This window comes from Drosophila rhopaloa, unplaced genomic scaffold (genome assembly GCF_018152115.1).
Source record: "Drosophila rhopaloa isolate 14029-0021.01 unplaced genomic scaffold, ASM1815211v1 contig_2, whole genome shotgun sequence".
NCBI classification, from domain to species: Eukaryota; Metazoa; Arthropoda; class Insecta; order Diptera; family Drosophilidae; genus Drosophila; species Drosophila rhopaloa.
The window spans coordinates 12,896,637-13,184,994 of NW_025335083.1; the positions used below are offsets into that span (position 1 = coordinate 12,896,637).

Genomic DNA, 288,358 nt, shown 5'->3' on the forward strand with positions numbered 1-288,358 from the left:
GTTTACCCAGTTTACCCTTTTCACCACACTTTAGTTGGCCTCTCACTCTGCAGCCAAAAATAAATTGTAGTTTAAGAAGCTGATTTACCTGTTATTGTTAAGTTCAAGGAAAATATGTTAAAAAAATACCAAGAGAAAGAGTAAACAAAAAAAGAAAACAGGAAATTATTTTAAAAACATTTTTTAGAACAAATAAATACTTTGTCTTAGTTTTTTTTGAAACTTGTTCTCTCAATTAATTTAGTTTTGTTGCTGATTCAAAGGTGGGCAAGGCGAAAGGGGGCGTGGCCCTTGAGACAGTTGCACAATTTGCTAATTACCGCAGTCGAAGTTTACTTGTTTCGAAGCCAAAAACAGCTTCAAAAGCACAAAACTAATACATTATAAATGAAAGAGAATCTCAGGGAAAGTTGACTCTATCTCTATCCTTCGTTTACACAGCGAACAGAATTCCTTCTTTTTTTTCAGTTACGAGTGCATAATTTACAAGTTTACGCTGCCAATATTTCAATTACTCTACGGAATTCCCAGCATTTCTCTTTTTCCCTCACTATACCAGAAGCAATTTCAATTGAGCTTAGTGCTTGCGAAGTACTCTTTTTTTTCTGTAGGCGGTTTTGTCTCAAGGCGAAATTAGTGGCCAAAACTGCGGCAGATTACAGGCCAGGGCAAGAGCGAACTTCAAACAATTATTTGGCCAGCTGGGGCGGGGAAGCTGGCTTTTAATTTGCTTAGCCCCGGCCCATGAATAATGCAATACGAGAAAGAAACAAGACCGAGATGAATTTTTGTATAATTGCAGGGCGCACAAAATTTCGCTTAGAATCTCCCCAGGCCACATAATTGTCGAGTGGAAAGGGCATACCGAAACGTTAAATGTAAATTATATATTTCCTTCGTCTTTTCTTTGGTAAAACGTAAGTTTTATCTGGCTCTTAAGACAAATATTCACCTGCTCCATGGAGGACAGTAAATTAACATGAAAAGGAATGATAAAGAAGAGATATCCTTATTTTAAAGGCAGTTTGTGACCTGTGACTGCAAGACCAATTGAAATAAGGAGAATTTATAACAAATAAATAAAACAATTTAAAGTCATTGTTTGACAAAAAGAAACAAAGAGATGTTTTCCTACTTAAAATACATTTTGTTTGTTTTGCACTTTTTGTAATTCAATTTTTTATGACTGAGGTGTTCAAAAAGAATTAAGTATTTTATTTTATTTTTTTATCATTAAAAAGAATGTCTGCTTATAAAAATATTAGCCAATTTACAACTCAACCTTAATAATAAGCCCCGTTTGAAGGATATATATTGGACTCTTGTTTGGAGGCACCATTGCATCGATTAATTATGGCTGTCAGCATGTAAATTGTGCTAAATAATGATTATCAATGTTGTTGCCCGATGACAAACATTCAATATCGCAAATTGTGTCAGGCTCGACTGACAACGAGGATACAGATACACAGGCCGACGCGTTAACACGACCCGTTGAAGCGGAGCGACCAAATTGCAATTGTGATATTGACAATAATGCAATCAAATAATCAATCAATTAATGTCTGCTTGAATTAATGTCGAATATTATGTGCTATCGTCAATGCCATCATTAGTACTAAATTCAATTATGCGGCAGGCATCCTGTTGCACGCCACGACGATTCATCATCGTTTGGCGACTTTTTCGTGCGGCGAACATCCCAATCCCAGGAGCCCTTGGCCCACACATCACTCTCAGCCTTCTGGAATGTTTCAAAATTTGTGGCTCAAATTTGGAGTCCCCGAAAAATATCCCATGGCTAGAGCACCTGGCGTGAGGGAGAAACTGAATCTAATAGTCGGCGGCGACGTCTGCGAGGTTTACCGCGATGGCTTCAATTGCGGATCTTTTGGCTTTTGGTGCGGAGTCATCGGATTGGCAGTCTTCGTCCTTTTTCTGGCCTATTTTCATATGAATCGGGAGCGAATCAGTCCGAGGGAATGAGCTCTTTTAACTCGCGACAAAACTTTTTGCATGATTGTGATAAATAAAAAGTCATTATGAGCCACTGTATAAGGGTCTTACTATGCATCTAAGGTAATAAAAATGTATTCAAATCTGGTAGGTAAAATAATTTAAATTATTTAAGAAGACTTAAAACCAATTATCCTTAATACTTATTTTTGAATTTAAAAAACTGCAAAATAAAATCAACATTAATTTATACGTTTACTCAGTTAAAGTAAGGTTAAAACGAATACAAATGTACTATTAATATACATAAAAAATGACTATGATAAAAAGTGTAATATAATATATTTAAGATAATTTTTAATTCAACAGTTCTCTGACTTGCTTGTCAATTTAAGCCCTTTAATTCTGTCAATCCAAATTAATATTTTTTTCTGAAAGCTTCACTTTTATGAAATTTATACTTAAACCGTAGTTAAATATGCATGTGGATATTTCTCTGCCTTCTCATTTTTCCATACAATGCTTGTTGCACCCAAAAAGTATGCTATGTAAATTTTAACTCGGTCGATACATTTGACAGAGCTATATACTCCTCAATTTTATTTGATTTATGCATCATTCACGCGCAATTTATCGTTAAAATTACGCAAAAGGTCAGCGCAAAAAATGAGAGAGAAATTCATGTTTTTCGAAACCATGGAAAAGTGTTCCGGGGTAAAAAGTGGAGGGGTCCTTATTGGGTAGTTTATAATGCAGTAAAATATAACTGATTTTCAATGTTGTTTACTCAACTTACAAACATTTTGATTTACGTGTGTGCGGCACAAATATTTCAATATATATATGTATATATTATATATACGTACTTATATATATATAGCACGTATATCAATAACAACACGGGCAACAACACAGAGCAGCCAACAATAATAAAGAGGCTGACAGGCAGGCAAGCGTAAGCCGGTGTGTGTTTATATATTTACTTAACATTTATGGCCCTGGTTTTGCCTCTCTGCAAGGGTATTTGTTTTTAACAAACACAGACACCCGCGGACAAGTTTATATCACCATTCTAAGCTCAACATTCAGTTTTGCGTTCCAAATTTTAATACAATAGAAAATTTAAATTATTACTTTTAAAATTAATAATAAGTCTTTTGATTTGTAATTTGTTTATTAATTTGTGAATGGTTAGGTTTTTACACATTCATTTACTTTCAGAATTAAAAAAGATACTTTCAAAACCAAAGATTTATTTTGGTGACCTCAATTGTGGATGCAAATAATTTACATAATTTCATGCACAACTGTACAGAGGAAACGCGAGTGACGTGGAAAGGGAAAAGCGAAGCCAAAGGAGCGATGCACAAATATTTGCATATGTCACACGCACAAAGCCAAAAAGGGGGCGGTGATTCGGGGGGAGATTGAGTGATGTCCACCAGAAACGTAGTCTTTTTGATGTTGTCCTTGCCAGCGATGCGTAAAGACTCAAAAATGCCACTCGCTTTTTAATTGATCAACAAATTAAGGCATTTAAATGAATTTCATCACTGATATGGGCAAATTAAGTAAACAGATTATTTACAAACGTTTTGGGACTCCTCTGGGGAATTTTCTTCTTAAAGTCTTTAATTTTTTCACAAGACCCTTAAAAGTCTTCCCTATCCCTTTTCTCTCCTTTTCTTCGGTTATTTACCTTGCACTTTCAATGCACCTACGACCACTCATCGATTGGCAATATTTCTTGTTATTTTATTGCTCCTTTTTGCCTTGTTCGTTTCAACTTTCATACGCACTCGATTTTCAGGCAATCCACTGAAAGTGCCATCATCATTCGTTCCATATGCAAAAGCCAAATAACATTCTCGCAATTTCGCCATTTCCCTCTATCATTTCTGCCCCTGTTTCCCCTTCGGTCTTTACCAGCTTTTGTTAAAGGCTTGTGGTCGCCTCCTGCTGTTGCAGCCACTGTCAAGCTGCCAGGACTTGAGACTTGAGAAGCCGCAGGATATGGTCGAGTCCTATAAAGTCACCTACACTAAAAAATCTTTTTAAAATAATTATTGATTATCTTATCTAACAGCAATTATTAACAATACAATTGTTTTCAGATGAATAGCTTGAGATTTAAAATTTGCAAGCTGTTCCTAATTATTTATTTATTTTATTTATATTTTAAAAATAATACACAGCCTAATAAAGTACAAAAATTTATATTATTTCAGTTAAATAGATCAAATTTAATATGTGTATAGATGTTGGAAAATTAAACAGCAAACAAGGTTAAGTATATATACAATAGTTTTTCCTAAGTGTAAATCTTTTGCTATCCTTGCTAATGAAACAAAAACAGACAAGTTAATGTACAGTTGATGTACCATCTAATGGTTCTCATTGCCACGCCCCCATTGCGATTTTCCTGCCCACCGAGATTTGCATAAAAAGCTGGAGAGCTGACCGTGCTAATTGAGTGAGTAAGCGGTTGCCGGGCTAAAACTTTTCGACATTCTAATGCCATTGTCAAGCAGCTTCGCTTCTGCTCAAACTAGTTAACATTTCCGTTTCCCCGGCCAACAGTTCCATTCCCCTTTGGATTTACAGTCTCCCACTTACCTTGCTGGCAGTGCGCCAGTGCTCATGAATATGCCTTTTATAAATAATTCAAGCGCATTTAGTGATAGCTCGGCCTAAGCCCTTGCGCAGAGTCCCAGTTTCATTTGTGGAGCAAAATTAACAGAGCGCATTGAGTGGCCATTTCAACCGATTTCGGAGACAAAGGACCAGCCCCGAAAGCAAGCCAAATGTCACAGGAGCGAGCCGGAGATTCGGAGGAGGAAGCCCAAGAAATTGACGGAAGTCAAGACCTCTATTTTCAAATGCAAAACTACCCAGGGTGGATCAAAAAGTTTGAAAACACAAAAATGACACGCAATAGTCATGGAAAAATAACGATTGACTTTCAACGATTTCTTGTTTATAAACGTGGGTTTTTTATTTACTTAATAAAATGAATAAAACAATTTAAAGCCTAAAATACATCGTTGATATTTCTTCCCATTTATTATAGAGGAAAATAATTAATTATTGATTCCAAATTGATGTCAATAACAGATAAAACCGAATTAATTTAAATCGCATTGTTAAATTTTAACTTTTATAAATAATATGTAATATATTCCAAAAATGATTTAGAAATGCCTATTTTATTTTTATATTTAGGTTAATTCTGTTAGTTTAATTACTAGTCTTTTTAATATATTTTTATCATTTTAAATGATAGCCAACCTCTGTGCCTTTGCCTGAATCATAATTTTCGGGCTATACAAAATCAACTTGTTCATGTTTCTTGTAATTATTCAAGCATTATTTATCCCAATGGCAGCTGCTGGTCCCCTCCACGGTCCCCTCACAAGCTGATTTTTGCCATTTATAACCCCCCAGGACTTTTGTATGGACTTCCTTTTTAGCTGGACTCACAAAAGTGTTGCCTACTTTGCAGGGTATTCAAAATTGCTCAAAGAGCATTAACAACAACGACGGCAACAAGGACGACAAATCCAGTCAGTGGCTAAACAAAATAACACAATTTACAGTTAATCTAAATTGTTTTGGCTTTTTATTAGCCACACCAGCAGGAGGAAATAAGTTTTTTGTGGCTGTTGCATCTGAACTTGATAAAACTTGAGCAGAGACAGATGGAGATAGAATGGGAGAGGGATGGCAGGGAGTTAGGGTGAGCTCATGATATAGCAACACCAAAAGTGACTTTATTATAATTTTCAACTTTTGATTTACTGCAGGGCCACCCCCCGCATTTCCACAAAATGGCAAGCAGAGCACAAAAGCCAAACAAAATGAGGCTAATTTTTATACACGCACACACAGACACAACAATGAAGATTCAGATAGCAAGTCGCACACAATTGCAAAAGTTTTTTAACATAAGAAAACAGAAGCGGCGAAAAAAAGCAGTGAACAGGCGAAGATTTCACAAAATTACAACAATAAAAGAAAGCAATAAAATTAAGCATTATAATATTGCGACAAAAAGCCACGAAAAGCAAAACGAATTCACAGAATTAAAGTTCTCGGTTTGGGAAGCGGGTCTTGAACCATTTTATTTTCAAAATATAGTTGACATATTTTTGTCAACATTTTTGAGAAAATATATTTAATTTTTTTAAACATATATTTAAAACTGTAATAATAATTCAAATTAAGTCCGAGTCCAACAGTAATATAAACACACATATTAAGTATTTTTGTCGTTATTATTTGTTTTTGGGAAGGATTATTTAAAATAACACCTTTAAAAATGTTTAGGCAATTTAAAACAGAATTTAAATTCGTTAGCATTCAGACAGCAACTAAATTTTCACTACAATTTGTTAAACACAAGATGATAAGTCGCCAAAGCAATTAAATTCTATAACTAGGACAAAAGCGAGCAATTCAATGGTTTTATTGCCTAATAATTTGTAGGATGGTTTGTATTAAATCGCAGGGAGTGGAGGGGAGGTGGATATCCCCATACTGTAAAAGGGTTTGGGGTAATATCCGCAGCGCCTCACCAAAATGTAGCACGTTCCATAATTGCAAATCAATGAGCTGCTGCCGTGGCATATACAATGGCATCGCTGATTATGACGATGACATAACGATGATTACGCCAATTGTCCCTCTAAGCTCTACCTACCGCCCCTCCCAATTGTCCACGCCCATTCCATATATGTGTGTATAGCATTTTAATAAATTACGTGACAAACTGCAATACTCTCCCTCGATAAGCTGTCTTTGACTGGCACACGAAAAATATATCTTATTTATATTTGTCAAATAGTGAATCGATATATTTGGCAATGAAAAAACCTATATTATTCTAATGTGTCATGTTCGAAGGAAATCGAGAACCATAACATCTCAAAAATTTTCTTCGGCTTAAAACTTTCAATAGAAATAAAACCCCTATTAAGCTTAATTTATTTATTTAATTTTCTTCAGCTGAAATTTGTTATTCGATTAGAATAAAAGTAATGGTAGTTTTTCACAGTGCATCAGCAGCAGGTGGTGCCTCCGAAATTGCTGCGTTCTCGAATTTCCTTAATGTAGGCTCATTAGTTGGAGGGCATTAAAGCGGCATTATGAGGGAGAATATGGGCACCGAAAGGGGTGAAGTATGCAGAGAATTGCATTAGTTCGTGGGGACTACGATTGCAATTTGCATTTGCCAAACGTCTCCAACATTTGCATACTCGTATCTTATTGCATATTCGCAGCACACCATCCTCTTTACCTTTTCCAGTGAAATTTGCAAAATGAAATGACAAAGTTTTGCACACAGTTAACAATATTAAATCGGATTTCAAAAGGCGGCATCGCCTTTTTTGCTCCGTTCCCAGCTGAAAATGTAATTACATTTTGCCTGTTTTGTGTGTTAACAAACCGTATAATTGGTCCAAAAGTGCGACCTGCCACTGCTGCAAGTTCCCAGCTGAGTTTCAGCAACAGTTGGCCGCATTTGAGATCCGGATTCAGATTCAGATTCCGGCAGCGATTCGGTGACGGGTTCGGCATGTTTAATGAGTGCCGCGCAAAATTCTGCGACAGTTGGGCGAATTTAAGGAAATTCGAGGGAGTTAGGTAAGGACTTCAACGGGACGCCCCAAGTTTCCAGTTAAGTTGGGACTAGAGGAACATACTGCCTTATTTTATTTCAGCATTTCCTTTTTTATATCAAGCTCGAATTAAATTATAGGAAAACTTAAAACACTATCCAGATAATTTATATTGACATTGTCTCATTTTGTTTAGAATGCAACATTTTCTTTATTAAATTTTCATTTTGCTGATGTAAGCTACTTTTGGCAAAGATCTTAAAAACTTTCAGTTAATATTTTGAACTGAAATTCTCTCCCTCAGCTTGGTATTTTTCGGTTGCCACTAAATAAATCTGCACTGCGACTTCCCTAGAGAAACAATACATCTCGCGAGACGCTGGCTTCTCCTGCTGTTTTTGCATGCTTTTTTGGGGTCGCTTTGGCTTCCATTTAACCCATTCCCTTTGTCATATCTGCACTGGCAGCCAGATGAACTTAATGAAATTTCTGCGGCTACTCAACGAACCAAGGCAAACAACAGAACAATGCCAGAGGAGCTGGGGAAAACCAAACCCAGAAAAATGGACAGGGGGAAAATCCAAGGTCCAACCGGGCAATGCGGCATGAAAAATTGGGTGTTGTGGTCAAATATTGACTTAACCTGAACCAAATCAACTATGTGGATGTTTTGATCTCATTATCAAAGTGAATGGAAATCAGAGCCACGAAGGATGTGGAAATTGATTTGCCCCTTTTGGGTCACTGGTCCACTGAGCTCAGCTTGAGTTTGTTTTGCACTTGACACACGCCGAAGCCATGCGTGAATCTTTCCCTCTGGCCAAAAACCGAACTTTGAAGGGAAAGACGGGCCATTAATTGATTTTGAACACACTTCAATGGGCATTCGAGAGTGAAAGTGTGTGGTCAAGCGGACATGTTTCAATGATAGACAACACGAATGCCCTAGAATGGGGTTAGCAGTAAACTAAACGTGTTTTAAAATCAAGTAAATGAGGTTAGTGTTTAAAATTATATATACCCCTCACCAGGTTAAAGTAAAACTGATTACAACTTAATTTAGCCTTATTTATAAGACATACTGATAAAAACATTGACACTAATATCAATTGACAAAGACTAAAAAGTACTAAAAAAGATTATATATTAATATAACATTATTTACAATATTACAAGATTAACCCACAAAAAATATATACAAAATTATTATTATTCGCAAGCGTGCTGTGCTCCGCCCTGAGTTTAAATCTGATCCAATATTAGAGGGTGTTTTCAAGAAATGTTGAGCTGATTTGCGGCGTTCCGATGAGTATTCCTGTGCTGCTAAGCAGACCACATCACTGCCAGAGACGCAATCCCCAACTCCCGAGCCTGGAACCTTAACCCACTACCACGACCCTCGACCTCTGAGCCATGTCAGGATGAGCGCGTGGCCAACTGACAATGCCAGCAACAATAACAAAGAACCCGGAAAAAAGTGGGTGGGAAAATAAAGGAAAACCGAAAACGGCTGCTTTGCATGCCAGGCGATGCGCTGTGCCAATTTTTCAGTTAAAAGGCCGGAAAAAATTGGCTCAAAAGCAATGTAATAAATGCGTTTGAAGGGATGGAGGTTCAGATAGAAAGTTGAAGCAACACGGAGTCGCCACTGATGAACAGCCGCAGAGAAAACAGACAAGCGAAACAAGGAACACCATAGAAACAGAAATATGGCAAACAGTGATTTCTCGAGAATGAGCACTTCCAAAAATAATTTTTGTACTTTAGTTTGCTTTCCAATAAAAATACTTTAATATTTTGATTTATAATTTTAAGATCCATGCAATCATTTTTTAATACATAACATTACATGCTACTTTTTTAGCCTGATTAATAACACTTTGTTTCATTTTTAAAATAGCAACACCCATATGTTAAATATTTTTGTAACCTACTATTAATTTTTAAAGAATGTCTTCATATATTAGTGACTCCTGTAAATACGCACGTACACTCACGCACTTCTGCCTTTGGCCCATAAACGCAGAACATGCGACATGTATCAGCTTCCACCTTCACATGACCCTGCCACCCACTTTCCGCTCCACTTTCCACCCACCTTGCCTTCAGTGTTGTCACTCGCAATGCATTCAGTGCCGGAGAAAAAGAAGGAAGAAGGTCGGGTTGCGTTAAGGTGGATGACGGAATGGTTGGGGTCACCTGAGCGCACACATTCTTCCATGCGTCGTTATTTTTATGCGACGCACTTTAAGGAGCGCATAAAAAGTGGCCAAACCCAATCGGAATGGCGATCTCCCCTTAGTGACTTTTGTTTCTTTAGTATTTATGAATTTTCAATACCCTCTCCACATAAAATAAGCATAATATTAATAATAATATTATTAAAAACTATTTGTCGATTTAGCGATTTAACATTACTCCCTACACTAAACAATTACCCTTTATTTTGATAATAATGGAGAGTTAAAATAAATTATGAAGCATTACTGTAAATAACTTATCAAAAATACTTGAATAAAATAAAGTGTAACTGTTGCTTTTATTCAAATAATAAATAATATAATATCAATTGTAAATAATATAAGGACTACATATTTTGAGTTAAATATATAAAATTATAAATAAGCGTTATATTAATTTTAATACTTTAAAAAAACATTTAACTTTTCAAGAACTTTGTCCAACAGAAAAGATATAATTTATTATTTATTCCGAGTTTTGTTGGCTAGAGTATTCAATCGTTCACTTGATTGTGATTCGCAATTCCGCCGTACTCCCCAGCTAAGTTTGCTTTATCTTTTAGCGTTTTATGTCGCATTTGCGTTTGCCGGAACCCGAGACGCGACTCCAGCTCGTCTTATTGTAATAAATTTAAAACATTTTGCACGCTTCATACACATTTTATGAATCCTGAGAGCCAGAGGTGGAAGGGGCTAAAGTGCAGCCAGCTGAGCATCCTAAGAGCCGAGTGGAGAAAGCGAAGATATTTTATTTGGCCATTGAGACACGGTAGAAGGCAAAAGTGCAATGCAATTGGGATTTATGCAAATGCTGGAATAAATATGTATAAGTATATACGAGTGTACTCAGATACATATCAAAACTTTCAACGCAGATTAAAAAATGTCAACGAAACTTATGCGGAATTATGCAGCAGCAATTTCGAACGCAGCGCCCAAATCTTTTATGCATATGCGGAGCTGACATTACCCATACGTCACGTGTGCCGTTAGCAAAACTGCAGCAGTAAACTTTTCCTCGCCATTTTCAATGCCACCTACACACGCGGAGACACAATAACAATGCGCCTTCCATTTTTAATAATGCTGCAAATGCATATTTTATAAAGGCAGTGGAACAAACAAAAAAGTGTGTAAATAGTGAAAAACTAGCGTGGAAAACCTTGTGACTGTAGTCGCAGCTGCACGGTAAATCAAGGGAAGCTCCGTGCCACGCCCTCTGCATTTGAATAATGTGCGAAGCAAATGAGTAACGAAAATAATTCATGGAGCAAAATTGGGTAATACATGATAAGTCGAATTTCGGCTTAAACTGAATGTTGCTAGTTTTACTTTATTCCAATTTATTTAAATTACTTTCGAATACTCAATTTCTTTTTATTTAATGTGTATTATCCCCTTTACCTTTTTATTCATTATTATTATTTCTATTTATACCTTCACACTTTTATTTAAGCTCCGGATTTTTTATTCGTATTTAATTTTACTATCATGTATTCTATATTGATTTGCCTTCTCTTTTCTTACGCAAAACTCCAACTAGATCCATATTTTCCTTTGATGGTTTTCCGCCAGAGTTTCTCTTACAATCGCTGCCTCTTTGGCGCAGTAAAATCGACAACAAAAACCGAAGCTTCATTATGAGAGTCGGAAATTGTTATGAAAATTGACTTTTTAGCCGCAGGCCAAACTAATTTTGCTGGCTTTCATTGGCATCCCAGTCCCTTCCACTTTGCATCGTCGTCCTTCGAGTGCAGTAAGTGGCATAAAAGTCAATCGGCGGCGAATCGTCTCCTACTTTTTCTGCCTCCACTCGAGCTCGGTTATTATGTCGTCCTGTTGGGAGGAGTGGAGCATCGATTGGGTATGGGAATGGGAATCGGACTCGTTATCATTTGACTGGCCATTTGCTGCTTATCAAAAGCTGATTGCAAATGCCCGCAGCTGGCCATCCTTTTGCTAGCTTTTTCTCTTCTTTTCTTCTTGGCTTTTGGTAGATAGTATAGAGGGTAGCATTAGCATAGCCGTTCATTTGTAAAGGGATAAGGTATGAAATGATATCACATTGCCTTAAATTATCGCAAAAATATCTCTTGTTTTAAAATTAAACTTAACAGATTAAAAAATTGGATAATATTTTTTCTTATACTAAAAGTATTATAGACAGAAAATCGAGAAAGTCTTCAAATAAATTCCAGCACAATAAACTATATTAAGACTCCTAAATTTATAAGTCTGCAAAATGGTTACTTATTCGTTAGATACAAGTAATAAGTATTTAATATGCCATCACACTAATACAGTGATTCCTCTTCGATTCATTTCACCGATTTATGTGTTCCCTCTGTTTTGTGGTCTAACTTATTGCACCTAAATCGGCCACGCCAGTCATCATTGTTTGTTGTTTTTCAGCAGGAACTGCAGCTCCTGCAGCTACTGGTGCTTCTTTTCCAACTGGAAGTGATTTTACCACTGCCGAAGCCTTTTTGACTTGTTATTGCATATAAACTTTATAAATCTTTTGCTCGGTTAAACTTTTGCAATTGAGTTGTGGATACAAATTAACTCAACTTGCTGTGAAAACTTTTGCTAAATAACAACAGCAAAAGCAGCATCGGCAGAACTTCAGTGGCAATAACATTTACCTACAGTAAATCAAAAGTTCTTCGAGCCCATTTCCAGCAACATTTCTAAGTGCCGGCTGCTTTTGGGAATAGGTTACTTTTCCCCCTATTCCTTTATCCATTTTTGGCGGTCAAAACTTTGTCCAAATTATTGTGTGGAAATTCTCTTTAGCTTGGAAGCTTTTAAAATAATAAGGTTTAATAGAAATATCATTAGCTGTTAAGGTGCAACAAAAGGGTTAGCTGGGATGTCGAAATTTATAAATGCCTTCTAAACTAATTCAGTTTTGCTTAATATTTACAGTATACTGTTAAGACAACTAAGATGTAATTTCATGTTGTTTACAAGTCAAAGTGTATATAAATACACTGAGTTTGTCTTTATACCTTTAAATTGTTTAAGGCCCCCAATAATAAAACCAACTTAACTCCAAGTGAAATATTTGAGACACCAATCACTTTCGTTCACTTATTGAAGATATCCCTCAGCAATTAAGTGGAAAATAATATTTAACCACGGAGCAACCTATATCAGCCCGCAGGAGCCACTCAAATGATTTGTTAATTTCACCCAAAATTGAAAATGTAATCAAACCCGAACACAAAAACGCCTGCGGCCTCTTTCGCCTGACTCATTTACAGACTCCACTTAATCAATTTGCTTCGCCAGGTGACAATTAAACCAAAGAAGCAAATGAGCCCAAGGCCTTGAGGAGGAGAAGAAATCTAATTGGCTATTTGTCGCCCAACATTTGCAGGAAATTCAATAACAAAAACTGTTTTGAGTGGGGAAAATGGATTCGACAGATGCTTTTCGTCTATTTTGTATTTCGTGTAATCGTTTGTCCAAACAAACGAAGTAATTTTATCCCAGTTCTGGCGCTCTTAATTGTGGTCGGGAAATTTATGTTATATTCGGGGAAAATGTGGCAAACGAGTTTTCCCTTTGAAGGCCATCAATTTTAATCGAAACTGTAACCGAAACGGAAGCTAATCAAATCTAAAAACGGACACGTGCCGGACCGCACTTAATTGATTTCAATTTGGCCACTCAAAGTGCCACAAATTACACGATCTGCTCCTCAAAGTTTTCATAAATTTGCCTTTGGAGAGACACTTCAGACTAATTTGAAACACATTTCGCTCAGAAAAAAAAGGAAAACTTTGGAACCGCAAAAAAAAACCAACCGAGGCAAAAAAGGGAAATGACAAAAATCAGGCAGCCGCTCAAAACCAAAAGGAATGGGCAGAAAAAAAGGAAGAGGAAAAATTTTGGTGAAAAAAGAGCGTTGAAAATTAAGTGGAAATGAATTGCTCGCTTGAATTTCAATGGAGCGTCCGGCACGTTAATGTTTACTCAAGTGGAAATCGAGTCACTCGCGATGAGTCTGTCACTCCCCTCGGAGTCTGTTTCCGTTCGAGAACTTTTCAGGACGACCACGAACCGGAGGAGAAAATGGAAAAAGAGGCCCCGAAAAATGGAACTAAAACCGAGCGAAGACATCCAGCGAAAAGTCAGAAAGCAGGAAAGCAAGAAATGGAAATAGCAGAAAACCAATTTCTAACTGGCTGCACTGACTGACTGATGGAACGATGTGTTTGGCGTTTGTCATCTCAATTAGTTGGGGTTCTTGTGGTTGGAAATGAGTGGAAACCACTCATCTATCAACATAAATTGATATTCTTATCCAACAAGCAGATCTGGCGAGTTTTTATTAGAAATTCTACGCGTTGGGTGAAATATTGGAGAGCAATGTTGGGTCCTAAATGTATCAATTGTACTAAGAACACTTCAAGTAATAACTTGCCTTTTGGAAAAATATTTATCCAAGCCGAAAAATATGTATATGTAGTTACAGATTAAAAATTAAATTAATTATGTTGTGAACATTTTTGGCCATTGTGATTCTTCGTTAATAAAATAATATTATATGAAGGATTTTCTCCTACTTGTTTAAACAACCGTCTACTTTGTGTGACTTTTGGGCTTATTAAATTTATTTAATATAACATACAAGATTTAATACATTTTGTGTTGAGAACTTGTTAACTCTCAAACCCAAAATGTATTTATGTTTAATAAGGACTTATAAAAAACAACTTGTGCCTAATAAATCACAAAACAGATTGAATGACCCCCAAAGTGCAGCCAGATGATCCTCTCCGCAAACTTTTGTTTACATTTTATAGCCTGTCTAACTTTTGGCTAGACTGAAAATCAGTTCTGTTCAGTTTATTTCAGCTCGGACTATATGTGTTTAAATAATCCCCAGACGAAGTTTAATCCCATTTCACACACCGACAATGACAGCGCACACTTGTCGAGGCATTAAAAACGACGCGTCGGCGGGGTCTGAGGTTGGGGGTGCTCTAAAATCCTCATATTTGTTATATTTTGGGGTGGACCGTAACCCATAAGCCATAACCGTATTTAGCCGCAAAAATCCAGAGAGTATGTGTGGCTGGAGTTAGTTTATTACTTCGTTTTTAGTAGCTGCCAATTTCAGGCGACAAACAAGAGGGCATCAATGGTGAAAGAGATGGCGAGATTGTGTGTGGGAAAGAGATGGCGGGGTGGTGGGGGATAGAGATGGCGAGAGAGGGAAAGAAAGAGATGGCGAGACGGTGAAGGGAAGAGAAGCAGTACAAAACATGGCAATGAACTCTGATCCCGCTCTACTTATATGAACTGCACTTGTTACGCACCCAACTAACCTCCATATCATTCTCCTCGACCAAAAACCCTCACCTTTCACCCCTCTTTCACCCCCCTTTCACCCCCGTACACCACCACCTTCTGGACCACGCATTGTCCGGCTTTTATGGTACGTTGTAAACACTGTGCATAAACTTTGCACTAAAGTGTTGTCGTATAAATTGTATTATGGTCGCTCCCCAGTTGGTCATTGCATAAGGTTAGTAACGATTTTGGGAGGTGTATAATGTAAAAATAGGAATGGTGGATTGGGGAAGGGGTTTTGATATCTGCCAGACGAAAAAATTAAAACAAAAGTTATAATCAACCGCAATCTGAAAATTTGGTCTTGCTCTATTCAAACCTTTAGATATTTAGATAGTTTAAATAGAGTTTTTAATAACTCTAAAAATAAAGGTGCACTGAAAATAGCAAATGCAATAAAAAACTAAATTAAATCGGTAAAAAGAGTCATAATTAGAGTAATATTTTTTTTACACATTTATGCCACATCCAGCGCAAACAAATTTGAAAAATGCTTTCTCTTAAAAGTATTTCATTATAGTTCAAGGATATCCCTATCCCTAAAGTTGTGTTCAAGAAAATATTTATCTGTTTCGGCTTATCGTTGGTTTTAATTATAATTGTTGTGGCCAGCTCTTGTTGAACTTTCTTCGGGTAAAAGGCAAGAGAAAGTTGTGGAGAAAGCAAAATAAATGAAGGAAACTGCCAGAGGCTGGTATTTGACTACCAAAAGCCGTTGAAGGGCATTCGTCTGCTGCAAAGGAATTAGACAGCCGGAGATAGTTCGTCATTTATCCAACCATTTCTCCCTGTTTTTGGTTGATTCTCTCAGGCGGGCTAAGTAAATTGCATTCACGCCCAGATGCAGCGCTTTTGATTCAACATTTTCGGTTCCTCCTGGCTGAGTTCTCCTCACCATTGGCCATTTCTTCATTTTCGTTAGGTTCCTTTTTAAAACTTGTTGTTACAGCTTATCTGTAAGTCTTTAGTTGCTCCAGATAGTAATACGCATTCAAAAATCTCATCAATATTCTAAATTCTTAAATATTATTAAAAATACTTTCTTAATATGTTTTCCATAATGCAATATTATACATTTATCGGTTTTATATTAAATCCCATTAATGATAATTTTGGCATATAAGGGTCATCCAATGGGTCGACTCCTTTAACTTTCCTTTCTTGTGAAAGTAAACTGCCCTGATTCATTTTCATTCCGTGACCATAATATACAAAATCGGAGAAATAGATAGGGTGATAAAGGCGAATGCATCTCAACATCCAACCCCACTCTCCAGCTCGTTTTGTTTGCTCTTTGGCCGCCAGATATTTTGGTTTTAAACTCATTTGCATGATTTTTCATTTTAGCCAGACTCGAGACCACATCTTTAGGCCATTCACTCAAACCCTATTTCATTCTGAGTGTTCATTACACAGGCCAACAAATAGGCATTTGGGATGAGTATCGATGCATCTGCTTTTCATTTTCCCAGTTTCAATCAACTTGCCAATTTTAATTTCGATGGTGAACAGATAAGATTAAATGGTCAAGTCAACTCCATTAGAGAACTGTTTTCGGTACTCGATAAAAAAGAGGTTTATCTTGATAGTGGTAAGTTGAAATTTTCAGTTACTTCAGATCTTCATAACATTTTCTAAATAATAATGTTCAAATTAAATATATATTTTAAGAATTTATTTTAAAATGTAATTCAACCACAAATTAACTAATAATTTTAAATAATGTGTTATGTATTAAAATAGATAAAACCAAACTTATATTCAGTAATTTTGCCATTTAAAATGTATTCCTTATAGTTTTTAACTCCCTTGGAAATAAATATAAAAAATTGATTTTTTTTTTTTGCTTTGTACCTTTTTCTACATTTTTTTTGGGAAGCATACAATCCCTACAGTGACCACCAAAAAAATATTTTCAATAATTTAATTGGCAAACAATGCAAAACTTTTCATAACGAAGAGAGAGCGAGCAGGCCATAGTGGGGAAGAAAGAGATAGAACGAGAGCCATTGCGTGCGCCACTGAGTCATAAATCATAGTTAACGTTTTTTATTGTTGCGTGATGATTCGCTTTTCGTTTGGTCATGTTTTGTTTTCCTTTTTTTCCGCTGTCCTTTCTATTCATTTTTGCAGCGCCCACGGCGGCTGTCAGTTTTGAAGGCCACGATAGCGAAAAGTGGGTGGGAAAAGGGGGTCGAAACAAAATGGGTTGGGAAAAGCGGAATGGGAAAACGGGAAAAAGTGCAGCGTCTACAAATTGGCCGCATTTCCTTTCGCGGAAAGTTCGCCTGGACCTTGGCTGATGACGATGACTCAACCCCAAGGGGCTTTTCTTTTATTTTATTGTATACATTTTGTATTTATTCAAAGGGTTATACTTAGCAATTTCAGTAGTATCTCGAATATAACAATAATATTTAATACCTGTTTTGAATTTGTGTTCTTGCTTAATTCATTTCTCTTAAAGGTTAGCTAAAGTTTAGTTTTATGCTAAGACTCATTCGACTTGACATTAAAGTAAAGTGACTAAGTCGAAAATTCGAGTGAAAACTTCGTGAATATCAAATTATTTTTTGCTGTGTGCTTGCACAAATTGTAGTTTATTTTTTTAAGTGCTCTGCGCATATTCGTTTTCATCTGCAGCTTGGCTGCAATTTAGGTCCTAGTTTTTGTCGGTGCGTATTCCATTTTTTTTGCTTTTACTGCATTTGACATTTGGTGACTTCTGCTTGTGCGCGTGTAATTTATGTGAGTTTTGTGCCGTGAAGTTTGTTTTTTGGTTCGAGGACAAAACGCGAAAATAAGTGTGTGAGTCGGGTGAAAAGACAGTAGAGTAACTCGCAGTAACTACCAACAAGTTTATGTGAAAAGACAGCAGACTATGGTAGGTGAAACTTTGTCGCATAAGTTTTGCTGCCTCACATAAGTGGGTAAGTCTCTGGCCGTCTCTTTCTAGCCCCCATATACCCCTCTCTGTTTGTCGCACAATCAGCTCAATGTTTGTTTGCAGTTGTCTTGTTCGGCTTGTTGTTTGTTTGTGTCTTTGTTTGTTGCTGCTCTTGTCGCTGGCTTCGTGTTTGCTCCTTGGAAAAACAAATCCAGGGAATGGAGGGTGCGAAGGAGCGACACTTGTGTAATTCATATTCATTAGCTGCCCCATTGTGTTATTGTCATGAAATTGTAATTCTGCCGAGAAGTCGCTAATAATTAAGTTGGTTGGGCAGTTTTACAAGGAGTTCAGGCAGAAAATGTGTTGAAATATTGCAAAATTAATATCTCTAGGAGAGGATAGAAGAACATAATTTTGTGTGGAAAGTTAAATTTAAATTTTATTTAATTTTGTTATCTTCCAGGGGACAAATTAAAAAATTTAATTATAATATAAAAATAAAAATGTTCAATATTAAACATCTAATAATGTTCTTATTATGAGTTATAAATAATTATCTTTAACATTTTTTCTTATTGTTTATTTTTCTTAGCAATTTCGAGATAATTACCTGACTCTGTAATGTCGATAATATTTTTTTTGACTCAGCTAATTAAATACTTTTTTGTTATTTAGTTCATCAAGCATGATTTCGTCAAACGCTGTCAGTTCCTCTGCTGTTGTTTACACCAATTTAATTGAATTTCAGTTTAGCATCATGTAGTAACCATGTCAAAAAAACAACATCAGTAAACTAGTCAAACTTGGTAAAAATCTAGTTAATTTAGAAAATGGAAGATGTAGAAGCTTACCAAAGTAAATCGAAAAATTATCCAATTATTTTTATAAATTATGTAATTATACCAGTATTTATTATATGTTAGCGTTTTAATATTTTAGATTGTTTATTGTGTTTTGCAAAGAAAAAATTTTCCAACTAAAAATATTTCAGATTTATATATAAATTTATTCTTATATTTGTATCATAACTTAGTAGTTTAAAGACTATATAAACTTCTGAAATTCTTAAGCATGTATTATTCATCCCTTTGTAGCCGGGTATAAAAATAATTTTTTATCAACTTCGAGATTAGCCAACTTTGGCTCCCCTCTCAATTGAAGTCAAATTGAATTCCAAACAAACTTGATGGCCAAATGGAAAACACTCTCTCCGACGTGTAGTGTATAATAATCAGGCTAACACACACTCATAAGGGGAGTGGGGGGGTTAGAGAGGATTTCGAGAGAGAGATGCCAACTTTATTTAACTGTTTGCCAAGCTGTCAAGCGCTGGCTAACTGCCAACACACACACTCACAGACAGGCAAACACAACAGGATTGCAGGTGATCCAGGTATTGGTTTGGTTTTGGCTGCGAATTTTAAGGGGGCAGTGTTATGGGTGGTGCAGGGGGTGGTGCAGTGGGCGGTGCTCTAGTTGGTGCAGTGGGTGTTGTAGCTGGTGGTATAGTTTTCCAAAAGGGAAACGCGGTACATTTGCGCTCAACGTGTTTGCCTTTTGGAACGTTTCACGCTTCGATTGAATCGCAGGCAAAGGCAGTAATGTGAATAGGGGAAAGAGTTGAGGGAATACTTATTTTAATCTTGCTGCAAAAATTAAATGTAAAGTTGGTCGACTATCAAGTATCTGGCACTCATATCCTCTAATCGGTGCATTTTTCAAAACTAAAAAACATAATAAAACATAAATGAAAGTATAATTTAATAATAATAATAATTTAATTTGTAGAACTAAAATATTTTTATTTACTTAAATCTTTCCGTCGATAGAAACACAAATATTTTTTTATAGTTATTTACATTGAATGGGTTTTTTTTAAAGTGATTTTAGAAATCAGTACACACACTACGAATGTTTTCCAATATTGTGTAATACAAATAAAAACACCGATTTTTTTTTAATTTTAATGTTTAATAAAATAAAAATCAATTACCATTTTTTTTTTATAATTTATTAAAATGAAAAATAAATTCAAATGGATTTTTTATTTTTCGTAACAATTTTAACAAAGAGATATACCCCAGTCCCCGTAAACTCCCTAGGTACAAAAAACCAAGCTGAAAACCAACATTCAAGCATACAGAGAGTGGGAGAAAAGGAGATAGGCGCAGGTCTGTGTGTGGAAATGCAAAAATTAAATTTTAAATATTTATAAACTATGGGAGGTGCAAGCGGATGGGAGCCGAAATGGGTGGAAAAGCGAAATGAAGGACGAGGAACAGGATGGTAGGCCAATAAAAGGAATTTGCAATTGGTCTGATTGGCTTTTAATCGCAGCAGACAGTTTTTAATAAATATGCATAACCGTTTGTGCATCCAAATGAAATACAGTGGGTGATCTCATTTATTGAACAGCTGAAGGATCTTAGCATTTATTGGTATGATGTGCAAATGTAGCTACTACAACTACAACTAAAATTACTATAATTTTAAATATATAGATTTTTGTAAATTAAAATGAATAGTCAACTGTCTATATCAAGCTTAACTCATTTAAAGGCTTGAAGGATTTTTGTTAATATTTTCTAATAAAGTATTGACATGAGAATATAGATTGTTTATTGAAAGGATAGGCTTAAAAAATGAAATCATATTTTTTGTTAGCTATTAATTGGTTGGCTCATAGTCCACTGTATTCTCCTGGCCAAGCACACCATGTTTCTTGAAAATTAGAAGGCCGTTCCGATGCAACTTCTTACGGAAACGGAAGGTTTCATAGCATTGCGGAAGGCGAAAGCAGAAAGAGTCGAGGGGAATTTATGATTTTGCCATGAGTTCCTGTTGATGTGTGGAAGGAAGCCTGTTCCGTCAGTTTCATTGCTCTCCATTCGATTCTCCCACCTCACAGTGGTTACTTATGCGCATACGGAGCACGTTGCACGTAGGACTCGCACACACACAGTTACGGATACGGATACGCCGATACCCAGATACTCAGACACTCAGACACAGATACACAGTTGCGGATACGCAATGCACACATCCTGCTCGCAGAGCACATTGTTGCGATTGATGCACATAAGAAATGCAATCGGGCCAACTGCAATTTCGTAAATCGAAGGAAAAATTTCCTAGCCGCATCAACATCGCATTTCGTCTCCGGCAGAGAGGCAATCAAACATGGCAGGAAAACTGCAGCTGGAAAACAGTTGTTGACTGTTTGCCGGCATCGCCTATATCTCCGTCACAAGGATGATGATGATCATCACCTCGGAACATGGCAACATCGAAACATCATCATCAACCGGAGAACAAGCGGAGGAGGGCAATGAGGACATATCCTCGTCATCGTCACTTTTATAGAGCTGTTTTGTCGCATCCACTGAGCTTATAAGCAGCGGCTCGTCATATGCACGTCGGAATATCAGGGGGTTTACACAGCGAGAAAATTAACATTAACGTTAACAAATAAATTAACATTAACATTAACAAATAAATTTTGAAAATAATATAAATTTAAGTCTATTGTATTTAAATTTCCAATATCAAACCCTAATATTCGGAAGGAAAGTTTGCACACTGAAATCATAAAAATAGTTTTCAAGCTCTAAGAAATTACTCAAATTTGTTTTAATTATTTTTAAATATGTATTGCGGGAAAAATATAATATTATATGTTTATGTTTTATAATATTTATCTCTACTATTTTTTCGTGTGCCTGGGCTTGTATCTGAATGCACTCTGGCAAAAGGCTTGTTTATTTGCTGGCAAAATTGTGAAATAATGTGCTGCAATCAATTCCCAATACGGCGTTCTGTGATCCCTGGCTCCTCCCTCATATATTGCTCCCCCTGTGGGCCCATGTTCCCGCACCCCTGCCTTGAAAAAGTCAGGAGAAGCGGGGAAAAATAGTGTGCAGTGAAGTGTTTTGAAGTGGCAGCTGCCACAGAGCCAACTGCAACTGCCACAACTGCATTTTCCCCCGCGCCCTTATCTCTACTTGATTTACCGCCCCCTTTTCCCATTTTGCACCCCTTTCCACAGTTTTTGCATTTTGCCCCTCCTTCATCGTAGGTAACATGCTGGTGATGAATATGTTTACATCAATAACAAAAACTCCACTATGGAGCATCAATAATGAAGCGTTGCTCTGACTCCGCTTTACAAAACCCCCGTTCTCTTCACCTGCCCACCAACAAACCCCCTCCTCAACACGTCAAAATGAGTTTACTTTGTGGTTTGATGGCTGCGTTTGCAAACTGCTCTCGTGGAGGATGAAGTATCGAGTTTTGAGTACCAGATACATTCATCTACACACGAGCACATCGAGTTCTTGACATCCTCAACCCAAAAACAACAGCAGCAATGGCAACCAGAATTATTCAGGGATTACAATAAAGGAACCACGGAGTACTTTATTTTTTGTGAAAGTACTACTGTCTGTTAAGGGATTATTATCCGTGATTGAATGTGGAGATTTAAAGAAGAGAGAAGCAAGGGAATCATTTCTAATTAATAAACATACTTGGTTGGTTATTTCACAGAATAGAAAATAAGAAAGAAAAACTTCAATACTTTAGTAAGTACGCAAAAGAAAATCGATCATTATAAAGAAATTTAAGCCACAAAGTAGCTCTTGATTTTATATTCCCTAAAAATCAACATGGTTTGAGTCAGTTGAATATTACAAGGCATACAAGATACACAAGTTACTCTGAACTCCAAAAAGGAGATTTTATGTTCATTTTCGTTGAGAACATTACATTTACACTTTTAAGCCCAAATGATGGAGAATGACAATGTGAAGGGTATCCTAAAGTCGGCGGCGAATAGCGCACAACTGTCCCTCAAGGCGGCCAAATTCGATGAGTTGAACATACTGGCCACGTTTCATCCTGTTGGTAAGGATTACGGCCACATGGTCATCGATGAAGCGAAGACTCCGTTCGTCTTTGAAGATGATTTACCCAAGGAGTTGGATACGAATGCCCTGATCGAGAAGTTGCGCCACACATCTAAGTCGGAAATGCCAGCATTTGGGATCGAAGGTGACTCCGATGATTCCTCGGCGGACGAGGATTTCCCAGAATCGGTGGAGGAGAAAGTCCGGAGGATGGAGTTCGAGAGGCGTCGTAAGCTGCACTACAAGGAGTTCTTTTCAGTTCCTTTGGCTCGTCGTCTTATAGCCGAAGAATTCGCCGATTTGACCAGCTCCGATATAAGCATCCAGAGTGAAAGGACAATTAAAAGCTACGAGGAGGTGTGCTGTGAAAGTTGTCATTCGTACGAAGAAGTTACAAGTAATGTAATGGATAACAGGTCTACACATTCGGGCAGTCAATCGGGAAGCAGGGCATCGGAACATTATGAGCCCGAGCCCGGATCTTCTCCCAGCCATCCCTGCTACCAAAAGCTACGAGCCGAGATCTATGACCAAGCCCCAGTGGAATACGCCTCGTTGACTCATCTTCAACATTTGCCCTCGGTTAACGACTCTGAAATTAATCAAGAAATTGCGGTGCCACACAGTTCGGCCATTGCGAGTGCTCGACCCACCATTATGGATTCAAGACCTGCCTCCATAAAATCGAAACCTGCACGTATATGCAAAACAATCTCCAATACTCGGGCTTCGACCTCGAAGAAAACAATCCCCTAAAATCAATCCGTATTTTCATGTAATTTTGAACAAGTTTTAAAAAAAATTTTAAGGTTTAGCTGTGAAGAACACTGGTCTTAAGCAGATAACACGCATTCGTTTTAACAATAAAAACTGCGGCAAATTTATTTTATTTTATTTTATTTCAGAATTTGCAATATGGAAATCAAAATAATTATAACAACTACTTAAGTATAATTTAGCTTTCATTAGACTAAATTTAACATCATTAGACTAAATTAAACATTTTACAATGGCTGTTCGCTTTCTCTCAAATCCTTTTCAATATTTCTAGATATTCCAGTTTGCCATTAAAGTTTGTCAACACATCAATAAAAGTGCCTTTACTAAGTTTCGTCCCATTTTAGCCTTGTTATTGTTCCGTCTAAGCTGCTTAGCCAATTTCTGGGCAGAAACCATTGGCCTGGCTAATTGTTGAGATGGTGATATGATTAGACCGCTCACCTTCAGTTGCTCCATCTATTGACACTCCGGCTGTCCAAGTTCATTGGGCTGAGGAATATTTAATTACGCCATGACCTGACTGTAATTACTGCTCGGCGAGCAAAAGATACTAAGCCAAAGTTTGCCTACTAACTTATTTCGGCACTTTGATTCGTAATTGAAAATTCCTTTGACAGTCGAAGTAGCCGAAGAGTTTTCCTTCCGGCCAATCGCTTTCATTTTAATTTAATGTTTTGGCCATTTCAATTGTTAAGAAATTTGATTTCTGGCCTTTAAGATAATTCCTCGAGTATTACACCTGCACAATCACTTGAAATAATTATGCAAAATGTTTAATTTAGCCATTAGATGTCGTAGCAGTTCAGTTTTATTATTATTAAGCTTCGGTCAATTCGTTTGCAAATGAAAGGACAACACGAAACCGGATGGCGGTTGGGGGAAGTGTCATGAATATTTATAGTGTCCATGTTATCGTTGAACAGATTTCAATTAGATTTATTTGCAAATACTTTGAGGGAGTAACTTGAATAAAAGCAACAAAGTTTATCTTTAAACGAGACGATAAGGACAAGTATTTTAAATCATCTGTACGAAAATTTAAGGCCAAGTTCAACATTCCTCTTTTGATTGTGTAAATAATATTTGTGCAATTATTTCAAAGTACTACTTACTTAATTCAATATTGACAATTTATTAAATATAATTACCATTAAGAAAATCCCTCATTTTTTTCCACCTCTGCGAAGCTGTCCATTTGCAAGGCATTTAATTTTTGATCCTTTACCCAAGGCTTTTAAATGCATTTAAACCGAGAAACACTTAAATTGGACAAACAACATGGATGGCTTAACCTGCTGGCAGCATCCTTAGCCCCGTGAAGCCATTTAATGCGAACTGGCCATTTGGCCAGGAATGATGGCCGAAGTGAAATTTAAGTTGGCTCCAATTGATGGCCACAGCATCTTTGTCTCCGTCCGGTCCTTGTTCTCCGGACTGGAGTCCTGCTCTTCCTGCCATCTTCATCTCCGTCTCGGTCTCCGTCGCCGTAACAATTGCCGTGTACATTTCATTAAGTGCATAAGCCCGTCCGGCTGTCAGCGCTCCTTTCTCCTTTCTCCTCCTTTCCCCCGAAGACCCTTCTCGCCTCTCTGCCTTCTTCCACTCCGGTCTGCTCCGTTCATGTGGAGCGATTTTAAGCCGGAAAATTATTTTTAATGCTATTTACACTCACAAATGAAAATGCAAGCGCAAATAAAGGCCGCCAGCAGTCACGAACTGGCCAACAACTTAACTGGCATAAATGCTTCTGGCCAAAAAAATATATATATCTTTTATATATATTGCAAGACGAATGGCAAATGCAGTTGTGAAAACGAATAGATGATACCTACTATGAGTTATAAATTGGAAATTAATATAAATTAATTAGGAATGCACTTAACAATTTTAATAACCTTATTCAAGTTTTTAATTCGCTGACATTTATGTATTTAATAGACTTATGAATAGTTTGTTTAAATAATTGGTATGAAGTGTAGTGGTGTAGTTATTATTGCTTCGTTTGCGTTTTCTAATTTCTGTTTTCACAGGGTATTCGAAAGACAGAAAAGGGAACTGGACGAAAAGCGAGGCCAAGGAAAAAGTGCTGCCTTAAAGCAGCTGCACACTTTTCGGACGAGGACCTCGACCTGAACGCGTGTCGCTAAAAAGTTCAGCTAAATATTTGCGAAAGCATTTTCGCTATTTGTGATGGCATTTCGTGTGGCATGCGGCATCTCCGCTCCCCATTCGCCAATCTCCCCTCCCCGGTCCCCATTCCGTCATCTCACGTTGCAAGTGCAGCACGCAAGGAAAGTCCTAGGGGAAGGACTCCAAGGGGCATTGAGGATTGAGCTGCACTTGCTTCGCTGGGGCATCAATTTTCATTTTGATAAATTATAAAATGGCCCAGCGCTGGCACCCAGAGCACCCAGCACATCCTCGGCCCAGGAATAAATGGATTGCCTGGCCATGGCCAGCGTTAACCCATGGCAGCAGCCTTGAAAATTGAATGCCAATGGGCTTGGAGAGGAGACAACAAAGCAGCTTAGATGGCTAAATGAATGGGGGACGCGATATAAGGAGCGGGTCTGGTAGCCACTTTATTGATACATCAATCATCGCAGCTCGTTGCGGTTTTAAACCACTTTCGCAGTGGTTTATTGAATTAATGGATGGACTGACTTCTTTAACTTAAAACAAAATCAAACCAGAAAAACGGGATTTTTACTTTTTACATTTTTTTAAGCAAATAAACTTAAATAGGGGAAATATGTATTATTATTTTTTTACAAAATCTAATCTGTCTGCACGTCTTTTTAAAAGCTAGGATATTCGAAACTTGCACAATTACGTTTAGACAGATCCAGTTTTTAATTAAAAATATTAGTAAACATAAAATGGGTTTATATATGTATATGTATCTTTACTAAAAACAATATTCTATAATAATTGTTTTAAAATAAAGATTTTATTTATTTTTAGGTTGGTACAAAAGTATTAGTTGAACGAAAATTAATTTGAAAAAACGTTTGTTTTAATTTTTTAAAATTCAAAACAAGACATTTTTTTATTTAAAGTTTCTGTACAATTTTTAAAACTTCAAAGGGTTAAAGTAGTAACATCATGGTTTTCTTGGCGAAGAGCGAATCATCATTAGGAGCTGGTTTTTCCCCGATTCTCCGCGTCTCCGTCTCCCTCCACTGTCTCTCTCTCTCTCTTCCTCTTCTCACTTTCTCTGTCATGTAAATGTAGCGTTGCAAGTGTGGCCAGCAAGTGACATTGTTTAATTGATTGCCACTCAACTTTTCTCTTTTTTCACCAAACTAGCTGGAAAAGCTAATAAAGATTTATGTTGTTTTAAATTTGTTGATTTTTTTGGTGCACCTGGCCAAACAAAAATACTCGAAAAGAGTTTGGGGTGAAGGATTCAGCACTCAGAATGGAGGGTGTCACGAGCCAGAGGTCAGGGTCACGCAGGTCACCCCTTTTTTCTGGCTTGGCCTAAACAAATATGGAAATGCACGCCAGCCAAGAGTGAGCACGTAGTCGGTATAAGGACTAGAAAAATGTCCTTTTATCTCGTTTACTCTCTCTATACCAACCTCTCTCTTTCATTCTCTGTTTGTGTTTATTTGTAATCAATTAAAGGATAAGGCAATCTATTAGAAAGCCAGCTGTCCCCGTTCCTTCACGAGTAGCGTGACTTGTTTGCTTAATAAACCGCAGCTGAGGGTAGTTTAACCCTCACTTCGTCACTCATTTTTCTGGTTGATAATTACTTTTTTAAGCACGCATGAATATTTTAATATTTTCGCGCAAATTAGCCTCAAATTGAAATCCATGAATATTAAAGAAATGTTTGCTTAAAAGTGAATTAAAAATAGGGAGCAATCCGTTTAGGAGAAGCAAGTAATAGAATATGTTGCAAAGTAGCATTCCCTTTAAAAGATTGTATAAAATCAATAAATCACACTCTTTTTAATGCATAGCTCACGATTTATTGTTATAACCTATAACTCAATAAATATACTCCAAAATTTCCAAACACCAACAAGTTTTTAATTTGTTCTTGCATTTTTACGATACCAGCTAATCCTTCTTGTTGCGGAAGTCGTACTATAAATTTGATTTGAATTTCCGTCCCGGAGACCATAATTTTACTAAAAATAAGCTGATTTGAAAGCGGCATATCTCGTAAGACTCGTAATTCAAAATTTTCATTTTTACGTTGATCAAATTTTTGACCCATTTTCATGTCATTTATTTCCAAGTTTCCGATGTGTTGTTAAAAGGCGACCCACAACTGGACTTCCGGATTCCACAACTTTACCAAATTTTTATCCGATTTGAAAGTGGCACATCTCGTAAGACTCGTAATTTAATTCTCAAAAAATCTGCATTCAAAATTTTCAGTTTTACGTTGATCAAATTTTTGACCCATTTTCATGTCGTTTATTTCCAAGTTTCCAATGTGTTGACAAAAGGCGACCCACAACTGGACTTCCGGATTCCACAACTTTACCAAATTTTATCCGATTTGAAAGTGGCATATCTCGTAAGACTCGTAATTTGATTCTCAAAAAATCTGCATTCAAAATTTTCATTTTTACGTTGATCAAATTTTTGACCCATTTTCATGTCGTTTATTTCCAAGTTTCCAATGTGTTGACAAAAGGCGACCCACAACTGGATTTCCGGATTCCACAACTTTACCAAATTTTATCCGATTTGAAATTGGCATATCTCGTAAGACTCGTAATTTGATTCTCAAAAAATCTGCATTCAAAATTTTCATTTTTACGTTGATCAAATTTTTGACCCATTTTCATGTCATTTATTTCCAAGTTTCCGATGTGTTGTTAAAAGGCGACCCACAACTGGACTTCCGGATTCCACAACTTTACCAAATTTTATCCGATTTGAAAGCGGCGTATCTCGTAAGACTCGTAATTTGATTCTCAAAAAATCTGCATTCAAAATTTTCATTTTTACGTTGATCAAATTTTTGACCCATTTTCATGTCATTTATTTCCAAGTTTCCGATGTGTTGTTAAAAGGCGACCCACAACTGGACTTCCGGATTCCACAACTTTACCAAATTTTATCCGATTTGAAAGTGGCATATCTCGTAAGACTCGTAATTTGATTCTCAAAAAATCTGCATTCAAAATTTTCAATTTTACGTTGATCAAATTTTTGACCCATTTTCATGTCGTTTATTTCCAAGTTTCCAATGTGTTGACAAAAGGCGACCCACAACTGGATTTCCGGATTCCACAACTTTACCAAATTTTATCCGATTTGAAAGTGGCATATCTCGTAAGACTCGTAATTTAATTCTCAAAAAATCTGCATTCAAAATTTTCATTTTTACGTTGATCAAATTTTTGACCCATTTTCATGTCGTTTATTTCCAAGTTTCCAATGTGTTGACAAAAGGCGACCCACAACTGGACTTCCGGATTCCACAACTTTACCAAATTTTATCCGATTTGAAAGTGGCACATCTCGTAAGACTCGTAATTTAATTCTCAAAAAATCTGCATTCAAAATTTTCATTTTTACGTTGATCAAATTTTTGACCCATTTTCATGTCGTTTATTTCCAAGTTTCCAATGTGTTGACAAAAGGCAACCCACAACTGGACTTCCGGATTCCACAACTTTACCAAATTTTATCCGATTTGAAAGTGGCATATCTCGTAAGACTCGTAATTTGATTCTCAAAAAATCTGCATTCAAAATTTTCATTTTTACGTTGATCAAATTTTTGACCCATTTTCATGTAATTTATTTCCAAGTTTCCGATGTGTTGTTAAAAGGCGACCCACAACTGGACTTCCGGATTCCACAACTTTACCAAATTTTATCCGATTTGAAAGCGGCATATCTCGTAAGACTCGTAATTTAATTCTCAAAAAATCTGCATTCAAAATTTTCATTTTTACGTTGATCAAATTTTTGACCCATTTTCATGTCATTTATTTCCAAGTTTCCGATGTGTTGTTAAAAGGCGACCCACAACTGGACTTCCGGATTCCACAACTTTACCAAATTTTATCCGATTTGAAAGCGGCATATCTCGTAAGACTCGTAATTTAATTCTCAAAAAATCTGCTTTCAAAATTTTCATTTTTACGTTGATCAAATTTTTGACCCATTTTCATGTCATTTATTTCCAAGTTTCCGATGTGTTGTTAAAAGGCGACCCACAACTGGACTTCCGGATTCCACAACTTTACCAAATTTTATCCGATTTGAAAGTGGCATATCTCGTAAGACTCGTAATTTAATTCTCAAAAAATCTGCATTCAAAATTTTCATTTTTACGTTGATCAAATTTTTGACCCATTTCCAAGTCCTTTATTTCCAAGTTTCCAATGTGTTGTTAAAAGGCGATCCACAACTGGACTTCCGGATTCGACAACTTTACCAAATTTTATCCGATTTGAAAATGGCACATCTCGTAAGACTCGTAATTTAATTCTCAAAAAATCTGCATTCAAAATTTTCATTTTTACGTTGATCAAATTTTTGACCCATTTTCATGTCGTTTATTTCCAAGTTTCCAATGTGTTGACAAAAGGCGACCCACAACTGGATTTCCGGATTCTACAACTTTACCAAATTTTATCCGATTTGAAATTGGCATATCTCGTAAGACTCGTAATTTGATTCTCAAAAAATCTGCATTCAAAATTTTCATTTTTACGTTGATCAAATTTTTGACCCATTTTCATGTCATTTATTTCCAAGTTTCCGATGTGTTGTTAAAAGGCGACCCACAACTGGACTTCCGGATTCCACAACTTTACCAAATTTTATCCGATTTGAAAGTGGCATATCTCGTAAGACTCGTAATTTGATTCTCAAAAAATCTGCATTCAAAATTTTCATTTTTACGTTGATCAAATTTTTGACCCATTTTCATGTCATTTATTTCCAAGTTTCCGATGTGTTGTTAAAAGGCGACCCACAACTGGACTTCCGGATTCCACAACTTTACCAAATTTTATCCGATTTGAAAGCGGCATATCTCGTAAGACTCGTAATTTGATTCTCAAAAAATCTGCATTCAAAATTTTCATTTTTACGTTGATCAAATTTTTGACCCATTTTCATGTCATTTATTTCCAAGTTTCAGATGAGTTGTTCTAAAGCGACCCACAACTGGACTTCCGGAATCCATAACTTTACCAAATTTTATCCGATTTGAAAGTGGCATATCTCGTAAGACTCGTAATTTAATTCACAAAAAATCTGCATTCAAAATTTCCATTTTTACGTTGATCAAATTTTTGACCCATTTTCATGTCATTTATTTCCAAGTTTCCGATGTGTTGTTAAAAGGCGACCCACAACTGGACTTCCGGATTCCACAACTTTACCAAATTTTATCCGATTTGAAAGCGGCATATCTCGTAAGACTCGTAATTTAATTCTCAAAAAATCTGCATTCAAAATTTTCATTTTTACGTTGATCAAATTTTTGACCCATTTTCATGTCATTTATTTCCAAGTTTCCAATGTGTTGTTAAAAGGCGACCCACAACTGGACTTCCGGATTCGACAACTTTACCAAATTTTATCCGATTTGAAAATGGCACATCTCGTAAGACTCGTAATTTAATTCTCAAAAAATCTGCATTCAAAATGTTCAGTTTTACGTTGATCAAATTTTTGACCCATTTTCATGTCATTTATTTCCAAGTTTCCGATGTGTTGTTAAAAGGCGACCCACAACTGGACTTCCGGATTCCACAACTTTACCAAATTTTATCCGATTTGAAAGCGGCATATCTCGTAAGACTCGTAATTTAATTCTCAAAAAATCTGCATTCAAAATTTTCATTTTTACGTTGATCAAATTTTTGACCCATTTTCATGTCATTTATTTCCAAGTTTCCGATGTGTTGTTAAAAGGCGACCCACAACTGGACTTCCGGATTCCACAACTTTACCAAATTTTATCCTATTTGAAAGTGGCACATCTCGTATGACTCGTAATTTAATTCTCAAAAAATCTGCATTCAAAATTTTCATTTTTACGTTGATCAAATTTTTGACCCATTTCCAAGTCCTTTATATCCAAGTTTCCAATGTGTTGTTAAAAGGCGACCCACAACTGGACTTCCGGATTCGACAACTTTACCAAATTTTATCCGATTTGAAAGTGGCATATCTCGTAAGACTCGTAATTTAATTCTCAAAAAATCTGCATTCAAAATTTTCAGTTTTACGTTGATCAAATTTTTGACCCATTTTCAAGTCATTTATTTCCAAGTTTCCAATGTGTTGTTAAAAGGCGACCCATAACTGGACTTCCGGATTCCACAACTTTACCAAATTTTATCCGATTTGAAAGTGGCATATCTCGTACGGCTCGTAATTTGATTCTCAAAAAATCTGCATTCAAAATTTTCATTTTTACGTTTATCAAATTTTTGACCCATTTTCATGTTATTTATTTCAAGTTTCCGATGTGTTGTTAAAAGGAAACCCACAACTGGATTCCCGGATTCCACAACTTTACCAAATTTTATCCGATTTTCATTTTTACGTTGATCAAATTTTTGACCCATTTTCATGTCGTTTATTTCCAAGTTTCCAATGTGTTGACAAAAGGCAACCCACAACTGGACTTCCGGATTCCACAACTTTACCAAATTTTATCCGATTTGAAAGTGGCATATCTCGTAAGACTCGTAATTTGATTCTCAAAAAATCTGCATTCAAAATTTTCATTTTTACGTTGATCAAATTTTTGACCAATTTTCATGTCATTTATTTCCAAGTTTCCGATGTGTTGTTAAAAGGCGACCCACAACTGGACTTCCGGATTCCACAACTTTACCAAATTTTATCCGATTATAAAGCGGCATATCTCGTAAGACTCGTAATTTAATTCTCAAAAAATCTGCTTTCAAAATTTTCATTTTTACGTTGATCAAATTTTTGACCCATTTTCATGTCATTTATTTCCAAGTTTCCGATGTGTTGTTAAAAGGCGACCCACAACTGGACTTCCGGATTCCACAACTTTAACAAATTTTATCCGATATATTTTTATTCGTAATTTAATTCTCAAAAAATCTGCATTCAAAATTTTCATTTTTACGTTGATCAAATTTTTGACCCATTTCCAAGTCCTTTATATCCAAGTTTCCAATGTGTTGTTAAAAGGCGACCCACAACTGGACTTCAGGATTCGACAACTTTACCAAATTTTATCCGATTTGAAAATGGCACATCTCGTAAGACTCGTAATTTAATTCTCAAAAAATCTGCATTCAAAATGTTCAGTTTTACGTTGATCAAATTTTTGACCCATTTTCATGTCATTTATTTCCAAGTTTCCAATGTGTTGTTAAAAGGCGACCCACAACTGGACTTCCGGATTCCACAACTTTACCAAATTTTATCCGATTTGAAAGTGGCATATCTCGTACGGCTCGTAATTTGATTCTCAAAAAATCTGCATTCAAAATTTTCATTTTTACGTTTATCAAATTTTTGACCCATTTTCATGTTATTTATTTCAAGTTTCCGATGTGTTGTTAAAAGGAAACCCACAACTGGATTCCCGGATTCCACAACTTTACCAAATTTTATCCGATTTGAAAGTGGCATATCTCTTAAGGGGGGAGCTTGGGTTACGGGCCTTAAAATATCAATTTTTTTTTGCAAAAATATTTATGCCCAAATTATCCTCAAATTGGAATCAATAAATATTAAAGAAATAGTAGTTCCAGAGTGAAATAAAATAAGGCGGTAATTATTAAAAGAATATATTGAAAGGGTGCACCCGCTATAAAATATGTTTTGAAAATAAAATATCTCACTCTGTTTAATGCATAGCTCACAATTTATTTGTATATCCTATAATTCAATAAAAGAAAATCAAAATTTCCAAACCAAGTTTTTAATTTTTTCTTGCATTTGTACGTTACCACCCAATCGTCGTTGTCGCGGAAGTCGTACTTTGATTTGAATTTCCGCCTCGGTAGCGATTGTTACCATTACCATTATTACCGTTGCCATTATTGCCTTGCCAGTTGCCAGGACCCATTCCATTTGGTCCGCCACCTCCATTTGGACGTCCCATTCCATTTGGTCCGCCCATTCCATTTGGTCCGCCCATTCCGTTTGGTCCGCCCATTCCATTTGGTCCGCCCATTCCGTTTGGTCCTCCCACTCCGTTTGGACCACCACCTCCATTTGGACGGCCCATTCCATTTGGTCCTCCCATTCCATTGTAACTACCCTGGCCGCCCATTCCGTTACCCCCCATGCCACCATTACCCATTCCATTACCACCCATACCATTACCGCCCATTCCTCCTGGTCCCATTCCATTGCCACCCATCCCGTTTCCATAACCACCCCTGCCACCCATTCCGCCCATTGGATTACCACCCATTCCCCCTGGACCCATTCCATTGCCACCCATACCGTTTCCATTTCCTCCACGTCCACCCATTCCTCCGGGTCCCATTCCGTTTCCGCCATTTCCGTTTCCTCCCATTCCATTCCCCATCATTCCGTTTCCACCCATTCCGTTTCCGTTCTGTCCTCCCATTCCGTTTCTATTCTGGCCACCCATTCCATTTCCTCCATTATTCATCCCATTGCCTCCGCCCATTCCACTTCCACCCATTCCGTATCCTTGCTGATTAGCTTGACGCTTTCGACGTTTAAAGAAATCACCTACAAGTGTATAGAAAACAAGGTTAATTGAAAAATTGTAACATGGTTATTAGTAAAATACTATTTTTCGCTTAGGTTGGCTTTAAACTCAAAATAGATTTCAGGTTCCACAAAATAAGGGTACAAAAATACAAACCTGAACTCAAGGAGTGATGCTCCTTTTCCTTTGCTTCACATGTAGGGTACTCCCCACATTGATCGCCAAGTTGATTTGATTCTGTACATGGTTTCCGGGTTATGATGCATATCTGACCGGGAGGACATGATATATCTCTGCAGTCACGTCCGTATTCTGTTTGAATTTACAAACAGAAATAATAATAATTGTACCTCCTAAAAATGGTTATGTTAAGCACTTACTCCTGTAGCCCTGTACATTGACAACTGTGGCTATTATTAGACATGTCCAAACAATCCTTCTCATTTTCAAGTATTTTTTCCCGTTGGCTTGCAACTGAAACTAATTTCTGAACTCTGCTTAAAAAACACCCCATTTTTATACATTTGTGACCAACATGCATGAAAACGTTTAGTAATTGATTCTGTCAAACTAAATTTACCTAATGAAAACATTAGCTAGGTCTAATTAAATATTACTGATTGATTGCCCTAAATTATGAGATAGTCACGAATTATTTGTCAGATTTTTTGAATATTCTGCCATGAGTTACTATTTACAATGCGTATTATATTCGGCATTGAACTTTTCCAAGGCCAAAGCCAAGGTCAGTTGTAAATTAAATACAATTGTCAAATTTTTATTTGATTAACGATTATAAATTAGGCATTAAAGATTATGATTAATAAGATCGAAATTCACTAAATAGTGAAAAACAATATGTTTTAAAGTGAAAACATTTTAAATACTATTACAAGTCCAGAAGCTTAATTAGTTTTGTTGTATCCTATGCATTATATACAAGCGTGTAATTATGCTTATACTTAATATACATTCCAACATTGTCAACTGCCTACTTAGCGCAAATGAGATTTTCTTGGCCTCCGTATCCACAATTTACGAGCAAAACAAATGAAACAAAGTTTTATTCTCCGTCACATGAATATCTTCCATGGAAGTCGAAAAAGTTTAGACCAGGAAAAAGTAGAAAAGGAGGAGGAATAGCGAAGATATGTAGCTGCATCTGTATGCGCATATGTAAACATTTCCTGGCTACAAGAAGTGCAAAAATCCCTTGGCTAAACTAGTTTGGCTTAACACGGCCTCAACTTTCTGCCCAGTTGAAAAAGTTTGCAGCCCCAAGAATGTATACATCATCCTTATATATATCTGTCCCACAATGGTGTTATAATTCACAACTTGAACCGGAATTTGGCGTAAAAACTTTCACTTGAGGAAATGCAGAAATTAAATTACCAAAGTCAAGTGCCAACAATATTAAATATTTTCTAGGCTCTACTTCCCAAAAGAAGTGAAAAACCAAATATAGACATTTAATTAAATCTTCATTTATTTATCGTTACATATCTATTTAATATTTTTTGTAACTTATAGCATGCATCAGTAAAAGAATTTATAAGATAAAAAATTATTCCCTTGTTTTAAATTACATTGTGTCGTAAATATATTCCTTTTGACCTTTGCTATTGTGGATATACCAAAAACTTGAACCCTTTGAAAGCAGATACGAGTTCTGAAAAAATTGTGCTACCAAAAAGTGTTTGTTCAACAATGTAACACGAAAAAACAAACAAATACAATTCGAAAATGGTTTCATTATTCTACAATATTTGAATTCCTCTTCGGCACAAACCATTGACTGACTGACTGGACCTGGTCATAGATTGGATTTGTTTTCCACATTTTCACACATTTTTTTTACATTTTTTATTCAACTTCCAGTTTGCAGGAAAGAAATTTTGCAAACCAAAATACCAGGCCGGCTGGTCGTCATTTATTTGCACTGCTCTCTGCTAAAAGCGAGCTGATCAAAAAAATAACAATAAATACACGCATGGTAGAGAGACGAACCTGACAATTTATAAGGTATTTTTTCGGTCAAGTGTTCGCCATTAAATTTATGCGCTAAAGCTTAAATAAATATAAACACGAAACTATTTGTTTTTGGTTGCCAAAAGGTTATTGGCATAAATATTTTCATTGATTTTATGGCGTTAAAATTTCAATTTTTACCTGGCAAACGGCTTTTATGTACGCTTTTGTTTCTCTATTTATTTTCATGGTTGGACGAGAGTTTAAAGTTGTAGAAGTGCTGGCAAAATTGGATTTTTCAGTGTGGCTCATAAAATATTTTTGAAGTTTTTAAACATACCTTTTTAGTTATATAATTGTTTTGTTTTTTATAGGAAACACTTATTCGGGGGTTTTTAAGATAAATAAAACATTTTCTGAGAATAAGCTTAAAATTTGATTTAATTTTCTTCGACTTTTATCACCAATTTAATAGCATATAAAATAACAAGCCACTAAAACCGAAACCCAAAGCAGCCGCACAAAATCGGCGCCTGACCACGCCCCCTTTTTTTGGCCGCAAGCGGGGGGACTCATCCTTTCTGTCCGGCGGAGACTTAACAGCTCGACAGCTGTCCGTCTGCGAGTGTTCATTCGTGCTTGTGTGAAAGCCCTGCACTTAAAAAAAAACATTTCCTTGAGCTGCTTAATTAGGAACCACCTCTATACTTACTTTTTTCCAGATTAATCTATTAAAACATATTAGCTATTCAAAGCATATTTTGGAAACAACACACCATTTCACTCGATTACTTATAAAAGGTTTAGTAAGACTAGCACTTAATTCTTTATGAATTTTAAAGTATTTTCTTAGTTTAATTTGTATACCATTGAAATATTTTGATTTTCAAGATTTTTGTTCTTTTTTAAGTTTTTTAAAATATTTTTTATTCAACTTAAAAGCTGCTTGTTTTTTTTTTAAAAATTGAATTAAAATTACAAATTTTATTCTTCAAGTGTGTCCTTCTCAAGCTCTATGGGTGTATGCGTGCATCGTTTAGATTTAGTGCCGCTTGTTACGCTTTGATGTCATGTCATTTATAAGCGACGCAGCAGCAGCTTCGGGCTGACCCCAACCCCCCGCCGCGACCATGCCATTTTACCCCCTCCCCTGGGTCCACCACTGCTTTCGGTCCCCGCCCCCGCCAAACCACCTATCGCTGCGTGCAACAAAATGCAAACTGACAGTTTAGCATGGGAACAAGTTTTCGGGGAAAAGGAAACTTAACATGACAGACCACGACAATGACGTTGGCGAAAAACTTAAAGCGAGCTTAAAGCCCGGGGGCAAAGGTCACGTGCCCGCCCACTTTTTCTCCGCCCAACCCATCGCACAAATTGCCGGACCAGCTGAGTAATTTACGCACAATAATCCGCATCGCTGAACTCTTCTTCCTTCGCTGGCCAGATGATTGATGTATGGACGTGTTAATTAGGTCCACTCGTGCCGCATTTACACTCCACTCTACGGAAAATAAGAAAAAGCCAGAAATTAAAGACTCAGATCGCCGGGGCGAAGGCAATAAAAATCTAAGCAAACGAGTGGGCAAACTTTGTTCGACGAATTGATTGATTTCCAGACACAAGCACATTAATCAGACCAGGCCAGCCAGAAATGCTGATTTGATTCGAATCGCAGCAACGGCGAAAAAGTTTTTCCCAAAAGCTCTTGATTACCAGTTAACCAGTTTTGCACAAGCCATTAAGAAGAAAGTATTTTTATACCCTTGCAGAGGGTATTATAATTTCAGTCAAAAGTTTGCAACGCAGTGAAGGAGACATTTCCGACCCTATAAAGTATATATATTCTTGATCAGGATCACCTCCTGAGTTGATATAGCCATGTCCGTCTGTCCGTCTGTCCGTCTGTCCGTCTGTCCGTCTGTCCGTCCGTCCGTTTCTACGCAAACTAGTCCCTCAGTTTTAAAGCTGCTCGAAACTTTCCCAAAAGTTGTCTTTCTATTGCAGGTAGTATATAAGTCGGAACGAGCCGGATCGGGCGACTATATCATATAGCTGCCATATAACTGAACGATCGGAAAAGCCATAACTTTGGTGTTTTTAAAGATAAGAAGATGGGACTTTCTATGGGTTTTATTTTTGGCCAATCAATCCGACATACCGAATTTCATAAGGATCGGCCGACTATATCTTATAGCTGCCATATAACTGATTGATCGGAAGTGCCATAACTTTGGTGTTTGTAAAGTTAAGAAGTTGGGATTTTCTATGGGTTTTATTTTTGGCCAATCAATCCGACATACCAAATTTCATAAGGATCGGCCGACTATAACTTATAGCTGCCATATAACTGAACGATTGGAAATGCCATAACTTTGATGTTTTTAAAGTTAGGAAGTTGGGATTTTTTATGAGTATTAAGAATGCATCATATAAATAATATTGGAGAATATAATTTACAGAGTATTCTGCAAGGGTATATCAACTTCGGCTCCGCCCGAAGTTAGCTTTCCTTTCTTGTTTTTACATGAAAACTTTTTGACAGCCTAAAGGGGAATTATAATTACCCTTTATGTAATTAGAATATTTTGTTATATTTAAATCGGTTTTGATTTTACTTCAATTGATGAAAAATAGCTGTGGTATTTGTTACTATTAACCTTATGTTTATAATTAATTAAGTTAGGTATGCCAATGATTTCAATTTAATTTGAGCTAATTTTCAATGCAACTTTTCGTTAATTGCTTTAATTTTTTCCCATTTCGTTTAACAAATATCTTTAAGCTTTGGGTAATAATATTGTTTTAAGATTGGGTGTTAATAATATTTTTATGTTTAATAAATTTCTTTACATTCTCGATTTAAAATAAATAATTGAATCATTCTACAATGTAATTTACTTAGATTTGTTTAAATTATGTTATATTTATATTTTTAGCTATTCTCATTAGTTATAAGTTAGTTTTAAATATTGTCAAAAATAAGGATATCTTTTAGTCCACATACATATCTTCAATAGTTACACACCTTTTTTCACTACCCTTAGGCCGAATACTGACAAATTCAATTTATTTCAAGTTCTCAGATCAACACAAAAAATGGGAAAAGCGCAAAAACTGCAGGCAAGGAGCAGCAGCAAAGGCGAGCGCTGAACACTGAAAAAGTGCAAGCTGTTCACTAAATCAAAAACAGATTTCGGTAACAAATTCGTTATGCACGTGACATGTCCAAACAATGCATGTGCCTCTGCCGGAGCGTTTGTTTGTGTATTCCAGTGTGTGTGGTCGCCTAAAAGAAATTTGAATAAGTGAATTTAAAAAGCGTTGGCGGCGACTAAGGCTGCCAAAAACGAAAAAGAGAATCACCTCCAACGAAAAGTCAAACAACAACAAACAAAATACGAGTGTAGGGAAAAAAACGAATGTGTGTTCTCATAGTAAAGCCAAGGACACTTTCATGAAATGCAATTTCGCACTTGTAAACTTTTATGGCTAGCCTGTGTGTGTAGTCAAAGGATGTCAATGTTTTAGCTATTTTATAGCTGAACAAGTAAATAATTATATTAAAAAGAAACATAATTTAATATTTACACCATTACTTTTATTTTGTCTAATGGACTTGCAGTTTTGAATTAATTTTATTAACGTTAACTGCAAAATCCTGTTTTAGCTAAAAAAAAAAACTATTTGAAATTATTAAAAAATTACTTTTTGTTACTATGATATTTAAGTTAAAGTTTTTTCCCAAATGAAAACATTTTCAGGATTAATGTATAATTTCATCAGATTTTTATGTGCTTTTGATAAATTGATATTTTATATTGTAATATATATATATATATAGAAAATTATTTAAATAATACTACCAATTATTGCATTTTTGGTCAAAACCAGCTCTATTTATTTTTAACAAATTTTTCAATATGGCTACAATATGCGAACAGCTGGCCAGACCCACTGCCCCACCACCGCACCACTGCACCACTCAACTTCATGCCCTTCACACTCTACACCACTGACTGCGACCCCTTCAAACCCTTTCTAACAGCAACATGCAAATCTGACTGTTGATGGCGCATTTTGCTTCGTCGGGTTTTCATTTTTCTATCCCCATTTCCTTTTTTTGTTCGGCTATTTTTTGGGTATTTTTTCTTTTGGTAGGAGTATGTGTATGGAACTTGTTTATTTGCATGTCGTTGGTTTCATTTGCGCCTAGGCTCAAAGAGGTAGCTATGTAGCCGGAGATCCGTCGCTTTTATATTTGCACACTTTGGCTAATGGATTTCCTTTACTGGTTCAGCCGCCTCGCTCCTTTTTTCTCTCCCTTTTGGCACTTTTGCGGTTGCACACGGCGTATGCTTAATATTTGTTGTATGCCTCATTTGGCTTGCTTCGGGATTCGTTTTCATTTTCTCATTTTTTCGTTCTTTTTCCTAAGTTTTCGCCGGGCATTTGCAGCGCGTCTTAATTGAAAATTCAATTAGACCTGTGTAAATATTTTTTCGGGGCAGCTGCTGCAAATTGAGTTAAAGTTGTTTATCTAAATAAGAATGAGTGCAGCCTGCTGGTACTGGCTTCTCTTACCCGATTTTACCCCCTTGCTGGCCACCGTTTCTGCATTTTAATTAGAGTTTAAATATCTCAGTGCAAATTGGAAACTTTACTCAACCGCAAAATGAAAGTGGCTTCGCTGCCCTTGGAAGTATTCCACGCTCCGTTGGCTCCTTGCCGTATTTGTTTGTTTATTTTTCGGTCGAGCGAACCTACTTGAAATGCCCCGAAATCAACAAAGTTGATTGGGTTAATACATATTTAAAACGTCCTTTCTTTCACTAAAAAGCCGCTGGAAATAAAAGACATACTAGGAAGTGTCAACATTAATTTTCATTTATTAAGGTTTGCATAAATTATATAATTTTATGTCGCAATATATTTGAATAATCACCAAGTCAATCAAAATATTCTAAGAGATTTTATATTTTATAAATATAAATAACTTATACAATCTCTGCAATAAACAATTATTTTCTTTATTTTACTCATTAAACTGTTTGCTTAATGAGTAAAATTTGTATCTATTTAAATTAATATTCACCTAAAGCTATTTCTAATTTTCGTTTCTTGTATTAAACAAACTCTATCATATAAGTTAAACACAATAGTAAAAATTATTTAGGTTTATTTAGTGCCTTCAGTCGTTATTCAATCAATATTAGAGAGCTTATTTCATCAAGCTAATTTTCTTTTTCTTAAAATTCCATCTAAATGTGCGATATTTGGAGGTCAACACATCCCCTGAAAATCCACTTTCTAAGTGCACCACCCCCATACGCTTTACTTATTTTTCCCATTTTTCGTGACTTGGTTCAGTGTTCTGCACGTGACTTGATTGTCAGTTGCAATTTAAGAATTTGATAGTTTGACAATGCATTTTGGCTCGTTTCGCTGCGTTTCTCCCCCCGAGTCCATCGATTTCTATTCGATTTAGGAGTGGGTGGGGTCAGAGGTCAGGCAGCAGTTGCGTGCTGAGGGTGAAAAGAAATACAAAACATTAAAATGCCGAATAAATACTCGTCTATTTCACTTTTTTGGAGAGACTTGGTCAAGGAGTTTAAAATGATATCAGTCGTTTGGATAATGTCTGCATTATCTAGAGATACAACTGTGGAGGACTCCATTAAAAGACAAATAATTCTAAAATGGCTTTAAGTGCTGTCTCTTGGGTATGAAATTTGCTTTTAAATTTGACAAAATTAAAGTAAACGAAAACTTTGAATATTATTTTAAATATGGTTAGATATTCAATTAATTTAATAAAAAGGCACAATGTTTATTAAATAAGTGCCTTACTGCACTTACAATCAATATAAATTTAAAATAGGTTTATTTTAAGAAGTATCCATTACCATTTTAAAACTCTCTTCAGGTCAATTCAATATGATCATCAGCCGACAAATCAATTGGTCAAATTGAATGGCAAACGAATCTTTAATCGCTTCCATCTTTGGTAAAAAATGTTTGCCACTTTTAAACATGCTTTTCATTTTATTTCATATTATTTTTTTCATCTCTTTGGAAAGTTTAACTCATTCATGTGCAAAAATTTACCATGGGGAAGGATTGGTCGAGTGCCGAGAGCCGAGAGCACTGGAGCCACAGTTCATTTAAGCGTGTAAAAACATAAATCAAAAAGACCCGGCCTAATGGCCACACACAGCTAGCCCCCTCTTTTTCCTCGCTTTCCCGGGTTTTCGACTTCTTCCTCACCGATTTTCCCCTTTGTTTTCCTTTCTATTTTGGTCCTGCGAGGCACCCGAAGTGTATATAAATTGCCTACTTGCATTTTAATTAAACTGGCTAAAAAGCGTAGCCAATGTCAAATGCTAGACCAACTTTTGCCTTCCCAGTTCCCCTGTTTTAACATTCTGACTGGGACAATGGCCAGTGGTGTAAGCCTATGACCCTTTAATTGACCAACTGACCGCAGTTGACTTTACGCAAATAGCAGAAAGTCAATTGAGTTATTGGGAAGGATTATGTAAAAATAAAGGATTTTAGAGCAATATTTCATTAGTTTTCTGTATTTTTTTAACATTTATAAACACAGAGGAATTTAATACTAAAACCTACACAACAGCATAGGCAGTAAAGTACATTTATTAAAGAAAAAAGATTTGAGACTTTCTTGAAACGGTAAGTCCTGATAAACTCACTAAATTTATAGAGCACATATTTCTATATCATAATTCTTCTGTTTTTGATTAATTTTGAGCACGCCCCTATATCGAATTCCATTCTCTGCATTTTACTTGCAACCATCCCATTTCCTCCGCATTTGCCAGTGGCTGTTTGTGGCAGCTGTTGCCGCACTTTGATGTAAATAATGTTTGCTAAATATTTTTCCGTTGCAATGCTGCGACTCGCTCATTAAATTTACATTTTCCCAACGTAAAAAAGTGCGCCGGGGGCGGTGGTGCAGGGGTGCGGAGGGGTGGTTGGTGGTGTCGGCTGGCCATTTTGGTCAACATGCCACTTCCAGTTGACAACATATGGCACCTCTGGCCGAAAGCCTGCCGGGCAATTTGCCTAACCCTCGAGGACAAGGACGGGGGAGAGGGACAGCGTGACCAGGTAATGGACTGTAATTATGCTAAATAAGCCATGTAAAAAGTGTGGATGTGGATGTGTATGTGAGCGTGTGCGGGGGAGTGGGTGTGGGTGTGGGTCCTTTTGAGTGGTTAGAGCTCCCGCAGTGCGAGTTCGGCCTGAGTTGCTTTTGATGGAAAGAGAAAGTTGATGAAGTTACTCAATTTGAACAAGCCCATCCCCCTGTCACTCCCCTCGAAATGGAATATGAACCCAAAGGATGTTGACATTCCTTTAATCTACAATTCATTTACTGGAAAATTGGAGAGCGAAAAGGAATGCGATTGAAATTAATAGCTTAATAAGGGATCTGAAGTAAATTTAATGCCATGGGAATTTTGTACCAAGAAATAAAAAGTCTTGTACATAAAAAATGAAACATTTGCAATGACATAAACAAAGAGGTGGTTACTAAGTAAATCAACCTCCTTTGTTTATAAATAACATTTTATTAATCTATGTGTCAAGATGTATGATATATTTCAAAACAAGAGCCAAATCTATAAAATGCGAAAACTTGTTTAATATTTTACACCTTTCTTTTATTTATAGATCCATCTGTCAGCAAATATATCTGCTTAACCCATACTTGGAGCAGGCCATCAATTATTTTATTTATTTACATTTATTTCGTGAAACTTTTTCTGCCACTCACACGCCTCCGCGCGTTAATCCTTAAAAAGTCCTGAGCCTCTTTCAATGGAAGTCTGGCATATGGGGATGGAAGGGGGGTGCCTACTTAAGTGGGAAAGGAGGATCGTCTATTAATGCCAAACAGTTTACAGTTGCGATGCCGCTGTCTGTCTCTGCCCCTCTTTTTTCTGCCCGTTAAACCTCCCAGCCACCCACTCAACCCACCAGAACCACCCACGCAGCTTCAGGAGCGAACGGAAGGCCTTAACATTTATGATTAATGAGCCTTAACTTTTGCACTTCATGGCAATTTATGCGGCGTCTGGCCATTTGGCTTTTTCATATCTTTTTGCCAGACTGAAATTTCACCTCCCAGTTTCGGCCTTGGGTAAGTTAAGACAGGCAACAATTGTAAATGTTTGTTGCGCAATTAAAAGTCCGATCCAATGTTGGCATTCCCCCCGGTAATTTGATTTATTCACTTTGCCTCCAACGCAATCGAAGCGAGGTAGCAGCCACAAATAAACATGGAAACAGGGCTGCAGGTATGCGGAACCACTTTACACACTGTAATCCGTTGAAATACTTAATAATTCCATTAAAAAAAAGTCTTTTAGTAACCTGTAAAACCGTTATTAAATAATTTATAAATGTTATTTAAGTTTAGTATTTTAAATGCGGCTGTAAGGCCCAAAAATCAGAGTCAGTATGCTTAATTATATTTGAAATAATTATTTATCAATAAAGAAATAAATATTCTTAAAAATTATATTTTCCTATCATCTGAAACTTTATGATATTTATATATATTACCCAATTGAAGGGTAGATGACTTGTTGAAAAAGTTGTATACATATACACAGCAGTGCCCACAAATTGTCAATAAACATATCAATATGCGCACCAAATTGGTTTAATGTCAATCAACAATGGAAATCGAAGGTGGGAGTATTGACAAAGGAAAAAGTAGCAGGTCCTTTGTTATCCTGATTTCAATAGCAACAAATGACACTTTTGTAAAATATTACCATAAAAGTCAATTATAATGGTTTACTATGATAATACAATATTTGTTTTTCAAGTAGTCATATTAGTTTTAAAAAATATCATGGCTTTAAAGGTAAACAAAAATGTATAAACAATACTGTGTGTCTATCTAATGGCAACCTTTTTAAAATTTAAAAAAATTACTGAACTAGGCTTTTGCTTTATCCTTTGAACTTTAGGCAACGCCCATCAATATTTATCAGAATGCATATTTCATAAAGTGATTTTAACATTCATTGCCCAGCAAACTCGATAAAACAAGCATAATATTTCCTCTTCAGAGAGTCGTTCTTTCTCTGTATTTCAATCATTAATCTCCCCGAATCAATTTCCCAACGCTGACCTCCATTTTAAATATGCATGGCAATTACAATTACAAAATTATATTTCCATATCACAACAACAAGAGCAAGTCACAGAGAAAATAACCACTTTCATTTGTCATTTATTTTTATGGACCTTTTTTTTGTTGGCTTTAATTTGCAATTACAATTGACAAATCTACAACAACCAACAGTAAAAATTCTGCAAAAGCAGAGCCGCAAATGCAACCAAAAATTAATCATTATCAGTGTTGATAAGCGCTTGAATTATTTCCCATTTGCCGCACATTAAAAGTGCATTAAAAGCATTAATTAATAAAAAAGGGCAGATACGTAAGTAAGCTAATTATATAATGAGAAAAACGTATTGGTGAACCTTCTTGTATAAGGAACTTTATTTTTGTGAAATCTTTGATGAAATACATTTTTGATTATATTAAACTTTATTACAAAAAATCATAAATAAAACTAGAAAAAGATAACACCAATAATCAAAAAATTGAAACAATTAGCCAAAAATGCAGTCAAATTAATCAGCTTACCACCTTTCAACAAATACATTTTTAATGCTCTAATCCCTTTATAATTTCCAACCCATATCACCCTCATAAATTGCTAAATTTTGTGTTTACTTTTGCCAGCACTTTGCAATTATTTTTTCTTTTCTTTATCATTTTTTTCGCGCTCGAATTTCATGCAAATCTAACATTATGAAGCAGGGAAAAAAACTGCCAACTCAGACTGAGTGGGAGAAAAAGGGGGAATGAGTTGGGCAGGAGGTTATTGGGCCTAAATAGGCGTTTCGTGACTTGCAGCTGAGTCTGGGAGACTCTCGCCATTAGCGGAGCCTAATTAGGCGCGGTCTGGCAGCACCCGCAAAAAATTATAGAAACATATAGCAAATCGCATGAAAATTTTGCAAATCATCCGGGGGCTGAAATAGGGACTTTGGCAGCTGGCGAAAATGAGGGAAATTAGCACGTTAGCGTGATTCACGCGACAGTTTTACAAGCCATCGGATTGGAAATGCTGAGGCACTCCCTTCTTCTCCGCCCATAAACCATACTGACCCCCAACATAATCAGACTCTGAGTAAACGGAAACTTTTCGGCATCTGATTGTTCGATTGGGGCTTATAAAATGTGTTTTATTTATGACAGCCAACGAGATGGGGGTAAAACTATTTAACGCTTCTAGGAAACAAATTCTATGTTTGCTAGACTGTCTATTTTTAGGAATTTATTGAAGTCTGAATATCAGAGATTTTGTTCTTATAAGTATACTTATGAATGATAAATGGAAATACTGTAATCTTCAATCTTCCCAGACATCAGTCTCTAAAATAACTTAAATTTTTGGAAACTATTTGAACAGCTCTTGAGCAATTCAATTGCCATAAAGAAGTGGCAAAAAAATAAGTGCAACTTTCATGGCAACCTACAAGGAGTCCCTGTACTCAAAGCTCCCCTTTTGGCCAAGTACCTCTAATCGTATTTCTCGCAAATGCTTAATGTCTTAAAACCGAGCAGAATAAATACCGAAGTGGACATGAGGATGAGACAGGGATTCTCTGGCCAGAGGATACTTCGAAGGAGACGGCGAAAGCAGCCAGCTGAAGCTTTGCTCTGAGTGCAATTAATTAAGCAAAGCTGAAAGTCATGCTCACAATCCCATCCTTTGGTCCTCACATACGCACCAATTTAATTGCTTACAAGTTGGAAACATGGCGAAACAAGGAGGGGTCAAGGAGCCAGGGGCAGCTAACAATTGTAATAAAGCGTCAAGAGCAAAGCAAGAAAAATTGCAACAAATGTTGAACTAAACCATAAAGTGTGATTAATTGAATATTTCTTATGCTGCACGTAGACGCGTCGAGAGCGCACAAAAGAAATTCACTTTAGTGGCAACGATCTCCCTTAGCTCCCTTGGCCCCCCTCCCCATCATACTATCTACCCCCCTTTCCCCTCTTCAACAATTTTCAGAAAGACAGAGAGAGTTCGAGCTCTACGGTAGCTAAATTTCTAGCTGGCGGCAATAAATTTAAATAAATATACGATTACGCGTGCGTATTAAGTTGCTTCGGGCCAGCAATGCCAGCGAGTCGAGTCCCGGGTCAAGCACAGTGGGTGTGATCGGGTCTGTTTTCGGCAAAAATTACACAACATAGCTTTGATTTAATGTAAGGGTAAAACTAGTTTTCGGTGAAAACGAAAAGTATATTGTAAAGTATGTGTCAGAATGTAGAAAACTTTTTAAATAGGAAATAAGATAATAACATGTTTAAATTTTATCTAAAAAAATTACAAAAACCATAAAACAAAACATGAATATAAAATAAAATAACATGAATAAAAGAGTTCGGAAATGATCAGTGCTGGCAACCTAAGATAAAATTATATTAATGGCAGTACTTTGCTAGCAATATTTTTGAATGATGCGTATAAAACTATGGCATGGAAAAAATTTTTTGTTGACGTTTGCGATTTAAAAAAGATAAATAGGAAATCATAAAATAAAGTTTTATCATTTTATTAGTTAACTTTAGATCCATGTATGTAAGGGAATTTCGATTGTTTGTAAATTTGTTGCTGATTGCATTTTCTCATATGGATTCCACAGTGCGCAGTTCCAAAACTGCCGCCTATTTTGTTTCTAGAACAATGGCAATGCTCTCCGTCCGCTGATGCCCCTCCCCCTCCACCGACCCACTCTGAACCGCCGCTCTTCCTCTTCCTCCGGCGAGCCGCCCGTGGCTCGTTATCTGCTGACTTCTAATTCAGCCACAATAAATCAATGCAACGTGCTGCAGCGGCGAACAGTGGCAACATTTTGCGGCGCAAATGTGTAAGTGGAGTTGATGAGCTTGGGTCCAGAGGGGCGGGGTGGGGTGGTAGTGGGGTAAGTGGGCGTGGCCGGCAGAACGACAAAACCAAAAAACACAAACCCACACAAAACTTTTCGCCCCGCTCGACTAATCGAAATTTGTTGGGCATTTGTGCTCATTTTTTATGCCGCCTTGTTGCCGATTTTATTTGCTTTTAATTGGCCATAATAAAAATTTATTGGCCTCAACTTGTTAATGGTTCGTTAATGTTGCAAACTTTTCACTCCAAATCGCTGCTAGCCGTGCATACGTAATGTATTTTAATATTATTACAATATCCAGGTAGGCCGCCAAAAGGTAGCGAACGCAATTAATTGAAACCCAAACAGATTAATTAATTTCGGATATTGTCATAACCATTGCAAAAACAAAAACAAATTTCCTTAATTAACTTGCACAAATTGAAAATATTTTTCTTCTTTTATTTTATGTATGGGTATATTTTTTTACAATTAGTGTGGAAAGGATTTAATACAAAATTATGTATTTAAGAAGCTTAAAAACATTTAGAAATGTGTTCATTTTTAGTATGCATATTTATTGGCCTTTTTAATATACAAATATACACTGTTTTTTTTAATAACCACTTTTCTAATTTGCTTTTTTTATGTCAATAAATTACATTTATAAACGTTTAGCTTAAAACTGAAGCATACTAATTGCTTACAACTGAAAAAGTTAATAAATGTATACAAAGCCAATATGTAGGCTTAATTTAAATCGACTTTTTCTATAAATTCAGAGCAATTATTCAAGCAGACAAACTGTCAATCGAAACTAATTAAATTGAAATGGAAAATTAAATGTTATTCAAATTTCAAATAAATGTATAGAAAGTGAAACGGAAAGCATTCTTTAGTTCATTTATAGAATTATAATTACAAATGGAAACAATTTAAACTGCTTTTTAAGTTTATTTTTTAGTAACAATTACAGTAAGTTAGTAATGGTTAAAAACGGGAAATAAAAAATTTGATACCTAAAACATAAAGAGAAATGGTTTCGTAAAATTAAACATGGAAAATGGTTATCATCTACTTTAAGCTTTTTTCAAGTAGATAAACTAAAAATTATAAAGACGATTTCCGGAAGTACTAAAACTTTTGAATATGAAACTCTTAGAATTAAAATGGAAATTGCACAAACAATTAACTTATACTGTTGAATTTAAATTCCATTGCTTGTATACTCCACTTAAGTTTCTGTGACAGTTTGGTGTGGTTTTATCGCTTTTATTTTTATTGAATGGGGAAACCTGCTGCTGAGGTTCGACTTTCCATTTCAGTCAGACATATGTACCGAACATGAACCCCCCCTTCTTTAAGTTTTCTTTCCGCGCCAACTTCACTACCTCGTTTGTGGGTTTGCCCCCCGTTTTTGCTGCAGACAACCATCGATGTGCATTCAAATCCTTTGTTGTCACATTTGGCACGCGTCTTGGCCACGGATCATCAGGTGCACAAATGTATTCCGACTCCAGTTGCCGATTGTTGTTCTGCTTGTTGTTGGCCATGATTGGTTTTTATTGTTGCCGTTGCCGTTGTCGACACACGAACACCTTTTGCACCGGGACAGAGACATTGAGACCGGGTATCCGCAAAAAGGGAGACTGGCGGCAGGAGACAGGTCAGCGGGAAATGGGGGAATCCCATGCAAGCTGCTTTGCATAAGAACCGGTTCCCCTCGTGGATTTAACGTTTTTCTCTTATTTTCGTTGCGTTTTAAATTGATTGGAGGATTTAATTTCAGTGGCAGCTGCCGTCGCTACCGAAGCTGAACAAATGTCGGGTGTTGAACACCTTTTTTTTTTTTTGGGTCTGGTCAAGCCTCTGCACTAAATTACCGTAAAAATGTGCTCCCTCTTCTCAGTGGATCGGTTTTTTTGGGTTTTTTTTTTATAATTTTGCACATGTTGTGTAATACGAAATGATGGACGAAAACGCTGGCTAAAGTGTAGACTATCATTTTACTTCACGCTGTATTGATGACAGCTTAAAAACAATTTTTAAAATAAGAGTGAAGAGTGTGTTTTGTCGAGATAACAACCATTTTTATGAGAAATTCCCATAGCTATAACTCTTATCAGAATATTTAAAAATAGAATAACAAGAAAGTAACAAACACAGACTTAAAATATGTTTATAGGTTTTCCGTTGAACTTGATTAAAAATAATTGATAATAATATAATAATAAAATAATAATATTTGTTCAAGCTACAGAAAAATATTTTATAATTTAAATTATTAATGAAAAAAATTGAGTATAAGAACTTTTTTGAATTCATGCTTTAGGAAGCGGGTGAAATAAACGTTAAAAAATTATATATGTAAGAACGAAACAGTGTCTGCTAATTTACTTTAACCACTTTTTATGCATTTACAAGTGAAAACCACAATGAGAAAAGTCGAGAAAAAATTACGGTTCAATTTGTGCATTTTATTGTCATGAATCATTTGGATTATTATGAATAACTTTTGAGTGGCAGTTGCAGCTTTTTGCGTGCTGAAATTAATTAAGTCTGCAATGGCATGACAACAACAGCGAAAGAGGGAGAGGAAGAGTGAGAGAGAGGGGTGATGGTGGGGGATGGGGACAGGGACATAACACACCCTGTCGGCACGTCACATGCTCCCTCCCTTTCTCGCCCTGTTCTCCTCCCACTCGCTCCCTCCTTATTCCAGGCTTCAGTCAGTCACCCACACAATTTGCAGTTAGTCTGCCTTCGGTTTTTCAGCTCAGTTCCATTGTTGTGACCCTGTTTAAATATGAATTGTGTTGCAGTTTTTTTCTTGGTTCCCTATTTTACATTTAGGGTATATTGGGTATTGACAAAAAATAATTTTTTTTAGGAGGGAAATCCTTTGATCTTGGGACTTCTTGAACCTTATAAACATTTTTTTGTTATGCTTATTTAATAATAATTAACCTTTTCACTTAGATAATTAGTCTTACCAAAAATACGATTACCAATGTTTTTACATTGGTCTTACATTTTATAAACGTTTTAATAGGGCATATAAATAAAAAATTGATTCAAATTAAAGGTTGGTGATGGAATTAAAAGAAAAAATAACTTTTTTTAATCCTCTTTTTTAAATCCTATTGAATATGATTATATTTTAAGTATACCTTAGTTCCTAAAATATTCCAGGATATCTGTAATTTCGAATAAAACTCATATTTGCTGATTATGCTTGGGTATATTTTTCACTTTCATCGGCAATTGTCTGGCAAGAAAACCAGGGGAGGAAAATTCAGACAGACGCGTGACCAGGACAAGGAATCAAGCCAAGCCGAAAGTCAAGCTGGCCCACAACACATGGCCAGGTCGGCACAAATATGGTTTTTATGCCGGGTCATAAATGTCAATTCCCAATGCATGTTTGCCACTATTTAGATTCCTGCCTTACCATTCTTCCCTTCGTTTTTTTGTTGTTATAGTTTATGGTCAGTCCCAGGTTTGTTGAACTTTTCGATTGCTGAGTCATTTGGTATGTCGCGTGCCTTTGGTCCTGGAAAAGCGGGGGAGGAGGCGGTTACAGCTGTGGGCGTGGTTGTGGTTAGTCAGCCCATGTGTGTGTGTGTGTGTCCTTGAGAGGGGCCGCAGATGGGGGAGTGGGAGTGGGAGGTGGAAACGGGAAGCGGGCAGGCGAATGCACACAATCGAGGAAAGGAAAAGTGTTTGTCTGGCTGCCAGGAATCGGTTTGAGGCCAAAGTTGATGATAATGAGAACAAAAGAGCTATTGTCCGGGTCTTCTGGGGTTGGTTATGGCTTTTCCAAATAATTGAATAATTGCTGCCCAAAGAAAGCTGAGAAATAGCGTATTTGGTTACTCCTGGCAAAATGATTGCAAGTAAGGTTTTTGATATGTGCTGCACCCAAATAAAATTTGACATGAGGATTGTCCTAACTTTCTGAAAAATGATTGTTAATTTTTGTAGAAGCTATAATTAGGAAAAAAATAAAATTTGACCTGAGGACTGTCCTAACTTTCTGAAAAATGATTGTTAATTTTTGTAAAAGCTGTAATAATGAAAAAAAAAATGAAACATCTCAACTGATTTGTTTGTTAAAATGCACACTGTGAGTTTGCTATTTTTAAATGTACATATACGATTCCAATCTTGCTATTCCTAAAGGAAACCCCTCTTACTTTTTGATTGGGTCCAACGCGTCGCAGCGTCAGAAATTAAGTGGTAATGAAGTGAGCACTTGAATTTCAATTGAAGTGGCTTTTGCAAGAGTAAAACCCAACCCAATACAAAACCAAAGCTCAGGACCAGGAAGCAACCCCCGAGAGCATAAAATACAATTCCTGGCCGAATTTCGAGCTATAAATAAGAACCACAACAACAAGAGGAACAAAAAGAATACATTATTCCCCACATTATTCCACTTTTTGCGGTTGCTGGGGAAAGGGTTGCTGTACTTGTTGTTGGCCCCTGAAATTGTTTGACTAATGATTATTTAAGTGAATTACCATTAAGAGCTCCGTTTCTCAGCTTCTCTTCGGGCAATTTGGCCTGGAGTGTAATTGTATAATTGTTGACGAATGTTTTAGCATTGTTTCTCGCATCTCCTTTTTGCCTGCTTTCCGGCTTATTAATATTAATAAAGTTGATTAAAAGGCTTACACAGAAAACTAAACAAAGACACTTAATGGCTTAAATACATTTAAGTGTTTGCAAATCGTTTACTTTAAGTGGAACATGCTTGGACTCCTCGTTTCTTTCTCAAATCTCAGAAGGACATTTAATTAAATGGGGCTTAATGGGGCACTTCCATAACCACAATAAAAAGCTTTCAAGCAAAGCCCATAACATTTATTCATCAAATATAAATTAAGAACAAAAAAATTCCAAAAACAATATTTATTAGAATTTGTTTTATTTTTTTAGAGATAACATCTGAGGTTATCTGTCTGTCTGCTAGTGCAAAGACCTTATATTAGCGTACTGGTGAAACCGTTGCCTGTCCTTTTCTGTAGACAAAAGGTAGCATTTTTTCGGTAATCCACTCGTTGAACATAGCCACATTCGTGTAAGTTGCGGGAACACCACCCACTCCACATCCCATGCCCCAGGTTACGATGCCGACCTGCTCGTAGCGATCTGATTGTCCCTTGGCGCAGAATAAAGGAGATCCTCCATCTCCTACGCAGGCATCCTTGCCAGGTTCACCTCCGGCGCAAACAAAACTCTCAGGCAGCTTAAAGTTCCAGCCCAACCTCGTTCTCCTCAACTGTTCCTCACATTGGTCTCTCCTCAGCATTGGTAGCTCGACTTTCTTGAGAATGCTGGAGTTATCTAGATCACTTTCCTTTGTCTTACCCCAACCGGCAACCGTGCAGCGACGTCCATCGTACGAATTTCCTGGCTCCGGGATCGGGATGATTCTGATGTGATTGTTTAAAACAAAAGGCCTGGTTAGGAAGAGAAGCGCTACGTTGTTGGCACCAGTTTTAAATTCGAAGTTTTCGTGGAGCGTTATCTCGTATACTTCACGTTCATCATGACTAAAACTCTCTGTTTGGCAGCCCATGTCCCATTCGCCAGCTCTGACCACTATTTGATTGGCGTACTTGTTCCTTAGCTTGTGGGCAGCTGTGAGGACAACATCTGATCTAATCAGGGAACCGCCCGCAAAGTACTTATCTGTGTCGAACAGAGCCATCACCCAGGGAAACTGTCCGGGCCTTGATTGCTCATTGGTCATATACTTGGTGGCATCCAAACCGTTTGGATTGCTCAGGCCGTCTGTTGATAATCCGAATGGAATGCTCAGTCCTTCCTCTGTTCTGAATGTCCTGAATCCTGGGTAGGGTATTATTGGCTCCGCTGTTGTTGATCTCTGCGAATCATCAAAAACAGTTAACTTGAAGTATTTTGCACAAAAGTTAGTTTTAACAAGAAAATAAGCAAACAAAAATGGATTATATTATATTTCGATTTCGGTGCTTTTAATTTTTTGTATTCGTATAAATGTAAAGCCGTAATTTTGATAGCCTAAAAAATATCTGTATTTTTATTCGCGATTGCTAAGCTGTATGATATAGTCAGCCGATCCGGCCCGTCCCGTTTCATTTTCACTTTTGAACTAATTCTAAAACCTTCGCAAGGGTATAAAAACTTACTTCTGGCTCATTATTATTTCCAGTCAAATCCCATGTAAAATACTGCGAATAATCAAAAGTGGTTAGCTATTAATCTAAGCTCACATGGTATCTCAATAAACTTACTTCGTGGAGAATTTCACAACAGACTAGATGGGGAGCACATCTCACAGAATTTATGTCGTCACTTTTTAAGCAGACTTCTCTAGAAACACAGGAATTACAGGCTTCACCCAAAAGGATGCAGCTTAAAATAAGAGCTGCGGTTGTCCAGAAATGTCCCATGTCTGCGACCGAAAATTGATTGACTTAAAGACAGATAGGCTAGCTATTTTATAAGCAGCAGACCTCATTAGCTTTATATTATCATTATCAGCTTCAATATATACATGTGTGTATGTATACCATTGTTCTAAGATCTTAAAAAGTATGTTTCGCATTGAATCATCTTAATTATAATGCAAATGTATAAAAACAAATAATTCATGACATTTTCGTCTTATCTGTGCGAATTGAGCTTTTACTGTTTTGAGGTTTATGTGTAATTCAAGTTTTGACCTGTACGTGATAAGAAAAAGTAAAAGTTATCAATAAACTTTTTATTAGATTTTTTATTTGCAAAAATTTCCCAAAGTCGTATAAATTTGTAAAATCGTTGAAAAAAATACATTATACAATTTCTTGGAAAAGGCCTTAAATAGCTATCGACAATCAAATATATTTTTGGCGTTGGACATATATTGCTTTTAAAAGTTTAAATTTACTTTCCCATCACCTGCCGCAATTGCCAACAAGTTCTATATAAGGGGCTGTCGTCTTTGTTCCCAGAACCCAAATGCTAATGCTTGATAAATGCTTGAGTGATGTCCGGTTTCAGGCTTGGGGCTTGGTCGGCTTCCAGATTGCCTAGCCGAGCGCAATTTCCCATAAACAGGCGTTGCTAAAGCGATTTGCATCGGTTGCAAGTGGGGCTTCCCCACGGAACTCCCCGTTCCCAGGCCTCTGAAGCAGCTCCAGCTGCCGCCCAAGTCGGGCGTAGCATGTGGCACAAAGTTGTCAGGGGACTGCGGCGAGATAAGCACAAATTAGTGGTAAATTAAGGCATCAGCATTCCTAACCCACTCGGTGCACGGGAAAACTATGAACAACACAATACACTTATTTATTGTGTATTACCTTAATCTATTATTTTTCTGATCTATTATTTATTTATTATTTTAAGAGTTCTAGAAATTTTTTTATAGTTTTTTACTTATAAAATTTATGATTGCTACTGTCCTATTTAAAAATATTATGCAGTATATTCAAATTTTTAATGCACACATTTGAATTTATAATTTACTGCCAATAATAACATTTAATTCAAGGTTCTTATAACTATTTAAGTGTTCACTCGCTGTTTAAATTCTTATTACGAAATCAAAATATTTTAAGCAATGAAATTATAAATAATTATAAAACTAAAAATAAAGTCTATTTTAAATTTTAAGATAAGAGTTAATTTTTTAGCTATTAAATTATTATCAGTCGAATTTTTTAAATTTTTTCAATATTTTCCTTTTGCCAAGATCTATATAAAATTAAAATTTGTTTTCTTATTATATCAAGAGTTAAAGAAATGGAATATTGCGATTTCAAAGAAATTTGTTTGCCTGTGTACAGTCTGGACAAAACATGGGGAATATCGCAATGCCTCCCTGTGAATTCCCCAATCTAAATCCCAGTCCACTGACCGCAGACCAAGTTTGATGGACGTGCACTCAACACTTTCGCCCAGCTGACAGTTACACTAATAACCCCCTTTACAACCCCTTTCAGCCCCCTTTACACCTTCGTATATATCCACACCCCCCGCCCCCCTCGAAGCCAGAGGCAATCCTATGTGGCTTATCAGTTTTCAATCACATTTTGACTCGAATTTTGGTACATTTTGTGGGTGTTTGCCTGGCCATAAATCAACAAGACGCCCGATAATCCTCAATTCACGGCTGCCACTTCACGTGGAGAGTTGAAGGAGAAAAGGAGAGAGAAGAGATAGGCACCTTCCCCAAAATAGATAAACATTGACAGCTTGACATGTGTTCAAATACCAAATCCATCCCCGTTTCGGAAAAAGAGAAGTCCTTCCACGGATCGAAAACGTGTTTTAATTTTTATTGTTGTGCGGTTCAAGGTTGATCTTTTTTTTATTGCTGGGGAGAACAGCAGCAGCTGATGAGAAATCGAGAACAAATGGGGAATACGCCTAGGGTTTGTCGCTCCTTGACACGTGTCATGGGGATCAGTTTTTCCGGCTTCAATTTGAAATTTATCCTTTCAAATGAATCCACGTTATTCCAAATAACTTTGTAAAAATAAATCATTATTACAGTCTATTTCAAAAACTAGTTAAACAAACCCTACTTTAAGTTTTAGATGCAGAAACATTATAACAAGTAAAACGCTTTGTACAAATTTATTTTTACTTATTCTTGTTATTTAAATGTTATACCCAACTTTTGAAACAAAACAGTTGCTTTTCAACTTAAATTGTAAATATAGAAAATAACACTTTGAGACCAAGCTGATAAGAATTACAAAAAATACATAATAATTATTGCAATACGACAGAACACGAATGACAAATTTACTGGGCAATTACCTGGGCCATTAACCGGTGATGTAACCACTCATCGGCTCCGTTACTTCTACTCAAACACAAACGAAACACATCCAGTTTGATGGCGATTCCTGGCACAAGACAGTACTCTGTCTCGAAGGCCATAATATAGCAATAAAAAAGAGGGGAGCAGAAAAAGAAAGGCGAAAGAAAGGTAAACGCCGGTTAGGCCAACTAAAGAGCCGCAAATGCTGTCTGCCCTGCCCTCGTCTCATGTCTCTTCGTCTAATTTATCATCAAACCAGGCCAGGACAAAAGGATAAAGGACATGCGGCGGTGTAGTGACCATGGAACCAGCTGGCTTCCTAACCAAACCGACGGAACACAAAACACAACGCTCAACTGAAACCTGCGGGTGTTTCTGGCTGCAGGTATATATGCCAGAGTTTATGACTAAATTGAAACAGGTTGAATTGAGATGAGACAGGTGAGAGGAGCCCGAAAAGGTGCTACTAGTTTCATTATTTTCGGAGGCTTAGAAAATGGAAGAGAACGGTGTGTGAAGAATGAGATCACTAATGTTAGAAAAGGAAATAGAAAAATAATTCAAAATGATTAATGTATACACCAATGGAATAAAGAACATTAAACATTTATAAAACTTTCCCTAAGTTTAAACTAGAAATCAAATAATAAGGTTTCTATACTGACAAATTAAAGAATTTTGTATTTATGAATGAATGTTTCTATTGAAATGTTTGTATTAAAAATGATAAGAATTAATTGGCGATCAATGCAATGTTTTTTAATAAAGAAAACTTAATAATTTTTTGCTTTAGGTGGGATTGAATGAGTGCCCGGAATGTAATTAAATCTGTTTGGCGGCATGTTTTAGTCAGAACAATCAGCATAGGCGCCTCGAATTTGTTCTTCCTCGAATGGGAAGACCCTCTCCTGCACTATCTTGTCAATCATTTGGCTTCTTCACTTGAACCGATATCTGTTTACACACAACACACTCGCACTCATCCCGAGATCAAAGCGAACACTTGAACACTTAACCCAAGGCGAGCCCCGGATAAACCCGAATCCCGAACCCTGACTTCGACTAAGGACTCTGCGCTGCCCTGGGGCTTATCTCACTTACAAGTAATTGTAATATTATCCCTAATAAGCAAAAGATTGATAGCATTCCGGGGAAGAGCCATAAAAAAGGGAGAGTGTGGTGTGGGCGCTGGGGAATTATTAGGAGGGTCCGAGTCCGAGACCGAGGAGCGAGTCTCACTCGACACCGGCTTGAAAGGACACAAAGGATGGCCGGCTGGCTATCTGCTTACTCTTCTCATCATCACTTGAGTAAACAATGTCATAAAATCATCAATCAAACCGGGGCGCACCTCCCTATCTTTCCCCGTTTCAATCTCTGCCCTCTCGGTTTTGTTTTCTTGGCCTTATAGCCCCTTTTTGTATTGGTCCTTTGTGCGGGCCCTAAACTGTCTAAGCAAACAACAACAAACTGGACACGCGTCCGGATTTGGTTTTGCCTGGGATTACCCCATGCCCTTCATACATATCCCTCCCTTTCTGTATGTCTGTGCCTGCTAATACAATTAAGTGTTAAATTTGTTGCTGCCTCTTTCTTGGGTTATTTGTAAGTCGGGGCAAATTATTTTATGGGCGTGCTGCTATTTACATTATAAGTAGGTATGGTCAGGAGATTTTCCTGCGGCATTTCTCAATGGGGAATTCGGGGGCAAGATGGCAATCGCCTTAGTTTTCAAGTTATAGGATACGAAGGTGCTCCATAAAGTGGGTTAGTTTATGCACCGATGTGTGACGATGGTATTCTGTTTATTAGGTGCTAGAGTTTTATTCCTTATCTTATATTTCGTTTAATAAAAATTACTTATTTTCTTAATAAGCACGCATTGCATTTAAGCTTTCAATATTTTGTATGTATATATTAAACAATTAATTTTATGAACAAATTGTCTTATTCATTTAAAGGTTCCTATTGAATTTGATCGCCTTTGATATTTTTGGACCAAACGTTTTGGGTAATAATCTATTTTTCTACCTATTAATAGTCACATATCCCTATACCTTAGAAGATCGGTACCTGCTTATCAGTAAGAGGTCATAAAACGGCAGGAAGAATATTTTTGTTGGTCATGTTCATTCTTGATCGACTGAGCCTTTTAAGAATAGGGTATATATTTGTTTGAATATCTATATATAACAATTAATAAGATTAAATTAAAAGTAGATTTAATCAGACTATTACAACAAAATTGATGTATAGCTCGTTTTGCGGAATTTGTTATCCTAATTATCCCTGACCTACGCACACACCCACGTACTCGGTTGGAGTTGCAACCATTTTGCTGTCATCGAACTCGTTTTGAGCGCACTGCAACCTCGAACCGATTCTCCTCTTCGAACCGCTCTCATCAAACTAGTGCTGTTAGAACGCTGCTAAGTGCGTATAAGACTGATGTTGCAAAGAAAATGCACTAGAGGGCGCCAGTTTGTGAGTTTTCGGCTGCCTTCGTGTTGGCTTCGGTTCTACTTCCGAAATTACAAAAAATATACGTTTAATAATCAAGACAGTTTTATAAAAGTTTTATAAATACAAAAAATTTCGTAAAAATTTTGGATTTAGATTTGACTCAACGCGTTATTTAATTGAAAGTTTGTTTTTGTTTTTTGTATCCGAAATGTGAATAAAAATTTAAAATTGAAGAAAAACGTGTAACTTAAACCCTTACGTTTAGGAGCTGCGTTCACGGATCTTTTCAAAAATAATTGTAATTTACATACTCATTTTATTTCGTTTTCACTCGATTTTTGAAACGATGAAATGTTTGTAACCGGAAACTATGCTTGGTCGCGAAGTAAATCCAGCCAATCAGGAAGATACTTCCGCACAACATAGGCTCCTGCAACATGTTCGGGCCAACATGTTCGTGGCTGTTTGACATTTATGCTACAAACGAAAAAACTGCCAAGCGAATGTATCCGAAAGATACGTTCAGTCTTTTTCGACGCGAGCATTGTAACGGATCGCAGGTCACGGACGCTTGGATTAACGGTACTATTGCCCTCAGTGTTATCTGTGTGTGAGTGTGCGTGAGTGTGACCGGTTAACAAAAAAAAATATAAATCAAACAACACCACCCACTAAAACCCCCCAAAAAACGCCACTCGTGCATGAGTGGGTTTGCAAAGTGCATTAGTGTAACAGTTGAGAATTCAAAAAATCAACTTTCGAAATGATATCAAACGAAATATGATCGAGAACAGCTGATAAACAGCCTTCAAAACAGAATTAAAACAAAGTGATCTAGAAGAAAGTGTTTTACTTAATTGCTCATTTAGGAAGGAAGGAAGATCATAACCTCTTAAAAAAGACACAAAAAGTAAGTGCATCCAAACCAGCTATGTTAAATATAACAATAACAAATGAGGACTGTCAAAATATTTATGCAAAACGTAAAAAAGTGCACCCAAAATAAAGGAAGATAAAGATAAACACGAATACCCACAATGAGGGTAGCCGCCACGCCCCCAACAAGCTACCGCCCACCTCCGACGGCTGTCCTTTTTTCACTCCTTTTTTCGGGTCAGCAAATGGAACCAATTCATTTTTTTGGGGTTTCCTTTGTTTTGTTTATTTAACTGAAGGCGCGCGAGATTTTCCGCATATTTTTTCTGCTCTGTTTTTGGCATATTTGTTTATGCGTTGGCAAGTTTTGCTTTTGCCTTTGGGTGCGATAAAAATGGGTTTAAAATTTGCCAAATCCTTGGCGGGAATACATCAAGCAACTGCAAATGGATTTGAATAAATTTACAACTGTCGAAATGGTTTAATCTCAGCCAATATTGAGATTAAGATTGTAGCTTAAATCTGAGGCTTAATCTCACATTTCCTCAACTGATAACAAAGATTTGTTTGAATTGATAATCAACAAAGCTTTTGTTGATCATGGGAGTATGATCTTTAGAAAGGTCTTAAAACTACATAGATGTATTTGATTATTCTTTAAAATAATAATTATAGATTTCATGAGTATAATATACCTATATCTTATGGAAAATATTTCATATTAAATGACAACTATAACTGCATAATTTAACTTTATTTATTATTTTCAATCATTTTTACTAAACATTGTATTAGGAATAGTTAATATTATAATAAAAAACACACTTAAAACAATTTTAATTTCTTTTCAATTTTTTTATAATGGAAAAATATAGGAACTTTGTGCTTACTAAAGTTGTCTACACACTTAAGCACTCTCAAAGCATTAAGATGTTGATCCAGTCACGTGAGATGTCACCTTTAAGCCTCTTTTTTCACCCAATCGTTTCACTTACCACCCGCATATACTTAAAGTTCCCCAGAGAATAAATGAGAAAAATAAAGCTTCCTTCGACGTTGATCACTTTTCGTTTAGTTGTTATTCTCGTTTTCTGTGACTTAAAGACACAGATTTTGACCTTTTCGCCATCCAAACAAATCCCAAATTTGTAAGACACCGAGTCGAACAGACCCCCACTAAAACGTAAATATATTTCGGCCTAAAAGCAGTCCAATTGTCAACGATTTAAGAGACGTCGAGGTGCGTGCCCTATTAGCCCCTCCAATAAAAATTAACTCAGGTTAAGGACGGGCGAAAATCCCGGCAAAGACATAAATCTTTGAACAGGCCGCAAAGTCAAATGAAATAGCACAAACAGAAATATTTTCATTAAGAGTGTGGAAAATATTCACCAGAGAAAATGGGAGAGATGGGAGAATCAACATACATCAATCTGTCAGTGGGGCCTGTCAGCTGTTTTAAGCACCCACAAAGTGCTGCTGGCCCCAAAAAACAAAAAATAAAAACAAGAAGTTTGAGACGACGGGCAGACATTCAATAAAGATTGAACCAGCAGAAGAACCCGAAGAAGATAAAGCAGAGCGGAGAAAACCCCAAATGTAAATGTGAATTTTTTCGGAATGCACTTTTCGTGCGCCCCCATAAAAAATTTTTACTTTTACTCTCGCTTGTTGTTTGGTTATTGGGTAAAGTTTCTGCCTTTGTATTTACTTATTTTTTCTTTTTTTTTTTTTTGCTTATCCACGCGCAAACGTGCGCCAATCAATTCCAAACAGAACTCAAGAAATACACAAAAAAAAGCGTAGACAAAAAACCCTTAACCGTGTGAACATTTTTCCACTCCCACGGCAAACAAATTAAAGCAAAGTCGAGAGAAGAAGAGCCCGTCAAAGTCGTGTTAAAATTAGAGACAAAAGCAATTTGTCTTTGTGCAATACTTATTCCCGAAGATGTATCTTGCAGATACATTTACATCTGAGCGGAGAGCCGATGGTCTATTAAGCGAACGTGTTGATTGATTTTTATTTTCGGGAATTACACAGAAATCGTTACAGGGCTCGAAAATTGTGTGTTCCCATTCCCATTGCGGTTTTTGTTAATGAAAATTCCCTGCCGCTTTCGGAAGGAAAACTCTGGATGGGCTGGAGTGGGGGCTGCTAAATCATTCAACACTTGAGGGTTTGCTTCTCCAGTTGATTCTATTAATTACGGAACCGAACTCAAAAGTGAGTTTGTCCCGTCTGCCCTGGAAATCGATGACTTATTAAGGAGTCTCGTCTCAATGGGAGCGCTTTGAATTCTCGGAACTAGGCTCTAGAGCAGCGGTAAAAATATCAGATTGCAGCATGTTTTTAAAGTTAGGATCACTGCAAATAAAAAAATACAAATCAATTTGTAAATGTACGAAATTTTTATCTTTTTTAGGCTAATTTTAATAAATTATTATTTTTATGTACAATGATAACAAATTTGAAAAGTAATAATAATGAATTTCATGGGTCGAAAGCTGTTTTTTAACACTAAAATAAAAGCTAATAAAATTATTTGCCAAACAAATTGAAGAACTGTAGGCCAAACAAATTAAAGGTGCATTAGGCCATACAATAAACCAAAATTAAAAATGCTATGTTTAATTAATAGATGTTGTATGTATGCAAAACATTTCAATAAAATTATTTTATATGTGTTTGAGTACAGAATTCCACCGATACCTTAAGTATTGAATTCTAAGCCTTGGTCGTAAAAAAAAAATTAAATACAAAAGACAATTTTCATAATAACATTGAACAAGTTTATCAAAAATATGTTTAAATTTTAATAAAAGTCAAAAAATGTTTAAGGAGACAATTTTTTTAAAAGGCAATCACCAATCCGTTTGAAACGATTTAGGTAACAATTTAGTCACTTCGTGCTTATCTGAGGATCTACTTAAAGTGCATTTAAGCAGCCATACCGTCCCCCTTACACTTATTCAATTTCCCTCCCTTTGGCACCACATTTTTTGTCAACACCTTGGCAAATAGATTTCAGTGTCGGACGAGCACTTAGACTGCTGCTTTGGCTGCTGCTTTCCCCTGGTGCTACTGCCACTTGCCAGACCAAAAATTGATTGATTTTATTTGCCCGAAATGGGAAAAAGAAAACTTCAACCAACTCCTTCTCGTCGTTTTCTACCCCAAAATTTTCGACGCATTTGCGGTTCGTGAAAGGGGAAAATAAAATTGGGTGAGGTGTCTGTAACTGACATTTTGTGGCCAACTCATTTGCACAGTTTGAATTTTGGGCTTCCCCTTGTCAGCTAGCTGAAGTTATGGAAAATACGCACTTTTTATTTACCTTTTGGAACGGATATCTTTTCCATTGTAAGTCAACTCCTACTGTTCTGCGGATACTGTCTGGCCAAAAAAGTAAATTCCTCATTCATTTATGGGACGAATATTACTTCATATTTCCTCTACCCCCATTTTACTGCGGTTTCTCGCCTGCATTATCGATGAGTGGGTTTTTCATTTGCAGGAAAATTCACCTCAAAGCACTCGGCATAGTTGTGACTCCATTTTCATTTCGCATTTCCAGGCTGCAGCTGTGAAAGCAAAAATTGTCATGAATAAATGATGGCCAAGACGATGATGACGATGACGACGATGTTACGGGCCAAAAAGTGAAGACACACAAAAATATATTTTACACAGTAAAATCGTATTTTCCCTTGCTCTGTTTTCCATTTTTCTGCAAATTTATGGCATATTCCCAATTGAGATGGCCTCGGCCCAAGTTCTCATTCTCTGGAAAATTTTGTTAAGAAATATCTTCGTCTCACTCACCGACAATTAATTTGAGCTCACTACTCTCCATGGAAATCCGGTTTTGAGTTTATTATAAATATAAAACTCAGAAATTCAATGAAAAATTGATGCATAAAGTGGCCAGGTTCTGAACTTATTGAAGATGACTTAATGTAAATATTTGTATTGGTTATTTCATTAGTTCTAGTTTTTGGGGCATGTTAATATTGAATTTCAATGGTTTTGCAGACGGAAGTTTTAAAGAAGCCTTTATGTTTGTTTTTTACCATGAGTTAATTTGAAAAATCTTCTTATATATTTATAGCAAGAGAGTAATAAAAATGTAAATTAAAACAACAAAAAAATGCTTTATTTTTAAAAAGCTAAAGTCAACATTCTTTTAACACATTGGTTCATTAAATATATACCGCCAATGTATTTACGTTACTTACAAAAATATTTCACATAAAGCCGGGCTGAAAAATTACAATGTCAGTGAATTTTTTATGGGTAAACAATATCTAAAACAAAGGTATCCATTTCATGTAACGAAAAGCAAAAAAAAATAAAAGTGAAATTTGTTTTATTCCGAGCAACAATATTGCTTTTAAATCCCAATAAATATGCATACATTAAATCAAACATTGGACGTCAGCGAGTTGTATTGAACAAATGGGGAATTTGTATATTTATATATGGCGAATTTACAAGCGAAAAATATTTATATGGCCCAGAAAAAACTTTTGCATTCACCGATTGATTGACAGTCAAATTAGCGGCAAACAAATGGCGAGAAGCCATGGCAAATAATTTTAAAATTCATGCGATGTATATATACAGTTGACATATATACACTTTGCTCATATATGGCATATCAATCAAATAAATTATGGCATTGTGTAAAGCAAATTACGGCAAATGGGCGATCCACTAGATGCAAATCAATATGTACAGCAGGCAATCATTCAACTCGTTCGCTCGTCAGTCAATCAAACGCTGGCCATAGGTGGAGAGGGGGGGGTTTTTCAACTGCCTCAAGTGGCTGCTACGGGCATAAACAAGCCAGTGGAAACTCTTTTCGCTTTTCCGTTTGTTCCTCCTTTTTTTCGAATTGGCGCCGGCGTCATTGCAACCTAATTTCCCATTTATCGAACACTTTTCGGAACTGGCGCTATGGCAAATATGGCAATCATATGCTGCTACCATCGAATTGAATGTTTACACGGTGGGCGGCTAAAGGGGGAGGGGCTCGAAAAGGGGGCTCACACGCATCATCACTCATACGTCACGTTGTCTGACTTGTATATCAATTTGGGCGGGCTGCGGAAGGGGCGCCTAATAAAAGATACAAATGAAAACTCATCGAACGAATTGGAAATGCCCTGGTTTGGAAATAATCAGTAAATTAAAATTGACTTTTTCAGATATCAAACTTTGTAAATATCTGATGCAATTGGTTATCCACTGACCTGATGAATAATAATTATACAAAATAATTTGATTTGCGAATTATCCTTTTAATCTAAAATTGTGTCAGGCTAAATAAAATATATAAACAGCAAATTAGAATTTTTTGCAAGCGAATATGTTTAAAAAGAGCGAAAGTGTTATTAAAAGAAATAAATAAATGGATACAGAGATATTTTTAAAACGTTGAATATAACTAGATACTGAATATTAAATACTGTTTGACCAGAACAGCACTTTCGCAAAGAGTATTCTGCGGAGATGCCGCCTTTCGATGGGGCATCTGAAAGTACGTGCCGCATGCCTCATGTTTCATTCCTCATGCCTCGTGGCTCAATTCAATTGCAGCCCAATTGACGTTTGCATAAATATTCCCTTTCGCCTCAGTTTTTGCCTTTTTTATGGCTGCCTCTCGGCCAGAGTTTGCACAGTTTATAAATTCTGTAAGTTTACCCCTGCCATTCGGCTTTTTATGCTGCCTGTTGATTTTTTATGGCACTCGATGCGTGTTGCTCTTTAGCACAAAATAAACAAATTAAAGCGCACAAACTGCTGCATTTTGTTGTTTATAAATTTCAATTCATTTCGTTGCTGTTTTTGTTGTTCCCAGTTTATTGGTCGAACGGAGATTTCTCAAATGTTGCCAAAGGGAAGATTCTTCGCCCGGGTTGTTTATGAAGTTTTGAAATCGATTTGGCAACGCGGCAAGTGGCCCTCCCACACAACCGTAATAAATTCTAAAAAAACACATTCCTCTTTATTTGGTCTCGCAATGGTATTTCTGCTCTTCTAAATTTATCTTTAGAAATATATATGTCTTTGTTATTTATTGTTCAGACTTATTAATTAAGTCCCATCATCGTAATTTTGTTGGTTTTTATTTGGGCAATTTGATCTGCCTTCAATCAGTTCAAGTGGTTCAGTGGGTGAATCGAATTAAGTGCTGCTGTTATGGGTTAATTTTCATTATCTGATGGTGTGAGTCTTAAATGAAACTTAATAGAAGGAAAGTGATTTGCTCAATGATTACCAATGCATTATTCAAAATTGAGAATATTTAAAGATAATTCGTTTAACCATTGTGTTATATCAATTAAAAATTTAAATAAAGCTAATTATAAATTATTAGTTTTGAGTAGGTATAGTTTATTATCCGAAGCATATTCCGGATCGCACCTACCGAAATTCTGTGCATTTTTCCGTCACGTAATTAGAAAATTTTTGCTACATCAGTTATGCCCAACTCATCAGCTGCTTGGCCAAAAACCAAAATTCAATTACCTCAAAATGCTCCGGGCCATGAAATTGTAACCTGAGCTAAAGAAGCTCGGAGAATGTACAATGGTGGGGGGAAAACCGAAAAACAAAACATTTTTTGGCATATGCTAGACTTTCATTCGAAAAAGGGGCGGGAATTGGGAAAGTCAATCACTCAAAAAGGATCGGTAATTGATAACTTTTCATTTTCCATAGCCAAGGGCAAAGAGGCATTGAGGTAGAGACCATAGTAACATTTCATTCCCCACAGAATTTTCACACATTTCACTTGCCAGGGTCTCAAAACAATTAGAAACCCAATGAAACAGAATGGCAAAATCGAAAGTTTTTCGAGTATCATTCTATTATAGTATTCCTTCACTTGTAGGGATTTTTCCTTTGTCTTATTCAGACTTTGGACTATAATGGCCCATTGTCAAAATGAAAAATACACTTTCTGAGTTTTGGCTGGCTTTAAGCTGACTTTCCCATTGATTTTAAATTTCAATTTAATTTTTTGCCTGCAAATCTAATTACTGATGGTTAGTACAGTTGTGGGATTTGATTCCTCGGGGCTCTACTATCTACTCGTTCATTCGATTACACTTTTCCGCCACTTAACGACAGAATTATGCAAATGAAGATTCCGAAAAAACGCATGTGTGTGTCGCAAGGTTAAAGATCTGTTTGCTTAGATAAAACCGTGGTAGTAATGCACAGCAAGAAAAGAATAAAATAAAGAGAAAAGAAAAAATTTAAAAAAATGCTTTGTGTATATTTATATTTCTTAAATAAGATACACAGTGTGATATAGTAATGTATATTACATTATTTATTGATTTCAGCAGCTCGCGAATATATAAATTTGAATTAAATCAAAATAATACTGCAATTAAACTATGATCTAAATATTTAAATATATCAAAGAATATTTTTGAAAGATTAGTTTCAAATTATTTGAATAAAAACGAAAAGGAAACCACCGATAAATAAACCTACCTAACCTCTACTCTTACCAACACTTTTGAGGTCACTAAGGATTCACCTGAGTTAGGGTATCGTTGACAGGGTGACATACGAGCAGCACTCCCAGCCTGAGCCACCTGAACCACCTGAACCATCTGAACCAGCGGAGGAAACCCAACAACAGGCTGGGGAGTCGTCTCAGTCACTTGCGACAGTATCGCATTTGCTTTGAAATTAGTTTGCCGGCAACCGAAAAAAAAGGAGCGGAGAGCGAAAGGAAAATGAGTCGTGTGTGACGATGTAAGGGCTCCGTTTTGTGCACCTGTCGCGGGGGCCGGGAAATCCACCTGCAAAAGAGGGGTGGGTGGAAGGGGGGCGTTGTTGCCCCTGGCAGTCGGTCCTTGTTGACTTGTTTACGGTGCCAGCGAACAGATACAAAGCAAACGGATGGGGGAACAGATACAAGGACACAAAAGATACACGGATATGCAAGTCACATTATAGTCGGAATATAGTCACAGTCTAGTTGGAGTTTAGCTCAGTGGAATTGCCCAAACTTACATCTGCATGCGAACACTTTCTGACAGTCATTCGAGGCTCTAATTTATTTGATTTTATTCTATCCGCACCATAAATGTCTTTTGCATTTGTCAATCAAAAAGTTTTAGTGACCCACATGAGATTTATATATATAAAACTTCGTGTCAGAGATTTCTCATATTTCTTTTTATTTGGCATGACACATTGCCACGAATTTCTATCACAATTGAAGATACAGAGCCTGTCTGCATAAATTTTATAAATATTTATTATTTGTTGAATTTGAGTGGCTGTAAAATGTTCAGCTTAAAAGAACTGACTTTAAATTCAATAAATGTATTGCCAAAATCTATAAAATATCATTAGGCCGTAATCAAAAATAGTTTAGAACTAGATTGAAGATAATAAATTTTTTGTATAAATTGACGCTTGTTTCTGATGGATTTCAATGAAATAAAAATGAATAATTATGGTAGCTGCTAGAAACACATGAATAAATATCAAATACAAATAATAATAAAATTATACAAAAAACCAAATGTATAAAAAACCAAATTAACAATTTAAGCAAAGACATGGACTATTAAAGCCTTTTCAATTTTAATTAAATGAGTAAAGAATGCAAAACTTCCAGGAAATCTTCTAGGAGAAGTTTAAACAACCGTTGCCGTGGTGACATCATTTGACTGCCCAGCCAAAGAATTTCCATTCATGATCAAGTTTATCCCCAACTAATCCCCCAGTCAATCAGGGGGATTCATTTATCATCTGCTGTCCCATCTACAGCCAATTGATCAATACTCCCCTTTCCCCACCGAGACCTTCAATTATCTATCAATTAGAGACACCCGAGGAGAGAGAAAAAGGGGGAGAAAAGGGAAAGCCTAGCCTTTCCATTTAGAACGGAAATTATTCATGACTTCCATGGAAAACCGAAAAACAAAAAAGCCAGAGAGAGAGAGGGACACAGAAAAAATCAAATTCGAGAAGAAAGCAAAGAAGATAAATGACCAACAATTAGTCACACCTACGATGACAATCATTGAACGATTGAGGGGGAAAAAGGTGGGCTTAGTTTTACCCATGGCTCCAAATCGAGTTCAAATTCAAATTCCCCCTGTTCCAGGGTCAGACAATGGCCACAGTAATGAAAATTTAGCAGGCCCAAAACACAAAACCAGGCTTAATTGCCAAGGGCAGGGGGGAAATGAATTAAAGGGTGGCCCCCAAAAGTGCTTGTGTAGTTTTGATTACCGTCAGGTGCCGTGTCAATCGGCAATTTGTGGCACGCCCCCTTTGGAAAACGGCATTTGAATGATGACAGCGAACCGGTGACTGGTAACAGGTTACAGGTAACAGATCACAGGTGACAGCTGGCGTTCTTCCGCCCGTGGCACTTGCCAATGCTATTGTTTTCCCGGGCTGGGCTCACCGCACCACACACACCCTCTTTCCAAAAATGTCTCTATTATGTGCGGCCAAACAAGCAAACAAATTGCTATCGTCTGTTCTGTCGCTTATAGTGACTGACTCACGGGCGTGTCTAGAGCAATAAATAATTATTTACATATTTATTTGTTAACTTCTTCCATTGCAGTTATCAAACCGATCAGGAAGCCATTGGAAACAAAAATCAGACAGAAACCAACAACCATCATGTTTGGCCCACTCAATTTGCTGGCCGCTCTGTTTTTCATCGGCACACTGAAAGGTGAGTAAAATCAACTTAAATTGTACACGATTTTTATACATACACTCAGAAAAATGGGATTTCCCAAAATTTTAAGTCTCCATATTTTTTATATAAAAATGTTTTGACCTCTTAGAAACGTTTTACTTGAAGTTTTCCAAAAAAGAGGTTCTGAATCATTTGAATTGAACACTAAAAAACATACTTTTAGTTGACATAAAATCGAAATAAATAAATGTCAATTTATTAAGTCTAAACCACCTTTACTTTCGGTTTAATAATTTTATTAAGTGTATTCATATTCGCAAAGGCTCTCCGATTCCATGACCAAATGTTAGCCAATTATGCAGACTTCATTTGTCAACGTTTTGGCGAGTATTCAAATATGAAATTTCACACTCTGCCTGACATTTCCCCCCCTTCTCCATGTCCCTCTCCCATCGCTCCATGGGCGGGTAAAAGGGGGTGTCTGTGACCGCAGCCTGGCGCCGGCTCCATGGCGTGCCTCATAAATTAATTTACACTTGAAACTGGCCAAGCCAAACAACAACAAAAACTGCAATAACAACAGCAAATATAAAAGTGTTTTGTTGCCGCAACAACAACAAAAACAACAACGAAATCAACAGTGGCGAAACTGAATGCTCCAAACCACCCACGATGGGTCGAAATTGCGGAATTGCGAAATTGCAGCCGGGAATTGGGTGTCTTGAACAGGGACTTTACACTGCGTTTCATTACAATGGAGTTGATCACGACAGATTGTAGCAGGGGTTACTTTAAATATAATTACCATTAATAAAATCTTACAACCATCAACATTGATTTCTTAATCGATATTCACGCAATTTCTTTATGCCGATTGAAAAAAATCATTAATCATCAATGATAAAAAGTACATATTCTTGTTATGCCGACTAAATATTTAATTTAATAAATAAAACATTTAGGTTATATTTAGGATTTATAACAATTGATTATAGTACGTCAACATGTATTTATTTAAGACTGTCAAAATCACTAAAAACTTTTGAATATATTTTTTTAGTTTTGGATTTTAAACTAAAAAAATATTTCCCGTAATTTGGTCGGCACAGGTTCATAGAATAGTTATATTATCATAAGACTGCATATTTTGTTTTTCTCATTGGTTCGGTTTCCGACCATTGTGCGTTCCCTAAGCAATAAAGTTATTATGCTTCCTGACCACTGAGCTGGGCAAGTTTTTGGCGTTCGGAGTTCCAAGACCCCTCCATTAAACCCCCTCCGCCGCCGCCACTGCGGTCATTATCAGCTTGAGGGGGCAACGGGAGCCACGCGTCTGTTTAATTGAAATCGACGCTCGCTGCGGTTACTTTCTTCGCACATGAATTTGTTTATTAACAGTTTCCTAAAAAAGCGATAAAGAAGCTGGGTTTTGTGGAACAGAGAGGGATGGGGGGCCAATGGTGAGGGGCGCCAAGGGATGCTGGGCAAATTGCTCTGCGACGGCACTTTGTCGTCTGTCGTAATAATTCTGTTGCAATTGAAATAAATTAAATTGCATGCGGAGCCATTGTCAGCGATGTCGCCTGTTTTCCCCCGTTATTTGTGTGCGCTTTTGTCAAGCGGAATTGTCAGTGGGTATTCAGCAGTAGATCCGGCACCACCCAACGACCGAGCCACCCATATAACCACCCAGCCTCCCGACATTCCGACCCTATATCACGAATGCAGATGCATAAACCGCAGGGGCCCAAACCAAACCAAAGCCCCGGCAAAGTCATCACATCTCTCGTGATGTGCACATGTCACTGCGGCATTTGTTTAATTAACAAAAACGCTGATGGCCCAGGCCCTGGCTCCATCTTTTCAGCTGCAGCCCTGTGGATTGTGGGTGCTAAGTGGTGACCCCAACCGCGCTGCCCTTTCCGCTTTTCCGCCACCACTCGCCACTTGTGAGCCAAAAAAAAAAAAACCTTGCGGTTGTCAGTCATCGTTTGTCTTTGTAATTTGTGCCCTGATGAGTTATACTTTCCAGTGCGTATTTGTCTGTCCGTCAGTCCCACTGTCCTGACTGATTAATGTGATGTGTGTTATGTGGATCATAAGCTCTGTGGATGATGAAAACTTTTCCTGATGGAATTTTGAGAATTTTTACGAATGGCGCAGAATCAAGTGAAACCATGATTGAAACATGACAAGCCTTTCAAAGGGCATTCAATTTATCCTTCAAACCATCATATTAGCGCATATTCAATAAATGATATATAAAGGAACTAAACGTATGCATATTTCACACCATAAAAAATCGTGAAAATATTTTATACCTTTTACAACAATTATTGAGCAGTTGGACGATTTCGGTGGGTGAACCTTTTTTAGTCGATCCTTTGTGAAACATATTAAACTTAAATTTCAGCCATATGGTAAAGGAAATTACTTAACTTTAAATATATACTTCACATACTTAACATATCCATTAGTTAAGACCCTAAATTTGTGTTTCTGTGGAACCTATGTGAAACGATGCGTTAATTATGGGGAAGTCAATTAGGTTTATATAACAAATACAAACCAATTTCAATAAAGTAAAATCAATAACATCTTCTGATAATTCACATTAGCTTGTTGAACCCCATATGGAGTTGGATAAATAAATTAGTTTGAGGTATTTGCCAACTTTGCTCTCTGGAGCCTCAAACTCAATTGAATTTCCCATAAAAACAAATCCACTGGTTAGTTTTAATTCCTCGGATCTTATTGACACTAAGCGCTTCAAAACAATTCTCCCAGCCACAAATCAGCTAAGCATAAAGGTCGTGCTACAATCAAAACTTTGTCAATAAAATGTTGAACAAAACTTAAACCACACCGACAACCGCAACACGAAAACCATTTGAACTCCGGCAAGAAAATAAAATAGGAAAAACCGAAATGAAAACTGCTGATGACATTTTCAAGGAACGAGCGATGTCAGAGAAAAAAGGAAACATAGGGAAACATTAATCATTTAATTTGATAAGCCATAAACGAAGTTGCCGATAATCTTTCTACGTGCGCTGATAAAAGGGGGAAAATGAAAATACTCCTTACTTTTCAGGGGGTTGACTTCGTCTTTGGACTCAGTCTTGGAATTTAACTTTTCGGGGTTAGCTCTGCGAGTGACGCATTGCATGCAATTTCAATTGATTACGCCACGCTCGAGGGGCAAGCTAAAAAGATGAGAGACAGGCCCGGAGGAAAACTACTTTTGGCTTTCACTTCACTTGCAGACAATCGAGGGTTGGCCAAACTTGTCGCATGAAAATGCAATTGATTTATGTGCTCGATGCAATTACTTGGGAGGAAGCTGAACGAGTTCTGGCTGCGTGCCGGGTGCCAATAAAAATCCAAGCTGCCCCTGCAACTGACAGCCGCATAAATTGCCGCCCCATTCCATCGGAAAAGCCAACCAGCCAATACCATCCACCAATTTCCTTGGGCTGTGTGTGTGGCAGCCCTGGACACCTTGTCACTAGGTGTGAAAGTGCTCGGTGCCACGCCCACACCGAAAATAATCAATGGGCGTAACGGCAGCGGGCCAATTAAATTTATTGCCAACTCTTTTGTGCCTGCAAAATTGTTTTTAATTGTCCTTGGCAATTAAAAACACGCCCCGACGTCTTTGCCTTGGCTCCTTCACCCACCTCCAGAAATTAATCGAGTCGTGTGCCCAGATAAACACAAATTTAAGGCGGATAAGCCCAAGGGGGAAATTTTGTGGTTTGTGGGTGGGTGAGTGGGTGGTTAATTCACGGCTAGGGTTGGCAAATTAAAAAGCAAGGACATGGGGAAGAGGCCAACGAAAAGTTATTTTCAGTTGAAGTTTCGTGGGTTAGGCAGGCTTTTAGATTAGCTCTTAGAATCAAGAAAATTAATATTTCCCTTGTCTACTCTTACAAAACAAAGATCCATTAAAATTCGTTCCCAATTTTATAATTATTATTTCCCCTGATTAAATCAATGTCAAAGGTTTTCCAATAAAATGTTCGAATCTTCTGACAAAATTCATAAGCTTCAGTAGAATTATTGGACATTTTTATGACTTTTTTATTAGACTCCATATCAACAGGCCATAAATCAAAAGAAACAAACAAAAAAAAATTAAATAAATTTGTAAAGAATTTTTTTGAGAAAGATCGTATTATTTTATCAAGTGAATAATGCTTATTTTAAGCTTTCGAATACACCATTATATATCACATTTCTAAACTTCTCGGAGCATCTCCAAACTTTCATAAAAATCCTTATCAATTCACTTCAGTTCTTGGCTTTCGGCTTGGCAATTTGGTTTTTCGCAAATGAATGATTTTTATGAGCCTGGATAACAAGGATGAGGATACCTGGAGCTGCTTCAGCATCATCAGCCCGAAGCCGAATCCAATGAAAACTTCTTTATCCCCTTACCTTCAATTTTTCCACCGGCTTCGCTTTTTCTATCCTTGTGTCCCGTCCGAGAAGCAGTGCTTAAAAGATGCAAAGTAACTGCTGTGCTGGACCGATGTTGCCACATCTTGAGGCACTTTTTTGAGTCACTTGCAGCCATTCGAGCTTCCTCTTCTATTCCATTTTTTCGTCATTTTTCCCCCTGCTTTTTACTCTTTGCATAAGAAAATCCACAAAATCGACATAATGCAATTTCATCTTGGTTCTGTTTTTTTCCTATTACGCTACTCCATCTGCTCCTGGTCTCTTTTTATTATCTTATTAAAGTGCGATTTTTTTGAGTTGTTCTAAAGTAGGTGTACACTGTTTTTTAATCTTATTTGACAAGTAATAGGGTTTTCTTATTTAATTTACTAGATAACTAATTTACTATAACTGAAATATAGTCGTTTTGTAAAATATTTGTTTTTGTAAGAGTCTGTGGTAAATATATTTCTGTCTTCCGTAGTTTGCTTTTATTCTTGTTTTAAATCCAATTTTAAATGTACGAGTGATTTTTATTTTGTTTGTGCTCGCATCTACAAATCTCCGATCCGAAGCCATAAATCAAACTTTGTTCTATATTTTTGTTCAGTTTGTTATCTCTCTCGTTCCGCTTATCAAAAATCCCGCGATCTTTGTTCGCTCGAATTTTGCCTCATACATTTTATTCAAAAGCTATGTGTTGAATTTTTTCAACCTGCACATCGTTCATAACTTTTCCGTGTTTATTTTGCGCTGTTTCCCCTCATTCCCTTTGCCTTTTCTATGCTTCTGGTGGGGCAGCAAAAATCACTTCATGAGTAATACAAAAAACAAAAAACCAAATCCAAAAACTAAAAAAAAATCTTTTCAATGATTTTCAAAATATTTTTATTTATCAATAAATAATAGTTTTATTAATTCTAATGATGTAGATTTAATCGACGATAACTCAGTGCTGATTTTTGGCCAGCTGTAGTGCCATTTTCGACCCTCTGGATTTTCTGCATTCCTAGTTCATATTTATTTCCCTAGCCAGTGATTATTATTTCATTTGGCTTCTGCTTTGGACCCTGTGCAGAACTCGCTGCCTTTTCATAATTCTTGGCGACTTTGTTTGTTTGAATTGTGTGCAATGCTGCGTTACGGTGGGTGGCTGGCTTCGATTTGTTGCGATTGGTGGTTCACATGTGGGGCACATTGCCATGTTGCTGGCGGAGCGTGAAACGCGGCAAATTGATTAGCATTTAAATTGGTTGCGAAATGTGTGGCACAAACAGCCAGGGCAACTGCAGCAGGACCAAAAATTAAGCCATAAAGCTGAAAGCGGACCATGAACGGTGGGTCTGTGTGTGCGGATCTGTCGCCTGGCTAGCTCCATCTGTTCACCACCCCCACTTTCCTGCCTTTTCCCATTTGGAATCCCATGGCTGCAATGAATTGCAAATAACGCATTGACCGCACTGCACCTTTGCCGCCACCTTTTGCGGACAATTCTGGGTGAACCTCAATCCCATTCCAGGTGTATATGTATGTGCGATATCTGTCCAACTTTGGCCACCTCTTTGTCCCGACTCCCTGCAAGCGTTGCATGTTGCTGGCACAACAGCAACATAAATGGCAGCAGCAACATTCGTTGCGTTTACCGCCAAAAACAGAAAACTAAAAAAACAAAAAACAAAAACAATGCAAAAGGAAACCTGGAAAAAAGGTTAACAACAAAAAGAAAACCGAGTGCACAACATGAGCATAAAATTTTTCATGAATTTGTAATTTATGTGCTAAAATGTTATCGTTGTTATCGCTTCCTTTGTGTGAGTGTGCTCGTTGTGGGCGCTGTTGTTAAAAGTTGTTGGCCAGCGAATTGTTAAGCACTTACGGTTGGCATCATTGGAATGAGTGGGCGGCTTGCTGCCCAGGGGGCGTGGCAGGAGGTGGCCCGGGGCTGTGCCACATTTCGAGTGACTGTTAAGCGGTTAAATCTACACCAATGGGACAAAAAGTAAATAGAATTTATCACAAAACAATGCCGAAATTGTTTGTTACAAAGTATTTATTGTAATTAAGTTGCTGGCATTTTAATAAAAAGCTGCGAGATTGTACAATATTTAAATACATTTAAAACTAAATTTCTCAGAGAGCAAAGCTCATTTCATGTTTTCCAAAGGCAAAAACGTAAACAGAAAATGTCTTTAATCTTCAATAAAAGCCAAGCACACAATGCAGAAATGATTGTCTTTTGGTTAACATTCAACAAAAACTTGATTGCATTTTTTAAACAATTTGTCTGCCTGATTTATCAATATTTTATTAATTATTAACCCAGTAATTAAATGTTCGCACACACACATATCGCTTCATTATTGTGTCTCAATCGTGTTAAAGTTTTTCTTTCATCTCTTGGGGGCCTTTTATCTTTCTGCCTTCCATTAAAAAATTATCATAATCAATATCGATGACAACGTCGGCGACAAGAACAACAATTAACCTTCTTCAGCAGCTGCGTTGCGTTCTTAATGTGAAAATGCAAACAAATAAAAACAACCACACTGCAAAAAAAGAGCAACAACAAACAACTCAATTTGCCACTGTGGAAGTTGCTGTCTGCTGTTTATTGTTATTTTTACTTGCTCATTGCCGATACGATATTGTTGCTGTTGCATATGTTCAGCCATCGTTAAATCGTGGACATTCCACCCTCTGTATTTCACCCTTCACCACTGCCATTGGCAAAAAAGGATGATGACGTGGCACTGATGAGTCGCCAGTTGTCGTCCAGCCGCAAACATTCAATTGAATTGCCCAACAAACAACTGAAACAACAACAAGAAAAACGCTCTAAAAGGCGCTTCACATACGGGCTGAAAAAAAATGGGGGCAGGGGTGCGGTATCTTCTAAAAAGGTCACCGCCGGCGGGAGACCTTTGTCTCTATGTTTTTATTTTCGTCTGGCCACAAGCTAAGTAAACCGATGGTCCAATCATGAAACTTGATAATGAAATTGTAAAAAAAAATCGAGTGCAAAAATCATAAAAATAATAACGAAATAGAGAGGAATTAAAAATAAGAATTTGAAGCATAGCAAACTGGTAAAATACCCTAATATTCCTATATTAGAAATTCAAACAATTCTAGTTAAGAACACTAAAAGTTTAAAAAGTACTTTATTATATAAAAAGTGTGTGTTATTTTAAAACATAATCCAAATATTGAACAAGAGCAAAAAATATTTTATACAAAGGCAACAAAGTCAAGTTTTATTTATACCAAAATAACAAAAATTGCAATATTTAAATATATATTCGCTTCAATATTTTCTCATTGCTGCCTGCATTTGCATTGTGCAATATTTATGAAGTCATTTTAGCATAACCAAATTCCCAAAAGTATTTGTGGGTTTTACATTCAAATATGCACGCTTTATTTATTGAACTTCAGTACGGATTTGTCGCACTTTATTTTGTGAATTTAAAAATTTAATCTTCAGGGAGCTTTTCTAAATTATATGTTGGTTAAAGAATAGTATACTGATCATACTTTTTTTTTTAAATCACTAATAGGTAAATATATAAAAAATTATATTTAAATTCTCAATAAATTCCAAACTTTTTTTTTTTCGTCTCTTAATCTTTTTATTAGGATTACCACAATGTTTTTTATATAGAGTAGTCATAAGCTGTGCGTTCTGCATTAAATATTTAGCTGGGAGTCGGCAGATCCAAATGGAATTCACATCCATATACAACATATCCATATCCATTAAGCTGCCGCCGTCAGCGATTCATGTTCGCGCTCATGTCCAGACGTCGCTTCTCTGTTCTCAGCTCTCTGTTCTCCACAGTTCTTTGCTAGGTTCCCCTTGTCTTTTTGAAAATACACCGAAAGAAATATCAATGCCTTTTAAAACGTCAGTCTGCTCTAAAAGTACCCAAAATTAATTATTTAAATAATTTTTGAATTTATTTTAAGTACAATCAAACTTCTAACAGTCTTCGTCATTACTTAATAAACATTGTTGTTATTCTATTTCTGATACTTTATTTTAAACTAAATGTCTGCATGACAAGTAGGGGAATTGTAATCAATAAATTTAATTAACACCGATATATTTTAAATTGAGTTCCAAGCAATCTCCTTTTTTTCAGTGCACTATTCTGTCCCCCACTTTTCCCTTTTACTGTCATCGACTTCGTTTTTTGGTTTCGCTTAATGCAGCGCGCGACATGCAAAGCGGTCAATCCACTGGGCCCCTGCTCTTTGGCCTTAGTCCCTCTGCCCCAAACCCCCTCCCCTTAGCCAGGCCCCCCTGCCCACTCCCACTTCTCCACCCCCTCCCCTCCAACTGACCTTATCTTGCCAACGTTCGACGACATAATAAAACTCGCTCTGCTTCGGTTTTTCAGCATTTATTCTGTTGTTTTGTTTTTCTGCTCTCCCGTTTTGGGTTCAGCATCGTAAAACATTTTTATAATGCGTTCACGTTGTTCGCCAGAAGATCGTTTAGAGGTTGCTTTCTTAGTTTCCCGGGGAATCGATGGTATGGGGCATTTCACATTGTAAGTATAGTACGGGGAAATATTAACTTATTTACTTAAATGCCTAAACGGAAGGTACATCAGTTAACTAGAAATAATTGCCAAAATACTAGCCTCAGCAATAAATCTCGAAAAAGGTTTAAAAAAAAAAAATTTCCTGTCATGTTGTAATTCAAAATCATATTATTTTAAAATATTTAGGAATTACCTCCAGACATCGATATATAAGTTTGGTAAAACTCCATTGTCCAGTTCTTTACAAAAAAGTTTCTGATTTTGTATCTTTAATGTAGGTTACTATACTGATTTTACACTCATGTCACGGCATGTACCGTGGCATATCTCTTTTTCATTTGCATTGCGGAGGTGGCTCAATTTTGTCTTCGGGCCATCAAATATTGAGCGCGTTTTAAGTGACACTTTACATCAGCATTGACACTCACATCGTGTCGTTGTCTCTGAACTGAACCCCTATATATATGTATATCTCCTCTTCTCTTTCATTCCCCGATGCTATCTCTGTCTCCCGTTTCGGCTATATAGGTTGCGTGAGGATCGTAAAATGTATTTTTTATGGGGCAAGGCTTTTTAGGAATTGTTTTTTGGTCTGCCCTTTCGGTTGCACCATTGATGATGAAAAACTTGTGACTTCGTTTATCGATTGACTAAATTTAATGGCTTTCCTTTAGTCCACCCTCTCAATTGCCTCTCATTCTTTCAACGATTTGCTTATGTTTATGCTGGTGGTATTTTTTTCCCATTTCTGGATCGTTTGATCTCTTCCTAATTGGAATTCTCAGGCAGTTTTTTTGTTCCGGTTTCGACATTGCGTTTGAAAATCAACGGAAGCAATGCTTGGGAAAGCTCTTCTGGTTATACCCTTGCAGAGGGTATTATAATTTTGGTCAAAAGTGTGCAACGCAGTGAAGGAGACATCTCCGACCCTATAAAGTATATATATTCTTGATCAGGATCACCTCCTGAGTTGATATAGCCATGTCCGTCTGTCCGTCTGTCCGTCTGTCCGTCTGTCCGTCTGTCCGTCTGTCCGTCTGTCCGTCTGTCTGTCCGTCTGTCTGTTTCTACGCGAACTAGTCTCTCAGTTTTAAAGATATCGAATTGAAACTTTGCACACACCCTTCTTTCCTTTGCACGCAGTATATAAGTCGGAACGGCCGGGATCGGCCGACTATATCCTATAGCTGCCATATAACTGATTGATCGGAAATGCCATAACTCTGCTGTTTGTTAGGTTAGGAAGTTGGGACTTTCTATGGGTTTTATATTTGGCCAATCAATCCGACGTACCAAATTTCATAAGGATCGGCCGACTATATCTTATAGCTGCCATATAACTGATTGATCGGAAATGCCATAACTTTGGTGTTTGTAAAGTTAGGAAGTTGGCATTTTCTATGGGTTTTATATTTGGCCAATCAATCCGACGTACCAAATTTCATAAGGATCGGCCGACTATATCTTATAGCTGCTATATAACTGATTGATCGGAAATGCCATAACTTTGGTGTTTGTTAAGTTAGGAAGTTGGGATTTTCTATGGGTTTTATTTTTGCCTAATCAATCCGACATATCAAATTTCATAAGGATCGGCCGACTATATTCTATAACTGCCATATAAGTGAACGATTGGAAATGCCATAACTTTGGTGTTTTTAAAGTTAGGAAGTTGGGATTTTTTATGAGTATTAAGAATGCATTATGAATGATTTTGGAGAATATAATTTGCAGAATATTCTGCAAGGGTATTTCAACTTCGGCTCCGCCCGAAGTTAGCTTTCCTTTCTTGTTTTTCTTATACTTTCTGGGTGGTGCAGGTGGTTGGGTGGGTTGTATACGTAGTGCTTGGTTACTTCGAGTGCTGCAAGTGGCGCCTGCTGTCAGCTTGCATCGATAAAAATCAGCAGCTTCCTGCAATTTCCGCTTTTGAAAATATGCGGGCTGCATACAAAGTTTTTCCCCCTCCTCGGACTCAATTTTTCCCACTCGTTTTCCTTACTTTTTGCCAGCTGCCAGGTAAATATGTATTTAGATAAGTGTCACTTATCTAGACCATCCAGCTAAGAATTCTCATTCTTCGACAGTTTTTCTCCCTTTTGGAGACTCTTCAAACTGACTGCCGCACACGCAATTAATTCTCTTAATTGAAATTGCAACCGCCTTCTGGCCACCTAATTGGTAGTTGCAGTGGGCGTGGCCACAAAGGAGGCGGGCACGGGGTCAGGGGGCATATCACTTGCATCGGAAAGTGGCGCCCCCAAATGAAAGCCGCCAGCAGAAAACGAGGAATGGGTTGCGAAAGATGAGAGTCCCGAATGGGAATCGAGAATGAATAAACGGTCGAGTGAATGGGCACAGTGGATTGCTGGAATTCATATGAAATTATTAAAAAATAAGCCTCTAAAATATATGTTCTCTCTGGAATTTTCTTAAGAATTTAAATTCCAATTAATTTTAAACTGTCTCGGCTATAAAAATGCCAGGTGATTGCCACATTCTTGGAGTCAACACATAAAATTAAACCCTCTCAATGGGTCAACAGTGATTAAATGCTATAAAAATGTGTTTAAATATTATGGGTATTTTATGTGCGGGGCAATATAAAACATTTATCTGACTTAAAGGATTGGGAAAATATTCTAATCAAATGCTACTGATATAAAATTTAAGAAATTATTTTAACTAGAATCTTATATTTGTTCAATTTTTTAAGGAAGGATTCATTAAACTCTTTAAACGTCTAAGTGTTCAATAACATTAACGAGAGAATAAGCACTTCTTTGTATTCTTTTTTTTTTTAAATGACTTATTTATTACAATTAATTTTTGCAACCAAGCCCACTGTGCATTTTGTGGGGACAAATGAATGAATACATGGATTCCTTCGCCATTTTAAGGAGGGTGCAAGGCAAGTGTGAGAAGTAAGAAGTGCGGGTGAAGCGACAAATGCAGTAACTGGAAAATTGCGCGACAATTAAAGATTTTGCGCGACTGGGTGAGGGGGTGTCGGGGTTCAAGAGGGACGGGAAAAAGGGGAAAAACGAGAAGGAGGCGTTTTCATCTTTGGTTGTCGTTGCCCCAAATGTAAGTCAAGTGAGGCGTAAAGTGCATGCGGGATAGGGGTGAAAGTGTGTAAAGGAAAACCATTGCACCGTAAGTCTCCTCAACACTTTTCCGTATCCCCTTCCCGATTTTCCCCCTCAATTTTCCCTTTCCCACACATTTTCCCCTCGCTGTAGTCGCTGTCAACTTGTTGCTGGCGAAACAGTGAAGATCTCTCGCTGAAGCGAATGTGACAACTTGGCTGACAAAATGCTAACAAGATGATGTGGCGCAAACTTTTTTCTAGAGTCAGCCCAGTTTTTCTGTACTTTTCCTCACTTTTCAGCGTGCAACAAGCTGTACCAACAAATGACCAAATGTCTGCCAAGTGTCGCCACCAAAAACGGCGACAAAGAATCGCAGGCGACCACCCAAAGCGACAGAGTTTTTCATGTAGGCTGAATTTGATTGTAAGCAACAATGCGTCTTCATCTTTTACCCTAGGATTCTCTGAAGTCGTCTTTCACATTATGTGAATGAATTGAATTTGTTGCTATCTTTCAAGGATATTTTTTATTCATATTAAATATAATAAATTTCCTGAATACGTTTTATTTGTTAAAAAACATTAAATAAAATATCTTGTCACTAAAGTGTAATATTTCTTCCCAACAATTGTTTTAAAATTGTTAATTTCAAGTGAAAAATATTGGTAAAATTGTTTATTTATTATAATAAGTCACAGCAGTACAACTTTACTTAACTTATACAATATTACGATAGTCACAGTCAAATTAAAACTTCGTAATGTTTTTCTAATTAGATAAAGAAAATTTAGTAGGTCGTAAATTTCTTTAACTAAAAACATAAATTTAAAATGCTGCCTAAAGAGTATGTAAAGGAGCGAATCCATTTCAAAACGTCACCTCTCGTTTGCATTGAAATACTTTTCCTGCGTACAATTTATGAGCCAAAGCAACAGCAGCGAACAACAGCAAAAAAAATGGGCAAACAAATTCTTAGTGGCGGCCACGCGGCGTATGCGCAATTTTCCCCTATGCGAAGCCGTAAATCATTGCGGCCAATGCTTGACATCTATGAGAGATTCTCTATGTGAGTGTGTATCTATGAGTGTGTGTGCGTGTGTGTGTGGGTGTCAACGCCCCTCGGTGGGCGTGGCGGATGCGTGTGTGCGTTAATCTTCACTGCGACTGCAGTCGCCTCTCGTCTTCACGTTTTTCTGCCTTTGACAGCAGCGGCCGGCATTTAGTTTTAATTTATGGCACATTTGCTCACTTTATGTTCATTTCTTTCGCCCAGATGAAGGCACCACCCACCCACCATCTAGCCACCCTTTGCCCTTGCCCCCAGCCTCCTCGAGAGGGTTGCGCCCCCCATTTGATTGCTTTGGAAATCGCAAAAATTTCAAGACAATGGAAAGGAAGACTACCCTGGAGTCTTTGAAGATCTTTTGTTCTTTTGTAATTGCTTTAAAAAGGCATTCTGCAAAGATAGTCGTTTATTTATTTTTTATGGTTAAAGATCAACAAATAAGACAAAAACATATATGGAAATGGAATATGGAAAGGGAGATATCATATAATTTCCACTATATTCCTTGAAATATATTTTAAAATAACATTTAAAGCCTATTTTACAATAAGTGCAACACATCAGAGCCAGCTTATTAAGTGCATATTTTAAATACCTTAAGCCATAATTGAAATATATTTAAAATGGTTATACATTAAAGCCTGTTACCCAAAAAGAAGTGTACCTTTTTAGCTGCAAACTATTGAATTATCTCTAGCCTAAGCCAAGCTTTAAAACAAAAGAGGTGTCCTTTAATGGGATCAACTAATAACCAAAATAAAGCCGCTCTTTAAGTTTATTGACCAAACCTCCAACTGTACAACAAGGTAGAACAACGCGGATGGCAACCATGAAGCACGGGTATTAATTTGGACTATTCAATGTGCCACTTAATACCAAAGACGTGTCAATTTCATGGCTGACAGAATCGCCCGAGATGATGATGCGCTGCTCCTCCGCATCGTTGACATCCTTTAGTGGAGTGATGGATTGAGAGCGGGGGCGACTGAGGCAGGTCACCACTGGGGATTAATTATAGCCATCAAAAGTTATTAGACGCAATTATCGCAATGTTGGCAACGTGACTATGATTTGAGGCCACTTCAAGCTGCCTGATGTTGAGTGAATAACCGTACTGCTGATGTGCCCCAGTGCGTTGTATAAGTATCTGTCCCTGGTTAGTTATCGATGGAAAAGCTGTGACCAACATTAGCCATTGAGCAACGATCTTAAATATTTTATGCAATAATTGAAAATTATACAGAAAATGTACAGAGCAAAATAAATTTAAATACATGAAAATTATAAAGAAGTTTATTTGCTTTGATATGATTTTTGATTTGTATAAACAGGCAACTTAAGCTTTAAACTATTAAAAATAAAGTGCTTTCATTTATTTTTTAGTAATTGCTTTAAGCAAAAATCACACTAATTTCATAAGTATTAAAAATGTTCAAATATTTATTAGTCATATTAATAATTACATACAAAGGCTTGCCATTCTTGTCTTAAGACAAGTGCAACGTTAACCATCGCAACAGCTACATTGCCAATTAAATTAGGCAGCTCACCAACCAATGGCATCAACAATGGACACCGCAGCAACAGTTGCAGGAAAACCATCAACATAAACGGCATTAGCACACTGGCAACAAGCTCATCAACATCTCCATCAGCAGCAGCAATTAAATTGCCCAGCCAAGAGCAGACGGAGCATTTTCATTGCTTCCTCATCGGGGCATTTTCACCCCATTTCCCCGATAATGTTCCCGCCCATGTCTGGTTCACATTTGTCAAACGTTGCCGTTCTCCGGTGGCTAAAACCGCAGTCTCTGGACCTCAACTGCCGCCCTCCAAAATTTCCCAGCCCACAACAAATGATTTGTCAGCTGGCAAAGAGGAATCTTTCAAAATTTGTCGCTGGTTGGTGTAATTAACACTTTACCGAAAAATTGAACTTGCCCGGCCGCAGACGAGGCAAATATCCATTAACAATGGCTGCTGCTCCCCAATTTTCTTCTATTTTCCCCGATTTTCCAGCCAACGGGAGTGCTAAAACAATTAGAAACAGCCGCGCTTCGTCGCTTGTCGGTTGTCATTAACGCAGAATGCGACAAAAATGATCAGCAGCAGGAACACGGAAGGCGGCAAGTGTGCAATTTCCACTGCACAGAGAAAAATCTTAATTATTTTGTATCAAAACATGAAAAGAAACATCATTTTAAATACACAAATGCACAAAGTGAAGTGCAATATCTAAGCAAAGCAATATATCTATTGCATATAGAAATATATTTGAAATTATTTAATTTTTATAATTCCTTTTCTAATATTTTTGAAAAAAAAAGTTTGCAAAAAAATGTGATGCGCATATAAACAGGAAACAAAGGAATTTTTAAACAAATTTAAGTTGTAGCAAATGAAAATAATTTTTTTTTATGTGCCTTTTAATTTTGTAGCATAATTTACGCAGCCAGATTTTTTCTCCCTGCTCGAGTATTAAAAAACACTTTTTGTCAGGTTTGTCGCATGCGTAAATATGGAAACTTTTGTTGATTGAGGCAATTAGCAATTGGCCTCGCTCTTGGCCCGACCAAATGTTTGTCTAATTACACTCGGCACACACTTTACACAGCTTTCAGCAGGCTGCCATTTGTCTTCATTCTGTGGCAACAGCAGCAACTCGCTTTATTTGCCTTTGTCACGGCGGCAACATGCAGCATGCAACAAGCACAGCAGCAACATTGACAGACTCCGTCAACGAGAGGTATTTTTTTGCGGCTGAAATTAATGTGGCAAAAGTTTGCCAACGCATGGCAACTGCAGCGAGCTGTGTTCCCCCATTTGCCACCCCATCGTCCAAAGTTTTTGACATTTCTTTTTAGCTCGAGGCGCCTGTGGTTTTCACTGCCATAAAATTATACTTTATAGCATATTCCGGCTGCTGCTCCCGGCCGTATTATAAATAAGTTTATGGGCGGCTGGCTGCAAGGCGAAATGTTTAATTACATATGGGGCGTGGTCCAGACCCTGATCAAGAGTGCGAGTGCCAAAGACTTCCCGAGAAAAGCTGACAAATTGATTGATGATCTGCTATAAAATGTCTCGTTTGTTGTGAATGTAACGCAACATAAATTTGCAAAAAATTATGGACGAGCAAAAGAAAAAGCAGGGCAGAAAAAAGCCGGAGAAAGAGTAAAATGTGGAACAAAGCCTCAGGCGCAGAAGCCATAAAAAAGAGTGAGCCAAACAAGGAGAATTCAGCAATGTCTGAGTTGGTTCGACGAGGAGTGAGTGCAGAAGTTATAATTAAAAACATATGTGCCATGACCCAAGGCAACCGAAGAGTGAAAAGCATAAAGAGAAAGGGGGAAAGTTGAAAAACAGGGGGAAAAAGTAAGGGTTTGAGTTAAATTGAAGTTTACTTAACCCCGAATGGGTTAATTAGACGACCGTGGAGAAGTCAGATGGCAAATGGCAACTGAAATGAAACCAGTCAAGGTCAGAAAAGTACTGCAAAAGGAAATAAAACAGAGAGTCCAAAGAAAAAAGGAGAATATGCAGATGCTTTTTTGCTGGGAATTGTACACTATTATACAATTATGGTACTTTCGAAATATAAAGTGACATTTATCATAGCTAACATTAAATATATACTTTTGTTTTGATTTTAATTTCATGGTTAACAACGAATAAATAATATTAAATATAAATTGAATCCTTTGTAATTTTTTTCCAACAGCTTCTTTTCTTAAATCAATCCGAAAGATTATTGCCAGCACATATCGAAATATCTTGTTCCGTCTCTCCAAACTCCGACAATCTCAGCTTTATGACCGCAATTTCTCCCCAACTGGCAACTCTTTAAGCCAAACTATTCGAGTCTGGAAAAACATTCCCTACGATCCCCAATAGCGCCATTTGTCTTCAATCACCTGGTGGTAGTTGAACCATTTCTTTCCACTAACAAGACCCCACCCCCGTTTCCCATCAAAGACGACTGTACTTTTACCTGTACCGAAAAATCGCTGAATCGTCACAAAATCACTTTTACGATTTTGGTTTATATACTCACATATAAGTATATATGGCAATAAAGAGGAAAAAATAATATGGGAAACTAGCCCAATACAACTGAGAAATCTCAGCCCCAAACTGAATGAGATTCCCACTCTGCGCCAGCGTTGCAAACTTTTGGCAGCCACTGTTCGGGGCTCAATAAAATTGCACGACGAAGGAGCTGGCAAACAAAGTAATTTTTATAGCAGCCAACATCTTCCAACACCGCACACATGAACCTGAATCCTCCATATATGGCGAATACTTTACTTATATTTCCTCAACTTTTTTTTTTACCTTCCTTGGGGTTTTTCCAGCTCCCATGATTTTCCTTCGGCTCTTTACTTTTTTTTGCCTTTCCGCAACGTCACAAAGTTGCCGCAATCTGTTGAGGCTGCTCTGGATTTCGAAACGCGAAAAAGGTGGAGTTGTCTGGTAGTTAAATTCGTTAGCTAGGGGGTGGTAAAAAAAAATGGCAGGGGAATGTTGGATATTCATAGCTGACTGCGAACAATTTACGCCTCGCATTACACAAAACTTTTTTTTCGGAGGGATAGTGAAAGTCAGCGTGACTCTCAGGTTGGGGGTTATGCTCGCATTTATTTACATTTATAAAAAATATTTCCCCACACACATGTGCATCAATGTGTGTTGGGCTCCCCTAATTCCAAGAGCTGCAACTTATTGAAAACGAATGGTGTGTGAAAAATTTGGGGTAGTTTTTTATTTTGGTTATGAGTTGCCATGAAATCGAAGCAAGTCATATCGCAAACATATATCAAAATAAACGAATGATATGTGCGAAAAAAAAACACAGGACATATGTCAGTTGATGTATAAACAGATAAATTGAGAAAAGAAGGCAATCAATTTTTGTTAGTCATGAAATCTTTTACCAAATAAGTCAAATATTTGGCAAGGAAATTGGTAGAAAACTTGGTAAATAAAACTTTCAAATGTGAAGACAAATTAATCAAAAAGAGTGAATTAGGTAAAAATTAACAATTCATAAACATATTAATATAATTTTTCTTGCCATATTAAGATTGAAAGGAAATAAGTTAAAAGTAAATCACGCTTCATTATTTTCCCTTATAATTGGGTTGGCCAAAAAAAATCCAAAAAAAAAGAGATTTTTTAACACAAAATTATCAAAAAATTAAATTTAATAATAAATACCTATTCACCACAATACTATAATCCTTCTAGAAAGCGTATTATAAATTGCCGGAAATAAGTAAAAAGATAATCACACCTCCTCATTTCCCGTTCTTGTGGGATCATCCTTTTGATACTTCCCAGTAGATAGGATAATTACTCTTTTCCTTAACTGGTTTTCATTTCCATTTGCACACACAATGGCGAATTATCCCATGGGTAAGCACATGGGACAAAAATCCACTCAACCAGAACGAGACAAAGATACAGGGAGTGAAAGAGAGGGACGAGGTCAGAGGGATAGTGAACTTTTGCAAACAGGATGACACAAATTAGGTCTCAAAATTAGCCAGCTTTGTGGAGGAGAGAGTTTTTCAACAGCAACAGGATCAGGCTTAAAGTTCTTGTGCCATGGAGAATAGTAACAGCTTTTCCGGAAATCTTTTAGCTGGAAAATATTTAGGCACAGAATGCCAGCTAACTGTTGCTGGTGCACAAAACTTGGCACAGTCGAAATCCGTTTCCGGCATTTTTGCCTACTTTTCGTGGCCCGTATTTTCCCTTTTTTCTGTCTGAAGCCCAGTAACTGTTGCACTTTTCTTATTTTTTTGTTTTGTTGGTGGCAGCGTTGCACATTTTTTAGTGTAAATATTATTGGCAACAAACACTGAAAGTGGCAAAGCGGGGCAAATGGGCCGAGGGGGCGTGGCAGGCTGACAATGGGCGCCTGAAGTGGGTGTCTGGGCCTAACAGTTCATGGCTGGCGAACGAAGAGGGGTCGGAAAAGTCGGAAAAGCCGGTGGGAGTGGCTTGGGGAGTGCTGAAGTAGCTGCTGTTGCTGTTTGTGCCGCACTTTAAATGCACTTGAAAGTGTTTGCTTATGGCACTCCAAACTCTCTCACCCACACACACACACGAGCAACACTGTTACACACACACCCACACTTTGGCGGAGAATATATATAATACTTAAGTTCAGGTTGAAGTTTTTAAAGTAATTTATTTTTTCTTACTTAAGGTGGCCTTTCCTTCGCACCCATTTCTTCTCCCTCTGGAATGCATTTTTGATTTTTTTTATAAATTCCCATGGCCTTGTTGCTTTTTTTTTAGCTGTCACTGTTGCTGCTTAAAGGGGGGAAACTTGCAGCCATGTTGCTGATGTGTTGATGCTGCTCCTTTTCGCCCTTTTTTCCCACCAATTTCTTGTGCATTTTCTTCTGCTTTCCCGTCTTTTCCATGTTGCATTAATGTTTGTTGTTTTTCCTGTGGATGCTGTTTGCTCTGCTGTTGTTGTTCCAGTTGATGTTGCTGTTGAATTCTCTCTGCTTTTCTGCCTTGCATTATAAGTGCATTTCAGCCATGTCCGCAGCTGTGTGTGTTCACCTTTTGCTCAGCCATTTTTAAGTGACTTGCAGTCGACATTCCGCCGACTGCTACACATAAGAGAATGCTTTTTATTATTAAGCCGCCAAAAAAGAACAACATTTAATATTTTCAAACAAATTTTAAAACCATTGAACAATATAATAAAAATGCTAACATTATTTTACGAATTTTTCCTAATAAAGATATTATATAATTTATTTATAATTTTCAAAATTTGTTTGGCCTGTTGATACTTTTTTCTCTTAAATGTTGTATATGCTGGATACAGAAGGAAATGCATTTTAATAAAATAAAATTGTAATAAGTTTTTTTCTTTGTGTACACAATATTTTCCGCCCCTCTCTCAGTGCATTCTCACCCACTTATAACCTATTTTTTGTATGTTGCATACTTTTGCGAGCTGCCGTTCTTTTTTTCCGTTTCTTGTTCTCTCGTTTGCCAGCCATAAATCATCTTGTTGAATGCCACACTGTGGCAAAGGCTTAAAGTGTTAAATCAGCACAAAATGCTGCTTGAAGGGGTTAAAGGGACGCTGAGGGGGTTAAGCAAAATGTGCCAAGCATACGGCGGCAAATTCAAATCACATTATTATATATTTCATGCTTTTGTGTGGAAGGAATGCAAAAATAGAAGCTGGTGCATAGCATACAATTTAAGAGATTGCCCTGGAAATTAGTGTATGAAAATAAGTGAAACGTTTCTTTTATTAGTAATATTCTAAACTGAAATTAAATGTTATCTATAAATATAACATATCATTATATTATCACAATTTTGTATTATTTTGCTTCACTTGGTTATTTCAGAGTTAGGATTGATAAATCAGATTGATTGAATATTTTATGTTATGAAATGTTGCTTTTTAATAGCTTCATTTGTTAAATGTACAGGAGTTTCCCAAATGATTCTGTTAATTGTACTCAAATTGTTACCTGTTACTCAAATCGGCCAAGAACAATAAGCCAATAAGCAATAGGCAGCCCCAGGCTTCTGTTTCAATCTCAATCCTCTTAGCCGTAATGAGTTCAATTCTCATTGCATAAGGTCAAAAGGTCCTCGAAGGACCGTCACCCTCCAACCACCCGTTTGTAACCCAGCTCAGGGCCGCAGAGTCAGACCGCAGTAAACTTCTGAGACCGCAGTAACCAAATGGCCCAAGCCAACTGGAGCTATCTAAGCCAACACACACACACACAGGGGTCCTGGTCCTCGTCCTGGACCTTAGTCCTGGATCCTGGCCCGGGGTTCCGGGTCCTGGCCATGGCCCTGATCCTTCGCCCTGCTCGTCGAGTTGCAAATTTTAATCCCAGAGTGAAGCTTAAACAAATTTTGTGCCTCGACCGACATATGTGGGCATAATTGAAGTCGAAATGGGATGCAGGATACACGCTTACTGCCCTTACACTGCAAAATGACCATGGCAATACCATGTATATAAAATTAAAACGTATGTTAGGAAAATAATTCCGTAAAAAATAGTATTTTCTTTCTCTTCCATTTCTGTTATATATTTCTGTTTAATTTAAATGAAGATAAGATAAAAAGTATAAATAACTTTGCTTGGCAAGAGTAATTCCTAGAGAAACTAGACAAATGTCCTCTAAAACATTTTTGGTTTTATTAGTTTTATTTGTGTTTTTTCAAGTGCAAATTTCCTCCTCACACTCACTATGCTCACATCATTCCCATCGTTCTATTGTATTTGCATTAGTGTAGTAAATGCAAAGTGTTATAAGCTTTATTATGGTTGCCACAGCATCTGCCCCATCTCTTTTTTGCCCTCGGCTCTTCGTTATTTTGTTCCTCCTCAAACATATCCCACATAGAGAAAGAATGGTCGGTCCCAAGCACGAGCTCCAGCTTACGTCTGGGAGTTTTCCGTAATGATGTGCCCAAATCCCACACACGCAGAGGCAAACTATAATCCGAATTCCATCTGCAGGAATGATAGTGGATCGGAGAGGGGTTTTGGGTAAAACAAAGAAATTGGTTAAGACTTGGCCAAATTTATATATCGCTGTGCAGATACTCTACCTTTTTTCAAATAAATTAAATCTTATTAATAATCTACACATACTCGCGAATCGGTATTAGATAATATCATTTACATCGTTTAGAAAATTACTAATGTGACCTAGTTATTAAAATGATTTCAATCTTAATTCGTTAAAATATATTACAGTTTTTCTTAAAGTACAATCATTCATGGTTATCATAATTAAGAACACAATGTGTGTCATTAAAGTAAGACCCCAATCTTTTCAGACAATATTTTGCCTTCTTCACATTACCTAAATGCCCAACAAATTGAATCACAATTTGCTCTTCCCTTTTTGTTGTCTGAGGGTAGTGAAAAACGTTTTGGTAAAACCCAAAAATGGATTGATAATATCCCGCAAATGATTAACTTGTCTGAAAGTTTTTTGTCAGCGCCTTGGGGCTTTTCAGATGGATTGAGGGAGGGGTTCTTATCGAGGGACCGCTCACACATGTAAGCCCCCGTATGCTAATAGTTTTCCGAGCTTCCAACAGATTTGTCAAGCTGTCTTATGCCAGTCTCTCCCATTTCCCTCCCCCTTATTTAAATCAATCTGGGAAAGGGGGGGCTTAGAAAATGGAGAGGGGGATAACTGATTGTGGGTTTCTCATCAAATTAGATCCGAATGGCATCGTTGATTGGCCTGCGTAACTGACAGCTCATAATGAGATTGAATTTTTCTTGCCAGTAATTGATAAAGGGTTGGATCACCCGAAAAGCCCCCCTGATTTATGCAACTGTGTCAATGTCAAATGCCGGCCATAACTCTTTGGCCAGCCCTCGCAGCACATAAATATTGTATCACATGGCGTCATAAAAGAAATAATGATAAATAACCTATTCAGCAGAGGCGGCAGCAGCCGAAACAGAAGTGTCCCAAAATGACTTCATTGCAGTGGATGCGACACCAGAAATTCATAAACAAGGAGACAAGTCCCCGAGTCGTATATATATCTTATACAGTCCCCCGATCTCTGTCCGACTCTGCACTTCTCTTATCCGCAACGAGGCGGTAATAAATCTCTTGGCAAAAGGCGAAAAGGCAAATCGTACAGATTATTAGGCCTCTCACTCCCCCTAACCGCTTTTCCCTCCTCCTCGATTTCCATTGCGTCAGGAAAACATCTGGCAGATTTTGGAGGATTTTATGGATTTGCCAGGGGAGTGGGCGTGTCCCAATAGAAATACTTATGTTTATGCGATGAGCTCAAGTTCTGACAGTGGATTAAGCATTTGCATAAATATTGAAAACAGTTTGAATATCTAAATCATCAAGTGGAAATCAAAATTATTGAGGGGGAAGGCCGAGAAAGAGCTAAGCAACAACTTTCAAACTTATGTTGTGTGAAAGTCAAGAGCATTGAATAAAAAATTTCTGGAAACCCTTTCACTATTTTCTATATTTTGTCATACAATATTTTCCATACATGTTATAAAGGCTCCAATCATTTGAGTTTTACAAATATTTTGTAACATAAAAGTTATTTTTAATTAAATAGTTTTAATAATATTTTCAGACTTAAAGTCTTGAATGTTAAAAACTCAATTAAATATTTAAAAGTTCAATGAATTCCTTTTGTATTGACTTTTATAGCATTCCCAAAATGACTAAAAATTTGTTGCTCACAATGAAACCCACTTTGGACCCCCAAAACAGCTAATTGCTGGCCATCTGTCAGCTAACCGCCAACGGCAATCAAAAAGTTAAGAGCCAGAAGAGCGACAATTCGACCGCAAACTAATTTATTAATCCCCTTCCACTTCACCTCACTGCGAAAACTAAAAGTTTTAAAGCTTTTGGCTTCGTCCTTTTGCGGGCCAGGCCAACCGCTCTCGGACATGGCTAAAATATGCAAAACTAACATAAATCTCAATTTTGAGATTTATGAAAAAAGCACACACACGTAGAAACCGTCGACCAGCAACTAAAAAACCGAGAAAAAGAGTCGCCCGCAAAGTAATAAAAAATTTGTAATTCCAATTCAGCACGAAAAAAAGAAGACAGGGAGCGGGAAAATAGTTGCACCACAGCGAATATCACCAAAAAAATACCACAAACAACCTAGAACTATACGAAAACCCTTTAAAATAAAATAACCAAAAAATAAATCGAAAACGGAGTGAAAAAACCACAATGGGGGGATGTTTAAATGACAAAAGGCAAAAAAACATATATGGGAGCAAAAGATAAAGGTCACAACAAAAATGATGTCCTGTCTTTTAAAAGATAATAGGATATATCAATCACCTAACAATATATTTTTTTAATTTATTGGTAAGTTTTTCGAAAAAAAAACTTAATCCGTTTTTGTGTTGATAAATATATGTACTCCTAAGCCTCGTTAAGCCTCGCCACAGAAAATTGACTAAGCTTTTAGAATAAAATGAACACTCATTAAAAAAAAATAGGAATCCATTAATTGTCTTATTAAGCATTTATCCGTCTTGAGCGTAAAAAGATGTATTTTTAAATTGTTAAATATTTAATTTGCTGTACATAAAACAAATTAAACATTTTTAGAGAATATAATTTAATTAAATTCTTCTCTGGACAAAAAAGTCATACAAGCACACGACTGAGCCGCCACTGTCAAGATAAATTACTTACCGTAAGTTCTCCCACAAAACTTGGCGTTCAACAAATTGAAAAATAAAAAATTCTGCATTTCGCGAATAAAAAAGTGCTCTAGGGACAAAACGTCCGTGATGCGAGGGGGGTCGCGAATGGCGGTCATGACAAAAAAAAGGGTTTTGCCTTTGCCCTAATATTTTATTTGGCACCCAGCCCCTCACCGTCCAGATTCGCCAACAGTCGTGCGTGTGTAAAATCTGTCGCAGATTCGACTTCAATTATTTTTTACACAATTTTCTTGTCTCTTTTGGCGTTGCGCTTGCTTCTTTTTACTAGTGTGGGTGCACAGAGAAAAATATTTAGCTGTAGGTATAGATATATATTTAATTTTGAAGTTTTACTTATATTCGAATATAAAATATTTTAAAGAATATCATGTAGATATATTGTAATAAAACGGTTCAAACCTCTTTGCCTTTGATATCCCTAAATGCACTATTGAAAATATATAATTCTCCTAACTAGATACAACTTTAAATAAATTATTATTTTGATATACATTATGATCAAAAAGAATATAAATTTGAAAAAATGGTTTGAATTGAATTAAAATATTTTTAGATATATTTGGTTAAAGTCCAATGTTTTTAAATGTAAAAAAATTAAAATTCTAGTTTAGATCTTAATAAATATTTTTGTAAGCTTGTTAAAATCGTTGCATATAGTATCCAATAGGATATGGTAATTTTTTAAAATAAATAACCCTTTATGGAATTTTCTTATCATTTTGACAGTGTGTTTTCTAGGCCTTGCACATTTTTTTTTTGGTGCGCGTTGTCGTCGTTGTTGTTTTTGCTCCTCGCATATTTTCTTTTTCGGCGCTGCTCATAAATTTTGGGTCTGTCCGTCGGCGGTAAAGAATCACTGCCTCTGCCGACTTCGCAGCCCGGCTGCTGTTATTCTAATTTTATGGAAATTCCTACACTTTTTCTTGCCTTCCCAGTGCCTTTTCTTTTCTTTTTAGCGCACAGATTTGTGTTTGAGAAAAATCTGTTTGTCATACGCTTCGTTGCGCCTCATTTTGCCATGGAGCAGGAGAAAAGGCGAGAATAAAAGACAGAGCGGGACCGAAAAAAATTTATTTGCTCGGCCTCCCAAAAAAAAAATTAAGAAAAAAATAAAAACTCCATTCAAAGGCTGGACAGTGGGTGCCATAAGTATGCTGCGTCTTCTGGCACCACACTGCAAAGGAAAAAACTTTTCACAACGCATAAATTTGCCTGCGTTAGTTTCTTCTTTTATTATTTTGCGCCACATAATTCTTCCGGAGCGGCTAGCATATGCTCAACAACTATAGCACCACTCCTTCAGATCCCCAACTTCCACTTCTCGTTACGCTTCCAAAAATCTGATTTTAAAGCAGGCGCAAAGTGAATTTTAATGATTAAGTCCTCGGGGCGGCCAAATAGAAATAAATATAAACAACATTTCCCTTTATTCTTTTTTCGATTTTATGCCCAATTTAATCGAGAAAAAATTAGATACACAAGTCTCTTAAGAGTTATAAAAAAACGTTTTTTAATTATAATAAAGTATTTTGATCTTAATATTTTAGGTTGGATAGTACATACAATTTTGGTGATTCTCTAATTCAAAACATTAAATAATTCGTTTACTATATATTAATTAGTAATGTAAATTAGCAAGAAGTCAAAAATATTAACGATCGAACACCCCTTAAAAAACACGTTTTATTTAAAGCTAGCCACAAATTAAAGGTAATCATTTCCCCCTTTACTAAAGCATGTAAATCCCACAAAAAAACAATTCTAATTTGTTACGCCTTCCAAAACCAAAAGAACAACAATCAGCATCATTTGATTTCACATTATTAATTAACTTATGTAAACGCCAACAAATTAATTAAGAATCCAGTGAGCGGAAAAACGAGAGAGAGAGGAAAGAAAGGCGCTGTAATTTCATAAATTTGATTGTCACGCCAGCGAATTAGTGTCAAGCCAATTCCAACTAATGAGCAGCCATTAAAAGATATATGAAAATATACGTATATTTATAATTAGGCATGTAACAGAGAGGAGGAGAAACTTAATTTTCGCATTTTCAAAAAGAAACAACAAATGCGTCGTCTAATATTTGTTGTCATTTGTCTATTTATGATAATTAAGGTTTGACATTTTTATGTTATTAATTCATTTGACACAAAGTCAAGTCCCCGCCCACGTCTTTCTAATTTTGTCAACGTTCAACGGATGTCGTCGACCACAAAAAGTTAATAGGCAAAGGGCCACAAGTGACCCAAAAAAAAAGCAAAAAGAAAAGCGAAGCGGAGCGTAGAAAAACACAAAATAAAATCAAATGAAACGGGAAGGTGAGAAAAGTGCTGCCCCCATCGGAAGTTTTCCCCAATTTTCCCGGCGGCATTAACCGTTGATCGGTGAGAGCATTTAAAAACTACAGCATTCGCCCAGAGCCGTCGGACTTGGCTCATAAAACTGACAATAAAAACAAAGGGGGCTGTGAGGGAAACTAAGTGGCGGAGGAGGGTCTATGGAAGTGGGTGTAGACTGTCCTGATTCATGCACTTACTCGCTCCTTGCCTATTTTAAAAAAGAAAATCCCCAAATGACAGCCTTGACTTTAATTAAGAACAAAATGAATTTGTATAAAGAGCAGAGAAAAAAATTATAAACTGGAGAGTGAAAACAATAAATGTCTAGGGAAACTTTATGAAAAAATACTGCACTTCTTGCCACTACAAAATAATTATTAAATTAAGTATATAACTAATTCCAGACTTACATTAAGAAAATTAAATCACTAGGTCGCGGAAACAAAATAAATTTATAATTTTCTGAATGAAAAGACTGAAGTATTTTCATTTGAGCAATTTAAAAAATTTTTGCAGAGCATCTAAAATAAGGCGTTGCGCTTTATGGGGAAATAATTAAGTACCTTATTAAACTTTTGGTCTGCATAAATCATTTTCAAAATTTATTTACAAAAGGCATTTCTGCTCTACTCAAAAACTTGCTACTTCCCCAAAGAGTTTTTCTATTTAATTTCCCTTTTAAAAATACTAATGCAAGAAAACTACTGCAAAAAGATGGATCGCCCTGAAAATGCCAATGTCAAAACCCCGACCGAGAACACTTCAACTCAATTTTCAACACTTTTCCCCCTTTTCCGAGCAACCACCGTGCTCTGATATAGCCATGCATTTACCCCCCTTTCCCAGGAAGCGGAATCAGAGTTTATTTTTATAGATTTGAGGGCAGACAACAAAAAATCAATTGTCTTACACACTTGTGCATCTGAACCATCCCAAAACCCCGAGGGCGTAGCAGAAACACATGACATGTGTCAAAAGCAGAAAGGGAGCGGGGAAAATGTAAAATGAAATATATGTACGTACTGGAAAAAAGTGTCATAAGGACGGGAAGGGCATCCCAACTCTTCGAAAACGAGACGGGCGTGCTGCTGACAAATAAAACTGTCGGTTTTAATAACAACACAAGAGCAACAACTAGGGAAACTGGCAAAGATAGAGAAGTGCACTCCACTTGGCTCCACTTCTTATAGCGACTAAGCCATCTTGGTCCGACCCCAACTGACTTCCCCATCTGACAGATTACAGCTGCGATAAACTAGAGTGTCCATACCTAAGTCTTCCTATTTCTGTTTCATTTCCAATTAGAAATTATTATTCACAGCAAAGCCAAAGCTGATAAGTGTTTTCATTTTAAATATGAGTTTTCTTATTTCAACTAGCCCCATAAATATATCAAAGAAATGTATTCCTTTTCATACATTATTGGGAGACACAAACATAATTGGGGTAGAAAAGACGAGTTAAGAACTTGTTTTCTAAGTTGAAGAGATACAAAAATTAATACAATAGTATTAATTAAAGAAACGATATTAGATTTCTTTCACAATTTTTGTACTTTGCAGTATATAATGAAAAGTACTCCAACTTAATCTCAAACTTTAAATGTAATTTCTAAGTTTAAGTTTAGCTGCAACTTTAATCAACATTTCTCTTATTCTTCCCATTTTCTTTGTCTTTCAGGTAAGTCGCCAAGAACTTTTCCGACCACCCAGCCATCGACTTCTACCATCTTCCGAAATAAGGTAAACAAGGAAAACACTCAACTTCTTTGTGCCCTGTGAACAACTGTGTCGTTGTCGTTGGCGTGAAAAAATCCATTAGAAGTGTAACTATGTCAATCGATGGCAGAAAGAAAGAACATTGAGTGGTGAAGAGCAAGAAAGCATAAAACGTAAAAGTGTAGACTGTAAACAGGGAAAATTCTGATAAAAACATTAAAGAGAAAAGTCATTTTTAAATGAAACAATTGTCTGAAATTTTAAAATTTAAACGTTTAAATATTATTATTTATTATAAATATCTTTCCTTATAATTTTAAATTGTAATAAGAGCTACCTCTATTCTATGACTTTGATTTTAAATTATAACAAAAGATTTTACAATGTAAAGCTGTTATACCAATCACATAAGCGGATTCAAGGAAACCAGAATACGAAAATGAATGTATATGCCAAATTGAAGTCCCCCAAATGATTGATCTGGTCACCTCAAGTGTCCACCTGGGGGAGACTTCACTGTCCCCAGACGTATATGCTAAGCTGACAGCACATATGTATGTTGGCCTGAGGTAGCCATGAATTATTTACATACCAAGCCACCCAAATGCATTTCTAATGTTGCGACAGTAGCAAAACAGAAAGTGCAAATGAGATTTGGCTTTTGCTGTGAGGCAGAACGAATTTGTTGCCGGTCATCGGACATCAACGGATATATATGATGGTGGTTAAGACAAGTCAAGCTTTCGCCCAGTTCTATTGATTTTGGTCGGAGCATTAACTTTGCCCCTGTTTCGGCTCTATATATATTGGTCTAAGCTGGGGCTTAAGTGGCTAGCTCTCTTTCACTGGCTTTTGGCTTTTGTCTTCTGGCTTTTGGGGAAAATGTGGAAATTCAAAATTAAATTAATATCAATTGAACTTAATTAACAGACATCAGAAGGTTCGTGTTTGATTGTCATTACAAATTTAAGTCGCTTTCTAAACAGATCTAAGATTAGATACAAATCTATTATTAACTGAATGGCAACTAAGTAACTAATGCTTCCCATATTCTGAAGCTATATAAAAATGTACTTTTAAGGATTTATTAACATTTTAAATTTATTATTTAAAAAGAGGTTAAATACATTTTTAATGTAAAATCTTCAGTTCTTTAAAATGGATGTTGTATTATGAACTGAAATGCTTGATAAAACAAAAGGATTCTCAAAAACAATTCTTTGAAAAAGTATCAAGCAGCTTAATAAATTGGCTTACAAATTACTTTCAGGACTGAAAAACTCTTTCAGCTAACTTTCCCTTTTTTAAGTAAAGACAATAGTGAAATACATTTTGCCGCTTTTTTACTGACACAACTTTCCCCATTCATTCCTACCATTCCATTTCCATTTTCGCGCGGAATTTCCGCACTCAAAGTCAGTCGCACAATCAGTTGGCAAACAATTGAATGCCTCATCAGCAGGCGAAGGACTTCGATTGATATTATGGGACAGCTATCCAGGAGGATCCCTTCTCGGATTTTCCCGCCCCTCTGCCACCTCCGCAGACAGCTGTTATTATCAAATAACCGCGCAGCATATCAAATAACAAGAAACAAACTTTGTCAACACGAGTGGAGAAAAATGCTGAGCCAGGAGGAGAATGGAATATATATACAAGAGTGAGAGCTTAACCCGACTGCAAAAAGTCTTGGATAATGTGTGCCAGGAAGGGGGAGGGGTGGGCAGGGGGTGATGTTTGCACATTTGTTGGCATTTGCAGGATATTTGTGTATCCCCGGGATACACTTTCCTCGGGGATGCCAAGTCGAGTGCAATTTGATATTATTGCCAACTGGCAAATACACTCGAACCATTTCACTATCATTCGTATCTGTATTCATGCAATCCAGAGTCCTTGCACATCTTGTACATCTGATGCCTGAGGTTTTGCACATTTGTTTGCATTGTTCGGCGCTGTGGTTGAGCATTTTCTGCCCTAAAATATGATTAAATATTTCGTAATGAGACTGCAGAATGCTCATATCCACCAAAAGGGTGAAAGAGACAGCTGAGCTAATTGAAACTGTCAAGTTTGCTCTGTTTGTGGCTGCAGTCACTTCCAGGTGCGTCGAAACTTAGTCTCCCCAGAATGTCAAGTCATGTATAAGAAGCTGGTATCCCGTAGATAAATATTTGCAGCCTAGGGTTTGGGGTCGGTTCATTAGGGAATTGTGTGTGGGAGTGGGCGAAATACAAAATTTCCTCGAAATGCATTGCCTTGGATAAATGGTTGTGCAAAAGTTTGACATTTTTGGGAGGATTCAGTTGTAAGAGCGATGTGCGAGATAAAATATTTTCCCTTAATCATCAAGAAGTTTTCCTTATATTGGAAATTGTTTGTACGAAATATATTTGCAGAGATATGCAAGGAAAACCATTTAACTAAGATTGAATTTTACTTTCAAAAATAAGTTAATTAAATGAACTTAAAAAAAGAACTCATAAAAATAAATTGAAGATAGTAAAAATATTTTAATGACAAACCTAAATCTTCAAAGTTCGCCCTTTGGCAGAACCTAGTAAAACAAATCAACAGCAATAAGCCAACAAATTGTAATCCTTTTTCAACAGTCGACATTTTAATCTAAGATCTTAAGTGTGAACTAGATTCCAATCAGAGCTGGACCTATCCCAACACTTTACACCACTCAAGGTCACACACAAGGAGCCATCGAATGGGAAAAGGGATAGAACGATAGATTGGGGCTCATATCCAATTTCGGGTCAACATTTTCGGTTGAAATGCTTAAATTGTTTTTCATATAAATTTCAAATTAACAAGCCCTCGACTCGGGAAGTTAACTGATTTATTTCGGATTTGTGACAACAACCGGAGGTCGTCGGGACCTATGAAACCCTTTTTCAGCCACAAACCCAGCCCCGTCCCCCTATATCCTTGGTCGCCACATGAGCCTTTGCCTTCGCATTGGTCCTGATTTTATTTTGCGACCTTTTTTTTTGCGGGTGCCGGTCGCCTTATAGGATCAAAGGATTACGCAAAGTTTGGTGATGCGTAAAATGAGTTTGATGTTGATATAAACATGTTGATGATGTTTTAATGTAAATAAACCTGAGCCGGGACCATGATCCATTCTGAGCCATCGATTCCGTGTAATGATGTGTAATCTGTGGAAAGTCCTGCTGAACCCGCTTTAAACAATGCAAATATTGAGAAAAGGCAGATTGATTGGGGAAGGTGAAATAAATTTGTTGGAAATAAATATATTTATAGTAAGATCCTGTCTTTAAACTCTATTAAATTTTTTTTTTAATTTTATGGAAGCTAACAAGTAATTAATCCCTAAAAGAAGCTAATGAAAATTAAACTTTCATCTTAATCTTCCTAAAGGAACATCCTAAATAGTGTTAATATATGTTTATTAAATTGTTAAGTCGAACTTTTGATATTATGAAATGAAATCCAAGATTGCAAATTTTAAAGCGAACTTTAACGAAAACTCTTGAAATTTATCCCATAAAATATGACCCCTCAAACTTGACACGGAAGGCGAACTTTGACCGCCTTCATTGAAACTGACACAAGGAGAGTTTATTAAAAGAGAAGCTACTCGAAAATTGATGCGTGACCGCAGCACGTAGCTGGGGCCATAAATTCCCTGGCAAGTGTTTTAAAAAATGTTTATAATTTTTGATGCCCAACTAGCTAAGGGTCGAAGTTCGCTTTGGCTTTGAGATACATCCAAGTATCTATTTTCGGTTGAGCCACACGTCTGCACCTTTGGAGTCTGGGAACTCTCGGCACGCGTCCTGATGAAGTTACTCGAACAGTGTTGCTCGCTTGGTTATTTTCCAGCCAATTGTGGTTACTTTTAGGGCAGAAATATTAGTAAGCTTTTAGTTTAAAAACATTACTTTTGTTAGATTTAGAGAATTTTATTATTATTAAGATGTAATGTTGATAAAGGTTTCCACAAAAAAGTTGACTAAATATATTAGTTTATCATTCTTAAATATTAAATAAAATAAAAATAGTTAAAAAACTAAACTTGAAATATAATAATTAAACGAGGTCGGCCGTTATTAATTATCTTTAGCTAAATAAGAAAAATTTGTCTAATCCATTTTTTAGAGATCTTAGAGATTAATGTAGCTACTCTTTGTATTTCCATATTTGTCAACACTAATCCCAAAGATGAGAATGCTTGGGAATTGAATGAGGATGAGGAGGGTTCAATGTCCCCAAGGCATCGTCTCAATGACAGCTACAACTGAGACCTGTGAGAATCCATCGTCTACATCCTTTTCCTTTTGCCGAGCTAGACGTGCGTAGTTTTCCATATGACTGCTCTGGGAATTTTGTGACGTGTGTGCTCCTGCTAATATATATCCTTAAATGCACAGACAATATTCCCTTTGCCTGTTGGTAATGCGCTTATTATGATGATGCCACATAAAATAACAATTTAGTTGGGCATTACACAATTTGGGTGAGCAGCATATGCCCGACGGAAGTCAGCTGTTCCTCGATAGATGTCCTGCACCGGACCTGTTCCCATGTCCTGCTCATTAATCCTTAATGAATTAATCAGCACGTGGCCCCGGGCCGTCTGTCTGTTTATCTGTGCCGCTTCCCTCAGCAGGATATGGACAGACAAAAGGACCCTGTTTATTGATATTCCTTGGCAGCTACCTGGTCATGTTCTCTAGGTGTCTCGTGCTGGGCCTATTGAAAACAAACAGCTGCACCGTTTGAAACCCAATATTTGGATCTGAATTGAGCAATTATACATGCAGATATTTCTAATATTGGTTTACCTTTGCATGTGCATTTTGATTGGCTGTGTTTTCTTCAGATAACGGCACAAGTTTAATTAGGTAAATTTGTGAAATTGTTGCTAGGGTAGGTAATTAAATATTTCGTTTGATGGAGTTGGAGTTTGTTGGAATGAAGATCAAAAGGCTAAAATCACAGACTTACTAAATTAATGAACAAAAGGCAAATTAATAATATATGTTTGGGAATATCTAAATGTTTCCTTAGAAAATTACTGTCATTAGCAAATTGGTTTGTGATGTCTTCTTCAAATAGGTAATTTTAAGAATAATAATTCATTCATGAGTTCTTTAATAAAATAAGTTGTGCTTAAGGCCATCTATGGATTACCGACCAACAGTTATAATTCTAAGTTATTCTGTAAATAAGAAAATTGACTTTCGGAAAAAGTTATTTGCTCTTAATTTTCCAACATTCCCCTATTAAACTGTCATCCGATTGCAACCCTCCCACATCTGCTGATGCGGCACTAGCTAGAAAGAATAAACGGAAAGAATCGAACTAGAATTGAAAACATCTGTTCCGAGGGCATTAAAGGCTTTGTCGAGGGGTCAGGGGTCACAGGTCAGGGGTTGTCCAGGGGACAGAGGGTGGGTGAAATGACCATAACCGAAACATATTTGAAGTCGGACTAAATAAAGCAAGCACGTGACCCTGATGAAGAAGATGACACCGTCGTGGGGCGGGGGAAATCCAGAGGGAGATCAAATTCCCCTCCTCACCGATTTCCCTTAATTGCTGACCTTCCGTTCAGATTTGGGCTGTTACTTATTTGGCTTTCGCTTTTGTATTTCAATTATAAATTCCTCATGGTCAATACGCTTTAATTGCTCTCTTTATTTGGCCGGGCAGCCGTTCCCCCTTCTCCTGCCCGTAGCCCCCCGTTATCCACTTTGAATGATTTCCAGCCAAGCGTGAAATACATTAGCGTGTGGACCTTGTTAGCCCACACACACACACACACACTGGCAAGCCCACCCACTCAAACACACGCAGACGCAGGCAAACTCATTTAAGGCCTGAAATGGGAATCCCCCAAAGAGCTTTTCTGGCCCAAAGGATGTCAACGGAACGCTCCACAGGGGAGGGGGGAAAACACATTGGGATACCCTTTGCACACCGAAGATTAAAATAACATTTTTTAACTTGGTGCAGCAAATTTAAAGGAATTTTTGGTGTTTTTTGTGTACCAAAAATATTTAGCGTCATTAAATATGTTAACGCTTTTTAAACACATTGATTTCTTAGATGGCATTTAAAAACCTATAACCTAGTTACATAAATGTAATTTTTCCAACTTATATCTTAGTTTTCAAACTAAAACTTTTGATCAGTATTTACGCCATTAAAGCAAAAATAGAAACAGAAATGGTCCAATTCATGGTGGATAACTTCGTAAGGGTATTTTCCGTTTCAAACAAAAGGCATTTATCGACCACCATGTTTTTTGGCTGTCTCATGCAACAGACATTTCTATTTACCGCCACTATTTGCCACCCCATGGCAACCCCCCTGCAAATGAAGTTGGCAACCCTGTTTGTCTATATTCCTGTCTACTCCCTGAAATTCCCAGTTCACATTGCGAGCTCAGGACTTTGGCTATTAAATCGAAAAACGATTACAAACTATAATGCAGTGTTTGTTTGGGACGCCCACAACTCTGAACAGCCCCTTTCTCACCATCCCCCTTTTTCCATTTCGAATTTAGCTAAAATGTCAATTCTATTTCGACTCCCCATCGCTTTTCTGTCCTTTCTGCGGTCATTTCATTGTTTCATTTTCACACGCAACAATAATTCCAATCTCTGGGTCTCCTACTTCCCTTTTTTCTATTTCCTCTGGGACTTTCATTTTGGGCCATAAAATTGCATCAAATTTTATGTGCAATTTCGATTTTTATTTGCTTTTGATTGTGATTTGATCAATATGTTCCTCTTGTTTTCCCTGGCTTTCCTCGTTCCAATTGTTCTTGTTAATTGAAATGTTCATTGAACTGGTTTCGTTGGTCATGTAACTCCCCCATGAATTGCTATTGTGGGTCGGAGCCCAAAACCAATTAATAATAAATTATGAAATTCAATGGAAGAAACTTAGAAAACTTGAATTTATGGATTATTAACTGTAAGATACCCTGGAACACATATACAAAAACCATACAAAGACCTTAGAGTATTATTCAGGCATTTATAATAAGTCTATGATTACAATTTCCTATTTATGTTCATCATAAATTAGAGAATTCATACACCCACGGCCATTGCCAATAATAGGGTATTATTTAATATTAAAGAATTTGTGCTGATTCATGATTAGATTTTGTTCTGAGAATTAGCCACCATGGAACAATAAAAAAGAACGGGAGGTGGAGCCATTAAGTTAATTCGAAGAAGAATATTTCAACTGACGAACTATTTCTCTCCACTTCTGTATGTCTCGCTGTGGACGCCCCTTTAATTTATTTTTTTGCTCGGCAATTTCATCTTCGTTTCAACTTTATTAAGATAGAAATCAATTTTGTGTCTTGAGTTGACCGTTCCGCATATTTGCACCGTCTGAAGTATGTCAAGATGGCCTGGATTCCCCCCCTGAAGCCCCTGGACGCTTCTCCACTAATTCAGGAAATTGCCACAAAACACGCCACAAGGCGAAGGCGCAAAAAGTGTCAACTAGTTGACCTCATCTCTGAAGCCCAGCTGCATCCCCAAACCGGGAGGAGAATAGAGGAAGAAACTGTGGCAGACATCAAAATGACGTGACTGGGCGGGAGGGGGGTGGGAGGATTCGGGAATGGGATGTCCTGGTGGCTTAGGATCGGTGCAAATGAAGTTGCCAAAGCTGCTCCCGGGAATCCGTTTCTGATTCCCTCCTGGGATTGTCTCTTACCATGGGGCAATTACGATGCGACAGAGTCCGTGTTCGGGTCACCATGGAGGTTCCTCTACCATTTTTGTCGGTTTTCCGGGGGCTATGTGCAGTCGCCAGATAAACAAGTTGGCAGCCCTGCGAGTGTCGTGCGGCCGTCCCCTTTTTTTCTCCGCCTCTGACCTGTCATTTCGAAGCTTTACGCTCATTTTCGCCTTTCCCAGCGATTTTACTCCGTCGTCGCTTCTACAGTTGCTTTTCGGAGATTATTTGGTACCCTCGAAGAGGGTATTGTAATTTGAAGTATCATCCAGTTTTCCATTATTGGGCATACAATTTGTTCTTATTTGAATCAATTTAAAATAACTTCGCATAATAGTAATATTTAAAACGGTCAGGCTTGATTAACTTAATACTGAAGCAGCTAAATTCGTATAGCACAGATCTATGTTTTTAAATATCGCCATCAAAATGAAAACTTATAGGATATAACAATTTTTTTTGAAAACATAGGCTTTAAATAATTGAAGATTTCTATGTTATTTGTTTTCTTATACGAAACAAATTCTTCTACGATTAATATAAATAATCTTTTAATCTTCTAATTGCGCATATTACATTGTTTAACAAAAGTTTTCCTAATAGTTTCCATATCTAGTTCATAATTTAGGATATTGCAGGTCAAATAGAAACCCTGTGTTTTCCAGGGTATTTGAAGCTTCTATTCCCCAGTCACTTAACCAATTCCTGTTTAGTTTTTTCCGTTTTGGCTCAGGACGAAAGCCCCAAATGGCTGGGGAAAGTACGTGCAGCTGTATTTGGCTAAGTGTATCTGTGTGAGTTTTCCCTGTATCCGCGTTTATCCGTTTCGCCTGTGTGTGTGTGTTTGTGTCTGTATGCGTATTCTGTCTTGCGGTTCGACAAGCGTAAGACATTTTCAATTACAGTTGCCAGCATGACCGCTAACCAGCATTCCGTCTCCCTTACTCCTCTTGCATTTTCCCACACCCCTTTTTTCGCCTAGTTTTTCCGACATTTCCCAAATCAAGTTGCGGGCTAGTAAGTGTGTATGTGTGTGTGAGTATCTTGTGGATGCTTGTCAGGCCACGAAATGCGTCAATTAGACGAAATTGCAATGTAGGAAAGTGCAAGAGTTGCACCGCCTTTTCCACTTTTCCCCCTTTTTTTTCCCCTTCCTTTGTTATTGTGCACAAAAAAGTATTCACATAAATTCTCATTGTTCTTTGTTGTTTATGTTGGCTTGCAGGCTGAGAAAAACTTTTATGAGTGTTAATTTGTGTTGTCAACAAAGTTAACATGCGACGAAATGTCGGACTCTTGTCTTCATTCCTTTCTTTATTTCTGTCTATCTTTTTTCACCTCGACAATGCCAAGTTATGGGACTGACTGCCATCATGGGTTAACGCAAAGAGGGTAGAAATAATGCCGGAACAAGAAAGAGGTGGCTAAAATGAAAGGCAGTCAGAGGGATTTGCTAACTAACTGCAAGGAATTTTAGGGATTTTCCTTTCTTGGCATTTCTTTCTGCGATTGAGTCTTGACTTCTTCGAATTTTTCTTTCCGGAGTGTGAAGTTATGTCACAGGATAGGTAAAGGAAATAAGGAATATCATTATCACATCCGTAAGGGGGTTTCTTAAGATAGTTTGACTTATTTATTATTATTTATTTTATTATTATCTTTAGGGTTCGTTAGGATATCTTACTTTAAGATTTTTAAGTTAGTTTTGCTGGATGTCTGCCTTTGCATAATTCTTCAAATTCTTCATTCCTCAATAACTTATTTATTGATTGAAAACCAACCAGATCGCAGCTAAAGAACGTATTCAACTTTCATTTGCCTTATCATAATGGACTCTTTACACTTTTGAACTTGAAGAGATACAAAGCGATGAGCACTTAGGACCCCGGGCGATATCTCTGGCACTCACTATATCTTTTCCCCCACTTCGTTCCTAGGTCAAGTATCAACACCCGTAATGCTCAAGTGCAATTAAGATGCAACTTTATGCGTCACTAATCTCCGGTAGAAGCCAGCTGTCAAGGGTGTAGAAGAAAGGGGGTTTCGAGGGGGCTTCTGCCAGTTTTCCATGGGGCGTTTGAGGAAGTGCGTGAGTGGGGCAAGTGACCGCGAGACCCCACAGAGAAGCCTGTCAATCAGGGAGCCACAGTTGCAATCCCGTTTCGGTGCCAAGCACTCGACTCTGACCCAAGTCGAAAAAAACACTCTAAGCCATAAATCAATTAAAATTGATTTCACAAAAAAAAATAAGAAGAATTGGCTATCCTTCTTTCTCTCCTTCTTTCCCCTTTATTTTCTTCAACTGACAAAAGACAGCGCAAAAAATATGTATTTCCCCCGTAATGAATGAAGTAGCTGGAAATGATCCGAGCTGAAGTTTTTGCTACTTAGGGAACGCAGTTGATGCCCCCAAATCCGGATGTGTGTGAGTGTGCGTGTGTATCTGTGTGTGCAGTGTATCTTATCTGCAACAGACAGCGAGGCAGTCAAACGGAGCATGAAAGGCGGAGAATTGAGAACGGCGAACTGGGAGTACAGAACTGAGAAGTGCAGAGAATTGGAGAAGCGGGGACGGAGTCAAAATCAAAGGCAGAGTCAGGGTCGCAATTGCAATGTTAGCACACTAAACAAAAAGGTAACAAGAAATAGATATAAAGCATTATTTATTAAATCAATATTATGAAAAAATTAAAATTTAACCACTTCTAGACATTTTAATGTTTTAGAAAATATTTAAAAATATTTTTAGGATTTTTACCTTCTTGGTGACTTTATTCTTTAATTAAATAAAGTAAGTAAATTGTATTTATATCAAAGGGAAAGCTAGAAAGATTAATCATAATAATTAAATGTCTTAAAAATCTAAAGGAGTATTAAATGTTTCTCCAAGCGTGTTGTATTAAGTAATAAATAGTTTTAAATTGTATTAAATTATACTTTTCCCTATTATAAAATTATAAAGTTAATCTTCTTGTAGCTTAGCACATTCTATATTTCAGTGCAGCCGTATACAGGAGTATACTTCTCCACCCCCCTCGCATTTAAATATTGACAGCTATTGGCCAATTGCCTCGTCTCAGAAGCGCTCTGCCAAGTGTCCATAATTTCGTTTGGCACTTTTGGCTCATAAATAAAATTGTTGCTGGGTATTTTGTTGTGGCAGCATCTGTGTGGCATGGCATTGCCCATAAATAGGGAGCTGCACACTGCAGTGGATATCTCGATTTGACTGTGGACACACACACATTCTTCTTCAGCTCCTGCTTTGGCCATTTCCATAAATATTTCATTTAGCACAGCCGCCACGACGCTGCACGCTTTTCCTGCTTTTCCTCTTGATTTTTCTGGCTTATCGCTAGTTGGGCATCTTCCAAGCTCAGACAGCCTGTCCCCCCATTTTTCCCCTGTTCCACGGAACCCATTGAGACAACAATTCCCCCTCTGAATCCTCGGAGGACTCCTATCTGAATTCCTTCTCCAATTGTTGCAGCTTGTTGCGCGCTAGCAACTTGTCATACGTTGGCATAAAATAAGAGAAAAATTCTTTTGTGACATTTTCATAGAGCATCAGACTGTGAGATAATTCAGAACTCACTGAATTTGCAATGTGCATTGACATTCAACGGGAATTCTATTGAGATTTTCAGGGGATTACGCCATTCAACAAAAAACACGTGCTCAAATAAACTGATTTGCATAATTGTTAACGCTTAAATAATATTAAATTAAGTAAAAAAAGGAAAGTCAAGCTTAATTCGATTGCTTAATAAGGTAATTAAAAAAAATTGGGGGAAAAATGCAATAAATTAATTGACTGTTAGTTACTAGAAAAGTAAAGCAAGTAACTAACTAAGTTTTTAATTAATAAGCTTCAAATAGTTTTAAAAAATACCAAACGTCTGAGCCACAACTGTTTAAGTTCTTGATTATTTGACAATAAATATTGACGTTATCTATAGCTTTAACTTGAGTTTTTAGACCACAACTGGGGCAATGGCAACCACACCGAGTTGTGGCCTCCAGCCGCAAGACGCGGTAACTCTTGACTTCGGCGGCCTAATCAATAGGCAATGGGAGGGTTAATTAGAGAATGTCACGCCCACGTTAGTCAATTACCCGGCAATTGCTTTTAAGGACCTATGGAGATACAGAGATAGAGAGAGAAGTACCTGCTAATTGAAAATTATTTAGGATTAATTCTGTATTCGAGCAGGATAACTAGGGGCTCATCCGGTGGATTTATAATGTTGCTGAGACTTAAATCCCTGACGTCATTAGATCTGCTGGCCAATTGTTGTTGAGAGTTGCTGGCAGAGGACATGACAGGATAATGGCCGCATTTAGCATACATTAAAACACTAATTTCCATGAAACGAAGCAAAAACGTAGTATATATCCCTCCTTTTCTGCTGCTGCACAGGCGGTGCCTTTTAATAGAGCCACACTAATTACATGCCGTTAGACTGAATGCCCAGCCAAGTGCCTAGGAGTCTCCAGCCCCCCAAAACCCCAACCCCCGAGGATCCCCCCTCCACCCACCGCCTCTGTGTGCGTGGGATTCCCCGCTGAAACGAAGGGCAGGAGATGTTAGATTTCTGCAACAGCAGCAGCCAAAGTCAAATTTTGTAATTAAAGCAACGGAATTTATGAAACGTAACATTTTGCATTTCGGCGTGCACTAGGGGCAAAACACACACCAACGTACACATACACAAATACGTCGGCATACACTAATACCAGCACAGGCACATAGACAAGTAGGGGAAGCTTATGCTTGGCCAGTTCGAAAACAGTGTTTGTTTATCCGTGGGTAGCGGAAAAATAGACTATGAATAGAGAAATTCAATAATTATAATAAACCAAAGATAAAAATTAATCCACAAGCTAATTTTATAGCTTAAAAAAATTGAGGAATACAGCATTCTCCTAAGGCAGGATAATACGAAAAAAAACTTTTTTATTTAAATCGAGAACTAACAATATTTAAATTATTATGATAGTCCAATTGAAAAAACATTTGCATTACGGAGGAAAAGAATAGGAAATATCATTTTAATAATGCACCAAAACTTACTATTTTTCTATAGGTATTTTTGATATACATCGATGCGAGATTTAATACAAATAATATTTATTTTATTGTTCTTTATTCGTAAATTCCAAAATATTAGACTTTGTTTAGGCGCATAAGCATTTTCCTAGCATTCTCCTATGTTCACTTTTTGTTGTGTGTCCTATTTGTTCTTAATTTTTTGCCTCATAAGCTACCCATTTGGACGCTTTTTCGTACCAATTTGCTATTTTCCAGAGACCAAAGGAAAATGTTAAAATTTTTATTTGTGCTTTTCAGTTAGCATTTTTTTCAGATTAGGCTCACACATACACATTTTAGGGGAAAAGCAGGAAAACTCTTCAAGTTTTATGGCCACATAAGCAGCGGAATTTAAGCCGATTCAGCAGGTTGTGGATGTATATATATACATATGTATCCCCACTTGAAGCTGGTCAGTTGTTCGAGGGGTAAGAAAAGCGGGCAATATATAAAATTTATTAGCAGAAATTATGATTATTTCGTTTGCTCTTTGCTGCGTGTACTTTTAATATCCACTTCGGTCTTTCCCGCATTTCCTTCCGCCGACTTTTCCTTCTCCTGCATTTTAATGGTGCTCTTGGGTTGCTTCTTTTTCTTCTTGTGCTGTCAGCTGCATCAATTTTCCAGCTTGGCCAGAAAAAGAGAAGGAAAATAGAAGGAGAGCTCGTTAAGCTCGCCTTTAATTTTTACTTGAGACCATAATTTTTGCTCAGCATTTTTTGTTTTATGTGTGTGCTCCACAATTTGCGTGCGTTTAATTGTGGTCGAGAGTGGCGAGGGGCACCCACCGCCCATGCCACGCCTTTTTGGTCATTAAGCGTGGCCAAATTGTTTGTGGCTAGGTGGACGAGCGCTGGAATCTAATTGATTTGGCTTAAAAAGCTTCGGCATGCATATTTTTCTCTCTGCCCCTAAATTAAAATGAATAAAATACCGTGGCAGAGTGCAATGGATTAAATATCTAGTTTATGCCAATATTGATGGGTGCAAAATGCATAATATCATAGAAATAAATTAAGTTTTACCCCATGAATTAATTGGTATCTAATTCCAATGCATTATGTCTATAAGTGTGGAGCTAAAAATCTATAATATATATTTCTGATATATATATTTCTTATATATCTTTAACTCTGGGCTTTACTTTTTTCAAATATTACTAATTTCTAGAAAATAAATTTATAAACATGTTGAGCCAATAAAAAAATGTATTGCCAAGAATGATAAATATTAATTAGTTGTTTATGCAAATAATAACAAATGTTCAATTTTGTTTTAGTTCTAATTTTGTCTAACAAATTTAATTATTGATTCATAAATTAACAATAAAAAACTAATAAATAATACAGCCTGAAAGTATGCTATAAAATCCAATCAATTTCACTATGCCATATTGATTAATTGGCTCATGTGCAGGGGACCAGAACCAGTGTGGCTCTAGAAAAACTTACCCTACACCTCCTTGTTCAATTACCATTACCTAACCATCCCCGAAACCCACCCGTAAACCCTATAAAAAAAGACAAATGACCCATTAAGCGCAAAACTTGTGCACTTTCATTGCAAAAGGATGAAGACGAGGCTAGGAGTGAAATAAAGATGGTGGAAATGGGCTCGAAGGAGGCAAGGAATGCAAAAATGGAGGAAAAATTATTGCCCCGCAGCCAAAGACAACAAACTCTTGATTTTTATACCTGCAGCAGCCGCAACAAAAAAAAAAAAACGGGTGGGAGTGGGAGGGGGGTATCCAGAGAAAGAGATGAAGGGAAAAGGATAGAGCTGGCTCATAAAACGCCAAGATATGCCTCCAAAAAGGCGCCACGCAGCGTTCATCTATTTTTCACTTGGTCGGTTCTGGCAGAAAAAAGTGGAAAAGCTGGAAGCATAGCCCGCGGGAGAAAAAGGGGGAAAAGCGAGTTAGCGGGGGGGTTTGTTTTAGGATTTGTTGTGCTTATGAAAGCATTAAACTTTCCTCATTTAAGGGCTGCGCACTTGAGTTGCCTTTTTTACTGCAATTTCGCTCTTGAGCTTCAGCTGCCCCTTACTTTTCCCTCCTTTACCCTTTTCCCTCTCTTTTGTCGGTGTAGTCTGATTATGTCGCACAGCTTGCAGCGGTACTAAGAACTGGCAACTTGTTTTGCTTTCTTCTCAGTCATCCAGTGTCACTTAAAAGATCATGGAGTATATGGGTAACCTGAAAGATATATGTTCCCAGATTATAGTAGTAAAATTGCATAACACAAAAAAGGTTTAACATGGTAAAGAATTTTAAGGTGTAAAATAGAAGAATAATATAAAAAACTATTAAAATCTTTACATTTGTTTTTTTGTTATTTTTAATCACCTTCGATTTTAGGGAGCCAACAACAAGTAAATGATATACTTAACTGATTCTTAGGACAAAAGAGACTTTACAATCTTACTTAATCCAAGATGTATTTAAAATATTTTTTAAAACATATTTTATACCTGTTTAGCTATATTTTTTTAAAATATTTTTTTGTTTCTTTTTTTATTTAAAAAAGCAATAATAATGACGTGTTTTCTCTAGTTTTTAATTTCAAGGGTATCAATAAGACGAGGTGCCTAGAGTAAGCCACTATGGGATTACTTTTCTTAACCCGATAAGCGTCTGGCGACAATAAGGCAGCCAGATCCTTGTCTATCCTTTCGTTTGTTTTTACGAGTGTGTGTGTGTGTGTGTGTGTGTGAAAAAATATTATGCAATTTCAACATTTTACACACTTGAACATTTTCATGCCGCCCTGCAGCGTTTTGAGCTCCCAGTTCGCCTTTATTTTCCATTCTGTTTTCTTTTTTGCTTTCCCACTTCACTCTGCTCTCTTTTAGACACTTGATGAGCTGATGTTGCTACACACACACATTGGGTGAATTGTTAGAAAAGTATTTGAGACACTGTCGCCCCTGTTTTTAGGATATCAAGTGGGCGTGGCAGCCTGTGCAACTTTCCTAAGGGATTTGCAGTGTCTGTTCGTCCTCATCTTTTGTTTGCCTTGCTGTAATGTAAGAGCAAGCAAATGTGCCACGCCCCCCGCCAACCACTCACCACCCCCTCCCAGTCTGTTGAACTTTGACTCGACGCGAGTTGTCAGCTTTCATTTGAATGCCACAGTTGCAACCTAAACCGCTTAGACTTCTGCTACGGCGAACAGGATCAGTAGAAGGAGCGCATTAACTAAGGGAAGAAGGGCTTCAAAGGAAAGCTACAGCAGAATGCATTAAATAAGGGATTCGAAAATAGCACGGATAGAATAAGACAACGAAGGAGTTAAGATCCAAGAAGCCCGGGGCCAACGTGCAGTCGACTTAAACGCATTTCGATGTTTACCCCCTTGGCACAGTGACTGCGAAAAGTTTGCCTTAGTAATAATTCACACACAAACAAAAGCAACAGCAATGAGACAACAACGAGCATTTTTATAGTTACAACATATTTAGCTCGAGGCGAGACGTTCATATTTACTTCTGTGCAAAAGCAGCGCCAACAATAATAATCATAAAGTAAAGAAAGGAGAAGGAAGGTGTGCACAGAAGGAAAAAAAATGTGAAATGAAACTAACGACGCTACACCGAGAAAAAAGGAGGTGGAATAGGATTCTTAGCATTTTTTTTTATTTCGAACTCCAATCAAAGCTTAATAATCTATTTCTCTTAGACAGATAAAGGTTTATGATCTGTTTTAGCTTTAAACAAGTTCTTTTAAGATCCTAGTTTAACATAGTTTTTTAAAGTGCAGCGAAGCTTTCCACTCAACGACTCCCACGATGGGAGGTGAAAAGGTTGAAGGCAAAGGGAAATAATAATAACAAAAGGCAAACAGAGCGAGCGGAGAAGACTGGCAGCCAAGTCTCGTGTGGCGCCTCATGTGGGAATTTTCATACGGCGCGTAGCAATTTCACACATTTACATAGTAAAACACACACTGCACCCCTCTCCATTTCCCAAGGAAAAGTGTCGTCGCCTAGCGGAAGTGAAAGAAGTTGTCGCTCCCCCAGAAACAAAAAGGGAAGAAAGGGAAGAGAAATGCGCAAATTATATTTCGTTGTAAGGCAAAAGCAAACAAATGGTGAGAGGGGTTAAAAAACAGCGAGGGGCATGCGTGTGCTGCTATTACAAATAAACAAACGAAAAATGGGGAAAAAATGCTGGCATATAAATAAAATATCGTAATGTGGGGCAGGCACCATGGGAGCAGAGTGTAAATTATGCATTATAAACCCACAAAACCCAAATGGATAATTGAAATGGCTTCAGGGCTGGGAAAAAAAAACAAAATAAAAAATATTAAGGCTGAACAAATTAATTTAAGAAAATAAAAGGTATGAAATATAAATTTTGCGGTCATTCGTTTAATGTGGTCAAATAGGTTTGTGTTCATTGACATGTGTTCTAAAACAAATGGAATTAAAAATGGAGTATTAAATAGCTTAACCAATCGAGTATTGAGTAAATTTAAGAATAAATATTTAACATTTAATAGCGCTTTTTAATTAAATAAGTGTAATAGCATTAAACTGAGCTAACTATATTTTAACGTTAAGTGTTGTTGCCAATTTTCTTTTTTAAATGGATAATAACCATAAGTTTTACAATTCTCATTAAAACGCCATACTTTTTTCAGCTAAAGAGTATTATACATTAATTACAAGCAATTAGATACATAAACAATGTTAGGGTTAAATAAAATGCTCTAAATGAAAAATAAATTTGCAAAGTAAACAACAACACAATTAGTTTTTATTTTAATTATTTTAACGAAAATTTATCGAAGTCTGATGCGCCAAAAATAGAAATGTTAGGGAATATTTGAGCTGGGCAAACACCAATAAATTATATTATGTAACTTTCCAGCCGATTTAATTTGCATACGATATTTGTTGGGCTTTACTAATCGCGTTTTTCGTTTTGATAATTTTCCACGGTGGTCCGCCCACAAAAGTAGGCAACAATTTTTGTTTCGCCTGTGGCGGCACTTTGAGGCAGGAGGCGGGCAAGAAAGGGGGGAGTGGCATATCAGCGGGTCTCCTGCTGGGCATAAATGCCATACACGCTCACAAAACACACCCACACGCACACGCAAGTAAACTCAGTTGATGGGTGGGCGGCCGACAAGACGTATGAGTGACTTTTATGTTTTAATTGTGGCCCCAAAATGGTGGGCGGATGTCGACTGCCACACAGCTGCGACAGTCGGAAGCCTTGAGACACTCTCTAATTGGCAGTGAAAAGTCTGCCCCCCTCCAAACGTAATCCTTCTCCGGGTGCTCATTAAAAATTTGCATAATTTATGAAATTTTTGCAGTTACATAGATAAAATTGAACACCCTGAAGCGGAACTACCGGCGATTAATGATAAATGGGTGGTGTTGCGAGAAAAAAACAAAACGAATTTGCATACAATTTTATGACAATATTATTTCGTAATTAAAATGTTATCGCATGTGGGCAAATTATGACGAAAATTATAATTGGGAACTATGAAAAATAACATTTTTAAAGTGCAATAAAGAAAAGGGACTGACAAAGAGACAGTGAGAAATGAAGGTAGCTTTAATACAATTCCTTTTTTGACCCGCAGCTCAGAATTCCCAGGCATAGGCCAACGGGCTTTTGGCCATGTCCAACACACATACACCCCTCACACAAACACACTCAGCACCCACTTACACACAGACAGACAGTAAAATTAATTAAATAAGAAAAAAGGTAAACCGAGAAGTTAAATATAAACAAGAGAGAACGCTATAGTCGGGTGCCCCGACTATCAGATACCCGTTACTCAGGTAAAGGGAGTGCGAGGGAGATGGAGATAGAAACTTTGATCACGCATAACTTTTTAACGAATGGTCCGATTTGAAAAATTTATTCTACATTTCGATAGGTATTGATAAACACAATAAAACTGCATTTTTACTTTTCCGAAATATTTAAATTTTTAAAATCGTATATAAGCGATTGTGGGCGTTAAAGGGGGCGTGGCACCATTTTGAAACAAACTTGCGCTGCGTAGGAACTCCTAGAATCTGCATGCAAAATGCCAATCTTCTAGCTTTTATAGTTTCCGAGATCTCAGCGTTCATACGGACAGACAGACGGACAGACAGACGGACAGACGGACAGACGGACAGACGGACAGACAGACGGACAGACGGACATGGCTAGATCGACTCGGCTAGTGATCCTGAACAAGAATATATATACTTTATAGGGTCGGAAACGCTTCCTTCTAGCTGTTACATACTTTTGCACGAATACAATATACCCTTTTACTCTACGAGTAACGGGTATAAACAGGAAAAGACAAGCCCAGAACAAAACCAAAGCGAAACGGGGAGAAGATAGCAGTGAAGTGAAACTTGAAATTAAATAAAGACCATAGCGTGGGCGTAAAATGAAGGGGTGGGCGTGGCAGGTGGATGAGGGACCGGTCAAAAGACAAAGACAAAGACTGCAATATAAAACCAAGACAAACTTAAAACAAAGAGATCCAGGGGACATAATGTATTCAAAATTAATTCATTGATACCCTTTAAATGGATCAAAAAATATATTAATTTGGAAATAAATACCGACAAATTATTATCCTCAGTAATTTTTAATTCTTGGCTTGCTGTAATCTATTATATATATTAAATTATATTCTCTAGGTTATGACAATAAAATAAATTACTTTTAATTTTGATATTTTTATTTACATATAGGTACCTTATGAGTACCATACACTGCGCTATAAAAGCATTCACCCACAGCCGAAAGGCAAAGCAAAAAAACAGAAGTAGTATAAGTTAAAGAGAAGAATCCACCATTGGAATGGATGAGTCCCGAAGACATATAATTTTCAATGCACACGGCAACATTTCAGCCAAACACCTCAGGGGAGTAATGTCAGTCAGCCTGTTTCCTCCCTGCTCCCCATAATCTACCCACATATAAATACATATCTCCCACTGCAGTTTCTTGATGACAGGATTCAGGGGGGAATGGAGGAAAGCCAAGTAAAGGCGGAGGTGTCCACATGATTAAGGTTTCACAATTTATCTAATACAATTAGTCAAGAGGTGAGCAAGTGTCATTTGAGGAGGACAAAAGGAATCGGGGGGTCGGAGGTTCAGGGTTGGGTTGCGGTAATCGTAGACTCTTGGCGACGCATTTACCTTAATGTCCGACACAGTCTCCTCCCTTAAGGGCTGCCTTTTCCACGACTTTTCAACTTCTGGTGCAAATTGTGGTGGGTAACTTGGAAGTGGGCGTTACCATTGGGTGTGACCTTTGTGCTTTATGGCAGTAGGTGTGTGTCCAGCACAGCGGGTGTTTTTTCTCTCATTCCTTCCTGTTATTCAACCCAAACTTCAATTAACTTGGAAAACATTTTAATTGAACCATTTTAAACACTTAAACAGGTTGCAAAAAATGGATTGGCACTTATGACAACAAACATTTGAAGAGGTCTTCTTTCAGTTCGTTAAAAGTATTTAATGCGAACTTTAAGTACCGAGGCACGATTTAAAAGGTTGGATTTGTCTCGAACTATTTAGAATTTTCCATAATTTTTTTAGTCAAATTAAATCATCAAAAAAATTATTTTAATTTTTGATAATAAGGATATTTTTTTGTTTAAGAATTGTATTTTAAAATATATTTTATACCAAGTAACATGTATTTTGATATATGGCTGCTTCACAAATCAATAAGATATTTATTTTCTTTAAAGCTGAGAAAAAATTATGAAATAGCTAAAACGTTTTTAGCGGCTCTCGGTAAAAGTTTCAGCCAGATGTTCAACAGGCAAAAATTTCTCTCCTCCTTTCTCCTTTGCCCTATTTTTCCCATTGCTTTTCCCCACTTCCCCCTTTTTATACCCTTTTGAGCTATTTAAACATGGCCCAGTGCAATCTGTTGTCAACATTTTTTCCCACTCTACTCGATTTCTGTTTTCTCTATTTTTGCCTGCTTTTGTTTGTTGGCCATATCACAAAACCGCAAAAAGGCAGAAAACTTTTTTGGCCAACAGTTGTTTATGAGGGGCGGGGAGGAGGGTCGGGGATGGGGCAAAACTGTTGGCAACAAACTTCAACAACTCAATGCACTCAATCAATGCACACAAACAGCAACAGTCGCCGCCTTTTGTGCCACAAACACTCGACTCAAACACACAGATACTCTCGCCACCACGCACACACATAAAGCACTCATCAGCTGAAAAAAAATACAAATTTATAGTGCGACAGATAAAGTGGGCAAAAAAAATCAACAACACTCACACTGGCAAAGAAGCTAAGGCCCAAATGGAAAAATCAACAAACGATTTTTCAAACAGCGACAAAGCAATCAGAATACAATCAGAAAGCATGAGAGAGAGAGTGAAATATACATCTGTAGGCATAAACTTTTATGCCTTGTAAACAGATTGATTTCAAAAATGATAATGGGCCCCAAAAGCCGACAAAAGCCCACAGCCAAGAACAGGCGGACCTACGAGAATCGAAGGGGGATCTGAAATCAGGGGGCAGGGAAACCTGGGCAGCATTCCAACATTCACAGACCATTTGGCGGCTTAAGGTTCGCTGTCGGGTTATCGCTTAATCGCATCGCATCGCCTGCCAGCCGCTCAGCTTTGTACACTGAAAAAAATATATTTGAACACTCATTAACTATTTTATAATAATAACATTATTTCATTATAAGACTCTTTAAAGTTAGAATATTTTTCTGGAACCAACTTTTGTTTAATAATTAACTTTTGTGTTAGAAAGGGAAAGTAATAATATTTAGTAATCTACTTCAGTTCATCCTATTGCACAATACTTATATTGCTTAATCATTCCTAAAACGCTGCCATTTAATATCAAAGACCTTAAGACCATATTTTCGCTCACTGTACCGATTGTTTGTTGTTGCTGTGACTCCTGCTACTGTTGCCTTGCCTTTGTTCTCCGTTTTGGTTTCGGTTTCTTGTCTTTCGGGTCTTACACAAATCCTCCTTCTGCTTAAACCCCCCTCCCCTCCTTATGTGTCCTTGTGCGACTCCCCTTACAATCATTTTTCAATAAACAAACAATTTCATGGGCGGCTTGTCTTTTGGCAAATCGGATCTAAGCCTCAATAAGCAGGCAGCGACAAGACGCACTTCCTCGATGGCCCCTTGCCTTCTTTTCCCGAATCCTGATGGCTATCTGGGGGCCTCGAGGTTACCGCAAAATGCCCTCCACTTACACTGAGCAACAGGAATCCTAATCGCATTTAGTTGAATCAACAATTCTGATTGGTTTGGGTTTAATGGAATTCCAATGGGTTTTTGCGAGAAAACAAGTTTTTATCGAGATTAATTTAATTAAAACAGGGTGAATAACGAAGGAAACGAAGCGTATGGGTGTATACAAAATAAAATAAAGTAGCAAAGAAACTAATTTAGGGACTTTGTGGATCTGAATCAATTGAAGTAATTAGTTTCGATATACAAGTTTTCTATTAACATTCCCTTTACAAATGATTCAAAATTTTTAAAATGTTCAAGACCCAGCAACTTATATAAAATTTAAATTTTTTAAAAATAAAGATTTATTTTCCAAATAGTATGGCCAGTGTTTATCGATTTGGAACTGAGAGATTAGACGCTTTCGATAGATTTGTAATTGTTTCTCGTCTCTTTTGTATCAGCATTTAATTATACTCCCAACTGAAATAAGATACTACTTTTTCAGGAAACCAAAATAAAAAGAAAGTAAATAAGGGAAAGGAAGTAACAGGCAAATATCCAGATAAATTTCAAGTCAAACAAATGGCTTAAGTCAGATCCGGAGAGTAATTACAACAAGAAACCAGAACAAAAAGAGAGATGACGGGATAACTAGGGATCCCGGGTGTGTGTGTGTGTGTGATTCCGTCTTTGACTGTGTGCGAGTGGAAACTTGGGATGAAAAATTCAACAATTTCCCTGGTCTCGGGTTGCTGCTCTCGACTCCTCCTCCCTTCGTTTTTTTTCAGTTGAATCTGCAACGAATTGCTAAATTTTAACTGAAACATTTATCCAACAAAGCACTAAATTATTCCTGCTCCTGTAGAAAAATGGGATGAGCTCAGTGTCTCCACGGCTCCTTTGTTGTATTTGTATTCATGTGGCAAATCGGCGACATTATCGTCAGCATCGTCATCAGCATCAGTATCATCAGCACCAACAGCTGCAGTTCGTGCCAAAAGTCATAAGAAAAACAAAAAAGACGAAAAGGACAGACAAAAGTCAAAAGCTGTTATAAGTCCGTTTTTCCTTTTCTCTGAGTTTTCCTTTTTTATTTGCTGGATGCCCTCGTTATAACTGCTATATTATTACTATCAAAAAAGTTGGTTACTGCAAAAAATAACTGCAATTTTTATAAGCTAATTAAAACGATGGCTATAAAAATGTCTTGGTTTTAATGATTTATTTTCTTGGCGCTAATTTAATCATTTTAAAAGCATATTAAAAGTTGTTGTACAAAAGCAACTATATTAAGTCAGTTTATAAAGCTTAAAAATACTAATTATTAATCAACTAACGATGGTATTAATGTAAAAAGAAGGATGTTGAAATTAAAACCAAAAATAACTTTTGCGAGTGAGCACTGTAATTCCCATTGCTTGACTTGGCGCCTGTCATTAATAACCTTGAATTATAATTTCCCTTTTTTTCGCATCCTCTGCGGTTTTCTTGATGAAGAGAATGTGCGGTTGGTAGTGGAAAATCGCATGGCAAGACAGCTTCATTTACGGCCGGAGGGTGAGGGGGCGGTGGAGTCGGGGGTGGTGCATTGGCTACGCATTCGTTTCATTTGCTTCTCGTTTGTCGTTATTCGGTTTCATCCTGTTCTTTGGCTTTTCCCTCTGTTTTTTGTGCCAACGTAAGCGCTTTTAATTTTCAGCTTGCATGCACAAAAGTATGCAATATGTTTTTGCTGACCCCCTTTTCACGCCCTTTCACTGCACTTATGCATGCATGACATGGACGGTGGGCTAAAGGGGGTCAGCATTGGGGGAAGCCGGGCTAGAGCTCCACAATAGCTTACATAAATTTTAAGCTCCATTAGCAAAATGTTTCAGCTTCAGCCCAGAGGCGACGTGTGCAACTCGCCCCCTCTCTTTCTCTGCACCACTATACCTGTCTTTTTCGGTCTCCCTGTAGCTGTCCCTCTCACACACCGTCCAAATTTCAAGTGCAGCAAAAGTTTTGGGTGTTGTATTATGTGAATTGCATATTTCATAGAGACGCAACCGCTTTTGTTAGACAATTTCTAGTAAAAACTTTTGGTTCACCTCAAGGCTCGAAGCTCATTTGTATATATATTAAAAGGAGTTAGTAAAAAGAGGGTGCAGGGAAATTAAAACTGAGAATCCGATGCGTTATCATGAGCTCAGGTTGCAATGCATGCAGAAAGTTACATAGTGTGTAACGAAAGGATGTTGTACTTATTTAAAAAGGAATTCTCTAGAATTTCTATCGAATCATTATTTTTATAAACAAGAAAAGGTATTCAAAGGCGTGTTACCACACAACTATGCTCATCCTTTGGGCGCATGGAAAAATCCTACTAATTGCAAATAAATTAACTCAGCAGGCTAATGGTCGTAGTCAAGCTAAATCTCTTTCTCCGCACTGAGAGAACCACCAAAATAAACAATTAAATTGGCCAAAAGAAACGAGGAAGGACTGCTGACCAGCTGATGGCGGCATAAAAATCAATTCTAGCCAACCAAAGCGGCCAAATGAGTTGCGGAAACTATAACTTACCAAGGCCAACACAGAAGCACATCGTAAACTTGAGGGATCCAAGCCCCACCGCCCCCTGCCCCTTTGAGCCGCACAATGAATACAAATTGCTCGGTAAATAAACAAACATCTCAATAAGGAGCAAATTACTGACGCCAGTCAGCGAAAATAACACAACAGCAGCAACAGAAAAGAAAACACAGTAGAGCAAACAAACTTCAGCCACTGAGAAAAGGGGGATAAATGGAAAACTCGGGGGCGGTGGTGGGGGTAAGGAAGCACCAAAATAAACACAGCCGATGGTTGGAAAAACCAGCTCACACACATGTGTATAAATATAATCGCTCACAGGGAAGAGAAGCTAAGATGGCATTAGAAGGAGGAATGTGCAATGCATGACAATGGCAACAATTTGGTTACTGAGCCGCAGTCTGCACTGGAAAACAAATGTAACTTGGCAGGATAATTTTAAAAATCTCACATTTTATTGTAATAGCAATAATTGGTGTTACCAGACTTGAAATTTAGGATCTGACTTATTGTTCAACATGGTAACAGATGAAATTATTGTAGTTCTTTCGGAACTTTGCGGGGTGTTTCTTTAATGGAAAATCAGTTTCAGTTTAAAATTAAATTTCGATCAAAGCTCTATATTTATTAGCGGAATTACAATTAAATCCATTATTTAAACATTTCTCCCAGTGCACCGAAATGCGACTGTGTGTGCTGCTAATGAATATAATGGCGTTACTCAAATGACGGGCAGCCAGTTCCAGTTGTTGTTATCCTTGCTGTTGATTCTGTTGCCTCTACTCCTTTAGTAGCTGTTGGCATTGATGTGTGGGAAAATTGCTTAGCACCAACACAATTGCAAATTGACTCGTTCTTGCTGGATCTGGGTTTGGTTGTGGGTAAAGCAAATAATGAGAGTAAATCATGGTTTATCGATAAATATGGACAAAGGCAAGGATATATTGTTGTTCATATGTTGGGATGGGCTTATTGAAATTCATGGAAGAGGATGTGCATAACAGTGATGATGGAGAACAAGGAGTTCCAAAAAAAGAAAGCAATGATAATAGGAAAACTGGATTGGATTACGTGCAATATGCTATAAGTAAAAATAATAAGTAATAAGTAAAAGAATAAGCCTAAAAGGAACATAAATATAACAAGACTTGTCATATAAAAGAAAAAAGAAGATATATAACTTAAAATAATTTAAAACCGATATAGAAACACACTTAAACAAAATTAAATGAATTCCGCCCTAAGCTAATTAGAATTACTATTCCTCATCCCCATTATTTCAAATCCGAGAAGTCGGAGGCCAGCAAAAAATTCACACAAATTTAAAAGCCACCCCTCCCCCACGAAATTATGAATAAGGAATGGCACGCCCTTTTTCTTTTATTCCATGGCCCTAATCAAGTCCAGGCCGTATTCTTATCTTATTGTCTCAGCAATTTAATATTTATGCAACCGAAGGCTGGGGAAAACTGAAGAGGAATGGGGGCTACAGTCATGGTCCAGTTTAACCTCCATTTGCACCGAGGCCCTGCGGAATCCGAATCCCAGTTCCGGGTCCAGTTGCCCCATCCCCTCCCCCTAATCATCATTGCGCCTTGTTTTCTTTTCATTTTCCATACAAATTTTCCCTCTGCTTTTTTTTCAAGCCCCACCCAGTTTTTGATGTTGCCCCAGGGAGGGCTGAAGTAATTGTTGCGCTGCCTGCCACGCCCCAAAGGCAGCCGCCGCCCCTCGGCCCCCAGACACATTAAAGTCAGGCCAAGCGAGAATCGCGAATATTTGCTCATCCCAGAGGGTCTAAAAAACAGACAGCAAGGCTGAGTCAGAATCTGAGCTGGTCAAAATATTTTTGCTGGAAAAATTGTTGGTTGCCTCTCAACACTTAACCCTTTCCTATTTTAGTTGTTGCTCAGTTATACTAGATATAATATTTGTTGTATCGTTTTAGGATACGGTAACAATACCTCAAGTTTCCAAGCGATAATAGGAATTATAACTTATAAATTAAAACACATATTAATAATAACGAAAACTATTTCCTTCTATGTATTAGAGCTTGTTAGATTTAAAGAACAGCATTAAAAATTGTTTATAACTTCTTAAGACTTCTTCTTAACTTTAAGTTAATATGTTGTGACTTAGCGGACTTATAAGAATTTTAAAGCTCAGAAGCAAATCCTTCGGAAAGTAACAAAAAACGTTTGGCTTTTCGGGCAAATGGTTATCGTCGATCTTGCAGAGCTTCTACTGTAGTATTTTTCAATCCCAGGGAATGCATAGCCTGCAACGGGTTTTTATTAAATTCCGCAATCGAATTGCAGGCATTCCCCCACATCCCCGCTCGCCATATCCCGGTCAGCTCCTTATGAACTTTTACAGAGCCATTATATGCAAATGATGAGAGCGGAGAAAGCAAATATTGCTACCTCGGGCACTGGCCACAGTGGGGGAAACGTAGGAGTCGAGCCAGGACCATGCACACGCACTGCTATTGTTTGTCCTGGCTGGCAGGATAAGTCGAACGATGGGTATGGGAGTGCGGATGCGGTTGGTCCAGAGTCCTGGTTCATGTGCAGACATTTACATAGGCAAACAGCTTCGGCTGCCGGCTCCTTTCATCTACTGCCCTGGTATCCTGCCATCCTGGCATCATAGCATCCTTGGTGTCCTGGCACGAACTACTAATAAACCAAAGGCGAGCAGCAGCAACAACAATGGCAGCGCTGGCAGCGGATATTAAGCCTGAACCGGCCCCGAGGACCCAAAAAAATAGAGGTATCCTTGGGGGCTGGGAAAAACAAGGGGTGGGGGAGGTGGAATTGGGAGGAAAAAAGCGGCTCGGTCTTAGAAAAAGGTCCAACTCCCTAACGAGGCTAACTTTTTGCCAAAGATTAAAGATGTCCGGCAATAGTGTAACGATACAGTGACCTGCCCCAAGGACTACCATTTCCCCGTCCATCGCAAAAAAAATTGAGGACCTCCGAAACCGATGACAGCTTAAACAAGCACCGCCAGGGGGCGCTGCAGCAACAGATGAGCATGGGACATATTTGATCACATTCCCAAAGGCGAAACGGAATCGAACATGATTTGTCGCCTATTAACAGGCACAGTGTGAGAGATTTTTTGAATTTGCAGCCAAAAAAATATTATGGGAATAGTAACAAGAGAATAATATATATAAACATATAGAAATCAGAATTACAACATTTTTATTTATATCTGCCATACTAAAAAATAAGTCAGTTATTAAAAGATTATTAGAAAATAAAAAAAATGAGTCCCAATTTTCTAATAAATAAATAAAAGCTTTTCTTCTCTATAAAAATATGTTATTAGAAGATGTTATCTATGTTATCAATCTATCTGCGCATCTTATCCGCAGAAATATGTTCATAACATATCAATTATATACAATTCTTAACCAAAAAGAAGAAACTGAATGCATAAAATTAATGAATAATTGTAAAATAATTTTACCCCTTTTTAGTCTTGTGTTGAAAATTGCTTATTTCACTGCGAGTATTTTAGTTTGATTTAAACTTAGGCTTGTTTTTCATACGGTAACATGCTGTTCGCTTTAAGCGCGAAGACGAACTGCCTGAAACCATTTGCCACCAAAAGTTTGGACTTGTTAGCAATTATGCACGCATAGTATGTCATAAAAAGTGCGAAATAGGATCATGTTGGGGGTGAATCCTGCATACATTTTCGTGTCATATGCGCAAAAGTTAACTTTACTTTTTCCCATTTTGCTTTACGCACCCTCTTTTAGTTACTTCTTCGGCGAATATTTCTGGGTATTTTTGTGTCCTTTGCAAATTTAATCACTTAACCCCAATGAAGTATGAAAGAAAACTTTTGTCGCCCACAGAAAAAGTTGACAGAAGAAAAAGCAGCAGCAAAGGAAAAAGCGAAATTCACTTTGCTCAATGCGACTGCATAGAAAAAAAATATTTTTATTGGAACTAGAAAAGTGTTATATAAAAAAAATATATATAAGTATTTCAAATAAAAGCTTAAAGTAAAAAAAAATGGTGTATAAAATAAAATCTTATTAATCGAAAAATAAGTTGCAAAATAAATCTATATCTACAACTACGGAAAAAACGTTATAACAATGTGTGTGATATATGTTTAAGCAGTTTTGTCATGTCCTAAAGTTCCCCACCAAAAAAGCGCTGCGATTAATGATGAAAATTTAATTGGTAAAATTGTTATTTTAAATAGACTTTTTCGCAAAGTGTCTGTGATGGGGAAATTGATTTTTGACTTGGCAAAGGTCGCAGCCTGAGCATATTAATTCCACTCAAACCCGAACTTCAACTCCTGTAAGATTCAAAGGATACAAGAAAAGCTATTGTGTGCCCTGCTGACATTCTGCATGTGCGATGTGTGTGCTGGTATGTCTCTGTGTGTGCGAATATTAAGTGTGTTTGTGAGTGTGTCAAGGCGCCCAAATGACAAAGTTACTGAAATTACCCAAAAGCGAAACTTTCCCTGAAACTGCTGCTGCCTCTATTAATACTCAGCTGCTTCGCTTTTTCTATGGATGGATACAGTACAGCCTCGTTTTAAAAAAACATATATATTTAAAGTCTATTGTAATACATGATTTTATGATCCATCTTCGGTCAATAGGTTATATACATAACTGGGGTCAACCAGTTTTTAAAATCTCCTAGGTTTCCTTGTCAATCATTTTTCGTAGCAACAAAAAATAAACATATAAGTTTTTGAAACAGACAGTATGAATTTAATATGTAATTCCAAAATAGAAATTATTTAATTTATTTTATTTTATTTAACATCAGCGGTGTATAATTGGTTTTGCTATTTCTACCTAAGATGCTGTTCAAGGCTTCCCACTAGATAATTATTCTTTGATTCCAGGACTTGCCTGTAGTACATTTTTTTGGCTATGCTACTGCTTTTGCGTCACACTTCCATTTGCAGTTCGACTCTTAAGCAGAATTAATGAGTTCAACGCGGAAGAGGGGAGCTTGTAACCTAAATTCGTTGGAAAACCAAATAAAATGAAAGTTTTTCTGTTTGTTTTTCGTTCTCCTGTATATTTATTTTACCTTTTCTCGTGCGCATTTTTCTTTGTTTTGGATGCTGGCCAGCAAGTGCGCCAAAGGAGTTCATTTCGCATAGAGGACATGGTGCTTGTGGAGAGAATCTCTACCGAAAACTTCACCCATGCAGTCTCATTAATGTCCCTCAGTCTCTGCATTCCTATCTCCTTAGTGTTGCCTGCCTGCCTTTCTCCTCCCAAGCTGACTGTCATTTGTTGCAACTTTTCCTGCAAATTGTGGCAAGGTACTTGCTGCAAGTGGCTGCTTAAAGTACTCCTTACACTTTTACCTGGTGGTGTGTTTATATGCATATCCATGGTTACAAGGACACGTTTATATAAACGTACATACGTGTGTTTGAGTATCCTGGCATCTGTGCCAATCCTGTTTATTGGCAATCCTAATGTCAGCTTTGTAGTTTGCAGTAGTTGAGGGCTCTTTACACATGTACATATTCCTTCGGCTCAGTCTAAAATTTATTTGTAAATGCTTTAGAAACTAAATAAATAATAATAATAACTAGTACATTCATTAAATTTAATCGATTGTAACTTAATTTATTAAAGATTTATGGTCTCAATGTAAGAGAAAGAATTTTCTACACTTAATTAGCCATACAATTTTCCATTTTATGAGTAAATTTAATTAGCTATTGGTTTTTATAATAAGTAAAGAACTAAATTGTAAAGTGAACACAATATGATATGTCTTATTCTTCTTGTCCCCCTGTTCCTCCCCTTTTAAATTATATGAAATACTTGATTTTATATAAATATATTTTCGGATTGACCTTCAACTACTTGACATTTTATTTGCCATTTTAATCCTATTTCCTGCACCGTAATTCAATCAGCTTATACATAAGTTAATTGAAAATCAGTGAATGGCCTTTTGTCAAAATGTCTCTCATCATATTTTGACCGGAAAGATGTTCTGTCATCGACTAGACATGACATTGCACTCAACTGAATTCAAGTGGACTAAACTGAAGCGACAATAATTGCAAGTCATAGCGATGGATATGGATAAGGATAAGGATATGGACACAGATGTAGTCATAGAGATTGGTATGGTCTGCCTCTTCCTTGACTGTTTGTACAACAATATCCTCGCACATTTTATTACACTTGTAGTGTGCAACGATTGGAGAGGGAAGGGCAGAGTATTATTTTGGAATGGGAAAGCCAAGAGAGCAGTCATCCTCGGGCGGTGTAATAATGTGGGAAAGGACAAAAAGAGTGGGTGGGTGTGAGATGGTTATAAGTCCCATGTCCCGTCACTATATCCCTGCCACGCCCACTGTGTGTATCATTGTCAATATTGACAATAAACAAGTTTGCCATAAAATGGTACAAGCATCAAAACGAGCCAAGCCAAGTAGGCAAACTGCTTCAGACCACAGTGAGCGTTAGAAGTTGTCCGCCCCGCCCAATATAATATGTGAATCGGGAACCCTCAATCATGTCGCCAAAGCAAAACGACATTCCCTGTCAACGCATTGACTTATTAATCTTTATAATATAATATAAAACACATAACCACACTGATACGGAGCACTTTCACAAATTAAACGAAAAAGAGTTGCTGATAAATGTGTAAACTGTTTTTTATAAATTATACAAAATATACATTATGCATTATAGGGCTCGGGTGGAGTCCATCACTCATTTTTGTGGTTGGTTGACACAGGCCCTAGTGAAAATAAACTTTGGTAATTAATTAAAAATTTCCAGCTACATAAATCAATCAGGAGCCATCATCTGACTACCATCGCCAATTAAAGTTTTTAAGCACCTGGTAAAATAAAACAAAACGAAAATTTAAAAGGTTTACAGTTTTCGATTTGTTTGGCTACAGGATAATTGGCATACACTCTACCTAAAGGTATTAACATGAAAATGGAGAGTACAACTTTGCTGTGATTAAAAATTAACAAAATTGAAGTAAATCAAATAAGAAGAAAATATTAGTTTGAATTTAGGTGGAATATAAATTGTAGGCCTGTAATTATTCGGAGTTTTGCTGGATATTAAAATAATAACATAGATTATATATTAATTTTAATATTATAATTAATATATTATACTATAATTTATTATTAAATTATAATTAATATTTTTTAATATTATATTATAATTAATACAATAAATTATAATTAATACAAAATAATTTTTGGATTTTTCGTAATCCTTATATATTTAATATGTAGAAATTTTGTTTACAATGCTCCAACTGGACCAATATTAATACTCAATCATTATCCTTTTCTTGGTGCTAATATACCCAAAACCTTAAGTAATTACCACGCTTTAATTCGATTATTCTTTATTCCTTAATTTCATTGCAGATTTCAGCGTTGCGGGCCTGAAACTGACCGAGGTTCGCATACCGAAGTACGTGGTTAAGGACTCCCCGGCTCAGTTGGAGTGTCTGTACGATCTGGACGGCGAGGCACTCTACTCCGTGAAATGGTACAAGGATGGCAACGAGTTCTACCGCTATGTGCCGCGGGACATGCCACCTGCCCAGACCTTTTTATTGCCTGGTGTTATCGTGGATGTGAGTATATCCCCATATATCCCCTTATATCTAAGGAAAAGAACAAAGCCAAGTTTGTTCTGAAGTGGCACTTAAACTAAACATTAAAAACAACGTTGCATACTTTTGTGGTGTCTGCAGAAACAACAAAGCAGTGCACTAGCTATCTCTCGTTTTCTTTTTATACTTTTTACCCCTACACAGAAACAAACAAATGAAATCATTCAGATAATTCAATTAATTTAATTTTATTTTTTCCGGCTATTATTATTTCTTTTAACTATCCAATTAAATCTTTTAAAAATGTGTTAGCATTCAGGTTTAAAGAATTATTTTTAAGACGTTTAATAGTCTTTCATTTATATTTTCGCTCTGTTTAATTGGTTTCTGAATTAGACTTATTTCTGTGTACATCACCCCCACCTTTACTTTGATGGCGTATGTGCTGGGGAGAAATCTGAGTTGTTTTTCAATGGGGTAAATGTGATTTTACGAGAGAAAGGGAAAGAAAGTGGCATGGGTAGGTGAGTCCTTGTCTCTGTAGACAATGCGATATCTCCTGAGCTAAAACACAAAAGAAGTTCTAGACTAAGCTTTTGGTCCTCGTAGTTGGAAGTTTTCATATCAAGGCAAGAAACTTTCCCTGAGTCTGGGGTATACAAAACTCAACAGAAAATAAGTAGTTAGGTTGTTCAATTAAGCAAATCTTCGAAAAAGCAAAACAAGTCGAGCTTATAGAAGAAAATAAACAAATTTAATAATAATTGGAATTTGATTCATAAGGTTAAAGCAAACCAATTACATTATTTATCCAGTTAATTGCTTGAGAAAGTGGAAGATTTAAATTTGTGGTTCACGGAACTACAATGACTAAAATGTTTTAAAAACTGCCTGAAGCCTAGATATTTAAAATTATTCCATTATTCCACACAAGATAATAGTTTCAAAACTTTTCAATGCCAGAACTTCACCTTCAGTTTTCGTACTTTTTGCTGCCAAAATTACACACGAAAAGCAAAACACATAACCTAGGTATACACTTCCTTAGACACAACAAAAGTTTTCAGTTTATTATGCCTTGAATTTTCTTTGTCTCAGGCATAACTAATCTTATTTTACTTGAACTTCATGGAACGCTTCAAGCCAAGTAAAGAGTTTTAAGAGCAGATAGAAATGGCATGTCAAACATATGCCAAGGAAGATAAAACATTCGTAGATCGAACTGTTTAATCGACCGCAAAAATAGAATGAGTCTAGGGTAGGACACTTCTTCTGGCGTTGCTCCATTATTTTAGCCACTAAAACTTCGGCACGTAACAATGCACTAGACGTTAACCCACCGAAGCCCCCAAACCGCTGGAAAAGCGGAAAAGCGGAATGCTGTGGGTGAAATAGGGGATGGGAAAAGCGAGTTTCAGATAAGCACGTGAGCAGACAATCGCAGTCAGTTGATGGTTACATTCGACATGCCACGCTCGCTATTCCTTCCCCAAGTTTCGCCCTCTATTTCGCCGCATTTTCCACTATTCGGCTACCGAAAAAGTGAAATCTGCTTTCCCATGCCTGTATATGCATCCATCCCACTCCGATTCATTCCGTCTCCGTCGCTCGTTAAGTGCAATAAATATTTCAAGTTGCGCTTTTGCGTTTCCCGGCGGTAGTGGGCGTGGTCGGTCGACAGAGTGTCCATAAAGCGCGTTACCCTCGCCGCTGCGGATTCCACACTCTACGATCCACGCTCCACATTACCGCTAAACGATTTCCGTTCGGGGGAACAGTGGGGTCAATAAACATCATGGTCTAATCAAATAAAATTATCTGATCTAGTCAATTTGAACATTTATGGTGGATGACCTTATGCCAGTGATGTACCAAAAGTTTAAGTATATCTTGGCAACTAAAGGCTCTGCAAAGAAATTTTTTTTTAAATCTTTCTTAAACTTTTTTGCTTACGGAAATCATTACTAAAGATCTTTAAAATAAAATCAGAAATTACTTTAATTTTGACACTTATGAAAATAAATGTAAAAAAAAATCTCATAAACTTAATTTTCTGATTTTCTTGTAATTTTAAAATTAGGAACAAAACATATTGTTTGTTTATAGGTATAGTATAGTTTATATATAGTTGGGTTTACTTCATGACCCTGATTTTTTGTTTATATGTTTTCGGTGCCTGAATTTAAGCACTTTATTTTTCTATAAGCCCCACTGTGCGCTGTTCTTTTCGCTGGCTGGCGGTAAAGTTTTTGATGTAGGTAATGGGGAGGGGTACGATGGGAGCTTCAGAAGATGCCAGTTAGCGATAACCAATTGATGTGCCCGGTGCTTTGCGAAAGTGAGTGTGTTGCTACATTTGCTGGATATTGTTTTAGCATAATCGATTTGAGTGACTGCGGCGGGAAGATATATGGGAAAGGGGTTTCTGTTGCTGTTTTGCCTTGTTTTATTGCAGTTGGGCAATAGTTGGCTGTAACCCCGGCTAACTTAGGACTTGGACGTGCGGTTTACCTGGGCTCAACTCTCCTTCATGACCGTGTGTTTTTGTGTGGTAAACTATAAATTAGGTTAAAACAACAAGGAGAGGGGGTTAGCCGGCAAAGAATGCGCAATAAAAGATAACAAAGTGCACTTTTCTGCTTGGCCAGATAACAAAGTGTGGGTGGTGCGGTGCCTTCGAGGGTTAAACAACAGGCAGCTGATCTCCTTAACCCTCCCCACATCCCCGCCCCCATTTGGACCCGGATTTAATGGCTTAAAGTTCAAGTGAAATATTTGCCTAACCCTTTTTCGGTCAGACATTCAGCGCTGACCCTTCTAAGGGGGGAATTATTTTAAGGAGCAGGAGGCGTTGGACATCTCGGACATTTAAAAGGCATTTACAAAAAACAAAAAAAAAAAAGAACGCGAATAACAAGAGGAGCAAGTTAAAGGATGGGCAGCTTGAAAACAAGCGAAGCTGCGGCAGTTTTCAAAAGCAATTACGTTACATTAACGTCCAAAGTGGCTGCCGAGGCCACTCCCCCTCGAACCCCATTTCGCAACGCCCATGGCTGATGGTATTGAAACTGCCAATGACAACGCCAAGAGTTACAGTAAAAAGGGGGTTTCTACGAGGGACTGCAACTTTTTGCCCACTTTTCGTTACATTAATTTTAACCAGCCATCTCCTGCGTCGCCATCATTCAACAATTTCTCTCTTCACTCAACAAAGTTTTCCTTTTTGTACCCTAATTAAAGGTATTTTTATTTAAGCAAGAAACTGTCCCTAATTTAGTTTATTTTTTTGCTGTGTCCCAAATACCCAATCACACACTAGAAAGTACTTTGGCGTACTTTAAAAATCAATATGCCAAACTTACTTATTTAAAATGTGCATCGTTGTTAAACAAATAAGAATAAATTACATAATGTAAATGTTTAATACATTAAAAATATATTTTCTCTAAAAGCTGTTGATTTTTAAATTAGCTAAACTAAAATTAAAAAGAAACTTGAACATGGTATTTATATATGGTTACGAAATTTTCCTTAATTAAGTTAGGTCTTTAAAAACTCGAAACTGTTTTAGAAGCATTGAAAGTAATATTCTTTTTCCCATTAAATTTGGGTGGCAAAAAAAATACAATGGTTAGCATTAGGAAGTTGACTTAATAAAATATTTAAATTCCTAAGATTTATTTTTTATATAAAACATATCGCTAAAAATTAATTTATTAGCCTGCATTGTTGATTTGGTACTGCTATTGTAGGAGTAATTATTGCCAAATTTCCTGCCTAGGGAATTGAATACTTCGATTTGGGAAAACATTTTTCCATCTGATATTTCCCCCCATTCTGACAATTATTTTTCGCTCTTGTTTTTAATTGCAGTTGCACAACTCGAGCGACGCGACTGTTACGCTGCGCAACGTCAATCTGCAGTCGACGGGCCGCTTCCGGTGCGAGGTTTCTGGCGAGGCGCCCTCCTTCCAAACGGTCACCGAGCACGGCGACATGATTGTTGTGTGTAAGTAGCTTTTACTGTATAGCCCCCCAGTCCCCCTGTACGCTGTTCCCCCGCCCCAGCCCCAGCTCCGTATATATGTATATTGCCAGGGCGGAGTCGAGCGAAAACTTATAACTCTAATTAGAAATTGCGGCCATTTGGCGTTGACTGCTGGTGGCCCAGATGCTGTGGCTAAAAGCGGGAAACGGGGTCGTGTCGGTTGGTAACTGACGCTCACTTTGACTTTGACTCTTGAAAGTTGTCACAGGATGGCGGGAGTCAGGATTAACCCTATAAAAGCATACTTAAATGTTGTGTTTCCGGATTTTAAAATATTTTAAATACATAAATATGGTCCCTTTCCTGAATTAATGAACCTTTCGGTAAATTTCCTTTTTTTTATTTTTGAAAATAACTTTATTTGTGAAAGTTGAGTTATTAATTCCTTTTTAAAATATTGTTGTGCCATTTCAATTTTTTTTACTGACAGCGACATTTCTTTTCAAAGTTCTGGGTTCTCCCTTTGAAACAATAATATAAAACAATAAATATTTGTTCTCCAAATAATGCTGATTAGAATAAATTGCTATGATTTATTTGTTCATTTTTTGTTGATCTCCAAATTATAAAAATTAAAGAATATTTTTGCTTCAATTGTCACTCTTGGGTTAATCCCGTAAAAGGAAAGTAATTAAAAAGCGTTGAGAAATAACAGAAAAAGGTGTTTCGGCTACTGTTGATTGAAATGCTGAGAGGAAAACTTTATTTTAAAAAGAATAGGAAAGAAATTGGATTACATGAAATTGTCGTTGAAAACTTCAAGCTTCATTTATCACTTAGCCATTAAATCTCTAAGAAGAGTTTCGATTTAAGTAAAGAAACTAATCAGGTAAATACACTAACCCCGTTAATCGCCACCCATTCGATTTCCCTGCCGCCCCATTGACTTAAGCTTGGCCTTGGCCGGGTTCATTTACTTTCACCCCGAACTGTAGTTGTAGCTCCACCTGATTCCAGCAGCCTGACCCAATCAGCTTTATTCAATCGGAATTTTGTTTACTTAGTCAAAAAGCATTTGCAGTGCATTTGACAGGCTTCATTTGATTTCATGCTTCTAATGCCAAACAAGCTTAGTGAACTTCCTCCGGACTCCCACTTTAACCCAGGGCAAAACTTGCCGAAGCTTAACAGTTTAACTCAATTTTGGAAGTTGTCTGTCCCCGGGTTCATTGGCTCTTGTCTTAGCCAAATTTCCTGCAGGGCAATGCCAAAAATGTTGTTAAGAAGCCGCCGCAAAACTGAAAATGCAAACCAAACAACAATTAAAGCAGGAGTTTTAAGATACCAGTGCACCCCCTTTTTTCTGCACAGAAAACAATTGAAATGGTTTTTTAATTTTTAATGTACTCAATATATTATTTTATTAGAATTCCAATGAAATTAAAATCTTCTTCTTTTATGAATATAATAATTTTCTTTGTATTTTTTTTAAATTACACCCTTTACAATTGATAGTATAGATAAATTGGGTTTTTTTTTAAAAAGACCAAGCAACTTTTTATTTGTTACTTACATTTTATTTTGAAATTTTTAAAATTTTTTTAGAATATCTTGTGCTCTGAGTATTTAGAAAAGTTTAAATATTAAATAATTTTTGTACGTGTACCAGCTACTTCCTGTGCCCCCACTAACCACTACACGAGCAGTGGGGTGCGCTTTGAACTGGCGTTGACATTTCGTTTGTTCAATTATAAAACTTTTGCGTGGGCGTGCCAACACGCCCTCTCTCGCTCCCACCGCCCCTATTTCGCTATGGCCGTCTCCCTTTTGTTGTTTAACGTGGACTGTGTCTTTGTTCTAACCGGGGGCTTTTGTTGTGCTTTTGTTTTCTGGCTTTCGGTTGTTTTGTTGCTGCTCATACTGTGGTCCCGTCCCTACTGGTTATGTTTGGCTTTCAATCAAAGTTTTTAAAAGCTTCGGCAACAGAACGAGCCGGGCATATGCCACGGCTCACAGCTCGCAGCTCACCGCCCACCAGCCACATCCAACATCCCGTTCCGAATTTCACCCACAGATGCCATTTTTGGGGGCCCCTTTGGCAAACAACAACAGTCAAGCCAACAGCAACAACATGTCGAAACCATTTCCGTTTCCGTTTGCAAAGCCCGGAGATCCACAGAGATTCCTGGGGATCTCTTGTTATGGCCATTTTAACTGGGCGGTCAGGCTTAGATTTGTTTTGGGAAACAGACTCCCGATGTGTTTAAATTTAGCAGAAAAAAGTATTTCCCAGAAATATTACACTTTTTGCTTAAAACGTTTAATTTTTCCTAAAGTTCGTAAACGGTTTAACTCTGGAGGTTTACAAAAATCAATTGCAATTTTTCTGATATACGTTTTTGAACATTAAATAAAAAGCTAAATAATAATACATGCCCTAGGGATAATAAACATATACTCGCCTTCAGCAAACTTGTTTTAAAACCTTTTCTAAAATATTAAACAAAATATTGCATTTTAATACATTTTTTTCTGGTCCACCTTACGGCATTTTTCAGAGTGTTAACACTTCAGCTAGACCTTTTTTATTATGTCCTTCTATTTTTATCGTATTTATTTCTTTTGTTTTGCTGTTTGTAATTTGACTCAAAGTCCGTTAGTGCATCAGCGGCTGGAACTTTTATTGAATTTCCGGCTGCGCTCCGTTGGGTTTGCTGTCCCTTTGGAGCGTTCCTACTTCCTGCTCCCTTGTTGTTTCTCTGGTGGCTTTGGTTTTATTGCAGAATTCAGTTACTAACTCTCGCCATCCGAAATCACCGCCAACTGTCTGCGGCTGTAAATGAAATTTTCTCTTTTCCGATTTCGTTAGAAGCCTTAAAACTGATGTTTTTCACTTATTTCCATTGGATTTTTAGTTCTTCCGGACCAAGGATCGCCAAAAATCAGTGGTGGACGACCACGTTACCAGGTCGGGGATTATGTAAAGGTTAATTGCACCTCTGGACGGTCGAAGCCCGCTGTCGAACTATCGTGGCAAGTGAATGGAGAGCCCGCTGACAAGCAGAAACTTCGCAAATATAACACCATCGTTGAGGGACGGGATGGTCTGGAGACCTCTGTACTGGGCCTACAATTTCGGGTGGAGCAAAGACACTTCCGCAATGGCGACATGAAACTTAAGGTGAGTGGTGCATTTCATATTCATCTAACTGTCGAACTTTTTTGGCCCAAAACAATTTCAAAAACAATGTAGAATATGGTTTGGGAAAATAAAGAAAATAAAACCAATTTTTGTAATATTATTTATTATTTAAATTATTTTGTAATATTTTTTGCAATCAAATATTGAATATCGTATGTTATACAATTTCCTTTTAAGTTTTGACTTAAGAAAACTGTGTGCCCCCGTTATAAAGTGTAATACACCTTCTTATAATTTATTTCTGTTTTGAGAATATATTTTCTTATTTTCAGTAAAACAAATAGCTTTAAGAATTAATAGGAAATTTTAATGACACATGTTAAAAACATTTAAAAAAGTTAAACGCTTGGAACAACTATATTTGTAGCTATTATTTTCCCAGCTTTTGGCTTTTCTTTTCAAATTATTATTAAGCTTAATATTATAAAATCCCTTTTATATGTTTACCCTTAAAAAATTATCTGTTATGTTATTTAGTTACTTGAATAAGAATCAATGCTGTTTTTAGGAGGTTTTAAAAAGAAGATTTTGAAATTGTTTTTGGCCATGTCGAGTCGCGGAAGTTCGATGGTAGTCTGTGAGTGAAGCTAGCTAACCCCAATCGTTTGGATCTTGCAGTGCATAGCCGAGTTGTCGTCCTTGTACTGGCGGAGCAACGAGGAGTCCGTGGAGGGCGACCGGCCGCAGAAGGCGCCAGCGCTCGAGTCGCGGGAAACGGCCTACGCCAGCAACTCGCGCGCCGATCCCGTCCAAGGTACGTCTTACCGGGAATTATTTGTGACCAAAATCTTATCGCTCTTCTTCGTCCAACCAAACGCAGCCGGTTCGACGGCACCGCCCTCCTCCACACCACCCGCGCCCCTCCTCCTGCTCGTGGTGTCGCTGGCGGTGGTGGGCGCTGTGGCAACCCTGGCGCAGGGGATCGCCCAGGACATAGATGTATTTAAGATACCGATGGATCGTACAGCCACCGGTGGAATGGCGAAAGGAGATCCGGAGGCGAGAGAGTTGCTGGCTGGCCGCGAGGAGGAAAAGCGCAGTGCGAGACCCGGAAAATCCGAGGCGCAGCTGGGGAAAATTTCATTAAGTGCACGGTAGCTGCATTAAGAAACACGGCGGCTGTTTCCCTCCACAGCACACACACTTTTCACCGATTTTTCCGTCTTCGCTTTGCATAGAAAAACAAACAAAAAAACTCACTGAAAATCAAAAATAAGAAAATGAAAAAAAATATATGAAAAATCAAGCAACACAAAAGAAATGCAGCTAATTTGTTTATGCCGTTAACAAAAGCTTTCATCCATTTAATTTTTAACAAAAACTATCTAGGGCATAAATAACAATTACTCAAAACTTTAATGTGTGCGAACGAGAAAAATTGTTTGTGGTAAAGCGTGCAAATGTTTTAACTCTCTACGAAAGAGTTAAGATCCATGTCGAAAAAAAAACAAACTGTAAATAGTTAATGTTTAATATATATATTTATGTAACTGTATTGTATGTTAATAATTGTTAAGCTCACCCACACACAAAACAGAATTTAAATATCACAGAATAGAGGAAAAATGAATGGGAAATCCTTTAACAAAAGTTGGTCAAGGCAAAATACGAGTTTAACAATAAAATAAAAATGCATAATTTTAAATATGTAGGAAAAAGTATTTGTAAGGATGTGTTAGCTAAGTGAAAAAGAGAATTTAAAGCAAACACTCTGGCTGGATTTAGTGTGAGCTATACAGTGCGTGGCAAAAGTATGGGCGTCCAAAAAATTAAATTCTTTAAGATATATATTTATCAATTATTCCCACAATAAGCTTGTTAAGAAAAAAAAATAGTTGCAAAAATAATATAACAAATCATGCATCAGTTAAATTAAGTTTTCCTCGTATTAAGCTAAATATTTTCTTGCTTATAAAAATAATATATTAAATTATGGGCTTTAATACTTTTGTTAAGTACTGTATAACTTTCACGCAAATCCATTAAAACTTAAATAGGATTTCTTTTAATGAAATTTTGTTGTTCGTTGAGCATGCATCAAATAATGTAAAATTGTAATTAGTTAACTTGAATAATAATACAGATAAGAAATCACATAAAACCAAACCAAAAAAGCACTTAATTTAAAATTAAACAAAAAAAAAATAAGAAATGGAAAGTGAAAAAAACTAATCAAAGTTAGGAATTACAACTTGGTGACTGTTGGAAAAGTCTTAAAACTAACAAAAACATATCGTACATTTATATGAATTGCCAAAGTCTAATGGGTGTTAACTAAAAGCGAGTGAGTGCTTCTGTGTGTGTTTGATCCTTCCTGAAAAAACTAATAACATTCCGGGTTCGACTTAGCCAACATCCAGAAAAAATGAAAACCGTTTAGTTAGCCAAATGTTAAAAACAATAGCAAAGATCAAAAGAGCATGGGTAATGAAAACAAATTTAAACAATAGCAAAATGATTGTGATGAAGCCTTAATAACAAATTTGAACTCAATTCAGAAGTGAAATTAAGTTAAATGAAACAAATCAAGTGAAATGAAATGGATTTTATTGTGTAAATAGAAATGCGCTTTGTCCATGGATTCCATGCTGTTTTCCCATTGATGTCCATAAATTCTGTGTGTAAATATGATTATGAGCTAACTAAATTAAAGTTAAGATGTCAGCAACAGCAGAAAAACAAAAATCACAGAAACGAAACAAAACAAAACAAAAGCAAGAGCCAATTTTAATGATAAGAGAAAAGCAAATGAAAAAAATATTAATTATACATTTAATTATCGATGAGCGGACATTCAAATGCTAATTGAGTATAATTGTGAGCGCCTGAGTGTGTGAGTGCTTGTGCGAATGAAAAATTAAGCATTGATAAAAAAATACACACACATATATAAATTTGCATTGTTGTCAACTGTAACTGTTTTTTAAGTCTTATTTAATATCGACGCCATTAACTGCAATTAACAGAAAAATAACTAAAACAAAAACTTAAAAACAATGCAAAAGTACTAAAAAAAACTATAAATTGAATTACCGTTAATTCGAAAAACAAAACATAAATGTGTGGTAATTTTAAGTGTAAATTATTTGTGTATTTAAATAACAACTTTTAGATGTATAAAAAAGGCAAAAAAAAAATAAAAAGCTAAATGCATTCGAATCTATACGATAAACTCTATGTGAAACCGTAAACAATTCAAACCTAAAAGCTGCCACGTAAGCAAATAGGAATTATTTACAACTCAACTCAAATCAAATGCCATAAAGTAACTTCAACTGAATTTAAATGCCGGACGAAGTGGAGAAGTCTCTGTAAATATTTTTAAGCCTCATTCAATGTGCGAACCTTATTCGCAGACGATCCAAAAACCGAACGAAGAATTGTGAAGTACACGAGTGGAAATTCATTAATAAAACATATTTGTTTCAAAATCAAACGATACCCTCCTACTTAATTTGCCTTAAAGGAAGTTTCTTATTTAAGAACGGTATGTACCTTGCTGAGATCATATATATATTATTTGTACTTGTCCTGGAATTCTTCTTTTTATTTATGTTTCTCAACATTAAACCAGCTTCAATTAAATGAAAAATTCAGGGCAAGTTAACCTGTCCAGTTGCAGAAAGATACTTTCACTGTATTTCTTTTTATTTTCGTTGGATGCAACACAAAGAAAATTGGGTAATTTTAAGAAAATATTTCAAATACGTGAAAATGTTCTCGGCGAACGTGACAACAACCTTCGACGACAAATAAAAAAGTAATCGAGACGGAGAAAGGGAATCGGGCACAAAACATTTAGCAGTAAAAAGGAGCAGTTACCCGAGAAATAGAAACGCCGAAAAAAATGAACATGAATAGCAATGTGGAGTGCAGATATGCGTACATGCTTTATAAAAAAGGTGTGAAAATGCAGGAGTGCCAGGAATTCAATAGGACTCAAAAACATAAAAATATAACAAAAGAGGGAAGAAAAACAAATATAGTGATAAAACCATAAAAATAAATATAGTTATAGAAGTAAACAAAATATGTGGTCCCATTTACCAAAGTTCCATTTGTGGAATCCGTGGCATTCAGACAATTTTTTCCCTTAACAAGTCAACCACCCAAAAACCTAAGACAAAAGCTCAGCGCCAACAAAGCCGGAAAATAAATAGAAAATATCTGCGGACTTATCCGTAAGTCGCACCTTAGCTTCGTCCTTGCCGGACTTCACTAATAAGCTGCCAACGAAATAAGAACATTTGATAAATACCGAGGACAAAGCCAAACAAATTATAAGTGCCAGGGATACAGGGATAACAGGAGTTGACTCCGCAGATTTATTAGCCTGCCGACAAATGGCCGCAAATGAGCAGACGGAAAGAAGTGCCCACCTGCTATCTTCGCCATCAAATGTCACATAAATCAGATTTGTCATCTAATGAAAACAGCTTCCAGATTTCCCAGGGATTTTTTTTGTGCCCGCATCCTGGCTAATTCCCTATTTGGCTTGCCATAATTCCAGCTCCATTTAATCTGTAGTTCGGGATGTCATCGCCTGGTTTCGGGAAGATACTTTCGGCATATTAAGCTCAATTGTCTGGGGCTTAAAAGTTTCATGTTTGATTTCGCACAGATAAGAAGGCATCAATTTGTGGCGCAGGTAAACTTTTTGATTGCCCCCTCACCTGGCTCACACATACAATGATAACCTAAGCTGCTCATACAAATCAGGTGGGCGGGGAGTTGCTGAAGTGGGCGTGGGAAAGCTGTTAAAAACTGATGGCGATATGCCCGAAAGTTTAATTGGGCTCGTTCAATTGGAAGGAATATGCCATTTGGGATGTGAGCTTGAGAGACACTTTGTTGGGTGATAACTTTGGTTAGAAGGGTTCTAAGAGGAAAGACGGAGGAACTTGTTTTGCTTATTGTTTTTGAGAGATTTAGAGTTGAAAGAAGCTTTAAGATTCACCATACTCATTTTACTAAGTGAGTTAGTGATTGATATACATTTATGAGGCCATTGAAATTAAATAACATGATGAAAACAAGGGCTTTGTTTTGCAAGATGAGCCCCAAGGACTTCTAAAGTTAACTGAAAAAGCTTTAACACATCTCCATAAGTGAATTTTTGTGGCACCATCCTATTGTAAGATGTAGAAACTCTCAATCATAATGAAGATTCCTAAATCATCTTCAACCTTTTCCCCAGCTGTCCACCATGTTTGTCCATTACCCGATTGAGTTGAATTATCAGAGGCAGACAGACAGGATGATTGCACCTCAAATCGATTTCCATGCAACTCGAGGAAAATCAGGGAGAATCGGGGAGAATCCACACAATGTCATGTCGCCGGCTGCCATTATTTGTTGCCATTCAGTGTTGTCGCCTTGTATTGTTGTTAGCATTTGCAGCATTTGAAATGATTTGCAATAAAAGTGTCTGACACTGTCCATTGGCCACGCCCCATTGCCAGATTACGTGCCACTTCAGCAGTCGTCCGTTGTCGGTGTTGTAGTCCTTGGTTTTGTTGTCCTTGCTATTCTGGCTGCTGGTGTAGCTCATCCTGCCTTTGTCGGATGAGTTGGCTTCGTCATTGTCCTTGCCACTGTCTGTCACGTAATTGCCTTTTGTTTACTCTGGTTTCTTTTCCATGCAACGCCCCACACACCTTGGCATTCTACGCATTTTTCAGGTGCGCACTGATATAAGAGGATTAGCCATGAAGTTAAGCGTTAAAAAAAATTTACCAAAAATGACTGTGTCTAATTTTTGAACTTTTAATAAAAAAAAAATTCGGGTAAATAATTAAAATACTTTTTTTTGACTAGAGATGATTGACCTTTTAACATACCTAGCTAAAGATTCTTTTCAAAAGACCCCCAGAATAGAAATCCCCTCCTGCAAAGGACAAAGCACAAATAAACATGGACGAAACAGCAGTAGCCATTGCTGTCATCATCATTCCTACATTGCCATAAAAATGCGTGGCAGCGAACAAATTACTCATAAAAATAAATAAAAAATTGCTGCCTTCCCGTCAGATTCTGTTTTGGCCAATCCTTTGGTTGGCTGCAATTTCTGGCACATCATTCGGCATTGCCGAGGCCGTAAATTATATAAATTCTGGACAGCATTTCTACACTCCGGCATGCAGGCCTTAGATGGTCGCCGTTTCGTCCCATTAAAAGCCATTTTGTGCGGGGAAATGGAAATGATTTCGTGTCATTGCAGTTACGTGTTGGTGAAAATGCCAACGCAAGTCCGGAAGCAGCATAAAAATATAGAAATTTCAACACTAAATTGCAGCTTTAATTTTCGGCAAAATTAAAGCTCTGAAATCTTGAATTCCTTGTTTTCAATTCGACTAAAAACCATGTGGAGCCCAAAAGTAGGCAGCCCATAAAATCAGTTCCCCCAATTTACATTTTATCGAGAAGGAGGAAGTTGTTTGGCTCATTATGTTGGCCATTTTTATTGGCTTCCAAAGATTTGCAGCTCGGACCCAACTCTCAGATGCGAACCTTAAAACAGGAACCCTCATCCCGTGCTGATTTCATCAGAAAATACATTTTGTTACCTGGAATTTTTATGGTCGACAGCGGGGGGGTGTGGCAATGTGTTGTGGCAATTTTCCTACATCTAAACAAAAGGAAAGTTTACCCGTTTCCTGATTATCTGGCCGCAAATGGTTGATGCCATCTTAAGCGTCAGCATACTCAGCCGATATTTGATTTTTTAAGACCACACCCCACACAGAATCCTTTTCTTGCGATTTACTTTCGCTTAAAATAACAATTTGAAATTGGTTTTACTGCCTGGAGGTTGGATTTTCTCTTCTCGTTTTGTGTTTATGTCGCCTCGCATTTTGATCGCTTTGCATAAGCGCCTTTCAGCAATTTGCTTTGCCTCTGACCATTTGCTATATGCGGCTTAAAGTGGCACTCCACCCCTTCGCATCCTTGCCGGAGTCAAGTGCATTAGATCTGGGGAAGCTGCACTCAAAGGGGTGAAAAACGGAGACTTTTTGTTGGATGGCAAACTTTTCTGCAGCAGACAATAATTGAAAATGCTCTGTGTGTGTATTGGTGAGTGAGTGTGTGTGTGTGTGTGTGTGCGTGTTGGCCGAGTTTGTTGGCCCAACTTTGTGCGCTGGCATTAAATTTATGTTAATTGAAATTTATGTGCGCTGGCCACAGCTCAAGCTCAAACAAACAAAATTTGGAAAAAAGGCCAATGGAAAATGGGAAACTTTTCCTGACATTGGCATCCAGCCTGGTTAGCTTGACTCACATTAAATGGCCAAAAAATAAATTCAATTTGCCATTCTCTCTGTTTTACCATTACACAATTTGATTGTCGTTCGTATTGAAATATAAATCACATTGTAATTAAATTGGTTCAGTTTTAGCTAAAGGAAATTTGTGGCAAATGCAATTGTGTTCTCAACAATTTAATATGACATTGTTGCTCTATTATATATCATAATATAATTTAAAATATCATAAACCTAATAAAAAGTTAAAAACTTTTAAGAGATATAAAAAAATAAGTTGCTGTAACTTTTGTTTGAATTTTAAAAGTATTGTACTTTTGTTTCAAAAATGTAATAATTTATTTGGTTTTACACACAATAATAGATTTTAAAAGTTTTCCATGTCATATTGAATAAGTAATATTGAATGCGTTATAATAGATCCACACATGGCAGTGGTAGAGTAGTGATTGACGGGAAATAATTGCATAACGTTCATTTCAAAAGGGTTTCGTGCAACTTGAAGCTGGAAGCTCTCAAACTAAAGGAAAATTTAGAAATGTTATTTACAGATAATTTAGCTGATTGTATCTTACAGATTCCTCGAGACGAACATCCAAGCCTGAAGAAAATAATGTTCTCTTCGCCAAAAGACGCAACATTTCCTTGTGATCATCCAAAACCAAAAGAACATTGAAAAGATTCAGCATGGCGTCCAGATAGTAGAAGAAATTCAAAGAATAGCCAAGGATAATAGTTCTAAGAGCTAAATCCAAATTCTTGCTTCCATTTTTAAAGAGACTGTAGGTCAGGTACGAGAAAACCACAGAAAATAAGTAGTATCCACTATAGACGACCAATCCCTGGATTCCAAAAACCTTTCCCACCTGGCTCACAATTAACTGAAGCTGGCTCTGGAGTTTGGCAATATCTTCCAGCTGATCCGACAGATAGCAACACCGGGTCATAAAAGCAGCTCTTCGCCGAGGAAGGGAACATAACCTTTCACTTTCTTCGATAATATTTCGCAACTCCGTGTTCATGAGCTGATATTGCACTCGTACGAATAGTATTACCAGATAGTGCTGCAAAATGGCCAGATTCAGAATTGACGAAGTCCAGAACTGCAAGAACAAGGCCAAAGCTTGTGCAAGGCTCACGCGACCTGTTACATCTACGGCCAGAATAATACTGACGAGGTCAACCGCCAAAGTGGTGAAGAACTTTACGAGAAACCCCCAGCGGGATAGGCTGTTCATATTAGGATTAGCAACATACAGACGAAGAATATTTCTGACGAGTTCCATGAGCTGTTTGCGCTGCCGCCATCTGTTTAGCAACGTAACGAGCCCTGAAAATGTGCGTTATTTTTATTAATTTCTTTAAAATTTAATTTAAATTTTTCACCCACCTCCGATTATTCTAAGACCGCTCATAAAGACGATTACATATTCTTGTAGCTCGTTTACGTTTCCAAACAAACTCGAGTCCATTTGACCCGTCCAATGATAAGCGAGAACTGTAATTGCCGTATTGACCGTCGCCGTATAGAAAGTAGTTTTCCAGGACTTGTAGACTCGTCCTGTTCGCGGTTCATAGTCAAAGTTGGTTAAGCCAATCAAGTGACAGTAATAGTAGACTGCCCGCATCATCAAACCTATCCAGTTGGCCATTTTGTTAAACTGAATTAGGCCTCGCTGCTGATTTTCTGGAAAAGCTCATTATTGTATGGTGATGACACGCATGCAAATACAGCGATTTTAAGATCAGATTCGATAAGTACTGGCGCCTGCGGGGAATATTAAATTAATGAACGTAGGTTGGTGGTGGAACTACAATATGTGATGACTATACAAAATCTCTAGATAGTCTTAAATAAAACAAGCCATCGACTACTTCTTACAACACAGATTTGAACTTTAGAAAAACAATGTGCATAATAATAAATAGAAAAACAATGTGCATAATAATAAATACAAGAAGAATAAAAGTAAATACCATTAACCAAAGTCTATACTCACTCAATACAAATTGTACTTATTGCTTTTAGCAAAATAAACATAAATTAAAACGCAAGGTAAAATGATAAACTTTTTTATTTTTATTTCTATGGAAACATTGCAAACCATTTAATGAGTCTATAGTAAACTCTCTCTTTAAAAGTTTTCCAAGTCATATTGAATAAGGTAAATTGAATGCATAATAAAACTAGCGAACATAGACATACTAGAGCTGCGATTGATTTCGTACATTTTCACTACATCAATTTTTAAAGGGTTATGCGTCACTTGAAGTTGAAAGCTCTCGAACTAAGGGAAGAAATTATGTAAGTTTAAGAAGTAAACATTTTGTGAATATAGCTTACGGACTGCTCCAGACGAACATCCAAGCCAGGGGCAAACAATGTTCTCTCCTCCAAAAGAAGCAACAACTTCTTATGCTCGTCCAGGACGAATAACATGACTACCAAATTGAGCATGACATCAAAGTAGTAAAAGAAGCACCAAGCACTGGTCAGGATCACACCTCTGAAGGTCATCTGCATGGCCTCGTATCCATTTCTGAGGACACTATAGGTGAGGTAGGCAGTGGCCACCATGGACATGTAATAACCTGATTGGACCATCATCCCCTGAAGGCCGAATACCTCCTCCAACTGGTTCATAATCGACTGCAGTTGGCTCTGGATCTTGGCTATATCCTCCAGCTGATCCGCCAGGAAACAACACCTGGTCATGAAAACTCCTTGTCCCGGAGGGTTTCTACTCAGCTCCTTACTCTCCTCGATCACCTGTCGCAGCTCAACGTTTAGTATTTGATAGTGCGACCGGATGAAGAGCACTATTAGATAATGCTGCGAAGTGGCCAAATTCAGAATGGCCGACATCCAGTACTGCAGGCTTATGCCCAGATAATACTGGGGATCCACGCGACCCAAGGCATCCAAGGTGATTATCACCTGCAGAAAGTCGGTCACAACTCCGGTGAAGAACTTGACGAGAACCCCCAAACGGGATATCTTCTTCAGCTGCGGACAGTTTAAAAACAACTGAATCACGTTTCTTGCCAAGTCCATCATCTGACAACGCTGGCGCCATCTGTTGAGCACCGTGACCAGCCCTAAAAAATAATATAAAAATTAAATAACAATATACCAGAGTTATTAAAGCAACCTGCAACAATTTTTATTCCGGTCATTATAATGACAACATATTCGTGCAGCTTGTTTGCTTTTCCAAAGAACAAATTCATCATATTTGTAATTCCGATCCAGTGATAACTATATAGAATGAACATGGTGGAGTTGATCGCGATGGCGTAGAAAGTAGTCCACTTGGCAGCAAAGACCCGACCTGTCCGCCAATCGAACTCAAAGTTGCTAACACCAATCAAGTGACCATAAAAGTAGACCACCCGCAAAACCCAACTGGCCAAGTCGACCATTTCGTAAAACTAAATTGTTCCTCGCAGCTGTTTGCCCGGTAATCCTCATTACATTTTGGTATCGACCTCCATCAAAGATTTTCTGAATTTATCGGATAAGAGCAGAGGCCTCCTGGGTAATATTTAATTAAATTGTTTACTCTTGGTGTGTTTCAGTGATGGCATTAACCAGGGCATTGGTCTGCTCAAGATAAAAAGCTTATTACCGTATACAGTGCGGTTCGAACCAATATTGATTTTCCGGTTAAAAATAATACTGTCATTATGAGGAAACAATTAATTACCTAAATGCAATAAAATATATACAGGTTTTTAATGATATTACATTTTTTAATTCCCTTAAATACATAATTATTTCTAAAAGTTGTCTCATTTTAAATTAGAACAATTAAAAGCGTTCTTAGATTTGGCCATAATAGAGCTGCGAGTAACATCACATAATTGCATTACATTTAATTTTAAAGGATTCCGTATTAACTGTAGTTTAAGGGGATCCCCCATTCTCGATTTCAAATTTTTACGATTTTCAATGGGCTGGTAAATGAACATTTATTATTTTTTTGGCTTGTAACTATGCATCCATTTAGTTGAAGTCTTAAAAAATAAGAACAAAATGTAAGATATTTTTTTTTTGTTTTTTTTTGTCATTGAACAACAGCCCTTCTTTTCGGCGGCGCATGGGATTTCAGCTCACTGGGAGATCTGAAACCAAAAATTCCAACGGAATTAGGAAGAGTACATATATAGCTATAGCATGAACTAGGATTTTTAAAATCGCACAAAAATTAACAAAATGGCGGTCCTTTGAACCTTTTTTTTTGAAAATCGCCTTCTTTTTAGCCACAAATCAAGTTAAAAAGTAAAGAAGATCTTCACCGATTTGATTTAACCTAGTTCATGCTATAGCTATATATGTATAGAATAACGTAATAAAATTTGGAACCGATTGGATTAAAAGTTTTTGGGTAACTTCATGCGCCACTCGTAAAAATTATTTTTCGAGAAAAACGCGTTCATAGTTTTGAGAAGCTATTGCCGTTAAAGTGTGGAGCCTGCTGGCTATTAAGTAAAGGTACAAACATCAAAATGTAGATCGTGCATTCTTAAGCTGTTAATAGCCGGAATAAATGAAATACTAAATACCAACACAACTTTATATTTATACAAAAAAAAGTTGTACCAGTTTACTATTCCTAAGATAACGACAAATATTTCCCGAGCTACAAAAGGAAATTCGTACCATGTAACCAGATATACATACCAAATGTAACATATTTTTTTTTTGTTTTTTTTTGTCATTGAACAACAGCCCTTCTTTTCGGCAGCGCATGGGATTTCAGCTCACTGGGAGATCTGAAACCAAAAATTATGGTGTACCAAAAATAAACAAGATTTAATATTGATAGGGAAACATTTAATACGGTTTTAAAAACCGGTTTTATGTGCTTTTTCATATGTAAATGTTGTGCGTGCAGAAGCGTAAGTATCGAAATATAATTTATTAGCAGTTTTCAATGTCATACTGGATAAGCACTATTGAATGCGTAATAATAGATCCCAACATTGCAGCGCTGTAGATCCGAGTAATCGGAAATAATTTCATGATGGTAATTTCAACAGGGCTTCGAACTATTTGCAGCTGGAGGCTCTCAAGCTACGATAAATTTAAAAAGTTAAAAAATATGTATAATATAGCATATTTTATCATACAGATTGTTCAAGACGGACATCCAAAACAGATCCAAACAATGTACGTTCCTCCATTTGACGCCAAATCTCCTTATCATCATCTAATACATTCAGCATAATGGAAAGATTGATGAAGACATCCATATAGTAAGCGAATGAGGTTGTGAAACCCACTATAAAATCTTTAGTTGAACTATTTATATTATTATAGATCAGGTAAAAGAAGTACACCGACCATAGGTAGTTATCGCAAGCGATCATTCCCCACTGGATCCCGAATACCTCTCCCAGCTGGCTTATTATTGACTGCAGTTCACTTCGGAGCTTGGCTATGTTATCCACCTGATCTGCTAAATCACAACATCTGGTCATTATAAACGCCCTCCGATGGGGAAGCCGACTTAGGCTCCTGCTCTCTTCAAGCACCTTTCGTAGATCCGTGTTTAGAACATGATATTGGGCGCGAACAAAAAGCATTAGCAATGAATTCTGGAACAGTGCCAGATTCAGAATGCATGCAGCCCATAACTGCAAGGCCAATATAAAGACTTGAGCGTAGCTTACTCGCTTCAATCCATTCACAACCAGGACAATTTCCAAAAGAACAGTTGCACAACCTGTGAAGATTTTCCAGTAAATACTCCAGCGAAAAAATCTCATTATCTTCGGACTGGCCGAAATTAGTCGGATTATGATTCTGGTGACCTGCATTATCTGGGTGCGTCGGTACCATCTATTGAGTACTGTAACAGCCCCTGAAAATTGCAAAAAGGTAATTAGTATACATATATATTATATTTTGAACTAGCATTTTTTTCTACCTGCCGTGATCCTCAGACACATGAAAACAAAAACAACAGTTGAGTACAGTTTGTTAACGTTTTTAAAAATGACATTTAAATTGATCGAACAATAAACGAGGCCAGTAAAAATTGCGAAGTTGGTCGTTATGAAGTACAACGTACTTCTCCAGGACGTGAAGACGCGTCCTGTCCGCCAATCGAACTCGAAATTGCTCAAGCCTATTAAATGGCAATAAAAGTAGACTGCCCTCACCCAATCGACCATTTTGTAAAACTAAAACAGTCGTCGATGCGACAACCCTGCGAATGGGATACTATTTTATAATGCGTTGACTGACATTGAAATATGGCCCTCATTCCGAACGAAGATTGTTCCGATCAGATTGGAGACCAACAAGCTATTATTTCATAGTTTTTTGTGTAGGAGGTATAATTGAAAACAAGAAAGGAAGCAAACTTCGACAAGCCGAAGTTTATATACCATTGCAGTTATTACAGAACGACTACATTTCGATTTATATGCCTACATTACTAAAAATAATGACGGACTAGTTTGCGTAGAAACGGACGGACAAACATGGCTAGATCGACTCTCCTGTTGATGCTGATCAAGAATATATATACTTTATAGGGTCGCAAAATGTCTCTTTCACTGCGTTGCAAACTTTTGACTGAAATTATAATAATACCCGCTGCAAGGGTATAAAAACCCGGAACTTAAAAAGCTTACATACTGGCCAAGTAAGTCAGCGAAATCAAAACTAATCTAAGAACAAAGTTATGATAAAAGTATTCGAAAAGGTTTTTTTGTTCTTACTGAGGCAAAATAAGACGCACAATATAAGAATACCTGTTTTGTGCAGCAGACGACCAAAGCTATCGATTACAGGTTGATTTGGAAAAACTATTTTAATTCATCGCACTAACAACGTACTTTTTGTCGGAAATTAGGCAAAAGTTTAAATTTCTTAGCTGCGACCGCTAATTAATTTTAAATTTAAAAACGAATTCAACGCTCTTTAATCTTTCCTCGACTTAAAACAATATGCAAAAGGCGTATTATCTCCTTGTAATCATCAAGGAAATAAAGCTTAAGGTATTTATTCATACTTTTCATATACGAGCCGGAATCAGATGATATGTAGTATCCGCAAATTCCTTATGATAATACCTTCCAACTGATCCGAACAATTCCAAGACTTTACTTGAGCACGAGTCGGAACACCATGTTTATAAGCTAATAATAACTATGAGATAATAGTGTAATATGAAGAGGTTCGCAATGGACACAGCCCACAACTGAAAGCAAATGACACCTATTAGCGCTGAATAATTCATTTTAAACTAAAATTATTTTAAGCAACATCACATCATCCTTATAGCGGGCAAAAGTGGACAACATACTTGAGAAAATTTTTTGTTTTGCCAAAAGATCAATCAATAATCGAAGGAAGTAAAAATTTTTAAAATAACATTGTTTAAATAAATGGTTAAAATTGTTGTACCAGTTTACTATTCCTAAGGTAATCCCCTAACTTTTCCCAAGCTGGAAAAATATGTGCGTACGATGTAACTAGATATACCATGTTAGCAGTCAGTTAGTGACCAACATATAAAGACAATATTTTAGTTTCTAGTAATAGTGAATTTATTTAATACGGTTTTGAAAATTGGGTTTTAATGTGCCTTTTCATATGTATTGTTTTTGAGTGCAAAAGTGTAAGTGACGAAATATTAATATTAGTAATTTTCAATGTCATATTGGATAAGCACTATTGAATGCGTAATAATAGATCCCAACATTGCAGTTCTGTAGATCCGATTAACTGGAAATAATTTCATGACGGTAATTTCAACAGGGCTTCGAACTATTTGGAGCTGGAGGCTCTCAAGCTAAAAAAAAATTTAAAAAGTTAAAATATGTGAATAATTAAGCTGATTTTATCATACAGATTGTTCAAGACGGACATCCAAAACAGATCCAAACAATGTACGTTCCGCCGCTTGGCGCCAAATCTCCTTATCATCATCTAATACATTCAGCATAATGGAAAGATTGACGAAGACATCCACATAGTAAAAGATGCACGAAATTAAGCCCAGTATAAAAGCTCTAGTTAAACTATTCGTTTTAACTTGATCATATTTGAAGAAGGTATAGATCAGGTAGAAGAAGTACACCGACCATAGGTAGTTATCGCAAAAGCCCAATACCCACTGGATCCCGAATACCTCTCCCAGCTGGCTTATTATTGACTGCAGTTCACTTCGGAGCTTGGCTATGTTATCCACCTGATCTGCTAAATCACAACATCTGGTCATTATAAACCCCCTCCGATGGGGAAGCCGACTTAGGCTCCTACTCTCTTCGATCACCTTTCTTAGCTCCGTGTTTACAATATGATATTGGGCGCGAACGAAAAGCATTAGCAATGAATTCTGGGACAGGGCCAGATTCAGAATGCATGCAGCCCAAAACTGCAAGGCCAATAAAAAGACTTGAGCGTAGCCTAAGCGATTCAACTCATCCACAAGCTGGACAATTTGGAAAAGTGCAGTTGCAAAACCAGTGAGGATTTTCAGGTAAATACGCCTGCGAAAAAATCTCATTATGTTCGGACTGGCAAGATTTAATCGGATTAAGGTTCTGGTAATCCGCATTATCTGGGTGCGTCGGTACCATCTACTGAGAACCGTAAAAGCCCCTGAAGAAGGCAGAAAGTTAATATATATTTTTTGTAACTAGCATTTTATTTCTACCTGCCATTATCCTCAGACACATAAACGATAAAACAGTGGCTGAGTACAGTTTGTTAGCGTTTTTAAAATTCACATATAAATTGGTCCAACAATAAACAAGGCCAGAAAAAATTGCGAAGTTGGTCGTTATGAAGTACAAAGTACCTCTCCAAGACGTGAAGACGCGTCCTGTCCGCCAATCAAACTCGAAATTGCTCAAGCCTATTAAATGGCAATAAAAATAGACTGCCCTCACCCAATCGACCATTTTGTAAAACTAAAACAGTCGTCGATGCGACAACCCTGCGAATGGGATACTATTTTATAATGCGTTGACTGACATTGAAATATGGTGCTCATTCCGAACCGAGACTTTTGTGATCAGATTGCAGACCGCAAGCTATTATTATACCCTTGCAGAGGGTATTATAATTTTGGTCAAAAGTGTGCAACGCAGTGAAGGAGACATCTCCGACCCTATAAAGTATATATATTCTTGATCAGGATCACCTCCTAAATTGATATAGACATGTCCGTCTGTCCGTCTGTCCGTCTGTCTGTTTCTACGCGAACTAGTCTTTCAGTTTTAAAGATATCGAATTCAAACTTTGCACACACCCTTCTTTCCTTTGCACGCAGTATATAAGTCGGAACAGCCGGGATCGGCCGACTATATCCTATAGCTGCCATATAACTGATTGATCGGAAATGCCATAACTTTGGTGTTTATTAAGTTAGGAAGTTGGGATTTTTTATGAGTATTAAGAATGCATCATACGAATAATTTTGGAGAATATAATTTGCAGAATATTCTACAAGGGTATTTCAACTTCGGTTCCGCTCGAAGTTAGCTTTCCTTTCTTGTTTTTTATTATACCCGTTACTCGTAGAGTAAAAGGGTATATTGTATTCGTGCAGTATGTAAAGTAAAGTATGTAACAGGAAGCGTTTCCGACCCTATAAAGTATATATATTCTTGTTCAGGATCACTAGCCGAGTCGATCTAGCCATGTCCGTCTGTCCGTCATACCCGTTACTCGTGTTGTGCAAACATTTAGACTTTGATATACACAATACTATTCAAGAATGTATGTGTTTAGCCAATATAAGTATGTATGTACATATGTTTAATATTTCTAGTCAATTTATTGCACTCAAAAACATAAATATAAACACAGCTGCTGGTGCAGGACAAAAGCTGCCTGCGCTAAAGCAGCGCTGGTGCTGATGCTCGTGCTGTAAAGCTGCCAGCTCTAAGAGTTAGCCGAATTCAAATTGATAATTTGAACTTTTTTAGCTGAGTAACGGGTATCTAATAGTCGAGGCACTCGACTATAGCGCTCTCTCTTGTTTTTTTTTTGTGTCGGAGGTATACTTAATAGCTGGACCTTTAAAGCTGAATTTTTCTAAAATTATTTGTATTTCTTTAGAAAAGCTTATATACTGGTCAAGTAATTCAGCAAACTAATCATTAAATAAAGTAAAGAAAAAAGTATTTAAAAAGGTATTTTTTGTTCTAGATAAGCCGAAATACGACTGTGTGCATTTAATGACCAATCGATTTTCTCATTTTTCATAAGATGGAGCCATCATGATTATTGAAAAAATAACTTTTTTTAACGTTGCAAGCCAATCTATTTAAAGGAATTGATTAATTTAACCAATAATGTATGTACGAAAACAAAAATTTTATTGGACATAAAAAATTGTAAATGACTGCCAATGGATTAGGAGTGTGCATATACTTTTCTTAATCGGCGGGACTCTTAACTATGGATAAAATCAGGCTTGCGATGCTTTGGTAAAGTTTGTATGTAACCAGATATACCATATAAACTGCCAGTAAGAGACCACAAATTAAAAACAATATTTTAATTTCTAGTAATTGTAATTGTGAATTAATTTAATACAGTTTTAAAAATTGGAATGGCACATCTTTATATGTATTGTTTTTGAGTGCAAAAGTGTAAGTGAAGAAATATAAATATTAGTAATTTTCAATGTCATATTGGATAAGCACTATTGAATGCGTAATAATAGATCCCAACATTGCAGCGCACTCGATTCGAGAAACTGAAAATAAATTCATGACGTTGATTTCAACAGGGTTTCGAGCCATTTGAAGCTGGAGACTCTCGAACTACGAGAAAAATTTAAAAGGTTAAAAAAATGTGTGTAATTTAGGTGATCTCAACATACAGATTGTTCAAGACGGACATCCAAAACAGATCCAAACAATGTACGTTCCTCCATTTGACGCAAAATCTCCTTATCATCATCTAATACATTCAGCATACTGGAAATATTAACAAAGACATCCATATAGTAAACGAAGGAGGAAGTGAATACCAAGACAGAAGCTTTAGTTGACATTTTCATATTCACTTGACCATATTTGAGGAAAATGTAGATCAGGTACAATAAGTACACCGACGCAAGGTAGTTAATGCCGTAGACCATCAACCTCTGGATCCCGAATATCTCTCCCATCTGGATCACTATCCACTGCAGTTGACTTCGGAGCTTGGCTATGTTATCCATCTGATCTGCTAGATCACAACATCTGGTCATTATAAACGCCCTTCGATAGGGAAGCCGACTTAAGCTCCTGCACTCTTCGATCACCTTTTTTAGCTCCGTGCTTAAATTATGATATTGCGCCCGAACAAAGAGCAGTACCAAATAACTCTGGAATATGGCAAGATTTATAATGGCTGAAGTCCAACACTGCAAGATGAATGATAAGACTTGATCGTAGTTGAAGCCATCGAAGTCTTCCACGAACAGGGCGATTTTCAAAAACACATATGCAAAACCCAAGAAGATTTTGAAAAAAATACTCCATCTGAAAAATCTATTCATCTCCGGACTGTCCAGAATTAGTCGGATTATGGTTCTGGTGATGTTCATTATCTGGGTGCGTCGGTGCCATCTATTAAGTACAATTAAAACCCCTGAAAAATGCAAAAAGTTGAGTTAAATATTTTCTAACAAGCATTTTTTCCTACCTGCCATGATCCTCACACTTATCAAAGCTAAACCAACATTTGAGTGCAGTTTGTTAACGCTTTCAAAGATCACATTGAAATTGGTCCAACAATAAACGAGGCCAGTAAAAAGGGCGAAGTTGGTCGTTATGAAGTACAAAGTACTTCTCCAGGATGTGAAGACGCGTCCTGTCCGCCAATCGAACTCGAAGTTGCTCAAGCCGATCAAATGGCAATAAAAGTAGACTGCCCTCACCCAGTCGACCATTTCGTGAAACTAAAACAGTCGTCGGAACCCCAACGAATGGGATACAATTTTTTTAAACTGCGGTGACTGACATTGAAATATAGTGCTCATTCCGAACGGAATATTTTTTCTGATCAGATTGGAGACCGACAAGCTATTATTTAATAGATTTTTTTGTGTCGTAGGTATAATTGAAAGCAACAATGTACATTTTTTTAATGTACATTTTTAGAAGTTCAAAGGTGATGCACAAATGCGAAGCTATAGGAAATTTGGCATTTTTAAATATAGATATTTAAAGTTGTACGAATGACTGCCTATGGATATTTCAAGTTGTACGAATGACTGCCTATGGATATTTCATAGCTTCAAGAGTTTTGGAGTGTGCAAATACAGAACTCTAGGACATCCGCACTGATGATTAACACTCATTATGTGATTCTTAATCGGCTGGATTTTAAACTGTCGATCGAGTAGAATTTGCTATGGTAATGAAGATTTATTACTTCTCAAATACCTGATATAATCTAAGAAAGGCATTCAATAACTAATTTAAAAATATGCTAAAATTTAATAATAAATCTTCCGAAAAACCGTGACTGTATTAAAATAATTACTTTATTTTATTTATTTAATAAACAATTACTATTTTAAAAGGTAATAGTAATAATATTTCTGTAGAAAAGCATTAAAAGGTTGAATCAACTTAAAAGTTTTCCAAGTCATATTGAATAAGGAATATTGAATTCGTTATTAGAGATCCAAACATGACCGAAGTAGAACTGCGAGTAATGGTGAATGTTTTGAATATTTTTATTTTGAACGGGTCCCGTATCATCTGCAGTTGCATACTGTCAAACTATAATACAAAAATACTAAGATCAATAATAAATTGGTAATCGTGTTAAGAGAATCTTACAGTTTCTTCTAGACGGACATCCAATCGAGAGGCAAATATTGTTCGCTGATCCAGTAGACGAATCATCTCCTTGTGATCATCAATTAAATTGAGTGTCATGAACAGATTGAGGATTGCGTCGAGGTAGAAAAAGAAGCTCCAAGTGAAGGACAGGATCATCATTACCAAAGTCATCTCCAGATTTTCGTAGCCATTTTTAAGGATACTGTAGGTGAGGTAGGCGGTAGCTATCGATAATATATAGTATCCGCCGAACACCATTAGACCTTGTAATGCGAATACCTCATGCAACTGAGTCACAGTTGACTGCAGTTGAGTTTGGAGCTTAGCTATAATTTCCAACCGATCCGACAGAGAACAACACCTGGTCATGAAAGCACCCTTTCGCTGTGGATGGTTACTTAACTCTTTGCACTCTTCAATCACCTGACGCAGCTCCCTGTTTAGCAGATGATAGTATGCCCGAACGAAAAGTATTACTAGATAATGCTGCGAAGTGGCTAGATTTATAACGGCCGACATCCAAAACTGCACAACCATCGGTAGAATTTGATTGGCTTCCGAATGACCCATTGCATTCCAGGTGATTGCCATTTGGAGGAAGTCGGTGGTGCAGGCAAGGATGAACTTGATAAGAATATCCCAGCGGGACATCCTTATCACCTGTGGTTTTTGCAGAAATATACGAATCACCATCTTGGTCAAGCGCATCATCTGGGTCCTTTGACGCCATCTGACGAGTATGGCGGAAAACCCTGAAAAATGTACAATTAATTAATAATGTATATTCTTATGAAATTATTACGTTATTCAATTCAAATTCAGTTTTGTATACTGACTTTCAAATTATATTAAGAACAAATACTAGGATATTAAGTAAGCATTATTAGCAAATAATCAAACCTGCTGCTATCCTCATTCCTAGTACAATAATGAGAACATATTGGACCAGCTTGTTTGACCTGCCGATAATCATATTGAGATCCAATTTCTTGGTACTTTGTAAAATCAGAAGCATAAAAATAATGGCATTGATCGCAATGGCATAGAATGTGCTTCTTTTTGCTGTGAAAACGCGTCCAGTCCGCCAGTCGAATTCAAAGTTGCTAAGTCCAATTAGGTGTCCATAATAGTAGACTGCCTTTAATAACAAACCGGCCCAGTCGAACATTTTTGCAAACTAAATGGGTGCTCGATTTTGCTGTGCCTTTGCAATGGCTTCCACAAACCTAATGTCCTGATCCCAGACACAGATTCGAAGTGTCCCTCATTTAAGGTGAATGACCTTAAAAAAAGGGTTCAGAACATCGCTGTGTTACATTATGCATTGCCTTCTAATAAAGTTTGTTTCATTTGTTCTGAAGCCAAAAACATTGTTAAATATATTCTAAATTTTGAAATGGATTTTATACAACATTTAATTAATGATAGTTTAAAGAATTGTTGAATACAAAAAAATTATGATTTTTACTGTCAAAATATTAGCGTTCTGGATAAAAGCATTGTTATAAAAAAAGGATGCGTCATTGAGCTTTCCCTTTTTGTCGTCATAAATCAAATGGTAGCCGCAATTAAACGTCACACACTGAATCATCGAATTCGTAGGGTGAAAAGGGACGGTTTTAGTGTGGGGCATGACCACACTTCGTATTGCATTTCCGTTAGTTATTCATGGTCAATAGACGTGGCCCACACGGGCAGAAAAACAACCAACTCCCCGAAAAGGCTGTTGTTTTTGCGCGGGTTATTGCATTAACCAATGTGTTTATGCTGCAATTTCACGCGGTTTGCCCACAATTCGGTCGGTTGCAAGGGGTTCAGTGGGCTCACAACGCTTTGGAATAATTTATGCAATCATTCCAACCTCCCATTATTGCGCATTATCTATTCGATTGTAATTTAGTTGATCAATTTAATTTCATTTAACAGCAAAGCTGCTATATAAAACACTCAAAAAAAAATCTTAAAACTTATGGAAGGCATATTAATTTGAAATACATACCAAACCAATTTTAAATTTTATTTGTATAAGTTATAAGCTTTTTTTAGTATAAACTCTCACTGCCAATTTAAATAAAACTATAATTATTGTCACCTATTACAAATAAATGATTTTAAATTATTAAAAGCTTTAGTTTTCCCTCAAAATGTTTAACGAAAGCATAATAACAAAAGGCTATTTATGAAAAAACTTTTTTAATACATATCTGCACAATAATTTACTGTGTTCAAAATATTAAGTTAAGATTTTTTTCAAAATGCTGATACTGAGGACTCGATCAGAGTAACACGAAATTATCGCTGCCACGTAAGCATGTGCGTGGCACTTTTATCAAATTTACGCTTATTGCATTTTAATTAATTATAAACAGGTAATTATGGTAAACAGACTGGGCCACAGCCGTCCCATAAAACGGGGCTTACAAACATTACCAATTTACGAGCCTTGGCAGTACGGCTAAAGTGCCGCTCTGGGACGGGTAATTCGTATATAAAATTAATTTAAAACACGCCACAAGCCCTTTCGCCATCCCCTTGTAATGCCATTTCCATGGATCTCCTCTGTTTTACTGCAGTTTTTAGTGGCTGTAGTCGTTCAATGCCTAAATGCTTCCGCCATAAATTTTTGCATAATGCGCCCAAGTGTTAATAATGAGCGTGCAACTATGTGTTTTTAGGGGAAGAAGTAATTGGGGTAAAGGTAATCACTTGTGGAACAGGGTCCTGAATATTGTACTGTCCAACTTATAAAACAAAAATGTTTGGTATTTTCCTTACTAGAAAAGTAAAGCATAATATTCAATATATTAATAATTTCGTCGTTTTAAGTTGTCTTTTGATTATAACGTTTAAACCGTAACTAATTTAAAAACAGTAAAATATTTCTGATGGGCGCACATTTCCATATTCGCCATTGCTTGTTTTTGAGCACTTGTATCCTTTTAGGTGCGCCATCGATATTTGTGTCTTTCTATCATCCGGTTTCATCGAAGCCCTGGAATTGCCAGAGAATTCCGGACGCAGGCGGATCCTCCTTGCATAGTACCCAAACTTTTCATCTCCGTACTTTTCCAGACTCTCAGCATATATAGACGCGTACTGGGAGTAGTACTCCCTCTGGGCCACCGAAAACCAGGAGCTATACTGCTGCCAATTGTTACGAGTTTTCTGAATCTGAGTGGCCACCACTCGATGGTGCTTCAGCTGATCCACGAATATGATTTCGTCATATTCCTTCATGTTTTACAAAAGAAAAACTAAAAAAAAGTTCCAAGCCAAGAAGTTAAAATAGTAGCCAAAAATATAATGTATAAATACACTTTGCAGTTTTTTTTTGAAATTTTTTTAATCGTAGGTTTTTGCTCTTATTAAGGATGTGAAAACACAGTGTCAGGCGGAAGTATATGTTAAGGCCTGCTTTGATTTTCACTATTTATTTTGTTTATAAAGATAGTCAAAAATTGCAAACACTACAGACTTGGAATTAAAAAAGCTTCTAAGCAAACTGATTATTTAATAAATGAAATAAAGTGTAAGCAGCTTGCTAGATGCGCCCTTTTCTCCCCAAAGTCTTAAGAATAATTTATAATGGTGTCTGATGTTTTTGCTTTGCTTTGTCATTGATTTAATTTCAATTTATATCTGAGCTGCCAAAGGGCATGCAAAATCAAAGCAGAAAGGGGATGCCAGGCAACACAAATAAATAAAAGAGACCAACCGGAAACGGAAATGAGCTCCTCATTGAATAAAAAGACCTTCTCTTTGCTTGCTTTTCTGGACTTAATTTATTTCTCATTTTCATGTTCAGTTTTACAAACTAACTTGTTTTTTATTCTTTTTGTCAAACATTTGATTTTATAATACTTACAAATAAATGCTAAACTGAAATGTTAACATTGATGAAGGTTAATGAAGGAAGGTTTAGTTCTTTGACTTAGATAAAACCAACAAGGAAGTTTTTTTTGCAGCCACTTGTTGGTTTGGTTTCTGGTTTAGTTATGTTTTCATTTTTTATTTTTAAATTTACAACACGCACAAGATTTACTTAGATTTAAATGTAGGTTATGCTTGGAGAGTTGCCGAGGATTTTTCCTGCTTAGATCCTAAGTAAATTTGAGTTCAAACGTTGCTGGCTATGTACAAGAAACATTCATTTTGGCTAAGTTTGAAGGGTTTTTCCCCCTGCCAGTCGATCAATGCCAAGCTGAGATGGCCAAGATAAATTTGGGCAAGACCTGCAGCTGTTTGCTGGCCATTTGTAGCCATCGCCTTGCAGCCTTTGGCCCACAATCGAACGGCTTTGTATGCAAATGAGCCGTTGGATTGCATTTCTCACGCCCAGGTGAACCCGGTCGACATGCGATATATGAACCCCCCCTACCCTCAGTCCTCTCGTGAGTCATGTACTGCTTTTGGCCTTTTGTTTGCTCGTTGCTAACTTTGTTTGGACTTGAATGCATTCTAATGCGGTTTGTTGCGCATTTTCGCCTTTTGCATGTCTCCGACAATTTCCACATTTTTTCTTTGACCATAAACTGCCCGATACCCCCTTATAGGCGGTATCAGACCTCAGGGAACTCTGACTCAGTTTAAACCAAATTAGCATACACCAAAGGATTAGTATCATGCATATGACTAATCTCTCAAGGGGAGAATTTGTTACCACTTTGAAGGAATGACTCAGCTCGGAAAGTTGCTTAAATGTAACAACAATTTGGCAATTCTTATTTCAGAAAGATTTAAAAACTAGCCCTTAATAAACGGCTTAAAAATCTAATAGACCATTTTCAAAAAATACAAATATGGGAGCAATCAAATCATTTCGTGCAATTTAATTCTGGAACAGTTTGATTTTTTCGCCAAATAATATTTTGTAAGAACATTAAAGTGTAGAAGACGAAATACTTTGTTATAAATAGCTTTAATTATGGGAGATCATCAAGTCGTGGAAATAATTTAGGCCAGGTTTACACTGCACAATTATGAATTAAATATACTAAATTTTTCTTTTTTAATAAATTGCGTAGTGTACACCCGTCCTAAATCTTGTCTGCCATTAAAGGATCTAAAATACTTTGAAGAGGTGCATTGGCCGAACACTACCATATTCCGAGTTGGAAGTCTTGGATGCCTTATAGAAATTTATATGATCCATGGATATTTGTGAGTCCCGTGCCTGTCGATCTCTGTACGAATTGGTATTGACTCTATACTCCTCCCTCAGCCGATTTCTATTCGCATAGTACTCGAAGTGATCGTTGCCGTACGTCCTTAGACACTCCTTGTAAATCTGGGAATACCGCCCGTACAATTCCCTTTGAGCAGCCGGAAACCAGGAGCACCGCTCTTCCCAAGATCGACGGGTCTCCTCGATTTGGCTGCCGACAGATCGGTGGTGCAAAAGCTGATCCGTAAATATCACCTCCTCGTTTATCTTCATAATGTCGTCTTCTTTTTATTATTTTATTTTTTATTTTTTTTTTTGGTTTATTTATGTGTAACGCCTGTTAAAGACCTGACTGTTTCAGTTGTTGTGAAAGAATCTAAGTGACTAAAGAATCAGAGGGAACTACATTTTGTAATAAATTTTAAAAAGTATTCTAGAATTTCTTCAATTTGAATTTTTAGAAATATATTAATCGAGTCTTCATTAAAGAAGACAAGTAATCGAAAAACGAATTTGGATCATGAAAACCGATCTACTATTTGGTTGTCCCTGTTATATTTGGAAATAATAATTGTTGGACAATAATTGACTTGCTTCTGCAATCTTAAATAAATATGCAGCTTTATTTTTATTGGATTGTTTTGTTTACTATCAAGAATGAGTGATTGTAATTCGGGATATGACTCAAAATTTTTAGGACAAAAATATCTAAAAGCAATAGAAGAGTTGCATTGGCTTCACTCGGCCATATTCGTCATTTGAAGTAAGGGATGCCTTATAGCCCTTTAAGTGAGCCATACATCTCTCCGACTTTCGAGTCTCCCGATTTTTATATGATTTGGTATTGACTCTGTGTTCTTCCCTCAGGCGATTTCTTTTCAAATAATACTCGTAGTGATCGTTGCCGTACTTCTTCAGACACTCTTCGTAAATTTCGGAGCACCTCCCGTACAATTCCCTTTGGGCAGCAGGAAACCAGGAGCACCGCTCCTCCCACGATCGCCGTGTCTCCTGGATCTTGCTGCCCACAGATCGGTGGTACAAGAGCTCGTTCGTGAATATCACCTGGTCGTATCCCTTCATTACTTCAGTAAGTGTTAATTAACTTTTTTTTATGTTTTTTGAGTTATTTGAATAACGTGTTAACGGCGTGTGTAATACCTATTTCTGTTTCAAAAGTGATTAAATAGACTAAGGGTAGTGTCCCTTACAAAAAAACTTTTTCTAATTTTTAATAGATTAAAATGTTTTCTGATTTAAGCCCACAGAAGGTTAATTATAAACTGCAAAATTATTGGCTGACTTATTCAATTATAACAGGACTAAAATAGGCATAAAACATGCAATATATAAAGCTTTTAGAATACTTTTGAAACAAACAAATAATCGAAGGACTTTGAGGAACCCATCATATTATTAAGTATTGAAATGTCGTTTTAAAAGATTTATGTGGCTTATTCTTAAAAAACTGAGAACTCGCAGCTTGGCACTGATTGAACTGATTACATTCAGATACATACACACACTTAGATCGATATTTTGCCAAATTTTAAAGTTTTTAACTTGTGCAATCCTTGGCTTCTTCTCAGGCTATCTACAGGCTTTTGATCGAGTATCCATACATATACTATTTCTCTTTGAGGAATTTTTGGAATGCATTGCCCAATCTTAGCTTAGCTTACAATCTGCATGGTATTTTGTAAATATTATTTTTAATTTTATTTATCTTTAGTTTAATGCTTTAAAGTTTATGCTTTTTGCTTTACAATTTTCTTACACTTGCTTAGATTCTTAAGCTAATGAAAAGTTTGGTTGGGATAAGATTTAGAGTTGATTTGGTATGTAGATCAAAGTGCAAATATGTTTTTTTTACAATCGAAATGTTTGGTTGCTTTTGATATGCCCGAAGAGGGTGATAAAATGGAAAGGATAGGCAAAATCAGATTTAATTGGTTGAATCCAAATAATATCCTACATGGTTTTACTTCCTTTCGCTTTCAAAATGAAGAAAATATCACAAAAGATCAACGAATGTTTTGCCTAAATAACGATATCTTAATACTAGAGACAATTGCCTAATGTTACAAATAAATATTTACAGTTGCTTAGCCTCTTCTTAAATGCTCGCGTTTAGTAGTTACCATTTTGATATTTTTTGTATAATATCTGTCTCTTAATTAGGGTCTTTTTACCCATTTTCATGCACACATACATCGATTGAATTTCGAATTTAACCAAAGGTTATGATATAAATAATTCCTTTGGTTTTTGTCTTAAAGTTTTTGGCATAGGATATGTCTGCTTTGTCGAACGGCTTTGCTAGTTTATGGGCTGAAGTTTTTAAAGTCCTTATTCTTGGAATAGTTAACTGTCTCTCGGCCAGGTCCAATCTTGAAACAGCAGCAGCAGGAAAAGCGGCGGCAGTAATGCAATGAGGAAAGAGGGCAGTTTTGAAGTGGCAGCAGCTGGAAAAATAAACGTAATTAGTTTGGGCTCTTTAGAAATAAATAAAGTATTAAATTAGCAGATATACCAATCGTGCTGGACTTGGCGGCCACCGTCTCCCGAGATTCTAAGGCGGGAGCCCGCTGCTGGCGATCGCTTTCCACACTCTCCTCGTTGCTCTGCAGATATAGTGAACTGATCTTGGCCACGCACTGCAGGAGTATAAAACCAAATTAAGTTGAAATTGTACCAATTAATTATATTTATCCCAGCCCACCTTCAACTTCATGTCGCCGTGCTTGAAGTGGTAGGCCCTCACCCGGAACTCCAGTCCCAGGCGGGCCATCTCCAGTCCATCCCGATTCACCACCACCTTGTCGAACTGCCGCAGGTGGGCCTTCTGCACCGGTTCCCCGTTAATTAGCCAGCTCAGGTGACAGACGGGCTTGGACGGCGACGAGGTGCAGTTTACCCGGACGGTGTCTCCAATTTGGTAGCGTGGCTGGCCACCACTTATCTTCGGTCCGTGATTGGGAGTCACTGAAAGGAATCAATTTATCAATTTAATAATTAGTTTTAGGAAATAAACTAAGTATTTCAAGGACCTTACAATTTTGGAATTATCATTAATTCTGTAAGCAATAAGATTATTTCCACTCCTTATTTGGCTAATTTGCAAGCCTTTAATTTATAATAACCCTCAATTTTAGTTTCATTTAAAACCACTTTCTCTTTCCATATTTTCTGAAACATTTTTCCATATTTGTGTATTTTCTTATATTAGTCCGTTTTATTATTTACCGAAACAAAATCTTATTTTTCTTTTCCGACATTTATGACTGTTTTGGGTCAGCTAAGTTTTGCTGCACTTCAATTTAGTTTCCCCGAACTCCTCCCATCCAGCCTTACCTTGATCCTGCGACCATCCCCTCATTTGTAGTCTCGTCCGAGCTTAGTTATTTAATTTTAATGAGCCGGGGAAATTGAATATTTCCTAGACGAGAACTAGCTGCCCATTTTGTGCCACGTTCTCTACTTTTCCATCCACCACGATTTCCCACCCTCCTGGCTGTTTTATTATTTTATATGCAGCATCGCTTATTTGCCCCACTGCCCCATAAGTAAAATAAGGAAAGTGCGGAGGGGAAGGCAGTTGCCCCATGAAGGCTGGAAAAGCATTTCCAAGATTTATGTGGAGATTTTTGCCAGGCTGTGGGTGAATGTGAGAATGGGACAGAAGGTGGAACCCAGAACACAGGGAATCGAGAGAAAGAACTTTCGTTTTGGGCATACGAAATGCTTATTCAAAGTTTATTTGGCCATGTGGGTATGAGTCTGTCCTACAGTGTTATTCTGTGTGGGTGTTTTTCTTTTAGCACATGTAATCGTAATTGTGGGTGTGGGCTTATGGGAATGAGTAGGTTTTTAGAGGGGAGCTTCACTGGAGTGCCTCTGGCCATCACCCATTACCAAAGCCTTAAGGCATCTTTTCAAGCAAAACAAAATAATATACAAATTTAAGAAGAGAAAAGATCATATTAACAATAAAAAAGTAATTTGAAAAATTTTTTAAGGTAATTGTAACAAATGCTTGCATTCATTCATAATCTTACAATTTTCCAAAAAATTTGTTGTAATATTTTAATAAACTGCAATAGCTAAATAGTGCATTTCAACACACCTTAACGTAATCAATTATAAAATAAAAAAGATGTATTTTACTTAAGCAATTATAAAATAAAAATGATTTCTTTTTGAAAATATAGAAGTTTGTTCTTCTTAAAGTACTACATAAACCATCTCTATTGTCTTCAAATGCTCACTCCTTCTTTTTTGTATGCTCCTCCGCAAAACATGCACAGAAATAAAAACCAAGTCAAGTGGGAACAGGACCAGAATCAGGACTCCTCCTCAGGCGCTGCCCAAGTCCCCTATATCTCCCACCCGCCAACATCCTCAACTAAGTCGAGTGTTTTCTGTATGCATTAAAAATATTCGTTCATGCCAAAACCGAGAAAAATCGAGAAGGGAAATCTTCTTCCTCATAACATTGCGGCTGCTGTATACGTGTATGTGCCATAAAATAAAATTAATTTTTAATGGTTTTCAAAAAATTAATTTTCCTTAGAAGTCGCCGGGTGTTTTTGTTGTGGCTTTTGGTCAGTTTGAATGTGGATTCAGTGAAATCCAGTCCTTGCACTCAGAAAACCATTTTGTTAAAGAATATCACGAATGGGTAGATTGTGTGAAATATGCTTAAATAGTCTTGATTATAAAATATTCTAAGTGATTCTCACATTAAAAGGATATGATTTATTTATCAATTATTCATGTGACATATAATATTATACAATTTTTTTACTAATAAATTAGCTTTAAATACAAAACTAAACCAAATTCTTTTTTGAAGGTATGATTTTAAATCATTTTTACCCCCAAGGAAAATATTAATTTTTATAAATAATTTTTTCCTGAGTGTAAGCGTTCTGGGCAGGTTGCCGTTTTCCGGGATTGCATTTCCCTCTCCCGTTTGCTTATTTGTAATTTATAAAGTGAAGTTTACTTTGCTTTGGTTCTCCCCTCTCCCATATAAACTTAATTTGCTCCATGCAACTGACTTTCTGGGTGGAAAGGAGTAAAAGTTGGTAGAGAGGGTCGCACAAAAGCCAACCATGGAGCAATCTAAAAATCCAACTTGGAGAAATGCATTTTTGATAAACGCATTTTGAGAGATTGAAAATAGCATTCCCTGTTTTCACTTTGCTATTTTTAATTTCATTTGTTCCCTCCGACCTGCTGCAGTTGTCAAATATAGATATTATGGAATAAAACGATATAAAAACCATGATCATAAATCAGATTAGGCAAGTAAATAGTTAAGCTTCTGATAAATGCATTGTTTGTTTATGCAGTTTTAAGAAGTATTCAAAAATTAAAAGCTTGTTTGTGATTTTTTAATGAATAACTTATCATTGTACAATTCAAAATAAAATAACATAACATATAACATTAAGAACCTTCCGTTATTAAATTGTTGATTTTTTCTAGAATCTTTTTCCAGAAAAATTCAAACAAGTAAATCTTGGCCAAAAGTAGATAGCAACTTTAATTGATAGATGACCTAATAAATTCAACTTTATCTTATTACCCCGAAATAAGTTTCCAGCTAAGACCCAAAGTTTTTGGCTTCACCTGCGTGGATTAGGGTTATATTCGGATAATTGTTTATATACGTTATGTGAACATTTTTTAAGTCAACGCCATATTGTCGCACTTAAATTTTATTTTGCGGCATAAATCTAGTGAGACAAAACCGTGGAAGGAAAGGGGGCTCGAGGAGAAAAAAAAAGGGACACGTATGTCTGTATGAGTTGGCAATTTATTTTGGCCAGACTTAGCACGCAACGATAAAGGACACACAAAAGGAGGAGGGCTTGAATCGAGCCAGATGAGGAGAAAAATGTGAAGATAGGGAGGAAAACCCGCAGGTTACAGGACCTGCAATAAGCCGAAAACTAAAAGCTAAAAGGGAAATGGCCGAATGTCGAATAGCCACATGCTTCAAGTATATTTTCGGCATTTTCCTATGACTAAGCAGTTTCTGTTGTCGAGAAGAGTGGGTGATGGCGTAAAATGAAGGGAGGACACCTTTTGTGCAATAGCCAGAAAATAAAGAAACAAGTAAAAAACGTCTGTAGCACTTCCCAGCAGCAACAACGAGTACCTAGAATAGTAACAGCAAAAATAGACGCAAACAACAACATAAGAGGATACCAGACTAAGAATCTCAAACTTATAATACCCTGGATATATTTATACAATAAAAAATTAAAATATCTTTCTAAGAACCATTGATTCATTTCTTCAGATTCAAATCTTAAATAAGTAAATTTTATTTTTTTTCGCTTATTTGTTGAAAACATTTTGAGAAAAATAAACAGACGTTTTATTTAATATTAAAAGTAAGAGAATAAGAGAACTATACCGTGTGAAATTAATTTAAGTGATAAATAAATACTGTTAAGCCTTTTCGACTTATTAAATAAAGAACAAAACAACTGCATTGAAATAAATAATTTACCCCAAAAATAGGGAATGCATATTCAGAGCAACTACAGTGAGCACTAAAAGTGGGCGTCTATCTAGGTTTTTTCGAGTCTTTCCTGCTCAGTTGGTGGTCTTCTTTTAATACACTGCGGTATATTTTTTGTTACCAACCAACCTTCCATTTGAAACGCCTCCCCTCATCGCTCGAAGCGCACTTTGCAGCTTCTTCTGAGCAGGTGATAAGCCAGGTCAGGTGGTTGGGATTTTGGCAATGAGAGTGACGAGGGGTGGTATTTGGGAGCCCCCCTAGGCATTCAGCTGTTCTATTTGCAAAGGAACTATAGCTTTGGGGTGTGTGTGTGTATGAGTGTGGATTATGCACATGTTGAGCTCTTCGCTTAAGTGTTTTTTCTGCCTTCTCCTGCAAATCCTAAAATTGTTCACCATTTCTTTGCCTTTATCTTTATCTTAAATATTTTAATACATTTTTTCAGACATGATTCACACTCCGTTATATGAAATTTATACAATTCAATTGCTGGTGACAGTAGTCTGGTATAAGGGAAAATGCTAATATACGTAATAAAATTATGCAAAATAACAATTTGAAAGCAAGAGATATTCTAGACGGCTTTTTTCTTGTATATATATTTTTTTGTTTTCTATTTTGGTATTTTTCTTAAAGTTATTTTTCTCGCATTCATAGTCAAACTTTAAGTAATAATATGAAATGTGAAAAATATAGAACTAAATGGAATAAACACATTAAATTGTTATAAATAGCGAGGGTATGATAAAGCGTAAAATCACGACAGTGGAGCACTCGAAAAGAACTCCAGTCGCCACTCGACTTCTTCGTTTCACTTCCCATTTCCCCTTCCGTTTCACTTCCCTTGTCCCAGGAACTTCATGCTCCGTTTCATTCCGCCCATTCTCATCCCCTTCGAGTCTCGTTACCCCGTGACATTCCCCGTTTGTTATCTTTAATTTTGCATATGGCAACGATTTTTAATGCACGATACGAGTCCTTTCCCCTTTGCCTTCGGATCCTTCAGTTCAGTTGCGGCATGTTTGAGTTAAGACAACATTACAGTTACCGTTATTTCCGCGGCTCTTCCGTATCCTCATCTGCATCGGACTCTCCACTGCCACAGTGTGTCTGTGTGTGTTATGGTTGCAGAGAAAGGAAAAAAGTTTGGCGGAATGAAGTAAAACTAGTGATCGAAGGAATGAAAATCATAAATCACTTAAAAAATTAACCTTTGTGTTCAAAGAAAATAAAACTATGAAAAATAAAGAATTACAAAATGAATATTATATTTTAAATACTAAAATTAAAGCTGTTTTTTCATCATATTAGAAAAAGCCTAAACTGAAAAGTACTTTTGTTTTCAATCGTGAACATTTAGTTTACTTACTATATGAATAAAAGTATTTTCTAGAAGTATTTTGAAAATATTTAATTTATATATACTTAGTAAAATTGATTTTACAAGTTTCAATATCTTATAGAAATTTTCTGCACTCTTTAAGATATCCATTTCTCTTAGTGTATTTGCCGCGTATCGTGCGTTGTTTTATAATTAATGAGCACGCAAGGCTCTCAACGCTTGGCACATGTCCTGCTCTCTGCCCGATTTTCTGGGTGTCTCTTCGGGTCCTCATCCTGTTCCTGAATTTATGGTTAAGTGCACTTTAAAGGACAAACACATATATAACTCAGTTTTCCCGCTGAGTTTCTGCGCTTCTCATCCTATCTCGTTGTTTTGCCCACTCTTCTCCTCGAACACACTCACACACAGAAGTATAATGTGATCGCTTATCGATTTTACAATATAAAAAAGCAATTGCCTGCATAAAGGACCACGAACAGGACCCCTTACTTACAAACGCAAGCAACCTCCCAGCGGCAGGCAAAGTTAAATGTGATTTTTATGAGCTATGAGCGGAGCTTAGGGCGGAGAAGGCACTCGGCCATAATATTTATTGTTGCTCCTTGGCCTGGTCACACTAATGAGCTGTAAATTATCCAAAAGGAGGCCAAAGACAAGGCCCTCATTAAAGCTTAAAGTACACCCCGCGGAAATACAGAAGGCACAGTTTGAAAAAGGAAATAGCCTAAAGCACTTTACAATCATCTTGATAAAGGAGACAATCAAAACGAGGACGGAAGCTAACTTCGGCAAGCCAAAGTTTTAATACCCTTGCAGACTTAGCCGCAATTGCTAAAATTGAAAAAGTAGCGAAAAGAATAACAAATGTGTAAAATAATAAGCCCGAAGTCTTCTTAATAAAAAACATCAAATTTTGACCGATTTCACCCTATTGTTCCTATGGGAGCTATAGGATATACACGTCCGATCAGCACGAGCTTTTACCTTGATGAAGGAATGCCTAAAAAAATACGATTTGAAAAAATTTATGGTAATAGCTTTTACACTGCGCGAAATATGCTGAAAAACATCAAATTTGGACCGATTTTACCCTATTGTTCCTATGGGAGCTATAGGATATAGACGTCCGATCGGCACGCGCTTTTACCCTGATCAAGGTATGCATAAAAAAATAAGATTTGGAAAGATTTATGTCAATAGCTTTTACACTGCGCGAAATATCCTAAAAATCATTAAATTTTAACCGATTTCACCCTATTGTTCCTATGGGAGCTATAGGATATAGACGTCCGATCGGCACGCGCTTTTACCCTGATCAAGGTATGCATAAAAAATACGATTTGGAAAGATTCATGTCAATAGCTTTTACACTGCGCGAAATATCATAAATTCTTGCAAGATATATCCAATTGTTCCTATGGGAGCTATAGGATATAGACGTCCGATCGGGGCGATTTTCAAACTTGATCTGCGTACATATGTTTTAGGACGATTGTGAAAGTTTCAGATCGCTAGCTTTTAAACTGAGCTCGCAAACGGTATTGAAACAGACGGACAGACGGACAGACGGACAGACGGACAGACGGACATGGCTATATCGACTCCCCTATTGATCCTGATCAAGAATATATATACTTTATGGGGTCGGAAACGTCTCCTTCACTGCGTTACAAACTTCTGACCAAAATTATAATACCCTCTGCAAGGGTATAAAAACGATTAAAAAAGTATTTAAAAGAAATTGCTAATATTATATTAAATTAGGTAAGTTAGCTAAGCATTAACTTGGCTTTTTGTTTCAAAAGTTTCTGACTTAATATAAATATTAATAAGTTTATGAAAAATCAAAAATTAAATATTTTTAAATAAATCACAGCCCATAATTCAAAACCGCGAAAATCCTAACTTCAAGGGATTTTTAGTCATCGAAATGTTTCCGCTGACATTTTACGATCGCTAAATTAACATTGGCAACTCCCTTCGGGAACAATCGGCTTTCACTGGAGCATATTTTATGGTTCACTTGCATTAGCAGGACGAAGGTCCCAGTCCCCAAACTCTTACAAGCCCCCGTTTTCCCCATTCTCTGGCACTGCTGACACAGTTCTTGATGATGAGGTCTTATCCTACTCCACTCGGCTCCCATGTCCCCACTTCTTGCTTCAATTTGCAATGGCCACAGTTGGTTTACATTACAGGCAATACTGTATCAAAAGTACCATGTTTAAGACCGGTTTCTTGTTTTCGTGAAAAAATTGAAAGTAAGATTAAAACATAATTTTAGCACATCATATTGAAATCGGACATTAATTGCATTTTTCCATTTTAAGATATAAGATATCAGCAAATTGCATATCATGAACAACAACTGTAGCTTTCAATTTCTTGTTCTTTCATTCCTTTTTTTCCCCAAAACTTGTTCTCGATTTTCCTCTGCGACTTTGGTTCGAATATCGTTCAATTTGACTGCCCAGACACATTGTTTAATATGCAAAACCATTTCCCATTTCCCCGGCATTCCAATGCGTCTTCGGGCCAAGTGCGGCAAATCGGGGAGTGGGAGGGAGCTAAGGCAATGGCCAAAAGGAAAATCAGCATGAAATGTGCTTAGTGCGTGGGAGAGGGGCGTGGCCGCCTTTCTTGGCGATGTCCTGCTCCTTGTTGCCATAAGTTAATGCAGGTTCCAGCCCCAGGGCCTGCGGCTTCCATTGATGATGTCGGTGGTTCGATGTGCCTCGGTGGTTCGTCGTTGTCCCCGTGGGGATTCCCCTGCTTAGCGACTGCTGCCACTGCTGCGCACATATTGATAACCGTTTGATTCTTTTATGAGTTTATAAATTTGTGATTAACTTCAGGCGCAATCGGCAAACTTGATTGGATTCCGTGAAAGCTTCTATGAAATGTTAGTGGTATACAAAAACGAATGCTGAGGGCCTTGAAAAAGTGGTTAAATTTGCGAACAAGAAAAAATTCTATCCAAAAAAGTATTTCAGATAAATTAGTAAGTCTATTTATCTTTGAAATTCCAAGTTACACAATTTTTGAATACTGACTGAATGGATTTCTTTTCTAGATTGATTAAAAAGATATTTAATGATCCTTAATAAAAATTTATTGGTTTAACTAGCAATGGTTTAATTAGTCCCCTCAATGAAACTTTTGTCTATGCATTTCGGAAAAATATAGTACCATAAAGATCTTTCTAAACATGCTAATAAAAAATGCCAAAATGTTACAAATGGGAAAATCTTATTAAGCAAGTCACTACTTCTGCCTTATAATGTGATATTATAAATTAAATTGACTTAAAAGTCTTTTCCCCAAGTGTATTCGTTATTCTTCCCAAATCTAAAATTTGAAAGGACAAACGATCTTTTTTTGCCAGCCAGGCTCCGCCAGATGGCGCTTTTGTCTTAGCACAGTTTTTCCCCACTTGAAAGTCGGACATGAAAACATAATTTTACTTCAAAATTGCAATGACAGTGGCAGCCGGGCCACGCCCACCTCAGCCCACGACCACGCCCCTTCACTGTACACACATGTGCGCCTTTTGTTGGCACTGCGTTGACGTCGACTGCGACTGCAAAAATTCCATTTCAATTGTTTGCTTAGATTATGCAGTTGTATTAAGAGTAGGGTGGTACAAAAAAAGAAAAGACGAAATGGGGGGCAGAAATACAATATAGAGTCTAGGGTTGCCAAGGCGAAACGCAAAGAAAAGCGAAAAAATCCGAGAGGAGGATGAAATCCTTTAAAAAGCAGCGAACAAGTGGAAAGCGAGTGAGTTTACAAGGAGCCAGGGAGTTGAGACGACTCGACAATGCCATTTGCAACGCATTGCCATGTTGCATGAATTCCATTTACGGACTGCGACTGAAACTGGAGACTGGAGACTGGCGACTGGCGACCGGAGACCTGCAACTTGCAACCTCGACCAGGTGGTCCAGGTGAAAGAGCCCCATCGCAAACACCATCAGGATATGCACCACCTGCGGGAGGCAACCGCTTTAAAATGTCGCCTGCCTTTAGTTGCAACTGAGAAATGAGTGGGAAAACTCAAGGAATCTAATTTCATTAAGATGATTAATGTGGTTTGAAAAGTGTGGGATAAATTCTTCAACTTTAGCCAGTGAAATATTTAGAGCTATGAGGAAATTTATTTCAAATAAAAAAAATTCTGGAGAACGTGTAAATCGAATCGCTAAAAATAAATTGTAATTTCCTTTAACTAAATAGAATTCGTTTTTTAAAGTCTTAAAATCGTTGACAACTTTCAGTAAAATTATTCTTAGCAGTAATAAAATAAATATAGCTCTTGTTCTGGACTAATGGTTTATCCAACTCAAAGTTACTACTGTAATTTATAATTGCCAGCTTCTTGTTCACACCTTTTTTCAATTCTTAGGATATGTATATAATATATTTACATTTTCCCCCAGCTTTAAGAACCCCATGCTTGTGTTTCGAATTAAAGATATATCTCTCATGTCACTCTGCTGGCCACCTTAATATGTCATTCCCACTCCCCATATGGAAAAAGAAATCCTTGTGTGGCACGAGTTTTTGTTCGTGGGGAAAAGCATCAAAGATTCCTCGACAGAGAGCTGACAACCTGCATGCAATTTACATTCAGCAACCTCAGATTTCGGATGCCTCGCATGCGTTCTTAAATGCTTTCGCCTCAATTCGACTTTTTCAGTCCGGTGACAGGAGTTCGGAGTCCTCGGCTGTTATCCTTCAACTTGCCGCCGTCAATCCACTTCGGCTGCCTTTTGGCACCGCTTTTTATCCACTCCCAGCAATTATGTTGCACATTCCGGATGCTGAGCTCTGCATTCTGGTTTCTGCAACTCCAGATGCCGCATCACTTGCCACTGTCATTCACAACATTGTTGGCTGCCTGGCACTATTAGCATTTTAATTAAATTTTCTGCTGTCGCCTGTTGTCCAAGTGCCTCGCCTCCAGTATACGGTCGCATTCGGCCCACTTGCATCCACCTCCCTTATGTTAAACTCACCCACAACGTTCATGGTCTCCGACTCGGATACGGTGTTGAATGCGGGCGCCTCGCCGGACACCTCGCACCGATAGACTCCGGAACTCTGCAGCGTTACGCGGCGCAGGAGGATCTGGGTGTCCGAGGAGTTACGCAGCTGTGGGCGAAAAGTAGGGAGGTATTATTAAGGATTTTATTGAATTTTTACAGATATATTTGGGGATAAAGTTTTACTGACTGTGAGGCCATTGACATACATTAAAAAGAAAAACTTATCCTTGATTAATTTTATTTAATTTGTGTTAATATCTCTGCACTTTTTTTTTGTGCATTACAACAGTATATTTTGTATATTTGTATTTTGCATTGTTATAATAAAATATATTATTAAGCTATCTATCTAAAACTAAACTATAGACAAATCACAATTTTCCTAGAAGCTACTCTAATTTTTCAAACGAATATTTGTATTATTCCCTACATTCTGATTGCCATTTTCAATATTTTATTTTATTTAAAATGTAAGTAAATTAGCAATCACCCAAATATATACGATTTCAAATAACGCTTATTATTGTAACTTATATTTGCTTGTAAATCATAAATCAAACAAAGAATTTTGAGATATACGGCATTTACTTTCTCCATTTTTCAGTAAAGAAACCAAGCGAGATAAATTGCGTGGCAATGAATCGACACAAAATCAAACGCAATTAGAGTTCAAGATTTTTCTTCGGATGATTTTTAACATTCACAAGTTCAACCCAAAATGAAGATTGATGATGGGAAAGCCAGTTTATTATTAGTTCAGCCACACTGTAGGCGGAAAATGTAATTTTCTCAAGGGTCGCAGAGAGAAACCAGAAGAAGAAAAACAAAAGTCAAAAACCAAAAAGTCGGAAGAGCCAAGACCGAAAAACCAAACAAGCAAATGAAAATGAAATATCTAGAAACAATCGCACAAGAGTCTGAATAAAAGATGGGAGATACGCATGTGAGGGCGGTATGTTGAAAAAGTCACTTGCACAGTTTTCCTTTTTCATTTTCCCTGGGCAACAATTGCAGTCAAGTCAAGTTCTTTAAGTTGCACTTTTATTATCGCACAACGCACACACACATGCGGTAAGAAAGTTTCATTTGATTCGAGCAAATTTTTATGAAAATTCTTTGCTCTCGCTTTGTGCTTCCCCCTGGCCACATTTCACCCACTCCCTTTCTCCGGCATGAACAATCACAAAAGTCACGTTCAACATTATTTTTGGTTTGTAGCTTGTTTTCGGCTGTCGCCTCCCCCTTAACCCTTGGCTGCCCCTTCGGTCCTTTACAATGACTGTGGACCGGCTTTTGTTTGTTGCCTTCTTGGCAGTACTTAAGCCGATTCTTCTTCTCATTCTGCAGCTGCGTCTTCGTCTTTTTGCCAATTCTTTCGGCACGCTCAAGTTGTCAGCACCCCCTTAAAAATTTAGCTGAGGGGGTCGTTTTACAGGGCAGTAAAGGGGGTTAGGGAAAGCTGGGGTGGGGGGAAGAATGGTTGTGCTCGCCAAAAAACCAAATCTAACCGCAATTCAAATTGCAGTCTCCCTTTATTGCTTTCTCGTCGCCGTCTTAACCCCCTGCTGCCCGGAACATGCGCGGCCATTTCGCTCAAGACTGCAGATTGAAGTTGTTATTTGTAATTCCAAATTCGGTTTGGCTTAAAAGAATCAGCGCTCTAACCTTGTTTGTGTTGCTCTGATTGAAGTGGTCAACCCATAAAAGGGAGCCATATTCCACAGCGGAATAACTGAAGGTTTCAATAAGGAAAACATATTTCAGATGACTAAGTCTGTCGGGGATGAGGATAAATTCCACTAAGGTAAGGCCTTCAGTTTAATAAAGTAACTTCAGAGTTAATAAGCAAGAAAATATGAAGATATTGTATTTAATATTGTCTTAAAGGAAAATACCGTAAATTTTAAATTTACTTATACATGACTGTCGCAGAAATCTATTTCCGCCGAAGTTTAACTCAAAATCATATCTTGATGTACCATTAATTTCTTTTAAATTAAAAGTTTACGAGACAGTTTTTTAAATATAACCTTCTTAAACATTTTTGTGAAAATAAACATGTATTTAAAACAATACTAATTTATGTTTGTATAATCTGTATACAACAAATGTTGTATTTACACCGTATTACTTTTAAACTGACCCATGAAAAGTAGGTAATAGTATCATAGATATAACCTTCTAGATGAAACTTCAACAAATTTCGAAATATCTATGTTGCTTATAAAATAACATTTGGCTGTGATAAATACTTAACATATATTTCACTACAAATTATAATTATTCTACTCTCGCATGAGAGAGCGGTCTGCTATCCAAAATTTCTCAATTAAATTAAGCAATTTCCTCATTCAGTGCGACCCGTAAAGCTCTTATGAAAATATTCCCACTTTATCATGCTTTCCCCAGCCATACCACACTCACTCACATCCGTAACCCCCGAAGAACCCGTCTTTTGTTCTAATCATTTCCCTCCACTCAACTCGGCCTTCAACCCTTTTCGAGAGGTCGGCGTCCAAATGCAGACATTGAAACCAAACGAAAATTATGCCGCATTACGCATTATGCTTCTACGAAAGGAGCCTCCTCTAGCCAGCGCTTTTCTTTCCTCTCTCTCCCCCATTTCTTTAGCTTTTCCTGCTTTCCCCCTTTCCAGCCGCTTGGCCACACGCACACAGGCCATAAAACACGCTGGCACATTGCTCATACGCCACGTTAGCCCCGACAATTGACGGGATTTACTTTGCTTGGCAGAGAGAGAAAAAGGCTTTTCTTGAATAAAGCTTATAAATTCATAAGCTTTTTAGTAGCAATAAAAGGATTATTTCATTTTGAAAATGTGCTGTAGCTCATAACATTTATATTAAGTCTTAACTTAAAATTATTTTTGTTTAACTTAAATCAGTGTTTAAAAAATGGTTTTTTTTGCAGTGCAATTGCGGGTTTTCTTAACCCCGCTTTGCTTTTACTGCCCGCCTTACAAAGTAGACGCACTTAAGTGCTTTTGGCAAATTATTATTATTAGAGCGGCACGAAGTAAAGAGGGCCAGCGGAGGGATATCAACTATTGACAGCTTTAAGTGATTTCCGTTAACCTTTTCGATCGCCCGGCAAGCAGACCAACACGTGACCTTAGCTAAAGCAGAGGGGAAAGGAAATGCAGGGTTGGCGGGGGGGAAAACAACCCACACAGACACACATTTTTATGGGCAACAAAGGAAGGTTACATCCACATTAAATTAAAGTTAAATGGCAAAACTACGTGGCAGCCATTTTCATTCCAGCGACGACGTAATCAGCAACAAGCAGAGTGAAACGAGGGGGTGTGAAAATGGGTGGAAAAGAGCACTAAGGGTTTCCTTCGCCATTGTGGCAATTACATGTTTTAAAATAATCATTATGATCGGGTCGTAACACTAAATCCAAAGTCACATCCCCCACCAACCATGCAATCAGCACCATAAATTGTAATAAAATTCTAAATTAAATTTTGTGCTCTCTTTTTTCTGTTTTTTTGAATAAGCAGCACCTGTTGCTGTTTTTAAAAAGCACTGAGAGAAATAAAACAACATACATGCTAAGCAAGAAAATCTTAAGAGCTTTTGATTTGTTACATTGAAGAACTTGAAATTTGTTTTGACGTTTCAGAAACATTTACTTTTCAATACCATGTTAAAATTATTCAAACTAAAAACTCTGTTTAAATTGGTAGCTCACATAACGTTTTCAAAGTAGTGTTATTTGATCAGAAACCTTAAAAATATTTGCGTTTTTCGGGGCACTTACATCGATGTTGACGCCCGGCAGGGGGAAGACCTCTCCGGGGGGCTTGTTGCGTGGCAGATAGCGGTAGATCTCGTTGCCGTCCTTATACCATTTCACCGAGTACAAGGACTCCCCGTCGAGGGCGTAACGACAGCCCAGAGTGGCGCTCTTCAGGCGCATTATGTGATTGGGTATCTTCACCTCGGTCATTGTCAGCGAGCTGGTAATGTCTGCAATTAGCGTGGGAAAAGAAATGGAACGGGCTGTTAGTGTGGCGAATTATTTTTAATGGAATCCCCCTGGCAATGCCATACCCATTCCCATTGCAACTGTCGCAAAGTTATCCCCTTAATTCTTATGCCCTAACCCACATTCATATTTCAGCTGTTATGATTCCAGCTGGTCATATTTTCCCAACCAAATGGCCAGAGAGCAAACACAAAAAACCTTTTCGGCCCTGTCACATGAATTTTGACTTGTCCTGCTGGACTCCGGCTCTTAGATCCCGGAAAATCCAGTGCACGTCACTGCAGTCCACAATTCACGTGTAAGGCGAAACAAAAATACATGCGCAAAAAACTCAAAGTTTTGAGGGAAGCACAGCAGGTAGTTGAATGTTTGATACCCTATCAATATTTGTTTTACATTTATCTTTAAAAGGATTTAGAACAAGAGTAATAAATAAATGTATAATAAATAATTTTATTGATAAAGTTTTCAAATGAGACTCGTAATTATGTGCTAGAAATATATTGCTAAATTCACTTTATAATAAAGAGAAGTTGTCTAATGTGTATAAATTAATTTGGCTTACATTTTGTGTGCACTCAAAATTTTGAATATCCCCAGATATTTTTATAGGGTTTCAAAACATGGCTGATTCGATTTCAATAAAAAATTATTTAGTTGCTCAAAGAGTTATATTTTCTTAAAAAAGGTTCGATTGGTATAAAATATATTTTTCTAAAAAATTCGTTTAAGCTTTCAAGTGAATTTGCAATCCAAAAATAGTCATACCCCGAGCGCAATACGTATCCAAACAGAGCCCAAAAGCGTTTAAATCACAAACAGCAAAACCTGGCACATATCCCCATATTTGCCTTGCGCGACATTTTGGCGGGTTTTCGGCCAAAAGTCCCTGGAGGACTAACGGTAACCGTAACAGTGGCCAGGACAGTAACGGTTTTATTTGCACTGGTGTGGGTGGGGGTTACACCCACTTATTTAATATACCGCTACACTTTTCATTTTTCCAAACGTCAAACGTGAAAAAGTGAGTTCGTTTTGTGGGAAAGCGGGAAAAAACAAATACTCACGCATACTCACACAGATATTCACACACACACACACGCACACAGACGCCGTCTCAGACGCTTTTGCAAGTGTGTTAGTGTGTGGTGTAACGTGCAGCGCCGCCATTGAATTTATCACATTCACATGCAAATTGCGCCAAACGACCTTATTATGCAAATTGCCAACTGCAAATGGAGAACGAAATTGATTTTCCTGCATTTGCTTCTCCAACAACAACAGGAATAAGAAAGCGAAGGGAAAGTAAAGGAAAGGGACTCATGCACAAGGAACTAGGTACAGTGGTTACCTGATAAGGAAAATGAATTACTACACGGAAATGTGTAACTTACACGATCAGTTAAATTGGCGAATTTAAGAGAGCGCTAAAAACGAATTTAAAAAATGAAAATTGGCGATTTAAAAATAAACCGACAGCTTTACACATCCAAATGGTGGATTCATTTATGACAAGTCATTGATTCATTGACCTCTTTACAATTCTGTAGGATTTTATCTTTAATCACCAGTAATTAACATTTTTGTTTAATTGTTTTTTCGATAAAATGTGACTTTAGGTTTTATAAATCAGCAATTTGTATATTTATTTGTAACGCATCAGCTTTTATATTTAAAATTAAGAATTTAAGATAGTAATTTGTATCTTAATATCTTATTTAACTTGGTTTTTTGACACATTCCCCAAACAATGCTTTTACTGAATATTTTATTTAAAGGGTTTGATTGTAAAATCCTGGAACCAGGGTGGCATTCCCTTTCCGGAGGTGACTGTTACAGGTGCAGAGAGATGGTTTCCTATTGTCTATAGCATCCTTCAACAGTTTTGCAACACTCAGCAAGCCACGTTTATATGGCAACTAGCGGCGGTGGTACCGCCAAAAAATAGACAGAGAACCTCACCTTAAGTGGAAAAAAAGGAGGAAAAGAGTGTGTGGTTTATACAGCGACAAATGGCGAATATATTGAGCTGTCACACGCCCAACTCAAAAACACAAGCCGGAGGTTATGCACACACTGACACAGAGCCATCTGTATTATTGAACAATGTGCACACAAATAGGGACTAGACATCAGCACACTAAAAAAAAAAGGTAGAACATAAAAAAATTAAATGAAAAATTATTTTATTTGCATATTAAATTTAGTATTGCAAGTAATAGCAACCGGACGTCACTCGGTGGCGTATGAGTAATTTATATATATAGTGAATTGGCCATTTGTCATAAAAAAAATGTTATAATATTTCAAACGAAAAACAGTACCTATACCTACTAATTGAAAAATGTAATTAAACTATGTAAAACATAAATTAAATTAAATATAAAATTGTGTCCAAGTCTTAAAAGTAGAATGCTGATTCCAAATTAATCAGAATATTTTTTTCTAAGTGTATTAAGCAGGGTCAGATACCGTAAAAGGGCAGGGGGAAGGAAAAGAGAGCAGCGGAATCGGAATCAAAAATCGCAGTCGCGCCTTTAATAAAAAATACGTTGAATGCTTTCTCGTGGTTTTATCCACGTGAGTTTGTGTGTGTGTCGGTTGGCCTGTGTTAGTGTTTGCGAGTGTATGTCTGTGTGTCGGTGGCAGACAATTGGCATAAAAAAGAAGAAGAGACAGCGATGGCAGCCACAAAATGAGTTAGTTGTTTGCCTTTTTGCTGTTCCACAAACACACACACAAAAGCACACATGCAGTCCGCTTTTTTAGGCTCGAATATTTTATAGCCCCAAATACGAATCACCGACTACAACAACAAACATCATACATTATAAATTCATTTCCGTGTCGGCATATTTTTGTTAGCCCAACAGAAGAAAAAGGCAAATAAATGGAGTAGATGGTGCCATAAAATGTGCTAATAAGCTAATGATTTGTGCCAGTGTACGAGGAGAGAAAGGATCCTGTCGTAAAAATGTTTGTGTTTCAAGATTAAATTGGCCAACAAGGAAAGGAAATATGAAATTAAGAAATTATTGTTTAAACCGAAATCCCAGTTACTGAATATAAAGTAAATATGAATATAAATATTTAATAAATAGTATATCCTTTGCTACACTACGCCAATATAAATATAATTTCTACAAAGGCAATTATTTATTGACACCATTCTTTCTTCGTCATTAAGAAGTCTGAAAGCATAACCAATTTACATGGAAGCAATAGTTCTGTTAGAACCTAAATTGAAAAACTTCCAGGAATACAAAATACAATGTATGATCCTGCTAATTTAGGGCCACATAGCCCATGTCCTATTAAGGGGACACTCCCTACGTTTTTAGCGCCTTAATTGCAGTTGACTGGCATTTGACTTTGCAAATTGGCCCGGGACATTCCCTCCGTCTCTCTCGCTCCTCCTCTCGCCTTCTCTTTCTCACGTTGTGGGTGCAGGACTGACTGCGTAAATGGTGTGTGTCCCTTTTTCCACTGCCGACTACAGAAACAACAACTGACTGCACATTAAAAATTAAAAAAGCCAACAAAACGACAAAAGAACTTGAGACGAAGTGAAATTGCAATGGCTTGCATGGGATTTTAACAAAGGGGTTTAAAAAAATTTTTAATTATTAAAAGATAATTTTATGCTACTATTGATTGTTAAATTTGTAACTTAATAAGACCAGTTTTCTTCTTGAGACAATAAATAAATTAAACATTGAATTATGTTTTTTTTCCATCTGCTAAGGAACTTTGGTGTAAAACCCTTTTCTGCGCCACTGTATGTGGAAAATGGTAGAAGAACCCCGTTCCGCTTAATGTAAAAAGCCAAAAGCTAAAGCCAAAGTCGAAGAAGAAGCTAAAAAAACGGGAAGAAAAAATAAGGGGAGTGCTGCAAAAGAACTTTGCCTACAACAACGAACAGCAGAATGGAAAAAGTTAAAAAAAGAAGCAAAGTAATTTCATGCATCGTTTAATTTTCATTCGGGCTTAATTTGTGCAACGCCCCCACAACATGACCCCCCTTTTCGGGGTGCCAGTTCCGCCATTCTCACCATATCACCATAAAGAGTTTCTTGATGGCACTTCTCCCCTTTTTCTCCGGAATGTTTGAAATTTGCCATTTAGACCTAATACTCAACAGCCACTTCCCGCTCAACTGACAATTGAAAAAGCAAATAAACTGGAGAGTAAAAGGGGTTAGACAAATGTGAAGAAACCAGAAGAACAACAGCCCTCAAAAATAAGTACATTCGCACGGAACTGAAATTGACACCAACCAAATTTGAAGACAAATTAAATTAAATGAAGCGAAGTTTTGTGTTTCATTTGGATTATGTATCTAGTCCTTTTGAAAAAACAGTGTTTTTAAATCATTTATATAATTAGTTTGCTGGCAAGATTTGTTTTATTGGACTAAAATTTATGTATTCATTCTTAAAATTCACACAACCCCTTTTTTGTTAAATTATTTAGCGATAAGTTTTTTTTTTAAATTATACATCTAAAATAGTTAATATAAGTGTATTTATAATTTCTTTCCTTAAGCTATACGCTACAACACAACCTTTTTTATCATACTTCTCGTGTGCAACCATTTCACCCATTGTCATTCACGCACGTTCAAAATAGACGACTTGTCCGCAGACAAAAATTGTTTCGACTTTAATGAAGTCAATTTTGGAAGTTGTTTCTGCCGCACCCATACCTCCCCTCCTCCAATTTCAGGAGCCATCCTTTCGAAAATTCTCTACCCCCTTTTTGTAATTGAAATTTTTATAGTTGTCGCACAGTTTGCTATCTCGAGGAAATGAAAATGGGAGGAGGGAGGGTGAAAACTCGGCTGGGACAAACTTTTATCAGCGCCTGGCGCATTCTTTAAAACAATTTCCAGTGTCTACCATCCCCACCCATATATCCCCGTTCCCTTTCTCCTGAAAGCCGCAACAAATTAATCCCTTTATTTGCATAATTGAAAAACATCAACTGAAGCAGTCAAAAAATATCAAGAACTCCAAGTTGAATAGCCAGCGGGCAAATGTCCTGAAAAAGGCGACAGAAAAGGATACACTACGGTAAATAAAATTGGAAAAGAATGTGTGTCCTTTTTGCCCAGATATAAAAAAGAGGAAATATGTGTCTACGTCTCAAACAATTTGAAAACTAAGTTTATCTTTAGATAGGAATGTTACCAAAGGTTTTTAGGCGTTATACCCAGTTTCAAAATATTTTGTTTAAATGTTCATAATTCAACTTATAATTTTCGAAATGCTTTGGTGGCTTTCACGTTTTTTTCTGAGTGTTCAAGCTTGAACTGTCGCCACATTTTAATGTTGTTGGCGGCATCGCTGCCCTGGGGAGCTATTTAACATTTTTCCAACACTTTGATAATCGCACTTTGCGGGCAGATTAATTATTTACGAGCGGCGTGTCCTCTTCTACCTGAGTTCACTCGCATCGTTTAACCCACAGACAGACGGAAGACAACCGACAGCCGACGACAAAAGCCCAGAAGTTGCTGTTAAATCTTGGTAATGCCTAAAGCCCCCGGTCGACCCCCTCCCCCCTAAATCCCGAACCTCGAACGCCAGACCAAGTATATTTGTCGCCGGTCTTAAGAGATTGCGGCGCAAAATTTCCGCGCCTGGTTTGGGGTCAGGTCGCCTCCTCGTCCGCTTTCCCGGGAGATTTTCCGGGGCGGAAAGCAACCGCAAGACATCAAAGCGCACACAACGAGGACCAAAAGTCAACGCCAGTCAGGTGAGGAATGAAAGCAAAGGTAGAGGCAATAGAATGCCACAATTATGAACAAAAATTCCCAGAATCGCAAAAATCAGAAACAAATTAAAGCACTCAATTAAAAAATGTATATATTTTTAATGTTAATAAATAGGCATTTGCTATAATACACATCAAACCCCTATATAATCTAAAATTATATATCCAAATGCTTTTTAGGATATACATTTTCTTGAGTGCATTTTTTGTGGATGACGAAAGAAACGAGCAATTGGTGACCCCGATAAATCCCCAGAGTTTACTTAGTTTTCAAATGGTAATATTTCCATTGTGGCCTGCCCTCTTACAAATTGAAAGGAAACAATGTGCGTAAGAGAAGGACCTAGATCTTCTAGGGTTTTAATTAAAGGGGCGGCGGGGTTAACTGCTCCTTTACATCCCGTATCCACCAGAGAAGGCGTCAAATTAATGCGCTAAATGCAATTTGCGGCGCTGAAAAGACGGCTTAAGGCGATGCCAAGTGCCTGGTTCTTTGAGCCAACTAACAGCCAAGGCAACTTTTCCTGTGGACCCGGCCCTTTGCCATATGAATTATGCAGTCAAGAAGAAAAAGAGGGGGCTCGGAAGTAACATAAGATGAAAATCGGTTTAAACTCTTGATGATGGAAAAAGCTTAAGCAAATTACAGACATACACGATTTTAATGTGATGATACCATAAAATTATAATCACTCCTTACTTAAATGTATATTTTTTAGCTTACTTCTTAAAGCATTTAAAGATTAATAGATTTTTTTAGAGTAAAGATAAGATTAAATGTATTTCCATATCTTCCTCTCTTAATTGATCATTGTGCATGCAAGTCCTGCTGATTTATTCAAAAACCTGTACTATCATGCTCGTGGTAATTCCACCACAAAGCCTCCATTGACTTACATCCCACTTATTGCATTCTCCTCTACTACTTCCTTCCAACCCACATTAATATTTGATTACCGCTCTCAATTCAAGTTCCTTTCGAATAGTACCGAAAAAATTTACTTATGCCTCGAGGCCAAGACCGAAAGTTGAGCTAAAAAATTGGCTCATAGACTGCCATAGAATATGTGCCCAAAAACATAGCAGGGAATTTAAAATAAAAGGCCATAAGCACGCTTCCTACCGACCAATTTTCTTTACTTTACCTTCTCTGGTTTTTTGTATTTTAGACTGCTTCTGGCATAATTTGAGGAACTTCCTATTCAACTTTTGCTGACCAGCCCCAGGGGATGGACACACACCTCAGAGGGGCGATGCAGGGGGTGGAAATATATATTTATAAAGACAACTTGGCCCTGGCACATTACCATGCCAAGGGATATACGGCGTCTTGGACCGACCGAGAGTATTATAAATAATTCAGTGGCCCGGCTCTAACCGGAGGCACTTTAATGAGGCCAAAACGGACTTTGGCCATCACGAGTTTAAGCAATTTTTGTAGCCAGGTGAAGGTAGAGGAATTTATGAAAAACTTTCTCGTTTTTCATGGGATCTCACTAAGAAAAATAGAATCGAAATATATCGATTGCAAAACAAACATTCACATAATATTATTCTACAAAATGTGGTTCAAAAAGAATTATTTATACAAAATTAATTTGAAATTATTAGGAAGCACAGAAGTGAGAAGTTCAAATTATTTATAAGCATCCTAATATAAAATCATTTGAATTTCACTATTAGACGAATATTAACATCGAAGATTTTTTCTTTACATAATTATGATTGACAATAAATTCAAATATTCAAGGATTCTTTTTTCTGACTGCAAATAAGTTGACTCGGATTGCGGAGCGCCAAGGAAAATCAACCGATAAAGGTAAATATACATGACATTTCCAAATGTGGGCGGAGATTGTCTGGGGCGGAAGTTCGATGGAAGTGGCGGTGGGGAAAAGCGGTGGAAAGCAGCCGCAATGCGTTGGGGAAAATCAATTTCGCATAAAAAATTCAAGCAAAATTTTATGCCAACCTTTTTTTGTTGCTCCTGTTTCTGCTGGAGCTCAAGTAAAAGTTATTGCCCATGTGTTTGTGTGGCGGCATGTGAACTTAATGATTATGCAAATTGGCCTATAAATCGATTGCCAATCGTCGGCATGGCCGTTAGCTTTTTGCACCGTTCTGATAATAACAAATGCAGAAAAAGAGCTTTTAAGGTTATATTAGTTTTCTCTATTTTAATTAATACTTCTTTAAAAAAATGATGTTACACACATTAATATGGAATTCAATTTATTCAATTAATATAGATAGAATTAATATTACTTTCTTATAGACTTCTATTCATTTTCATTAGATATGAATTAATATTTTTTGAATCCAAATGAATAAATCCAAATTATTTAAGTTCAAGTACACCATTGAAGTTTTTGTTTTTAAAGATTATAGCGAAGCCCAGTATAAAACATCACAGGCCTTTTCCTCCTAATGCCCTTCAAGCTCGTCAACGCACTATAAAAATATCATTATCAATGCAAAAGTTTGCTTATCAAAAATGACTCCGACAACAGCAACAGGATAAAAAGCAAGAACTGTCGGGAAAAATGTGGCAAGAAATTTGCATATTCTACAAGACACGAGGCAGAAGCCAAAGACACGCGGCTGCCACTGCCGTTGAAGTTGAAAAATGAAAGGCCAGGCAAATTGAATTGCCAACTGGTCGTCTGGGTCCCTTCCCTTCTTGATTTCCCATCGTCTCACAGAGAGCTTATCATTAAATTCAAATATCAATCAATTTATCATAAAAAGAAATGGAAGCGTCAACAAAGAAGCCAGTTGAAAGGGGAATTATGGAACTGCATCTAGCAGCAAAGAATCCCATTCTAAAGCAATTGGAAAAGCAAAGGAAGAAGTCACATTCTATAGGTCATTAGTTATCTAAATGTAAAGTGCAAATACTTTAAAATGTGGTTAAATGAGAATCAAGGAAAATAAGTACTCACATTATAATAAATATAATCAAATTGATTAAGGAACAACCACAGTAGCTTAAACCAAGACCAAAACCAAGCCCAAAACATATTTGTATTCTCTAACTAAAAGGTTTATATTAACCAGTTGACACTTGTGTCTTCGACTCCTTTTAAGCCCTTAAGTAAATTATTGCTAATGGCCCCACAAAAGGTCTGGCTCAGAAATTGCGATTGGGACTCGCTCTCCAGCAGAGTAATCACAATATTTGATTGATTGAAATCAATTTCCCATCAGAGACATCTGTGAGTTGTGTGTGCTTGTTTGATTTTTGGGGGGTGTTTGTGTTTATGCATATATTTGCTATCACTTGGTTACTTTCTCTGATCTAACACTGAGAAAATAACATCACCTCGCTCAATAGGCAAACATTTTAAGATAATCGTTTGACTGTTTAATAAATAGTTTTCAATGTTGATGCAATAAAAATATACATCTGTTGGATAAATGTTTGGAATTCAAAACGTACAAAAAGTGTTATTTTACTATTGAATCAATTTAAAATGCATAAAGCACAAATATTAAATTAGTGATTAAAATACTTATAAAAATCCTTTAACAATATTTTAGTGTTAAAAAGTATACATTATTATTTTGTCTAAAATTGCTTTATTTACCCAGCAATAAATGGTCGTATTTTTTGTTTGTGCATGGATAGGTATCTGCATCTTAGACTATACGTATACCATTAGATAGCGATACGCTTGAAATGAAGCTCGGTGATTGACAGTCCCTCTCTTTCTCCATTTTTCGGTTTCTCCATGGAAGTTGCCATAGATGCCAAGTGCAGACAAGCGACAAGCTCAAGTTGAGACGCATCGTTATCCTCCGTTTACAGCACCTAAACTTCCACAGAGTCCTTGCTCTGCCCATAATTTATCTGGTACATCTTTGAGTTGCGGCTTTATTCCGCGAAATTAATTTCAAATGAGTGATTATCTGTCATTATATAGAGTCATATATGAATAATAAACGAAAATGCATTTGTCTGGAAATCTTTACATCGCTCCATTTCCAATTTTCGCCCACAATGTTGGGCGAAAGGAAAACAGAGGAAAATACGTGGCTGGGATTTTTATAACCAAATCAGGACAAGACCTGGCACCCTAAGATACAGCTGCTTTTTTGGCATTGCTTTTTATTGTTTTTTATGATCATTTGTATTCATCAATTTTGTATTGATTCGGCTGGGGGAAAGCTAGCGAAGAAGAAGCGTTTATATGCCAAGGCAGCGAAAGGATAAACAAAACTTGGCAGAAGCCAATGAATTCTGATGTTTTGTTGCCCGTTTCTCCCTTTTCGCCGCTTTCTCCAGCTCTTGCCAATTCCGCACAGCATCTTACGAATTTATGAGCTATAAAAACATCTGCCCGAACGGACTTGCCCCTTCCCATTTCACCCCTCTTTATTTTCCCTGTGTGGTAAGGACAAACAAAAGTAAAGTGCTCCACTTTTTGATTACTTTTTGTTATTGTTTTTATGATTTTTGTTTCCTTTTACTTCGCTTTTATTTTACATTTTTATATTACTTCTTCTGGAGTTTGTGTGTCCTTTCATTCACTGCGTAATTTTAATTAGGCGCCAAATGCATAATAAAATAGATATTTGCTTTGACGTTTTGGGGGAAGTGCATGTGTGTTTAGAGTTCAGAAATGGTGCTAATATTTGAGTGGGTTTTAAAACATACCCGAAGAATATCAAAAGTATTTATGGCTCATAAACAAGTTAGAAATATAACAGCAAAATGCTCAAGTTTGATAAAAAGTTTATAAATTGTCAATATTGAAGGTTGCTTATTTGTATTACATATATTTTTCAATACGATGCTAAAATAAAATATTTTTAGTATTAAAATTGTAAGAGCGAGGCTTGATTGATTGCCAGATGCTTGATTTTATATTTAATTTTAAGTACAACTATGCTAAGTTGGATAATAATTTTTTTAATTCTTTGACATGTTATAATGAAATTATAAAAGCTCGATCCTCTCATTTGCTTTCATTTGGCATTCAGATAATACATTTAAATAGTTTGCTTTTTTTTTGGGATATAGGAAGTAAAGGAATATTCGTTGTCAATGCAATTTATTGAATTTATTAAGCAGCACAGACAAATATGGATGGTAATTAACTTTTAACCAGCGCAAAGAGCAGACCAAGAAAAAAGCCGGGAATATTAAATATTTAATAAAGCTGCGCGCGCATATTAAAATTGCATTAAAAATGTCAGGCAATTTTTTTATTCAGAGCCGAATTAATCCATGAGAAGTCTAGGGGGAGGAATGAGAGGATAAAGGAGATGGCAAGCTGTGGTGGAAGAGCGAATAAAAAATTGAATATGCACCCAACGGAATAACTGAATTCATATAACGCTTCGCAGGCAAAATGAAATGCGGCAAACAACGCCAAAAGCTGAAAAGTAGTTCGCCCATTTCCATGAAAAATAACGAAACGAGGCATATAAATAAAAGAGGGCAAAGAGACTTTTGGCGACATCAAAGTTATTGACAGCTGTAAAGTTGATGTAATCTCTACTCCCATTCCCGCATGGTAAAATGCCAGAATTCAATTAAAATTTTATGATATGCACAAAGCAGCAAAAAGCAGCGACTCCAGAGAGCGTAAAAAAGAGAAAAGGAAAGTTAAGCAGGCGGAGGGAAAGTGGGAAAATTTTGCTGTCATAATGAAAGGAGCTGCATGCCCACTCACACGCTTGCACTTCAGCTCACACACCCACACACACACACATACACACACTCTCAAACGCTCATTGAGGCCATTGGCAGTTTCCCCGCTTTTCCCCACCATTATGCGCTTTTCCCAGCTTTTCTCTTTACTTTGTGGCGGCGACAACTGCACACAAGTGCTGCGCATTTTGATATAAATTTACGGATACCCTACTCGCTGGCCAAAGGGCATATTAAAATTGCTTGTGATTATTTCTATTTTATTCAACAGAAAAATAAAAGTTCTTATTGCTGATAATATTATATGACAATGATTTCAAATAGATTACAAATTAATTCTTTCTCTGGTAAATGTTTTATTTTCTATACAATAATTATATAATATAATAATTTACATTATTTATTATTTTGTCTTTTGTGCTTACTAAACAAATTAAAAATTATAAAATATCAAAAGCATTTCTTAATATTCAGCTAACAAAAGAGTACATTTAAAGGTCACTGAAGCCGATGACAAAAATACTTGCCATGACAAACTCAAATTCTTTTTTTGCCATTATTGCTGTTGCCCATCTTGAGCATCATTTGTGCGGCGATTTTTGTGCTGAGCTCTTGGTTTTTGCGACAGAGAAAAATAAAACGAAAATAACCATTAAAATGATGGTTATAATTTAGCTAACCATTTCGGCCGGCATTGTTTTGTAGCTGGGCCAGCTGCTAATGCGGCTTTATTGTTATGGATGTGGCAGTACTTTTTCGCTTCTTTTACTGGACCATTGAATGTGCATGTGGATATGCAAATGGGTATGTTAACAGGATGTTGCAGCATGTTCGTCATAAATTCTGTTGAAAAACGTGGATGTGAGGGCCACAAATCGACCATCTGCAGTGACCTTTCAACTGGCGCCCATAAAACTGTCTCTCATCCCGCCTTTCCCCCATCTCTTTGGGCCACTTTACAACTTGAAGACCACGGAACGGACCGAAAAGCGGATGTGATAAGCTTAACCCATCCGCACACTCACTGGAGGCATTGATTACCAGCGGCCCAAATAAATTACGAGTGCTCAGTGCTCTGGTCCAGTCAAATGGCAAACTTTCCCCTGCAACTTTCACTTCGGGAACACAGAGTCAGGGAATAGAAAAAGCAAAAGCAGTCACCGGAGGCGGAATTTTTCCGCTCTATTTGCGCAGCACAGTGACTGCCAAAAATCCACTGCAGGAAGAAATGAGACTAGAAGAGATTGGCGAAGACTTCAGAATACCTTGTAGTAAAAATCTTTTGACTGTGCTTGTATGTATTTTCCAAAAAAAAAACGTTGCCAAAACAAACAAAATAAAACAAAAATAATTATTTGACAATTACGGCAGGTTACTCCTAATTTAAAATGTGTTTTTAAATGCAAAATATTATATCGAACAAATCTTAAAATTTTTTTTTCTGTAGAACATGCAACGCTTGAAAAATAATATTTGTACGAAATGTTTAACCAACAAGAAATTATTGAGTTAAAATTATTATTATTATTAATGTACTATTCAATAAATATTTAAAATGTTTAAAAGTTAATTTTTTAAACAGCTTTCAAAACACAAAAGAAGTTATATATAAACATAAATCTAATGCAAGGTTATTTCGAATCAGCAGTAAAAATATCTGATTTACAATTTTTAAAAGATCAGTTCCCTGACTACAACATACCCTTGAACTGACCGTTTAATGGGCTCCTAAAAAAATAGAACGAAAAACCAACAATGAGCTGCCATTTGCCATTTTCCAGGGCCATTCTCGAGAGCGTCTTGGCAGCGATGGGCGCGTGACAGGCGGGGGGCGTGGCAAATGATGCGTGAATAAATCAGCTTGAGTTGCAGGCACATGTAAGTAATGTGTTCTTGGCCAGACACGAGCCCATCCCTAAACTTCCGTGGGAATGTGTTCGAGGAAATGACACAAGTGAAAATATTTCAAACACTTTGGCCCGAAGTGAGCAAGGAACTTTCCCCGAGTGTGATTGTGTGGGTATGCGCCATCGATTGAATTGTCTTTACGCTTTGGTGAGCGGCTTACACGACTTAGCCAGAGCTCTGATTGTGGGTGTGAGCGTCTTATTTACTCACACACCCCCGCTTTCTCCGCCCACATTGTCCCAAGCCTTTACTTTCGCTTGCCTGCACTTTCTCCTAATCAAGTGCCCTCTTCCGCAGAGTGCATAAAAAACTTAAAAATAGTTCGAAGGTCAAGCTCTGCTTTAGTTTGAATAGGCAGAATACATCAGCTTAACTTTAGTAATATATTATAATATTAAATTTCCATTTACATTTCTGGGGAAACTAGACCTTAAATAAAATATTTTGGTTTGATTTTATGAACTAAAATACTTTATAAAACAACGCACATAACACAAATTATTATGTTGGCTTATAAAGTTACAAAAATCGTAGACCGTTAATTATATTTTTACAATATTTAAAGGGCATATTAAGCAAACTTTTTTAATAAAACACGAAAGTGTATTTACCACCCAAGAATACATTTCACCTTCTTGATTTGCGACCCATATCAGATCGTGTAACCATATTAATCTCCCACTCCTTATTCCGATGCCCTACACAGATTTCTTTGGTCGATTTGCACATTTGATAATTTCTGACTGCAAATCCAAATCAATTTGCTGGCCATCAACGCCCATGAGGTTGAGGTTGCAAGGTCTGACCTGGAAAGGCTTTTAGCCCAACATTTGCCTTTTCCTACGCCCTCCGCACAATTTCCTCCCAATTTCCCACACCCATCCTGTGGATCCTTGACTGTGCTGATTATTTTATGCCTGGACGAACGGTCAGACGGTGTCATGTTGTTGTCGGCCCCTTGGATTTTTTGATAAATTTTCCATATCGTTAGCAGCAGCAGCTGATGAGGAACGAGGGGCAGCAAGGACCCTTTTGGGGTCCGTTTTAAAGGGTGTTTCTCCCCGTTTGACTTGCTCTTTTTCGTTCTGGCTGCTCAATTTGTTGTAATACAATATTTTGGCCATTAGGAGCCAGAAGTTGGAAACAGGCAAATGGCCACTGACTTTGTTTGCTGCTCCATGTTTGCGCTTCTCTGTTCCTGTCTGCTCTTTTTCTGGGGCTCTGTACACTTGCTCACACTTTGAACCTTCGCACATGCCGCAAGTGGTGGGTATAAAACTAAGAGAGCTGGGGACCAAGATATCGGGTTCAAAAAATAAAGGGGAAAAGCATTTCGATTGACTTGGGATTTTCGATATTTTAAAGGAAATCAATATGGAAGTACTTACTATTACTATTAAACCTTCTTTTGGTTCAAAAATTCAACAGTGCCAACAAATATTATATGTGAATGAGTCTAAAGTCTTACTTTATTTTTATTGAAATATTTTATTTAATAATATTAATGATTATTTAGTGTCAAAACTTTTCAGCTTCTGAAATTTCTTCCTTTAACCCTTTGGATAAGTATAACTGGTAGCTTTTTTCTTTATTTGCTTATTGATTTTTATTAATTAAAATATATTTTATAAAGCTAAACAGTTCTGTTTAAATGAACAGTTTTTATTTTATGTATTTTGTTTAGTGTGCAAGACATGAATTTTGGAATATTTAGAGTATCCAATGGCTGACCCTTAACCTTGGTGATTCATCCAGTTTATTTAGGCATAGTCCTGGTTTGACCCAACCGTAATCCGACCATGTTGAGGAATTATGCCTCGAACATTTTCGGGCCTGGCCTCACACGTCTCCATCTTCGGATTTCTTTCCTTTTTTTGACCCTCTAACTCCCACTCGTTGACTGCTTAATGGAACGTGAAGTCTGCATGATTAATAGGCGTCAGTCGGTCGTTCGTCTGAGCCTCCTTAGACATCAATGCTAAGTCCTACCGAGGCCCGAATATACACTTTTTTGTGCTTTCTCTTCGCTCTAATGATTTCAATAAAGCTACAAAAAAGCCCAAGTCAACTCACGGACTTTTATATTGTTTCAATTTGCTTAGGGGCGTTTTCTGACCGGATCGGACCAAATTGAACCGAACTGAACCGAAAAACTGGGTCCCAAACTGTTTGTCTTGTCCTATGACATTGTCTGCTTCTTGGCCCTCTTTTGTTGGCCTTTAGAAATTTCTTTTAATTGAAATGTGAAAATTTCCCTAAAACCTATCAAGTTTCAAATAAAAATCCATATTACCAAATAAAATAGAACAAAGAAATTCATTTTTAAGAATTTGTGGACTTTGTCAATGTAGAAAGAAATTTTATCACATTCAATTGAATTTTTAAATATATTGATAATCAGCAACCCAATTCATAATAATAATTTTGTAAAAGTTGCTATAGTATTTCAGTTTAATTTTACAAAAACTCAATTAATTTACGGAATTTATCAAATAAGAATAAACCGTCATACACATCCAAATAAATGCCATTACTAAACTATTCAACCAATTTTATATACATAAATAATGCTTATGTAATTTGTACACCAAACTCATTTTATGAAATTTGTTCCATCAAATTGCTGTCACCAAAAGTGCCATGATATATGTACGAATGTTTTGGATTACAGTTGATGAACATTTGCGCTATCCTTATGATTTATTTGTGTTTGAGGCACCTTTGCAACCTGCTGCTTATGTCAACGACAATAAATAAAAGTAGAAAAAAAACAACAAAAGCAAAGAAAGAAAATAGAAACAATTGAGGAGCTTCCATCAATTGGGCAAATGCAGAGATAAACTTCAACAAAAGCTTAGTGGCTCAAAATGTTTTTGTCTGGCAAACACAGGACATTGATACGGATGTGTGTGTGTTTTCTATCTATTGCAACCATCTGTGTGTGCGTGTGTGAATAATCAAAACAAATACAAAGCAGGGAAAAAAACACTCACCCACACACAGATTCAGTTGCTTTGGCCATTGTGGCGACACAGTTTTATTTAAACAAAAGCCTACTTGAGCTTATGCTCAGTTTGCCAGCAACAATTTAATGGCAATGTATGGATGAGGGGATGTGGGAAAATAAGTACACAGTCGGGATGTTGGTGTGTACACATGTAGCCCGTAATGGCCACATATGCATCATCTGCTGGGTAGTTTTTGGCTGGAGAAGTATTCTGTGAAAATGAGCAAGGAAAATATATTTCATCTAATATATAAATCTTTTTGAATCCTGGATTTGATCTCAAATGATCCCTACAAAAATAGATTGTCGCAAATAAAACGAATTTTTAGTAAGAATTACAAATTCAAAAAATATAGCATACTTATATGGGTAATTTTCTAACATCGCGATGCATCGTTAATACTGCCCTCAATATAAAATATTACAAATTTGTAAATAAAAATTGTTAGAAAAATAAATATTTAATAATAACAACAATATTCTAGCTCAGCAAACCTGTTTATTTTGATATTTTTTTTAAAATAATTAATATTGTTTGCAGCCCATCATACATGACATACTTTGAACCTCAAATCAAAATAAAATTCACATCGATTACTATGAAATATATAAAATAGAGAATGGGAGCGGTTGTACAATTAAGTGAAAGCGAAAGAGGGTGATACCCACAGCATTTTATTTGATTATTTTGACCCCTGTCGATTTTTTCTCTCTTCTTTGTGAAGTAAGTCAAGGGAAATTTGCACTGTGGGCCGGATTTGATTAATGGGAAATTGTGTTGTCGGCTAATGAGAGGGGAAGGCGATATAGATATACGTACGTGTATATTTCCACATTTAAATGTAAGTAGAGAAGAAAAGCAAAGGCAGGTGAAGCCGTTTTATTTGTGCTTAGGCATTATTTTTGCCGAAATTCAATGAGAACGAGCTGAATTTCCAATGAAATTTTAACGAATTTCATATTTACAGTTAGCCCGGGGTGGGCGGGCATTTTGGGGGACGCTGTCAGAAGCAATCAGGCTGCAGGCGCTGCTCGGCAATATCAAAGAGCGTATTAACATGCAAAGCAGGGCCCACAACCAGAGTCAAAGTCAGAGCGCAAAAAATGAAAACTGTGGGTGTGGGTTGCGAAAAAAAAAAAAAAAAACAGACTGGAAAATAAAGAGACGCGAACTTGACTTGCCACAGAAGGCGCAACAAAATTGAAAACCATTAGGATTAATGTTTAGTTGAAAGATTTGCGCGTTAAGCCATTTTTACATGGCTGCCTTCGGCTGCCTCCAATTGCTAATGTAGTTTATGTGTAGGACTGGGTGCTCGTGGGGCCTTTGGACTGGAGGCCTGGATATCGGCATGGCTCTTCGGTTCCTTCGGCTTTGAGGGAGTCGGAGTAGGAGTATCCCTAACGCTAACTGACGTTGGCTTCTGCTGCGGATGCTGTTACTGCTGTTAGGCTTAAGGCGAGACGCACAAACGACATGTAAAATGTGACATTTTAATGTATGCAAATGAGACGTTGAATTAAGCCAACGCACCCACACAGGCGAGGCGAGGAGACAGGATAACAGTGGGCTATAGGGAGGGCCAAAGGACCTGCAGATCCCCGCTGGTGTGCAAACATTGGCTCCATATCCGTTTCCGCTGCTCAGCATTCCCCATCTCCTCCGCTCGAGCTCTGCCTTTTGTGATATGATTTGAAAATAATGAAAAGACAGTTACAGTCTTCAAGCACAGTTTTGGCCACCCTGCTTTTTGTCGCCACCCATATTAGTAACCCCCTCACGTTCCAGCCCTAGCGGAAATGTCAACTTAACTGGCTCGAACCCCAAAAAAACGACACAAAAGCCAACACCAACAATGATTGCAAATATTTTAGATTAACAAAATGTGAAACAAAAAATACCCTGTGAATGCAGTGTACCATAAAAAGCATATATTAATAAATACAAAAATAATAGATTTTAAGAAAACAAATAACAGTTTATATGAATGTATGTAAGCCAAATGCAATTTCCTATTAAATTAAACAAAATCATTTATTAAAAGCTTCTTCTTAACACAACAATATAGGTCAAACTATCTAGAAAACACAATACAAAATAATATTAAAATATAAGCTACCAAACTTAGCTTCTATAAACATTTTCGTTACCAAAACAAACAAAAATACCAACGTAGCCACTAATAGCAGGCCAAAAGTGGGCTTCTTGCCCAATTTATTAATTTCTATTCCGTCTGCGTCCCCCAATTTGTCCATCGGTCCTTTGGTTTTTGGCCATTAGAACTGTTCGATTGTTTTGCTCTTTAGCCTTCAATTTGTTGATTGTTTTTCTTGGGATTTTCCCAGGAACTCGTTTTGAGGGGGCTGGATTTTAGTCCACAGAAACCATGCTCTAAAATGTTTGATAATAAAATGCGTAAACTTTTTGTTTGGCTACAGATTTTCAGAGAAATTGTTAGAAAACATTTAAAATATTTGTTACTTCACTTGAAAGTACTTTGAAAATGCGTGGAATTATTTGTTGGCAAGAAAAAAGTTGTTGTTTTTAGAACTTTGGTTTTTCAAAGGATCCGTTAAAGAGGTGTCTAAATGCATGTTACTCTTGAAAATAATAAATTTAGGTACACCAACATTTTTTATAGAGCTAATTTAGTGTGTTTTTATATTATCTGCTGAAAGGATTTTGGTATTGCTTTAGCTTATTAAAAACTAACAAACTTTTAATTATTTATACTCGTTTCTCATCTACCACAGACTATCATTACAAGCCGAAATATTTCTTTTAGTTAACCACAAGGGTAAACTTGTATAATTAGATCCCCAATTTAAATTAATGCTTGACTATGCCGAACTAAGGCACACATTTCCCATTAATGTTTGAACATACCCCTGATGCAAATATTTGTAAATAAATAAAACTGAAAAAAGAGTCCCGCAACCCTTGCATTAATTATGAGCCATTTAAAATGTGCCCAAAAGAGCCTTTTATATATGTTATTATGGGAGAGAGATTTATAACTCACCGATTAGGACTAGTATCACATGTAGGATATACCAGATCTGCAAACTCGTGGCCGCCGTCCTTCCTGTGGCCGATTTCCTCGCACCCGGAGCCTGTTGCTCCACCCTCAGCTGTTGGTGGCATTGGTGGTGCTCGGTTTTATGGTGGTGCGGCAGCTGGTGCTGGGTAAAGGGATCCCGGGCACACATCTTTGCCTCCGTTAAATGCCCCAAATGTGCCACGCCCACACGCACTAATGTCTTTATTAATTTCGGTGTGAAAATTTCACTTATTTCATTTGGACATTAAGTTGTTGTTCTGGGGGTTCCCCGTTTTAGTGCTGCCTCTGCTCTGTGCGGTAATAAAATCTTGGCTATTAATCACTTTTAATCGCGACGCGAACGAAAACAACGGAAAAGTTAAAGGCAAAAACTATTAAAGGACCTGCTGCCCCCCATTTGCTTTTTCCATCACATGGAGCGGCATTGCAGTCAAGTTAAAGACATAAATTTTCAAGCATTTTGGGCAAAGATTAATTACACAGCAGCCTTTTCTCGGTTCCGATGCGGGAAAAGCGTGGAAAAGCAGAAAAGCGAAGGAAAGTCCTTGCCACATAAATTCCAAATCTAGTACCCGCTCGCTCTTTAACCCTTTGCTTGATTTAGAGCGTCAGGAAAACGCTTGCCAGGCAATTGAGTTGGTGAATTAAACTCCAAGTGGCAGAATAAGTTAAATGTTAAAGGTCCAATATTCTTTTTAAATTTGTTTTTTTTGTACCCTTGCCGAAAAACTGATATGATTTAAAGAATTAATCAGGATTTTCTGTCAACCACACGCCTTCATCTTCCAATTCTACTATAAAAAGTCACTAAAAAATTGATAAATTTAAAAATGTGTATCGCACAAATAATGTCCATATTCATATATTGGTTTATTGCTGTTTATCCCATTTCCTATAGAAGTTTAGAATTGAGGCCGAAGCATAGAGAAGTACTCATATATCGAGATGGCAAAGTTATGGCCTCTGATGAGTGCATTATTTCAAAATTTATTGCCAATTTGGTTATTTATTTCAAAGTTATTATTATTATTAATGAAAGCAATTAAGGTGAGGGAAAATTGGACTGATAATACATGGATAAGGTAACGTACCAGAGCAATGCATAAAACGTATGTATAATAATGTATCACACTATATAAACTATATATTTTAAAATAATATTCAAAGATCGAACAAGTAAGAAACTTATTTATTAGATACAAAAGCGCAAATCATTTGTTTTTATACAAAGGACTCTCGGAAACTCCACTCACATAATATCTAAGTATTAACAAAAGTGAAGCGTTTATTTTTAAAGCTTATTTTGTTACATCCTTTAATTTGTCGTAAAAAATCGACCGTGCACGTGTCTTTTACATTTCGCTATTGTTGGACATTATTTATGGGCATTCGTAAATCTAGTGACAACACCGCCAATTAACAAATATTTATAAATATTTAAAAATATAAATAAACTGTCATAACCTGACAGCTAACAATAATATTCCATTTTTCCGCTCTTGTGCCATTTTTTTTTATTTAAAACCAACAATGGCTGGATAAACACAAATAAATAGCTAACAAGTCAGGTGCAGATGTGGAATCAAGCAACAACACCAGAAGCTGTTATTATAATTACAGCAACAATAAAATCGCGTACACCCGCAAAACCTACAACAATGGCAAATGGAGCGCCTAAAAATATGCAGCACGAAATAAATGGCCAAGACCAAGCCTTATATACAGGACACTATATCTACTCCAACCCGCCCAAGCAACATAATTAGCCTAAATTGAAGCAGGAGCCAGAAAGGGAGACGGTGGAAGCGGCGAGACAAGAAAAAATGACAAAATATAATTAAAGATTAAAATGTTCTCTTGCTAAAAGTGGAATTTATGATGGCAAATTTTCAAGTTGGAATTTTCAAGCGGAGCTCGGAAAAGTCAAGCTGTGTTCCGAATCTAATAATCTCTAGATAAATATGTTACTTTATTAACTATTAAGCTAAAGTATTTCAATGAAATTTCTTACGACTTATTTTAAGATGAAACTGAATTTAAGATTATGCACCGCCATAAACTCAGGAAAGGAAAATATTTTATGTTATATTTATACATAAAACTGTAATATTTATAATATATTATTATTATAAAGCAGCTGGATATCAAATTTTAGTATAACTTTGAAGTATTTTTATTTAATATACCAAACATTCTTTAAGTAAAGTATACATTTTCAGAAATATATATTCCCAAAAGTTTTCAATTAGTGATGATAACCCGAATTTAATTTTTTATTTTTAGGGTCCTTTTTGGAGAACTATAAAAACTAACTATAAAAAACTGATGATGTAAAAGTTTAGCCCTTGCTTTTACTAGGATTTACTTTTCGTTTACCCCCTTTTCCTGTTGTTTCGACTATTTTTAATTTTGGTTGGTTTTGGGGTTGTCGGATGATTACATCTTGTGTTCCACTTTTCGCGCTTTAATTAACCGCAACCGCAACAGTTTTCTCAGTTTTCCCCAGCAACAACAACAAATGCTTGACAAATGTTTTCGGCACGCAACAAATGCGGCATTTCAAGCGTAAGGCTCAAAGATTTTCCATTTTCACTGCATGCACTGCCACGGATTTGCCTTGAATACGTTTCTGTTATTATTGCTGCCACACTTGCACTTTTTCGTTTTTTATTTTTGTAGTATTACGGGTATTTTCCTCCTTATTTTTTTTGTAAACACGATATTACTTTTAGTGGCCACTCGCACACACTCAAACACAAACACACAGTGATGGGCGAGTGTGCGTGTTGTTCGTTTGACTCAGTTTTCAGTTTCGGTTTTCGTGGGGCTCTTTCAAAAAAGAGGGGTTTGAACTAACGCGCGCGACAAAAACGACGTGCGTTCGCCTCAAAGTTGAAATTGTGACTAAAAAAAACTCGAGTTCGCAGTGCCTAGTAGAGAAGTGGCGCCATCACACGGCCAACGCGCGAAGCTTCCATAGTGGAACGTCCATGGCTGAGAGAAAGGGAAAGAGTGAAAGCTCGGAGTGCAAGGCTTTGCTCTCTCGCTTTCTCCCTCCCCCTTGTTTGTTTCATTGCCAAACGTTCCTGACCAACAGCAGAACTTTCCTATAAATATGCAGAATGTAGGCGGGCTAAAACTAGGGACATCTGTTAGAAGTACATGATATAACAGAACATTTTTATTCCAAAACAAACAACTAAAATATGAAAGGGACTTAAAAAATGTAAATTTTATTTAAAACTAATTCTTAACTTTCATCTTACTGTTTGAGCAATCAGCATCAAGAGAGAGAAGGCTAGTTAACTTCAGAGGAAATTTTACTTGCCAGCTCTCTGTTATCTTATAACATTTATAACTTGACAAGCAATATTTAAAATACTGGGATTTTTTATTAACATCTGTTAAAGTTCTGTAAACCAACAACATGTAAGGAATGTACATAAGTGATTACAAGCAACAGAAAAATGGCACCGCCGGGATAGGTAGGCCTGGGAGTGTTTCCTGCGCTTTTCTTAGGGGGTCCCAGGGTCGTGGCGGGTGTGGGGGAGCGGGGCGCAACTTTTGGGGGGTCTCATGTTGGGGGCCGAGTTCGGAAAACTGAGAAATTGGGGAAAAACCGGTAAAGTTCAGTTTGACGGTCTGGCAGCACTGTATTTTGCACATGGGTAACACACGCGACGGGAAAACTGGTGTATTCGATCACTTTCCACGAAAAACTGATCGCGGCGACCTGCCCCCACCCCCGGCTCCAATCGACGTCACTTTTTTCTCGCGGAAAATGCGGCGGAACGGAGAATTTCGCGACACACAGATTTCAGGTCCAGGCAGTATGACCACCTTTGGGTTTAACGCAAATATAGGCACGTTCTGCCGTTTCGCAAGGCGTTACGGGACTTTCTGCGTTTTCTCTAAGGTGGTCATACAGTTTTGGCGCCGTTGTTCCAACTTTTTAAGTGACAATACTTGCGTTTTTTATATAATGGACCTTTTCAGGCTTAAATTCTTTGCCATGCCGCACCTGCGGAGGTGGAAAAGCACCTCCCACAGGTGGATGATCCGCTCCGGCCAAGCGGGATCTCTAAAAACTTGGACGGCGTAAATCGTTTAAAGGATCACGGCAGTAATATTTTGTGCTCACTAAAATATCTTAAGCAATCAAAACAAAATAAAAATTAAAATTAATAAAACAAAATGAAATTAAATACCTTGAATCGATCAGCTGCAGTAAGCGCCACATTTAATAATTTTTATGAGCATTGAACAAATATTGTTTCATTAAATTATTAAAAGTTAATATAAAAAAAGGAAAACTTTAATATCAGGCGAAAAATTGTGAATTACTAATATTCAGCTCAACTTCTTTACCTATTGTCATTACTCACAAAAAGTTTTGACCAACAAAAGTTTCAAGGCTAGCGAATAAATTGAAAAAAATTCCACATTATTTCATGGTGCTCAATTAAACGACATTAAACGAAGAATGAAATAAAATTGTACATACAAATAAATATATACAAATTTATGTATGAGTACAAATGAGTGTGGATGCGAAAATCAAATATAAATGGCGCTTTGCTTAATGAAATAAAATGTAAATTTAACTGTCACTGTAAACCACTTAAAAATAAATATGAAAAATTATCACAATATTTAATGAACCAACAGACCAGAAAGCCAAACTCAAACTGATGACGTCAGAATGAAAGGATAGGGGCGGAAGGGTTTTTAAAATTATCCCTGATATATGACTTTATCTATGCGATGCACACAACTGCGCGAGGGTAACGGGTTAAATGAGTGACTTTTGTTTGGGCAACAGCAATGCCAACGAACAAAAATGGAATTCAAATTGAAAATGAAAGATAATGCAAATAATTGCATTTGTGCGCATTAATTGGGTTAAAGTTTCGTTTTGCAAATTTAAATAGGGGTTAAAGTGAAACAAAACTACAAGCCTTTTCAAGGTTCCAGTCTGGTTTTTTTTACCAACTCATATCCTTCCCTTAAGTTTTTAGTTCTCTGCCCTTTCATATGTAAGCAATGACCATGATGTGGTTCCAAGTAACACTGAGAAAATAAATAAAGAACAACAATTTCAGGTAAATATTAAAATGGGAAAAATAGATTTAAATTAAAAATGTTCTTCAGGCCGAAGGACTTCAGTTTCCAGTGCCATTTCCCTTTCTATTACTTTTAATATTATATACTAGTTTTAATTTGATAAAATAAATAAAATAAAAATGTTCCTAATTGCTCAAATAAAAAAAAGTTATTTCGACGAAGCAATGTTTTGAAAACCTCACTCCTTCTTTATGTGGAAAGTCTCTCCTTGGGTGAGTGGTATTTCACTTCATTCCTATGCCGGGTTAAAATCGTTGCAGTACTTGAAATTTTTAAGCTCATGTGGTACTCAACTGGAGCCTGACCTATGAAAGTGCTAAAGGATTAGGAAGGGGCCAGAAAGAGGATATATATACCCTTTTAGTGTGCTTAGCTAATGGTTAAGTGTGGCTTAGGTAGTTTTTATGAGATTCCCTTTCAACCAGAAACATTTGTGGCTGGCATATCAAAATTCTAGCTTAACTAATAAAAACACTAAGAGTAAAAAGGATTTAAAAGTTTTATTAACTAAAGCACTTTAAATAATTGGGTTATTTTCAAATGAAAATTATTAAATTGCTAGACTTTACTGGAGCAACTGCTTCAAACTCAAAAATCCGGGTCTGAGTTAAAAATCAAACATTTTATAACATGTATATAGAAAATCTTTAGAAGATACTTTAAAAATACTGCAATTTGTATTTTGTATAAGTAGTTATAAATATATATTTGAATAAGCCTTAAGTAGTCACAGATTGTAAAAAACTTTTCGTCTAAATAAAGTTTTTTAATGTGATAATGTGTTAATGTCAATTCTTCTATATTTTATATTGTTGTTACCCATATCGATGGCCGTCAAAGTAGCTCGCCTTCCAGTAAAATCATACCCCAGCGAAATGCGAACTTTCTCTGCCATAACTTTACCCGCAGCTGTCATAAAAAAATACGCGAAAAGGAATATTTTTCGGCCTGGCCCAAAGGGAGTGGATATGGGAGTAGGGGTAGGGGTAGGGTTAAGGGCACACACATAAATTAATACGAAATACACTTAAACAAGAGCAGCAAAGAAACACAAGGGAAAAAAAAAGCGAAAAACTTTTGTTCCCATTGATTTATTGCGTTAATATTTCTGCTTTAATGCATCAAATAAATTAAATTGTCTTACGCACCTTTCAACAGTCGAAGAAGGAAAAACTTTGATGCCACTTTGAGAGGCAGGGGGCGTGTCTAACAGAGCATTATTTCCAGCGAGAAAAGAGCGAGCAGCAAATGCATAACTTCGATTTCGTAAAAACAAATAAATATTCATAAAAAATTATTCTTCTCTCTCCCTCCCACATTCAGCTGTCTCTTTCTTCTCCCCACAAAAAAAGCACTTTGCGGATCTTCAGTCGCTGCCGCTGTTTTGCATACTGAAGGAAAAAGTATGGGAAAAGGCGTTTGAATTATAAATATTCATTTATGCTAAGCAAGGTGTTCGTGGGCAGGGGCGATTGGGGGCGGGAATTTCTCCAGGTGTATGCGGGGGCGTTGCCTTCGTCACGCCTGTTGCCTCCACCATGCCACTCGCTTTTTTTGGCTGCTCCTTTCGCTTCTGTTTCTGTCTTGGCCTCCTTACCAACAGGTCGTATGATTGATTTAATTACGGTGTAAGGCGTGTTTTTGTAAGCCATCGAAGCATTCTGCTTTTTCCTAGGGACTCTTTTTATGGATTATGTACTGTACCTTAACAAATACCAATAATGAACTCATTTTTATATTTTTATCAATACTTTTATAAGGAATATCATTTTTTTTTTATTACTGATTATTAAATTAATAAAAACAGGAATTTTTCTTAATTAACTTTAAATTCGAAGCCTTCATTAGACATATGGATTAAAAAAATGTACTTTGATGACTTATATTTTACAAGTTTTTATTTGTCTAAAAATATAAGCTACTTATTTATTAGAAATTTAAAAAAACTACGAATCGACAACACTCAATTTATAAATAATTCATAATAACAAAGGAAAATTATAAAGTAATAAAGAGATGCTTAAGCAAAATTCAAGCAAACATGAAATATGAGTTACACAATGTTAATATGCAAATTTTTGCCAAAATTGTTTTGCTCCAAGATGTTTTGCCTGGCTATATCCAAAAATACCACTTCGTTAATTAGGGACTTTTTCATCTTTTTGTAGCTATTTTCAGACATGCGTTGGTTGAACTTCAGCATTAGGGTACTTTCTTGTGTATCGCTTGTCTCCACTTTAATATCTAGGTAGGTCATTAAACTCGCCGCTTCCCCTTCCTTTTGCAAACGGATTGCTTATCGCTGAACAACCAAATGTTTGCAATTTATGGTTTCAGCTCTTTGTTGTTGCCTTCACCAATGTGCCAGTGTTGTTAATGCCGAATGAAAAGCTCAGCTAAGCGCCAACGCCCGCATCTACACATAATTTCCGTTTTCCTTTGTGGCGCCCACAGCATCGGATGGGCGAAACGGGGCGTGGCTAAAGGGAAACAAACAAGCGGCAGTCGTACTTCATGTAATCAACATTTTAATTGCGGAAACGGAACTCGCACACAACCATACAACGTGACGTATGTGGAGTATCTGTTACACATTACGCATACGCAATGTATGCTTTACTCCGTTTTGGTTTGCCGGTTTTTTGTTTTTTGCTATGAAGTCCAGCAGAAAAAAACATTTCTCTGTTTGCCACGTTTTTATTGGCCACTCTCTCTACCCATCTCAAATCTAGTTTGGCTTCCTTCCTCGCTGGAATTCATTACATCAAATATAAAGAAAGTTTTAGGCAATTTGCCAGAAATCCCAGGGAAAGAGAAAGGCAGTGCGAGGGCAGCTAAAAACCATTTCCCAAAAAAATACTATATACCCACTCAAATGCTGCAGCTGCAGCATAGCTGCATGCAGGTATCCCAAATCTACTTAGTTGATGGCGGTCGCTGGAGGGGGAAAAGGGTAGAAGGTGGAAAAAGCGGGTGGCGAGGTGGCTAGGTAAACGTAAACGAATTTGCGAATATTCAGCAGCCGTGGCAGCAACATCAAACTAAACTAAGTGTTGCAAAAAAAGTGTCGCAGCTGTGCTACTCAGTAAAATGATTTAAAACTCTTAGCTAATTACTTCCAAATCAAAAGAAAAATACAAACAATTTCCATTAAATTCATAAACATAAAATTATATTAATTTGTAGGAAAATATTTAAATATTAGAAAAATTTTTGTATGGTTAATTGCACTTAAGAACTGCAGGCTTAATTTTGGCTAAAAACTTGGGTAATAAATATATCTGGAGTACTTTTCCTCTCTACTTCCTACTCAATTACACCCGTCTGTCGAAAGCGGCTGACAACTTGCTACCCCTTTCTTTATAGAGAGACGATATCCTTACGACCTTTCCCCCTCGCCTTGCAACTTCTAGCCATCTCACTTTCGCTACCACTTGCCTTAGAGATGGCAAGCCAGTTTGCCGAAACACTTGAGCGACAATGGCAGGCGCCACAGCTCGGGGCTAAGCAATGCAGGCAAAAGCCCAAAAGCCTCGAACCTCGATCCCCGCGGGTCCTTCAGCCAGGACTCCCTGCCTCGCCTCCCCCGCGCCAGATTCGACTATTTTTTATGGCTGCATCAACAGCAGCAGCGGCAGCGGCAACAGACATGATAAATTCTCTTTAGTATGCGGCATACATGAGTGATGATATTAACCAACAACAGGCAGCTTCTCCGCGGGTGAAAGGGGGTAAAAAGTTAGTCAGCCAAAAAGGGAGAATCGGTTGAATCTGGGTTTCTTCCCCGTCTATTTTTTCCGGAGCAGGTCAATGTTTAGGGCCGCAAAGAGGTGATGGCAAACTGTCTATAGAAGGGGTTTGGATTGATGGTTGCAGTGAGAAGTAGAGTTTTTAAGTGGTAAAAAGGGAGAGTCAAAGGGGATAAATATGATCTTGATTGAATCATTAAGAATTTTGTTTGATTTTCCTTACCTTTATTTTGTTATTCTGTTACCTATCATTTAAAAATCAAACCAACACTTTCGTTTTCGTTGCGTCAACGTTATTGCTTTCTTCAATTATTTATTTTAAAGTTTTTTCTTTGATTTTCGTTGTTTAATTACTTTTCCCACCATGAGTTTTACTTTTCGGACCTCATCGGAAGTATCGGGTGGTACAGCAGCCTCCACAGATTCCGAGTCAAGAAATAGGAGCTCGTCTGTCTCGATTTATTACCAACCAATGATAAGGAAAAAGAATGAGGAAAATTCAGGACCAAAGGCCGTCAGCAAAAAGTCGCCCAAGAAAGAGGTAACATCTTCAAAGAAAGCTACCAAAGTGGCTAAAACTTCTGGGAAAAGTCCGCGGAAAATGTGGCAAGCTCGAGACACATTTAATACAATCCCGAAGTGGGAAAAGTCCAGGGCATCCTCTAGAGAACCATCACGGAGATGGAGCCAAAAATTCTCTTTCCGTGATCGTCTCTCTAGGAGTTCTCTCTTCGACTCTCCTTCGGATCAGACGAGCTTGATGACTATGGCGTCGCAAGCATCGATTTTATCTAGAGTATCCACAATTTCGCGTAGATCAAGATCGCCGAGAAAGAGAAGCAATCAGCCATCATTAAATAAGCCAGGATTTTGGGGTCGCCATCGCATACATCTTCTTAAAGCTGTGAAGCCAAAGGTCGAAGAAGTAGTAGATAAAGTACTTGATAAAAGTCCAGATACATCAGAAACGGAAAGGATACAAATAAAATACATCAAATCAAGTGATACAACTTCAATACGAATAAACACCATATCGGATTCTGATTCAAAGAGAGTCTTAACTAGTCTCATATCAGATTATGAATCCGACAGAGAGTCTTCGGCGTCTGAACTAGACATTCGAGTTGAGAAACAGGAAGACCGTGAACAAGTTAAAAGAATTAATTTTCTGAATTTATTTGGTCGCCTACCCGATATAAACATGATTTCGCCGACATCAAGTAAGGATATTGTAGATATACCCGAGGAAGAAAAAATAGTTGTAGCAGCCGTGGATAAAAGGACCTATAGACCAAGTAAATCGGAAACTTCAATGGACTTTGAAAAGGAAAATGAGAACACTGAAAATTTATATACACAAACAGTAACTTCAGAGATCAGTTCCGAAGCTGCGGTCGAAATCGATGACGAAATCGAATCGGAGGAAGCGCCAGACGAAGCTGAAGTCGAGGACATTCGTGAATTTTTATTAAGTATCCGACCCAGGGCCACGATTTTTGATCAAATTATTTCGGGAAGGGATTCTGAACTCCATTTGGCCAACAAGAATATGGTTAAGCAATTCCTTGCGGGTTTAATGAACGATGTGGTGCAGTATGCTGAAAATACTTCAGTTCGAATGGGGCGATTGTTGGACAAGGAGAAAATGCTGGAGGAGCTGCATCAACTGTCCGACGACTACCAATACGAAATGCATCGCAATCAGGCCCTGGAGAAGATCACCACGGAGTACTATGTTTGGCGCAAAGAGATTGCCTCTGTGAGCAAACCGAAGCATATCGATGTAATCAATAGCGAAAGGTTTATGTCGGCTCTGGTGGAATTGGATGATCGATTGTACCAAAAGCAGAACATTAAGAAGACGAGTTCCAAGCAAATCTGTGATTTAAAGGAGCAGCTGTCAGTTGCCCGCAACCAGGATGCTCAGAAAATAAGGCATTTGGAAGAGAAAATCAGGGAATCTCTTTGCAAGGAAGGCTGGGATCACTTAAACATCGTCGTCGACGAAATTCTCCAAAATATGAGCAATGTTCGTGACGATATATCCCATTTGCGAGAGGAATTGTTCTCCGTTCAGCACCGATTGCAGGCCATCAAAAATGTAAAAATTATGTTATATTTATTTTTCTTATTTCAAAAAGCCTCTTTTCACCATTTAGAAATCACAAAAAATGGAAAATCTGGGCAATGGTCTGCACGTTAATGAATATATTTCCAATCAAGCCCACAATCAATCGCTGGGAATAAAGGTTGGAGGTAAATATAATACGTTTCCATTTAAAACTGGTTTACTAATTTTATCGAGCGTATGCTAACAGTAGGTTTCTAAACTGCCAGATTAAATACATTTCCTTAGTTTTAAGCTAACTTTTATCTTACCATAAAGACGAGAAAAAGTATCTTAGTTGTTTTTAATATTCTAATTTTTCTCACCCAAAGAGAAAGACTTGGAGCTGAGGCGACTGCGTGATCGCACGACTTACGCCATTCATGCGATGACCCATTGGACGAACAAGAAAATGATGAACGAGGAGCTGCTGGAGAACATGAAGTCCAAGCTGCAAACGCAGGAGGAGCGGAAGAAGGACCTCAGGGATCGCCTTCATGTTGAAATGGTGCGGCACAAGGAACTGAAAAGACAGGATAAAAAACTGAGAACTGCCGGCTGTCTGATGCACTATCCGGACATGTTGCGCGATTACGATGCCACCGTGAAGTTTCTGAAAACCAAGCGAAAGGTGGTAAGACAGCTCCGTTTGGAACACAAACGCCTGGAACAGAGGAATTTGGAGATGGATAACAATATCCGCTTAACTTCGGTACTCAGGACTAAACTGAGCTTTGTCTCAGGCTCGTTTGGACCGAACAGCAAGAAGTTTGTCTGAGTGCGAAGTTAAGCTTTTGAATATCAGAAAGTTAAAAAAAAGTTTTTATATAGAGATGTGATACAAAAATGTTTACCTTTCAAATCCGTTTTAGTAAATATATTAAAAGGTTTTAATGTAAATATATGGATTTTATAGTGCCTGAGATCCAAGTTATATACGCTATGGTCTATAGCGAAACCTTTTGGAATTCATGTCAAATTCATATAAACTGTAATTATTTATAAGAAAAATATACAATGCTACTCTTACCTTATTTAGATTGTTATAAATATATTTGAGGCGGCTTTAATTTCCAAGGAATTTCACTTCCAGTGACTGTCAGAGACACTCGTGTAAAACCACTCTTCCCTCCCAAGCTTCGAAAACCACGCCGCGGGATATTCTTGCTGCCATCGTAAATACTTTTGCTAATAAGTATACTAGCTTTAAATTTAAGATTTATATTAATTATATATTTGTTTAATATTATTTTGCTTCCCTGAAAAATATATTTTTAGGAATACAAATATAAAACAATTTATACTGTTATAATCTCCAACATTTAATTGTGTAAAACTAACGACTGAATGTGGCTTTTAGAAGGCACAGCCTTTTTTTCTACACTTATCGTTTTTAATAAGTTTTACAAAATAGTCCAAGTTAATAACTAGAGGTACAAAATGTGTTATAGAGCACTGTTTAATACGTATGCAAGGAAAAGTCATGTTTTGCATCTTTTGGCAGCTGCCATATATCTTAGTTCCATGGCCCTAAAACAAGACTACGAAGCCATTGGATACATAGTCGGCACACGGGCATATATCTATAGGTAGGGAGTATATTAGTCAGTGGTGAATTGGAGGAGCACCCAAGGATGAGCCGAGCTAAATGCAGATGAGATCGGGGGTCAGGGAAAGTCAAGGGGACGATGAAGGGGGCAGGGGTTTTGGGCGGCAGAAAGAGGAATACCTAGAGTCTGTCCAGGCCATGTCCGTGTCTGGTTTGGCCTGCTCCTTGGTATGCACATTTCATGTTGCACTTAAAAACAAAAAACGAACAGGTGAGCGCAGGTATGTTCGTGGCAAGGTTGTCGATTGGGGGCGAGTGGTTCAGGGGGGTTGCAACACACACAAACATGTGGCGAAAACTAATAGCAAAAAAGAGGAAGCAGCAGCAGTAGCAGTAGCAGCATCCAGCAAAAACCGAACCAAAACGAACCGAGTTGGGTTAATGGCAAAGGTGCTGATGCTGCTGCTCCAGCTGAATTTGCAGCACCCTTTGGCCCCGAACTAAGCAGCCCTTGCCCACTTTTTTTTGTTTTTGTGACCAACATTAGAGGGAACACAGGTGCATGTTTGCACTGGAACAAAAAAGGCTACGTAATATGGATAATCTATGTTTGTAAGTACTGTTAATATTATTATTTTAAATTTTGTTTATATTTTAGATAAGTTAGTCAAAAAATCAATGCTTGTATTCTTTCTGACGGAGATGAATGAAATTGTTACATCATTAAAATCAATTGATAGTTAAACCAAAAGTTAGTATAATTTTTTATCAGTGTATAGATTTTGTATGGGTTCCCTTATGTGTGTTTTTAGCACGCATGTTTCAAGCGCTTATCGCCATCGTCGCATCGTCGGCTGCTGTTAAAAGAGGTTAGAAAAGTAGAATTTTTTTTAGATGGAAAATGTGTGGGCTAAAGATTTAAAGGGACTTGCCCAGGCAAGGAGGGATAGTTAAAAAAAGGATATTACGAGATTCTTGGCAAGCTAGATGAAATTCCGTTAGCTAAATTCGATTTTGCACTTGAGCCGCTTGCAGACCAGCTAATGCAGAGGAGCGACCTTCTGCCAACCTACTTTACCACCTCGGCAAAACCAACTTTGGCCATGTGGATGCTGAGGAAAAAATGTTAAAAACTAAAGCTGATGCGCTTAGTCAAATGGTTGAAAAACAAGGCGGCAGATTAAGGCCTTCGTATATCAATTAAATTAATTGAAAGTGGAATTAAAAAAACATCAATTTTTAAATGGTTAGTAAAAAAAGTAGAGGCGCTAAGGACTATGCAATAATGATAGAATATTAATATACATTAATCGAAATAATAACTCAAAAACTACTCTTTTTAACGAAAAATGGAACAGAATATTAATGTTTATAAATTGCAATATACAATATGAATAAATTTTACAGAAATGTAGCAACAGAAATAAAATAAAGAGTTAATTTCAAAATAAATCGGTTTATTTTTTAAAAAAATTTTCAGAATTAAGTGAAAGATTTTTAACTTGTTTGTCAAACTTTTTGAGAGCCCCTCTGCCAGAAGTCTCTACCCTGGACGACGGCACACTTCTCCACACTGAAAGCAATTCGGCAGCACACTCACACTTTGACAGACAGACACACAAATGCATTTAGGGCGGACATATGCAATGCACGTCGGAATTTGCATCTTCAATCTGCAATTTGGTCGAACGGAAGGCGAGGCTAAATATAAATGGCTCAGCATCTATAAGCCAATTTCCGTTGCGCTATATCCGCTGCCAACGCATCCGCCTCCGCAATTGCTGCCTTGGATTATATTATAATGCCGCTGTTTCGGCAAATGTCACTACCAATTAACGTAGCTTGTTATTTTTGGAGCTGCACAGCATTTCCCTTCACCAAATGTCAGATGATTATGCTGTTATATTGCATATATCTGTATAAAGTCAAGGAAAATGGTTACAGTTCGTGCAAAGCTTTCATCGTTATTAAAAAGAAACTGTATAAACAAATCAGTTTGTACATGGTCAAGTTTAAAAAGTACATACCATTCATCACGTAAATATTTTATATTTTTACTAGTTGAATAAAAATAATAAAAAATAAAATAAAAACTGTTAAATGAGGCTATACAAAATGCAATATAATGTTCAATCAGAATACCATTCATTAATTTCTAAAGTGTAACACAGAATTACATTGTCTAGCAATATGAGAAACTTTAATGAGGTAAAACGAATATTTCCCTTTTTAAAAGACGCTCTTGAATAATAAGGACAATATTTTATGCGCCCTGACTTACATAAAGATTTAACGCTCTGGCCATATACCTTTGCCACTCAATGTCTGCCGCAAATTTGATTAAGCTGCTCTGCGATTTATGCTTGGAAATTATTTATAAATAAATCTAGCTAACTATTCGCCTGCAGCGCGCGGTGGGTTCGTCAGCGAAAAAAAAAGACCGTCAGGCCCTTCCTGTTGACTAACACGCCCCCTTCGCCCCTCGCATGGTGCATGCCACTTAAAGCGTGCCGCACAAAACTCTCACACACACACATCAGAACATTTTGAGTAATAAACTCATTTCATATGCTGACTGCTTTTTCATTTCAAAACTTTTTTTTTGCGCTATTCCACTCTTTTGGTTTTCCTGTTGTTTGCCTCTTGTTAGCGGGAAAAGGATATAGGGGCAACTGCTAGCAGGGTCAAATGATATACGAGTATGAGTTGTGTTCCTTTTTTCCTACTCCAGTTCGAAACCCTTTTTTTCAGCTGTTGTTCCTTGGCTTTGGCTGGAGAGTTTCTGGAGTTTCGGTTGTTGTTTCGGTTCGCTTGTAAGTTGCCGGGGAAATATTAAATATGCATACGCTAAATGCAGTCGACTGCGGCATCCGTGACTGCAACTGCTCCCGTTCTTGTTATTGTTGCTGTTTATGTTGCTTTTTATACGGGGTAATAGGCAGGCATTGAGGGTACATTATTTTTAACGAGGATCATATTTAAAATATACTTTTCTTTTACCACATCTGTATAATAAAACTAGTTTTAGGCTTAGAGAAAACACTTATAGCAATGTCGTTAACATATTCATAACCATATATTTAAGTCTTGGTCATATTAAATATATAATAAAAACATAGAAAAAATATATATTAATTTTTCACTGTGGAAAATACGAATAATAATGCAATTTTTTAATTAAATAATAATGCAATACCTTCATTATCCAATGAAAAAATCTTTTTCCTACACAAAAATTACATACTTTTTAAATCACTTCAGAGCTCTATATTTATTAATCAGAACAAAATAACTTCTACCCCTGCATTACAGTTTTAAAATGGAGTCACCTTATGTCGAAATTTTAAATAACAGCGTATTTTCCAACACTAACTGTTCCCAGGACTGTGCTAAATGTTGGTACAACTGGCTGTCAGAATGCCTGACATCGCTGTAATGCGGCCGTTCCCGCATTCGTCCTTTGGCACCTTCGCCCTCAAATGCTCACTTCATCCCACCTGCCCTTTTGCTACTATATCGTACTAAACACAGCTGAGTGACATTTTAATAAAGTGCTCACTTGTTCAATTAAATGCCTGAGGCTTAGGGAACAAAAAATAGCTGAATCGTAAAAAACTAAAGTGCAAAAACAGACAAACAGTCAGTCAGTGTGTCAGGCGGACCACGTGGCGTATACGTAATATTAAAACTGCATTCTCCCGATGTCTTTTGTCTGTCATTCGATTGTGTTTAGAGCTAACAAGAGATGGATGCATGGATGAATGGCTAGAATGATGGGTCGATGGATAGACGGATGGTTGGTTATGTAAGTGCATTAGCTTCTGGGTGATGGAGCAATGACATTCCTCGGGTCATGACACATCTGCTAACGCTAAACTCGGTTGGGTGCTGTGCAATTACTTGGCTAAATACAAATAAGGATCTTAGCAGGTGACATTCGTCAACAACTAAACGTTGAGTGGTTTATGGTTAGGAAAAGCGCATAACTATCGCTTATAAATATGGGTTTACATATAATAATTATTCGAGTTGGAATAGTATTTGACTGTTGAACAGGTGACATTACAAGTACTAGTTTTGAGCATAATCTAATACAATATTTCATAGTTTAATTTTTGCAATACAAATTTCAGCATATATGTACATTTAAAAAAATTAATTTATTATAACCCCTTAAAATCGGTTTGCAAATATAACTGAATCTTAAACGTTCAATGGTACAACCTACAAAAATATATCCTCAAGCCATGCTTATCTCTGTCAGCCATGCTTATTATTTAATTTATTACCTTTTTATTGGATTTTGATGTGGTTGGACTTCCCTAAGTTGATTTGGAACAACAAGCCAGAACTGGTAAAAATCGACAGCAGCAGAATAAAACTCAATTAGAGAAAATACGATTTTGGAGGCAAGAAAAATATGTTTTGTTTTGGGCGAGGGACCATGCCTTAAGTGCAAAAGTTGCTGTTATAACTGAAAAGTTAAACTGCTAGTGAAATGCAAAAACTTATATTTCCGTCCACTCCAACAACTGTCAACATTTTCCATCAAGTCGGGAAAAAGAAACCAAACGAGAGCATCAACTATGAAAATTGGCACATCAAGGGCTTTAAGCGACAATCGTTTATCTACGGCCCAGGTTGGATCGGATCCCGGATATACCAGGATATATAGATGTGCATGCATTAGCCAGGCGACACGATGCGACAAGTGAAGCGAATCGCATTACAAGCCAAATAAATTTTACGCCAGTGAGCGAAAAGTGCAGATGCTCCACGTTCAGAACTTCAAGTAGTTCAGATATGTAAGACCGCATCGATCAAGGGAAACTTATAAATAGGAGTGAGTATTTGCTAATACACATATTGAAATTACTTTAAGATAAAATGTACGACTAGAACCAATGAAACAAACAAAAAATCTAATCGTTTGACTTAAACATACCACAACTATTACTTAAAGCTAAACAGTTAAGCATTTCGCCTATCAATGTATTAAGAATTATCATCTGCAAAAGAAATTGCTTACAAATTTGTTGTTAAATATTTAATTATTAAAGCATTACTCATGACTCCCTTAGAATTTTAAATGTTCTAAATATATTACCGCTCATTCTATGACACATTTTAAGGTTTCTTCCTTACAACTTTACTTTCATTGTGGGCAAAATAAAATTAATTGCACACACTAATTCTGCTGGTAATTTTATGGCGCAGCAATGAAAAACTAAGTCGAAACATAATAAGACTGAAGGCCGAAATATACAGCCAACGGGGGGTGAAATTTACGGAGAAAGCAAATTGGGAGGCGCATATTCTAATCACCCGAGTCACGCAAATGTCAATGCTGCTGTCAAAGTGTCAATGAAATGTTCAATGGAAATAAAATGCGCAAATAATAGGCGAACCAAGGCGAAAAGCAAAAGGCAGTTGCAAGAGGTTAGAGAGAGACGGAGCGAAAGAGAAAGGTGGCGGAAAAGTGGGCAGGATGAGCTGAAGAAAGTTGCAAAAAGCGCAAGAAACTTTGTCAGTTTTGTGCTGCTTTCCCTCGGTTCTTGGTTATTGAAAATATGGCTTATATGAAAATGCCGCGGAAAAATACTCTGTTTCTTCTTTTGCCTCTTCCATTCTACGGTTTCACTTCCATTGCGCATTCTTCTCATTTCTATTTGCAAGTCCTCTAAAAGAGTATTAAACTTATTGAAATAATATCAAAGCAGACTTGTGTGAATGTATTTCATTTTTAAAAGATAATAAAAATAGTTACCTTGACCTCAAGCCAAAATAATTATTTGGCTTGCTCGTCTAAAACAGGTTAAAGCCATCTTCTAAATACTAGATTTCCTAAAATTTTTAAGCTTACAAAATTGATACTATTAACTCCGCATTAAACAAATCAGATTAATATATCTTTTTTGAGTTATTTACAAAATAGTTACGTAGTGATTAATGCTACAAGAAACATTTTGAAGGCCCAGAATACAAATTTGAGATTTGGAAAAATATTTTATAAAATAGATATAATGGAAGGGTATTAAAAGCTTCGATCCCCAAACGAAATTTTCTTTTATAGTTCTTTCTAGTATTTGTTTTATTAATAAGGCGCCAGGGCGAATTCCCTTCGCGGCTGTGTGTGCGTGCGGAAGTGGTCTAGCATGCCTCACTTTATTTCTATTCCTCACTCCTTCCTTCCGCCACCTCCCCCGCTTCTCTTCACCCCTTGTCAGCGCCCTCAATTATATTTTCAGGCTTTAAGGCTTAGGCCATAGGCCTCCACTAGTTAGAGGCAACAAAAATTAATAGAGCAAAAAAATGGCAACTCATTTTTACTACCACCACGGAATAGGAAGTCCCATCGTTGGGGAGTTGGCAAGAATGGCTGCGGAATTGGAGTGGCCTTATATCGACGGGACGGATTAAGTCTTTTCTGGATGTGTTTTGAAATACGCTACGTAAAATGAGAAAACTAAATTGCAGTCAAAATAATTTCCTAGAATAATAAATACTAAGGCGGATTTACCCAAGCATAAAATAAACTTTGATTTGTAATTATTGCTTAAAATTGTATAAGTAATAAGAACAAATTAATTTACTTATTTTAAAATAATAGAAAACTAAGTTGTCTTATTTTATTATTGAGATCCTTCTTTCTATAACATCATATATTATCAATACGATTTATTTTTAACCAACATTCAATAACTCTTAAAAAATGACTTGTAAAATATTTTCAAAAGTAATTTTGATTCTTAACACTTAAAAAGTTATAAAAACTGCTTTCGTTAATGCAGAAGTCTAAAGTTCTGCCTTCCGAAACTTATACCAAAAGGTATCTGCTCGATATCTTCTGCTTGAGTGGATTGAGGCAAACAACAGCTTAAAATTGAACATCATCTGCGAAGCCCCCTTCACAACTCTATCAATAGCGTTACCCATTGAATTCATCGACTCCCGGCCAATGCTAATTGCTCGAAAGTCTTTCATCGAGGACGATTACTACTCGGGCTAATGGCTGGCAGTGTTCCTTCTCATTTTCCTGCATGTCCTGCACCCACAGGCAGTGGATTGTGAGGATAGACCAAACTATGAAAATTTGCCACAATTTGTGTGTGCAACCGACTCTGAATCAGACCTCACAAAATTTGACGCCTGATCAATAATATTGACTGAGCTGGGGAAACTCTCTCAAACGCACGGACAAGCCAAGGGACAAATGATGGGAAGGTGGGAAAATTTAAATGCATTTGAGGCACGAGAGGGTATGATGATGCAATTAAAGCAATACAACAATCTGGTTGGGGAAATGCAACTGAGGACTTACCAAAATATGCACATCAAGAAGTTATCTTGATTTAAATTTATAAGTATGAACATTTTAAAAATAATTCATGAAAATAATCTAATTTATGATCGATTTTAAAAAGAATATAAATTATTAAATACGTATCATTATTTTTGTTTATTCTTAGCAAAAACAATACAAATTAAAAATTAATTAATTACAAAAAAATTAAATAAGTGCTTTAATATGAATTTATAATATTTTTCACAATCAAAATAGAAATCAGTCTATGGAACAAAAGGAATTAAAATCAACTGTAATACTATAGTTTGCCCAAAAGTAAAATTGCTAAATTAAAATTTATTTATGTAAAATTATTTAAATTCAGAATATAAAATAAGTTTTTACCATGATAAATTATGATGCTCCTAAATAAAATTGTTTTTTTCAGTGCATGCAGTGAGACTTAACTGGTGAATGGGTGAATGACTGAGTCTGGGATTCGGCTCGGAATCGGAATCGGTTGACTGCATTCATCGGTGGAACATTTTGGGGGCGAAATCTATATTCCATGCACACGTAGCAAATTGCAAACGGACGTAAATACATCAATTGCAATTGGGGAGCAGTCGGTGGTCTAAGTGTGCGCTCCCCCTTGGCCATTCCCGGGTGACAAACAGCTCAATAAACCTCGGCAAACAAATTTAATATGCGTGGACAGTGAGTTGACAACTTCTGACAACTCGGCCAGGGTTCCCAGCTGCACCTGTGTGCGCGCAGCATCAATTGTAATTAATTGGCCATGTCTGGCAGTCAAAATTAACACATGGTCATCAACGTATTTTCAGCAATTTTCAGCAATTTCCAGACTGCTTTCATCACTCCGATATTGGCATTATTACTTCACTTTGCAAGTGGGTACATGAATCCCTTTTCGACAATCTTTGGCCCTTAATTATTGACTTACTAAGATGAGAGGCTTAAATTGTTTGATTATTATTTTGGTCAGCAAAATACATTTATACGCACCTGTATGTATGTATTCGCAAATAATACAATCATTAGAATAACAAATTAACCGAATTTTGTAAATGATTGTGGCTGAATTGTTTGTACAACATAAATATAATTCCCAATTTAAAGTGAATGTGTATAAGACTAATAGAATTCACTTCCAATATATGTGTTCGATGATAATATGAAACATAATTGCTTCAGTGTTACATCGCCATTTTCATTGCGTATTTTCTCCATCTGCTTTATTCTTAAATTTTTTTCTGTCAAGGTCCTGTGGTGCATAGTGCTTATTAGGGAGCGAAGCCAACGTCCCCAACCTCCTGCGCTGTTTTTCTATTTTTACCACCTACCCATCGCACCGAATATCCGCATTTTTCCCCTTTCCACCACTTGGTTCTCCAACTGTTTTGCTATGACGCTTGAGTCAACATTAATTTAAATGAGTTGCCACTTAACTTTTAATTAAAAATTCACTTTTTATTTATTTAGTTGGAAATGGAATGGACTGGCCCCGACCCTAACCAACTCGCCCGCTTCCCCGTCCCTCATCACTTATGCTGGTGGCACACCCCCGTTCGCTCGCTTTGATTTAAAAAAGTGAAAGAAAACTAAAATAAAAAATTGCTACACAAAAAAAAAAGGAAGCAAAATTAACAAAAAATAAGAAAAACAAGTGCTAAAAGGAGGTCGCAGTTTGGCATACGCGCAGTTTCGTATAAATTAGAGTTTGCATTATTTTATTCTGCTTGAAATGAGCGCAAATGGTTTTCATTTAATTTGCAAAGCGCGACTTAAATTGCCATCGACTAAATAAATATATGCAAGCATGGATGCAAATATGGCAAAAAGCGGAAGCTCTTTTAAACTTTTTTTCTTGTAAACATAGTTTTATAGGATTCTCATTCTCAACTTGCTTGACGAATATTTTCTCTTGTTTTCCATAGGTCTTAATTTTCAAAAAATGGCTTTGCAGAAAAGTGATTCAAAACCTGCACACTCGAGGTTCAATAACCTAAAAATCTGCATTCAATACTTTGTTTATAATTTTGAGTCGATTTTTTGTAATTTTTAATGAAATTATCGAAAAATAGCTTTGCAGAAAAGTGACCCAAAACCTGCACATTTAATGCCATAACTTTTCTCTCCGAAATCCGATTTGTAAGTGGTATATCTCTAAAGGCTCGTGATTCAATTACCTAAAAATCTGCATTAAAAACTTTTGTTTATAATTTTTTGTCGATTTTTTGTCATTTGTAATGATCCCATGATTCGAAAAGTGACCTAATACCTGCACATTTAACGCCATAACTTTTCTCACAGAAATTCGATTTGGAAGTGGTATATCTCTAAATGCTTGTGGTTTAATTACCTAAAAATCTACATTCAAAGCTTTGTTTATAATTTTTTGTCATTTGTAATGATCCCATGATTCGAAATTGTCTAAAAATGGCTTTGCAGAAAGTGACCCAAAACCTGAACATTTAATGCCATAACTTTTCTAAAAGAAATCCTAAAATGGTTTTCAATTTTCCCGGACTATTTTTCCGCATTTTCCCCCCAATACCGCATTTCTCGCCCAGTAATGGCATCCTGGGATATTTTGCCCACACAGGCCCGTTTTCAAATGTTTTAAGCTGGCCAAAGCTGATTATTGAACAATTTCCGTTCGGAGGTCCATTGAACCGCCATCACTGTCCCCGTCCAACAATAAACCGAAAACCCATCAGGATGGAAACTGCCAAAAGAGCTGTCGAGGATGCGGCCGAACTGCCTGCAATGCAATCGCGACTTCAGTTCGCCGGAGAAGGCAACTCCCGCCAAGTTTCGCTGTAAATCTCTAGCCGCGCAGAAACTTGAGGAGGGAACACTTACATAATTGAATGGGTTGCGATTGGGAAAAGCCCAGCCCGCCATGAACTTTATCAGTATTTTGTGTTAATTATGCAGCTTTCGACAGTGGGGTTTTGGGATCTAGGGGGTCTTTCTTCTCAATGCCCAATTATCATTTTCGGGGGCAGGGAACTTTTCCAGCACTTAATAACCAAAGATCTCAGACAGCAAGTAAAACTTTATCCGCTCAAGAAATTCCTGGGGAATATAGAGGGGCATGGGGATTATCAATTCGTTTTCATTATGGCAACCTTTGAACTTTGCGCAATAAGTTGGCTAGCAAGGCATGCACTTTTCGGTAGTCCCGCCTCCTGTTTCTTAACCGGTTTTTTCCCTGTCAATTAGCCAAAGCCTCAAACTGAACAACAGACAAATAATTAAGCAGAATTACAGTTTAATTCGTTTATTGGGGATAAGCGCAAAACACGCCAATCTCCTGCTGTCTTTCGCCTGAATAAAACACTCTAGCCAACGAATCAAAAATAGTACAGTGTTAATTTACAGTGAGTTGGCAGGTCCCATCACATCCAGGGTTGTATTTCGCGAAGGGTTGCATTGAAGTTATATATTTGTTGAACTTTTTCCATCAGCTTTCTTTTTCGCCGCTTGAAAATTAAGTTTGTTTTCCATTAAGTTAAATAATTACGAAATTATCCACCAAAGGAGCGTCTACTCATTCCACTTTCCCCTTTTTTCGATGGCCTTTGGGGCGTGGCCGGAATAGCAGCTGCAGTTGCTCTTGTACTCAGCGTGTAACTGCCAATGATAGCTGCCTCCTGCTTGACTGACTAACTATTTACCCAGGGATGGGTTTTTTAGAACTTAATGCTTTAACTTTTTTTATTTTGTGATTTAATTCATGAACTTTATGTGTGCGATTTTTGGTAGTATTTAATACATTCATAGCATATTAAATTAATATGTTGATATAATGTCAGGAAATATGGCTGTGCAATAAATTGTTGTGCCTCTAAAAAACAACAGCTTCAGTAGCCTTACATATTACCCAAAAATTCAAGAAGTGAGCAAAAAACATAAATACCACTAGACCACTATTAGTCATTCTAAACGATTTTAACAAATTTTATTAAAAAAATAGAAAAGATTTTTGATTCAAACTTAGAATGTTAGTCTCAATGTTAGTTTCAATTGGATTTCCATCCCTGGAATCGTAACAACTGCCGTTAGTTCGGCTTGAGTACAGAGGAAAAACGGAAGGCGGAAAAGGGCGAAAAGTTTCGCTTAAACGACGCCTCAACACTGGCTCATTATCTTTGGCCTTCTTAGTTCCCTCTTTTTCCTTTCGGGGCTGTGTGTCTTTTTCTTTAACGCTTCGCTAATCAAATTCAACATTTTTCCTTTTTAATTTGACAATGCGAAAACAGGCAGTCAGGAAAGGCCGGGGCAACAGCTGTGGGCTGTCAATTGGAAAATGATCAAGTAATGCGTAGATGGAAATTGACAGACCTAAAATGAAAAAGGGAAGTCTTCCGAAAGTCTGAGCCTGACATTTGCCAAACTATTCGGATTGCAAAGCTTTGCAGTAGTATTTCTTCAGCAAGGTGACCCTCGAGTGCAGCTTGGTAAAATGCATTACAATTAGCGACCAATTAGGCGAACGTCCTGTCCAAAAGCTTGGCAACAATTGTCACTAGTTTGCGTCGTCCCAAATTGATTGAATTTACTTGGCAGGAACGTGACCAAAGTCCGCCACTCCTTTCAACGCGTGTTTGGCATATCTTAGATTCCTTAAATGGCACTGCACGATAGGGTTGCTCAGAGCCACGAAATACCTCCCAAGGTCCCCTCCCAAATGAGCTCGCTAATTGGGCAACAAAGTGTCCCAAAACACAGTTTTAGACATTTTTTTGTCAACTTACGTTAAATAATTTCTGATGTGAACTATTAGCATTTAAATTAAAAAAGAGCTGCATTAAGAAATAAATTATATATATTATATAGTGAAGAGTTATGACTAAAAACGATCAAGGTTTACTTTTAATTATAGAAACGATCAAATATTTTCATAATATAAGTTGGATACCATGGAATCATTAAAACCAAAGTTCATAACTTGAATCTTTAATATATAAGCTTTCATATTTTTCTATGTCCCCATTTTGTATTTTTAATTTAAATTTTTATTCATTTATTTACGCGGAGGTGTGCATGCCACATATAGTTGGCAACTTGTGCGTTTTCTCCTTGTCATAATTTATGCATTACGGTCTTGGCTTGGCTTTCATGAGTACGAAAGTCCGTATGTGTGTCCGCTTGGCTGATTCTCTAAGCGCAGACTTTTTGATGGCCTTCGCTTTGGGTTTGCTCACTTATCAGGAGTCTTGCAGCCGTATCCTTGCACGGCGACCGTCGGATGTCAATATAATTTAAGCAAATATATGCAGCTCCCACGGACATTCGCACTCATATTCTAAGTATGTATTATACGGTTTTGATGAAATTTTTAATCAGTCCAAACACTGCTCTAGACACATCAGAGACGAAGAGAGAGCCTGAGATTTGCATATTTCTAATTTCAAAGTTGTAATTAGTATAATTTTACAGTTCTAATTGGATTATGATTGGGCCAACTTCATTTGGGCCGTATGTGAATCGTGAATATGCATGAATATACATACGTATGTAGTAAGGCAAAGGAACTCGGTTTAAATGGGAGTAATGGGTGGAAGGCCAAAGCATAACCTTCATTTGGCTTTGGCGAGAGTGAAAGTCATTAACATTCGTTTCCAATTAGAGACTGCAGCCTTTGGGAAACCTGATAATTGTATGACGTCTGGGTTTTTCAAATGCATATAATTATAATACCCTTGAATTTGTGATTTGTGCTAACAATATAGGGGGCCTTAAATAAATAGTTCTTAAAGTTTTTAAAAACAAAAATTGATATCAAAATGTTTTCAATTCATAACATTATTTTTGAGATTTTTTTGAAAAACGCGCCAATAAAATGTTTACATTAAAATAACTCATTGAAAGAAATAAAACCTCTCAAAGAGAACAAAATTCGAAAATTCTCAAAAGTAAATACGGGCAGAAAAATGTTGAGCAAACATGTTCAACGACTGCATTTCGATGGAAATGCGAATGCATACTCGTCCTTGGATGCGCATTGAGTTTTGAAGTCATTTTCAATGTTTTTGATTTCAGTGATTTGTTTATTTATGCATAAAGCATGCGATTCGTAGCTGGCTTTTGTGCGAGCATCAGCAGGAACCCACTGAGCCAGAAGCAGGAGCCTCGACTGTGGAACTGGAAGCCGGCAAAACTTAGATATTCCGAGCGAATGCACTCTCTCCAGCTCTGCAGCGAGTTTTCTGCAAACAAATCAAAATCAAAATCGTGTGCGAATGCGATCGAATCGTAAACATGGCTGCCATTCCACGGCAACGCAACTGGCACACATACACTATCGGTCATAACACTAGCCCTTAGAATATAAGGTGATTTTTTCAAATGTTTGAATATATAACGATATGTTCATTATTTTAATAATATTCTTTGGAACCATTTATTCTCGAAGGTTCAACTAATTGTATTTTATTTTATATTTTAAGGGTAATAAAGAGCCCTTGTCTTACTTTGAACATTTTTTTTAATGCTTGACCTGTAGAAAATCTCAAACTATTAAATTAAAACCAAAATATATGTTATTTAAATTTCTCAAATTGCATCTAAAAAAAACAACGAGAATAAAGAAAATATACAATATCATATTTAGATTTTTTAAATCGTGATAAAATATATTTAATTTACAAGGTTTAAAAAAGCTTCCCAAGAAACGCTAGTAGTCTTACCACCACTATATGCACATTCCCACAAAACCGATTTCATTTTGCCCCCAAATAACCATTGATATGTCCGCTCTCTGTTCGATGCTTCCTGTTATCCTGCCACCGCCCCCTTTTCCGGCCACGCCCCTTCTCCATGTTATCCACTGCATTGTTTGCATTGACACGGAGCGGCTATCAAACTGGCAGAAGTTGACTTGCCATTGGCAGGCTTTGTTCGCCCGCTCGCCGTCAACTTGCGGCCATAAAAAATGAGGTGGCAAATAAATATTGCGTAGCAGATACACACACGTCCACATCCGTCCGCACATGTCCATCTATATATACATATATATTTTTGCAATCTTGGTAAGTGTTATCCCTGAATCGGACGGGCATGTGTGGAATTGCTCTAGATGTAATCGTTTGTTTTGCGGAGTTTTTAGAAAGTAACTTCAAAACTATTTTTGAAAAAGATCTAAAGCTTTTTATTTAAGAAAAAAATTGTATATAAATTGTATTGGTAATTTATTTAATATTAAATTTTAACTATTTTCTATATTTTAAATTATAAGAAAATATTTGTTTTTTCTTTTATATTCCGCTTTTATTAAAGGTTCATTAAATTGTCCCTCTTTAATGGACCACAGCAAGTCTTAGCGTTACCTGCCTACAAACTTGTCCAATTTCATTTTTGTCAACATATTCGCTTTTCAAGTGATGCGGCCAAGCAGGAAGGCAGAAAAGCAAGCCAGCAAACATCGTTCTCCATCTTTTCGCCCACTACCTCATGATTTCTCCGCATTTCTCTCGTTGGTCGTTGGGACTCTCGTAAGAATTGCTAATAACCAATTTCGATTCAATTCAAGTGTCAGCACAAGACGACAAAGATGACGACGGCAGCCAACCCAGTAGAGTATCCCACAGAATAGATAGCAAGACCTTTCTGGGGATCGGGGACTGTGGGGAGCCAGCGGATGAGGGGTTCAAGCCACGACCACAATCCACACGGGAAGCACAGCCAATTGAGTATTAATGGTCAGACTTCTGCTTTCGGCCCGGCTTCTGTTGCACTGGACAAAATTAAATATAAAGTGACTTAGATTTCGATAAAACAAAAACATAAACAAACATCCCTTTTCATTTCCGAAAATGTTTTTATTATTTCATATTCCTTTTGCAATCCCTTTTAACGGCGATACTAACTAAGCCTTGAATATAAACGAAAAAATATCCACTAAATAATTAAATAAGCTTTATGGTATTAAGAGTTACAATTTATAGCATATTCAAAAAATGGTAATAAAGTAAAATACATTGTTTTATATTTTATTTATTTTAAAGAAAATCTGGTTTTATTATTACTATTATTATATAAGTATTCATTTTAATATATATGGATATATTATGGATATCATATTAAAAGTAAAGTAATAATAAGCTGATAATATTTAAAAGTAAAATGTTCATATAATTTTTGATAAGAAAAACACTGTTTTTCTACATGCACTTTTGGTGCTGCTGATGCCAGCAAGTTTCCTGGCCAGAATTATGGCAGTTCGGGGAAGTGGAGGGGCTGCGATGGTGCAGGAGAGGTCGCCCATTTGAAAGTAAAATCAAACATATTAGAAAAATTGTTCGACGAGCCAGAGCGAAAAGCGAGTCGGGGTCAGGTCTGCTCCGGTTCAATTCAGCTCGGTTCGAAGCGGTTCGGTTCGGTTTCCTGTCATTCGTTAGCAGATACCGGGCCATGGCGATGATGATATATGAGATTAGCTCAAGTGCCATGCGATGGCAGCACGCCAAGGCGACACTTTCCCCCGCTCGGTCGACCACCGCTTTTGTCGGATTTAATATTAATGATAAATTAAATTGTTCATTGACTTGAATAATTTTGTGCGTTGTCGCTTTTTGGGGGAATTTTTGCGGATAGTTTCCACACTCTCTCGCGTTTCGCATGATAAATTGATGGATTTTCTGTGGTGAGTAGTGCGGGAAGAATAACAAAAACTGTTGGCAGCTCGTGTCACAATTATACAACTATATTATGTGCCCATTAGTGAATAATTGATGATAAAGGTACTTTGGATTTATAAATAGACTGTGGACATTTTAAACAAAAACGCTAGCTTATTTTAATATGACCTTAAAACAAAAGTACAAGAGTGGACATAACAAAAATGTTTTATATAAAGTTAGGTTTGCAATATCTTTATAATTAATGATTAACTAAAAGTATGCTTTAACTTAAGCATAGCTCGAATTAACCATTTGTATTTATTATTGGTTAAAATCTGGCCCTCTTAACTTTAATACGAAAACACTTACAGTGTTAGTAAGTAAATAGTTCAAAAACAATCCCAAGCTCCATTTCCAATTTTTTTTTCTATCCAGTCTTAAGCAATAGTTAAAACAATTTTCATAGTTGGCGGTAATAATTTTGTGTGTTGTCAAAACTATTTTTTGGCAAAGGAGAAGCAGAGAAAAACGGGCGAAAGCGATGAGCAAACGAAACGAAGCAAAAACAATTTACAGATTTTGCACAAAAATTTTAATTAAACAAATTTTGTGTGTGGAAAGGAAGTTGAGTGTAAAAGCAGAAAAGTTTTGGTTCGCACGGTCTGCGACTTCCTTTTTCCTCCTTGCTGTTCGTAGGAAGTTGGCACGAGGAACTCTGGTCGGGTCCTGTTCCTGCTCTTGAGCCTCTGCCCGAGTACCCAATTCAATTCAATTTTTGCACCATAAGTTGTGCTCAAAATACCAGAAAACTTGCTCAATAATCTGGCCAAAAGAAAAATATATATAAATATATAGCACAAGACATCTGAATTTGGTGTGGAGGAAATGTTGGCAGAAAGTTTTGCGTTTTTCTGTATGCCCAAAAACTATGCTTGACCCTGGATGAAGGGGGCAATGGAGAGGGGATTTTTGGTAGAACAACCCGTATAAATCTCGGCAGCTGGCTGAAAATTTAGCTCGGCATTTGAATGTCACCAAGCTCACCCAACTCCATCCCGTCTAGACTTATAAACTCGTCTTATCCCGGGGACAAAATAAAGAAAGGGAGAGATCCTAAAACCAATGTCTGACTACCACTTAAGCGGGCTGGAACATATAAATCTTGCAATGGTTGGAATTTCCACAGCACCAACAACAAGTATGGGACAACAATGTGCAATTTTATTGCCAAACCTCAGACGTTGCGTATACGTAACGTAAGCTGCTGTTACTGCATCAGCAACGGAATGCCACAAAATGCTTCCACCATACGTTGCCACACACATTTTGAGGAATGAGAGGAATGGCTGGATGGCAGGGGCACTTCACTGGTATCAAGGGGAAAGGCAGTAAAGCTTTTGACTGCTGCGGGGCTTCAAACGGAGTTTGACAGTTTGACGACGAGAATGTTTTTGGGGCGACTTTCGGGCACAATTTCTGGGCGGGGGCAATTTGGCTTTAAGCTTAGCTCTTGCCTAAATCGAAATTGGAATAGGAGAAGATATAAAGGGGGACTATGTCGACAATAAAGCTATACTTTAAGAAACTAAAAAAATGTATTTCTAGCAATATGTTATTTTCATCAATTTATAACGACATTTGTTAAGGGTTTTATATATTTTGATATGGTATTTAATATATTTAAAGCACAAAAGAATCATAGAATTAACTTAAGAAATGTAAGTTAATCGGAATCTTTTTAAAAAATAAGCTGTTATTAAAGAAATATCAATTTTAAATACCTCTATCAAGTACCATAAACCATTGTAGCAATTTAACCTAAATGCTGGTTGACTGCGGACCCACAAAAATAAGCGGCCTATCGAAAGTAATTACGATAAATATCTATTTCACAAATTTAACGCACCTTTCACTTTGTGACCGCACAACAAAATGCTGAATACAAAACATTTTGTTTGTGGCATTTGGGGCATGTCCCCGGCGTCATAATTAGAAATGAAAAGTGAAAAATATATTTCCACTTTTCAGCAGCACCAACAAAGAGAAAAACGAGAACAACGACAGCAAGCGACCACTTTGCTATTATTTATGTTAATTGTAACGAAGCTGAGGCGACGTTCATCACGCTGTCTGTCTGTCTATCTCCCTCGCTCATCTCTCGCCCTCCGTTTGTTGCAACTATTGTGGCATTGTCGTTGTTGCTGTTGTGGTCGAGCTGCACACGTGACAGCAGTGGGTACTCGCCTATGTTTGCAGTGTCACCTCGTCTCACACAGCGCACAGTGAAGCAGGAAATATTTGTAAAAAAGAATATGTCACTTTTCTCTAACAATTTTTTAAATATAAAAAAAAAATTCTTTTCTTAAAAACCTTTAAAAAAAAATTACATAAAGAAAGTTGGTTTTTTCCAAGCTCAAAGATTAAGATATTAAGTATTATTTCTAGCTATTAACAAAAGAACTTGACCATTTTGTTAAACAAAAACCAATTAAAAATTACTGCGCAGAATATGTTGATTATGTACGGTCTAATTTCATTATTAAAATTAGTTTTTAATTATATATTACATATAATTGGCATAGGCAACACAAAATGTAGATACTATATCACTTATTTATTTGTGTAATGACAGGCTCTCTTTTTTATAATTTTTTTGTAATATATTTTACCACTGTGCCTGTCTGTGGGAGTCATGTGCATGCGTGTGCCTGTGTGTTGGTGCATGGCGTTATTAGGCTAATGGCTGCCCCGTGGGCATTCAAAGCTTTTGTGTCTGGGCAAAACGCTTTTGTCCGCCACTGTCCCTGCGCCTGTCTCCCTCCCACTCATCTTTCCCATACCCTGTTTTCCTCTCTCTTCCTCACTCTCTTTTACACAGAAAACTATTGTTTGTCTTTGATTTCTAATTATTTTAAGAAAGCCAATATAAAATTACAAGAAATATTTGAACGCATTTACTTTTGGTCAAAGATAAGTATTTCTCAAAATGTAATTAAAATTAGATAGTAATTTGGTTCAGTGTATTCTTTTTACTCTGTCCCCGGTTCGTCTGGTGCCGCAAGTATGCAGCAGCAGGCTTCCAGGCTAACTGCCAAAGCCACGCACAAAACACATTGAGACGCCATAATTGCAGCCAGTTGCCGCTGGATGAGGATGCTTTCGCCCAGTTTCATGCCGCCGCCGCCACCCCCTCTCCACTGTCAGTCCCCCTCGGCCTACGACGCTGAATGGGCGCAAGTGCGTTAAGTGCAATGACAGCAATTGCGATGACAGCGACGCAAAATGGAACGCACACACATATGCAGACGGGGACAGAAGTTGCCCCGTCATTTGAAGTGCAGTTTATATTTAGTCTACCACACAATGACTGACGGGATGTCGGGACACTCTGCGACAAAGCCAAGTCCCTCCAACCACAATTACCACTTAACAAAAATATTACCAATAAATAAATCTACAAGTTAGTTTAATAACTCGCACTGGGAGGTCTTATTTAAATTTGTTTCCTAAATTAAATTGAAGAATTTATTAATAACTAAATATAACTATGATTGAAGCATAAAGAAATATGGGCAAGATTCATTAAATGTACCCTTTGAAAATCAGCCTATTCGATTTTAAGTGATTTTAAATCACTTCATTATTATTCTTAACCACAATAAAATATATTTATTTGAATGACAGAAGCTAAACTTTAAATTGTAATTTTTGTTAATACTTTATTTTTAAGTTACTACTTCTAACACATATTCAAAGATAAGTTATTTCAATTTTTGCTACACACACAATTTATGTATAAGTGTATCTTTAGCTCAGCTGTCCTACAATTGTTACAAATAAATTTTAACTCGAGCTGAGCAGATTTGAGTTGAGTTGACATGCTGCCAATTGGCCGCGTGCTTGTTGCATTTACAATTGCGAATCGGGTCAATTTGCAGCCGAGTATGAGACCCATTATGAAGTGAAGGATCTCCGATTGGAGGGAGCTCTCCTAAAGTGCTGTTCGCAAGGCAATTGAATACGATATATTGGGGGAGAACTTAACTTAACTTAATCGTTCTTAAGAAGCATTCGATTGCAAGCTTTTTGTTAATATACGTTGAACTTAAGCTTTTAACTTATCAAAAAGAAATAAATTCCAAAACATGTTATCTTAATCCACCAAAAAAAACAAATAAAATTCTCCAGATACAAAAAAAAATCACAAAACAGAAATCAAAAGCATTATTCAAATAATAATAAACTAAGATAATTCAAGAAGCTTACATAAACAAGGAGAAAAATTTAGAACATGACCAAAAATCTTCCCCAGACGCAATTTATAATTCTCTACAATTTTCATAGCATACTTTGCTGCTAAGCAGAGATGGTCATCATTTCCAAGAGCAAAGCCCAAGTCAAACTGATAAGTTTAATGGCTGCCGCTTAGCCTGCACCCTTTTTCCCCCTCAATATCCTTCTTGTGTTCCTTTAGGTTTATTTATATGGGCCTAAATGAGTGCCCTTTCAGCACTGCGAATTTTTCATTAGCCAAAAAAAGACACGGAGGGAAAATTATGAAATATAGAGCAAAACTGCTTAAGGAGAAATAGGCAGGCAGTGAGCCCCAGAGTTCCGTGATTTATGCGGCCTCGACTTAACACCGCAAAATCTGAGCCTTTGTGTCAATTTGTTTTGCGTGCCACGAGGCAACCCAAGACAGAAACTGACTCACGCACCGTCTAAACAAGGGAAAAGTATGAAAATCCGGGGGTGGAAAACGACGGCGGGTGGAAAAAGGCCAAGTGAATAATTAAGCGGTTTATAAACATTTGTCTCAGACATCGTTAAGTGGCAGAAGTACACTAAGAAATGAAAACACTTTAACTGTCTAATTAAAGAATAAAATAAATTATAACTAAGTTCCTGCCTTTAAAAAGTAATATAACTACTGGTTAGTTTTTTTGGTTCCTTGAATTATTTTTAGCTGGAAAATTAGTTAAAATGAAGAAGCTAAGTAAACAAATTCAACCTAAAAATGTTTATATTAAATGCAAAATATGTCTTTAATATTAAGTCTAATAATATCTACAAATAGAGAATTTAAGGACTACATTCTCTTTTTAAATAATTATTTATTTAAAAATTATGTCACCAAAAGCTATTATGTGAAATTTAAAAATATTTTTACTATGATTTTTCCAAGTGTTTAGCAAAGCGTTTCAAAGACATATAACCCACTCCGGGCCTACACAACATTATTTATGTCAGCCGGCCAAGGGCCAAGGAAAAGCGGGAAAAAGACGGCGCATTTTGCCAGTTAAAGTTAAGGCTAATTTGCAAAGGGGCCTTTAAAGTTGGTCCAAATTGGACTGCAACTATTTATATTTAATCGCATGCTCCAATTGCAAAAACAATTTAAAATCAACTTGCTCGTTAAGTGAAGCGGCACACAAGGACCCCCGTTCCCACACCTCTTTCCCGCCCTGCTCCCCGCTTTTCTCCTGTTTTCATACCGTTTTCCCTCAATGTTTCGCCCCTTTTCTCCCCCTTTTGCCTGTTAACCAAACCGGGCTGCAGTTGTTGGTCCTACTGCTGAGGCTACTACTGCTGGCATCGTTACTGCTGCATTTTCGACAAGTGCTTTTAACATTAAATATTCATTTACAGCATTAAGGGCACTCGAAGTCACGCGTTAACGGTACCGTCAGCGCACACACAAACAAACACAAATACACTGCACAAACCGAGGGGGCAGGTCGAAAAAAATGTTTGCCAAGGGGAGGAGGACTTTTGGGGCAGCCAACTGAGAACGTGGCGCATCAAGCAAAACGGACACGGGCGTGCATTAAGTGAATATATTTCTGGGCCCGAAAAGCACTAAACTTGGTCACCTGCCGTGCTGCAGGACACTGAAAAAATATTTTTAACTATTGCCAAATAATTAATTGTTTTGCATTTTTAATCATATAATTGTCTCATTTTGTTAGGCATTGTACTTCCAACATAAAATATTTTTATTAACGTTTAGAGCAAATTGTGTTTATAAAATTTTAATTTTTCAAATACAAAAAGACTGAGCTTGAGCAGTTTTATAAAACTTTTGGTGAAATTAAAATTTGTATAATTAAATTAAATTTGAATCGAAAAAAATTCTTTTACTTGGATCTATAAGGGACGCATAAGATGCTGAAAAAAAGTTGTATGATTAATTTTGATAAATATTTACAAATAAGTGTGAAAGCATAAAAGTATTAAAATGTTTTGTTCTTTGTGCAGCCACTGAAATATAGCAGCTCCAGGTAAGTTTTGTTTTTGGTAACACGATGATTCAGGAAAAGCCGCGATAATGTAAGCGAAGCTGAGCTGCGTTTCAATGCCGCTTGTCTCAACTCGGCGGTGTTTCGATGCCAAAAGCTTCTCTAGAGAAAATGAGAGCGGCTTTGAGAGCGGTTTTGAGAGCGACTATGTCGCGAGTTTGCTCTCTCTCAGCTTCGGCTTTGCTCTCGTTTCGGCTCGTTTCACTCATTTTGGCCCCACATTTCGGCTCCTGAACTTCGACCTGTCTTCAGTCTCGATTGAAGCGTCGTTTGAATTGAACCAATTCGAGGCTCATTCTAACACCCTTTTGGGCGGATAAACAATTTTCATAAACCAGGCCAATAATGGGTCTGTATGGGAGCTAGCCCTGCACTTCTAATAGTTCTGAGTTACAAAATAAAAAATGTTTGATAAAACTATATTTCACTTTGCTATGCTTGCTCATAAACTTTAAACATTTCTGTATTGATCCAGGATTTGCTAAAAAATTTCATTTGGTTTTACAATCACATTTTGCATCCAACAAAAGGTCCAATATTAAGTTAATTAATTTGTTGAGGAATACACTATATACTATTTTTATCTTACTAATAACTGCTATTTAAAAAAGAAACCATTGTGGCCTTTGTTTTTTGGCTAGTTAGGATTTTTGTATCAAGCGTATTACCTACATTTCTTACTAGAATAACAAATCAAGTAATTTCCATAAAAATTGCAAAGTTTCGTGCTGTTAAATCGCCAAGCCATCAAAAATGGGTCACTGGCCTCATCAAGAACTAAGATCTAAGCCCACGCACTCGCCCACACATATGATAAAAGTATTTATGCGCAATTTAACACGAAATGAAATATAATTTTTTCGTCCTGCCGTAGTCGTTGTCTCCTTCCTTAGATCCTTATGCCACATGCATGACAATTATACCAACCTAAATTTGTTCGCGTTGAGGACAACGCCGAGGACATTTCTCAGCTTTTGGTGATGATTAATGAACGTGTATGTGGGTTGTTCAGTGGGCGGTAAAGGGGGTCAAAGGTTGTACTTGTGCACATGTTACTGTGTGTTGACTCCAAAGTTGACATCATAATTCGGTCATTTGCTGGTCAAAATGCGTTGACAGTTTTGAGACTTTATTTTGATTGGAGGTCAGACAAAAGCGTATGCCCAAATTTAATTTGAAAAAAAAATCTTAATTACGCAAAATCTAAAGACAAAATTAGATTGGAAAAAAGTCGAAATTAATGGAGTATCTAAAGAATTTTAAGAACCAGATTTTCTGGAAAATCTGCTTTCTTAAAATTGTCTGCCAGCTGATTGTGAATTTATATGCATGCCGCATGCTACCGCATGCCACATGGTGCCAAACATTGGCCTAGACAACAAGACAAACACACTTTCTAACCCAGAGAGAGGCGCGCATTTATGCCAAACACATTGGCAAACATAAAATTTTTAACATGCATAGGCCAAAAATACTACACAGAATACAATACTCCAAAAAGAGATAAAAAACAAAAATGGAACGTGCAAGCAAGCAAGCTTAACATGAAGTACAAGAAAAGAAATGGTAATTGGAAGTCTTAGAAAGACGAAATACCCTAAAAATTATGATGAATAAGAAATCCGGCTTTTTGCCCTTATATTATATAAGCTCTTCAAATATTTTAAGGAAAATGAAAGGATTCGTGTGGTATATTCCTTTTCCAATTAATAGTTTTTCCTGATTTTGACATGTTGTTTAATTTTGGATTATTATAATTTGTATTGCAGATACAGTACTCCCAAAATATACAAGGTAAGTAGTTAGGTTTTTTTAACCTTTCGAGAACAAATTGTGCAGTAACTGAGCAAGTCGTTGGCTGCAGCAAATAATGTCTTAGATTCAACCAATTTTTTTTTAGAAAACATGTGCGTTTCATAGCTGATCAACTCCTCTTAACCCTTGTCGCATTGCAGGGTATCCAGCAAGTTGTCGATGCTCGTTGTTTGCTTAGCCCCATGGCGGCCTTCTAAGCAGCTTAAGGAGCAATAGAAGCGGAACCAGAAACACAGAAGAAGCTCAAACATTCCTCCAAATTTATACCCCACACACACACACACACACACCCAGAACTCCAGGACTCACACACATGAAAACAACACACATATTAGCATATTTGCGTGTTCTCTATACCGCTCTTTCTCCACCTTACTCTCTTTTCACTCGCTGCGCCTGATTATGGCGCTTAAGGAAAACACTTAAAAAAAAGACGTGGCGAATGGAGGGCGGTGGAAAAAGGGAAACCAGCTCGGGGCAACCCGACAAGTGCCAAGTGCAATTGGGGTTAATATCCTAGCACGAAAATACTCGCACACACTCACACTGCCCGAAGTTTGTTTTGAATTATTTATGGTTAAGTTTATGGCAGAATTTTTGACTTGAATTTATTTGGCCTTTGGCTGCCTGCGAAATTTCCCATGAAAAATACGCAAAAATTAATAAAGCAAAGCGAATGAGGAGAAAACCGGCGAGAAGTGCCAAAAGAAATAGAAAACTTTTGTTGCATAATAAGCCGTTAGCCGTTACCTTTTGTTGCCTTTGCGTGCTGGCCAAATTAAAAGCCAACAATGTCTGCAAAATGAACCAAAAATAAAGCAAAATAAAAACACACACAGCGGCGGTACGAAAACTGAATAAAAATCCACAACGTGTTGTTATTTGTGCCTGCTTGCCGAAAGATTTTTGTCGCCATGCCCGAGGGCTATAAATTCGCTCAGCTTGTCGCAGAGTAAATTACAGGGTAGCATGAGTATATAGACAATGTTATCTATTAATAGCAATCAAAAATAACAATGGATTAATTTTTGTAAACTATATAGTTCAACCTCAATTAATAATTTAAAAATAAATAATTTTGTTTTAAGAGCAAACATTTTGTGGTGGCTGTGGCTTAGATATCTATAAAATGTGTTTAGAAATTAATAAAAAAATAAGAAAGAAAAGCATTTTTTCAAATAAAATAAATAAATAAATGAAAAAGTTTTTAAAATAAAAGATTGTTTTGGGAATCAACATATTTAAACAAGAACATTTTGTATTTACTGCATTTACACCATTGAAATTGCACTTTACTGCCCACAGAATTATATATTCGTTCCCATTTTCAAACGACCCACTCCATCGGCATTTGGATAGTCCTTCGCTCGTTTCTGTGTGTTTTTGTGCATTGACATTTACAAAGTGAGAATTTAATTAAACTTAATGAAAGTGCATGAGTGTCTTGGGGAGGGCAGTAAAGTTGGAGGGGCCATTTTGGCATTGGGCCAGGCCCAACGAAAGGTGAGAATAAAAACAAGTTTGGCTTTAGTGGGCACTTGGCAGGCCATTTCGTAAGGCTGACTGTTTACGGGCTGGACCATTAAAGGCCAACATTTGGTAGCAGGGGCGTGGCGCATGATGAGCAGGTCAGCTTCAATTGCAGCCGCACCACATTGCGTATGCTTAACGCACCCAAAACGGAAATCGAAAACAGCGACGAAGAGCACAAACGAAATTCGGGGCGAAAAGCCCAAACGAAGAATAAACTGACCCAAATTTTAGCTGCATTGCGCTCGAACCCCACTGCGTATGATTAATTTAAGTGTGAGTGGGCGTAGAAGGTGTAGCAAATGGCTAAGGGGTGGGCTGCTGTGGCATTTTCTGGTCGATAAATTTAATTTACACAAATTAGTCGCGCATTGTCGTAAAAACGCCATCGAGAAGGAAAAGCAACAGCGAGAGAGTGCCAACATAAAAACAAAAAGCTAATTAATTAAAACACCTTGCACCCTCACACACTTTCCCAGTAACTTTTTCCGTTTCTGAGTAATCGAAATAAGCTAAGGGAATAGATGGCTTTTCCGAAAGGAAAGCGCTCTTAGGGCGATTGTTAGTTGTTCGGCGAATAGAAAGGAGTTAGGACAAAAGCTTACTGCTATAAGTTAGAGAAATGTAATGAATTGAAAACAAGTCTGGTTAAAGTTTAAGTTAATGTTTCTTTTTTAATCCCAAAGAATAGTGTACAATCCCCATATATTAAGTCTCTCTCTTCAATAATCACACAATTTGTTTGCTAGCTAAAGCAAGGAAAAACTAAAGTAAAATATTAAGAAAAGGCCTTTTCCGCCGCTGATTGAAATGGAATTGGGGAAAAGCTGACCAAATAAAATATGCGAGCGCACGATCAATTCAAAGCGAAAATTTGTGAGCGGTTCCTTGGGCGCGGCCACGCACGTCTGACCAATCCTTGGTGAACCATCGCCACCTCTCGGTCCCCTTCTTGTCCCATAACCCCCTACATTCCAGGTTCAAACCATTTTCATTACATATCTGCCTTTGTGGTCCAAGTTTTTGCTCTCAAGATTCATTCGGGCATCTCGCTGAGTGGTAATTTATGGCTACGCATTTGGTTTACTAATAATACAGCCCCCTTCCGAGGATGGTCTCCAATTTCGATTCATTCTTGTACCGCCTTTTGTTTACCTAAGCAATAACAATAAATTAATCGCCATCGACAGCCATTAGCAGGCCACTTCCTCCGGCCTCTCTGTATGCTTTTGTATTTTTAATTATGTGTCCAAATTTTTGGTATTTGTACTGCCCCAACGCTCGCTTTACTGCACCGAAAAAAAATTTTTAATGGTTAAATATAAATTTTTACTTACAGATACGTTAATGTTGACGGTATACATCTAAATACGACAGCAAACCAGAAAATGATTAAGAAAATGTTATCTTTGCAGATAAAACTTTAGCAGTGAAGATAGTTTGCCTAAGAAGAGCACTATAAAAAAGGACTTCCTTTTTTGATGAGTCTCTGTTAGCTTTTAATTCCTTTCTAAGTATAGTAAATATATAAATGTATTGAAAAATGCATAAAATAAAAAATAATACATTTTTTTCAGTATTCCGCTTATTTCGTGGCATGAATAAATATTCGTTCTCATATATAGGAAATATGGCGTGTCGAGCTGTTAATTGCCTCTATCAATGCCGCTTCCTGTCGGCATTTTACATGTGTTTAGACACCGTATATCTACCACCTAAAAGCCCTATTTTTCTATCCCACCTAATTGTGGGTAATGTGTTTGGTTTATTTTTTTTGGCCAATTTTTGGCTTGGCAAAATGCGTGGCAAATAGTTGGTGTATAGTTTTGTTGCCTCTCGTTTTTTTTTTATAAAACTTTTTCGGATATTCAAATGAGTGTGTGGGATATGCGTGCTTAGATTTCAAATGCTTTAAATGGCTGATAAGTATCAACACAAATTGGTTGTTTATGGTGTTTCTATGGATTAATGGTAGCCCAGAACTCATTAAACTCATGAATGGTTAATAAAATAATGAAGAAGGGTATAAAATAAAAACTTTATCATGGCTAAAAAAGAAATATATTAAGAATTACTGGCCATCATTAAAAGTTTAAGATCTCTCAACAACAGGCAATTTTTTCAATTAATAGCCTTAAAATAGTTATAAAGATAGTCATAAACGAAAGCGGACACTAACTTTGGCAAGCCGAAAGTACACCGTAAATTCGTTATAAAATTTCCGATCCATTGACATTCACAACTGAAAATTTAATTTTTGGAAAATTTTTGCCAATATAAAATGCGAAAATCGGTAAAACAAATATTTATTTTTACAAAATAAACATTCTTTTGGATTTTGGCTAAGTTAGAATAATCAAATATCAACAAAACTATAATACCCCTGCAAGGATATAAAAGAATAACTTTATACACGTTACACTTTAATAAAATGGTTCATTGTTGTAATCAAAGCTTAGCCAAGACACTTACTTTGGACACTTACACACCAGCATGGACAACAAATTGTGTAATGCATTGAACATTGAAACCACATACAGAATGCAGTATGTCAACCTTGAGGAAAACGGAAAATCTTGTTTATGTGCGCCTGTGTTTGTGAGTGGATATGTTACAAGGCAGCTAATTAGTTTTGATCAGAAAAGGCCGCTGGATATTTAGAATAGTAAAACGCAGAACATGTGTTAAATTACAAGCAACAAGGGGATGTGTTGTCTGATGAGTACCGAAGGTTGTGTACTCTTTAATGGAAAAAGTTCACAATAATGAAATTTATTGTGCTACAAAATGTTGTATTTTAATCTTTTTTAAACGTCAATAACAAGCAATTTCTATTATCTGATTTTAAAAAGTCCAGCGAAGACTACCTCAGATTCTTAATATTACATTTAATTCATTTAACTTTCAATCCATTTATTTGTATAATATATCCTACCCGACTTATTTGAAGGGTTACTGAACCCATAGTAAGAATACCCCAAATCGTATGCCGCTCGTCAAGGGTGTATGATGTGTAATGCATTTATGCTAAATAATTGAAAATATTACATTACCAAAAGCAAATGTGTCACATTTCCTGTTGACTTTAATTGTTGTCAGAAGCCCGCCAGGCGAAGAGAATAACACAAAACGGCAAACGGAAGTGTGTGTTTGGGCGGGCGGACCCACAGTGCGTATGCGTAACTTATCTTACCGTTGACATAAATGACATTTTAAGGGCAATAAGTTATTTCACATTATGCTGCTTTAACCCCAAACTCATCCGCTGGCAATGAGTGTGTGGATTTTCAGGGGCTTCCAGGGGGTCCTGCCCATACAAGCCCAGCTACAAGCGGTCGGAAAGGACACAAGGACATCCACAGACTGGCTCGAGTTGTTAACAACTATGGGAGCAACTTTATGAATGCAACGGGGGTGGTGTGTGCGTAAGTGTTTGCACCGCATGCGGAAGTCACATGTTTGCATTATGTGTATGTGTGTCCTTTGGCATGTCCTTGTCCCAAGCCCTCGCCCCCGCCCCCGCCTCCTTATTACACTGCACTGCACCCGCTGCAGCTTGGCCAGCCCAAAAACTCCCACTCGCAACGTCGCATAAATTTTCCACACATATTTACCCAGTGTTTGCGTCTAGCTGGCAACATAAATTTTAACTGCTGCGAAAATATTTGTTTAATGAGAAACTTTTAGCCAACATCCGCTCCCAACAGGGAGCAGTCAGTCAGCCGGGTCGGCATTATAATTTATTAATTATTTAAATTAAAGCCTTGTGGCTGGCCGTGTGTAAATAGACAGATAAAACATGCAGACAATGCCAAATGTTGCAACGGCACCAAATTAGATTGACATCAATTCTCGAGGGGAATTCTCTGTTTTCAACGATGGAAACTAAATCCTTACTTAAAAACAATCTTACCCCAATTGTCTTGTGTGCTGCTGTTTAGGCAGAATAATATAAATCTAATAAGAGCGAATGAAAACGATTACAGAAATGTAACTACCTTTTTTTACCTAAATATAGAATAGATTTAATTTAACGTACAGGTAACATAATTCTCAATAAATACGGTGAATAAATAATTTTAAAAATTCTGAATTATGCAAGCCCTTGTGTTATTTTTTTATTCTTGAACCACATTTTCATATAATTTTAGCTTTATAAAATACAATAAAAGCTTACAATTTTTTAAGTTTGAAAAATAATTTTAAGGCATATATTGACTTGAATATCGCCGTAAGTTGACAAATCTTTGCATTTTAAACTCTACCAAATGCCCGTGATAAAACTAACTTTTATTACAGGAGTCAACCGCCAATTTATTCCCAGCACAAAAATTTATAAAACCATAAATGGAAAATTTTTCAATTAGACCGCCAACAAGAACGAATATTTCCATTTTTGGTAAGCCACATTTAGTCAGAGTTCCCGGCACTTAACCTGCCACAGTCCACACACACACACATACTTCCCTCTCCCTTTAGAGGGAGAAACGGATATGGAGATGGAGCGACACACACACACAGATACAAATTACCAAAGATTTATCGCTTGTGCACTTGGAATTGATGACCAGGGCCTAATTGTCATCCGATATGAGTCCACCGCATGACTCGCATTGTCGAAGGAGCGGTGAAGCAGTCAACGGAGACGGAAAGGGGCGCCGGCGGTGTGGAAAAGTGGGCGTGGCATAGGGCTTTTTCCACCGCCTGGCAAGGGACCGTTCGCCACCAGCACATTTATACACTTCAACCGAGCACTTGCATAGTTTTGCATGCTGCGCATAACTTGCACACACAAAAACACTGCAAGAAATAGAAGATTCAAATCAAAAAATTTTGTTTAACACCTTACTAGTTTAAAAAACAATTTTGGCTCTTTTAAACTATATTTATTAAAATGAAAGTACCAAAATAGATTTTCAAACAAATTAAAAAATATGTAATGAAAATAAAGCCGATAGTTTTAAAAATTGGTCTCATTCTTTAATAATTATACATTTACAAAATGGTTATTTTATTTTGGTGGGAACTTCAATATTTCTCTCTGCACATATACGCAAAACTATAATTTTTACAAAGAGTGAGAGGGCAGATGTAAAAGAAGGATAGGGAATGGTAGAGCGATTTATGTTTGACTTTCGTGTGCGTCCAGTGGTTAAGAGAAGGGTGGGAGGATTTCAAAGTTTCCCTCAGGCTCAACATACTTTCCCCCACATTCCCATGAGAATATCGTATATCTCGGCTGGATCGCTTGATTCACCCGATGGATTAATGGGAATCTCAGAAAGATCTTGTTTGTTGAAGTAATTTGTTCCGAAAAAATATAAATGGGTTGACAATAATGTAAAAAGCGAAGTAAGTTTAATTTAAATTAGAAAATTAATTAAATATCACAAGCAAGATTTTATTTTAAATAAATTTATTTTTAGATAAAATCCACCAAAATGAATTTTCTAACATAGTTTATCTAAATTAAATTATAAACTTAATGTCTACCAGTTCGTGGCAATTAAATTTAATTTAGATTGCTCAAAAAAATTCACGGGTATCTGCCTGTTCGAATAGAACAGATATTTTGGCAAGATTTTGCCTCTTATTTTCCCAGTTCAGTTAAGACTTTAGCTAGTATTCGACTATTGAATGTTGGGAAGAGTAACTTTTGCCTATGTTGTTGTTTTCGTTGCTGCATTGACTGATAAATCGCCAGCAATTTATTATTGATAACACATTGGTACATTGATTGTGTATTAACTGAAACTGTTTGCCAAAGTAAAGTGACATTGATATATGGCATGTACATGAAATATCGCTTGTTACGACTGTTTCTCTCTTTCGCTCTCTTTCCGTGCGCCAGTGTGGGTGCCCACTGTACGGTGGGCATGTGGTGGGTGTGGATCCCAATCCTGGGCTGCAGAATGCCCATTGTGGCAATCAACACCAGACGCTGACGCAAGATTTGTGGCCCAACAGTCAGTCAGTTAGTCAGTCAGTCGTTCCCGTCGAGGGAATTCGGTTGAAAACTTAATGCCCAACATTTGACATGCCATCAGAAATGATGATGGCATTTCATTTTAATTTGGCACATAACAAAATGCAATTATTTATATCAAATATTCATGAACCGTTGGTGTATTTATTGCAATCCCCAAAAAATGCAGGATTTAATTGTGTTGCTGCTCCATTTGAAGAGTATATTGTTGGTTAAAAAATTGATTACAACATTTGTCGACTAACATAACTATCTTCAGATTTCGTTTGTACAACAATTGCAAAATCAAATTTTATATTTTATTTCAAAGTACTAATACTAGGTATGCTAAGGAGCAGAAACGATTTATTCTGCCCACAAAAGATCAATTTTTTCGTTTATATTTTATTTTACAATACACTCGAATATTTACATGTACATAAAATATGCAAGCGTACACATGTAGCAACTTCCGCCTGCATATGTGATAAAAAAGTCAGCTGGAGGACGACGGAGTCAACGGTCTCGTTGTGCACAACCAACATGCAAATGCAGACAGATGTGGCAAATGAACAACTACTAACTAGAGCAACAACAGCCGGAAAAACAATGGAGCAGAGTAACTTGTACAGGAACAAGAGACAAGTGACAAGCAACGCCAAAACACGAAAGTGTAATCAACGCTTAAACACTCGCGTCGAGCAGCGGGATTCTAACATGTCCCTGCCACCTCGCTGCTCTACTAATGTCCCTATCTACGCCTTCTTGCTCTGCATTTTGTAGTCTCTATGAAGGATGTTCCTATTTTCACTCGATTTCCGCAGTTTTCCAAGTACCAACCTACTGTTTACATCTTTATATTTAAGCCAATTCTTTTATTTCTTACTTTCATAAAAGAATGAAAGTTATTAATGTACTTATAAATACCCATCACGAGCAAAATTTAATAGATCTTCTTAAAATAGCTAACAAATTATATAATGTATTACTACAAATACAAATATTTGTCAAAAACAAACAACATTATAAAAAGGTTAGCTTTTCTTTTATTTTTTTGGGCTGTTCAAGTTTTTTTTATGCTACAAAAGGTATTCATTTTTTCTTTCTGCCTAGAAAAATCAGTTGACAAGCTAAAATATAAAACCTTTAAGGACTTTTCAGTACTAAATTCCAGAAAAGCAAATAAGAAAATATGTTGAAATGAAAATTAAGAAAATGAAAACGGAAGCATCCCTTTATCACTTTCCAGATATATCCTTCTCTGTCCGGACATTCTGTCACTAGATGGCGCTACTGTTGTCTGGCTGGAAGCGGGAAAAAAAAACACAGTGAGACAAACATTGCGACACATTACTGTCAAAACTCATGAAAATATTTCAACCCAGACCGGAGGATCACACACTGGCACTTGGAGAGGAGCATCCAGCGAAAGAAGCAAAACAGCGATGGGAAAACTCACTAACAAGCATCATATGCCAGCTGAAACGTCAACAACAATGCAACATTCACGAACACACACACACAGCTCATTAGAGCCATGACATGGTAGTGGGCGGAAGAAGGCGGTGGGTGGGTGGTTGGTGGGGGGCTTAAGGATTTACTATGCCGGTTTAGCAGAAGCAGAAGCAGGAAATGCAGCAACGGCAGCAGTGGAAGCGTCAAAAGAAGCTACAGAAATTGGAACAACAGCGGCCCAAGCTTCGCCAGTACAGTAAACACTCTCTTAACGAAGTACTGAAAATTCTCAGAAGTGATTTACCAACGTTAGTTCCTTTATATAAGATATATCTTTAATTATTTATTTATGAAGCAGAAACTCACTTGTGTTAAGACCCAAAAAATAATTCAATTCAAGTATACGGGTTAATATCTAATTTAATACTTCGTCATTTAATTATTATAGTAAAACTAGGTAACATCAAAAATTCATAATATAAATTTAACATCTTGAAGAAAAGAGCTTAACATTTCGTTAATTAGAGTCATTATAATTTTCATATTTATCAGTGATCCCTGTATCCTTAGCGGACTCAGGATATGTGTTCTGCTCTTCTTGCTGCTGTTGCAGTTTCATTCAACATTCATTTGTTTCCAGCTTGTTCACTGTTCTTCGTTTTGCCTGTTCGTTTGGATATGCTTTAAAAAAAAAGTTTAGATAGTGGAAGCAGTCAAATTCTCCCCTATTTTTTAAGCCATTAGTTGATTCATTAGTAATAAGTCATACGCCATAAAAAAATGAATTAAACAAAGTCAATTTTTTTAAAAGTTTAAATTTTTTTTAAAATTTTAGAAAATAAATCGTTTTTAAATATAAATTTAAATATTGTTTTAATTTAAATTTATTTGTATCATCATATGTTCAATCCTCATTTGTACTCTCTAAATAATTTCGCAATAATGATGCCTCTGAAATAAGATAGCTATTAAACTTTCGGGAAATTGTAAAAGGAAAACACACAAGTCGAATTGTATTTTGCTGAAAATATTCAGACCAATGCTAAAGAGTATTCAGGCAGTTAACTGCGAGGGGTATTCTCTGTTTGCTGTTGCTGGCATTTTCTGACAGTTACAAAAAGTTCCCTGATGATGTTATGTTTATGTGTCGCTGACACTGCCAACCCACTGTCTCATGCTTTTCCGCCTCATCAACCCAATGCCAGTTTTCCAAGAGAGACACCGATGCGATGCCCGCCGTCATAATTGCACCTGCAAGGCTAACAGTCGCAGACAGCGAGGAGGTGTGGGGGTTGGAAAACGGGGGTTTCCCGGCAAGAAAACAGGAGGTGGAGGATGGGGAGGCGCAGGAGCAGCTGCAAAAAAGGACGCACGAGGAACAATGACACGACAGAAATATGCCAAGTAGCTACCTCCCCCGACCCCGCATCCCCGAAAGTGACAGCGGAAAAGTGGGGGCGGGGTGGGCGGAAAAGCGGGGAGACATATGATGCATATCGCAAATGTCGTTTGCTGTCAGTTTCCGGTTGTTGCAGCAGCCATTTTGTTTATGCATGAACACGAATGCGACTGCAACTGCAACTGCAGCAAAGAGAAGGCCAAAAAAGAGTGGGTAGCAAATGGGTGCCAAATGGGGAAAAAAGCAAATGGGGAAAAAGCAGGTGAGTGGTGCCCGGTGGGCGGACAGGCCAGGACAGGTGGCCCAGGGTTCAAGTGTAAACTAATTTCGCGCTTTGCACTTGGTTAGCTCGACATTGAGTTATGATTTTCGGTTTCCTTTTGGGGTCAACACTCACGTGGCACGTGACGCTCGGCTTAAAGTCATATTTTATGGATACCGTTCGCTCCACACCCCGATCCCCAGTTTAGCCCACGTTTTGACAGCTTCACGCTCGATGGCGGTTGGTCAAAAGGGTAAACTGTCCCATAAGTGCTAACAAATGGGGTAAATCAATCAATCAATCAGGATGACATTAGAAGAAGTATGTTTTGATTACTTAAAATTTTTTTGTGTTTATCCAAATGGGCTAGTAATAACACATATAGATAAGTGAAAAAATATATTTTATAGGTAATACTCTTAACGTTGGTTTCCAAATTAAAAGCTAACACCGATTGCCAGTAAAAAATGTAACCTTCCTTTGAATAACATTCCTAATCTTTTTTCTAGAATGTCATGTTCTACTTTTTATACCTTTTAATTAATAAAGCTGTAAAGCAAAGTGAAGAACATTCCCCCAATACCAGCAACATTAAACCAATCTTAATGTAAGAGGGACTCCGGAAACCATTATATGCATGATTACCGACAACCAATCGCCATCGATTGTAGTCCATCTCCCACAATTTATGTCAAAGGCTCTCCAAATGCTGCCGAATGCAATGGACAATTGCTTTGTATCCTGGTTACTCAAAGGCATTCACATACAAGGACACAAACTAGGACACACTTGATAGGGTTGACATAAGTCACGATGACTGGCCACAATGTTTGGATGATGATTAGGACGAGGCACTTGCTAGCCACTCCACTTGATTCGTCGGCATGACGTGACACTTTATGAGTCACCAAAAAATAACAGAAATTGTTACATTACATTTAAATGCCAGCACTTTGAAATACCCTTTCGTAAATTTGATTTCAATTATAGATATTAAAGATGACCTATGTATGTTCAGATTTATAGCGTTGCTTTTAAATAAATAAAATACGGAATTGTCTATTTGCCACTGTTCACTTTGTGTTCATCAAAAATATATCTTGTAAATTAATTGTAAAAATAATTTTCAATACTTTTGTATATTTTTGTTGAATACAAAAAAACATGAGATTCAGGTTACTCTCTTCATGAACCGTAATTCAATTTTATTGCATTTTATTTAAGTCTAAAAATATCTCTTTAGCCGAACAACTTTATCAAGCAAGGTCAAAAATTGTTGTTCCTGTCCCATGAAAAACAATTAACCCTTATTTCCAGTGCTGACGGAAAATATATCTCATATCTCCTGAACGGAAATCTGCATGTTCCAGAAAAAGCTTGTTACACATATTTGATAATAATACAAATAAAATTATTTTTTTATTATTATTATTTTTATTTTTTATTAAACTCAAGATTACGTTGGTTACATTTCATTTTTTCTATAACACAACGTTTTATAAAATAATACAAAAATAAAATGTTATAAGAAAATTTTTGCGTTTCCTTTATTTTTTTTACCTTTTGTCATGTTTTGCTGTTTTTTAGCTTATCTGGCCTGTTTTTTAAGTTACTGTAACCTGTCAGCACTAACTTTATCCCTTAGACAAAACAGACTTTGAGGAGGAGTGTGTGTGGACTAAAAGCAAACGGCAATTAAATGTCATAAAAGTGCCCGCAACGTACTAAAGTAGGGATTGAAATCTCTTCGTCCTGTCTTTGAACTTGAGACGACGAGCAGCAGCTGGGACTACGACCACAGGCGCGGGGTTCAAGCAACCGAGAATGTCTAGACAATTTCAGCTTTATCCTTCTCAGACAACAAAGTCTTCATTAGCTGAACGAAGGATTTTTTGGTGCAGATCGTATGACGTGATATTTATTTCCATTTCATGGCCAAGAGGAACGTTAAATTAGCGAAAATTCTCAGATGCGCATTGTATCTCATTTATGGCAATGGAAATTGAATATGTTGAAAGGACGGCAAATGAATATGCTTTTAATACTGATTTAATTGGGAGGCCATCAATGTAAGTCACACAAATACCGTTAAGCACTGTTAACTCTTGATAATTTTTTAGTCGAGCACAAAGAACAACAAGAGCGACTTTTTACAAAAACTTTATTTACATTAAAGTCTAAATTGCTGTCAGTTAAAAAAAGGTTCTAAAAAAAAATTATTTTATTGAATAATTTTTAAAATGTAATATAAACAAGTTTTAAAATTGTCCTTAAATTTTGGTCAAACTCATCCAACGAGTATACTGTATACATACTTTAGTAGATACCACACGGCATTACATTTTTTGCAAAGCCGACAAAAAATTTCTACTTGTTTGTCATTAAAACACTTAAAAAAAACAAAAATACATTTACGAACACATAACCGCAAACTATGTTGGCCTTTATATAGATTCTTGAATAATAACATAAGCGCTGAAAAAATCGCGTGGGGAAATAAGTGAAATAATTGTTATGGGAAGTTGCGTTATATTGATATGAATACCAAACATAAAGTATTTATTTTAAATTTGAATTGAAATTGGCACTTGTTGGCGTTGATATAGCGAAGTTTAATTTAATGAACGAAATTTGAGTGGTTGAAAGTCAAAGTTTATTTCATTTATGCATTTGTTGTTAAATGTGTATATTATACGAAATTACTGAAGTTTATTTTTCATTTAGTTTGTCGAACTGAAAAACTTCGCCATTTACCCATGGCATTTTTTTTTTAAATTTGAAGAAAAATCTTGAAAGTGAACTTAAGTAAACACAATCGATATTATCGATATCAATGTCAAGAATTTTTCAGATCTAAAAATTCACCCACAGACATGCCTGCATATCCTTGCTCACACACTAAGAAGCGATAATGTTGGGCGTTAGTTTTTTAAACAATTTCAACACTTTGTCCTCCTACTCTGGCTTTTCTATCCATCGTCCTTACTTTCTCCTTTCACCCACGCACACTAAGGCAAGTGGAAGAGAGGAGCCCGTTAGGTGTCATTATCGTTGTTGCTCACTTAGTTATCCCTTCGAATGTCCTAGGTCCTCTCGTGTGTGTGTGAGTGTGGGTTGGGTCCTTTATGGCCCAAATAATTGTGCGGTCTCTGGGTTGAGAAAACTATATTTTTTAAGCTGTGCTGGCCAAGAAACCGTTAGATGGAGTCATTTGAGATCAGAGGCGATTACGGTTATTTGGTGTCTAAATTAGCTTGGATGCGTGTGCGGGCAAGGGTTTGCTTTGATAGAAGATAAAAATAAAGTAGAGTGTGTTAAAGCTTTGACATTATTTTAAGTTTTTGGTTTTAAAATGATGTGCATTAAATTAAGGTTTGGGTCTCAGCACATTCATTTTGATTCCATTTAGTTATTTTAGCTACGTTTTATTTTTAAAAAAAAACTTCCAATTTTATAACTCCCTAAAAATCATATTAAGTCACAGAAATAAAGGCTGTGGAATTTTACCAGCTACGAGCGTTGGTCTTAAACTTTTGAAAGTAATATTTTTAAATAAATCAACATAAATATTTGACATGTCTTTGCAAGTTATAACTCTCTACCTTTAATAGAAAGTTGCAATGATTAAATGTATTTTATAAGGCCGTGGCTTTCAAATGTAAATACATATGATCTTTGATTTATAAATTCCGCGATCTATTACTTTTATCATTCTTCGCACGAATGACTCTCGGCACGGCCTTAACTGATGTGAGGTCCCATTTTTCGCCCCCGTCTATGACTCGAGTGTGTTTTTCCAATGAAGGCTTGCGTTCAGTTGGGGTCTCCTCCTCCACAACTGGTGTCTCAACCACTTCCGGGGCAGGTGGTGGTGGAGGTGGCGGTGGTGGTGGTGGTGTCGGTGTCGGCTCCGATTCCACGGGAATAGTTAATACCGGTACCTGCTCGGCCATGTCAGCCAAGTTAGCCATTATCTTATCGTAGCAGTGATGGGTGGGATCGAATCCCGGCTCCGGATCCTCCTTCGGCAGACTATCATCGGAAATCTGCGAACGGCAGGTGACGCGATCGTATTGGAGGTACGGAAACGAGTCATTGGAATCGTCCTCGCAGGGATGGCACTCCTCCTCGGCCCTTTCCGCGATGAAGTCGATCTCATCGCTACGTGCACTGTCCGTTGAGGTGGTGAACTCATCGTGGATCAGCCGCCTGGCCAACTCCACCGTCGCAAACTCATTGTAGTGCAATTTGCGGCGACGGGCGAAGGACGTGCGACGTGCCCTTTCGTTCAGCGTCTCTGGAAAATCAAAATCATCCGAATCGTCCGAACTGGAGGATGGATCCCGCGGGAAAAAGTCCGGCATCACTTTCCTGGCCTCCTTGTGCAATTTACGCCTCAACTCCCTGTGGGACAGTGGAGCTTCTCTCAGCAGACTGGGCGATGAAGAACTTTCTGGATGCTCTTCGTACGGATCGGAGTTTATGGGATATCCCAGGTTCATCAAGTCGAACGTTGTCCTCTTACCCGCCATGGTGTTCAAACAATAGTTGTTAACTAATTTAATAATAAAATAATATATGTTTTTTTTTTTGGAAATATGGTTACTTTATCTGTGCGAGTCTGGGAATGGAATGAGGATTTCTATTCAGGCTCAAGTTGTTTTATAGCATTGATGTTTCAAAGTCCATGTAAACTAGATTATTTCAATATCGATTCATATGAGGAAAAGGACAGATTCGACATTAATTTTAATCACAATTTAAACAGCTGAACTTACTGTATTCGAGCTTACCCAATGCAATCTGAATTCACAAATCTGCAAATGTAATTTAATTGTAATATATTATTTTCACCCTAAAGGTCCTCCCCATTGAACCCAAATTTTGTGTTCGGCATGCGTCCATGGCAATAAGATTGTTTTCGATAATGGCAGAGATTCGCTTACATTCCATAATTTGATGTCACATTTTTTTTGGCACAACGCGGGTTAAGTGTTTGACCTTTGGTGCCGGTTGACAGGAATAAAAAAAAGGCCACATTTTGGCCAGAGAAATTTGTTTGCTAGCCAATTTCGATTGTGTCAAAAGGGAGCGTTATTTATTGGGCCGCAGGCGTCATTGTCTAGCCATCGATGGGAATAAATATGCCAGCGGTGTCTCACAAGGATGCATAAATTGTCAAATCGAGATTTCGGCTTTAGATGAATTTAATTGGACCGAAAAGTTTTCTTCGCGTATCGCCAAAACCGAAAATTGAGCTGTTGAAACGTGACATTTCCACCAACTCAAACCAAACCGCAGCAAATACGCATACAATTAGACTGAATTTTCGGCATCTGGTTTCGAGATAAAAGTGCCTTTTTTGGACACCATTTGACCCACATTTAAAGAAGGAATTTTGCCAAGAATAAAATGTTTATTTTTCATTTTATGCCAAAAGAGAGAGCGCTAAAATTATTTACGCAGCATCAGGCGTGTCATTTGCATGTGCCACGCCCCCAGCTCCGGACCCAAAAAATTCAAGGCAAGCCAAACCACCCAATGAAATCCACAAAAATACGCTAAAAGTATTTACATTTGACTCGGAAAAATTATACATTTCCGTGCAAATAAAAAGCAAGCGCAGAGCATCTCAGTCGATGGGTGTAGAACGAGGCGGACAGCATCGAGGAGATGCCCGGATATAAAACCAGAATCGGAACCAGAAAGCAGATTAGAGGTCCCTGAAGAAAACCCGTTGACCTTCAGATGCTCTCTTTGTTCCTTAAAAATATAAATATACTAAGGATAAAGAATTTGCAATAGTGAAAGAAAATTTTTTTAAATAATACAAGCTATAAGATTTCAATTTTAAGCACTTTTCAATATCCTGGAAAATTATTCTGTGAAAAAATATTATTAAATATTATATTAAAATATTCAACAATCAAGGAAAAAATTAATAAAAAAAAAATTAAAACTATTTACAGTTTTTGCTTACAGTTTCTTTTATTTATATCAAAGAGACAAGTCTTAAAGTGTAATTGAAAAATTTATATTTCAATGAAGTATATGTATGGTAAAATAAAATATTGTGGTATTTTTATAAACTTGCAAGGTGTTACATTCAGTTTCTCAGATTTGGGCTACTCCTTCGTTAAAGGATAACGGCAGGCGTGGTAAAAAAGCGCGTTGCCAAAGAGGAAAGAGCTCCAAATCCGCAAACAAACACTGTGACAGCTTCAGTGCGGGAACTGAAAAGTGGGTGTTGTTGGGTGGAAAGGCATCACCCGGCTGAATGAAATGTACTCTCTATTGACATTTGATTCGCCGAGTGAGGATGGGAAATAAAAAATATATATCTGGATGTGTACAAGTGCAGAGCGGACCCAGTTAGCCCAAGTTTTGCGGGGTAAATGCGGAAAAGAGGGCAGCCGGGTTCTTCACTTTGTTGCACAAAGCCTTGCTCGGATTTCGCTGAAGGAAAACTCTACGCTTTTCCCTCATCGAGGCTGCCGTTTTCGTTTCATTGTTTGTTTGTTTGTTGGTTTCGTTTCGTTTCGTTCCGTTCCGTTTTCGCTTTTGTTTGTTTGCCTGTGGATTGTGTTTCCTGTTACAAGGCTTCCAGTCTCCCATCGGCCACCCATCTCGAATCCCCTGTCCTGTCGCCTTGACGCATAAATTTGCCTTAATTTGTTGCAAAATAATTTCATTCATTTACGTGCTGCCATTTACATGGCCCTCGGTCTTCGTTGATAACTTATTTAAGCGCTTTCCCCCAAGCAAAGGAAAAACAAAATTTGAACAAAATAAATTATCAAACTGTCACATTGACGTATCGCCCAAGTGAGACAATCCGGGCAAACCGAGGAGCCAACAGGGAAAAGCCGAGCCAATCTCCTGGCCATAATCTAGAGCATCATGTTGCTCGTTTAAAGGATGTCAAAGGTTGGCCATATATCAGCAAAAGGCATCAAACGCAGTCGAGTCGAGGCGTCGGCTTCAGCCCGTTAACAATTTCATGTAACAAATTCTTTGTGCCTGATGCCGGACATGGATACATGGTCAGGAGTGGCTGACACTGGAGTGGGTGGAAAAGGGCACTTGGAAAAACATATTACAAGGTTCGCTTTTCTGATAACTTTGGTACGCCTTTGTTTTAATACTCCCAGCAAAGGTATAGCAATCTAAGAAATAAATATTTGGAATTAGACATTGGTGAATTTCTTTTGTGGGAATTCTATTAACATAAATTTAATTTATGTGTTTTAAAGTTGTACGTTAAATATTTGTTCTTTTAATGCGTAAACGAATTAAAGAATATATTAAGCTAATTATTTTATTTAAGACATCTTGGGTTTGCAAAGGTCCATTAGGAATTTTAACGATTTATAAATTTGACAATGAACAAGTTTTTTATCTAAGCTTTAAGAAATATATTTATGTAATTATTAAAGTGTTATTTTTACGAATTGCTTTCTATATCATTTAATTTGCTCTTTTAGATTGTTATATTTTTGAATTATTGGTTGAATATGACAAGCCAGTTACTCTTGGAATAAAATTCAGCGCTTAGATTTGTAGTAATCATCATATCATATCAATATGCTTACAATTCTTAAGGAATAATCAAATGGAGCGAAGTAAACAATTTAAGTAAAGACGTAGTTAGTATGAACTGGAGCATATTTTTCACAGTGCGGACATTCGAGCTGTTTCAGATTTCCAATAAATATGCCTAGGGTGGTCGTGGTCCTTCTACTGATCCTGATACTGCCGCTGGTTCTGGTTCTGGTTCTGGCCGGGTCTGGACTCGAAACCACCGCACTTCCTGCTGTCTGCCACCCACTGTCGCTTATTTGACATCCTGACAGTTTCGACAGTTTGCCTCTCGTTTCTCGCTCCACGACAAAGTGCGTAGGGACGCAGGACGCAGGACGACAGGACGACGGGCAGAGCTTTGTTTATTTATATGGTTTACTCGGGATGTGTGTGCTGGTTACCTTGTGCCCGGTGCTGCGGTTTCTGCCGTAAACGTTGCTTTGTTGTCGAAGGCGCGGTTTGGGGTGGAAAGAGCAGGAAAAGCGGGAAAAGCGGGATGCGCCGCAGTAAAATATCCATCGAACGCGGGGTTCAAGGTGTAGCCCAGCATGTGACAAGGATTCGATGCTAACCCAGCTCTCGGTGTGTGTATTTATGAACGCCACTGTTAGCCACTAACAAGCGGCTAAAATCTGTCGCCAACAATGCTGGCAATTGGTTGTGGAACACGGGGAAAGACGTCAATCTGACGGGGGTTTATATATGGCGATTAGATACGTATTTTGTGTTTCTGGGAGATCGAAATTCCTAAGAATTGATGGTTTTAGTTATTCTAATATTTTTATTGGTAAACTACTTTTACTTATACCAGAATAAGGAGTAAAGAATTAACTCCTAAAATTATAAAAGAATTAAATGATTCAATAATATATTTATATTCCCATTAGCTTTCTTATATATCAGTTTTTATTCTTATAATCTTGAAAGCTTCTTATTAAAACATATTCATGTAAAAAACTTTTTTAAAATTTATATTAATTTGTCTTTCAAAAACTTAAATAGAGTTAAATTAGTAAGTAACTTAGATATATCTTTCCACTTATTCTGAAATGCATCCAGACAGATTATAGCGTTCAAATTACAAACAAAAATGTTTGATAGATATTTTCGGGTATTCAAAGCGAAATAAATGATTTTAGACATAAAAACGTTTCAAGTAAGCAAACTTTAAGGTCTTAAATATAGGCTCTTCAAAGACGTTTTATATTTCATTTTGTATATGATTGTCACCGCTCGAAGCTCTCTGTTTTTCCAGTGAATTGCCACCTGAGACCAAGTAAATTTTGATTACTTTCTCAGTTACTTTGGCGGTGTGCGATTTGTGGCATGAGGTTTAAAAGGTAGCAAGTGAAACGTGATAACTCACTACTCAGCTCGAATTCCAGTTGAGATTGAGCTATGGATTCGGATTTGATCTCGACCGATTGGCACACATATTTTCCGCTTTTGTTTGCAATTATGCGACAGATGGAGACAGCTTTTGGAACGGGACGATTGACCTGACCATGCCCCATCCCGTTTTGCTGTGGACTCGGATTCTTGTTGATTTTGTCGATACCGCTGCAGGCCAACGGATGCCATGGACACACAAGACAAACGGATGGACAGAAAGTTGTTTGCTTCATTGGCTGCCACAAAATATCAACAAGCATTTTGTTTATTTTCTCAACAACACATACACACATCCATTAGAAGTGGGCGGAGATGTCCTGACTCTTTTAAGTGCATGTTGTTTTAGAGTTTGTGACATGCAACTGCCGGGGGGGAAATCCAACCGAACGAAATGCGGAGGTTCAGTCCCGAATTTATGCAACTACAATAGCATGAATTCATTGTTTAACCACCGAAGTGCTTGGTCATCCGTCCTTGGGTTGAAGTGCCATTTTTAAGTCAAACGGAATTGGAAAAGTGAAAAACTAGCCAGCCCACTGTCATGCTTGTATTTGTTTATTGATTATTCGATTGGCTTTTCATTTACGTTAAATTAGTTTTCAAATGCCAATGGGAAAACTTGTAATCTTGTAAGTGTTTTTGCTCGTACAGCCCTTCTGCGTTCAAATGTAGGCTTTCCTTTGAATTCATCCAACAAATAGTTTGTGTTTGCTGTTAAAATTATGCAGGAAAAAACACCTCAATTTTATCAGCCCAAAAATTATTTAGGATAAAACACATCTATCTTTGAAATTGAACAGGATTTATTACTTAGATCCTTCTTTTAGTAATAATTGTAAGCTAATTTTGAAATTAACATATATTTGTTAAGATATTTTAGGCTAACAACTTTTTGGAGCCAATAGTATATTTTTAAATTCCGAAACACATAGAAACCTTCTTGTTTTGTGAAAGTCGCATGCAGATGACATTCTCCTGCACATTTCCCTTATGATAAATGCAAAGTTGGTGGTAAATTTATGCAGTTGTGACTTTGCATAGTAGCAGGGAGTTCGGGGCTCTGGTTCGGGGCCTTGTTCTGGGCTTCTCCGATCAATGCCAGGGCCGTTGGCCATATCAACGGACGGGGACGATACGAGTATGGATGGGTGGCAGATACCAGATACCCAGCTCGAGATACGGTTATGGATATGGAGTAGCTACGGCCATGACTGAAATTTAAATATTGCATGTGCTTCGATAGGAGAAGCCGTGACCGGAACGAGTAGCAGAATGAGCCAGGACCCAAGCCCCAGCTTTAATGGCGACTTCGATGCACTCCAAAAATAATGTGTATTATTATATATATATATATATGTATATTATTTTATTATTTTTAATCATTTTTTAGGAACAATATCATTATCACAATATCAATAAATAAAGCCACTTGAGTAAGTATTGTGTTAATGAAATACTTATATTAGTTTTTGTGTGAGCTAAAAACAAAATCTTTTTAAAATTATGTGTTAATGATGGAAAATTATTGTTAACTCAAAGTTATCCAAAATTAATGTTCTAAAATAAATATCATTGGAACAATGTTTTTTTACTTAAACAATTGAAAAATGTAATTCCTTAATTTTATTTAAAAAACAATTGCTTACCCTTTTTTTCCGGTGTGAAGTCCCATATGCGAGTGCCGCCGACACATATTAAGCATAAAATTGTGTGCCAAACAAAGTAACGATAAATTGGACTATGTAAAAGTAAGCAGAGCCTGCAGATGGAGTTGGAGCTGGAGGATAGCGATGGCGATGGCCATAGCGATGGAGATGGAACGGGCAATCCCATTCAGAAAAGAGGGGCGTATTTGGCAGGAAGCGTCGCATTATAATTTATGCACATGCAAGCCACGGAGTCTGGCCGGGGTCGTCTGGTCGGTTTTCTGGTGTGGTTTTGGTGTGCTTCAGGTCCCGGGTCTGCCACTTAATCCGCGTTTAATAACACGAAGCCAGCCCTGCCCAGCCCCTGATCCCGATGTGCGATACGACTTTCTGAAAGGGGTTGCGCCAGAGCTCCACTGCAGACGCTCCATGTCGATAACAATTGCTTAAAGCGCTTTTTCGCGTTCCTCTAGGCTGTGCACATTTTTGGGAGAATTATTTTCGGCGGGCTTCACATAAACTTTAAGATAATAATATCGGGAGAGAGAAGACCTGCTTCAATGGTAATATTTTTTAAGAACTTATGCTCTTACATATCAGTGTTTATGGTTAAAGCCTAAACTTTTTAAAGCTAACGCCTCTTTGTAATAACTTCAGATAAGTATTAAATAAATTCGCATACCAATAAAACGAAGGGGAAAATTATTATAGAACAAAAATTCAAATTTGATGGCAGCAAATATAGACCAAAGTTCAGACGAATGTAATCAATTTGAATGTTGGAAATCCAATGGAAATCCATGGTCCAATTTGAATTGCTGCTCTGTTTGGGTTTAAACCATTTAAGTTATCCTATTTTTTAATCAGGGACCGAAAGTAATCGTAACTGTCATTTTTTCACTATTAGGTTTCGAACCAAATAATTTATATTAACATAATTAAACTATAATTATATTTTGTCGTTTATATATTAGGCTTTTGAATAAAGAAACAAATGCCATTCGTAAAAAAATTAGACTTAAAAGTATTTGGATAACAAAGTTTGACTTAATTCATTATTCTGTTTAAGATTGCTTACATAAACTTAAGCTGCCACTATTTCCTTAATGCAGAATGCTTGAAAGCCTTTTAAACTGGACATCCAATCAATGGCGATTGCCACCGCTTAACCACATAAAATGCGGTGAAATCTTTTGAAAATCTTTAACGCTCCAATGCCCCACCGAGGTAAATATTTCGCTGTTGGGCTTCGTACTTTTATTTTTTTTTTGACTCCGGATCGTATGTTATGCATGCCTACCCCAAGGGGTCAAAGGGTGAAAATGTTTAACCAAAGGCATTTTTATCAGCCGAGGTCTTAACACGCATATTCAAATATGCCAGACACACACTCACACACGGCTGCAGTCACACACACAGAGAGACATAAACAAGTCAAGGCTTCAGTGTGTGTGTGTGTGTGTGTGTGTTGGTGAGGGGTGATTTCGAGGCTGGGGTAACGTCTGCGGGTTAAAAGAGAAACCTTATCGAAAACGTTTAAACGCACGCAAATTCCACGTGGGCAAGATAAAACATGCATAAGCCTGGTGGGGGCTGATGGCTGGTGGGGGCGTGGGGGCGTGGCATGGGGCGGTTTTTGGGCAGAGGGGGTGAAGGCCTTTTGTGCGGCTCCCTCTCTTTGTGTGTGTGTGTGTGTGTTAAAAATATGCCAATGTTAAATATTTGTCGCATGCTGTTGTTGCTTTTGTAGGTTTGTTGCTGGCTTGGCACCCCTCAGATAAAGCGTTAACTACACACACACACACTCAGATACGCACTCACACAGATACTCACGCACACACAGGTGCCCTGGTATGTGTAATCTTTTGCGTGCTTTACGCATTACGCTCGACGCAGGACACCGTTGCAGGACACTTTGAATTATTCATTTACATGTCGCAATTCCAACTGCCTTTCTCGCATTTTATACCCTGTGATTTCAAACATATAAAATAATATTAGTCTAAAATTAAATATTTTATTATTTTATTTAATTAAGATTAATCATTTTTTTAAAGTCTCTAATGAAAACTTAAAAAAAATTAAAATCAAAATTAGACATTGAAGAATTTCTGAACTTTGATACTGTCTATAAATATTTTTCTAATCTCTAATATTTATTAATAATAATAATAAATATAAAAACTTCTACAAAATGAATATATAAACTAAGTGAACAAATTACTGGGTATTTCAAAATAGTAACCATGGGCAATAAAAATATCCCCTGTTTTATATATGCACAATCCAAGGGACAGTTGACCCAATAGGGAAAGCGAAAGGTAGGTGGGGGTTACCGCTGGGTGGGGATTTGGGGGGAGGGCCCAGGTAAGACAGGTAAGCCCACCACCTCCCAATAGGCGTGTTTGTAGCAACAACTGTATTTACTTTTATCGCTGATAAGGCGCATAATTTATGGCTGCTACACAAAATTTAAATGCCCACGAGAATGTCCGATGGGAGACAAAGCGCTAAGGAATTTTTCCCCAGCTCCACGTAAATCTTCCTCAGTGTGTTCGTCCCGGTCAGTTGATCTCCATGGCACGCGTTCGCGCTATGCCAATTATTTCGGACCGAAAGAGCTTAGCGCGAAAGCAATTTAATATGCAGACAATAAATTGTTCATTTTCATAATTAAGTGACTCTTTTTTATCTCAGCTATTTGGCATTGTAAATTAATTACATAAACATATTTAAAACGAAGAAAAAAGCAAGCTATCAAAAGTGACCTAATTAATTGACTTGTCATAAAAAAATAATTTGTGCAGAAAAAAATATTAAAGGAAATTAAACAGGAGACTATTTCTACTAGCAACAGAAGCCAATAAAAAACAAATATTTTTATAATTTAATGGTTTAATTTCCTGAAAGAGCAAGTACTAAATTAAATTTTGTATTTCCGCTTCGAAATATGTCTTTTTTTCTAAACTAAAAGTTAACTAACTTGTAGAAAAACAATTTTATTTCTGAAGCCTTTTAACTAAAGACTATAACCTATTTACTTTTGCTAAACTTTTATAACGAGTTTTGTACTTAACTAAATGACAGCAAAAAAAACATTCCATTACATTTACATTTTGCGATAAAGCTTTATCAATTAAATGATGATTCCCACTGACCCTTAAATACGAATACAATAATAAACGAGCCATTTGCTAAACAAACTGTTGCACTTGTAAAAACATGTAAATATAGATCAATATTTAACAGCAATTTCAATTGAAAACTTGTTGAACTTGCTGTGAACTAAGGTGGGCGGCAACCGTAACTTCAGGCAGGGGCGTGGTCATTCAAAATCAATTATACACGCCCCCGAGGTCAGAACGCAGTGATTTAATTTATAGCCAGCACGGGAAACTATGTGTGTATCTCTCTCTCTCTTTGTTGTACTAAATAATTGTAGTTTAATAGCTGATTAGAATGTAAATGCAAAAAGCATTGCCTACATTTTGGGGCTGCCCTCTAATAAATGTTTTCAGCATGTGTGTTTTAAAAGAGGGAGAACAACGAGCGTGTTTTGGTTCTGGGAAAAATGCAAATTCAATTGCGATGCAATGTGATGAATGTTCACGAGTAAAAAATGTGGCGTTAAATTTTTGTCGCGGGTAAACAAAAGTCAAGTAAATGTAAATAACCATTAGCAAAATAGAGAATACACTTAAAAGGCTAAAGGATAAATTATATTGCAGTTCTATTTAGTAAATGCATTTTTTTGATTATCTATATTTCGCTGGATTTTTAAAATGCAAATGGCATGACCAACCATTTATTATTTTTTAATTACATTTCTACATAAGGGGGACATTTTCTCATGTTCAAAGCTAATAAGCTAAATTAAAATTAAGCAACTTACATTTTGTTTTTATTTTTAATGGAAAAAGTAACAGCACTCTGAAATCTAAGATCATCCTGGCTCATCCCACACTAGAAAAAATCCCATAAAAAAATTCACGCGTTTCTTAGCTGAATTATACTACCCCATTTAGTTGCTGTATAAAATCAGCTGCGGAACGAGGGAATATTCCTGAGCCTTTTTGGGGTCAAAGGAGAAACGTAAAGCAGGCGAATATAAAAGGGAGGACCCCGGAGTTTACGGGTTTCGGCACAAGAAATGGCACAAAGGAAATTTATGACTATTAAGCCAAAAGTATGTGGCATTTGTTGCTATTTTTGCGCACGCTCACAGGTTAAAGTTATGCGACAGGAATAGCGCTAAAATATGCAAAGCAAAATCGCACAAAAATATCAGGCACCGCTTTCGCGATTCCTTCATTCCACGTAGCCTGCTATCAAAATAGATGAATCAAATTAAATAAAGAAAAAAAGTGCACGGAGCGGGGCTTAATTGAAACGCTGACAGAGGGCGGAATTAGAGACAGGTACTTGGACCCCAAGCAATCAACCTAATTTGTCGTATGCAATGCGTCGAGTCCAGTGTCGTGTCTGCAGTTCGTTCCATCCGTCCATCAGCCAGTCGGTCAATATTTATAATGATAGCTAATCTGCAGAAAGGGCCGCCCCAGCCCCCATTTCCTGTCATAGTCCCCTCGTAGGCCGAGGTCACCAAAGTGCTCTGAACTCTCGCCGGGAATGTCTGCGCTTTGTTTGCCCCTCCGTCGAGTGGAAGCGCTTTAAAATGATGGCGGAAAATAAATTGAAAGTACTTGTCCATTGTTTGATTAATGTGTCAATAATGGCAAACGGACCGCGACCCGGAATTTTTCAGATAACGATGGGGGAAAAACTCCAGTCGAATTGAATGTCGGACAAAGTGCTTTGGCAGATTAAAGCTTACAAACTTTAAGGTGAATTAAGTTTTTAGGGGTTTTTATTTATAAGAAAAAAATATTAAATAATTTTTATTTATTTCCCATTTAATTTATATATTTTTATATGCTTTATTTTGTACATTTAGGTATTTACACGTTAAAATTGCGCTTGTATTAATATTTAATAACAAAAAGTAACAGCTAAACACAGTAAAATACTTTAATTATAATTCTGGCCACAGTTTATAAGTTGTCAAAAAAAGTTCTGATGCAGTGATGTACTACGTGACTTACTCCATAGAGATGAATAAAAATGTCTATTTGCTTGAAGGTTACTCAAAGATTCTTTTACTGATACAAACTTCAACTACACCATCGTAAAACTCCGCTAAAACTCCAGTCGCAACTTATTCAACTGCCCTAACTGACAATTTCAACTAATTTGCTCAACTGACGCCCAATAAATCTTCGTGCCCAAATCAACTGGGCCACGCCCCCACTCCGCCCCCGCCCCTTAGGTCCACACCCACTGCATTGCCGTAAGCTCATTTACACCAAAGAAGAAAGGAGGAGAAAGGAGCAACTACAATGGCATCGTCACTGCAAAGAAACGTAATTTTATGTAATTGAAACCATTTTCGTGTTAATTAAACTCTTTTTTTGCTCCCAACGTGAAGGTCTGCTTTGCCATCCTCCACAATGTCCTTCCATATTCCTTTGCTTCACAGGCTGATGGAGGTCTTGGTCTTGGCTTAAAGCATTTTACACTTGCCATTAACGTGGCTCTGCGTCCAAAGTGACAGCCACAATGAAAACAAAGACGCGGAATGGGAATGAAAGGTCCACTTATCAAAAATGTCCCCAGTTTTCAGGAAAACAAATAATAGATTAAAAAAGACTTGAATGTCGTTCCTAGCTAAAATATCTAGTTTGTTAGTATTTGTGACATTTTATGTAAATTTATCCCTGATTTATGTAAACCCAAGATATGATTATTGAATTATAATTGTTGTATTCACTTCGAAAAATTGATAACATTTTTTTCAGTGTATGGGCTACCAGCACAAGTCATCGGGCAACGGTTGTCCATCGGTTGAGTTGGGTTCCTGAAGATTCCGCAGGGACAGCTTCACAGTCATTAAATTGGATTTCTTTCTGAGCATCGTTCGCTGTCTGCGTTTTGAAGAGTTTTCCGAACAAGATGAGAGCAGGGTAAATAAACGAGTATTTTGAATAACAAATGCTCTGCTTTTCGGAACTGTATTTTGCCTGGTTTGGTTTTGAATCTGTCTGAGGTTTTTCAGATTTACCTGCTTTGTTTATTGATCCTTCTTTCTGAGTTGTTTGGCACTTGTAGGTAATCAGAGTGTTTAGTACATGTATAAATGGAATGCATTGAATTAGCAGGGTTAATCGCATTACCGAAATGTTCAAGATCATCATTTGCAAATTATATTTTTAACGTGCCAAATCCATGAACCTGTCACGTTCAATCCGCGCCCTCATTTAAATTGCAAAATCCAAAAACGACCGAAAATCTTTTTAATTAAATTTACTTATTTTATTTGGTTGACTTGAAAATGTTTACCGTTCATTTGAGCGTATGCAAATAATGTCATAAATAAAATGGCTGTACGCCATGACCTTTCTGACATTATACCTGAAATTCATACCAAGTGAAATTAATGTAATAGAGCGTATCAGGTGCATTGCGATTAACCTTTGTGTTCAGTAATGTGAAAGTTTGAACACATGTATTTTTTATATTTCTGTTGCAATATATAACTTTAAGTTTAGTGATTACTTATATAATTTATAGGACCCTGTCTAGAACTTCCGGAATAACAAACAAATAAATAAGAACGAATAGGAAAATAGGTTACCACTTATAAAAAATTTTATTTAGCGAGCTCAGTCATCTTCCGTAAAGATTCATTTGCTTTCCTAGGGTATTTGCGGGTTCATCTAATTAATATTGTATGCCTTCTTTTTTTGGCACTGTTGCTCTGTGGTTTGCGTCATTCATTTGGCTTTTGTTCAACTTGGCTGTTGCCCACCCAGCTCAGTTTTTCCCTGCTGTCGCTGCCATTGTGCCGAGCCTCATTTATTTTACTTACACGCATGCGATGGCAATGGCGATGCCGCCAACGTCGCGTCATTTATGACACCTTGACAGAAAAATGAGCACACACACAACAGGGGGCGGTGGGTGCGGTGGGCTAAAGGGGGTGGGTTGGTGGAGGTGGGGAATAGGGGGCTGGGGCGCCAGGTGAGGTCGGTCTACGTGGGTGTCTGGGGTGCGGTTGTTGCCAAACGCACATTCATAATTTCATTTTCCTCTGAGACGATGAAGGCACTCGCTATGCCCTTGTACCCCACTTCCTTGGTCCTTTACTCGGCATTATACCCTTACAGAAAGTTCTTAGGCTTGCCAAGATCTTAAAAACAATTAAGAAGTCTTTCTAAAAAAAACAAGTTCAGCTGCACTTTACTGCACTTAAAAAAAGGTTTATATGTTGGTAAATAAATCCGTTTAAAAGCCCTCGTTTTTTAGATAATCTTGAGATAAATATTTAAATTTTGTAAATCCTGGTTTTATAACTACCTTTACTAAAATTCAAAATGGCTTCCCCTTTTTTTTATTTATTTGAATAATTTAAGTGATGCTTAAAGTAAAATTAGGAAATCTGTTAGTTAAAGTACGATAATTTAAAAAAGTTAAAAGATTTTATATACATCAAAATTAATAATAAAATAAGTGTATTCCCCTAACTACGATGGGTACTTAATTTTTTGTTTCCTCTCCAATTTTTTTCGAGTCCCATTCTCCCGCCGTGTCTCCTTGTGTCGCCCTATTATGCGTCTGAAATTGAAAAACTTTGTTTGCCGGCACGCTGGGGTTAACAAATAGGCTGCCTTGGCTTGGCCTTCCCCTGGGCCCTCCCACTTCCTCTTCCGTTTGTGGCAACACCCAAGAGTGCGTCACATAATTTGATGCCTTTTATGGCTTTTAATTTGTTGCCGTCGCTTCTGTGTCACTTGGCTTTTCCCTTCCGTCTCCCCTTTCTTTTTTTTTTATTACCATTTGAATCTGCCAGTTGTCAGTGTTTTTTAATGAATTCGTTGGGCTAATGAAAGGCGAAAAGAGCCTGTGAATAGCTTGAGTGAAAACAGCAAAAGGGGGCAACAAGTGTGTGGATGCCTCATCAGCTGATCGAGTTGGCCAGCTTCGATGAGTGCGTGCTCAGGTGAAAATCATTTTACCCCTCGAGAAAACGTGCATCAAATGACCCGTGTTTAACCCAAGGGGAACTTAAAACGAGTTGCTTAATAATGATTGCTTGGGGTAGATGGAAAAGTAGGGGCACCAGGGGTTAATGGGCGTGCCCCCGTCGCGTGATCTCGTTGCTTTGATTGCCTGCTCTAGTAACGAAAATTGATTTTGCTTGTTTATTGCAAAATATTGCTTGTTATTGTTTTCGCTTCGACGGCATCTTCCCCAGTTATTGGTATTTTCAGCGGTCTCGGTCCACTCACGTTCGCTGAAATTCGCGTTTTGGTTCGTGTTGACAACGACAGTTGGGCTTCCTTCATTTTGCTATATTCGAGCAGAAGAAGGAAATTGATTGTTTTTGTGGGTGCTGCTTGGTTCAATTCGTTTTATAGTTTTTGGATAAATTTGAATAAAGTTTAAGACTTTTAGACATAACTACTAAAACATAACTACTAAAACATAACTACTAAAAAGTTTAAATAAGAAAAGGAAAATCTCCAAATTATCTTACTCCATTATTTACTCCATATTATCTTAAAGTACGATTGTTATATCATATTCCTTTGCAACCGTCTGCTAACTAGTTTCGCAATATTTACATATTCTTATGCCATCTCTCTCTGCATATATGCCAGCATGCTGATGCGTCGCCTTACTTCTAGCCATCCATCAGCTATGGAACACATTTATAAATTATGCAGTTTGCACTAAAAAGTAACAACACAAGCCATACTCAGCCTTTTGTTGCTCCCAGGGAGAGCCTTTTGTTTATACTTTTAATAAACAACCCAGAGATAGAGAGGAGGAGCGGAGACTCCCCAACTCATGTATACTATATGCATTATGGAAGCCTTCCTGTTGCACCTGTCGACAGAGAGAAAAAATTAAATAATTTTAAATATCTCAATTTAATTATTTAAAATGTATGCAATAGTACAATTAAAATGAATAAAATACAGTAAAATTTCAATATAAATAAAGCTTTATAGATATTTGGCCTTACGATTTGGGAGACGATGTATTTAATATTTTGAATTCTTTGTTTAGTTAACAGCTCACATTTTTAGATAAATCAAAACTCACATCTCAATTAATTCTAGTTTTTTAAAACGATGTTTTAAACAGCATTTAATATTTTTTTTTCCATTTGATGTATGATTTAATAAATGTCAAATTTTTAGTACTTACGTCTCAATGAAAATAAAAAATAAAATAGAGAAGGTTGTAAAATTAAGCCTTTAAAACTAATTAAATTTAACTCATAACTATTGGAGTAATTTATTAATTTTTTCTCTCTCTGCATTTTTGCATTTGGTGCTGTGTTTTTGCCATTTGCTTTTTGTTAAATTGCTTCTTTGTGTTCACGTGCAAATTTCGACGGTTTTTACCTTTAGTTCTTTGCTATTTCATTTTGTTACCAGCCCCCACCCGTTTTTTGCATTTTTCCAGTAGCGTTTTTGTTGGCCAACCTTTTGTGCCATGTGCGGCTGCTTTATTCAGTGCATTTTGTTTGCATATCAAAATGCGTGAAATGTGTGCAGGAACGATGGGTATGCGGCAGAGTGTGGGGGGAATAGTTTTGGATGGAATATATACCGCGGCTTTGTTCCCGTTCTGGGCCAACTTATTAGCGACGTTTCGGCCCGGCATTTCGCCATGCATAAAAATGTAAGCTCTGCCAGGGCCAGCGAAATTTATGTGCGTATAAATATACATGTGAGTGAGAGAGAAAAATAAACGAAATTTTTACTGCCGCATTTCTTTGGATGGTACAACTTCTTTAAACAAGCGGTGCATTTTTTGGCTTAGCAAAAACCGCAAATTAACTTGCCCAACTAGAGCAACTGCGAATATAAAAAATGTGGGATTTTTAGAGGCACTGAGGCACTTAGGAGAAAAGGAAAAAAGTGAGGAAGATAAAACCATACAACCATATTTATATGACTAATAATAAAACAGATAAAATGATATTAGAGCTACTACCTCTTTGAAATTTGTGCATTAGCAATTATTTATAATATAATATAATAGAAATCATTTAAAAATGTTTGCAAGTCAATGTAACAAATTAGCGCATTAAACCTAGTTTTAGTCCTGGAGTTTTGCCTTGTATTCCAACAATTTAAATTGCATTTGACAACTTCTAATACCATAATTTCTCCATCGCCCCATTTAATCCCGTGTAATTCCTCAAACGTTCTAGCATTAAGCCCACTCTCATGTTCACGGTTGTGTCTCAGTCACTTTGGGACATCTTTGCCCTGACCGTTGTCCTGACAACGCTGATCCCTGAAAGGGACCCAAAACAAAGCGGGAGTGGAAACTATTGCGGTGACATTTGGCAGGGCCGAAAAACACTGCGTTTCACATCCCACAAAAATGCCAATGGTTATGCTAATGCTAAGGTGGGATATCCAGCAGGAGATCCAGGACCAAGGCTGGAGCAGCCGCAGGCAGTCAACTTTTATTTCAACTTTATGCCATTTGGCCACCATCGGGCTCTAAGTGGGGTCTGTCAGCATGTGTGCAGGTCCCAAACTCAATGGCACATTGGATTCCACCCCCTCTGTCATCGCTCTGTGTGTGTCCACTGAAAAAAAAAAGTTTCATTATATTAAAATTATTTTATTCAATTTAGGTAGTATGCAATTCAACTTAATTTAAAACATTATTAATTTTTTTAAGATGTTGCTTTAAAGACCTCCTTTTAAATTTGAGGATACTTCAATTATAAAATTGTAAGTTAGTTAAAGAAGCTTTTTTTTATTAAATTTAAGAAAATTAATTATGGTATGAAATGGAAACGAGAATATTACGGTCCAATGGTATAACAAAAGGTACTTTGTTATTTGTAAAAATATATTTGTGAAAATAATTTTGACAAATTTCCTGTTGGTTTCTCCAGTGTCCATTTCCGGGGATTATGCGACATAAGGTGGAGCGGAGGACGAGAGGACTAAGAAAGGACAGGGAATGTCAGCAGGGAAGGACTGGGGCAGGATCAAGCGGTCAGCGGGTAGTTCCTGTTAAATTCAGGTGTGTTCCTCCTCCTACTCGCAATTTTGCACTAACTGCATGAGCTCATGTGCCTGTGTGTGTGCGTCGCCGTGTGTTTGTCCGAGCTAATACCTTTTTATGACCGTCATATGTTAATGCGGCTTCATTAACATTTTAATGTCGACGGTCCCAATAAAATAACACCGAAAAAAGAAAAAAGAAAGCGGAGAAGCGCAAAGCAAACCCAGAATCGTCGCTTAATTAAAAAATTTAATTTAACAAAAGCAAATAGAGTCACACAATGGAAGCGGAAAGAAAGGCAAACAACAAAATACAATAATTTGATATAAAATCAGGGGTCCTCAGTTGCAATTAACTCTGAGATGTAAAAATTTAATTTTAATGTAAATAATATACAAAAAAGTATAAGCCAAAGCCATAGTTAAGTAATAATCTTCAAATAAATTAAAAATTGTTTTAGCCATAATGTAAAAATTGTAAATACCTAATATATATGATGTGAATTTTTGGCTTTCTTATTTATTTTAAATTCTCCGGAAAGTTAAAAAATGTTTACTGAAGCTGACCTGAAGAAGGTGGAAAAAAAGTGTTTGGTTCGAGGTAAAAGGTAAAACAGAATCAGTGAAAGAACCCATACTTCCCACTTAAAATCCACGAGTGCGTAAAGAGTTTGACGAAAAAGTAATTTTAAGCATCGTTTAATTTTCATTTTGTGTAACTTTTTCCTTTCCAGCCCCGCCCCCATCATTATCCAGAGTCCTGCTGACCCTTTGCTGAAGTGTTTTTTTTTTATAAACCTTTTTGCTGGACGCTGTCCAATGGACATTTGAGCAGAAAAAGTCCCGTACTTTTTTAACAAAGTTAATTTTTATGCTCTGCTCTCTGATTTTACGCAGTGTTTTGCCTTCTTCTAACTTGGGTTTCTTTGCTTTTGTGGAGTTGGCTGCAATCAAACAGCAGAAATTGTTTAACAAGTATCTAGGGGTTTGTTTTTGTTTTGCGAAAATATATATTTTTATTGGGGCCATCAAAATGGCAAAGGCAAGGTCACCTAAAGTGGCGAAGAGGAATTTGTAGGGAGTGTTTTTTGGGCTAATTCTTTTTCATTCGGTACATCACGACGTATGAGTAATATTTAAATGTTTGATTATAGTTTACGGTGGACAGGACCATAAAAAAAATAACAATAATTTTTTTTGCATTTAGGTTTTCAGGATGTGTTTAAAATAAATAATCCCCATACAAAATTTAATACACAAATTGTCTCCTGTTTCTAAAGAAAATTCAATTAATTTGGTTTTTAAATAAAATTATTTATTTTTTCAAATTCTTAACTATTTATATTGGTTTATAATTACCAATCCTTAATCAGAAATTAATGTTTATTTGTTTATCATTACCAATCCTTAATCAGAGATTAATGTTTATTTTAATAATTTTACATCCTTAAGATTCCCCATCCAAAGTCCTCCCAATTACCTGAAACTGACTTCCATTTCGCAAGATGTTTACTTATTTGAAGGTTGGTTTATAGGTCAAATATCCCTGCATGAGGAAGTGAGAGGATCCCATTGCGTGAGCGAGAAAGGAGGATAAACAAGAGGGTGGGGGAATACACGAGCCACGTGTCCTTGCTCTTACACTGATCAAGTCAGGTGGACCTTTGCCTCAATCTCAGTTGCAGTTTGGACAGGAGCAAACTGCGTTGAGGTGGGGAAAAAAGAGAGGGACAGCTAGTGGGTGTGAAAGAGACGGCATCCGAGTGCCGGGCAAATGCAATTTGCATATGCATGAAGCTCTGTGGCCGACATTTTTGCAAGTGTAAAGTGTAAGAGGTGCAAATGACAGTAACCAGGGGGCAAAGGGTACAACAACAGCAATGACTATGCAAAAACAACAACCGAAGAAAAGGAGGCGAAAGAAGAAGAACAAGGTGCAAGGTGCAAAGTCCTTGCTTAAAGTCCCTCCAGCTATTTAAGTTTTAAACAGACAACTTTTTGTTTTTAATAAAAATTTAATTATATGGAATTTAGTTTTTTCATTTTAATACTTAAATAAAATGTTCCCATAATAATTAGATGACAAAAAAAAATGTTAAATTAGCTCTTCTTAAAAAATGTAATTTCTAAAAAATAAATTTGTATTTTGTAAATATGTTTAATTTGTTACTCTCTTTATTAGGAAATAGGAGGCCACTTTTCTGAGTGCATCATCCCAACTTTGGTTTCTGCCTGTTTTATGTTTCTGCTGACTAAGCGTGCCACGCCTCCAACTGTTTTTAATTAGTCATTTGCCTGAAATCTATATGCAAAACCGGCACCTGTTTCTACTTGTGATGTATTTTCCCTCCGCTACCACAGTCACTGCCATTTGTATACGCATTCGGTGTACTCCCATTTGTGTTATTGTTTTTAATTTGAGAATTCTCGAGAAGTTGTAAATTCATTACTTATTCACTTGACGGGAAAAAGAATCAGAGGAAAAGCTAGAGCCAGAGAGAGCAGCGGCAAAGGAAAAGCTGAGCGCAAAAATAAATTAAAAATGTAAATTAAATTAGTAACTTCAGTGCGTCTGTCAAGTGCTTGGCTGATTTATTTGGCAGGCCAGCCAAATGGCCAGTCACTGCTTCACCGCCCACCATCTTTTCCTCCGGCATAATTAAGAAATTTGAAGACTTTTCTTTGGCTCTCTCGCTTAACTTGACCTTCAGCAAAGTTGTCCATGGCAAAGTGTGGAAAATCCGTCGGACAAAAGTCTAAGAAGTATTCGCACACACATGCCGGGCGAACTTTATTGCATAAATTTTTAAATGCCAGCGAGCCAGTCGGGTGAGATATAAATGTCACAGAAAATATTGCAAGACTTTGCCATTCGTTCGCTGCCATTTCCCCGGCTTTTCCCCTCACACACTTACACGCACGCACATACATCTTAACCCCCTACAGCCCCTGTTCGGCATTGTCCCGCTGCGAGTTGCTCAGTGGCTGCAATCAGCCAGCCAAACTTGGCTGCTCTGGCGTCTGGCGTCAAGATAAATGCACAAGTTCATTCTCAGTTTTAGTCAAATACCCTGCAAGTACGGGCGATATTTCGGGGGTCTCAGGCCAATTTAATAAACCTTAAAAATAAATTTATCATAGGTATTTTGATTGTTTTGAGAGAGATTTACTTACAAATTTTTAATTATTTGAAATGGTTTTCAATATTATTTTTTAAGGACAACATGCTCTCATTATTCTTTTTATGTTAAATGGCATACTGAGTATTGGGAATATAAATATTTAAAGCTTAAAAATGGGAGTATATACAGAAAGTATTAATTAATTTTATTCTTTGTAGTAAGTAAATTAACTAAATTTATTATAAACATTTCATATGGTAATATTCTCTTTCGATAGGACAAACACGAGTTTTAAAATTTCAAATATAAAAAATAAACATTACCATTTACATTTCCCATTGGTTTGGGATAAAAGTCTCTTCAAGATCAGAGTGACTTGAATATGTCAAACCTGACTTGACTTGATTAATTCTTTACCGATTTCGCGAACAAAAGAAAGAACAACATCAACAAATTAAATTTAACTGCTACGTAGTGCATCTGCATTTGCTGCTTCCTAATTTCCATTTTCATCCGCTTGTATTTTCTTCAGGGGGCGGTATTTTTGTGTTGCTTTCGCTTTGCATGGAAAGCGGGAAAATGTTGTTGATGTTTGCTGCATGCCACGAAGCATGGCTTGGCTTGGCAAGCGCATTGCATATTTGCTTAAAACTTTTGTGTCAGCAATGAAAGCGAGACGAGCGGGCGGGGAAAAGCCAGGGGAGATGCAGATGAGTAGGAAAAATCTTCTAAAATATGTAGGCACACAGTCACAGTTGCAATCGCAGTTGCCGTTGCAGTTTTACTCAGACATTAGAAAGTTGTGACATTTACGGAAACAAACAAACTCCCACACACCTTTGACGATTTTTGTCGTTGATAAAGTTCTATATTTTTATAGTAGTTTTTCCTGGCATTTATGCACTTGCTCCACAGAAAAGTTTTTTATCAGAGAAGAGAATATTTCAGTTCATGGCAAGTAAAAATATTTACACGTATTTCCTGCACCATAAAAAGAAACATGAGAAAGCGACCAAAATCTGTCAAACATGCTGCCTTTTAATTAACACAGTCTTCACACAATTTATTGCCCATCAAAGTGTCGACCTGCCTGCACTCGGAATAAAATAGACTGATATTGGCTATTGTTATATAATAGGCGAACTTAAAAAATGGAGATGTTGGACAACCATTTTTTTATTTTTTTCCTTCTATCTATATAGCATATAATCTTTAAAAAAATATAAATGTTTGCCTAACAAAGTTTTTATGATACTAAATTCTCTTAAACCAGATTTACAACATATTTCTTGTAACTTTTGAAATAATTAAATGCTTAGTTTGATAATTATTAATGGTATTAACCTTATTTTTCTCTGTGCACCTTTCTTCATTATTTATGTCGGGTAGCTTAATTCATCGCCGAATTCTGTTGAGCACTGGAAATTGTGTGTGCTTCCGCAAATAAACGGCAGAACCTTCCAAATATTTACTGTGCGTATACGTAATTTTTAATTGATTTGGCCACAGTTGGCAAACAGAAAGCAGTAACAACACAGGTCACGTTGAATAATCCCATTGTTGGTGGCTGGCCAATGAAAATAGAGATGAGGTAGGTAATATAGACACGGGGGAGTGGTATGCACATAATAAGCGCAGCATTTCGTGTTTTAATTGTATATATTAAGGTCCATTTGCCATGGAATATTTTGTTTATATAGCACACGCACTCACTTAGAAATAAAGGGAGTGGGGGAAAAGAGACAACCAATGTATGTTGTGGGGTCTTTGTTGCAGTTAAGCCATTGTCGCATCTATATGGCAAGTTACTTACATATAAATTATTCAGTTATTTGTCAAGAGATATTTCACCAATTGATTGGCATCAAATCTATTGTCTGCAAGTGATTGAAATTGTAAAAAGGCTAGGCTAATAGGCTTAAAAGGCAGCTTCGGCATGAAAATATAGTTATTTTTATCAAACAATATTGGGAGAAAGAAGCACTAAAAGTCTAACTTAAATTCTATAAAAGACTTGAGCTTAAATTAAACTTAACTAGTTGTTTTTACCTATATGGGTTATTAAAGTTCAGTTTATAGAATCTAAAGTCTGGTGTAAATTGCTCTCAATTAGAAGCATATCAAACCTTGGCCAACTGTTACCCAATTAGTTCAAATCAACTTCAAGGCATGTCAGACGATTTTAAGAAATAAAAGAAAATGAAATGCAAACAATCCAAGCTTAAGAAAACACGTACAAAAACAAAATAAATTCAATTAAATTCAAACGTTCCTTATAATTTTCAGCAAATAAATTTGCTGCGTTAATAATAAGCAATTTAAATATTTTGTTGACGGCAGGAACAATGCTAATCAAGAGTAAAGTAAAAAGATTTTTGAATAATTTTGCAAATTGTTAGAATTTTCTCTCTATTATTTTTGATTTGGGTCACCAAGGAATTCAGTAACCAGAAACTGCAGGTTCAGTGTTGGATGACCTTTTTGAGACTAATTAATTTAAATCAACATTTCAATGTTAAGCCAAACAAAACAATCAGCTTAATGTCCTTCAAGCCAGCCTATGTGTGTGTTGTGGTGTTCATGCACCCCTGGCTGAGTGTGTAGTTTAAAAGAGGGACGTTTCAGGGATGCCAGGGAGGGAAAGATTTATTATGGGTTACATTTCTCAAGAAATACATTAAATCACTGCTAAAGATTATTGAAAACTTACAAAGATAAAATATGGATTTAAGCATTCCAGCGAAAATGTCTGACCAATTATATATTTCCGTTTAAATCTAAAAGGGTTATCAAAGTATAGATTATATAGATAGATATATATTAATTTTTTTATTTTTTTTATCTGGTATTAAGAAACTTAACTTTTAAAAGTTGGTATTTTATTTTAATAATATCGAACTATATTTGTCGCTTACTTGTATATCTTTATTTAAAGTTCCAAAAGTTCTAGGGCATTTTTGATTTTACAAGATTTTCTGCTTTGAGTTTAGATTTCGTATCTTTACAATTCTATTTCACTTTTTAATGTATTTAGTGGCAACCCTCGTTTGCCTTGTCCCCCGATTGTATTCATAGGATTAACAGCCTCAAAGCTGCGGCTTTTACCATTTCCACACGGCGGCAGCTTTAAGCCGAGTCTTCTGCCGCCTGCTCCCAGATCCCCGGGTCTTCCCATTCTTCTTCTAAGTCTTCTCTTCTGTTGTTTATCTTGGCCAAGAGACTTTGGCCCTACCACCTTATTCCGGGCGTTGGTTCCTGGTACTTGGTTCGTTGGGTCTTGTACCAAGTTGTTGTTCTTGCTGGAAATCTCCGAGCATGTTTGGCTGTGTCAGTGTTTGTGTATTTTGGCCGCCTGTTTGTTTGGCCAACTGTTTAACTTGGCTCTTTTAGCACCCCCCACCACCGGTCCGCAAGAACTTCCAAACGCTCGCCCACAAGTTCCCAAAAAACCGAACACATACCTCTACCCACTTGACGCACAGCCATTAAGCATTTTAAAGTGCCGGCAAATTGAATTATGGTTTTATGTGTGAACACAAATCGATCATAAAACACTAATTACGCTGCCCGAACTAAGAGTGTTAACACGCTCTCCCGGAACTCATGGCTCATGGCACATGGCACATGGCTCATGGCTGCCTGCTGCTGGCTCAGATGGAATTAGCCACCCACTAACACCGTTGCAGACACGGCGATTAAAAGCTTAATTATCCCATTGCGACACTTCATTAGTTTCGGCCAAGTCGTCCTGCTGGCGAAACGGCATCTCATGTTCCAGCAGCAGCTCCTCCTCGCTCACCGAAAACTTCCTCGCCACGTTTATTGCAATTAATTTCCTTAAGTTCAGTTTTAGTTTTAAGTACTTCCTGGTTGTGTGTGTGGCTCTCAAACGGTAAGAATGTTTTGAGGGGTGATGGGAGTTCGAATAGTATCATTGCGGTTGCCTTTTCTTTGGGTTAAATTCTTGTGAAACACAGTTGTTTTTTGTTTGGTAATTTTATTTGTATTTTGGTTTTTTAAAATGTTACTTTTAATTTCATGTTTTCATGGTTTTTATTTTATTATACTTGCATTTGTTAATCATATTTGAAAAACTAAAGTTCAAAAATTATATACTCCTAATAAAAAAGACCTTATTGAAAGTGCATTTAATTTAATGAACCTAAGAAGAGAACGCATAAAAACGTTATAATTCAAATGTTTTTCTAAGCCATTACTCTTGGCAAGAAAAGACCCTTAAGACGAAATATAAAATTTAAAAATCCTTAAAACATACATCTCCACTTTTCCATTACCGAGAATCGAAAAGAATGAAATATATTTCCTGTCCGCTGCTCAATTAAATCGGATGCCACAGGGGGAAGCAAGACCTGCACCTGTCTTCCATCTTGGGCTTTTGGCTTTTGTGATATTTTGCTTTTCCTCGACTAATGGAAATTTCCGTTAGTCCGTTGTGAAGCTTATTTTTCTTTGCGCAGCTTTTCACAGATTCAATTTGAAACGGTACATTGAATTAAATTACATAAACGAAGATGGGCGACGACGATGGCAAGGCATCCGGATGCTAGGGCAACCCGTCAAGCGGCAACCGTAACAATAATATGGCCCACAAAATCGCATAACAATGAAAATGGCTAAATAAAAAGCCAACAACAATAGTAGAAACTCGTCTTAAAAGGAACTTATCCACCACAAGAAAAGACAAAAAAAAGAAAAAAACTTCAAGCGTGGAATTGGCAATGCTCTGCTGAATATTCGTGTAATAAAATTGAAAATAATAAATACTAGATTTGTATTTTATATAATATTACTAAATTGTATTTTTAAATCTTTTTTGTGTATGTTAAGTCCCTCAACAAAGGAATCGCCACTATTCTACCAATTGCAAAACCTGAGTTTTTGCTTAAGTTTTTTAATGTCTTGTAGCAACGTTTAACAACAGTTTTACAGTACAATATTTCTTTTAAAATATATAGCAGAATAAGTCTGCTACTTTTTTAAACATTTTTTTGTAGGGACTTTAGCTATAACAACCCACATATGAATAGGGTATAAGTAAAAGATGGACCCAATCAAAGTAAAGTCATCGCCCATTGTAATAATAATTCTGAGGACATAGGCTAATGCACTTAAATTTTCCCAAAAAGAAAGCCGAAAAGAACAGCAAAATAACTGTGGAAAAAGTCGAGTCAATTATGCGCGTTTCCGGTCAATTCGCTTTGTGCCTGCTTTTGGGTCCAGCGATTCAATTGCCAAAATCGGAGACAAGGGATGGGGTTGGTTAAGGGGATTAAAGTGGGGTTGGGGTTGGAGATATACGGGGGATGTGTCGAGAGAGAGAGCCAACACCCCATCGAAGCACTCAACTCCTAAGCGCATGGAAAGCCATCAGTGAAACGACATAAATTATGTTCTTTATGGCCACACCAGGCCAAGCAAAAGTTGACTTTTTGCATTGAACTCCGCTGCATAAATCAAAACTGGAAATGCGTCCTGATCGGGTGGTGCACCCGAAAAAAAATATAGGGAATAATGCAGAATATTAAACACATTTTTGAGAATTTTTTTTGAAACCAGATAAATAGCTTAATTCATATCAATTTATAATATTTATAGATAGTGCTGCTTACTTAGGATTTATTTAATAAGCAAGTAAAACTATTATTGAGAATAATTTGAATAGTAATGTACTGAATTCTGGGAGCTACAAAATTATTTTTATGTATTAAATTCTTAATAATTTTATATAAAAAACTAAATATAAGTAAAACTTGTTAAAAGAACTAGAGAGATAGATTTGAAATATACTTTTTCCCGAGTGCCTCTGAGTCGGCCAACACTTTTTGGGGGCGACTCGTTTCGTAGTTTTAGCTCACGTAGACCGATGCACGTTTGTCGTCCTGGGGCCTTCTTCTTCTTCTGCCGCTCCTGTCGCCGCAGGAGGTGGTCGCACAATTTGGCACGTGTGATAAACTCAAAATTGTTGCTGGCAGCCATCGCTGGACGCGACTGCAAGTGTCAGCATTTTCCAGTCCAAAAACGAACAGAAATATAAAAAAATAGTTTGCTTTTTGCGCAGATTTTTCGGGGGTTATCTGGCACATGTAGTTGACCTTGTGGGTGGCACAAAGTTGCCGCCATTAGGAAACTATTAGCTGCGAACCTCGCAAAATATTTTAAATTTCCAACCCACTTTTCAGGACTTCTTCTATCTTTCTCATTCTTCCTCTACATATTTTTCATTCATTTTCTGCTTCGGGCGGAATTCCTAAACTATTTAAATAAACTTTGTCAAAAATTTAGACATTTTTAAAATTCTTTGATCATTTTTTTGTGTAAAATTATGCTTTGGCATTTTTGCTTAAAAGTTTGTAGACTGTCGGTTGAGTACGAATTTTTGTGAATATTTATTAAATTTGGAAAGACTTTATTGGCATTTTATTTTAATTTGCTTATTCAGCTTAAATTAAACTTAATCAGTATATCTGTTTAAATTAACAAATGCATTCATATTTTAATCTATGAACTAACTGACTTCGTTTTAAATTTATTTTGTTGACATAATTTTGATGCGGAGTTTAATCAATAGCTTGTAATCTAAACATCATTATCAGTTATATCCATGGAGTAAAACAATTCCCAATCCTTCCTGGATAAAATAGGTCAACAGGGAAGCAATTTCCTAAAGTCCAGCGTACTTCAACTCCAACTAGTTTAATCCCAGCATCGATTGTCTCACATTCGCCCCGTTTGCCTGGCAATGAAGTGAGCATTTGGCTTAATGGATGGACAGGATCCAGACTGCGGCCCTTCGATAGGAGCTGCAATGCATAAAGAAAACATGGCGCCAACAGCGCAGCTCACAGTGGCCTCGGGTTAGATGCGGCCGTGTGCGTGAGTATCTGTGTTGCAGAGCTTACGTGGCCCTTAGGTGCATGGCCAAATGCCCGGTGGCAGCCTACTTGCGCCAATTACACGTACCACAAGTTGCACTCGCAAAAATATATAGGGAAATCAGTCACTTTATATTTATTTCCTACCATAAATTTTTTTTTTTAATTTTTCCGATTGCATTACATTATTCAAAAAATTAAATTTTATACAAAACGTTCTCCAAATTCATTTTATAAGCCATTTTATTACAATTTAATACAATTGTTACCTTAAAGTTTGTAATTGGTTACAACGAAAAAAAAACTACTCTTTTTTAGATTCAGATATTAACATAAAAAAAGTGTAATTTTGTTTAAAGTGCAGACTGTGGACAGTTTTTGGGGACAGAAACCAAAGCCCGGGGGTCATGTGATAACCAGCCCTTTGAAGTGCTCAACTCTCATGTATTTGGCCAAAAGACAACGGGATATATTCGGGGGTATGAATACATAGACATGGAACTCAATGTTCTCTGCTTTCCTGCGTTTGGCTGTCCTCTAATTAAAGGCGTCGCACGTATAGATTTCATTTTTGGCGGACGACTAATGGGCGCCCCTTGACCGCAGCTGCCACACAGAGAAGCGCCAATCGCTCACTCCGCTGGCAGCCTCCTCTTCCACTTCCACTCCATTGTAATTTGCAACTTGAAAATGTTGACCAGCTGCACTGGGGGACTCAAAGTGCTGATGCACTGATTTAAAATGGAGGCGCCATTGGCTGAACGAAAGCAAGTATGGACGAATGGTTGTAGGCCCTTACAAAAAAATTATCGAATTTTGATCAACGTAAATTTGAATGCAGACTTATAAAAAATTAAATTACAAGTCTTTAGAGATATGCCACTTTGGAATCGGCTTAAGTTTGGTAAAGTTATGGCCTCTAGAAGTCCAATTTTGAGTCACTCTTTTACATTACATCGGAAAATTAGAAATAACTAACATGAAAATGGGTCAAAAATTTGACCAACGTTAAATTGAAAATTTTGAATGCAGATTTTTAGAGAATCGAATTACGAGTCTTTAGAGATATGCCACTTCGGAATCGGCTTAAGTTTGGTAAAGTTATGGACACTAGAAGTCCAATTTTGAGTCACCCTTTTACATTACATCGGAAAATTAGAAAAAACTAACATGAAAATGGGTCAAAAATTTGACCAACGTTAAATTGACAAATTTGAATGCAGATTTTTAGAGAATCAAATCACAAGTCTTTAGAGGTATGCCACTTTGGAATCGGCTTAAGTTTGGCAATTTTGAGTCACTCTTTTACAATACATCGGAAAATGAGAAATAACTAACATGAAAATGGGTCAAAAATTTGATCAACGTTAAATTGAAAATTTTGAATGCAGATTTTTAGAGAATCAATTCACAAGTCCTTAGACATATGCCACTTTGAAATCGGATTAGTTTTGGTAAAGTTAAGGGCTCCGGAAATCCAATTTTGAGTACCCCAATTACAAGACATCGGAAAATTAGAAATAACTAACATGAAAATGGGTCAAAAATTTGACCAACGTTAAATTGACAAATTTGAATGCAGATTTTTAGAGAATCAAATCACAAGTCTTTAGAGGTATGCCACTTTGGAATCGGCTTAAGTTTGGCAATGTTATGGACTCTCGAAGTCCAATTTTAAGTCACTCTTTTACAAGACATCGGAAAATTAGAAATAACTAACATGAAAATGGGTCAAAAATTTGATCAACTTTAAATTGAAAAATTTGAATGCAGTTTTTTAGAGGATCGAGTCACAAGTCTTTAGAGGTATGCCACTTTGAAATCGGATTAATTTTGGTAAAGTTATGGACTCTCGAAGTCCAATTTTAAGTCACTCTTTCACAAGACATCGGAAAATTAGAAATAACTAACATGAAAATGGGTAAAAAAGTTGATCAACTATAAATTGAAAAATTTGAATGCAGTTTTTTAGAGGGTCGAATCACAAGTCTTTAGAGGTATGCAACTTTGGAATCGGCTTAATTTTGGTAAAGTTATGGACTCCCGAAGTCTAATTTTTAGTCACTCTTTTACATTACATCGGAAAATTAGAAGTAACTAACATGAAAATGAGTAAACAACTTGATCAACGTTAAATTGAAAAATTTAATTTTTGATATTTAATCTTACAGGTTCAAAAACTATTCATTCGATCCAAGATACGCTGAATTATCTCTATTACCTTTTTTATTAATAATAAAACAAGCTGAGAAGGATGAATTAAGAAATAATAATAATAATAGTAATTAGCAATATCTTATTACTTATTTAAAAGCTTTTTTACGTTTTCGTAGTGCAATAAGTTAAACATTTTTAATAAAAGACGGTAAGTCTTGATTTAATTTCCCAAAACCAATTTTCTTAATAAAAGATTGATGACTAAAAAAAATTTCGTGGTTTTTCAGATAAAACAAATATTTAATGCATTTTCCAATGCTCTTCGTTGAGCTTTGCAAACTCCTGCACGAAATTAAACCACCCTCTCAGAGGGAATATAAATGGGCATGTGAAATGAGTCATTACAGATATGGTATATATATGCAATCAGGCGGCATTCGCCCCCTCAGCCCCAAAAAAGGCACCCCCTTCACCCCCGGGGGCAACCACATCGAGTCATTTGTTAACAATCCAGAGCGGTGGCGGTTTTCAGGGCCAGCGCCAAATGCGCGGAAGTGTGTAGTCGGATGTGGTTAAGCATACGCCATGTGGGCCATCAAAATTTTGTTTTTGTCGTCGCTGCGCTCGTTCGCTGGCGCGCTTTTGATTTACACATTTTTTTTGTTGGACTTTGGTGTTTTTTTGTTTTGCTTTGGTGTGGATTTGGGGATGGATGGAAGTGGCGGGGGTCTGAGTTTTATTAAGCAAATGTGCATGAAAATCTATGCACGGATACGCGCGCAATAATGCGAAATTTATGGCTTGCAAACGTGACACTCCGTGCCAAAGCTACAACTATACTGCTCGTCCTGCACTTGAAAAAATTATGTATCTTATATATAAATCTAAAAATGTTAAAAACAATCTACCAATATTTTATTTATATAATGATTTTTCAAATAACATTCAAATGTATATAATTGTTTTAATTTTAATTTCTTGATTGTTTTTTTTTCTAATATATTTGCATTTTATTTGTTTTTTATTTATTTATACCAAAATGAGCAAGCCAATATTAATTTATCTCCACTCATATATAAAATGAATTTACTGATTTAATAATTACCTTTACGTTTTAAAGGTAAAGTACAAGATTTCCTTTTTACAAGTTTAAAAAGTTGTCAATTGAAATATTTTTGAGTGTAAGCCCCATACCACTTCGACCACGCCCCCTGCCATGCGGAAACTGCTCATTTCGCCTCCGGCTGAGGAATGAAGGGTTGAAGGCAGATGCCCCTCGCAGTTCGCTCAGCATGCAGTTTTAATTGTTTTGTCGCTAAAATATGTTGGTTGCCTCCCAATGTCTGTGCACTGTAGCTCCCCTCGTCTGCTGCATTTTATGGCATTTAATTTTGTGTAAGCACATACACACAGAATATTTACAAACTTTCGCTTTAATATTGTATCATAAAATAAACAGGACGAGGATATTTGTTTCAACTCTAGTTTTCCTCTCACATATTCCCATTTCATTTGCATGTTTTAGTTGACCGCAGTGAGCACTTATTTGTCCCGAATTTTTTCACAAATTTTGACTGCAGTTTTTCGCCGTTTCATTTGGATTGCAATTGATGTTGCTTTGAGGATAACCATTGGTTGCAATTGATGGGAAAAACTATCAATAAATGATGGCCATTAATGAAAAATGCGTCCATAAAAAGTTGTAATATAGGGAGGAGTCAGGTTGATGTTTAGTTTGGTTTAACATACACAAATTTATAAGATAAATTGAAAAATAATCAAGAAACTAGGATCAATTAGGTAAAATGAACTATAGATATTATTATGACTTTTAATTTTGATTCACTGTCAATGAAAAAGGAAACAACAAACCTATTTTTAAAAGTAGCAAATTAAATTGTTTAAAATAAAATTTTAATTTTCAAGTTTTATTGCTAATAAAATACTAAATAAAATTAAAATGATTACAATTTGGAATAACTTTTTTTTTATTAATCACTTTAATATAAAGCAACTTTTTATTATTATTTAACTTGAATAATTTTTTTAACGCTTGAATTTGCTTTGCTTCGCTTACATTATTTATTCGACTATATATTTTAAAATACCCACTCCCTGGGAAGTAATGTTAAAACATCAACTACAGCATTCAAACTCTCAAAGAGCACGGATCCGAATCCGCCATCAAGGACCCAATAAAATGGTTCCGTCTAAAATCGCAATTCGCTTTAATTTGAGTATGATATCAAACCAAATTGATTTCTTTATCCCGCGCATTCCCGCCGTCAATATAGTCGTTGGCCGTCTTTTACGCCGATTGCTGCCGACCACGCCCACAGCCGCAGCGTGGGCGTTTTTATGGCCCGCTTCTTGTTTTTACTTTCCCAAATATACATATATATATTTTTGGTTTTTGCGCCACGGTAGTTTCTCTTGGTTTTTTTGGCTTGGCAGTTGCAATCGAATTGGGTCCTGGGATTTCTATTAGTTCGGTTGCCAGTTGTTTTTTATTTGCGTGGCTTTGGCTTTCATTTGATTTGTATGGGATGTTTGCATATTTCAGCTTTGATTTATTGTTGCGGCGGGCGAGTAAAGTGCCGACCGCCCCCATCTCTTTGGGAACTTCTGCTAATGGCCGTTGGCGTTGCCATTTCATTTCAGCAACAAGTTTTCCCCCCCTTTCACGGCTAATGCAATGCAGCTTGCAGCTCTCAGCTGCAACTATCGCAAACACTTTGAGTTAGCCCCCAGAATTTACCCATTTTCCCACTTTCCCGCCGATTTTCCCAACACCATTTCCCCAGCAGCTGTGACAGGCGATGGCAAAACTTTTTAATCTCGTTAGCTTGGACGGCATAATAAAATTAAAGCCCGATGCCAGGGCACTTTTCAGGTAGAGGAACTTTTGTGCAGAAATTTCAATACGCCATTTAAACTGATAATTGTTTCGTATAAATCATTTGGGTTTTAGCCGACAAACATATACACACAGGAGCAGAAATTACCTTTTGGTCGCGCAGAAAGTTAATTAAAAAATTGTGGCCAGAGAAGCGGCCCAGAGCTTTTGTCCAAGTAGCTCGCCGCTTTGGGGCTCAAATAAACTGCAATTCAATTAGGGACGAGGCCATAAATAAAGCCGCACACACACAGCAGGACAGAGGGGGGAATTAAGTTGAGAGGGGCCGCCCACTCCCACCGTAGGCATATTTAGTTAAATATTATTATAATTTCACTTTCTTTTTTCTTTTTGCTCATCGCCTTTTGCGGTTGGCGAGCACACGGAACAGATAAAACGATTCTAAACACTGGAAAAAAATTCCCAGCCTTAACACAATTAGAGAAAAATGTTAGCATTGATGATGGCACTTAAAATATGTTACCATTATGACAGGATTCTACTACGATTTAAAAAAGTACGAGCTGGAACATTAAAACCCTTAGTCCAGTATTCCAATTTCTACTTTGGGTATACCTTTTTTCCCAGTGTATCCACATCCCTACCCATTTTACTACTGCCCCTATCCCCCACCATTTCTCTCCTTTGGCTTTTTTGCGGTTTAATCTTTTATAAATAACAAATGGCGTAAGTTGCCTGCCTTTTTGTCAGAGTGGGCGTGGCATCTCTGGGTGGGACTGGGATGGAGGGGGTGTGGCCGGGGGGCTGGCCGTGTTTTTAGGTATTTCGCATTTTGAATGCCACTCGTTTTGGGCCGTTTTTGTCTGTTTCAGCTAAAATGAACCCGAGCCGGAAAAGTTTAAATTTGCAATAAAAAGCCCAAAACAACAAAGCAATGCTAATAATTAAAAGTACCAAATAAAAAACACCCTACAATGAAAACAAAAAATAAACATTTTATTGTAAAATATATTTTTACATTTATCAGAATACATATATGTTGAATTTCTTGTCAAATTTCCAACTGTTATATTTATATTTTTAAATCAAATTATTGGTACTTTAAAATTAAGTTAATATTTTCCACGCCCATGGATGCTTCCTGTTGAGGACAAGTTCCAGATCTCGAAGGGGAAACTGTAACAAAATATAATAAAGAAGTATACAAATACAAAATTTTCGCTGTGGCAACTTGGGCTAAAGTAATTATTTTTAATAATTGACTTGGTGTTTGCTTGAATTTTTTTTGGTCGACCTGCTACTGCCACCCGCTTTCTCCTTGGCCTGGAAAATGTTTGAACTTTGAACTAATTTGGCAAAGTTTTGGCTCTGTGTCCGTGTATGCATGTGGCTCCTCCTTCATGGCCGTGACTCTGGCAGCTGTTTGGCCAAAAGACTGCCGCCTCTGACCTCCAGACCGCAGTGGGCGTAGCTCAAACTAATTAAATTTATGGGTCTGGCCAATTTTTTATTCACCGGCAAAGTCAAAATTTGAATTTAAACTTAAACAAATGGTAATTAGATACTAGAAATGCTGGCGAAAGTGGGTCTTCAGAACTTTGGGAACGCAAATTCATTCATTAAAATATTAAAAAAGTTAAAGGAGTTGGAGAAAAATATATTTTATAAAAGCTTAAAGCTTACTAACTGACTTTTTATTTTTATGTAGATATGGCGTTATCTTATGTTATTATTACAGTAGGCTAAAAATTTTCTCGTATTCACATTAAACATTTCGTTAAACTTAAGCACTTTATAGCTTTGATGTTTCAATTCCTAAGTTTCAAATGGATGTTCCGGAACCACTTTAACCTACTTATCGAATCACAATACCAGGGCTGCGTATAGTGTGCCCCAAGCGATCAATATTTCGTACAATCGATAAGCAACCCTTTCTCAGAAAGGCTTTCTGTCATTTGCAGAAAACTTAAAAAAATATTTGGTAATTTCGTACGTAAAATGGACTTCAATCATTATGTTGATGGGGCTCTCACCTCACTTTTGGACACTGCCAAATTCCTTAAGGAAATAAGCGATTGTAAGTACCGCATGATCGCAGAAAAGAAAACATTTCAACAAAGTTGTAATACCCAACAGCCGTGTCGGATTTGGGTGGTGGTGATGAAATTCGTAATTTGGTAGAGGAAAACGCCAGTTCGCGTGTGGAACAAGCCGAGAAGATTATTGAGCTGAAGACAAAACACAAGGGACACTTGGAGGCGATGCAGCAGGCCAAAGACGAAAGCACCACCGTTGAGGAGTTCGAGCGGATTTGGGAGGAGCGCCGGGATGCACTGGACCGGAAGCCCATTGATGTGAAGAGCGCTGCCGAGTATCAGAGCTTCAAGCGGGCCGTGGAATCAACGCTGGCACAACCGGAAGCTAACGAGACCGGCGACGACGACGTAGTCCCAATGGAGTTGCCGGGGGTCAATGTCTTCTCACCATACGATCCCTGGACCAAGGCGCTTATAAAGAACCCCGTGCGCAACAAAGTGTGTGGGCACATCTACGACCGCGACTATGTCCACAGCCTCATCAAGGACAACATCGGTATTCGCTGCCCAGTGGCCGGCTGCGCCAATCGAGCTTACATAAACCCAGGCCACTTGATCGAGGATGCGCAAATCAGACACAAGATGCGCCAGGTAATGAACCAGATTGCAAAGGTTGATATAGACGAGGTATCTTCCGACGACGAGGAATCCAAATAGAAGGGTTAATGGACTGGACCATTACCTTCCCTTAAATCTAAGAAAATATTTGATTTTCGACTTTTTGACTTTAAGAATGTATTCACATGTAACCACCAAGGCACTACAATGAAAATGAAATCCACATTGATTGATTTTTAAATACATATTGAAAACCATTTTGCATTAGATTCAATTTGGTTTTTATTGAATTTCAACTTAATTACTTCACACCAATTTTTTTTTTTCTGGCTTAGCTCTCGCTTAAATACTAAGACGACTTAAAGACTTGGAGTAAAATTTGATTTTTAACTTAACGGAATTTATGTATAATTTATATACTTTTGATAAACCCTGCACATTGAATATTATTTAATTTTGGTGAACTCAAATTTAAATAGGTGCCTCTAAACATGATAAATTAAAATTAATCGAAACATAATTAGGCAAAGAGTTAAGTATTAAATTAGAACTCCTTTTGTAAAGAATTGCTTTTTAATTAATTTAATTGTCCAAAAAAAATCTGCTTATTCATTTAATCACATAAAATGTATCCAACAAAAAGGCTGGCAAGTTGCACTGTATTAAATTAAATAAGTTTAACCATAAATATTCAAATGCAAATGACAACAAACAATTGAAAATGAATTTTGTTCGGGTCTAATTAGATAACTAAAACAAATACATGTGTAGCATAATTAATTTGCATTTTCCAAACATTTCTCTTATTATTTGCTCTCCTTTTACATTCCCACTTTTTATTTCCCTGTTAATATATAATAAATTATGTACACAAACTGCAAATATTTAGCAATTGAAAGCTGAACGCAATATAGTCGATAAAAATATAAATTGCAATTCGATGCTGTAGTAAAGGAAAGCGTGGAGAGCAATTCAATTAATCCAACATTTGTGTAGTTAGCGGAATTTGACTGTTGATCATTGGGATTTCACGATTGAAATACAATAATGTTCTTTGTTTGGGAATTCCTTAAAACTTCTTTAAAATACCTGACACAAAAGACCTATAACCTCCATTGCCATAATTAGCACAGAAGCTTCTAAGTCCTTTGGTCCTCTACCATTTACCGTGTTTTGCACTCCCAGGAGCTCTGAATTGCACACGCGACCGAAATAAATTAGCGCCCCGACACGAACGAAAGTAAAGTAAAGGTATTAAACCGATCGCCTGGCATAAGCGGAGGTCCCCAAAGTAAAGTTCGCAGGTGGGTAAACTTTTTTGTGCGTTTTGTGGTGTTTTATATTAAACTAAAATACATTTGTGGTGTTTTATATTTAACTAAAATACTTTGTGTCTAACAGCAGCACTGAAAATATTTATTGCTTCTTGTTATATTGTCCCTATTTGTATAAATATATTTATAAATAAACCGACTTGTAGCATTCTAATCCTATAAATTTATTCATATATATTTTCCCTTTTTATATGTTTTCAGATTTACCTGATTTTATGTAAAGACTACCACATCATATTTATATTCAAGACATCTAAAGCTTTCTTTCGCCTAGAATTTCAAACGATTGTTCTTCCACTCTTTCTGGAAAACATCTTAAAACAATAACATCTGCGGAGTAGAGGAAGTAAAACTCCTTACGCAGACAGAGGCATTTCCTCATCCGATTTTTCCCTCCTTTTTCCACTTCCAACTTGGATTTTCCTTTTCACTTGGTGGCGTCACATGCGTTGGCTTTTCTGGCGTTTTAGTGTAATTTCCGCAATCGTTTCCGACAACATATTATGCCGCTTCCCCTATTGATATTCCCTGAATTCCTCTCCCTTTCACTGAATGATTCGTTTATTCAATTATTAAGTCATTCAGTAAATTTAAAGTTCGACATTTATAATTTTTTTTCCGTTTTCTGATATATTTATTTAACATTTTTCCGCTTTAAAAACACGGCATTTAATTGAAAGAACTATAAAAAATGTGTGACTCGCAGAATCTTAAAATTTCTTTAAG

General features: G+C 37.0%; 15 protein-coding genes across 19 annotated transcripts; 5 read left to right on the top strand and 10 right to left on the bottom strand.

Annotated features, from left to right (window-relative positions):
- The first annotated feature begins 1,750 nt into the window (after positions 1-1,750).
- Positions 1,751-2,055, top strand: LOC108037673. The gene has a single exon (XM_017114306.1). The coding sequence runs from the start codon at positions 1,798-1,800 to the stop codon at positions 1,984-1,986; it is 189 nt and encodes a 62-aa protein (XP_016969795.1). The 5' UTR covers positions 1,751-1,797; the 3' UTR covers positions 1,987-2,055.
- Positions 2,056-22,745: 20,690 nt separating this feature from the next.
- On the top strand, positions 22,746-23,856 carry LOC108037672 (protein phosphatase inhibitor 2 family member C). The gene has a single exon (XM_017114305.2). It carries the CDS (start codon positions 22,853-22,855, stop codon positions 23,726-23,728), a length of 876 nt encoding a protein of 291 aa, XP_016969794.1. The 5' UTR covers positions 22,746-22,852; the 3' UTR covers positions 23,729-23,856.
- A 9,823-nt stretch (positions 23,857-33,679) lies between these two features.
- LOC108038244 (glycine-rich cell wall structural protein 1.0) lies at positions 33,680-34,864 on the bottom strand. Its single transcript, XM_044460418.1, has 3 exons — positions 34,801-34,864; positions 34,577-34,732; positions 33,680-34,440 (listed from the first exon to the last, which is right to left on the bottom strand). Exons 1-3 carry the CDS (start codon positions 34,862-34,864, stop codon positions 33,680-33,682), a joined length of 981 nt encoding a protein of 326 aa, XP_044316353.1.
- Positions 34,865-53,375: 18,511 nt separating this feature from the next.
- LOC108043916 (phenoloxidase-activating factor 2-like) lies at positions 53,376-54,825 on the bottom strand. Its single transcript, XM_017122734.2, has 3 exons — positions 54,667-54,825; positions 54,562-54,603; positions 53,376-54,278 (listed from the first exon to the last, which is right to left on the bottom strand). Exons 1-3 carry the CDS (start codon positions 54,823-54,825, stop codon positions 53,376-53,378), a joined length of 1,104 nt encoding a protein of 367 aa, XP_016978223.2.
- Positions 54,826-60,190: 5,365 nt separating this feature from the next.
- Positions 60,191-141,551, top strand: LOC108047308. 2 transcript variants are annotated; one of them, XM_044459860.1, is made up of 7 exons: positions 60,191-60,558; positions 70,138-70,251; positions 130,735-130,946; positions 134,799-134,934; positions 137,829-138,094; positions 138,734-138,869; positions 138,936-141,551. In XM_044459860.1, the coding sequence occupies exons 2-7, from the start codon at positions 70,197-70,199 to the stop codon at positions 139,211-139,213; spliced, it is 1,083 nt and encodes a 360-aa protein (XP_044315795.1). In that variant the 5' UTR covers positions 60,191-60,558; positions 70,138-70,196; the 3' UTR covers positions 139,214-141,551. The 2 variants fall into 2 exon arrangements, with proteins under 2 accessions (XP_044315795.1, XP_044315794.1); XM_044459859.1 differs by having other exon boundaries at positions 138,734-141,551.
- Positions 141,552-145,744: 4,193 nt separating this feature from the next.
- On the bottom strand, positions 145,745-147,029 carry LOC108047309 (putative gustatory receptor 36b). The gene is made up of 3 exons (XM_017127426.2): positions 146,768-147,029; positions 145,953-146,707; positions 145,745-145,897 (listed from the first exon to the last, which is right to left on the bottom strand). Exons 1-3 carry the CDS (start codon positions 147,027-147,029, stop codon positions 145,745-145,747), a joined length of 1,170 nt encoding a protein of 389 aa, XP_016982915.2.
- A 483-nt stretch (positions 147,030-147,512) lies between these two features.
- LOC108047310 (putative gustatory receptor 36c) lies at positions 147,513-148,800 on the bottom strand. The gene is made up of 3 exons (XM_017127427.2): positions 148,530-148,800; positions 147,722-148,476; positions 147,513-147,665 (listed from the first exon to the last, which is right to left on the bottom strand). The coding sequence occupies exons 1-3, from the start codon at positions 148,798-148,800 to the stop codon at positions 147,513-147,515; spliced, it is 1,179 nt and encodes a 392-aa protein (XP_016982916.2).
- Positions 148,801-157,971: 9,171 nt separating this feature from the next.
- Positions 157,972-159,355, bottom strand: LOC108047311 (putative gustatory receptor 36a). Its single transcript, XM_017127428.2, has 3 exons — positions 159,088-159,355; positions 158,185-158,939; positions 157,972-158,124 (listed from the first exon to the last, which is right to left on the bottom strand). Exons 1-3 carry the CDS (start codon positions 159,353-159,355, stop codon positions 157,972-157,974), a joined length of 1,176 nt encoding a protein of 391 aa, XP_016982917.2.
- Positions 159,356-160,951: 1,596 nt separating this feature from the next.
- On the bottom strand, positions 160,952-161,552 carry LOC108047314. Its single transcript, XM_017127431.2, has one exon. It carries the CDS (start codon positions 161,422-161,424, stop codon positions 161,050-161,052), a length of 375 nt encoding a protein of 124 aa, XP_016982920.2. The 5' UTR covers positions 161,425-161,552; the 3' UTR covers positions 160,952-161,049.
- A 441-nt stretch (positions 161,553-161,993) lies between these two features.
- Positions 161,994-163,847, bottom strand: LOC108047313. The gene has a single exon (XM_017127430.2). The coding sequence runs from the start codon at positions 163,622-163,624 to the stop codon at positions 163,250-163,252; it is 375 nt and encodes a 124-aa protein (XP_016982919.2). The 5' UTR covers positions 163,625-163,847; the 3' UTR covers positions 161,994-163,249.
- A 108-nt stretch (positions 163,848-163,955) lies between these two features.
- On the bottom strand, positions 163,956-164,779 carry LOC108047315. Its single transcript, XM_017127432.2, has one exon. It carries the CDS (start codon positions 164,432-164,434, stop codon positions 164,060-164,062), a length of 375 nt encoding a protein of 124 aa, XP_016982921.2. The 5' UTR covers positions 164,435-164,779; the 3' UTR covers positions 163,956-164,059.
- A 161-nt stretch (positions 164,780-164,940) lies between these two features.
- LOC108047312 lies at positions 164,941-202,587 on the bottom strand. Of its 4 annotated transcripts, none has more exons than XM_044460119.1 (7): positions 202,148-202,587; positions 199,669-199,997; positions 180,072-180,280; positions 176,256-176,391; positions 166,074-166,336; positions 165,885-166,008; positions 164,941-165,816 (listed from the first exon to the last, which is right to left on the bottom strand). In XM_044460119.1, the coding sequence occupies exons 2-7, from the start codon at positions 199,853-199,855 to the stop codon at positions 165,716-165,718; spliced, it is 1,020 nt and encodes a 339-aa protein (XP_044316054.1). In that variant the 5' UTR covers positions 199,856-199,997; positions 202,148-202,587; the 3' UTR covers positions 164,941-165,715. The 4 variants fall into 4 exon arrangements, with proteins under 4 accessions (XP_044316054.1, XP_044316056.1, XP_044316055.1 ...); XM_044460121.1 differs by having other exon boundaries at positions 202,084-202,587; XM_044460120.1 differs by having other exon boundaries at positions 199,669-199,992; positions 202,073-202,587.
- Positions 202,588-208,867: 6,280 nt separating this feature from the next.
- LOC108044063 lies at positions 208,868-211,517 on the top strand. The gene is made up of 3 exons (XM_017122917.2): positions 208,868-210,681; positions 210,740-210,836; positions 211,020-211,517. Exons 1-3 carry the CDS (start codon positions 208,945-208,947, stop codon positions 211,463-211,465), a joined length of 2,280 nt encoding a protein of 759 aa, XP_016978406.2. The 5' UTR covers positions 208,868-208,944; the 3' UTR covers positions 211,466-211,517.
- Positions 211,518-250,466: 38,949 nt separating this feature from the next.
- Positions 250,467-251,510, bottom strand: LOC108040676 (bromodomain-containing protein 4). Its single transcript, XM_017118245.2, has one exon. It carries the CDS (start codon positions 251,427-251,429, stop codon positions 250,578-250,580), a length of 852 nt encoding a protein of 283 aa, XP_016973734.1. The 5' UTR covers positions 251,430-251,510; the 3' UTR covers positions 250,467-250,577.
- Positions 251,511-285,585: 34,075 nt separating this feature from the next.
- On the top strand, positions 285,586-286,567 carry LOC108047306 (E3 SUMO-protein ligase MMS21-like). The gene is made up of 2 exons (XM_017127422.2): positions 285,586-285,721; positions 285,781-286,567. Exons 1-2 carry the CDS (start codon positions 285,643-285,645, stop codon positions 286,395-286,397), a joined length of 696 nt encoding a protein of 231 aa, XP_016982911.2. The 5' UTR covers positions 285,586-285,642; the 3' UTR covers positions 286,398-286,567.
- Positions 286,568-288,358: the final 1,791 nt, after the last annotated feature.

Excerpts from the sequence above, each read along its gene's own strand:
- LOC108037673 (XM_017114306.1), top strand. The coding sequence starts at position 1,798 with ATGGCTAGAGCACCTGGCGTGAGGGAGAAACTGAATCTAATAGTCGGC.
- LOC108037672 (XM_017114305.2), top strand. The coding sequence starts at position 22,853 with ATGATGGAGAATGACAATGTGAAGGGTATCCTAAAGTCGGCGGCGAAT.
- LOC108038244 (XM_044460418.1), bottom strand. The coding sequence starts at position 34,864 with ATGAGAAGGATTGTTTGGACATGTCTAATAATAGCCACAGTTGTCAAT. Across the intron at positions 34,733-34,800 it reads CAATGTACAGGGCTACAGGA|AATACGGACGTGACTGCAGA; the intron begins GTAAGTGCTTAA and ends AAATTCAAACAG. Across the intron at positions 34,441-34,576 it reads GCATCACTCCTTGAGTTCAG|GTGATTTCTTTAAACGTCGA; the intron begins GTTTGTATTTTT and ends ATACACTTGTAG.
- LOC108043916 (XM_017122734.2), bottom strand. The coding sequence starts at position 54,825 with ATGGGACATTTCTGGACAACCGCAGCTCTTATTTTAAGCTGCATCCTT. Across the intron at positions 54,604-54,666 it reads GTTGTGAAATTCTCCACGAA|TATTTTACATGGGATTTGAC; the intron begins GTAAGTTTATTG and ends GATTATTCGCAG. Across the intron at positions 54,279-54,561 it reads GAAATAATAATGAGCCAGAA|AGATCAACAACAGCGGAGCC; the intron begins GTAAGTTTTTAT and ends GATGATTCGCAG.
- LOC108047308 (XM_044459859.1), top strand. The coding sequence starts at position 70,197 with ATGTTTGGCCCACTCAATTTGCTGGCCGCTCTGTTTTTCATCGGCACA. Across the intron at positions 70,252-130,734 it reads TTTCATCGGCACACTGAAAG|ATTTCAGCGTTGCGGGCCTG; the intron begins GTGAGTAAAATC and ends ATTTCATTGCAG. Across the intron at positions 134,935-137,828 it reads CGGCGACATGATTGTTGTGT|TTCTTCCGGACCAAGGATCG; the intron begins GTAAGTAGCTTT and ends TTGGATTTTTAG.
- LOC108047309 (XM_017127426.2), bottom strand. The coding sequence starts at position 147,029 with ATGGCCAACTGGATAGGTTTGATGATGCGGGCAGTCTACTATTACTGT. Across the intron at positions 146,708-146,767 it reads CGGTCTTAGAATAATCGGAG|GGCTCGTTACGTTGCTAAAC; the intron begins GTGGGTGAAAAA and ends GCACATTTTCAG. Across the intron at positions 145,898-145,952 it reads ATGTTCGTCTCGAGGAATCT|TTTGAGAGCTTCCAGCTTCA; the intron begins GTAAGATACAAT and ends ATTTTCCTTTAG.
- LOC108047310 (XM_017127427.2), bottom strand. The coding sequence starts at position 148,800 with ATGGTCGACTTGGCCAGTTGGGTTTTGCGGGTGGTCTACTTTTATGGT. Across the intron at positions 148,477-148,529 it reads CGGAATAAAAATTGTTGCAG|GGCTGGTCACGGTGCTCAAC; the intron begins GTTGCTTTAATA and ends ATTATTTTTTAG. Across the intron at positions 147,666-147,721 it reads ATGTTCGTCTGGAGCAGTCC|TTCGAGAGCTTTCAACTTCA; the intron begins GTAAGCTATATT and ends TTCTTCCCTTAG.
- LOC108047311 (XM_017127428.2), bottom strand. The coding sequence starts at position 159,355 with ATGTTCGACTGGGCCGGTTTGTTATTAAAGGCAGTCTACTATTATGGA. Across the intron at positions 158,940-159,087 it reads AGGAATGAGGATAGCAGCAG|GGTTTTCCGCCATACTCGTC; the intron begins GTTTGATTATTT and ends TACATTTTTCAG. Across the intron at positions 158,125-158,184 it reads ATGTCCGTCTAGAAGAAACT|TTTGACAGTATGCAACTGCA; the intron begins GTAAGATTCTCT and ends TTTGTATTATAG.
- LOC108047314 (XM_017127431.2), bottom strand. The coding sequence starts at position 161,424 with ATGAAGGAATATGACGAAATCATATTCGTGGATCAGCTGAAGCACCAT.
- LOC108047313 (XM_017127430.2), bottom strand. The coding sequence starts at position 163,624 with ATGAAGATAAACGAGGAGGTGATATTTACGGATCAGCTTTTGCACCAC.
- LOC108047315 (XM_017127432.2), bottom strand. The coding sequence starts at position 164,434 with ATGAAGGGATACGACCAGGTGATATTCACGAACGAGCTCTTGTACCAC.
- LOC108047312 (XM_044460119.1), bottom strand. The coding sequence starts at position 199,855 with ATGTGTGCCCGGGATCCCTTTACCCAGCACCAGCTGCCGCACCACCAT. Across the intron at positions 176,392-180,071 it reads TGCCGGGCGTCAACATCGAT|CTGCGTAACTCCTCGGACAC; the intron begins GTAAGTGCCCCG and ends TTTCGCCCACAG. Across the intron at positions 165,817-165,884 it reads CGCCAAGTCCAGCACGATTG|CTGCTGCCACTTCAAAACTG; the intron begins GTATATCTGCTA and ends TTATTTTTCCAG.
- LOC108044063 (XM_017122917.2), top strand. The coding sequence starts at position 208,945 with ATGAGTTTTACTTTTCGGACCTCATCGGAAGTATCGGGTGGTACAGCA. Across the intron at positions 210,682-210,739 it reads GATTGCAGGCCATCAAAAAT|AAATCACAAAAAATGGAAAA; the intron begins GTAAAAATTATG and ends TTCACCATTTAG. Across the intron at positions 210,837-211,019 it reads GCTGGGAATAAAGGTTGGAG|AGAAAGACTTGGAGCTGAGG; the intron begins GTAAATATAATA and ends TCTCACCCAAAG.
- LOC108040676 (XM_017118245.2), bottom strand. The coding sequence starts at position 251,429 with ATGGCGGGTAAGAGGACAACGTTCGACTTGATGAACCTGGGATATCCC.
- LOC108047306 (XM_017127422.2), top strand. The coding sequence starts at position 285,643 with ATGGACTTCAATCATTATGTTGATGGGGCTCTCACCTCACTTTTGGAC. Across the intron at positions 285,722-285,780 it reads CCTTAAGGAAATAAGCGATT|CCGTGTCGGATTTGGGTGGT; the intron begins GTAAGTACCGCA and ends AATACCCAACAG.